A 288358-nucleotide genomic window follows, 5' to 3' on the forward strand; every position below is an offset into this window, starting at 1 on the left:
CACTGACATCCCTACCTAGAAGACTTATCAAAACTAAATAGGCCATTGTGGGACATCACATTACGAAGACTTTGTGAATTGCCTCCTTGCACCAACAAAGATGCTGGGTCCCCTCAGCTTGTATTCTGGAAGAAGGAAATAAAAATACCTGACAAGAAAATGTGTCATTTTTTTCTCTGTTTGGACTGTCACCAGGCTGGAGCTATAAAACAGGGATGGGTTAGCTGTAAAAGACATTCAGACCTGACTGATTATTATAACTCAGTCACCTTTTAAACCTGTAACTGTCATTCATACATTGTCTGCTTTAGCCTTGCAATAAACTCTTATTTCCTTTCTTAGTTTATACATCCTTAGATAGTTTATTACAGTCTTGGCTACAAGGGACATCTTGGGTGTGAGATCTAAGGTGTAAATTGACTTGAGTAAGTGACTGGTCCTTTGTGACTGGGAGTAACTTGAATATTGTTGTATAGTAATAGAGATGCAGCCGTGTTAGTCTGGTCTTGCTGAAACAAAAGACAGGACTATGCAGCACTTTAAAGACTAACAAGATGGTTTATTAGGTGATGAGCTTTCGTGGGCCAGACCCACTTTCTCAGATCAATATGTGGAAGAAAATTGGCACAACCATATATACCAAAGGGATACAATAAAAAAAAAGTGAACACATATAAAATTGACAAATCAGATTTTAGAACAGAGGGGGGTGGAAGGGGGGGAAGGTTAGTGTCTATGAGATAATGATATTAGGGGTGATAATTGGGGAAGCTATCTTTGTAATGGGTAAGGTAGTTAGAATCTTTGTTAAGGCCCATTCGTAAAGTGTCAAATTTAAGCATGAATGACAGTTCTGAGGTTTCCCTTTGTAGTCTCTTTGAAGTAAGATACATGTAGTTAGGTCCTTGAATTCAATGCCCTGTCTGGTTGAAATGACAAGAAACTGTTTTTTCTTTGTGAAACTGTCTGATGTCTGATTTGTGGGCATTAATTCTTTGGCGAAGTATCTGAGAATATTGTTGTGATTTTTGGTGTAAAGCGACCAATTACCACTAAGTCCAGCTTGCTTACAGTGCCTGGGGGGAGTGCCTATAAGGCCACAGTAAAACTGTGATAATGCTTCAGGGGTTCACACGTATGATACGTCTGTCCTGAGGCTGGTGTTCCTGGTGAGCTGCTGCAAGCAACAGGGCAGAGATGTTTTTGCATCACAGTGCCAACAGTTACAAAATAAACATCAAATAACCATTCTAACTTGGACTTACACCTGTTTGGTAAATAGTGGAGCTCAGATCACATATGAACATTGAATATGAAGTTTACGGGGCAAGGTAATACAGCATGGATACATTTCCATTATGTGGTTGTGCTGTGTGATTGCATTTGTCTATGTTTATTCCCTCTAGTATCTCAGCCGCTCAGTGAATCACTCTGTTACCATGGAAACAGCCCAACATTGCTCAGTTTTAAGTTGGACTACCCAACAGTGACTAAACTTTAAAAAAACAAAAAACAAAAACCAACCACACTCTTTGGAGGAGTTACACCCAATATTCTTACGTGTCATATAGTTCTTGTCCAAAGTTTATTCAGATGGAAGGTATACAGTTCACACCGGGAACAAAATGGATTGCGATCCACTTTGGCATTAAAGGTCCGGGTGTGACGGCGCGTTGGGGGTCCCCCGTCTCCTGCACCCCGAAATGGCACAAACAGACTGCACCAGCCGGTGGAATAGAGGAAGTTTATTGCCTCTCCAGGATACAGCACAGCACAGATGTAATCTGGTCACAGAGCTGGGCTAGGATGCCTCAGGCCCCCTTGAGATGGGGGAGACTGGGCCCCTAAACTCCAGCCCCTCTCCCTAGGCTGTCTCCTCCATGCTCACAGACAGCCACTAACTAACACTCTTCCAGCCCTGCCCCCCAGCCAGGGCAGCATTCCACCTTCCTTTGTTCCTCTCCATGGGGGGTGTCTGGCCACTGGTTTGCATAGTGACTCATCCTGTTTTGCTGGGTCGTGGTACCCACGGCAGCCAGTGGGGGTTACCCCAGAGCCAGCAGCATAGAAACCAGCCAGGTACGCCCACTACGTCACACTGGGAAAACTTAACAATTAGGAAAATGACAATGTCCCAATATCTAAAAGAAATAGAAATTGCACCAATTTAATTAAATCAGTTTGCTTAGTTTGGGCAGACACACACACAAATCAAACTGAGTGGCTAAAATTGGTTTAGCTTAATTCAGTTTGTTGTAATTTTCTTTCCTGAGGCAGGATTTACTGATCTGAGGTAGGTAAAGGATCCTGTCCGTGACCTAAACAGCTGCTCTGACAGATCTGGCAACTACCTGGACTATATCTGGGGGATTTTAGTGTAGTACATTTATGTATCACTGTGGGCCAGGGGTTGTGTATAATTCCATGGGGAGGGGGAAAGCAGTGTTCCCTGTAAGGTGTGTGGTTGTGCAGCTGCTCAGGAGATATTTAAATACCCCCAGCCGATTAGCAGAGCGCCCGCAGCTATGTTTTGTGTTTCTCTTGGTGGTGCACATTCACAAATGCCTTGGTGCACATAAAAAAAATATTCTGCACATGGATGGAAAAAATCCTCACATGGACGGAAAAGAATAGAGAGAACATTATGGAGAGGACCACAACTCCTCCAGGAACTAAGAACAGGATGTGTGTGTGGGGTGGGGAAGGGTGATTGGGCAAATTTACTCAAGTTACCACCACTATCTATTGCTGGACCCCAGAGGGAGAATACAGGTGCAGTTGTCCTGAATTGTGACATCTGCAGCATGGTGAGCTGCTTTAAGTGGTTATTGTTCAGGTTTGGCTTGACTAAACATTTTCCACCATTCAGATATGTTTGAAATTAGATAGTGAATGTATTCATTAAGATATTTTTAAACACTGGTTATGAATTAAGATGAATTGATTCAAAGCACCCTTAATCCAGTGTAAGACTGTTCATGCGAGTGGGATGAACTAATTTAACTAATTCAGTTTATTAAGAGATTTTGTAAATGTGTGCAGTGAGTGTGTGTAGGGCAGACTTTGGCAAATGGAAACTAAGCAATAGAAAGGAGGAAGGAAGCATTCTTAGGTTATTCAACCCCCTTTTTGTTTGGTTTGGTTAAATCCTACTTAACTGCAATGATTACTTAACATTCCGGATAATGGAAACTTTTGTTGAAATGCCACCCCTCTGTTTAAGGTGCAAACACTAACCTCAAAGGGTGTGTCTCCACAGCGGGGCTTAACTCACAATAAGCCACGCAAATTGAACTACGTCAATTGCGTAGCTTATTTCGAAATAGCTTATTTTGAGTTTGGGTGCTGTCTACACAGCACTTATTTCAAAATGGAGCACTTTTCCTCTGACTTCCCTTACTCCTCATAAAATGAAGGTCACAGGAGTCAGAGTAAGAAGTCCTCCGGCTTGACAGTATTTCAACATTATGTCAAAATAACTGCCGGCTGTGTAGACGCGGACTATGTTATTTCGAAATAACGCTAGTTATTTTGAAATAATGTTGCTGTGTTGACATAGCCAAAAAGTCCTTCAGCAAAACAAGGGATGGAGGGGGGGAAAATCAGAGTCAATATTCCTGATATTTCTAAGGTAATCACCTCTCTCCTGCATACTTTAGCCTTTTTTACTATACATCATAAAAGAGCACAAGAAACGTCTTCTGTAAGGACAAGCGGTGGTAATCTTGGGTTCACAAAAGCCAAAGGAAAATTTTCTCTGACTTCACTGGGACCTGGGTTTGGTATAGAACTAGGCAGGTCAACTTGGGATGATGTATTTTTGCTTCTATGGCTTCAGTTCCATATTGGAACATTTTGTAGCAAGCAAAATACATGGCTTTTCCATGTTTGAGGGAATTGGAGCAAGGCAATTTCAAGATGAGAAAATTACAGATTAATTACTTCAGGACACGCAGAGTCATGGAAAATGTATTTCTTGATGTAAATGGCTAAGTCTGAAACACACCCTGCTTTATATGGGGACAGCCCCTCTCCTTAACTTGATCACATGCCACCGCGTGGTAAGAATGAATAACTCCTTGTGACAAACCAATTGTTTATACTCTGTTTTGGAAACAGATTCCCAAGGGCGGATGGATATTCCATGAGATTATGTTGTTTTGCTTCTTTCTAAGATGTAGTGAATAATTTTTTATCTAGTCAAATCAAACGCCACTCTTGACTGTTGGAAAATGTTTAAGGCCTATGTAGTAATCACATAAAAAAGCTCAACATGCTGCAGCTATTCAAGTAAAGGACAGAATCCGTTTGCCGATTTCACAAAAGTAAATATTTCATAGGAAAAAAGTTATATCCATGGAGAAGATGTCTCACCTGGGGGCTTAGGTCACAGACAAACTTTGATAACAAAATACCTGCTATAATTTAATCAAGTTCGTATCAGCTCAGTTCCCCAACCTGGCACTTCAAGTGTATAATATAATGTGGAGCTATACCTAGCTCATAGAACTGGAAGGGACCTTGAGAAGTCATTGAGTCCAGTCCCCTGCCCTCATAGCAGAACTAAGTACCAGCCCTGACAGATTTGCCCCAGATCTCTAAATGGCCCCCTCAAGGATTGAATTCACAGCCCTGGGTTTAACAGGCCAATTCTCAAACTACTGAGTTATCCCTCCCATAGATATAGGGACCGGCTAGCAGAATAAACTCTGTAAGAACCTGTCTCTGTAACTCCCAGAGACAAACTTGTCCAGTGTCAGTTTCCCTCAGACCCAAAAGCATGACGATCAGTTTGCTGCCACCATCAAGTGTAAATAAAAAACATAAAATAAGCCCTTTTCCAGGGAAGAGGTCACTTGAAAGAGGTCTGAGGCAAAACTATCCCCCCTGCCCCAATCTCTGTTTTGCATGGAGTTGGAAAACCAAACAGAGGTAATCCACAGAGAACAATGGGGCTCTGCTTCTCCTGGGTAATGTAGGCACATAGGTTTAAGGACACAAAAAACAACCAATACTAGTTAACCAAAACAAAAAGAAAACACTTTTATTATCAAAACAAGACACAGTTGCAAGCATAGTAAATGACTGAGTGTTAAAAGCCATGGAGTGAAATAGACTCAGGGAGAATCCCTGGGCTGTAATCCTTAATTACAAAAAAGAAAAACAATTAACTAGCTCAGACATGATTTCCAAATCCCCAAACAAGAAAAAAATAAAGATTATTTAAACTTTTCCCTACTTACACATTTCAAGGAGTCTATTCCTGGGAGAGCCCGTCTCTCCTGCTACATGGGGAAAAACTGCTCTGAGCTAAAAAGAAAGGAAGAGTTTCCCCTCTCTTGGTTTGAAATTCCTATCTGCATTTCATTAGCTGAACACCTGAAGCCCCCGCCCTCAGGTGCATTTCCAGAGTTGCTTAACCCTTTCCTCACTCTCCAGGTAAGTCAGACTCTCCTTAGCAGCTCCTATTCATGGCAAAGTTGCAGGGAAAATCTGGCAACCTTTGGACAAAGATCTCCAGCCACCCCAGATGGCCATCTGGAGCTTTGGCAATGGTGTTTATTCTGGGCTTAAGATAACATTACTTCAGTTATGGAGGAAGAGCATCTGGAACATGTCTGCTTCTCTGGAAAGTATTATCCCAGCTTTATCTAAGAAGCCAAATACAAAGAGAGGTGTTAGAAAAAACAGGTGTGCAGCAAACAAAATAGAAATATTTCCTAGCCACACAGAGGAAAAGGGTTTACTTCTCCCAGAGGCATTCATAAGCCAGCAGCCAGCACTGCCTTGAAAGGATCCAAACAAAAATTAAGGTTCACATCCACACAGGCAGGTAAGCGTAACTCCCATTGGACTAGTTAGGCTCCTAATTCCTTTCAGAGCCAGGGCCTAAGGAAATATATGGTTTGTATTGGCAGATTTTCCAACATCCCCATTCGCTAGGGCCTGGTAGCCTTTAGTGCCACTTGAAGGCAGACGCACTTTCAACCCCAAACAGTGGAATAACATAAGATTGTCTTGCGCATCACAAGATTTACATAACAATGCCTTTTGGATTGTTTGATTGGCCTCCAGTTAGTGATGCTATTGGATGCATTTGCTTCATGTTTTCAAGCTTCTCTCTGCAACTGTGAAGGCTAGAAACTCACCTTTCCCTCCCCACAAAAAATGAAAGTTGTGATGCTAGTGTATTCCCTTGAGTCCAGCAGCACAAGATTTGCAATAAAATCCAGAGAGTTTTTACCACTGTGTAAGTCATTTCCTAAAGGACTATCTCACCATCAGAGATGTTTCAGGACACAGCCATCGCATTTCACTCATTTCCAAGATTTTTTAAGGCCATTTTGTTTGGTTTGGTTTGTAAAGAAGGCTGGGGGAGCCACATAAGAATCATAGAATCGTAGGGCTGGAAGAGACCTCAGGAGACATCAAGTCCAGCCCCCTGCCCAAAGCAGGACCAATCTCAGCTAACTCATCCCAGCCATTGTCAACCCGGGACTTAAAAACCTGTAGGGATGGAGATCCCTCCCCTCCCTAGGGAACCCATCCCAGTGCTTCCCCATCCGCCTAGGGAAATAATTTTTCCTAATATCCAATCTGTAATAAGCTTACAGGTCCAATTGCTCCTTCATTTGGATGTGCAATTAGGATCTGATCCAAAACTCTTTGAAGGCAATAAGCATCTTTTCACTGACTGCCATGGCTTTATTGAGCTATCAGGCACACATGGCCAATTTGTTGTGTGACCAGTGTCACACTGAGTGTGTTATTTTCAGGAGCAAATGCGCCGTTTGTATCTGTTCTGAGGATAATGACATGCACATGCAATTGCCTTTGTGTTTTGGCACATGGGCTGTCTTTAAAAATCAGCTTGCTTCTGCGTATTTCATAGAACTCTGCTTTTGTGGGGTTGCCCTTTGTGAACAAGGCCCAGCAAACGGCAGCTCTTAGCCACCAGGAGCTAAAATAGATTCTTGTCCTGTCGGGAAAAGTGTTTTGGCTTTTTCCTGGCAAATCACCTCTTTAACCTGTCGGATCGTGAGCTAGTAAATCACAGCATGATGCTCCCCTTCCCGCAATGCACAAGAAAAACTTCAATCTGCCAAGAGGGAATCGGCCTGGAAATTGCAGCACAGATGGAACAAAAGCTGGTGTGAGACCTTTAGAAACACCTGAGCACAGTGTGATGAGTTCAAGGAACACTACAAGGCTTAGCTCTCTCTTCAGTGTCTGTGCCAGAGGTACAGAGGCATGACAAGTGAACACATTTTCCCTTCGGCAATAAGTGTTCTCTCCGGGTTTATCTACACTGCAGAGTTTTTCCAGAAAAACGGCCATTTTTCCGGAAAAACAAGATTTACGTCCACACTGCTATTCCGTTCTTTTGACAGAAAGTCAAAAGAGCGGAAGGTTTTTTTCCAACAGAGGTAAAGCCCATTCTGCAAGGAAGAAGCCTTTTTCCGAAAAAGCTTTTTCGGAAAAAGGCATGTGTGGACGCAGAAGAGGGAGTTTTTTTTCGAAAGAAGAGGCCTCCAGGAAAAAGCACAGGTGCCCTGCTGGCCACTCCGTCCACAGTAAACACAACTGAAATGCAAGGTAGCGCCCAGTCAATGTGGGTGCGCTCTTTCGAAAAAGCACATTGCTTTTTCGTTGCTCTTTGGCAGTGTGGACGCTCTCTTTCGGAAGAAGTTTTTTCGGAAGATCTCTTATGGAAAAACTTCTTCCAGAAGAAGCCTGCAGTCTAGATGTAGCCTCTCTGTTTACTTCCCAGAGATTCCAGTTTTTAGGAATGTAGGAGCCCTTTACTCAATGCTTATTCTCCCTGGGGAGTTAATGCAGGTTGCACCTCTATAAACCGGGACTCCCTGGACCACAGATGTTCGAAGATCAGAGAGTCCTGGGGTGCTGCAGGGAGTGGACAGGCAGCCCAGTACAATGCAGTGGAGCGGGGCTGGCAACTGGTGGGCAGCTCAGCTGGACTTGGGGGTGGGGGAGCCGGGAAAGCCAGCGCACAGCCCAGCTGAGCTACAAAGGTGGGGGGGGGGAGCTGAGAAGCCCACCATGTGGATTAGCTGTTCAGGAGGCATTAGAGAGGGGCAGGAAGCACGGTGTGTGGTCCAGCCGGGCTGCTGGGGAAGCTGGGAAGCCCAGTGGGGCAGCAGGGCAGGGGATGGGGATGGCAGCAGCAGAGCCAGAAATGACCTCCCAGGTCTGGCAAAATCCCTCCTCCGGGACCAGTCAGGTCCAGAGAGTGCCGGACCAGGGAGGTCCAACCTATGATCCGTATTCTCCGGATTGACTGGCTACCAACTGTTGCTCTCCACTGGAGTAAATATGGACCAAGGATGACACAATTGCTCCTTACCCAGCACTAGCATATACCAGCATGGTGCCTCCCAGCGGTCACAAGGTCTGCTTCTACCAATAGTGAAAGCATCTACCATGGTGTCCAACACGCAAGCCACTGGCCACATGTGGCTATTTGGCCGGTTGAGCGTGGCTAGTTCGCTATAGTGGCTACTGCTTCAGAACTGGCTGGACCCCACGAGTCTAGGCATTGAAGCCAACTTGCAAGGACTGTCTCCATGCTTCTTCGTTAAGAGCTAGTCCAATAATTGGGCCTCTGCATTTATACTTTCAAGGGCAGGAACGCAGCTAAAAATGTATAAAAAGCTCCACTAATGTCTCACAACAAATCCGTGTGAGAAGCAGGCAGAAGGGAGACAAACTGTTATTGCAAACAAAAGGCCTAACTTAATATCACCATCCCCGATAAGCAAGATAGGTTCGGGGCAGGAAAGCAGCTCAGCAACACTGGGGAGTCTGAAATTAGGCCTAATGGGCGAACCAAAGCATGAGGAGGCTGGGCGATTCCCCACATCACACCCCTGTGCGGGGGTGAAAAGAGAAGACTTGAGTGGGGAAAGCAAGTGGAAGATTCTGTCTGCCAACACCTGCTGTATGTAGTGAGCTTCCCCATCATGGATGTCATCCCCCATCTCCGAGGCCCCAGGATCTGCCATGACCCCTTTGGACCTTCTCCAGTCTAATCTCCAGAGAGGATCTGTCCAGACTAGACTGGAGAGATAGACGCAGAGGACATCACCACCTCCACCAGTTTCAGCCAAGTCCTGTGGCTGCCTGCGATGTGAGACATTGTCACAGCTCTCCCTCCCCCCCAGGCTAAAAGTTTTCCCAAGTCTTTCCAATTCTACCCTGCTCCGCCCCCAATTTCCTCCTATTCCTATCTCTGGCCTAGTTCCTTCAGCATAATGAGAGTCTGGCTTAGCGGGCCACAGCCGCATCTGTTGGGACACGGTGGGGAGTCTGTGACCAGAAAGAGGCTGTTAAAGCAACAGCTCGATACGGATGCAAATGAACCCGCTCTTGGGGTGGCTGATAAGACGGTGGGCTGGGCCTGTGGTTTTCCAGCCCTGAGGTGGCACTATTACTGGAAGATATTTATCCACTTCTACTACACCAGTGGTTCCCAATCTGTGGGCCGCGTATCCCCAGGTGGTCTGCAACGGTACTGCCGGGGGTCCGTGGAAAGTTTAAAAATAAGGACCGGGCCCGCAGTGGTGGGTTCTTTTCTTTTCTTTTCTTTTCCCCGGGGGAGGGGAGGTGTCCTTGAAATGTTAATAGATTGAAAAAGAGTCCATATGCTCAAAAAGTTTGGGAACCACTGAACTACACCAACGATGTTGCCTAAAATCCCCTGCTTTTAATGTAAAGCCTTTTCCTCCTAAGTGTCTGAACCAGTAAGCAAGGTAGTGGTCTTCCCTAAAGGAATTGCCAGGACCAGCTGCAGCCAGCGAGCTTTCTCTGGAAAGGACGTGGACACAGCCCTCTGATCAAGACTAGGCAGGCAAGAAATTAGGCTTCAAGCACAACATTTTTATTTAGAAGTGAGTGGTTTCAATACAAGAATAGAGACAAATATACAGGCAGTCCCCGAGTTACGCAGATCCGACTTACGTCGGATCCGCACTTACGAACGGGGCTTTCTCGCCCCGGAGCTCGCAGGCAGCGGGACTGCCCAGAGCGCAGCGGGACTGCCCAGAGCGCAGCGGGACTGCCCAGAGCGCAGCGGTCCTGCTACCTTGACCTCTGGGGCGAGAAAAGCTGCTCCGGGTGCCCCTAGTCTGCTGGGGACCGTCTCCAGCAGACCAGGGACACGGGGAGCAAAGCCGCAGCGGCGGCGGGGTCCCGCGCCTCTGAGGCTTTGCCAGCTAGTGCGCCTCCCCTCCCCCAGCAGACCAGGCTTTTGTTGTGGACCCTGGGGTAGAGCAGCTGGGGTGCTGCCGGGTTGGTCCTGCAGGGACCTACCTGGCAGCCCAGCTGTTCTGTCCCAGGCTCGAGATTCAGCCGCTGTTGAAACTGATCAGTGGCTGATTCCAGGAAGCTGGGGGCAGAGCAATTCTGCCTCCAGCTTCCTGTAGTCAGCCCCTGGTCAGTTTCAGCAGCAGCGGCTGAATCTGGAGCCAGTTCCGACTTACATACAAATTTAACTTAAGAACAAACCTATAGTCCCTATCTTGTACGTAACCCGGGGACTGCCTGTAATAGGGTTACCATTCAACGAGAACAGTGCAGCAAAAAAAGGCACAACACTGCAATAACAATTTCAGTTGGCTCTATAAATCATTGACGTAATACTCTATAATTTATAACACTATAACAATGTAGCATGTAACAATACAACAATGGAACATTCAACACCAAGTACTTAAAGCTACGCACCCAGTAAGTGCTGGCCAGGTAGTTACTAAGTGGGTAGAGAAATATCTCCGTTAGACTACAGGCATTCAGCTTTATTTACAAGCAAACTCCCTATGCCCTTGGGATGGTCCAACAGAAGATTAGACTGACACAGCTTCCTTCACAATCCCTCTGAATTGTCTTTAAAAAGTCTCAGAGGGGTAGCCATGTTAGTCTGTCCCTTTAAAAACAACACACCACCTGGTGGCACCTTAGGGTACGTCTAGACTACAGGCTTTTGTCAGATAGGGTGTGTCTAGACTACAGAGTTTTGTCGACAAAAGTGGACTTTTGTCGACAAAACTATACCTGTGTCCACACTACCGCTGAGTTCTGTCGACATAACGTCGACAGAACTCAGCAGTTTTGTCGACGCTGGTAAACCTCATTTTACGAGGCATAACGCCTTCTGTCGACAGAGTTTCTGTCGACAGAGGGTGTTATTGCATGTAAACTGTCCTTTGCGTCTACACTACCATGTCGACAAAGCAGCTTGCTTTGTCAACAGAACTGAATGTAGTGTAGACGCTCTTTGTCGACAGAAGTTTTGTCGACAGTATCTGTCGACAAAACTTCTGTCGACAAAAGCCTGTAGTCTAGACGTACCCATACTGTGGACAAAGCTTCTGTCGACAAAGAGCGTCTAGACTACATCCAGTTCTGGCGACAAAGCAAGCCGCTTTGTCGACATGACAGTGTAGACGCAAAGGCCAGTGTAGATGCAATAACGCCTTCTGTCGACAGACCTCTGTTGAAAAAAGGCGTTATTCCTCAAAGAATGAGGTTTACTGCCATCGACAAAACTGCGACAGAACTTGGCGGTAGTGTCGATGCAGGTATAGTTTTTTGTCGACAAAACCCTGTAGTCTAGACACACCCTGAGAGACTAACAAAAATATATAGTGTCATGAGCTTTCAAGGGCAAAACCCACTTCCTCAGATGAGATGATCCTGAGTGGAGAAAAATAGGGGGGAACCTTCAGAATAAGAAGGGAGAGGTAAGAGAAAAAAAGGACCTGTCAATTGTAGTCCCGGTGCTACTGAGGCTCACTGAATGGGCTGGAAGTGCCCCCTATGTAGCTTTTGATGTCAATAGGGTGTTGAATGTAAGGAAAGCTGGTGTTATAATATATTAACCAGTTCAAGTCTTTGTTCGGGCCAGGGAGACTGTCAAATTTGCATACGAAGGCCAGTTCCGCACTCTCTCTCTGTAGTTGGCTCCTGAAATTCCTTTGTGGAAGAATGGCCACTTTAAAATCCATCAGTGAGTGCCCAGGTAGGTTACAGTGGTCTCCTACAGGTTTCCGTGTGTTACCATTTCTAATGGTAGACTTGTGTCCATTTATCCTTTGTTCTAGAAACTGTCCGGTTGAGCCAATATCCATGGCAGAGGGGCATGGCTGGCACGAGATGGGATAGATCAGATTACAGGCTGTGCAGTTGGTTGAGCCCCAACCATGTGGCTTATGTGGTTAGGTCCTGTGCTAGTGTCACGTGTGTAGGTGTGTGGGCAGAGTTGGCATCAGTGTTTATTGCCGGGGAAGGTGCCTGGGTCAGTGGGTCTGAGGTGTGGTGTGTGGTGTGTGGCTGCTGAAAATAATTTGTTTCAGGTTAGGGGGTTGTCTGTAGATGAGGATCAGCCTGTCCCCACGGCCTGTGAGAGTGAGGGGTTGTTTTCTATGATCGGTCATGGATGGTTAATGATACGCTGGAGGGGCTTAAGAGGGGGCTGTAGGTGAGGACCAGTGGTGTTCTGTGGGGCCTGTCTTGAAGAAGCAGATGCTTGGGTATTCATCTGGTGCTCTCAATCTATTTCTTCCCTTCTCCAGGTGAGTATTTAAGTTTGAAGAATGCCTGATAGAGATCCTGTAGGTGTGTGTCTCTCTCTATCTGTGAGCAAATCCAGTTGTATCTCAGGGCAGGAAATTGCCGTATCCGTCACAGCAGAATGCTAAGGACAGCTCCTTCAAAACCTGACCACTCCTTTTCTGTCCACAAATTGGGGCTGTGAATGGCTGGGCTCAGCTGAGATGTTTTGGTGCCCAATTTGCACCTTCAAGTTTCAAGACTTAATTGAACATGTACAGCAAAATACCATTCCCAGAATGCATCTTGGTGGAAAACACATCAGGCTCTCTCAAAACCTTCAGTACCAGACCAGTTCTAAGGAGGTGGCAGGAATGAGCCATTTTAAGCTGGCTGTAGGTGTAGATTGAAGGGGAGATTTCTTTGTTGCATGTGAAATCTTGCATTATGAGGCCATTGGCTACCAACAGTACTAACAAAAATTTAACACTTTTCTTGGCTGTCAGTGAGCTGGATTTTTGATGCAATAAAACCAAACATGCCACAGTTTGTAAGTAAGCAGTTTAAAATCAATTCAGAACAGCACAGTGGTTTGGCGAAACAAGAGACACTGTGTCCTAGGTTCATACACTGGAATGCCAGAGTCCTTTGGACTTTAAAAGAACAGAGAACTCTGGTGATCTAGGATCTGTCAGAGCTTGTGAGGAAGCACAGAACAACCTCCCCCGCCCATCCAAAAATCATGAAGGGAGCAAAGAACATGGGTGTCGAATCTGAGGACTGAGAAGGCAGACCAGAGCTCCTAGATGCCCGAGTGATCTGTGTCTGTTCATCCCAGGACACATGCTTTCTCACCTTATTCGTGTTGTGCTCACACCGACCGAGGTGGTGCTGTTACAAGGGAAGCGGGAACCTTGCTTCTGAGGTCAGAGGCTACATGCGGGGAAAAGAAAGATCAAGTCAAATGCCCATGAAACCAACAGAGTGTGCGCTTAAAACCTACACAAAAGAAAGATGGAGGGACCAGTAGGCTCCGAGACAAACAGTTCACTTTGAACCCCAAGGGGCTCCTTGTTGCTTAGCACCATGAATTACTTACCCCTAAGCTGGACTAAGGATGTTAAATTGCGGTTCACTGACCTGGCAAGTAGTCGATGGAATTTCCATTGACGGCTCCCCTAGTTGATAGGCAGGGCCGCATTCCTACTTTGAAATGTACAAGAGCCCCTGTACAGCCCAGAACTCAGTGTACAGCCCAGGCCAGCGGGAAGACCAGCTGACTGCAGGTGGGCGTGCCAGCTTTGACATGTATAGGACTCCCCAGCGGGGGCTCTTGTGCGTTTCAAAGCTGCAGCACAGCATGGAGCCCAGGGTCAGTGGGTTTTCCCTGGCTCTGGGCTGCACGCGGAGTTCCGCATGCCTCCTTCGGACCCTGGGCTCCATGCCGCGTTGCCGATTTGAAATGCCGTGTGGAGCCGGGGTCAGATGGGGGATCCCCAGCTGACCCTGGGTTCCATGGAAATGCTGCGGAGCCTGGGGTCAGCTGTGGAGTCCCCAGCTGACCCCGGGCTCCACAGCGCCCCTTTGTAACGTCTCAGTGTTTCAAAGGGGCAGCGCCACACAGCTGAGCCCAGCTATGTGGGGCTGCCCCTTTGAAGTACCCCCTTTCTGCCCCCCTTTGCTGCCTCTATCTGATAGAGGCAGCAAGGGAGGTGGGGGAAGCAACTAGTCAACTAGGCCTTGACATCCTTAAGCTGGACTTGAGACGTGGACGTGAAAAATACGTTAAGGGACTTGCCCCTGTGCAGAGTTGAAAGCCAGGAGGTTGTTGAATCGGTGCACAGTTTTCACAAAGCCAGATCTGTGCCATAACCGTGGCTGCTGAGACCTCGTTAAATTAACGTCACGGCAGAATTCTCAGGATGGGCGTCATCCTACTTCGCCCTCATCACACATCATTCCAGTGGTGCAGGGTGATATGATGTCAATGGAAACGTGGCATTTTGCCTGGACAAACACCTAACCCTGTCCTGAAAATGGAGGGGGAGGAAAAAGGGGGTAAAGTCTGTGCAGCCATCAAAGGGACATTCCTTCAAGCTCTACCAGTAGGTGGCATGAAGCCAGAGTCTTGAAAAGTACCTTACTGATTTTTTATACGCTGAAGGGAATGATCCAGCAAAAAAAGCAGATTTCTGGAGTGGCTAGGGGGGAAAAAAAACCACCCTGAAGCAGTGTCCAAAATGATTATACTAAGAGTGTGGCAAAAGGGAGGTTTATTTTAGCAGTCACCAGGCTATCGAAGAGCATGTTATGAGAAGTCCCAAAGAGGATGGAGAGAGGCTGTTCTCAGTGGTGACCGATGGTAGAACAAGGGGCAACGATCTCAGTGGGGGAGGTCTAAGTGGGATATTAGGAAAAACTATTTCCCTAGGAGGGTGGGGACGCACTGGGATGGGCTCCCTAGGGAGGGGGTGGAATCTCCATCCCTAGAGGTTTTTAAGTCCCGGCTTGACCAAGCCCTGGCTGGGTGATTGAGTTGGGTTGGCCCTGCCTTGGGTAGGGGCCTGGACTTGATGACTCCTGAGGTCTCTTCTAGCCCTGAGATTCTACGATTCTAAGTTGCCTTTTAATGTGATTCCTGTTCTAAATCAATGACAGAGTTCAGACAGGACAGCCCTGAAAAAAAGTCACGTGACATTGAAGCAGACCAGGGCATTGCTGAAAAGGTGTGTTTACGCTTTAACCTCAGTTTAGAATTTCACTTCGTACCCGACGCATGACCCAGCCACTGGTACAGGGACACGGCCCAGGCTGCCAACTGGGAAGGAATCATCCATTGCCGACACGTGCCCAAATGCAGTGGAAGCAAACGATGCCCGGATAGAAAGCTCGGCTGCTCGTGTTCTATCTGGAGCCAGGACTTCCCAGAGGGGCAGAGGTGAGCTTTGAAGTTTGCATTTTATAGCTGTCCCCGCAGCGTACGCCACATGAGGAACAGAAACAACTACACGTTGTCCCTGCAGATGAAAAATCCAGCCCTGCCCTGGTCCCGTCTGCCCCAGCTGTTACTAGCGTTCCATCTCAGAACTTGGATGGAACTGGCCTATACAGGGCACCATCTCAGCCTTGGGAGAGTGGTTGGGGACGTGGTGGAAGAATTACATTTGTCATCTGCACAGAACAATTTGTAGCCTTGTGACCGCACAGCAAACCCACACAGGGCTGGCTGCCAGAGCCTTCACCGGGGGAATAGATGTGTAGCACTTGGAAATAAGTACACACTCGTACCCTAAGTGGACGACCACAATTACAATAGAATATATTTGACTAATCCATTTAGTTCCTGTTAAAAATGTTCCAATCTAATTGAGCTTAGGTATAGAAATGGTTTGGGGGAGGGGAGCATCCTTTTGTTCAGGGCTCACCACAATGTGATCCTGGTCCATGACGAGGGCTCCTAGACCCCACTGCGATAATAATAATACTGCCATTATTAGCATAGTCTTTCGCCTGGGGCAAAGGCTAATGGGCATCATGTCTACACTTGCTTTTTCCTTCCGCCTCTAGGTGGTGCTATCATACACCGTATTTCCAGTCCTCCACGCATTCCAACTTTGTTAACAGGGTGGGAAAGGCTGTTGGGCTGTCTCACTAGCTTAGTTCCTCTGTGTCTTTTAGTTAATTCTGAGTGTGCAGGGTGCAGCCAGGTTACACTGTGGCCCCGACCTGGAAGAAAATGTGTTCCAGTGACGATACACTGCTTTGTGATATTTGTACGGAATTTTCATCCTAAGAGAATAACATTGCTGGAGGTGTTTATAGATGTACATACACACACACGGAGAATACACAATCATATTGTGTGCATGTGCGCTGTGTGTGTGAGTGTGTGTACACACTATTCTGGTGTGTAGCTTAGGGATATAATAGTGGAGTCGATTAACCGCTAAGCAGAAGCTGATAGGTTAATGCAATAGACTACACGCATTTCCTCCCCCTTACCAGAAAATTTTGTAGCAGGTTGGCCAGCAGCCTGGCTCAGTCCTGGCTCGCGCCAGGTCCAGGACCTACCCCCACTGTGGCTCTGCACTTAAAGTGTATTAGGAGCCAGGCTGCTTGGCTCAGTTCGGGCTCACGCTGGGTCCGGGGGCTTAGCCTCCCCCTAGATGGGGGCTGCTGCCACCCCACGCTGCTGCCTCTGTATCAGAGGTAGCAGTTTAGGGTGGCAGGCAGCTGATCCCTGAGGGGAGCTGGTTTTTTAACTGTCTCCCCTTGCGGACCAGCTTCCACCTGGTAGCCCATGCTGCTGCCTCTGATACAGAGGCAGCAGTGCGGAGAGGCAGGGGGCTCCTTGGAAGTGAGGCCAGAGCACACTGGCTGCCAACCCCACCCCGGGGACTATAGAATAGTCGAGTAACTGATAAGAATTCACGAGGTTAATTGACTATTCAATGAACGGATATTTAACATCCCTAGTGTAGCTTTCAATATTAGCAGTATGTTGCTGAAAACGAAACCACCGATAACAACACAGAGCGGTGCGATAGACTCAGTTAAACTTCTCCCATTGTTTTCCTCCTGCAAAACCGGATCCTTCCTCATACCTTGTGCTGCCAGTAAGGTCAGGAAATCCGGAAGGGTTATTTCAGGGTGATAGAATTATTAACAAAAGCTTCAGAGGGGGAGCCGAGTTTGTCTGCAACTGGGAACACTTAAAAAGCAACGAACAGTCCTGCAGCACCTTACAGACCGACAAAACATGGAGCTGGTATCGTGGCCTTTCAGCGGAAGACGTGGGTTGTACCCACGAAAGCTCACGATACCAGCTCTATGCTTTGGTAGTCTCTACGGTGCTGTAGGACTATTAGGAATTATTAACAGTTATTAAGATGACATGATTTGGTTTGTCACCGAGGGCCTGAAGGAAAATTGGGCACCGTGCATTCCCGATGGACTAATTTCCTTTGTGTTAGGCAGCGCAAGCATTAATGATGTCAGCGTGGTTGGCTACAGCCCCGGGGGGAGATGGTCACGGTAGTTTCTGCTCTGAATGGTGCTCTCCTGTGTTACACATTTTACAGGCCCATTTTGTGCTTGCTTAGACAGGCCTAGCGCGTGTCCTGTCAGCGGGCGAGCCGGCCCCTCAGCTGCAATAGAGCAGCGGTACGGTACATTAGCCAGAGAGCTGGCGCCTTGAGGTAAAGGGAGCGACAGCAGTTTTCACCACTGAGGAATCTGGTCCATTGACGTCAGTGGAGATTTGCTGATTTACACCAGCTGCGGGATATGGACGGGAGTTAAAAACGTTTTAAAAATCAGCTTTCGGCTCACATTGTCACGAGTGCCACATTGTGGGGGAGGGGGCTAGGAGAAAGAGGTGGAATTGCCCCCCCCCCCCCCCCCACACACACACATACTCACTGGTGGCAGGAATCAGAGAACGGCTGGAAGCCGGTGGAGCAGAGCAGGCAGGGGCTGGGTCACTCTGCTGCCCCCCATTGGATGTGAGTGGGTGGGGGCAGGCCCCCACTAATGCTCTGGGCCCTGTCGCTCGGGGGAGGGGGCTTGGGGAGAGGGTGGAATGGGGAGGGGGAGGGGCAGAGCGGGGGCAAGAAGAAGCAGTCACATGACTGAAGCCGATGTACCTTGAAGCGACTTTCAGCGGGGTCCCTGCTACCCTCTCCGTCAGTGGGAGCTGCTCCCCCGGGGACCTGGCCTCCGCCTCTCGTAGCGGTGGGCGACCGAGGTCGGTGGGCGAGTGCTCTCCCATCAACTTAGCATGTCTTCGGCAGACCCACTAAATCGATGCCGCTGCATCGATCGCAGTAGGGCTGATTTAGCCGCATAGTGCAGACGAGGCCTTGGACTCCAGCTGAAGCCTGAATGTGGGCACGGCCGTTTTCAGCCCTACAGCCCGAGCCTTACACGTCACAGTCAGGTGATGCAGGCTCGGAGACCTGGCGCTGCGGGGGTTTTATTGCAATGTTGATGTACCCGGACGCTCGTGGCTCCTAAATCCCATTGGCTTCCCGTTAGGCTCCTCAAAGCAAACAGCCATGAGCCACGGAGCCTGGTCAATGGCCTTGGGCTAGGACTTGCACCGGGCTCTAAAAACAGATGTGCAGACGGTGAGTTGAAAGGGCAGCTCAGCCTAGTGGTTGGGCTCTTGAAGCCCCTCCAACCCCAAGCCTTAGGGCCGGGGCCCAAGCCACAATGGCTATGTAGCTAGTGTTAATGCTGTAGCACAAGCCCTGTGCGCCCAAATCTGTCACCTCCCGCTGGCTATCTTTAGGCTCCTAAGTCACTTGGGCTCATGTGGAAAATTTACCCCTAGTCATTTCATCCCAGATTCTCAAAGGTATTTAGGTGCCGAAGTCCCCCCTAGAGGCCCTGGGCCTTCCACTGAGTCCTGCCTCCGTGTTGGTGAAGCCCTTACACAATGACCCATTGGTTTGCGGCTGTGAATCCTAACCCAGCACGAGAGGAGATTTACCACGATCTCACCGTTTCTTACCCCCGGCCCAGCCGCCTGCAGGGAATCCTGACCGGCAACCGGGCAGCGAGTCGTCCAGAGCCATTCGGCTGAGTCCCCAGCGGCGCAAAGCGGCCCCCCCACTGCTGCAGTCAACGGAGCGACCTCAACAGACACCCGTTGGCCTGCCCCTCAGCGTGCGATGGCGGCAGGGCGCAGGCTGCGATCTCTGCCAATCTACTTCGATGACTCCTGGCTAGTGGCGTCAGCTTGTCCTTTGTCTTTGAGTGACTGGTTCCCCTGCCCCACGTTTTGTAGCCCCATTGTAGCAGGAACTTTAGTTTATGTTCATAACTCTTCATTAACTCCTTTGGGGGGGGGGGGCGAGTTCGTCTGTACAGGATAAACTTAAAAAACAACCAACGGTCTGGTAGCACTTTAGAGACTAACAAACCATGTCGATGGTATCCTGAGCTTTCGTGGGCACAGCCCACTTCTTCAGATGACAGGTTTCGTGGGTTGTGCCCACGAAAGCTCATGATACCATCGACATAGTTTGTTAGTCTATAAAAGTGCTACCAGACTATTTATTGTTTTTAAGTTCTTCATTAACTCGTAACTCGTTCATTCTGCAACAAAATTCATCATCCGCGTTTTTCAATGGGACCCCACAAGACACATGTTCCACAAGCCTTTCACTCTCACCTGGTCAGAAACCTGCCCCGTGGGCACCTCACACTTTTACCTACCGGGAATGTGCTCCAACCCCAGGCTACCTTGAGGGAACGGCCATCGGCCTCAGTGCGTTTCACTGAGCTGGGAGTGAGAGACCGTGGTTTCCAGCACGTCCTGGAGCCTGGAAATCACAGTAGCCCTTGTAAGTAACATTTCTATCACACAGGATGCGCGTATTTATTTATTTTAATTTCAGTGCAGGAAATAAAACCACCGCTTGTTTTTCAAGGCTGGCCATCTGCTGATAAGCCCAAAAGGGAGCAAAATTCCCATCTGAGCACGTTTCTAGGCCAAGGGGAGTGTGAATGCTCATGACAGAGACTTCCCATCGGTCTAGTCAATCCGACATCGCAGCGTGCTCCACGACAGAAAGAGATGCGAGTGGCTGCAAATAAAGCATCCAGCAGCCCGCCAGGGGCCAAGCCCGGCAAACCACATCCGGCCTGTGGGCTAATTTCCCACCTCGGCCTTAGACCACTCGGAGTCCCTGTTACCTGGTGCACAAGCCCGAGGAGGGACGATCCTGACAAAGTATCTTCAGGGGTTCTGTTGCTTCCTGAGGAGAAAAAAATGCCGACGAGCTTAATGAATGTTGTTTCCTCCAGCACCAGCTAGAATCCCATTGGGCGCCTCTGCATTTGGGGCCAAGCAGGCCAAGGAAGGAATTATTCTGGCGCTTGGCGTCAGAGGTGAGTTTTGAAAGCAGGTCGGAACGTCGCTGAATTTTCCAAAATGGGTCAATGAAGAACAGTTCTAATTTCAGTGCAACACGTGGGAATGTTGTCCAAGAAGTGCTGAGGGAAATTCAGATTCAAAGAGGTTTGGGTTTTTTTCCCCCAACTGACTCTCTGACTGAAAAAAGTTAGGAAACAAGGAGGCTTTCCCTGGGGGACATTCGTGTGAAGCTCCTAGGGGAGATAATTGCTGGTAGGACGTTTTACAAGCATAACATGGGAAATGCCACCTCAGCATGCTTTAGCGCACAGCAGGCTGTGTGCAGACACACGTCCTTGTAAATACCCTAGAAAAAGGCTTCACTTCTTCCTAACGGTCAGGGTGGTTAAACACTGGAATAAGTTGCCTAGGGAGGTTATGGAATCTCCATCACTGGAGATATTTAAGAGCAGGCTGGATAGACATCTATCAGGGATGATCTAGAACAGTGGTTCCCAAACTTTTCGACATCACGCCCCCTTTTTTTATGTTTGAACAACCCTCACGCTCCCCTCACCCCAACCGCAAAACTTATTGAGCAAAAAAAAAAGGAAGAAACTGACTGGGGCAGCAAACCTTGATGGGGGGGAGGGGGGGGCTGGGTTGCCTTGCACCTCCCCTGGAATTTCTTCACACGCCCCCCAGTTGGGAAGCCATGATCTGACAATGCTTGGTCCTGCCGTGAGGGCAGGGACTGGACTCGATGACCTCTCGAGGTCCCTTCCCGTTCTAGTGTTTTATGATTCTATGATTTGTGTTCTATGAGTTCACAAACTAAGCAAACCCAAGTAGTAGTTTCAGGAGGAGAATCCTGCCCTGCCCTTGAGCAGCTGGATGGAGGCGGCAGGTTGAAAAGGGCCGTTGAAAATGGAGGAATGTGTGGTTGTGCTACACGGTTACATGTTACAGGGCCCTTAAAGGGTAACATGGGGATTTTTTTGGTTGTGGTTTATTTTATGCATTTAAAAAAACCCATCCCCCATAGCTATTTGTAGATCATTTAGCACGGCAGGACCTCAGTGCCACAGGACAGCAAATTAAACCAAACACACCCAGCCTATTCCAAACCACTGTATCCCCTCAGAACAGACACACATGGTTACCGCACAGCCCGGTTTAATGTAAATAGGCCGATTGCTACCGGTGCAGGGTCTCCCTCTGAGCATCTTCCCAAGCATCGACACGCGGCAGTGAAACAGGATTCCGAATTAAAGCCCTAAATCGAATTGGCTGGTAAACCTCATTGCAGGAGGAATAACTCGGAATCCCGTTTCACTGCTGCGTGTAGACACGGGCAGTTACTTCGGGCTAGTCAATTTCTAAAATGGCGACCGGCTGGGAACATGCTAATGAAGTGTGGGATATTTAAATCCCGCGCTTCGTTTGCAATTTCGGTCGCCCTCATTAGGCTCCCTAGATCCATGTAGGGGGCTAGTGTAGACATACCCTGAGTACTCATCTAATGCAGCCTTAACTGAAACAAGAAAGAGATGAAAGTGTCACACCAATCCCTGTCTTCCTGGTTCTACTGCCCTCAAAGCAAGGAAACCGACAGGGATCTGGCATCAGCCGGGGCATAAATAAGGACAATTGTATAGTTTTGACTATGGGATGGATTTCAACAGCACTGTCGTCTGCTGCCCTGGATTGCAACACTCCCTGACAATGACAGGATCCGATTTTGTAGGGTTTTCAGAAGCTCACTCTTGACTTCTGTGTCCCTGTTTGCTTTGGGCTTCAATCAACATCAAAAGCCAACCCTTATGGCCTGATCCATCATATCTCCCTAGCACTCAAGGTCTGGGATCTCAGGACTTCCTAGGTCATGCTCAGCTTTGGCCTGGATGGAACCCCAGGTTGGATGAATGGAAAAGGTCACCACGCCCTGGATTTTTCAAATCGCTACCACATGCTAGACCCAGGAATGGAATGAAGACCAGGACTGCTTTTCATTTACCATGAGTTCATGACCTGAAGGAGACAAATGAGTCCAAGGCAAGCAGGATGAAATTGGAGGAGGTTTCAAGGTGCATCTCATTTAGATTCCATATTTTCATGGTGTTTTTAATCTACCTCAGAAAAACAGTGTCACAAACCTGAAGACTTCGTTATTAGTATCAGTGCTATCATTTTATTTTTTAACCAAAAGGTAAACTGGATTAAGTCCAGATTCAGACCAGAACATGATTCACTGAGAAACAGAAAACATCTGACTGGAAGGAAGCTGATCAGGAACAGTAAACATGAATTCACCAAGGGCAGGTCGTGCCTGACCAACCTGATTGCCTTCTATGGTGAGATAACTGGCTCTGGATATGGGGAAAGTGGTAGATGTGATATACCTGGACTTTACCAAAGTTTTGATATGGTCTCTCACCGTTTTCTCGCCAGCAAGTTAAGAAACTATGGATTGGATAAATGGACTGTAAGGTGGACAGAAAGCTGGCTAGGTCATAAGGCTGAACAGGTAACGATCAACATCTTAATGTTTAATTGGCAGCTAATATCAAGCAACGTGCCACAAGGGTCGGTCCTGGGGCCAGTTTTATTCAACATCTTTATTAATGACCTGGATGAGGGGATGGATTGCACCCTCAGTAAGTTCACAGATGACACTAAACTAAGAGGAGAGGTAGATATGCTGGACGGTAGGGATAGGGTTCAGAGTGACCTAGACAAATTGGGTGACTGGGCCAAAATATATCTAATGAGGTTAAAACAGGAGAAGTGCAGAGGAGCAATGGTCTCAGGATGTAGTGGGGGAGGTCTATGTTGGATATGAGGAAACACTATTTCACTTGGAGGGCGGTGAAGCACTGGGATGGGTTCCCTAGGGAGGGGGTGGAATCTCTATCCCTAGAAGTTTTTAAGTCCCAGCTTGACAAAGCCCTGGCTGCAATGGTTTAGTTGGGTGGGGTTGGTCCTGCTTTGGGCAGGGGGTTGGACTCAACAATCTCCTGACGTCTCTTCCCACCCGAGGATTCTGTGATTCTATGATCACGTTGGTGGAAAGATTCAATGATGGAAGATTTCAGTCAATGACCAGAAAGCATGAAGGGTTTGAAAGTTGTGGTTTCATGGGAGATATGGTTTCACGTGACATGGTTGAAAGGTTTGCTATCACCCAGCAGTGCTCTCTTGGGTCTAAAGATGGAAAGTACCGAAGACGCTAGAGAGAACATAGCTCAGGTGCTTTCATGTTGAGCTGACTCACCTGCCGGCGCGGCTCGGCTTTGCTTTATTGCATGCTAGCTTTACCAGAGTCATCATTAACTGTTCCTCAGAGGGCACCACTCATTGTGCTGGGCAGCAAAGCCGGCGGGGAAAGAAATAAAGGGCTTTGTAATCATTCTTCCTGAGACCTTGTCTGGTCAATGCCAAGTCATTTCCTCAGGCATTGTTAAATCACCGAGATGGGTTGGGACAGCTGACTCTACCCTCATGGCTAGGAGCCGAATGGCCCCACTCTTCGGAAGACAGTCATCCCCATCACATTGTGCCGAAGACCACTGTGCCAAGTGGAGGGAGCACGGTTAAGGGCGTCGCACCGGGCACCACGGAGCAATGGGCCCCATAGAGTGAGTCCCCCCAAACCCTGCTGGAGAAACGCCTTCAAGAGCAGCTGTGGTCTGACCTTCCGACGGTCCAACACTTTGCATTGCTCTGCTTGGAAGAGCCAAAGCTGAGCCCTCAATGGTCCCGGACAAAAATCTTGGGTCAAGGATTTTCACATAAATCATCCCCACATCTTCTGTTGTTGCGGGGATTCCCGCTGGGCAAGAGGATGTTGGCCAATGCGAGGGCTGTTCACAGGCCCCTGGTTTACTGTCAGAGGCTGCAACAGGAAATGACCGTTCTCTCTGTTATTGTTCAGGCCTAGTGAATTATTGCCCTCTTGAAGATGACTGACGAATACAGAAAGCAATTATTTATACCGCGGAAAGTACCATTGCTTCCTTTGCTGTTTCGTCAAGTGGCTCTTCCCCGTTTCAGTCGATCGCAACAGAGTGAAAAGAAACCGCTTTGCCCAGCCCTCCGGCCCTCGTTCACTCAGGAAGAAACATTGGCAGTGGAAAGGGAACCCGAGGGCTACGTGTTAGAGAACAGGACTGGGAGCCTACAGGCCCCTCCCCTCCCCACGCTCAAACGTGACTGCTTTCAGGCCCGGCCTTTGGGCAAGGCGAGTGAGGCGGTTGCTGTGGGCCTTGCGCATTCAGGGCCCCACCCACCTAGATGCTCACTCGTCAGGGCCTGAGCTGTCCAGCTCCTGACCCTGCTCACTCGCGGCCGTGCGGCTCATCCATGCTGCCTTGGGCCCCGCAAACTCTTTGGCCAGGCCTGACTGCTTTGCCACGTGGAGTCACTCACTTGACCTCTCTTGCCTCAGTGGCCTACTCGATCCCCACCCCCCGGAGATCACGCCCTTCTTTGCAAAGTGCCCTGAGGTCCTTGAGTGAAAGGCTCTGTGGAAATTCAAAGGACTACTGTATTACAGCATAAAATGGGTGGGATCACTATTTGACATGCAGTAGGACTTTCGGTGGGATTTTGCGCAGAGCTGAGTTGTAAGAGGTGCCGCAGTGGCCTTTATGTTATGTGTGTGGGCAGAGCTGGCCCTACAACGCAGCCTGGAACCCAGAAGGGCTGCCCAGTGCGAACCCTGCTTGGTCCCGTCGCTCCCAGTTTGCGCTGGGATAAGGCAAAAATGGCACTACGCATTGTGTTCCAAGAGCACGCCGGCAGGTGTGCTGGGCTCAGAGCGATGCACCCACAAGGGGTAGGGGCAATTCCAATGTCCCTTAAGAAGTGACCGTCAAGGAGTTCTGGAACGCTAGTTTCTGTGATACAGATATGGGCGTGGAAACAGCCCATAGAAAACACGGATGAAACTGAGTCATACAGAAGAATAGGGGGAGCTGATAGGTTCTCTTGCTGAGTGATTTAGATTTGGGCTCCGCGTCTCTTCTATGTCTCCCTAACAGCCTCAAAAGTCTTCTCCACTCAACCATTGGTCGGTGCATTCTTAGGAGCGCCTGATAACAAACTAGATCCCAGAAGCCTCCAAGGGTGAACTCAAATGTTGCAGGGTCACCTCGCCACATGGGCCCAGGTCTTCGAAGATATTCAAGGATTTTGGAGGTAGGTGCCCAAATACCCTCTTGAGGATCTGGGCCAAGGAGCTTGATTTGTTTCATCACCAAACCCCACTAAGCTATGGCGTGCTCCTGGCACGACATCTGCCCAAATCCAGATTCATTCCGAAGACGACTTCCACCATGTGAACCCTTCATGTGCCTGCTCTGCAGCTGGTGGAGCCTATGGCTGTTGCAGGTTCTAGAAAATCTCTGGCAAACAAATAGGATTCAGTGTCAAACTTCCCCGGAGCCTTGCGTCACTACGAAAAGGGCTCTCATAGCTCAGAGAAAAGTTGCTCGGCAAGTTGAGATGGTCTTCAGCGTAGCCATGGAAACTTGAAGCCTCTTTGGACATACCAAATTTTGTGCAGAAGTCTCTCTATGGCCCTCTCTGCTTCTATTGCATGCAAACTCAACGCTTTCCCTTTTAGTATGATCAAGCGAGCACCAATCTGTCGATCAAAATAGTAATTCTGTTGAAGACGCGAGCCCCACCTCCCTGTAAGCTTTCTGCATGTCTCATTCCCCCTTGTGAGCCATTCCCCGCTCCCTTCTTGTGACCCACACTTTGGCACTGACACGGATCAAAAATCCTGCCTGGAGCACCTGGCAGAATGGGCAGCCAAGTCAACCCAACTGGCTGCCTTTCGGAGAGAATGTGACCGTCCCGGTGCAAAGTATTTGTGCGCGTGAGTGAAATTAATTTTTGTAATGGGTTTTTGTAAAAAATACAAACCACACACAGTGCAGAAAGGCAAAAGTCTGGCAGCTGAGATGTGTTTCCGAACTGCGTGTGCTTCACAGGCTCCATGGTAGAGCAATAGTTTTACAGTTTGTCAAAGCTGCGAGACCAGACAATACAAGCTAAAAAACACGACACAGACATAACATATTAGGGCAGAGGCCACAGTAATACAATAGGGGACCGAGGGTTTAGGGCAGGGCTGGAAAAGGAAGAGGGGTTAGATGCTGCGTAGCTCTCACGTAGAGCAAAACATTATTATTATCAACAATTTTCATAGTCATGGTTCGACATCTCCAGGTAACGTCCCTCCCGTGTGGGCTAGTGGCTAGGCAGATGCTTTAATGCACTCGTGTTCATTCCGACTCACTCCATGTCACGGCCCATTAGCCATCAGGTCCCCGCTGTTTGGACTCTGGCCCATGCTGGCTGGGGCTACTCGCATGGCCCGCTGTGAAGCCAGCAGCTGCAGCATGATTCTGAACATGCGTCGAAGCCAGGAATGTGCTTCTGGCCAATGCTTGGGGTTTCACCAACGGCGAGTCTCCTCTGCCAGACACAGCGATCTCAACAGCACTGGAATCTGAGCACGGCGCGGTGGGGAAAGGCGGCAACAGCTGAATTATGCCATGCTCCCTAAACACAGACGACTTTGAAGGTCAGCCAGCAATGCCATTTTCCTCTGGAGTGGTTACACGTGACGGACTCGGCGCGACGCTCTCCCATGAGATAACTAGCGAACAGAGCACGGCACGTTCCCCCAGCACTCGCTCTTTGCACTCTGAATTTATTCAGGAAAGGCCAGCGAATAGGGCTTAATACTGTGCAAGCCCTTGCTGAAAAGGCCATGTGAGTCTCCCATCTGCAGGCTGTTCAATTCCTTCCGGCTTAGAAAGCTAGACGAACGGCAGATGATGCAGCAAGCAGACCTGCAAACCTCCCCCTCCCCGCACTGCTGGCATTAAGCAAAGTGGTTTTGTACTCAGGCAGCCTGTTCCACGTGCCACTTCCTTTGCCTCTCCAAGGTGACTGCCTGGCGCAGACTGTCACAGGGCAGAGAAATGCACAGGTTGGCTAGGATACGTGTGGCCGAATTCTTATTTTGATCGGCCCGTCTTTGGAGCTGGCACGGTCGCCTCCACATCTTTCACTCCAAGAGCGCGGACTACAGGTTGTATCTCCATAAGCCAGGACTCTCCGGTCAGCACCATTGTCTCTGGACCAGAGAGATCTGGGGTTGGGAGCCCAGAGGCAGTGTGCCGGCGTCCAATAGCAGGGAGCCTGCTGCAGCCCCGGCCAGCATCCAGCAGCCCTGAATGGAGTTGGCAAACCATGGCAGCAGGGCTGCCCCAACCTGTGCCCGGTAGCCCCAGACGGCAGCCGTGGGGCTTGGAAGTAGGAAGTCCAGGGACTGGCTGGGGCCAGCCGCTCAGCTGGGCTAGAGGTAGTGAGGCGGCTGGGCTGGAAGAGGAACTAGCGGCAGGGAGGGTTGGTCAGCTGGGGGCCAGTGGCAGGGGACCTCCTCCCGTCGGGCAAATTCCTTCGTTCAGGACCAGTCAAGTCCTGAGGGCGCTGGACCAGGGAGGTCCAACCTGTATCATTATTTGTACTGGAGTAGCAATTCTCGATTCTAACTCACAGCAGAGGCTCCGTGTGCCAGGCCCTGGACAAAGACATACTAGGAGACAAGTCTCCAAGGGGTGCATGTGAGTCTGTATCTGCACAAACAGGGAGGAGTAATGTGGCACCTGAAAGACTTACTGATTAACACTATAGATCTGTTTCAGAAAATGATCGTGATAAGTGAAAACGTGTTATGCGGGGTCAATTTTCCCATTGAAAATAATGGAAAAGGTGGGGGTTGCGTTTCAAGTGGTGGTGTCTGTTGGGACCGGGACATAAGGTTGGGGGAGAAAGGGGGATGGGTGACAGCAGGGAGGGGAGGTGTTTGGCTCTAGGGAAGGGAAGGGGAGGAGAGGGGAGAGAGTTAGGGTTGGGAGTACAGTATGCCCCTGTGGCAGGTCTGCTGGGACTCGCACTGTGTCCGGCGAGGGGGGGTTGCCGGGGAACGGTGCAGCGAGCGGCGAACCCTCCACCGCTTTGCAGGGAGGCGGGGGAAGCCCCATGCAGCCGCTGGTGACGGGCCAGCTGGGGGAATCGTATTATTCTGGAGACGGTCAAGTAATTCAAAAAATGTTCCCTAAAAAAAAAATCGTGCTATTGCGAAAACGTGTTAAGTGGGCATGAGGAATGACTGTACGCTTTCACGGGCAGAGACCCATTTAGTCAGAGGCTTACTAAGAGACAAGGCTCTGTTCCAAAGAGTGGTAGGAGAAACAGCGAGAGAGTGAAGAGACATGTCCAAGGTCACACAGCAAGGCAGTTCCGGAGCCGGGTATAGAACCCAATGCTCCTCAGTTCCAGTCCACTGCCTTCCCCATGACTACCTAAGAGCAGCTCATGCTATCGCCTGCCTCAGTGTGGGGTGATAGCCTACAGGCCTTCTTGCTCGCCCTTCGAGCCCTGCATTTTTAGGGTGCTTTGCGGATATGTCCAGAAAAATCAGGCCAGAGCCGGGCGCCCCACAACGGATCAGAACTCAGTGGCCACGAATGACACTTCTGGGCTTGCGTCAGGATATATTTTTAACAACAAAATGCACCTCAGACTAGTCTGCGGCATGTCATGGTGTGCGGAATCGCTGGCAGGACATTAGGAAGGAAAAGAAGGGTGACTTCACAGGTGGATAGGTCAGGGGGCTCCTCTCCCTCTTCTCCTTGCTGAAGTAGGGTGAGTTTGGGGTGGTCCCGGCTAGTGGCCAGCCCTAGACTCAGTGGCTGTCCCATGAGCGTTGTGAATGCTGGGATCTCCCCTTCCTCCTCGGACTTCCAGGGTGCAAACTAGACTGGGGAGGGGTAGTGTCGTCGCCTGGCTTGCAAGCCTCACCAGGCTTTGCTCTGGCGGCTCCCTCCTGGGCTGCTCACAACCAGCCAGCCACACTGTGGGGGTCTGTGCACAGCCGCAGCCCTGGCCAGCCACTTTGAGCCCAGCAGCCTGCCCGCAAACATCAGCCATGCTCTGGCTCCTAGGATCCTCAGTTACCACTTGCAGGATGACCCCAACAGAAGCCAAGTTCTGGATTCCTGCCCTTTCCTCCCTGGCCCCAAAGAACCTTTGTTCTGCACTGTCCGGCCCTGTCATAACCAGGAGAGTTGACCAGCCTGGGGACTAAGCAGTTAACTAGGTCTCCTGTCTCTCACCAGGTATCTGGTCAGCCAACAGTAATACAGGTAGGGATTTCAAACTGGGACAAAGGAATTTTTTCCTTTCCCGCCTTTGTCAGAGTCAGACCGGTTTCTTCCAAGTAACAGGGAGATGGGAAGGCCTGTCTCTCTCCCAAGAAAAGTCTTCTCACCATGTGTAAGTTGGGCAAAGTTTAGTTAGCCTGTCAGGTTTTATTGTGTTCTGGTTTGGGGATTTGGAACTGATGTCTGTGCTGTTCTGTTGTCCCTTTAGGGGGATCAATATACAACAGTCTGCCACTTTGAAGGGAATTACTCATGCCATTCAGAGAAAGACAGCACTAGATTTGCTTTGATGAAAGAACAAAATGTGTATTTAATGATGAAGAGAGAGTTTCATGTGAGTTCAAGGCATTAAAGCCAAAAACGGTTACAAGAGAAACAAAGATAAAATGCCTCCGAAATTTAACAAACTAGATTTGCTTCAAGGGGAGGTTCTTACCGCAGAGGTCCAGTAACACCACTGATGAGATTCTTAGGCCAGGACCTGCTCCCAAAATCCAACTGCCATTTCTTTTGTCTTCTTTGATTTTAGGGAAGCACTAGATAAAATATTCTATGAAACCTTAATCTCAGGAGCCAATGAGTTTGGAGTCAAAGGAAGCAATGGAAGAGGGACAGACCAATTGGGGTGGTTTTGCCCCTCTCTTGGGGTATGTCTACACTACCCCGCTAGTTCGAACTAGCGGGGTAATGTATGCATACCGAACTTGCTAATGAAGCCCGGGATTTGAATTTCCCGGGCTTCATTAGCATAAAGCCGGCGCCGCCATTTTTAAAAGCCGGCTAGTGCGAACCCCGTGCCGCGCGGCTACCCGCGGCACGGGCTAGATAGTTCGGACTAGCTAGCTATTCCGAACTATCTGTACACCTCATTCCACGAGGTGTACAGATAGTTCGGAGTAGCTAGCTAGTCCGAACTATCTAGCCCGTGCCGCGGGTAGCCGCGCGGCACGGGGTTCGCACTAGCCGGCTTTTAAAAATGGCGGCGCCGGCTTTATGCTAATGAAGCCCGGGAAATTCAAATCCCGGGCTTCATTAGCAAGTTCGGTATGCATACATTACCCCGCTAGTTCGAACTAGTGGGGTAGTGTAGACATACCCTTGTATAGTTCAATCACCTCTGAAATGTATTTTGCTGAGGGTTACCCCCAGAGAAAGGTCCTTCCAGAGCATGGAGAGGAGACAGGGGGTCTGGTAGTGAAGGAGGCTGCAGGCTGTTTCTACTCCCCCATTTGCTAAAAGGCACATTTTCCTTGGCTCCTGTTTGCCCCCTTTCTCTGGCTGGGGATCCTGTTTATAACTGATAGGTAACTGCAGGTAAGAACACATGCTCCTTTGTGTAAGACTTGCATGGTCAGTTCCGCCGACGTGGGTTTGGCCATATGCCACCAACATCATTCGGCGGGAACTTGTCACTTTACGTAGAATGTTGCTGCATCATGAGAGTATTGACCAGCGAGTGATTAGTTTTCCCAGGACACAAGGGATGTTTTGTACAAAGATCAGTACAGTGCAGTGGAGGGCGTGCATGCAGGGATGTATTGGGTCACTGCTTCACACTCGATCTTACAAGGTATTGGGCCATAATATTGTACCCGAATTGCTTCCCATTCACTCCATCTATTGCCGCTCACTTCTGTGCCCAAGGCAGCTCCACACTGAACTCACTGACTCCTGAGATGAGGGTTTCACACACTATTTTAACGAGTGCTTCCCTAAAACCCATTGCAAGGATGGTTTTGCCTCAGCAGCTGCGTCAAAGACAAAAGGCTTCTCCGATGCTGGGCATTCGCTCGCCGTCCTCATTCTGTCCCCGTTCTACCGCTTCTGAGCATCTCCAGAGGCTGATAGTTCAATGGACAAGTCCAGACTCCGCCCCCTGCTTGCTTGGAGGAAACTGCATCAGCACCCACAAAACTAACCCCTGAGCTTCCTTCAGATCCCTCCTTCAAACTCCCCTTTAATGTGATGCTGCAGAAAAACTGGACGGTGGGGATGGGGGGCAGGTTGCAGGTGGGCTACACCCATCTGGTGTGTCTGGTCTTAGATCGTCAGCTCCTTGGGGCAGGAGCATCTTTTTGTGCTCTCGTGGCAGAGCGCTTAGAGCAGGGTTGAGGGCTGAGAGCCCTAGGCACTAGACTAATTCATAATTATACATTCTTAAGCAGAAGTGTTCTCTAGGCATCCCCAGAGACAGCGTAAACACGTCTGCTAAAGAATCCCATGTTTCATGTTCACTTATTTTGTAATGTCTCTTCAGACCCTACTGTGGGCTGAGTCGTTTCCGGGGGTATTTCTTCTTGTGTGTCAGCTTGTGGCAAACATTCCTCATGGGCCTGTAAAGCAAAGATTATTTGTGTACAGCATGGTCTGCCTTCCCATGACCCTTCACTGACCTCTTCTGCTTTTGCACTTACACTGTTTCCTCTCCTTTCTCTGTCATGCCTTTGCAATCTTCCTTTTAGTCTCCACTTCTGGGCTGTTTTTTTTTTTTTTTTTAAGTCATGTTCCTAATCCCAGAGCAGACCATTTTTTGCAGTACTGACCCCATCGGAGTCACAGGAGGCAGGCCTTGAACCCACAACCCTATCCTCCCTAGGTGAGTGCCCTATCCCCTAGGCCACGCGGAAACCTGGAACGTCAAGGGCCATCTAAACCAGTATCCTGTTTCAGACAACAGCCAGCAGCAGATGCTTGACAGGAAGGTGGAGGACTCGCCCATTAGCAAACATGGGGTAATCTGAGTTCTGTCCCGAGCTCTAATGGAGTTATTTACTTGTTCCCATAACATAACTAGGGTTCACCAAATGAAATTAATAGGCACTGGGTTTAAAACAAACAAAAGGAAGTATTACTTCATGCATCACACAGTCAACCTGTGGAACTCCTTGCTAGAGGATGTGGTGAAGACCAGGACTTTAACAGGATTCAAAAAAGAACCAGGTATACTCATGGAGGATAGGTCTATCAGTGGCTATTAGCCAGGATAGGTAAGAATGGTATTCCTCTGCTTGTCAGAGGCTGGAAATGGGTGACAGGTGAGGGATCACTTGTTCTGTTCATTCCCACCGGCGCATCTGGCATTGGCCACTGTCGGCAGACAGGATACAGGGCTAGATGGACCTTTGGTTTGACTCAGTCTGTCCATTCTTATGTTCAAGGGAAAGCAAAGGAACTCTCTGGAGTTCCTGACCACAGGCATGCAACACAATTGTGCTGTCTCAAAAAACGCAGAGAACTTCTTGGGGGCTCCTCTTTGCCAACCCCACAGGGCTCTGGAAAGTGGAGCAGGCTCTCGCATCGGTGAGCGTGGGGGTATCTACCTGATAACGCATGACCTAGCTGCATATCGAGCAGGCGGCATAGCTCCATCGGGACCACAGGCTGATCCCTTGGTTTATTTCCTCCCTCTTCCCTCCCCCATTTGTGGCCAGACAGCAGAACCTTCAGATTAATCGTGGCTTGGCTTTTTCATAGTGCTTCCCGTCTGCTTTCTCCTCACAGTGCCCCCGCTGTCTGGCTAGACTGCATTGAGTGGGCTTACTGGAATCATCTTCCCATTCTGAGCCAGGCTTACTCCCCAACTGGTGTTGCCGGTAGATTCTCTTGTACGTCTGTTTTGCGAAGCCGGTTTGGATCCCAAAGTTGTGTGACAAGGGAACAGCTGCAGCTTGTGTTATTTTGGTCAGTGAAGTTTATTCAATGGCACTTCTGCATTCCTGGTTTTAGATGTAATATAAAAAATGATTGCAATGTGAAGGCAATGATCCGCTACATCGGCTTCTTCACTTTAGTATATTGCATGACAGAGAAATTCAGTTAGTAAATGGACAACATGAGGGACAGGGTGTCTGTCCAAATGCAAAGCTAGCAGATGAGAAACACTCCTTTCATTTGAAATGAGGCAGTATGATGAAGCGGGAAGAGCACAGAATTAGGAGTCAAGAGATCCAACTCTGCCACTGACATGCTGTGTAACCTTGGGCATGTCACTTTCTAACTGTTTCGCTTGCCACTTTTTTTAGTTTGTTATATTCCTTTGGGCTGGGCCTGTTTTGACTATGCCTAACACAGTCAGGCACTGAGCTTAGTCCGGACCTTTAGGCACTGCCCTGACAATAATAAATTGGTCAAATTCCATTATTGTTCTTTCTTTGCATTTCTACAACCGCAGATTTTTACAGGCAAATAGTAAAATATTCAGACACTAGCTCATTTCAGGTGCATGTGGTGGAACGGTGCAGTCAGAAGGGGACCTTTTCCAACAGGTCTGAATAAAGTCATAGGTATGGCGCAGAACTCAAAGTTAACATCACCCTCTTGTTGGTTTTTGCACTTATTTTTGTGGCAATATGAGCTACAAATGAAGGTTACATGTCCAAATAGTTGACTGCTTTGTGTTGAGAAAGAAGTGGGAGATTTCCCTTTAGCATATACATGAATTCACGCGAAGGCGAGCATGGAAAAATGTGGCGTTATTAATCAGTATCGCTGCAAGTGAAGATGCGCTTGCTAGAGCTATCAAGGCCAATTATGTGGCTGTGTTTCTTGGAGCGAGTGCCTTTCAGCACAAAGTCACAGCTTCGCGTATCATACATAGTCTGTATGTGCTTGATCAACCATCAAACATACTGAAGAGTCCAGTTTTTCACTGTCCAGTGAGAGAATCCAATATTTCTGGTGTCCATTTGCCAGCGGGCCTCATTTCACAGCTGTCAGTTTTGTTGTCAACAGAGGGAACCCTCTATTGATTTTTAGTCCTTTGAAGATTAAAATGAACAAAAAAAGAGACTGATCTGGGGCCGCAGCACCTGGATCTCCAAATGTAATTGCACAAGGAAACCACGGGAAAGACCACATGCTTTGGGAGCCATGAAAGGGGATCGGATTTAACAAATGCTTGGCCATGTTAAGGCACTAAGATATGGGAGCTGGACTTTATAACTCTGATGCCCTGGAGGTTTTTCGCCTTCCTCTGTAGCATGGGGCACGGGTCCCTAGTGGGAGGATTCTCTGCATCTTGGGGTCTTTGAACCATCGTTTCAAGGACTTCAATATCTGAGATTTAGGTGAGAGGATTATTCTAGCAGTAGGTGGGTGAGATTCTGTGGCCTGCACTGTGCAGAGGGTCGGACTAGATGATCAAAATGGTCCCTTCTGACCTTAAAGTCTATGAGTCTATGATGCATTCTTCCTGGGCCAAATGGCAGGCCGAGGAGATATTAGTGCAACATCATTAGGCACTCAAGATCCCTTGCGTTATAAATCCTGTTATGCTTTGAATACATTCGTTTTACCAATGTCGTATAAGAGGATTTCACAGTTATGATTATAGTTTTGTAAACTGCGTTCTATCCTAAACAGGAAGTTTTATTTTCCCTTCCCTAGCACCGATCTTCACCCATCACACTAATAACATTGTATTTGAATTGCATTACCCCACCAATTGAAAGGCCAGAATGTAATGTTTACCCTATAACATTTTAAGCCTGGCTTGTTAAGTAGATCAATGCTTCCCCCTCGCACAAATAGAATTAGCATTGAATTTGGTGCACTTATGCCAGGGGGACTGGCCTATTGAGAATGCCTTGCAAAAAATAATTGCATCAGGAGATTGCAATCGAAGCCCGTTCTGCGAGTTGTTTTGCAGAGGGTTGAGGTCATTTAAAAAAACCCCAAAACGGAAGCCTGTACTGCAGCGGTTCTCAAACTTCACAACCCAAGGATCCCCATTTTGATTGAAAATTTTTGGCAGGCCCTTTGCTCAGCCCCAAGGCCTACCCACCCTCACTCCACCCCTTTCAACTCCCTCCCCTGAGCATACCTCCGCCTCCACCCCCACCCCCACCCCGCCCCAGTGCCTCCTGTCTGCTGCTGAACAGCTATTTCACAGCATGCAGGCGGCACTGGGAGGGAGGTGGGGGAGGTGAACCGTGGGGCTGGTGGCCCCAGACATGACTTGCAGACCCCCTGGGGCAGTGGACTGGCAAACCCAGTCACAAACTTTTGACGGGCCGGTAACATTTTATTTGCATATTCATTATACACATAACGAATGCGCAAATAAAATGTTACCGGGCCACCAAAATACATACCCCAGCCCCAGCGTTACCGCACAACAGCCGGCTTCACCTCCGGCAGCCGCCACGGCCTGACAGCCAGCGGTCCGTGGACCAGCAGTGGTTGGGAACCACTGCCTTGGAGAGCCCATTGTGAGGATGGCTGCTGCTTTATGCTGGGCTGGCAGAAGCAAAGAGTAATTTAATCCTTTCATCAGGACATTTTCTTGCCGTCAGACGCACTTCGATGGGAGGAGATGGAGGGGAAGCCTCTCGTGTCGACAGCCGGCGGCGATTTGTGGCGTGAGGACTCGCGGGCAGCCAGGCAGAGGCGACAGCTGGGGCCGGTTAGGGGGCCGGTTAAAGAACGGCCTGAAGCTGTCGTCCCTCCTCTCTCCCATTCCATTTCCGAAAGGAACGGGGGGAGGGGTGTTCCAAGCCGCCTGCCCCCATGTGGGTCCGCAAGGGCAGGGCATTGGACGCTTGGCAGCAGCGAACACCTAGTCCGGCCCACCTTCGTTGTTACGGCAACTGCTGTTTATTATTTCAATTGCAGAAGCACCTGAAGGGGTCAGGCCGCTCTGCTTTTGTGCTAAGCCTTGCACAGACAAAACAATCTCGGCCAGAGAGCTGGCAAGCAAGGATCTGGCCACAGCACAACAGCTGGTGGTGGGAGGGGTGGGAAAGATACAGTCAGAGCCAGGATGGATGCCTAGGCGTAAATTAATTGCAACAGGGGTCTGTGGAGTTGCCCATCGAAGCTCTCTGGGAAGAGGGTGTTGGGATGCTTGTAGGCAGCTGAGCGGGAAACATGTCCCTTTGTTGCTACAGCAAGTGAAATAATTGAACCTCTGCAGGGGGTGGGGGACACCGGGAAGACCGGCAGAACGGATTAACGTGCTCATTATAAAAAGCATCCAAGGACGTCCAAGGAGTGTAGCGCCCTATCCCTGTCCACGGCTTGGGGCTCGGGGAAGAAAAGCGGGAGGAAATTGACGTGAAAAGGCGACACCCCCTTTGGCAGAAAGGTGGGGGAAGGGTGCCGCTGCACCGTATCCTTATAAGAAGCAGTAGACGGAGGCTCGGAGGGAGGGGCTCACAGCTCCGATCACGTCTGGCGGAAGTAATAGTTACCAGGAAGGCCTCTGTGTAGGAGAGGTAGGCCAGAGAGCAGATAGCTAGGGGCTCAAATGGGGGGCCCTGAGCTGAAAGAGTCCCACGGTGGTCACGGCTACCTCACCTCAGGGCAGAGCCGATCAAGACCCTCAAGGAAACAACCCAACACCGGGATCCCGAAGAGGGATTTCCCTCCCAAACATGAGCGGAAAGCTGAGGTAGCCACCAGGTGGACTCTTAACGGATGAGATGGCCAGACCCTCGGGTGTGGAGTGAAGAAGGTGGCCCAGAAGCAGGGGACTTGTGGCCTGCTGGGGTGGTTTAGCCTTATTGAGGCACTACAGGGAGAACCTCCGCCATTTGGCGGGAGAAGTAGCCCTCGTCGAGGGCTTTCGGCTGCCCGTTACCACCTCCCTCACTGAATCCAAGCACTGCAGCTCAAGGTGGTTCAGCCATGGAGGTTCCACACCATGAGGTGGAGCGATGCCTGGGCGGAAGTGGCGCAGCCGGCCGAACTCCTGGGTTGACAGGTCGGGAACCAGAGGGCCTGGCTGCTGGCAGGAACAGCAGCAAGGTGCACCAGTGCTGCTGTAGCCATGCTGATGCGATGAGTTTTAGCGCCACTCTGTCCTGTCAAATTTTGAGGAGGGCCTGGGTATCAACGGTACTGGGGGAAAAGCATAAGGGGTCTTCTCCATCCATGACAGGTGGAAAGCATCCAACACGGCCCTGAAAGGAGCAAAACCTCGGGCATGATGCCAGCCCGGTGGAGCCGACCCAGACGGTGCCGAAGATCAGTACCAAGGTTTTCTCTAAGCCAGGGGTAAGCAGAAGAGCCTCCGTGGGCCGGATCCGACCCATCAATCGGGTTGATCTGGCCCGTGGAAACCCCCATTAGGACCTGGGGGCGAGGGGAGTGTGTGAAGTTTCCTCTGCCCTGGCCCCACTTAGAAGTGCCACATGCTCCTGGAAGGGCGGGGGGAGAGGAGTTTGCATGCTCACCCGCCCCCAGACTCTAATTGGCCTGGGGGTGGGGGAGCATGCGAAGTCTCCTCTCACTGCCAGGGCCATGGGTGCCTAGGAGGAGCCATTGGGGGGGGAGGGGCTTCCCCATCTATTTGAATCCTGGCCCCGCCCCTTCTATTTGAGGCCCCGCCCCTTCCGGTGGGCAAACCATTATTGCCCGCCCCTGTTCTAAGCTATGCAGCAGCACCGCGCTGCAGATGCTTAATGAGCCCCGCCCAACCAGAGGCCCAGGGCTCCACGCTTGGGGAGGGGCATTTCTTCCCCAGCGACAACAGCAGCTTCCTGCGGAGGACAGCGGACTGGCCGGGAGAGACTCGCTGCCCTGTCCTCCGCAGGGAGCTGTCGCTAAGGGAGAAATGTCTCTTTCCCAGCCAGACACCTCCGTGCGTGGAGCCCTCAGCCCTGGCTGGGTTGATTAAGAGGGACCCTTGATGGGTACCGGGGTGAACTGGCGGGGACACTTATGGCTGTGGGGTTCCCACAGTGCCGTGGTGCTGAAGATGTCTCTGGTGCCAGGACAGGTGGCAGAGCCATAGTCAGTGCGGAGGCGGAGCTGGTGCCTGAGGTGCCAGTTAAGGCGCATGTGCCAAAGCCACTAGAGCCAGAAACAAAGGTGCAAATGGCCGTCTCACCAGCGCCACTGAGGCTGGAGCCGCCCGTGCTGCAGGTGCCATCGAGGGCAGGTGCTTTGAACGAGGCCGTCGCCGTCAATTCAGTGAGGTTCCACCCAGCCTCAAACATGTCCAGCACAGAGGGAAAGTTGAAGTTCTCTTCCACTGACACCAAACGCAACGGACCTGCCCATAGGACTGTAGTCAATGGTGCTGGGGCTGAAGCACTCGGCTCTGGTAGGTTGGGCACAGTGTGGGCCAACTCTGGGGCCTCACTAGACCTCCTGAAAGAGCATCGGCTCTGGTCCGTCCTCTTCTTGCACGGCACCAGGGAATGGGACCAGTGCTGGGAGGATGAGCCCATCTTCCGTGCCAGGGAACGGTGCCAATTACGCTCTTCAGGGGGAGGTGCTGAAGTCTCATGCACCGAGGCCGCGTACCGACGGCATCGGGAGTGGCTGTCTGAGGCCTAAGCGCCAACTCCATGAGGATCCGTTTAAGCCATTGGTCCCTCTCTAATTTCAGAGGGGTCGCCGTGTTAGTCTGAATCTGCAAAGCGGCGAGGAGTCCTGTGGCACCTTAGAGACTACACTTCAGTTAGTCTCTAAGGTACCACAGGACTCCCCGTCTCTTTAATTTGCAGCTTAAAGTGCAGCATCTGCAGAGGGTTCATCTGGCAAGTGACCCCCCCTTCGGAGACACCTCGAACAGGCAGCGTGAGTATCCTCTGGGCATATGCTTGCCACGCCTTGCACACTGCTTGAAACCCTGGGTCGCTGCACGCTCCAAGAGCATGAACAGGAAGAAGAAGGATGCCCGCTAAACGAACTACTCTTCAGACAAAGAGCTAATCTACACAACAAAGAGTTGTGCCATGCTCGGGGCTGACTACTCGCGCAGCAAGAGGTGAGATGCTCCACTGACTGTCACACTGGCAGACAGAGGGAACTGAAGTGGGAGTTTGGTTGCGAGGGGTATATAGATATATGCCGCCGCAAGGAGTCACCACAGGGGGCGCCAGAGCTGACCTGGCAGGTACCACTAGGGAAAAGTCTTCGACAGTTGTGCACGTGGCGTGGCACACACAGGTTGGAAAGACATAGAACGCGCCTGCTAATACACCCCCAAATATTAGTCCTTTTTTTGCAGCTGTGCCACACGATTGAGTTGTATTTAATTTGTGATCCACGCTCACCCCCAGATCCTTCATCTTTCTAGGGCTCTTCCACTCTGGCTGCCTGTGCTTGTGGAGAGGTTGGGTATTGCACACGGTTTCCAGTTCAGCCTCTTTACTGGGGGCTGCCAGGGAGCCTGGGAGGAGGAAAGCAGCAGCAGCCACCAGAACTGGGAGTTTCGGGCAGAAGGTCTGGTATTTGCTGGGGTAGGGTGCGGTGGGTGTCTGAATAGTGTTGTAAGCCTTTGGTGGCTGTAAACATAGCAGCAGGCAGGAACTGAGAGCTCTAGCACGTCACAAACTATAATGAACACTCACAAAGCATGGATCAGCGGTTTTCAAGGATCAGTGGTGACTCTCTGAAATGCAGCAGCTCCGTCACCTCATGCAGCAATGCAACGTGTCCATGTAAGACCAGAAAAGACCACGACAGCCCAAGGGAAGTGCAGGGGGTATTTAGGGAGGTGGCACGGTGGGGTTCACACACATAACCCATTGGCTGATGCTGCAGGATCCTCAGGGTACGTCTTTGCTCCAGAGTTAACGCCGTTCTCTGCACCGGAGTCGCTCCGAACTTGAGTGTGTGGCTGCAGTGGGAAATAACACTAGAGCTGCTGTATCCACGCTGGTGCGGTACCCACCCATTTGTGATGTTAGGCCTTTTAGGGACATACCCCATGGTTGTTTGTGGAAGCTGCGACCCTGTGAATTGTTGGCCAATAAGTTGTGGGAGGACTCGTCTGTGCCTGTCACACAGGAGAACTGCAGGAAGGCACTGGAGGATCAGTGGCATTTGAATGGAGCTAGCCACCTACAGATAGGTTGCATTAGCACAACTCACCAACTCTGACTCGGGTTTTAGGCTGAATCCTATGACTGGCCAGCCAGCTCAAACTTCACTGCACCCTTGTGCACCCAGTCCTAGGGATGGGACTTGAATTAGAGACACAACTTGAGTGACCGCTGAAGCAGTGACAAGCTGATCGTGAGTGTAGCAAAGACATCCATTTCGTCTGAAAGACACCACCACGTTCTATCAGCAAAAATCCCCCCTCTCCTCCAATACCATGCTGCAGTATCTGTTCAGCAGTGGTTTGGAGAAGAAGGGTGCTACCTACCACTTCTAGTTTCTGACCCACTCAAATAACACTTGGCTTATGGGCTAGGATGGGATCAGAGCACAAGATCTGATTTCTTATTCAACTGTGAAGATATCGGCTACAGTGACAACCCGTGAAATCCTACAGGATGTGCTGGTACATTTCATAAGTATGGTCTGAAATTAAGATTACACTACACAAAGCACAGGAATGAGAAGTGGAAACAAAACCTTAAATAAAAGGGTTAGCTTTTATTTAAAATAAAATGCATTTATACATAGTCTTTAAACCACAGACTATCTGAGCACAATACTGGTTATTCCTTGGCATTGGGTGGGGCAGGAGCTCCCTTATTATTAGTGTTAATTCTGCATTGGTGCAACATACGGGGACATCTTGACCCCAGGCATTAGAGTTAATAAGGACATTGTGGCACAACAATTAAGTCAGACTTAACTTAGATAAAAATGTATTGTATGGCAATTTCCCCCCTTAAATTGCTATCCATATCTTTTAAAAGCACTATCTAGTTAATGCTGATACACTAGATCTATGCAATATTCTAGTTGGTTTGTGAGACTAGTTAAAAAAACTGTACAATTTTATAAAATTTGTGTTTTTACATAAGTTACACAAAACCTATACTTCATAGACCTTTACTTCATATTGTAATGAAAAAATTTGCATATCATAGGCAGACAGTGAATATGCTGGTGAATACTAAAAGTGTTGTAATACAATACGGTGTAAAATAAAACAAAAGGACAATATAAGTGATTATCAAAAGGAAAGCTAACAAATAGACTAACTAAAACAGACTAACAGAGGACTGTTCTTCAAGGCCCCAAAAAACTATCTTCAAAATAACATCAGGCATTTGCAATTGTTCTGATTCATGTAGTGTAAAAATAGAGATCAAAATTCTACCCAAAGAAAGGAGGATTTCAAAAAAATGAGGTCAAATTTACAGTATAAAAAAAACGAACAAAAAGAACATGCATTAAACATGATAAATAGACTTCATATAGTTTAAGCCCTGGATAGCTTTATAGTAGATGGCTTAGAGTTCTCTTTATAATTTGGTTAGCTTACGTCAGTCAAATCTGATTGTGACCTGCCTGTTGGGTCTCGTGTCTACAGACCAAAGGCAGAATTTGCTACATTATGTAGCCCACACACTGCCTCGTCATAGCAGATTAACGGAAGTGCTCATTAGTGCACATACATTAACTGGTCTGGTAATGCAAAAATTTCCATGATAAAAAAAAGATACATTTCAAGCTTACTTTATTAAGCAGCATATTTCAAATAACAGCTTTTAAAGTTAAATATTAATATGGCCATGGGGTTTCTTTCAGTATATAGTTCATCAAACTCACACCCAACCACTGGTAAGTTTGTAGAACATCTCTTCATCTAAACTTTCATTCTGATCTTTTGCTCGCGTTGACAAGAAGATGTAGCCACCAATGAATTCATGAACCACTTTGCAATCCACTTCTGTACAAATGAAGGACACCCTTACATCATCTGCAAACTCTACGGTAACCTATAGTGCAAAACACACTGGATTAGGATAAACAAGATGGTCAAAGTAAATTAAACCAACTTTCTTTACCCTGACAGAATAAATCTCCCTTGTAGCAAACAACTGTTTGAAGTTTCATATTTAATCTTCTGTGTTTATTTTCTGAAGAGAGAAAATGTTGGATAAAGGACTATTAGGGGATAGAATTCCCCCCAATCCATTTACTAGTTTCCCAAGAAGTCTATTGTGGCTCTGTTAGAAGTTTCTCATTTGAGTTTTCAGAAAAATCTGCTTTCAGTGATATATTACTTATTAACTCTTGATGCCAGTACTGAGGTTAGCCCACACCAGACAAACTCTGAGATAAGTGAAGCCAACACGTTCCTTGCAAAGCATCTGGTCTGAACATTCTGGAATACTGAGACTCAAAGAACTGGATAAAAAAATACAAACTTCCCCAAAATTAAAAAGCTACTGGAACATACTTTGAGTAGGTGTGTCAAGCAATTAAAAAACTCATGATCAATCTTGCAATTCATCATGCAGTTAAATAACAGAATACTATTTTAAGTATTTGAAAGTTTTCTACATTTTCAAATATATTGGTTTCAATTATAATGTAAAATACAGTGTACAGTGCTTGCTTTTATATTTAGTTTTATTACAAATATTTGCACTGTAAAAACAAAATAGCATTTTTCAGATCACTTAATACAAGTACTGTTGTGCAATCTCTTACAAATGTAGAATTATGCACAAAATATAATGTCATTTAAAAATAAAACAGAAAATGTAAAAAACTTGTCTTAGTGACTGGCAGAACAATAAGTTGGACTGAATGGACTTGTAGGTGCTAAAGTTTTGCCTGGTTTTGGTTTTGACTGCAGTTATGTAACAAAAAAAAATCTACATTTGTAAATTGCACTTTCACAATAAAGAGACTGTGTAACCCACACACCTAGTGAGTGTGGTGTGCTGTCCCATCTAGTGGCACTGAGACTTCTGACAGAGAGGAAGAATGAGTTTGCTTTACAGTCTCAGGGTACGTCTAGACTACATGCCTCTGTCGCCAGAGGCATGTAGATTAGGCTACCTGACATAGTAAAATGAAGCGGCGATTTAAATAATCGCCGCTTCATTTAAATTTACATGGCTGCCGCGCTGAGCCGACAAACAGCTGATCAGGGATTAGGTTTACCTGGGTGGTCGACAAATACCTTTGATGTCGCCACCCGCGCGTCCAGACTATCGCGCTGAGCCAACAAACAGCTGATCAGCTGTTTGTCGGCTCAGCGCGGCAGCCATGTAAATTTAAATGAAGCGGTGATTATTTAAATTGCCGCTTCATTTTACTATGTCGGGTAGCCTAATCTACATGCCTCTGACGACAGAGGCATGTAGTCTAGACATACCCTCAGTTGCGAGCCAGCTGGCTTTTAGCTCATGTGGTAGAGGCTCATGCATTAAGCACCAGGGGTCCCAGGTTCAGTTCCGCCTGTCAGCATTACAATTGCATGACAATACTTGAATGAAATAAACTGAAAAATACTATTTTTTTGTTTATAATTTTCTCAGTGCAAATATCTATACACAAAAATAAAGTGAGCAGTGTACACTTTGTATTTTGCGTTGTATTTGAAACGGGTACATTTGAAAAGGTAGAAAAACAGACAAAGTATTTAATAGTTTTCAATTGTTATTTTATTCTTTAACAACGTAATTAAACTGTGATTAATCAACAGCCCTAATTTTCAGTTCTCAGCCTCTAATTGTGCTTGGGTTTTCAAAGGCATGTGACCTTCAAATAATCTTCTACAGTGGGAAGTTTTATATCTGCATCGCACCTGCAAAGTGCTGGTGGGAATTTATACATTTACGAGTTAAAGCTGGCTAGAGGATCAGCTCAATATTTACCCAACAGCTAGGGATGTTAAATTTAGATGAACTGGCTAATCGAATAGTTGATGCAGTTTGCATGGACTAATCGATTAGTCGATAAAGGCGCCTCCGCCTTTGAAGTGTAGAAACGCCCCAGGGCTGTTGCTACACTTCAAAGGCAAAAGCGCTGTGGAGAGTATGGGGCCAATGGGGAACTCATGCAGTCCCCTGCTGGCTCTGTGCTCCCCGTGGCGTTTCAAAGCGGCAGACCCTGAGCTCCACATGGCACGGATGCTTTGAAATGCCACATACAGCCCGTGCCAGCTGCTGACTACCCAGCTGGCCCTGGGCTGCACATGGCGTTTCCAAGTGGCGGTACCATGTGGAGCCCCAGGTCTGGCCCCGGGCTCCATGCGGCACTGCCACTTTGAAGCACACTCTCCTCCCCTCCCCCACTTGTTGCCTCTTTCTGATAGAGGAAGCAAAGGGGGGGGGGAAGGAGAAGCGACTAGTTGTTCACATCCCTACCAACAGCATCTTATGCTGACGGCCATTAGTTGCACAAAACTCTAAGTTGGGTTGCAAATAAAAAAGTGAAGACTAAATCAACAAAACAAAACCTGGATCATTTAAACTGTATGTGGTAAGCAGAACAATATTACTCTCTTAGCCCAGAAGTTTGATTTTGCCTAGGTATCTTGGACTGCGTATTTGCACACAGACTGGAAACATCTGCTTTGTAATAAGGATCTACCTGGGGCTTAGCAAAGAAAAATTTAAAAAAAAGGGGTTACCAACTAGTTTTTAAAGATTTTCCCGGTGAAGTCAAAAGGAGACTTTTCACTGAGTGGTTCCCAAATAGTAAACACTGATTATACAAATAGAGCCAAACAACATCTTCCTAAATATAGGGTAAATAAAAAAATAAATCAGAAAACTTTATTAGATTACCAAGACACACAGCCACCCAATCTATACAATCACCAAGTCCACCTGAGGAATATGTGAGACTGTTATTTCCAATTAAGTGGTATAATCTTAATTAGATTCCTTATAGCATATGAAACCCTCTTTAAGATGTTATAAATGAATTAGCTCTCAAAAGACTGAATTGTACTAAAAAAATATTACACAAAATAGAAGTAGTTTAAACAGAAATCTTGGACTTAAATGAGAGAAAGAGAAATAGTTTATGAAACCAAGCAGTGTCCCATACAACAAAATCAGGAGAACCCCTGAGGCTGTGTGTGTTCTTATAAGTCACATGTAGTTTTTATAAAAAAGATGCCTTACAATGGACACTTGGGCAAATAAAACCATCTCCCCAGCTCTGTAGATGTGGCCTTACCATTTTTATTTCCCAGTTCACATTCCACTGTTTCATGTTGCTGAATCGCCATGTTTTAATTGCATCTCCTGTGCTTGCATCCATTCTTATCAGTCTGTTATAGGCGATTCCAATCAGCTCTTCTTTCTTGCCTCCTTGGAATCTGTGACATTTGGGTATATGAAAGGTAAAAGCTTATACCTATGCAGAAATGTTCTTTGTTCAGCTATTGAAAAGACTCATAAAACCAGCTGAACCAATGTAATTTACATTTTTCTTGCAAGTGCTGATGCAACGTATTACTTCAGAGCTATAGAGAGGATCGATAAATGCAGAAATAGCTTAAAATTCTTCTGACGATGTTTAAATAGAATTCTAAGTTTTGCATGCAAATAACTGTGTGTGAAGTCATAATTATACAAACTGGAGCATTCTACAGAAGTTATTTCTGTCTCATCTACAGTGTTCTCAACTAGGATTGTGAAGGGTTAACTGGAGGCCCGGCTTGGTCGAAACAGCCCCCGCATCTGAGCCCGCCATGGGCTGCTCCAGCTCAGCTAGGTCCGCCGTGCTGCCAGCAAAGGCTGCTCCAGGGTTAACTGGTTATACGTAGTGTTTAACTGGTTAACTTTTAAAATGGCAATTGACATTCTATTCTCAGCTATGAATCTCTCATGGTAGCTTTACATAAAAAAGACAATAATCCACATGGTCATACATGAATTTTTACCTTACTACTTAACAAAACCACTGACCTTGCAATAAAGTGTGTGATGCCAAATTCCGGTAGAGACTGCCATGCTTGAATAAATCGCATCTTGGCTTCAATTAGACTCATCTGAGCTACATTCTGATGGGCCTCCAATATCCTCGCTGTGATCTGAATGTAATTAGACAGTCTTCAGGCTACCATTGTATGCTTGAGATGGTATACTCTCTCCTCTTCCCACTCTACCCCTCCCCCCCCCAAAAAAAACAACAACCCCCTACGCACACCACCCTGCATAAAATATTAGGTCTCCCCGTTGGGAATTTTCATAGGTCAATTACACTCAGACAGATGTTCTGCAGGTTCTCAACTGCAGCGCTATGCCATACACTATCAGACACGAAATGGAGTCGCTATGTCATACACTATCAGACACGAAATGGAGTATGTCACAGAAAATAGCTGCCATTCTTGCTATGGTTAATTAAAGGATAAATATGGAACTGCTTTTACCTGAGCACCACTATACAGTTTTGGGGTATTACTTTTATATACCAGACATGAATCTAGATGCAAATGATTTGGACACCATTCAATGCACAATGAGAGAATCAACTCCTGAAATGTATATTTCTAGTATAAAGGATTCTTATGATGACAGCATAAAATCACTGGGGATCATCATTAAAACTGAAAGTTATGTTCCTCTAAGTGTTCTGTTTTTAGGACTACACTCCATGTAAAAGGATTTAAACTATTTTACATTTATTTTTACTGTCACTTACCAAATCTCTTATATAGCCTGGCTGTAGATGACAATGCGAACAAAAGAAAAGGAAGCAGAAAGAAAAAAAAAGCAATCAGAAATATGGCAACAAAGCAAAGAAAAAAGTGCAAATTATCTGCAAATTGAAGTTCAAGCAAAACACGTGCAAATTTTCTTAGGAAGGAAAAACAGCAAAAAGTGAATGCAAGCTCGAAAAAGGGAATAAGGAAACAGAACCATCCCTCATTCTACAGACATCAAAAATTAGGAATGTCTCATTCATCTAGAATGATTTACGTTTTATAGGCATTTCCAAATTCCATCAGTGGCCAAAGATAAGAATAGAGTGAAAATCCCCTCCCTCTCCCTTCTTTCAAAGTCTTTGATTGAATGAGAATCAAGTTTCCCCTGCTTTAGTGTGAGCAAAACTATTTAGAAAAACAGCAGCATCTGTTACTCCCAATATGAAGAAAATATTCTTCTTGGAGACTGCATTAAAAAAAATAAAATATGCTCAATACAGTTCAGTGACTACAAAGATTCTCGAAAGTTAAAATCACCATCTGTTTTATGCATCCTCTTTCCTGAAGATACAACTACACTAAGGACCGTACACTGTAAATGCAGCCTTCAGTTTATATTGAACTAAGTGTTTCTTAGATGTAAGACCACATAAATTCATTGCTCTAGGCAGAGTACATGCCACAAAAACAATTCACACATTACTATTTAAACACTATGGCTGTGTCTAGACTACATGCCTCTGTTGTCAGAGGCATGTAGATTAGACACATAGGCAAAGGCAAATGAAGCCGCGATTTAAATGATCGCGGCTTCATTTAAATTTACATGGCTGCCGCGCTGAGCCGACAAACAGCTGATCAGCTGTTTGTCCGCTCCGTGCGCTAGTCTGGATGCTCCCCTGCCGACATCAAAGCCCTTTGTCGGCAGCCCCGTTATTCCTCGTGGAATGAGGTTCCTCGTGGGCTGCCGACAAAGGGCTTTGATGTCAGCAGGGGAGCATCCAGACTAGCGCGCTGAGCGGACAAACAGCTGATCAGCTGTTTGTCGGCTCAGTGCGGCAGCCATGTAAATTTAAATGAAGCCGCGATTATTTAAATCGCCGCTTCATTTCCCTTTGCCAAAACAACAAATCTACATGGCTCCATCGACGGAGCCATGTAGTTTAGACGTACCCTATGAGTCTAAACAATTTGCTTTTATGTTTCTGTCTTATTACTTCCTAAAGCCACTTGCAATCCTATGATATTGCAAATGTCAATTTATAGTAAAAGCACGAATCGGTTTGCAGTGGTTCTCAACCTGTACCTTGTGGACCACATCCAACGCTACCTGAGGAGAGGATGTGACATGGGCAGCAGCTGTGTGCTTACTGAGTTAGAGATTGGTTTGTAAAACAGTCATCCATGTTGCTGTATCTATCACCACCTCCCTAAGCATACCAACTGTATCCAGCTGATACAATAACCAACATGATCAAAGACACATTAACATCTATATTGACCTATTGAGATCCCTAATCCAATAATGACACTGTATGGGTCTGTGAAGACATTTATCTTTCATGGATCAATGGATATTGTAAAATGTACATTTCAGATAAGAGTGCACTTGATGAGAAGATTCCCCCCTCCCCAAATTGCCCTCAAGTTAATATATTGCAATAGCTTGGTGTTTTTAGCTGGTAAACTACATTCCATGAATTCCCTGAGGGCAGCATATCCTCCATTCCCCCACCCCCTCCTCACATGATGCTGTGGGATAAACAGCCTTAATGCAGTCTTACACAACCTCCAGGAGACCAAGGAGGAGGAAAGTAATAAAATGCAAAGGGAGCAAAAACTGCAGAGCATTCTTGCTGCCTTTCTAAATGAAAGGCTCTCTTTATACTCAACTAATCTTTGAATGGGATTCTCTGGCTTCTCAGAATTGTTGGGCTGGTTTTTTTTACACCTCTCTGACTGCTATCTTCTACCTTCAGTGTTGCACCTATTGCTTCTCAACTAAGATATAAACACACTAGATAAATAACACAAGTTAATGTTTTCCCAGGTGTCTATTTTAGTATGTTCAAGCCTACAATGCATTATATGTTATAATCGGTTTATATGTGCACTCCTTCCCCATCCCCATGGATATAAAGGCTTATTCAGAGAACAATAAGGCTATAGAAAATGAAATTCCACTGCCAGGAAATCATACTGTGCCAATAAATAGCTACATTTTCCCACTTCTCTGCATGGCAAATCCCCTTCTGATTTCCAGAGATCAGATTCAGATGCAGTAATTTAACTACAGATTAACCATCAATATCTTGAGTTGATTAAAGCATTAGAGAGACACTGAGCAATGCTTCAGTTATTCTTTAGCCAGATATTGTGTAACGTTGTGCAACTCATGTATTTGTTTTGTGGTAGAAATAAACTGGTTTTACCAGGCAATGACTAGATATAGATTACCACTCAAAATTAAGTCATAGTTCTTTAAAAATGCTTATTTTCAATGGCTGCTATTTAAAGTATTTACAAATGTTGGAAGAGTGTAAATAAAATACATAGAGAATATATTACATCAAAGCCCGCATGGAAAACTTTGTAAATAATGGGAACCTAAATGAATCCCAAAGATTTCTTCGTGAGTTTTGTACAAGTAAACTGAACTAAAATCAATTCCTTATGATGATTTACTCTGCCACAAACACCCCATTACATTAAAATTAAGAGACACACAGAACTGACCAATGTATTAATGTGCAGATGTTCTCCTAATATGATACATGGAAAAAAAGTTTCAAAAATGTGCATAAAACTGACTCCTTCCCCATTGTTCATACGCTGAATAAAACAATTAAGATCACAGGGATGACATGCACCAAGATATTAGATCAAAACAACAAATTAGATTTACACATGATTTAAGCAGTAAGTGTGTCAAATTCTGTTAAAGTGCATACATATTTTATGTACTTAGGATGAAATCCTAACCCCACAAAAGTCACCTAGGGCTGGTCTACACTAGGACCTTAGTCCAAAATTAGCTCCTCAAGTTTGATTTTCTAAGCGATGTGTCCGCACTACCAAGCCTGTTATTCCGGAATAAGGGGCCGTGGAATTCAAACTCTGCAGCTCTGCTTTTCATGAGGAATAATGCTATTCCCGAACTTGTAAGTCACAGAACTTTGAACATGTAAAATCAAATACCCGTAAGTCGAATTTAAAATTCAAAATAATCTCTAAGTGTAGACATGGCCCTACTGACATAACAGAACGATTGTCATCAACAACACGGCCAGGATTTCATTCTCTGGGTCAAAAGCAAGATTTCTGGAAAACAAAAAAAATGCCAGTACCTGTTTGTTCTTGTACTTTTTCAGGTAGCGAGGTGAAACTAGACATTCTGGATTAATGTCAGCCGTGACTTGTTCTGGAATTAACTGTGGATCTGGATTCAAATGCTGCATCTTCAAAAATGACAGAATATTCTGAACTTCTAAGTTGTACGAACTGTCTGCCATGGTCTTGCCCTTGGAGGCTAGCCTGCAGGCTGCCATCCAGTGTGCATACTGCTTTTCCTGCGATTAAAGGGAAAGGGGCATTCAATCGGAAGGCAACTCTTTTTTCTGTTTAAACAAAGCTCTGTGGAATTTCTCAGTACAGGAATCAAACTGAAACACTACAAGAATCAAAAACCTAATCAAAGTGTGGGATATAACAACAGATCATAAGGAAAAGGAGCAAGGGCCAGTCTTGCACATTACATCCCCCCTATCAAGACATAAGGCATGGTGGAGGAGTACATTAGAGCAAAGAGAAAACACAACGCCAATCACAGACTTACATTATCACAGCGAAGCCAGATTTCATTCATACCATCCGCAACTGGAATCAGAAGTTTGATATTAAATTTCTGACCAGAGATGTTTACATCAGGAGTAACCTCGCACCCTATAATAAAAGAGCTAGTGATTAGTTTGTATGTAGATACACATGCTCTAAAAAAATGACCACTCCAGTGCACTGGTATTAAAAGTGTTCCAGTGATAGGATACAACACAACCTGATTGAAGACTGTGCACTATACTTTGTTTTTAAAGGAGGTAAATAATTAAGGAATATCAGCGGGGAAAAATATGAATGTCAGGCACAAAACCCATGTCATGCATCCAAAACCAGAGCTATCTCCCTGATTGCAAAGGGTGTGGTACTGCAGAGAAAAGACGACCACATTGCGGGATTTAGCTAGCTATTTATGTTACAATCTAAGCTACAACATTTCAGATTCTATGATGAATCATCTCCACACTGATAGAAGGAACAATGAAAAGCAAGATCTATTTTGAGGGAGAACAATAATAAAATACTACACAAGTTTCAATTATATTTGGGATTGTAAAATTTGCTCGATTCTTCGTTTCCCCTCAAACAGACCAAAATTTAAATAGTAATAGACTAGTAATTCTCCTATGGCAGCAAAACCAAATGTCAAGAGTATGTCACTAATCTAAAGCTATCATCTTGTAAAAATTATGTGAGTTCAGGGTGTACTGTTTATATCTTTAGTGGCGAGGTGGTATTTTCCCTCAAAGTTGGCTGCTGAAAAAATCTTAAAATATTTATATTAGATATTAGGCATTTTGAGAGCACCAGTTTCTTGAAAACATCCAAGCTAACGTGGGCTTCATTTCAAATTGGTCTCCAAGATTCCTTTAAAATGCAGTCAGAAGTAGCGACGTCAAAAACTCCCAAAAAGGTATTCCAAGCTACACATCCCCGTAACTATAGTCTGAGATCATTTGGCAGCCTGTCTGTTGCTTCCATGGTAAGAAATTAAATCTGTCAGTAGTTTCTGCTGCTCCATAGCCATCTGAGCTGGAATAGTTTACCTCTGAATACAAGAAAGGCCAGTAGCCTTAGGAATTTTAAATGCAACGTGCAAGTCTTGCAGAATGTGTTTGAGCACGGCTCGTGTGCTTACATAACAGAGGAGAGTGAAAAAAGACTGCATTTGAAGAGAAAATATTTCTACTTAAAACCCATTTGCTGAAGTCTCAACTTGTTTTTAAGTGTTGGGTATTTATTTCAGTAAGTTCATCACAAAAAACAGAATTACAAAATATATAGTGCCTATATGCACTGATTTATTTTTGCTTCACTTTAAAAGCCAGACACATGTACCATTAATTAAAATAAATATGGGTCTCAACAATGAACTTTGAATGTTTCTACTGTGTGAAAACAGGCTAATGTTATCATGAGGCTTCCAATCCACACAGCACTGTTTATGTTATTATTGCAATCACTTATTTAGTAATGTATTTTTATATCCGACACCTGTTATTTTCCCTTTAAAACTCAACACTGGACTGACATCTGAAGCGTTCAACAAAATAAAAGGAATGTGGCAATAAAAGGGGACATTAATAGATTTGGTTGAATAATGTTACTTGAATGGCACACACATCCTTACCTCTTAAGTTCATTTGGTGAGCCGGAGTCCCATTGGATTCATCTTTGCTTTTATAGCAGGAAATGGATGTATCTTTGAAGGTGCACCAGTATTGCTTGTAACCTTTTAGTGTCAGTTTCTTAGGCCTGCCAGACAAGATGAGGATTTTACTACATTAAATCTACAAGTTCCTTGCATAATAGTGTTTAGTTAAAGGGACACTGTGGTAGATGGACTCCTTCAGCTGATCTTCTGTATCTTGAACATGCCCTCGTATTCAAGTTCTTGCATTCAGAAAGCCAGATATGTAACTTTCCCCTTTTGCTCACCTCCCCAATTAAATCTTGCTTCAGCGGGGTTTAAAACCCACACATTATAATGATGTACAGTAAACAAACTGGTGCACAAGTGATCCTACTGGATCATTAACTGAGTTGCACCATTACTTGCATGCTTCTTTTCATTACACTCTTACAGAGAAGATTTTGTTCAAGAAAAATAAAACAAGGTTACAAACGTGAACTCCTGAATCCACAGATGTCCAAAGGGGACAAGAGTCAGGGTAACTCCTACTAATGCCTATAGAAAGAAGTGTCCATGAATCATGGAGAAAGGTTGTTTCTTTCGTATACTAAAAACAAAATTGTTTAATATTTTGAAAGTTAATGCTCTGATATTTAATTAAAAATCATGATAGCTGTTTAACAAAAAAATCAGCAGCCAACCATATGCTGTCTCTTCTAGATACCTGATTTCACATGACTTACTACAGTTGTTTCTCTTGCTTGCCTATACAAAAGGGTCTATTCAGGGAAAGGGTTCGGTTCCCTCTCTGTGGGAGGAATGGACGCTGGAACCACAACTGGCCGCTCAATCAGGCAATTGGCTACTGGTCCACAGAAGCCCTACAGGAAATTCTGTTCCACCAAGCCACAGGGAGATGTAAAAGCTGCCATCCACAGGGGTGAAACCTACAGAATGTTAATTCCCACCCCACCAGATTTTACATTTTACTTCAGCGGAGCAAGTATTTAAGTTGCCAATAGGTGAACTTCAAAAAAGGTTTAGGAGGTTCAGTCCCGCATAATATTTAAAGCACCAACGCACCTATTTTGTCCTCCCACTGCGTTCCTGCTTTCCCATTTCACCACCTAGTGTAGCTCTCATGATTTTCTCTTTTTAACTTCCCACCAGGCCCTTCCTCTTACTCACACTCCTCTCCCTCATATTTTAGAATCTGTTGTTGGGCCCGCTACTTCTCTGCTAGTTCAGTGTCCTCCATTTTAAGGCTAGAGAGAACTATGGCTCTCAATTAACTTTGAACTGCACTTGTTCAATTCCCAACATGTGAAATGTAAAGAGGAAGTGCCCAGGAAACAGCATGAAGACAACGGACTCCTGCTGTCAAGTCTAAAGAGAGTAGGGAGTAAGAAAGTCCAGAAATGTGGGGGAAGAGTTACAAGGAAGCCCAGAGCTGGGGGAGAAAAAAATATAGCCAAAGGCTCAGCTGTCTCAATGATTTGTTCCCAAATCTTTAAGTGAAATTTTGGTTTCTGGATGAGCAGGTATTTGATCTTATTCATATTTTGCCGTCACCGGTTGGATGTAAATGAGGCAAATTGAAATTGCAAATGAAGCGCGGATTTAAATATCCTGCACTTCATTTGCATATTTGCATGCGATTGCTGTTTCGAAAAAAGGTATTTCAAAAGTGAAACCGCAGACTAGATGCAGTTCTTTTGGAACCCCGCCCTGCCCCCATTTTTCAAAAGAACCCACACTCATTTTTTCAGGAGTACAGGATCTTTTGAAAAAGGGTTTTTCCCCCTCCCAAAGAACCGCATCTAGTCTGCGGTTTCACTTTCGAAATATCTTTTTTCAAAACAGCGATCGGACGCAAATATGCAAATGATGTGCGGGATATTTAAATCTGTGTTTCATTTGCCTCATTTAAATACCTCTTTCGACAGAGGGATGTAGTCTAGACGTGCCCTAAGACACGACAACAGCCGTGTGTGTGTGGTTATGGGAAGGCTCAATTTCTAAGTCTCTCCCTCAATCAGTTTTCAGATGTTCAGCTTCTGGCCAGAGAAGAGCAAGCAGGTTTTTCCATCTTTTGTCTGAGTGTCTTGAACCACATTTCCCTTTGCAACACTCATTTAATTCCTTTAAACTGCAAGGGGCAAGGAGGGGCCCTTTGGCTACTAAGCTTAGTCATCAGGCTGCTAAGGGTGAGGTAAGTCTTGTGCTTCTGTCAACTTCTACCCTGTGAAACATGCCCAAAGAATGCAAAGGACGTGTCCCATCCAAGATTGGGCCAAGTTATAAACACCGTCATTTAAATGTATTTTTTATAACATACTGCCTGGCCCTATTTTTTTTTCATGTTCCTCACAATATACTTTAGTCTCTTTATAGGTGAGGAGAGTTCTTTACATTGAAGACATTCTCTTTAGGAAACCAGATGACCATAGGAACAAATGTTGGTTTCAATCTACATCATCTGCTGCCTGTCAAGGAGTAGCAGCTTGAGCAGAAGCCACTGTCAGCATCTCAAAATGCACTTGGCTATTTCTGTAGTGGAAGGCTAAAGAAGCAGCGCTAAACCACAGTTTGCCCAAACTGCAGCAACACGTCTAACTGAAATGCAGCTATTTAACATGAAGTAGATGACGTAACTCAAAGGCAGACAAAAAGGATGATTAGAGCAAGGTCTGGAAAATTCTGGATCCTACAGCACCTAGTGCTTTGCCTTATAGATTTTTAAAGATTTATCTAACTCCTGTGTATTAAAGATTCAATTTAAATATTCATGCCCCTCTTTCCTCAGGCACCTGGATTCAAGGGAGTCTAGTGAGACTAACGCCTTCCAAAAGATTAAAAGTGTTTGTCCTACAATAAGAACTTTAGTTAGCCAGCCAGCTAGCTTCCCAAGTTATGCCTTTTTATTAACAATTAAGTATGTCAAACCGTATAAAAAACTAAAACTTTCCCTCTTAAAAAGAATCCACATACATACATGGGCCCTGAAACTGTGCTGTAATAATCAAAACATATCATAGAGACACAGTCTGTCAGGTACTATAGCTAACTGGACAAATATATATTAAAAATGGTCAAAAAATTTCAGTAAGCAAGTGACAGGCTAAGAAAACAACCCAATACAAAAAACAGGTAAACTACAACACTGTTTTGATACAGTTGCTCTTCCTAACCCTTGAAGTCTCATTGAAATTGATGCACAGATTGCAGAACTTTCATCATCTCCCTAGCGCAGCAGACACTGAATAGCAAGAGACAGCCATGACTGCCAAAATATTAGTCAAGATCCAAACATCACTATTCCCAGTTTCCACCTAGCATGATCCAATTTGTAACTAAAAGAGCACGGCATGAGCAGGGAAGAGCACCGCCGTTAACTCAAGCCTGCTCCCGCTGGCAACCAGAAAAGAACAGACAGATTAGAAGGCCACTTGTTTGTTATTCATTTAGTCTCTCAGACCAAGAAAAGCACCGAGTAAGATTTCTAGTTATGTGACACACGGTTCTAATTTTAGGATAGCTTGATTATCTTACTGGCACAATCTTAAATAAACAGCTCCCTGCGCACACTGGCTCCTGCTTGCATTCCCCCTGCTGCTGCTTCTGATACAGACGCAAGAGCAGGGAGGGAAAGGGGCAGGCAGGAGCCAGAAGGCTGCCTGTCAGTGTGAAGATTAACCAATGAGCCCAAACTCATCGGGTGACCGTGTCCATGGTTACACTTTCACATCCCTATTACCTGGTAAGCATTCCATTAAGCCGAGTGCTTACCAGGTAACCAGTTAACCTTTTACATCCTTAGGGAAATAAACAGGAGGTTTTAATATCTAAAGCACCATCACATTTTAGCTAGATTGTGCTTATGAAGTCAATGTGCTAAATGCTATATCACACATGGCAAAACTGAAACAGTCATGTGCAGCTAAGAATCCAGACAGTCGGATAGAAGAGCAGTTATGGACAACAGTGATTAATGATTCATTGACATTAGTTTCACAAGCACTTCTTCCCATTAGTACTTACTTGAATACTTTAATATAGTCAGCAAGCTCAGGAATCGAAGTGATGTCACCCTGGAAATAAAAGATCACTCATTTGATTTGTCTGCCAGATACAAGAGTCAGTTCTAGGATGGGAGGGTCCAAAAACAGGGAGGGCATTGGGAACAGTGATTCAATTTACAAGACAATGCCACGCAATTACTCAAAGGCAATTTCCTCAGTTATGAGGAGGAAAAAACTTGATAAAACTTCACTGTCAAACGTCAAGCGCTCACTGATCACAGACTACACTATTATACTACCCAAGGGCAAAACCACCATCCATATTATATTTTCGCAATTACTTGTTATGAAAGTTACAAGTGAAGCTGCATGGTGGTTGCTTTTTGCATTGTAGAGCATTGTCCACTAATTACGGAATAGTGGAAGAAAAACTATTTATATTCAGAACTGGATAGTTTCTAAGCAAGTAGAAGAAACAGAAATTCATGCCTTTCATCTGAGTTTTCCTTGACACTGCTGTATTTCACATGTATAATGGCTCACGTTTTAGGGTTTTTCACTGGAGTAAGCTAAAGCTTAATGAGGCCAGTCTGACTTGCTTGTGGTCTAGTCTGGACTAGAGTCTAAATCTTCATTCCTCACAGTTTGTTGCTATAGTCAGAGATGTATTGTTTATTTATTTCTACAGGCAGACCTATATATGCTAGCTCACTGGGCAACATTATGACAGGTAACATTCAGTGTAAAGGGATACACATTAGAACAAACAATTTGAGCTACTGATACATGCCAGTGGATTCTAAATTAACTGTAAATTATCAGGCCAGAGAAAGGAGGTATAATACTCAGGACAGCTCAATGAAATCATCTCAGGACAGCTCAATAACAGGTGTTGGCCACAGAATTGCCTTAAGGGTTAGAGCACAATGCCAAAAATACTATACCTGCTAGCGTGTCTTCATATTAATGTACTGGATTTAAAAAGGGTTGCAATGCTCAATTCTAATCAACTCTTCTCAAACCCAATAAGCAGAAACAGTGTCCAGAGAAAGACAACCAAAATGATTAGAGGCATGGAAAAGACTTCCACCTGAGGAGTGGTTAAAAAGATTAGGGCTATTTAATATAGAGAGGAGACAAATACGAAGGGACCAAGGTAGGAATGCTGTTTCACCAGCAAACTTACAATCTTGCCTGATCACATGTGTGTATTCAACTTCAAGAAGTCATTAACTCTTACCAGAATCGTTGATGTTTTACCACCTTCTAAAGTAATTTCCAAGTCAGAAAGGGCAGCATCAACTTCGTCAACTTCTTTATCACTGTTGTTCAAGTGATTTTCTGAGGACATGATCGATAGCTTATTGACGTGGTACTGAAATACAAATTAGAGACCATATTGATTTTAAATATACTTCGTAAGGAAAAACCAAAAAGAAAACTATGGTATAGTATTGTATCATGGGGGATCACACTTTGAATGATCACTGCAACAATATTCAGAGACGAGGCTGGCGAGAGACTTGAGACGAGTGCTCTGCTGTTCTATGTTACAGTAACTGGAAGATGATACAGTTATTGCCTGATGCTCCTATTTAAAAAGATGTTGGTTACACTCAATGAAGCCTCCTTCCTGGGAGCTGGGTTGGCAGGGGCTGGTGGCCCTACTCCCAAAAGGCCTCGCTGGGAGCAACCGTGTAACCTCAGCGGTTACACACTCACCCTATTACAGTATTTTTAACATCCCTAGTGGAGTTCTGAAGCACAAAGAATATGGGTGACTTAGCTCAGTTCCCACCAGGAGCGGCCCGAGGCCGGCTGCAGCAGCTAGGCCCTGCCTGCACGGCCGTCAATGACCATGACATCATCATGGGGAACCCGGGACAGCGGCGCCCTAGGCAACTGCCTAGCTCGCCTAGGCTCACGGGCTGCCCCTGGTTCCCACTGCAATCAATAGGAGATTTATCATTCATTTCAATGGGAGCAGAGTTAGACCAATCCTAAATGCCTCTAAAATTCCACCAGAAGGGACTTGGCCAGGATCCCAGGGAAACGAAGACAGAGTCAGAAACAGAACCCAGATTTGAGTCTCAATCCAGGCCCTTAATCACAAACCCACCCTTCCCTACTCAGTTCATTGTACACGAACAGTATCATTGGCCCTACACAGGTTTAGGTCCAGTTAACATGGTTAACATAGGCAGAAAGCTCTTTGTGCAGCCATAAGAGATTTTTCTGTAGGGCTGCTAATGAAACTAGTTTGGCTGATAACCATCCCTTCTAGCTTTCTGTGTGACGGAGCATCTTAGAACACCTTGCCTCAATGTGGCTGGTCTGTGAATTTTGGGAGATCTCTCTCTCAGGCAGCATGGGATGGCTAGCTGCTCTTCTTGGCCCAGTTTATTCTGGAAAAAAACTAACTAGATTGTATGACAACTGTGAGCATGTGAGCCCAGCTGACATGTGACCTTTTTTGTGGAAAGGTTGCTGAGCAGATACTTCTCAAACACGGACTATGTAATAGGGCCGGATGAGTACTGCATGACCTAGTTACAAACCAGAGTTGTCTTCAGTGTAGACATTGGCACAGCTCAGCTTTTGTTACAGTCTTCCTTAGATTTTTTTGAATGTTTATCCAGCTATTCATTCTATACCAGAAAGGTGCCACGGGGAAATGCACATTTGAATGCAAATAGCTCATCTTATCACATTATTACATCCTTCTCACTCCACAGGCGGGAAACCAGTCTCTTCCATTCCTGTGTGTCATTTGCGGCTGCTTCCATCTGCTCTAGGGTATTGAGAGATCAACTGTTCTGCCCTCCCTGCTCCGTCTCTTAGTTTTCTCTTTCAGCACCAACCGATGAGAAGAAATGATGGTTTCCACTGGAAAGCCTCATGGGGAATCTGTGGGTTGGCATGCACTGTGAATGCCTCAAATACATCTTAATGAGTGGCTGGTCAGTGATTTCTCAGCTCTTTCCATTGGGCATGAAGTCTTTCCAACCAGAAAGACTTTTCTGGGCACTTATTTTCGAAGGCATCTGGTTTACTGTCTAATATTTTGTTAGATGTCCAGCTCTCACAGCCGTACGCTAGCACTGAGATTATATTTACATTAAAAATCCTTGGTTTTGTACTAGTGTTGTTCATCTTTGATTTCCATATCTTGCTGAGTCTAGTAAAAGCTGGGGATGCCTTTCTTATCCTGGATGTCACTTCCTTCTTGAAGTCTCCATTAGCCAATATGATGCTGCCCAGGTATATAAACTGTTCTACTTTCTTTATACTTGTGTCTTCTGAATTATACTATGGCTTGATGCCTAAGAGGTTTGTTTTAGCAAAACTAGTTTTGAGCCTTACTTGACCTGCTATTTTTGCCATATTGTCTAATTTTGTGGGATTTCATTTGGCAGTGAAATAGCAGCAACAAACTCTAGGAGTTCTAAGTATTTGCCATCTACCCACACTATATGAGTGTTTGTATTGCTCATCCACTTCATTGTTATAACAAAAAGACCCAGCTGGGCTCACCACTTCAGCAATTGCTGCAATCTGAAATTCCTTATTTGTATTGCACTGCAATAAAAGCAGCACAGTGTGTTTTCAGAAAAGTATTCATGCTCCTTAAAGATAGTGGCACAGAAACAGCATTCAGAGCTACCACAAATCTACAATACCAGAAGCAATTCTTCAAAGCAGGTACTGGATCTGGGCCCAGCTACGTTAGGGCATGCCTACACTAGGAAATGATTTTGAAATTAGTCTGAGGCAGGCTACCTTTAATGTGGCTGCACTACCTCGACTTGGAGCCCCTGGAAGCACTGGGGAGTAATTACTTCAAATTACTCTGAGGGGTAGATATTTCGAAATAGCAGCAGTGGAGCGTCCACAGTACCGCTATTTCGAAACAGACGTTATTCCTCGCAGAAAGCAGGAGTTATTTCAAAATAACCAGCCTCTTATTTTGAAATAACAGGCTTGATAGTGTGGACACTCCGCTTGCTATTTTGAAATAAGGGGAGTTATGTCAAAATAACCCCCTAGTATAGACCAGGGCTTAGAGACCACGTCTCTTCTGCATAGCTCCAAGATGGCTGCGTGTCTCTGGGACAACACAGATCAAGAGTCCAGCAGAAATCACACAAAGCATCTCAGCTGAGGGGAACTGGCTGAGGAATGGATTTCCAAAGGAGTATAGACAAATCCAGAGTCTAACCAGCTTCAGGAAATGTTGCAAAATCCATTTGATAAAAGTTTTTTTTAAATCATAACTAGAATGGCATTCATAGCATGTGCTGCTCCCTTTTACACCCCACCAAAAAACAAAATAAAACCAACATGCTACACCCCCAAGCAGAGCTGTATATAAACTTAACGACGAAAGAGAGCCAGAAATTCCATGAAGTCCACCAGGGACTTTGTTATTGCCAATCTATTTTATGCAGCAGGCACTAGCGTAATGGGCAGTAGTACAAAACCCTAAAATAGAAGTGATCTTTCTAAAGGAGAGCTATTTTTTCTGGTGTTCATTCAATAAGTATTTTTGAAGGCAGAAACGTATGACTAAGTATTATCATCCAGAGCAAATATAATTGTCACAACAGTACCACAAGTAAGTATACAAAGCTGAAACCATGAATGTCTCAGATGGCTATGGATCAACGTTTGTACTGCCCCGGAGCTGCTAAACAACGGAGATTTCTGAAGACACGTCTAAACTACGTTTTTTTTCCCGAAAGAGGATATGCAAATTCTCATTTTCGGAAGAGGATCTTTCAAAAGTGAAAGTAGTGTGGCCGCGTTTTTTTTCAGGAGAAAACCCCTTTTTCGAAAAAAAAAACCCTGTGTAAACCTCATTTTTTAAGGAAGAGTGGTTTTTTCAAAACGTTTTTTTTTCCCGAACCCCTCTCCCCCAAGTTCAGACTACTTTCATTTTCAAAAGATCCTCTTTTGAAAGTGAGATTGGAAGAAGATATGCAAATCCTCTGGGAATTTGCATATCCTCTTTCGAAAATTCTATGTAGTCTAGACATAGCCTGAATGACCAAGGAAGAGAGGAGGAATCTGGCTGCCAGAAAGACTTGGGATCATCCTTCGGCACAATTTACAAATCAGTCTTATGGAAACCGAGGGACCGATACGAAATCGAGGGGCTGTAAGTGGCAGCTGGAAGGAGCTTGGAAGGTGCATCTGTGGAAGGGGCAGCCAGCCCTCAGTGCCACCTGGACTGTGCTGTGCCCGCACCCTGCTGGCCTCAGACATACATGGAGCCCTGAGCTCTGGCAAGGATTTAAAAGGCTCAGGGGTACCGGCTGCAGAAATAGCAGCACTGGGAGCTCTGGACCCTTTTGAATCGCTAGGTTGCAGGGCAACTGCCCCGTCGGCGAGCCTGTATGGAAATGAATGGTAAAAGCATTTACATGTGCATTACTTATACAAGATTTGCACATAATATTCTGCATAGCAGATAAATTAAAAGTTCTGGGAAACCCACAGATTACCACCAATTGTTCGAGGGGCAAAGAGCCAGAAACACACAGTTCAGTCACCTAATGTACTTATTTGTATTTTTTAAAAGCAAAAATAAGATACACATATCTTTGGGGAAAGATATCTAAATTCCTTTTCATGTGAAGTAATAAGTAGTAAATATTTAAATTACCTTAAAAGTTTAAGTAAACAGAGAATAGGAAAGTAGCCAAGTTTCCCTAGAACAGAAAGTTCAGCTTCCTGACAAAGCTAGAGCAAGGCTTTTATGAACTAGTTGCAGTACATTTTAACTTCAATCCACTCCTTGATTTAAAGCCTACAGAAAGCTACAAAATTGCAACTGACTTCAATTAAAAAATAACTCTGTCTCTTACCTGCAACGCTGCGAACATCATCATTTCTTCTTCCGTACATTCTATTTCTTCTAAAACAATAGCCCACTTAGATTGCTCGTAAAGCTGGTTGATTCTGATTGCGTCATACTATAATGAAACAGAGACACCACACACATATAAAGCACCTTCAAAAGAAGGCCTGGGGCCCCTTACATTTCAAAAAATAAGTCTATTGATGTTTGTTCTTTTAATTAGATATGTTTGAATCCAAATTTCTACTTGAAATTTAAATTCTAAACTTCTTTGACTTTGAAACAACCAGATTTCCCTTAACAGATGCTCATGCAACCACCTGATTTTGTTCATTTGGCAGTCTCGACATGTAAACAAACAGATACATTATATGTACCATTTGAAAGACACATGGTCAGTTTTTCAAAGACTGGCAGCTGAGCAGTTGGCTGTACAAATGGACATGCAGGCATTCTGAATGCAGATACTAGTCTCCACTTTTTGAACGTTTGGCCATATGTACAAGACAGAAATAACTCAGTACCTTTGGATTCAAGTCAAAAAAGTTGTAGTACTTGAACCGAAGCAGCAAGGCCTCATTTTCTTTCACATCTTGTTCCATGAGTGATCTGGAGGAATCCAGCCATCTGCAAGTTGTCAACAATAGATAACAGAAAAGGTCTGGTTGAGTTTTTGTAACTGTTTTAAGAATGCAACTTATGTTTTTAATATGCCTTTAGCTCACCCTTGGTTGATCTTGGCTTTATCGAGAAGAGCTTGTGGCTTGTACATTTTTGCTAAGATTTCTGGGGATGTAATTGGCTGGCTGACAGCAAGTACACCAGGATTCCCTTCTGATAAAGCACTATCTCCAAACCAAGCTGAAGTTGGAGACAGAGGGCTTCCGTCGTGAGAATCATAGGTAGGCGTCATGGTTTTGCTATAAAGTCCTGGACTTGAATATATGCTTCCTAACAGAACAGCAAACAAACATCTGAAGTTAGCTTTTGTTCAAATTCTGTACACTCAATGCAAAACTAATAGAGTAAACAGATTTTTAAAATCCTGTGACTTAAAAATCCCCCCAAAGACACTGCAATGCTGGTTTCCTACGACAAGCTAAACTATTTTAACTATTCTTAGTAAACAGGAGAGAGAGAAAGCCACTTTCTATCTAACCTATATGAAATTTCTCAAAAATTCCACTCTCGGGTATGAACTGTGCCTTCTTAGATTTCTATAGCACCAAGCATATTATGGATACTACTGGAGAAAAATAATAGGTAATCGGCTGCATACAAGTTTTGAATATCAAAGTTTAGAGGAGCAGGAAAGTAAGAAGACAGTCAAAGAAATCACAGAAGATGGGGACAAAAGTCCCAATGAGGTGGAGCTCACCTTTCACTGGGCCGATATAAAGAACATCAGTGCCTACAGAGAAGGAAAGAAAGGAGGTGAGAAGGCAAGAGGGAGACAATGAGAAAAGTCAGAAACAAAGAGACAGAAGACGAAAAACATGCCCAACTGTAAAAGACGTAGACTATTCAGGCTACATTATATCACAGTCATTTGTTTCCACAAGTTGGACTTGAAACTAGGGATGTTAAATATCCGTTCATTGAACAGTTGATTAACCTCATGAATTTTTATCGGTTACTTGACTATTCTATAGTCCCCAGGAATGAGGCAGGCAGCCAGTGCGCTCCAACCTCACTTCTGAAGAGCCCCCTGCCACTCCATGCTGCTGACTCTGTATCAGATGCAGCAGCATGGGATGCCAGGTGGGAGCTGGTCCATGAAGGGAGCCAGATTAAAAACCAGCTCCCCTTGTGGACTGGCTGCCTGTCACCTCACACTGCTGCTCAGCGTGGGGTGGCAGCAGAGCCTGTCTGGGGGAAGGGGCGGGACTGAGCTCCCAGATCCCAAGCGAGCTGGAACTGAGCTGAGTTGCCTGCCCGCCTGGTTCTTAGTACACTTTAAATGCAGAGCTGCAGCAGGGATAGGTCCCGGACCTGGCATGAGCTAGGACTGAGTCGGGTTGCTGGCCAGCCTGCTAAAAAATGTACTGGCAAAGGGGGCGTGGGGGAAATGTGTGTCGTCTATAGCATTAGCCTATAAGCTTTTGCTTATTGGTTAATCAACTACACTATTACATCGCTACTTGAAACCAAAGCTACCCTGTTTAAACCTGAATTAATTTTGACAGCTCTGTACACGTGAGCTGTTGCTAACTACTGACTGAACTTTAAGAAATGTACTGCTTACTTTTTAGCGTAGTGGGTGGTCGCCTAACCTTAAGGCCTGCCTATTAAAAATAGCTGATAATTATTCCATTGTGGGCTTGAAAAATTTACCAGATTCAAATTCTATTCAAGGGAAGTTTTCAGTAACTCTGGGCGTTGTGTATTGGTCAATCACCAAAGTTTTGACATTTCGACTTCACCTTTGGGTAACAAATTATCAAAGTCTGTCGGGCATGATCATCATTTGCTCTTGTCAGCGTGACCACCTCTTCCCATTGTGTTTATTTGTATACACTTTGGAACAAAAAGTGTAAACCTGAAAATGATCTATTGAAACTGATTCTTTGTCTGACAACTAGTGAAGATACAGTAAATTGAATACACAAAAAACTTTTTTTTTAAATGGCTTCGTACACCAGTGTCTTGGAGTCGCTTCGCTGAACTACTGAATGACAATCTCAACTGTTATTAAATTACAGAGACACTGGAAGTTAAGACTTCTTAACACCACTACAACTTGCCTTGCCTCTTTACTGCACTTAACGCTGGCAAAGAGTCCAGCTACCTAAATGCAAAGCAATTCCTATTTAGTAGTTTTCAGGATACTTGTTCATGTTACCACAGTGTGTTCTGATCACCTCAGTGGTTTTTTAAAGGGAAGAAACATGCAGTCGATCTGTATTTTTTTGCCTCTCTCCAACCCGTGGAAAAGCTCAAAAAAGCAGAATTTCAAACAAACCAACAGATCACTCTGTAAAGGCTGCTTATTTTCACTGGAAATATGTGAATCAGATTAAATGTGTATTAAGTGGGGCTGGGGCTTTTTTGTGTGTCTATAGAAAACAGTAAATCTGAAATGAATATTCCTCCAAAGCGTGAGGGTTTAGCAGGTTTGAGCTCAGCATTAAAGCTGCTAAATAACAGACTTTTCATCCAAGTCCCAGTGAGAGCAGAGAGAATTTGAGTCTTCTGGTTAAACTGTTTGGCTTAAGACTCCTGGTTCTTGCAGAACTTTCAACAGTACATGGAAAGATTTTCTCTCACTACACATTCAGGAAAACATGATGGTTTGACAAAAAATTCTCTCCTTACTGTCGTTCAAGACAATGTTCATAAATAAGTGGCCAGTGTTTTGGCAGGCTGGCCTTCATCATGGCACACAGACCAAATGAAGTCCCAACTTCAGAATATTGCTTATGCTGCAATTACAGGCATTAATCCTTAGGGGGATTATTTGGAAAAAATATCTCCCTTTTAAAGTGTGGCAAACAGGGTCGGATTAGAGTTTTGCGGGGCCCAGAGCAGCACAATTTCCTTGGGCCCCCTTTTGGAGAGAAAATAGAAAAAAGGTGTCAAATGCGCACATTGAAAGCTATTTTTCATATTAAATGTGAATTGGGTAAATTTGATAGAAACTTAATTTAGTTGGATAATTTTTACTTTAATTATATTGTAATTCATTCTTAAACATAATTCTGCATTAATAATTCAACATTTTAATTTGTGTTTAAGTCTAGTCTAGCTGTCTAGCTCTTTTGGCAGCACATTCTTCAATTATGTCAGTAAAGTCCATTTCTTTACACAGGTTGTTTTCAATCGATAAAATCAAAAGACCTACAAAATGTTCCTGGCTCACAGTAGATTCTCTTTGGTTGCCCATGGCTGGTATTTGCCAGGCAGCGTTGGGTGTTCAGCAGCTGGGCAGCATTGGGACTTGTGGGGGCCAGGTGGACTGTGGGTGTTGAGACTTGGGGGAGTCAGGGGTCGTGTCGGTGTTGAGGTTTGGGGGGGCAGGCAGCGTTGGGTGTTGGGGGGAGGCAGCATGTGGCTGTTGGGACTGGGGGCAGGCAGCATTAGGTGTTGGGCTTTGGGGGGGACAGGCAGTGTGTGGGTGCTGGGATTTGGGGGACAGGCAGCGTGTGGGTGTTGGGACTTGGGGGGGCTGGCAGCGTGTGGGTACTCGGGTTGAGGGGCAGGCAGGGTGTGGCTACGTAGAGGATGGCGCACAGATGTGCGATAGGGAGGGCCAGCGGGCAGGGGTGTCTGACTCAGGCCAAAATTACCATTTCAGCCTCTCGAACAGCTCCTGGCAGGGCGGGGGTAGCTGACAACTCCCCCTGTTCCCAGGGACGTGTGTGTTGGGGGAGGGGGCACTGTCTGTGGAGCTGGGTTGCGCTGCGCCCACGAGTGGGGGGAGGTGGGGACCGGCAGGAGGAGACGGGGACTCCCTAGCAGGTGGGTCGCTCTGCCCCCAGGTGTGGCAGGAAAGGGGTTTGGGCTCCCCCGGGGGAGAGACCGCACCACCCCCAGCCTCTCTCTGGGCGGGGCAGAAGGGTGGAGCAGTGGGACACCCGGGTACCATGGCCAGGCATTGCCCTTCACCTCCATGTCAACGAGCCGCCGCGGCGTGCATGCCACTGGCTAGCAGAGCCACTCGTGGACTTGCAGCGAAGGGCAGCAGCGGAGGCGGCTCCGGGGGGTGAGGGAAGCAGCGGCAGATACTTGCCCTGCCCTATATCTGCCGCTGCTGGCAAAGCTGTGGAATTTAAGAGTCAGAGTATGCAGCTCCCTGAAAAGTTAATTAAAAGAAACAAAACAAAAAACATTCCTACCTGTTTAAGAGCAATCTATCAGGGTACAGAGGTTACTTTACTCATTAGGTGAGGGAAACAAGTAAGGTAAGATGAATGGAGAAAGGACAAAAGTGAAGAAATTAAAGGAGAGGAGAGATAGGGCTTGTGTCAAAACTATGTCTATTTTAAATCTTCAGTTAGGTCCTTCATTCATAAGGCAAGATATTTTCCTCAATTCAAAGCAGTTTCAGGTCCAGAATTCTTTAAAAGCTATCCTGTATACCCCAAATCCAGATGTCATTGCCATATACTGTCCTTTCTCTAATTCATCAGTGAAAAAAAACTTCAGAATACACTTTTCTTATTTAAGATTTGCAACCAGCCCCTAGGTCAGATTCAGGAGGGGGGGGGGGGGGGAGAGGAGGTTTTTTTTTTTCCTTTTAAGAAACAAAGTTTTCTGGCTCACAAGCTGGCAAGGAAAGGATTCTATGAGCTGCTTCCTAAGGGCATTTCTACACTGCAATGCTATTTTGGGTTGCAGAGGTATCCTGAAATAGTTACCCCATGTCTTTTGAATGCATCCGCTATTTCGCAATATAGTGGACGCACTATTTTGTCATCCCTGTATACCTCATTCTATGAGGAGTAAGTGATGGCTTGAAATAGCGCTTTATTTCGAAATAGCCTATTTCTAAATAGACTCAAAATACGCTACGCAATTTGCGTAGTGCAAACTGCATATCTTATTTCAAGTTTCAAGTGCTGTGTCGATACATCCTGCGTATGCAGATCTCTGGACATGACTCCGAGAAGTAAACTATCTCCATTTCTTTCACTGAGCTATTCATTTAAATTATCACACTAAGACCCTGATTTTCACAACTGAGGTACACTAACTACACACCTAGCGAATATTATGACAATTATGTCTGCAAATCAGGCAAATGAGTTTGACATTGCTTTAGTATAAATTAAAAGTATTACTAAGGACTTGTATTAGTGTGTCTAGCACACATGGGTCTACGCGGACGGAAGGGAGAGTGTTCTCCCAGCAGCAGAATTACTCTCTAGAAGAGGTGGAAAGCTACTTGGAGGGAGAGTGCCAGTGTGGACAGCACTTAGCTAGCTCAAGGAGGGGTCTTTTTCCACACAGCTCTGAGTGCTTTAAGTTAAGTCAACGTGAACAGTAGCATAGGTCTGCCCACTGTTTTTCTTGTCTGAGGATTAAATTCCATTATTAGCTCTTTATTGTTTCTGTAAAGCTAGTCCAGTAGTCCTCTGTTCACTGCTTTTCATTCCTTCTTGTAACAGCATGACCACTGCGAAATGGAAGAGCAATGCAGTTACTTTTGTAAGGCTACGCTGCTGCCCCAGGCACTCAATTAAAATAGAATCAAAGTGCTTCACTGGTCAGAAGAATGACTGTGTAAAATCGGTGCCATCTAATTCCACAGATCCACTCCCTGTATTCAGTCATACCCCTTGATTTTGGGCATATACACCTCCTAGCTACTCCTGGACAGGAGATCCTGCTACAGCAGAACTAGCCAGATTCCTTTTCAAGCCTGTAAATGCCATGGATTTCCATGGGACCAGACACAGGCGAACACTGACCACTGGAGAAAATCCCTCCCTAAAGTGTCTCGAGCAATGAATTCTTTGCTGTTCTTAGGAAAATATTCCCAATCAAAAGCTTTGCTTTCATTAGGAAAACAGGTGCCTCTTCACACATGCTAACACCCTAGTGCAGGGCTTTGTTTGCAGCTTGCAACGCTGTTTGGGTTTACACAGGACTCCACACGCAGTCCGGGGGTGGGAGCCAAAACAAAAAAAGTAGTCAATATAATGGTCTTCTGTTGATACACGTTTTAGTAGTTAAATTCTTGGACTGTCATTGCTCAATTCAAGTGCTGTCATATAGGTGGAAATCGGGTAGATCCTGCATTTTATTAATAACAGCAAAACTGACTTAAATGGGGTCTGTGTGTTGAGTAGTCTTGCCTTAATCTTTATATTCAAGCCCGTCAGTGTGAAAGAAGCTATTTGCATACATATTTACATGTATATGCAAGCACACTTAAGTTGTGGCCCTCGGTGTGTGCTGTGAGTATCTTTGTTTCCAAAGTTGAGTAGCCCTGCCCTAGTGCATGCAAGGCCAGCTATTAGTCTTAATACATTAGCTGGCTGAAAGGAATCCACAATGGGGGGTTCAGGTTTACCCTGACCAATGTTTACCATGACCAATTACCACAAATTAAAGCTGCAAACTTGCATAGTTTACCCTAGGATATCGTTTACCAACGTGCTAAAAAAGAGATCTTTATAAAATACACCACACTCAGATTTACACAACTGTTTCAATGTGCAGTGCAAATATGCACTACAGGAAACATACTTACTGCCAGAGTAAGTATGTGCTAAATCTTCAGAGGGGTAGCAGAGTTAGTCTGTAACTGGAAAAAAACTTAAAAAACAACGAATAGTCTAGTAGCACCTTAAATGCAAACAAAACATGTAGATGGTATCATGAGCTTCCATGGACAAAACCCACTTCATCTGAAGAAGTGGGTTTTGCCCACAAAAGCTCATGATACCATCTACATGTTTTGTTAGTCTTTGAGTATGTGCTGTTATTCATAGGATCGCTGCCTTCAAGGCAACCCTTGTGCATGGCTTCTTCCCCTCCCCCTCTTTTTGTGGGCATGGAAGAGCTGTGACAGTAGAGCTGTAGATGGAGTGGCACATTGTTGGAAACTGGGAACCTGCAAAGGGGATTTTCGCTCCAAGCCTGCCACAGAATCACAACTCCTAGTTATCCTTTCTCAGAACGCTCCTAGAATCCAGGAGAGGGACCAGGGCATCAAGTATTACACCGAAAAGCTGGCTTCATCCTGTTAGAACTGCAAATGGCGAGAACAGAAGCTACTGCAGCCTCAAGGTAGTAACAGCAGCTGCAGTACAGCTCTTCGGCCACACCTCAGCCCATAGGGGATAGCCGCTTTTCTTTTCTCCCCAACTCAGAACCTGGGCGGAGACACCATCTACCCATCAGGGATTACCATGGATATAAAATTGCAACCACATGCACAGGCGTGGTTATGGACACACACAGACACACACACACAGAGAACACATTAAGGTTGCAAAGTCAAGCACTCCAAGAGTAGGAAATAAAATAGATTGCACCAAAAAATGTAATTGTATTATTTTTTTCTTGCCTCCTGATGAATCCATGTTTAAATAGCAACATGAGACTGACAAACACAAATGATAACTGGAATGGTTTAAGAACGTTTTCCTATATGCATACTCCCCCCGCAAAAACAAAAAACAAAAACCCTGGCTAGGGGAAGTGAGAGCAGCAATAATAAAAATTATATTCAGAGGGGTAGCTGAGTGAGTGTAACAGGAAAAACTTAAAAAACAACAAATAGTCTAGCAGTACCTTAATGACTAACAAAACATATAGATGGTATCATGAGCTTTTGTGGGCACAACCCACTTCTTCAGATGACAGGAGTTAAAATTATATTGTAAGACTAAGAAAAAAAATGGGAAATTGATAGGAATTAGTGTAAACTAGAAGTTATAGAAAATAACTAATGAGTAAAAAAGTAACAGAAGCTAGTAGAGTTAAGGACAGTAATAACATTTTTGGTTCTTTTGTTTGTTTTGTAAAGCATAAGAGGAACAAAGGGAACCTTGGGGATAGAAACAGAAGAGATGTCAATAATGCAGGGAGGGGATAAGTTCAATAAATATTTTTATTTTAAATTTTGAAAAAAACCAGATGTACCTACCATGATAAAATATTTGCCATTACAACTGTTGCCAAAACACATGTTAAATAGCAGCTACCAAAATTTGACATCTTTAAATCAGCAGATTTGGATAACCTGCATCCCAAGAGTTTAAAAAGAATTGGGCAGGAAACTCGGTGGACCATTAATATAATAATTACTTGTTTAACAGGTGCCCTCTTAACACATTTTCGCAATAGCATAATTTTTTTTTAGGGAACATTTTTCGAATAACACGACTGCCCCGAAATAACACAAAAATAATCAAGTGGCAGACTACTTCGCACGGCAGTATAAATTGGTGAAAACAGTGGTAATACACATAAGCGGATGAATACACATGGTCACAGCGGTCCTCCGCTCACTCACGTGTTTATGTTTGTGTTTTAACAACCAGGAACACAAGTCGTCGCGGTTTATCTTGTGTTGCTAGATATCTAATATTGGCGTTGACAACCCAGCACCAACAAAAAATTGACTTTGCTACCACCACCTGAAATGCAACCCCCACCTTTTCCATTATTTTTAATGGGAAAATTGACCCTGGATAGCACATTTTCGCTTAGCATGAACATTTTCAGAAACGCATCTATAGTGTTAAATGAGGAATTACTGTACTGATTTTCAGTAAGTTTTGCAATATTAAGGAAGCTTGAGAGGACTGTGAAAAAAGCTAATGATGTGCCAATATTTTACAAGAGTAAATGGAATGATCTGGGTATTTATAGGACTTTCAGCAAGACTTTGAACCCAGACAAAATAATATAATTAGTGCCAGTCAACATGGCTTATGAAAAACAGATCTTGTCAAACTATCATTTTGATGAGATTATAAGTTTGGCTGATGTCATACTTAAGATTTCTACAATTCATTTGATTAGGTTCTGCTCAACACGTTGATTAAGACACTAACATACGAAATCAGCAAGGCACAGGAGTCCCAAAATTTAATTATAAATGAGGAATCAATGAATGCATGTGTTTCTCTTGGAAGTCCCAGATGGATCAATTCCTAGCCCTATGTGTTTTAATATTTTTATTAATGACCTGACAGAAAACAAAACCAGTAATAAAGTGTGTATATACAAAGATTGTTGGAGTGGCAAATAATGATGGCAGCATGTCACTGATAAAAATAATTTGGATTGCAGGACAACTTGGGTATAAAACAACTGCATGCATTTCAATGTTGTCATAACATAAGGTACAATGAAGACATGCAAAAGGGGGGTAGGACTCTACCCTAGAAAGCAGTGACTCTGAAAAAGACCTAGGGATCATTGTGGATACCCCACTAATTATGGACTCCCAGCATGACACTGTGGGCAGAAGGGCTAACGTGATCTTTTAATGCATAAACGGGAATTTCAAATAGGAGTAGGGAGGTTCTATTACTTTTGTATTTGGCACAAGTGTGACCGCTACTGAAAAACCATGTTCAATTCTGCTGCTCACACTTCAAGAAAAATGCTGAAAAAATGCAGATGGTTCCTAGAAAAGCCATGGGAATGATTAAAGACTGAAAACCAGGCCTGACAGTAAGAGAGTCATGGAACTCGTTTTATTCTGTTTACCAAATAGAAGGCTAAGGGATGATTTGATTACTGCTTTTAAGTACTTGACTTGGGAACAGAAATTTGATGGATGGTGCTTCAATATAGGAGAGGAAGGAACAACAAGATCTAGTGGCTGGAAGCTGAAGCTATACTAGAAATTCAGACTAGAAAGAAGATGCACATTTTTAACAGTGAGGGCAATTAACTACTGGAACAACTTACTAACGGTCGTGATGGATCACTGGAAGTTTTGAAATCAACACTGGATGTTTTGCTAAGAGCTTGTCTGCACGGCCCCATAGTGTGGTCCATGAAGTGTCAGCAGTAGAGTCCAGTAATGTGTTACACTCTGTCTCCTGCTGCAGAGAATGAAAAGCTACCTAGTGTGTGTTGGGATAGTCCTACAGGACAATATTCAATACAGACCAGGTATCTTTTCAGTTGTGCCAGCAAGGTCAACATAGAGCACTTACATGCACCAGAACCCCGAGTACTTCACACACTCAGAGACCACACTGCAGCACCATGTAGACAAGCCCATAAACATATGCTCTAGGTGAATCACAACTGCTGGACTTGAGGCATGAATTAATTCCGGGACGTTCTACTACCTGTGTGATGCAGGAGGTTAGACTAGATCGGTGGTTCTCAAAGTGTGGTCCGTGGACTACTAGTGGTCCACAACTGTCTTGCAGGTGGGCTGTGGACTCAGGACTTGCTCCCCCTCCCACTGCAGGGAACCTGCGCTGATGCTTCAGGCCTGCGGCCTCCCTCCCTGTGAGGTTGAAGAGCCAGTGTTGCTGCGGAGGAGAGGGGGGTGAGCCTCACCGGCTGGATCTGGCTTGAAAGAGAAGGAAGCGAAACCCCCTCCCCTGGCTGGGGGGGGGGAGTGGCAGACCAGGAAAAAGCTCACCTGGTGGTTTCCCCCACTGTTCCCATTATCCGGAATCATGGCCAATGGGAGCAGCAGGGGGTGATGCCTAGGAGTGGTAGAAGGCAAAGGACCAGGTAAGTGCGCCCCCCATCCACAGACCATGCAACCCACCCTCCTGGCCAGATTCCACTCCTCCACCCCCTCCTGCCCCTATTTTATCATCATGGGTGGCTGGCTGGTGGCCTGCAGAATAGGAATGGAAGCAACTAGTCGACTACCGGATAAGCTAACTCCCTATCTCCCCCCTGGCTGCCTCTCTCTTGGGGAGGGGACTGAGTAGGAGCCAGTGCTGGGGGGGGAGGGGGCTCTCTTAAAAACTGGTTCCCTCCAGCACTGTCTCCATGGGGAGGCAGGGAGGTGCAGTGGGGAGGGGGGGGGCAGCGGGAGATGGGAATCAGCTGTCCCGGTTCGCGCCTCTACTTTTTAAGCTAGCAACTTAAATACATTTAAAACACAGAGGCACAGTGGGCGGATCCACAGAGAGCCGGGACAGCTTTTTAGGGACAAAGGCTGCTCCAGTATCCTGCCTGCCTCCCCGCCACCTCCACTGCTTCTGTGGGAGGCAGCAAAGGGGGAGGGCAGAGCTGGCATCAGTGGAGAGCCAGCTTAAAAACTCACTTCAGCCTGCCCCTCCCCACCATGCTGCTGCCCCTGATAAAGGTTCACAACACCTGGGAGACAATCCCTGAAGCTAACAGATTGCCTCATTGTCTTTCAAGTGTCTTCTAAGGTGCCCTTATTCAACTTTCAAGTTGCTTTCCTGTGTGCTTTTCCCACAGCCTCCTATTAAGTTAGATCAATATACTCAGAGAACGAATTCTAACCAACCCTATGTTGTAACTACATTTCAGTGGCCAGGTCACAACAGTGTTAATAAAACTATTACCCATCTGGTTAATATATAGGAAGGATACCGAGGAGGAGAAGACTAATTCCATGTGTCTCATGCTAATTTAGGGCACCCAATTGGAGACCCTGGAAAATCAGGATTATAGAACGCTGCATATGTTCAAAGCATAGCTCCCACTGACTTCAGTTACAGTTATGGATGCTCAGTGCTCCTGAAAAATAAACAGGGCCACAAGTAAAACACCCAGAAAATGAGGAACACACAATAGTGACTAGTCTGGTTTAAGTGACTTGCCAAAAGCATGAAATGGATTTTTGTGGCAGAGGCAGGCGTAGAATTTAATTGCCCAGAGCAACATTCAACTGCCTCAACTATGAACCCATCCTTTTCCCTCCCTGCAAGCCCTGCCTCATTCATCTTAAGCCTTCCCACTTCTGCAACAAATCAGACAGCACTCTTTCAGACAGCTGACTTTTCACAGTACGGTTCTGAGCTTGGGTGTGAAGTGTATTGTCATAGACACAAACTCTTCAGCTCATTTTCTCGCCCCCTCTTCAGTCTCTAATCACCTCCCCTGTTCTCCATACTCACTGGCTCCAAAACTCAGTCTCTCCCCCAGATATTTAATCCAATATCTAGGTGCCTTCCTCAATTAGAGCTCCTTGTCTGACGCTTCAGCCAGACACTCCCTGTATCCTGACTCCCCTCCCGCCTACCCATTGATACCAGCCTCAGTCTCCTTGTCCAACCAGTCTCATCCTCTGGTTCCCAGTTCCCCTCTTCAACTCCTGCTAGCCTCCAGGTGGATCTTCCCAAGTTCCTAAATAAAGCTACTCAACTTTGGAAGCCCCGGGGGCCACAATGATACTCACAGTACATACCTAGGGCTGTGACTTAAGTGTGGTTGCATGTACATCCAAATATATATGCAAATATATGCAAATAGCTTATTTCACACTGATGGGCATGAATACAAAGATTAAGGAAAGACTACTCAACACTCAGGCCCTATTTAAATCAGTTCTGCTGATATTAATAAAATGCAGCATTTACCTGATTTCCACCTACATGACAGCACTTTCAATGAGCAATGACAGTCCAGGAATTTAACTACTAAAACACATCTCAACAGAAGATCATTCTATTGACTCGCCATTGTGGAATATGTTCCCAGTGGAGGCCATGTTCAAAGGATCCCACCTGTGGATCATGTTTTGAGCCTCATGTAAACCCAAACCGCACTGAAGGCGGCAAACAAATGGGCTGTGGGCCGCATGTGGCCTACCAGTTGCATGTTGAGTAGCTCTGTCCTACATCTACTTTCTCCATTACTGGCTCTTGTCCTCTCACTTCAAATCAGGTGGTTTCCACTTCCCTGCCTGGATGCCAACAAAGCAGGGGGGCATTAAGAGCTCAGAAGAAACAAGCTCCTTGCTCTTAATTTCTGGATCTGGACTCACCACAGTCTGGAGCTGCTGGGATTGCAACTACAAGGAAGTTATTCTTAGTCCTCTGCAGTGTTGAGCTGAAACATGTCCAGCATGGGTAGAATTTTCAAGGAATTAAGCTGCAAAGTCCTAGCAAGTCTCTACTAAACATGTCTTACCTGTGATTTTTCAAATGCTTATAACTAGGACAAATTTGAGCAGCTTTTCTCAGGGATGCCACGAATCACAGTCCTCCCAAAGCCATGACCTTGGCCAAATTTCAAGTTCTGGCTCCAAAACATGTGGGGTGCTAGAGTTTCTCTACAAAATGGCTATACACTTTTCAACATGGGCAAAAGAAGGTACTTCTCCTAATCTGATGCTCTAAAATAGATTATCACTTTAGCTGAAATGCAAATATATTTCTGACCAAAGCAGATGCCAGAATGGAAAATTTCAGACTGAACGGTTAAAGTTTGGCAAAGTTATAAGCAGCACTTTCAGCTTTGCTTATGATGATTTGCCTATAAGTTCAGCATCTACAGGTCAAGGTATCTCAAAGTGCAAAATGTATTCTAAATCCATAAACAGAGATAGGTGTGCCTTAAATGATTATTCATTTCACATTAGTACTCAGTAACACAGAAATAGTATCCAGGGCAAAATGAACCACAGCTGTTAATTACTGTGAGGTTAAACAATTTCTATTTGATGAGATAGAAACTTTATAATTAAATGCATAAAAGGAAATCACAAACATGCATAGGTTCATACATTGAACTAAAGGCAGCAATTAAAGATACAGAGATGCCTTAACTCCACTGGGTAGCTAATCCCTTTGAGCCAAAAAGGAGAAAAATCTATTTTCACTTCATTCCCTTGCTAGTCCAGAATCATTAGTGATTCTGTTAATGGCAGCATTATGTCCAGGTATGGTAAAATTAAGACTAATTAAGGAAGATGGTACAAGATGTGTTTGAAATCAATGTAACTTCTTATCTCCTCTTCTCTTCTTTTGCTTGATTAATAAGCAACATCTTTAGAACACACACAGTACTGAAATATGCAGAGAGTCAGACTGTACTGCTGAAAGTGTTTGTAAATGTCCATTCTAGTTTACAGTTCTCATGACTGGTGCAATACTTTCTTTCAGCTACTGGTGTTCCAACACCACCATGGTGCAAGCAGATCTTAGGGACAAGTTTAATTTTTCGAACAGATTGTAAGTCTGGCTCAATTTACCACTCTTGGTAAGTAGGCTTTCTCGGTAGTGGCATTGTTCTGTTTCTGTAAACCACTGTACAAACTATTCCACCATTAGAAATAATACAACAAACAATGAGCATTAGGGTACATTTAATATTAAAAGTTTGAAGCTTGTGCATTTATATAAACAATACTAATAAAAATAAAACTCTTTCAAGATTTTTTGGAATAGGCTTAGAATAGAGAAATGCCCATAATGTTCATAATTCATACAAAGAAATAATTCCTGCAGTAACACAGTATCTGAGACAACATGCAAGTCACTCTACATACAAGTGCAGCTAGATTTAGTGGTAATATGGAACAAGAAAAAGCGCAGGAATTCAAAAGACTGATTAGGCCCAGGGCTGTTACTGGGGTGGGGAGCACGGCCTGGGACAACCCGCCCACTGGTCCCGCCCACATCCCATCTTTTTCTGCCCCACTCCATCCCTTTTCCCAAGCCCTCGCTCCTACTACACCCCCTCTCCATTCAACTCCTTCTCCCAAGTTACATGTTCTGGGCAATTAGTGGGGGGCCTGACATCAACAGAGGTGGGTGAGTCGAGTCCACCCCTGCTCTCAGCATAGTGATGGAGAGAGGGGAAGGGAGCGGGAGTGACCCGGACCCAGCTTGCCCTCCTCCCCTGGCTCCCAGCCTCGTTTCTCCACTTCCTCTGCTAGCGAGTGCAGGCTTGGTTTCACAATTGCCCCAAATCCCCTCCTCTGAGAGAGAGAGAAGTGGCTGGGAGTCGGAGGAGTGGAGTGGACAGGGGACAGGTCACTCAGCTTCCTGCCGCAGCTGGTGAGCACAGGGGTAGGCCTGACCCCTGCTGCTGGTTGCATGTCCCCTTATAGTCCCCTGAGCCGTGACACTGAACTCTCCCTCTGTAACAAGGTGAGAAAACGTATCAGTTACATGCTTTAGACACTAAAAGAATCTGGCTCAATTTCGTTTAAAAAAATTGACCTTGTTCCATTATTTTGCATATGTAAAAGCAGCTGGAATTCAGTCACATAGATGAGTTTTGCAAGGTTGACTTGCAATGCAGCTCTTGCACAGGCATAAATGGATTAGGAGTGAAATTTTCCCCTTTAACATCTGCTCCAGTAGAATGACTTGATCTTCCCTCCCCTTCCTCTTGCTCCTCTCTTCCCAGCCTCCTTCTCCCAAATAACTCCAAAAGAAGCCTAGGCTCACCCGATCCTGGAGTGATTAATGGTCCCTCCAGTTCAAGCGCCTCATCTTCACTCTGGTCATCTATCTTTTTCTTTTTTTTCTTTGTTGGATCCCTGGGTTTCCTCAAGAGAGAGAGTTCTTCCGGATGTCTGATGTCTGGGGAGAAAATTACCATTTTAATAAAGAAAAAAGCCTGTTTCCACTATTGACATATTCAATGTAACTTGCACGTTTTAACCTCAGACCTGCAAACAAGACTGCGTACGTGGGAAAAACCCCAAAGATTTTGATTTTGGTAACTCTTCTCAGAATGCAATTTTCAAAATTAGCTTTTCCCCCCTCTCCCCTCCCTTCTTCTGTTTGGCTTAAACAGAAACAAACCTGCGATTGTTTCCTGGCCAGATTTCCGGATAGAAACCCCTTTGATTTTTCTGACTACTAACAGACTAAGGATGAATTTCTTCTAAGCTAGTCCAGGTGTTGTTCTGGGATTGAATCCTATCACCTGAACCGAATGTGCTATTTGTACAGATAATTACATCTGTCACATAAATGGGTACAATACATTAAGCTGAAACAGTCGAATACCTGTAAGTCAGACTAGTTGTTGTGGGGGGAAAAACAATAAGACTCATAGTATGATACAAAGCGTTCCAGCTACAGGCCAAGATTTTAAAAGAGGAGTGACTAAATATAGATTTAGGCACCTAAATGGTTTGCCAGAGCAGCACATGAAAAAAAATCAAACCGCTTATACAGGTGTCAAAATACTGATTTAGAAAACTATCTTGAGCAGTGTTTCTTAAACTTTTTAAGACTGAGGAACACTATTTGTTTTTGTTGAGGGGAAAAAAAGGATCGGGGGGAGGGGGGGGAGTTATTGAGAGGAAAAAAAAAGTCGCCTGCTCCTTTAAGGGTGGCCATTTTGAACTCTGCTGTTCTCCGCGGCACACCGGTGAACCGCAGAACACAGTTTAAGAAACACTGATCTTGAGGAACTAATTTTTAAAAAGCTTGGCCATTGTGCTTATTTTCTATTATAAAAGTATGATAATAGCTGTCTTTAATAGTTTAAGAGCACGTTGTTAAAACAGCAAAACGCAATACCTATAGAATATATATAGACATTTTATAAAAGATGATTAGGCCTTAATTTGAGAGAGACTGTAAATTAGCAAAATGTAACATGGATTTATAGATTTCCCACAATCTCTAAGGCATATTCTCACTCTGACCATTCCTTACAATCATGAATTCTTGTAATTTCATGATCACTTTCTCTCAAGCTGCTTTTCATTTTCAAATTCTCAACCAGTTCCTCCTTACTGGTCACAATCAAATCTAGGACAGCATCTTCCCTAGTAGCTTTTTCTACCTTCTGAAATTCAAAAAAAGTCTTCACTACATTTCAGCACCTTGTTGGATAATCTGTGCCCTGCTCTTATTTTCCCCAACACATGTTTGCATTGTTGAAGTTTCCCATCATCATCAAATCCCCTGGTTTGGATGATTCTGTTAGTTGTTTAACATAAAAAGTCTCATCCACCTCTATGAAATCATGGCCATGATAAATATGCAGGCCTTACATGTATTGCTATGAGTTTTGGCTTTGTTCTGGTGCAAATGAGACATTTTGGGCACTATATTTCTCACTAGCTGCTGGAAAGACCTAGAGATAGATTCACACAGGTACTTAGGCACCTACATCCAATTTTTAGCTACCACTGAGATTCAAAAAAGCCTTGTTCAACCACCACTTCAACCACCCGTAGACACCCAAACTCAGTCAGCACCTGTAAAGTGAGCACTTGGGCAGCCACCCAGGAGAAATTTAAATGCTGCCCAGCTGATTAGCAGAGTGCCCACAGTCAGCAGCATGTGTTTCGACTGGTGGTGCACATCTACACATGCACTGGTGCACAGAACAAAATTTGTTCCACACACAGATGGAGGGAGGAAAAAAATAGAGGAAACATCGGTTGGCACCTATATTTTTGCCTGTGAGCATTCACTTTGGCTATCTACTAGGACGTAATCACTTGGCCCCTGCTTTAGAGCGACTCATATTCCAGGGGAGACAGGCACTTTTCTGCTGAACTCGCTTGCAGGGCCCAAGCCAAAAGATGTGCTCAGAGGCCACCTAATTCCACTCAAGATCTCCAGAGCCAGAGCAAGAGAATGTGCCTACATCAGGCTACGTGAATCACAGTATTGTTCTGAGGTGATTTCCTTGGCACCTGGCAGATAGGCGGTATGGAGCTCAGCATTGCAGCACCTAAGTTCCTTTGTCAACTTAGCCCCTTGGGATCAATACATGGGAATTAACACCTGAAAAAGGGAAAGGGTGGGTGACGTGACATCTTTTAATTGGACCAGCTTTTGTTGGTGAGGGAGACAAGCTTTCGAATCACAGAGCTCTGTGAGGCATGAAGATTTATCATCAATAGAAATTGGTCCTATAAAAGACATTACCGCACACCAAGTCTATCTAACAGCTTGGCACCAACATAGCTGCACCTATATTGCATATATCTAAATAATAACATAAAAAGAGGTTTCATTATGATGAATCGGACAAGAATGTACAGGGACAAGTATTCCACGTGGGACTGAAAAGGAAAGGCAAGCCCTCTACTCTGCCTGCATAACTGAGGATTTACACCTCTTCCAAAGTACAGAAAGAAAAAGGTGTTCTTTTATCTATGCATGCAATCAAGATACTGGATGCTTCTGAATTAGAGAGAAGTTGATCTAATTTGACCCTTAGTAATCTGGTTACAAAAAAAACACCCTCCCCCAGCTCCAACCTTTGTTTCAATAAGCAATGTTTGATTTAAAACAAGTGCAAATTTAAGTTTTTGTTTCAACAAATGTCAATATATTTCATTTTCTGATCTTAAAGGAGCTCTATGGTATGATTAGATTTTAAAAGTAAACTTCTGAAACATATTTTTTCTGCTTCCCTTGTTAATGTTTAAGGATCTTTTCCTTTAGCCAATAACGTCTCCCTTGTTAACTGATTGCAGAATTGCACCAGAGTTATCGATGAGACAGTAGATTAACTAACCTGTCATCTACATTTAAGCTAAGCTGGGTTATTAAAATGCTGGCAACACACACTAATACCATCCTAGGTGGAGCTGTGCCACAGGAGTATTTTAGAAATAATAGTAGTGCAGGCACAGCTAAAATCCAGCCCAAAGTGACCACCAGCAAAATATAAACACTAACAGCTAAACCAAAGGACCATTTCAACAAAGATGGCGCTTTGCTTTACTTGTACTTGTTTACACCCAACTCTTACTGTGTAACAGCTCTATAAGAAAATTAAGTCCACTATTCCTGTGCTGAACCCAGAAAAAAAAATACAGGCAATCCCTGACTTGCGACGCGATTGGTTCCCAGGGAAGAGTTGCAAGTTGGAGGCGTCGTAATTCGAATTCTTATTGATGACAGGCGCCGTGCGCCGTCATAAATGCTGACTGAGGATGTAAGTCAGGGGTTTTCAGCCCCTTCCGCACTTTAAAAAATAGCTGTAAGTGTGTGTGTGTGTGTGTGTGGGGGGGGGGGGTCACAAGTCAGGCGGTCGCAACTCGGGGGATTCCTGTACTCCATTTAGTACAAATGATATGGGATTGATATTTGAGTAATAGCTGGGAAAGCATTCATCCAGACATGAAGCCATTTTAATGTAAAGATGGAACATGCAGATCTAAACTATAAAATATGTCAAGGGAAGATTAGTAATAAGCATGGAAAGTGGAGTTTCAGCTGCGGAAGCGCTCTGAGTATCTGTGCTCTGAATTCCATTGGTTACTTTTCACTCTGCGTTCAGCAGATCTTACGTTACAGGTAATACAGAGACAGCCCCATGTAAGGCCTGGAATTCTTCGAGCAATAAGGAAAGCAACCACAGTCTCTTTTTCTAGCCCTGCATAGGGTGCTCAGGGAGAGATTTCCAGTGTTTAACTTTTAAGAAATCAAGTAAGTTTTACCTTTGACCATCATTCAAGCACCCTTCCGCCACAGCACTATAATTAAAACTGGAATTTAGCCATTACCACACGAGTTGGCACATCTGCATTATGCTCTAATGCAGCAGGGGTGGGGACTCTTTTTGGGATCGGGGGTTGCTGACCCACAGAAAAATCAGTCGGGGGGCCACACACAAGTGAGAAGCAAAGTGAGAATCCCCTGACTGAGAAGGGAAAAGGCACTCCTCACATTCCCCTTGCACATCAGAGCCCGGTGGGGTGGGGAGATCAGGTTAGTAGATTTTGTGTGCTCCAGCCCTATGGGAGGGTGGGTGGCAGGGGGCTGGATCACCAGTGCGAGCTCCCCAATGCGGGAAGGATCCCTGAGCCTCAGGGGCTGGATCCAGGCAAGCTGGGGGGCCGCATCCAGCCCCCGGGCCTGAGGTTCCCCAGCCCTGCTCTAATGAGACATTGCCGTTTCTTATGCTTCTGGGTGATTTCCATGTATACTGGGCACTTTCCTGCACTAGGAAACACGAAGATAAAAAGTAACAATCACTGACATGCTGAGCTAACTGCACAGCATTTGCTTTACAACAGTCAATCACAGCTGAGGATCAGAGAGCTGCCGTACTCCAGTGAAGACTGGATATATCCACAGGTGCAGGGACTATGGGTACGGTAGGTGCTGCAGCACACCCAGGGTCCTGGCTGCCTTTATACATGTTGGGGACCCAGCTGTCAGTCCAGGGGAGACAGGGAGGGGAAAGTGGGCAGGATGCCAGCACTCCCCCCCTTAGAAATGTTCTTGCCCTACTGCAGGCATGTCCAAAGTCCGGCCCGGGGGCCAATTGCGGCCCGTGTTCCGGTTTAATACGGCCCCACAGGTAATTTGGCAATATCTATCTTTTATGGCCCCCAACAAATCCATATGTATTGAGATGAATACATTGTAAAATCTCAGTTAATGTCAGTTGGTCTAAATCAGTTATAAATATATTTGGACACAACATGTATACTTGGTGTTATGTTCCTGTTCATAATTTTTGAACTTAAAAGTTGACAGACAACCTTTATTACCAATAATATGTAATGTACTTTACAATGTTCCTGACATATTTCAGCTTCCTGGATTTTTTTTCATCTGGCCTTCAGATATGAAAGGCAGAGTGATTTAACACCTGTTTAGATTTGTCATCCATGTGACGAAATGAAAAGTATGCCGTTTGCAATAAACTTTGCATAAAATAGTTAATTTGCATTTAATTTTAATGGTTCAAAGAATGTCAGGCAAAATGGTCGGCCCTCATGCATGTTCACTTCATCAAATCTGGCCCTCTTTGAAAAAAGTTTGGGCACCCCTGCCCTACTGGATATAGTGGTCTAATCTGATCAGGGTTTGTCTACCCTTGCAGCACTGCAGCAGCACAGTTTACCAAAGATGCTCCCTGCACTGATGGAAGAGGTTCTCCTATTGGTGTATATATTCTGCCTCCCTGAGAGGCAGTAGCTATGTCGAGGGGAGAAGCCCTCTCATGGACTTAGTGCTGTCTGTGCCAGGGGCTAGGGGACTAGAAGTACACTGCTCTGAGGTGCGGATTTTCAAACACCCCTCATGACATACTTATACTGACCAAAGTCTGTAGCGTACACCAGGGCTAAGCGTTTAAAACTCAGAACAGCTCCTTTCAGACCCAACTCTCCAACATAAAAGTCAGTGTTGACAAAAGACTTACTCACATTTTGTGTGTCCTGCATTTTAAATATAGTGCTATTATGATGCCATTGGGGTTTTTCCCCAGGCAGTACTCCGTGAAAAGAATGCAGTTAAAACAAAGAGAACAATATTTACTGCATTTCCCTAGGTAAGACAGCTATTATTGGTCTGCCTTTTGATACCTAGTACTTGTACTTTATTTTTACGTCTTTTTGTTTTAGCTACAGACCCAGTGATAGGACAGATCATGTTTCCTCTAAACTGCTGGGGCTTCTTGTGCCAATAATTTGACTATTAAAGCCCTCCAAAATACAGACTTCAGTATTTATGAAGAAGCTGTTCTGTTCCATCATGTCAATTTAAGGATTAAGAGTCCCCTGCAGCACATATAAATAACACTGTAATGGCTCCAACAACCTACTGTGTGAATGAAACCCACTATTATAAGCTCCTTATGGTGTAAGCTTCTGTTAATTATAAGCATGATGTGGGCTTTTTTTGGTTCACTTTATTTTCAGGCCCTGATTTAGACAAAAACCCAACCAAGGCCATGTTCCATGCTAGATGGTCTCAAACATCTAGGAAGGCCAATTTGCTTAGCATACGCAAGGCATTCTCAAACATTGTCATTGTGTGGCCCACAGCATTCAAGACTTGTTTCAGATCACCATGCATCCTAGTGGTAAATACTGCAACAGCTTCTATGGAAAATGGTAGAAAAGTATTCATGAGTTTTACTTATTTTTAACATATTTAATCCTTTTTAAAAAGGTTTTTAAAAAAATCATTCAACTTCTACCACGTCCCCCTTCCTTGGCTTTAAGCCTCCGCACATTTATTCTTACTTAAAAAAACACCACCACCACCCACACTTGCTGTAGATACCTTAACATTGTCCAAGTTTAGCAATTCATATATTCTGTGTCTTACTCAAATTAGGTTGCATAGGTAGGTAATTATACTGACAAATTATTGTGTGAGAGGGTAGTCCTTCAGTTTGACAATGGCATTTTCATGCTCTCTTTTTGTGGATTCTGGAGCGATTCTGAAATCCAAAGCCTGACATGAATGCTCATGACAGATGGGCTAGATGGTACTGGGTCCTGCCGTGAGGGCAGGGGACTGGACTCAATGACCTCTCAAGGTCCCTTCCAGTTCTAGCGTTCTCTGATTCTATGAGCATACTGGGCAGACAGTCATTGGTGAGCATCGTGGTAGCTATAGCAACAGTATGACTCTGCCCTAGCAATTAACAAAATGGATTATTTCTGCCGTCTTCAAAGGCTTAGAAAGTGCCGAGTCGCGCGTGCAGCCATGCTGATCTATTTAGCACAACCTTCTCAAGATCATCGGGATTTATTGCACTAAAGTGTCTGCTGTTCTGTATGCTGCCCTTGTAGTGCTTTCTGGGACAGCCTCGATGCTTTGTGCCAGTTCTCTATAGAAATTATTTTTTCTGGGGAGCTGATGATCATGCTAATGATGGGTCCAGCCCAGTGTAGTTGGGCTTCTATCACTCTGGCCTCAATGCTTATGGAATTTGACTTTTGGAAAACCTCAAGGTTGGTAATTCTGTCCTATCAGAGTATCCCATCACTGGTGCGCAAAGACCACACATGGAAAGCCTCTAGCTGTTAGATATGCCATTTGTATAGTGGCATTCAGGTTGCACAACTGTAGAGGAGAGACGTGAGCAGAAAAGCATTACAGAGTTTTATTTTTATTGAGAGGATTATGTTGTGAGATTTCAGGACTTACATATTTCAGAGAAGTAAGAGAGAGGTAGCCGTGCTCGTCTGATCTTGATAAAACAAAAAAAAAGCAGTCATGTAGCACTTTAAAGACTAACAAGATGGCTCACAGAGAGATAGCAGCATTAGTTGTTTTTGCAGAAAGCGACAAGGAGTCCAGTGGTCCTTTAAAGACTAACACATTTATTAGGATAGCTTTCCTCATGAGTGAGAAGCTTTCTGTATCCTGTCTGTGATCTCTTTGTTGAGAGATCCATCACTGGAGATATTGCTGCTAAGATAGAGAAAACTGCCAGCTTGCTTTAATTGGATTACACCAATGGATACACTGGGGGATGGTGATATGGAATGATGAAATGATTGCTGCAACATCACAGTTTTCTGCAGGCTGATTGTAAGACCAAACAATTTTGATGCTTCAGCACAATGCATGTGCTAGGAGGGTAAAAGCATACGCAAAGAGAGCTTCCCTTATTAATAGTTTGTTAATTTTGTTTTTGATTTAAGTCTTATAAGATTAAAGACAGAGTCATCATGTCTGTATCTGATTTCTATACCTCTGCTGAGCCCATTTGAAGAATGGCTGAGAACTTGGATGAAGAGATTGAGCAACACGGGGCAAGGATACAGCTTTGGCTCTATTTGAAATTAGAAAGGAGTCAGGGAGGTCTCCATTAAAAAATACCGGACTATTCTTTTATTTCATGAGGGGATGCAAGATCGTTACCAGTTTCGGTGGGCAACCAAGTTTGCTGAGGATCATCCATAATTCTTCTATTGACCATCAAATGCTTTTGTCAGCTCAGGGAAGATACTAAACAAATTGTGTATAGTATAACTATGCAAAATCTGTTGGAATATCTAAGATTATTCTGCAAGAGATAGCTAATCTAAAATGCAAAGCAACTGAACTTTATATTCTTATTTTGTTTTTAATATATTAACAAATGGTACTATTTCAGCTGAAAGTGAGCATTAGTTTCTGGAGCAACAAATCATTTAAAATGTGATTCAAGAGACAGAGGCTTCCAAAAAAAAAAAAAAAAAAAAAGGGAAGGGGGAGGGCTATAAGCCAACAGTCTTCTGAAAGCAATTCATTTTTGGAAATTAACCAGCTTAGACAATCTGATTTCAAAGCAAGTTTCTACAGTTTTCTCCCACTTCTTTATGACACTATCTTCAGATTGAGGTATTACTGAGATTACATATAGAAATTTTAGGAAGCTGCCTTACAAGTGTGTTAACAGGTCACTAAAAGCTTTTTTTTTTTTTAATTTCACAACTAAAATGGTGTAATTGTATTACTCTTAAAAGTTTGACAACTGGTAGCACTATTAAACTACCAGTACAAATTCCATAGCCATTATATCTATTTATCAGCAGCCTCAAATTTAGCACTGCTTATTCAGAAATGTTGGGAATTTTAGCCCATAAAAGAGCCATTTTAAGTGCTTCCCCCCCCCCCCCCCCCACCTCAGAACCTGTAATAGCTTCCAGGTGACTATTAAATCAAAAACCAAGTAATTTAAAAGAATCTTTATTTTAAAAAAGATCTAGCTATGTGATTTTAACTTATTAGAAGTATGTCAGTGATGGTACTTGGTCCTGCTGTGAAGGCAGTGGCCTGGCCTCGATGACCCGTCAAGGTTCCTTCCAGTTCTATGAGATAGGTATATCGCCACATGTTACAGCGGGAGGAATAGCTCAGTGGTGTGAGCATTGGCCTGCTAAATCCAGCATTGTGAGCTCAATCCTTGAGGGGGGCCATTTAGGGACCTGGGGCAAATCTGTTAGGGATTGTACTTGGTCCTGCCGGGAGGGCAGGGGAATGGACTCAATGACCTCTTCAAGCTCTATTAGATCTATACATGGAGATATACTTATTTTTAAGAAAAATATCTGACCTAAAAAGCAATAATCAAATCAATAACATTTTATTTAAGTATTTTTTAATTATTCAGTAAATTATTGGCAGTGGAGGGGGGGGGGGAGTATCTGTGTTCTACCACATAGGATTAATACCATTTACACAGGATTGTAAAACATGTTTTGAATAAAGATACAGTCTTGGCAAACATGGTGTTTAGTTTCTGTAGCTAAAACAAAGAAATTCCAGGAGTTTAAGGAATACCAGATGGCAGTGCTGTAGTTGACTGAAATCTGGGACAAGGAGTTGCTATATCACTCCAGATCCAAATACCAGTACTTATTTCAACAATATAAAACAAGAGAGACTCCCTTAATGGGTAGAAGTGGTACAAAACACTTTAAGCCATTCAAATAGGTTTAAACCTAAAACTTGTTTGAAGGTGATCTGACACCTGTAGAGGCTGGTTGGCTGGAATAGTTTGCTATTAAACATATCCAGTGAATGGGATATAATCAAAGGCATGATTTCATTGGGAAGTGCATAATTAAAGTCAACTGGATTTCTTCACTTCATTTTAGTGGAAGCTGGATCTCACTTTCAGCATAAAGTCACTTTGAAGGAACACAACACTTCAGAATAAATATCACTGATCATCTGTGAGGAAGCTGTAAAGAAATTACTTTTTTTTTAAGTTATGCCAGGTTTACAGTATGATCTGCAGTTTTGTCACTGAGGTTGTGGGGTTTTTTTTAAGTATCGTGCACAAGAAACAACTGGATTGTTTGAGACCATGTTCTCTCAGGACTGGCTTAAAAATACAAAATATCTAGATATAACAAGTTAAGAAAGGTTTGTTTCTTTACACTATACTATTATCCTTTCAAGTACATCTATGAAAGCCTTGACATTAATTCAATCATACGCTGGCAAATCCTGCAAGATTATATTTTATAATGTGGCACTTAAAACAATCTATAAGAATATATTGTAGTGTACATGAAATATGAAAAAGTTGTGGACTGAAAAACTGGACATAGGTTTCTATTTGTTTAAAAGTCTTCATTTGCTTCTCTAAATTTCTATAACTAGTTTGCAACAGGTGATAGTGTTTTAGAACACTACAATTTGACACAGGAGCCTGACAGAGGAAACTAATGGGGAGGAGGGGGAGAGAGATGGTCACAGGCCAGTTCCTGTTACACGTTTCACATTATCCAGATCCCTTTAGCAATCACACATTCGGCTTGAGCAGAATAATTCATGCTACTGGATTTTTTTTTAAAGTGTGATTACCAAAAGATAAATGAAGAGTGCTCATTCTTCAAAATGAGAAAGGTCTTGCTTATAAAAAAGTAGAGTATAAACATTTCAGAGAATGCTTATTTCAGAAATGTAGGAAGGAAGTTGTCCCACCCACTTAAAATGCTCATGCTTTTATAATCCTCTTCAGCCTTTGAGTCAAGTGGCATGACTGTTTTTTGCTTCATGATTTCCAAGAGCCAGAAACGGCTGACCAGATGCTGCATCAACAGTACGTCTATGTCTACACTGCAGGGCTATTTTGGGCTACCCTGAAAACAGCTATCCCGTGTCTTAACAGCAAGCCCGTTATTTCAAAATACAACAGGCTCGCTATTCCAACGTCCCTGTTAACCTCGTTCCACGAGGAGTAAGGGACATTTTGGAATAGTGGATTATTTCAAAATCTGGCGCTGTGTAGACAGTGCCAAGTTACAAAATAAGCTATTTAGAAACTGACCAAAATAAGTTACACAATTTGCATAGCTCAAATTGCGCAGCTTATTTGGAGCTACGGGTGCAGTGTAGGAGACATTTCCTCAGTCTTTGCCTTTTGTTTAGGCTTCCATTTCTTTTCAAGCCCTGTGGTGAGAACTTCTTTTCACCCATACACTTAAATTAGACAGGAATTCAAGTACTTAGTGCTATTACCACTATTTGTAATTTCATGGACCACCACCCCAAAAAGTCCCAGAGCATTGGGATTCAAAGAAAACGTTACTTTCAATGTGTGGACTTGGCATATTGAACTATGGATATACTCTACCCAGAAAAAAAAAACAAAAACAAAAAAAAACAACCAACCAACCAAAAAAAAAAAAAAAAAAACACATGTTGGGATTAGACTGTAGATGTCTTTGTCATGTGGGACCTGCCTATCTAACCAGCTGGTCATGCCAAAGTAGCTAATGTCAGTGGAAGGGTTTAAGCAGAACCCCTTGGTTTAAATGTAAAGAGTAAATGGCAGGGTGTTCCCACTAGACTACCCTCCCTCCTAGCTCTTGCCCCCTCCTGGTCTGATAGTGCCTATATTAGGGAACATTGGAAAGCACTGATCACCCCTGCCCAATCCAGGATTTTGAGGAAGCAGTTTGAGGAATAGGAAGGGAGAGAGATGAAAGGACTGTTTTGTTTTGGTTTTTAAACAGAGTCTTTAGGCCCACATTTGCAATGCTTTGAAAAAAATCCATGCCATCTGTGATTAAAGGGCTTGGGAAAGGAGACTCAAAAATAAATGAAACAAAGGTCCTCGGATCAGAACTGCCTGACTGAAGTTAGGTTATCAGCCATGAGACGATTAACAGAACTCTCTAGTTGCAGATTTTAACATGCTTGATAAGATTTTTGTCTTATCTTAGAAGTTCTGCAAACACGCGTCTCAGATAAAAGGAAGGGGGGGGAGGGGAAGAGCTACTTTTACATAAGGATACAATTACCCAAGGTATTTCTATTTCGTACAGAATTTTAGTCTAAATGTGCATGCACAAATCCAACTACGTGATGTTAAAAATAGACGAACATTCATCTAAAGACGTATTTCCACAGCCTGAGTATATACCAAAAAGAACTCTAAAAACTTTGAAATTATTAACATTTATGCTAGCTTCCGATAGCTTAAAACTCAGAAAAATAAACGCGGGAAACAGATCTTCACAGTACAAATGTATTCAAGTTCCCCATGTTTGGGATCTCTAAAGGCTGAGACAGTGTTCAGATGTTTAAACATTCAAAAACCTCTACAACTTTTTCAAAGCTCTACAATACAGCACAGTCAGTGGCTAGGAGAAATCCTCACTTTAGTGCTGAAGTCATTCCTCTAAAGTAGGAAGCATGTTTTGAAGTGGGAATGTTTCTCAGCTAAGTCACCAATGTCTGGAACCAGTGAGTCATAAAAGTTACTGCTGTTACACATCAGCATGACAATTTTTAGAAAAAGTGAAACCTCAAAAGCTACCCGATCACTATTTCAGACTTAAAATTGCTTTTCTGAATGCAAGTTCTATAGATCATGTTTCATGGAGTAAGTTTATGAAATTATGGACTTGTCTTTATAATAAAATAGTACTGGATGAAGTTTTCCAGTAGATGCCAAAGGCAAAAAAATTGCTTTTCAAGTCACTTGAGATAAGACTGTAGCTATATAAGCTGTAGTGTGATCTAATAATATACAACAGGTCATAATATACTCTTAAGGAGATTTACTAGCACCAGAGATAGTAAGAGACAGTGCTTATATACACCCGGGGGGGGGGGGGGGAGGAGAGAAATGATGCAAATAAAGGGTGTGTGAATTCTGACATTCACCTAGGCCCTCGTTAACTAGTCCACATAGACGATGGCCCACGAAAAAAGTTCCTCAGTTCATGTTAACATACACCCATATCAAACAGTACTAGGATACTATGCACCATGGAACTTTTACTGTGCGCCAGAAGGGTCTACAGGGGCCAGTGAGTGTGTGACAGTGTGCCTCATAATTCACACATCACAGATGCGCACAACAGCTCACTGCATTCAGTTACATTTATTACAGCTTGTGGATTTGGCCAACTGTTTAGATATTTACTTGAGCTAGAGTCAACTGTTCCCTTGCCTCCAAAACAGAACCAGCAATTTGTGGTTTCTTCAAGTGCCCAATGACCTTTAAGGATGTAGGGCAAACATTGAATCTGGTCCTGACTACCTGAAAAAATGTGGCAGAGAGAAATGAAAAGAAGAAAGAGGTTAAGGAATGAGGGAGTAAAGAGGGACCAGAACAAGTAGTCTAATCTTCAACACTGTAATCATGTAGCTCCTCAAGTCATTTCAGAAAGCCATATTATTTTGTAGCTAACAGGAATTCCTTCTAGGAAGAAGGCATCTTAGGCTACGTCTACACTGCAGCACTATTTTGGGATACCTATTCCGTCTCTTTTGAGTGCGCCCGTTATTTCAAAATATGATGGGCTCACTATTCTGATGCCCCGGTAAACCTCATTCCACGAGTGAGGGACATTTCGGAATAGCAATTTATTTTGAAATAAGTGCTGTGTAGACAGTGCCAAATTTCAAAATAACATCAAAATAAGATCTTATTTCAACCTAGGGTGCAGTGTAGATATACCCTGACTACGTGGCTTCGTCGACAGAGCCATGTAGATGAGTTTACTAGACATAGGAAAATGAAGCGGCAATTTAAATAATCGCCGCTTCATTTTCATCAAAATGGCTGTCGCCCTGTGCCGACAATCAACTGATCCACAGCTGATGCTCCACAGTCAACAAGGGAAGCCTTTGTCGGCCGCTACAGTATACCTCGAGGCATACCGGAGTGATCGACAAAGGCTTCCCTTGTCGACCATGGAGCATCCAGACTGCCCGCTGAGCCGGATCAGCTGATCGTCAGCACAGCGCGGCGGCCATTTTGATGTAAATGAAGCGGCGATTATTTAAATCGACGCTTCATTTTCCTATGTCTAGTAAACTCATCTACATGGCTCCGTTAACGGAGTCATGTAGTCTAGACATACCCTAAGAGTATATTTACAGCCATAACCAATGGAAGACAGATGCAGTGATGGCACAAGAAGTGATCACTAGATGCAATAGGAACATGTCCTATTATTGAGCAGGAAATGGAAGAACAAGGCTATGGTTAATATTGTGGCTTTCCAGCCTTTCCCACTTTGCAATGGAATTACCTCTGTGGAATTGTGGAGGGCAAAGCCTTTTATTTTTGTCTCCAGAAAGCAGCTGGAAGACAAGACTACCAGGACAAGGCTGCCCTTGGAGCAGTTTTAGGGAAGGAGCTGCATCTCTGATCAGTTAGGCCATTTTCAGTCTTTAAGAAAAGGTAGAAAATGAGCCAGTGTTGGAAAACCCCACGACAGACAAAAGCTAAAACATGCTTTTTAGAGATCAATGGCAAGACTCCTTTGTGTGTTTGCAACAGAAGCAAGACAATTCTCACCCACCACATGATTTTATATTAACTCTCCATTGTGAGTACTCCTTAAAGTGTTTGCAAATAAAGCTTTTCCAGTTTCCGCAAAAACCTACTTCATGTTTATTTGTGTATTATCAACAAGAATGGGCAAAGTTCTTGGAACTGCGTATGTTTGTTTCCAGGAGCACCAAGCAATTTACATTTTATAATAATAGCAGGGTTGTTTTTTTGAGGTGGGGAGGAAGTCAAAGGATATTCTATACTAGAGGAGACACCCATTTTTAAAACGGTAGGTCAAATTTGGTGTCTAGACCAACTTGACTGTGTCCGATTTGTGTTCCACAGCTCTGCTTGCATCACTGTCCTTCAAAACGCCTGAGCCACACAATATCAGATTGCATTTAGTGATTGTATGCAATAGCAGTTCGTTAGGAATGAACCACATTTTACTCCTCTTACGCTTTCCCCTTGCCCATCAATCATACAATGCATGGCAGCTTATTATATTAGATTAAATGTGTTGCAATCTGCTGGGAGAGGGCACGAACTAATAAAACAGCAGACATGTCAGCACTGAAAACTTCAGCAGGAGCAGACTGAAGTCATCTAACCAAGCTGTATTACAGGGGTAAGTTAGTGCCTATGCATAATACAGGAGGCACACATCTTAGTAGCAACGTGTCTGAGTTCTGTCAAAGAATATCATGAATACATTTGTCTGAAAAATATGCAAAGTGTTCCCCTTATGTGCCTTTTCTGCCCAGCTTCCCACCCTGTGCCCATGGATCATCCTTCTCCAATTTTATCTACTGCTTCAGGGGGAGAAAGGAGAAAGGGAATTTTCTTCTAGGCACTTCTACTTCCTAATTATTTGCTCCCTTTCGGAGACTCAAGAGAAAGGGGAGTATGAAGCCAAACACACTTGTAATGGAGAAGTGTGACATCCTATAATGTTCAGTTTCTTCTGACCCAGGAAACGAGTATGTTTGGAAGGCAAACTGATGACATTTCATCCTCCACCAAGGATGATAAATTTTGATCCTGGACAACTGAAGGGTAAGAATTTTGCAAGGCTGCAAAACACTCCCAGAGCATTTCCTTACCCTACTTGGCTCAGCCCTCTTATTTTTTCACGCCCCCAATGATATCTTCTGCACAAGGGAAGATTATAATATTATAGTCAGCCTCACTTTACCGCTCCAGGGCCAGAACAACTTTGGTCAGGAACAGCAGGCACACTGGAGAAGTCCTTTGCCTTTGCAACTTACTACAGTAAACTTCTGATAATACGGCACCTTTAGGACCCAGGGGGTGCCGGATTATCAGATTTGCCGGACTATCAGAAGGGGGGGGGGGCTATAAGGGGTCTGGGGGGGATGCCACCTCAGACCCCTCATAGCCCCCCCTTCCGATAGTCTGGCTCTGCCCCAGGCGTCCCTGATTCAGCCGCTGCTGAGACCAGCAGCGGCTGAATCGGGGACGCCTGCAGCAGAGCAGCTGAAGTGCTGCCAGGTTGGTCTGGTAGCACCAACCCTTGGCGCGGCGAGACCAACCGAGCAGCACCCCAGCTGCTCTTGGGGACGCCTGGGGCAAAGCAGCTGGAGTGCTGCCGGGTTGGTCCGGTAGCGCCGACCCTCGGTGCTACTGGACTAACCCAGCAGCCCCCCAGCTGCTCTGCCCCAGGTGTCTCCAAGTCAGCTGCTGCTGATACTGACCAGCGGCTGACTCCAGGAAGCCCGAGGCAGAGTTGCTCTGCCATGGGCTTCCTGGAGTCAGCCGCTGGTCAGTTTCAGCAGCGGCTGAATCGGGGACAGCTGGGGTGCCGCCGGGTTGGTCCCGCAGCCCCGAGGGGTAGCGCTATGGGACCTACCCGGCAGCACCCCAGCTGCTCTGCCTCCGGCTTCCCCGATTCAGCCGCTGGTCAATTTTAGCAGTGGCTGAATCGGGGAAGCTGGGGGCAGAGCAGCTCCAACGGTCCGGCTGCCCGGAGCACTTCCGGGTTCCTGATGGTGCCGGACCATCAGGAGTGCCGGACCAACAGATGCCGGACCAACAGAGTTTTACTGTATTTGCTTTTCCTCTCGCATGTGCCCACTTGGCAGCAGAGGAGTTTCCTGACTTAGGCCTCTTATTCCACCAGAATGCTGGCAAATGTTGGAGCCAGCACCAAGGTAATTGGGAGCATCCTGCAAGGAAGCTGTAAAAGGGCATGGGAATACGCAAGGTTTCCATGGCCCCATAATTAAATGAAGTCGCTATGCAATGCAGCTATTTCTGTGAATAGTTATGCGAAGCATTCAGCTAGCAGGAAGATAGTGGCTACTTTATGTAGGGAGTCATTTCTCCTTGAGCACCAATAGAGTTGTGTAATGCCCAGCAGTCCCGGTCTCTGACCCAAAGAGCTTACAGTCTAAATTGTAAGGATGTTAAAATGTGTTCAATCAAGTAAACGTGTAACTTCTGAAAATTTCAGCGGGGGGGGAGGGAGGGGACGGGACAGAAAGCTCCCAGCGCTAGCTCCCACCTGCCCCCTCCCCCCTGTGCTGCTGCCTCTGTTTTGACTATATTGAAAAAACCTCAGGCGTCTATTCCTTTGAAGAACTCTGGCAGTCACTTCTGTATCAAGGGGCCTGCCTTTCATCATTCCCATGAAAATCTGCCCAGGAGAAGCTTTTGAAAGAAGCCAGTTTGCACATGCTCAGGCTGGCTAGAGCTTCGCAGATTGATTCCCACCTAAGGATTCCCCCATCCATGCTGGGTAGGCTCCAGCATCGGGCTAAGCAGGACTTGCCTGCCAGTTTGCAGTCCCTGTCTGCTTCAGGCTTTGCCAGCTCCTGATCAGTACAGGAGAACCAAAAGCAAGGAGTCGGTCTCTGCTGTGCTTTCAGTGCTTACCTGCTCGCATCGACAGTGTAGAAGAGAAAGCTGCTCAAGTCGAAGGAGGGAAGACAGAACCAACAGGGACAGAGCATGAGGGGGGGTTGGTCTGACTGAGTCTGGGCAAAGACCAGATGAAGGGCCAGGAATGGGGAAGACTGAGAATGGCCAGGCAATATGTTTGCATTGGAATGAGACACTGTGCCCAGGGCAGATGGGGGAGGAGAAGCAGAAGGGATTAAGCTGGGGGGAGCCCAAATGTGCATCTGCAGCCGATCTACAGATGTGGATATCTGCAGGTATAAAGAGGGCTCTAGGAATGGGCAGATTAGTACCTGAGAAACAGAGCACATTCCCTTCAAGAGGCTGACGTGGAACCTGGGATTTCTGAGTCCTGCTGATCTTCTGCCGTCAGCAAGTATCTGTGAAACCCTCTGGCAAAGAGGGCATGAGGTCCCCAGAGGATAACAGACTACTGCACTCACTTACTCCATTAGTTTAAGTGGCAAAACTTAAAACCCTGCTGGTGACCCTGATGGGCATCAGCTGATGCGGCGTGATGGAATTTGTTTCTTCAGTTCGCTTTCTTAAAAAAAAGCTAGAAAGTCACAGACAAAAACTGTTTAAAAATACACACCATTCAGTAAGGTGGCAAAAAGTCAAGCATTCAAGGAGTTAGGAAATACCCCTTTCTTAATCCAGTCCTGCTGCTGGGACTGGGGGGGAGTGCGTTTCTGCTCTGGCTGCAGCAGTTCCCCTGAGGGTCGACAGCTCCTCAGCTGCAAGGCTCTTACCACGGCCAGGCTGTATCTCCAAGGCCCCATCCTCTGGCCAGAGCCAGGTCTAGGTAAGAGCCATGTGGGCCCACAGGGCAGAAACACAGGCCTAGGGCTGCAGCTCCCAGCTGGGACGGGGATGGTGCCACAGGCAGAGGACTTGCCCCCCACACGTTAGGTAAGGCTGTGCTACCCTTGTCAGCAGGAGTTAGAAGAGGTCCTGCAACTTTGTGGGGCCACAGGTGCGTGTGCATAAATAAGAAAGTAAGGGTAAAAAGTGCAGCTCAAATTTCTGTAAGAGGGTTTGGAGAAGCCAAAAAGAGGACCTACCACCAGATACACCTTAGAATCATAGAATGCTAGGACTGGAAGGGACCTCGAGAGGTCATCGAGTCCAGCCCCCTGCCCTCATGGCAGGACCAAATACTGTCTAGACCCGTGGTCACCAACAGGTCTATCGCGAGGCCTCGACCAGTCGATCACGAGGCGTCCTGTCCGCCCTGCCCCCATTTCCCTCCCACCCCCAAGAAGCCCCACTACCTACCTCAAGTGAAAATGGAGGTAGTGTCGGCTTTCCGGGGATGGACAGAAGTCCCGCAGCTTAGCACCACTTCTGGCGATTCCGGAAGTGCGGTAGCTGCTCTGCTGGGTGTATAGCGGGAGGTAGCATCGGCTCCCTGCACCGCACAGGAGGGGTGAGTCAGCCCTAGGGGTGGCGCGGGGGGGGGGGGGGGGCGTGGTGGTGTCGGCCACAGGGCAGGCGCGCACGGGGCTTCCCTGCGGGGGGGGGGGGTTGGCCCTGGGGCAGGCGTGCACACGCTGCGTCAGGGGGTCGGCCCCAGGGCAGGCACACGCTGGTTTCCCTCTGGAGGGGAATCCTGGGAGGAGGCAGATGCAGGGGACTCTCTGCCTCCACTGGCACCTCGCTCCCCAGACTCCACTCCCCAGCTACAGAACGCTGTCCCCACTCCCCTGTCCCCAGCTACAGAACGCCACCCCCACTCCCCGAACTCTGTCCCCACTCCCGTCCCCAGCTACAGAATTCTGTTCCCTCTCCCCTGCCCCCAGCCGCAGAACTCTGTCCCCACAAAATGTATAATTATAAATGCTTCATTTTAGATTTAAATAGCATGAATAAAAACCAGCCCATTTATTTCATAACTATAAACACGTGATTTTAATTTTATATATCGCATAATTTAAAAATAAACTGTTTATCAGAGTGTATAAGTAAGGGCTGGGATAGCAAGTGATGGACAGGAGGAGAATAGAGAGGGCGAGGCTTCAAGGAAGGGGCAGGGCTTCAAGGAAGGGGCGGGGCAGTAGATCTTCGCCTGTTCGGAGATTTAAAAAGTGATCTTGGGTGTAAAAAGGTTGGACACCACTGGTCTAGACCACATCTGATAGACATTTATCTAACCTACTCAAATATCTCTAGAGATGGGGATTCCATAACCTCCCTGGGCAATTTATTCCAGTGTTTAACCACCCTGACAGTTAGGAACTTTTTCCTAATGTCCAACCTAAACCTCCCTTGCTGCAGTTTAAGCCCATTGCTTCTTGTTCTATCCTCAGAGGCCAAGATGAACAAGTTTTCTCCCTCCTCCTCATGACACCCTTTTAAATACCTGAAAATTGCTATCATGTCCCCCCTCAGTCTTCTCTTTTCTAAACTAAACAAACCCAAATTCTTTCAGCCTTCCTTCATAGCTCATGTTAGGTATGCCAGTTCCTTCTTACTGCAGAAGAGACAGGTGTCAGAGTTCACGAACAGAGTCAGGCATATACCTGTGCTCATGGCTCCCTGGAGGGCTCTGGAACAGAGTAGAATACAGGCTGGTCCATTGGGGTCTTTGCCCTCAACTGGCAGCAATTCAGGACACACAAGGGCGAGGAACTGGATAAGAAGCACAAACCATCCCTCAGATCATTGTGCAAGAGGTCAGTAAGTCTGGAATCACCAGTGAGGACCAACCTCCGGAGTTCTAGTGCAGACTCCACCACCTGCACACTAAAGGTGTGGTTTGTGTAAACCGGGATTCTGCTATAACACGACCGGCAGCTCAGACAGGTCCCAGTTGGAAGGTGGTAAGTGAATGCCAGAGAATAAGAGGAAGAGTCAGAATGGTGCTCCAAATACATTAAGTTATCTACAATGCTAAGAACATGGAGTGTGTATGTGTGTGTGGGAGAGAGAGATAAGGATGAATAAATCAGATCCAAGACATTCCAAATTTGGTGCCCAAAATTAGTGGATACTTCCGACTTTTATCTTCATGCCTCAGGTCCTTATTTATAAGATCAGGTAGTAATAGCCCCTCAACTCAAGGGACCCCATGAAAATAAATTAATATTTGTGAAGCATTCAATTACTACAGGATGAATCTTTTCAGTCTGACACCTTCAGGACCTGACCAGTCCCGAACCAGAGCATTTGCTGAACCACAGGAGATCAATATTGTCTAGCAGCATTGCCAACACTTCCACTGCTTACTGGGTTCTTAGAAGACATTTGGGGTAAATTCGAGCTAAATAGCAGCACAGAACACTGAGAGCCAGGATTGGTGGCTATAAACAAACTTTATGGTACCGAAGAAAACTTGGCCATACCCATGATAAGTGGACATCGGGCTAACCAAAATCATGCTGGACCATGGATGTTTGCGGACCAGAGAGTGCCACACCAGAGAGGTTCTACCTGTACAATGGTTACCATTACAGAAGCCTTTATGAGGAAATCAATATTTCTGCCTTGAGAGAAAAACCTGTACAGTGTGTAATCAATAAAGGATGGACACACACTGAACAAAGAGAAAACAGAAGCACTCAATACCTGCTCATTAAGTGAGCATTGACTTGAACAGAAGAAAAAAAATAGTATGATCGCGTAATTAAGAACTGCACGATAATGCATGCACACAAGGGGACAAACCTGTGAAACCTTTATTCTGGTATTTCCTAACTCAAATAAATTCACCACCAATACTCCTGTTTACATGCAAAGTTCTAAAAATGTAACTCCTTAACTAGTTTGCTCATGATGATTCATGGCATCAAGGATTAGTCACACAATCATTCCATATTTAAGATCCACTGAATTGCAGAGTCATGTGTTCTGAGCGTTAAAAGAGAGTGCACCATTACAGCCAAAATGCAAGGTACTGGTTTAATCGTTAAAACAGTTTCTCATTTACTCTGATTCAGAAAGCACTGGATTATAAACGGCTCCAGTTTTAAAGAGTCAGGTAAAAAAGGGATGCTGCACAAAGCTAAGTCCAGTGGTGTGATTGCCATCTGCTGTTTTCAGGGTTACACTGGACATCTCTCAAAATAATCAGCAAAAAACTGGCTGCAAGCAGCCGCCACTCCCCCATCCACACTCAGATACCACAAAGATTGGCAGCAGCAGAGAACTGCATGCTATGAAATGTTTAACCCATCAACTCCTTTTAGAGAAACAGGCAATCTAAAATGCTCTCTCCTGATCTGAGAAAAGGAGAGATGATATTCTGGGGAAGCAAAGAAAGTTTGAGGAAAATACAAACAGGATACCCTTGGGAAATTATGGAAAATGACTCAAGTCGCCAAAAAAGATGGCTTCCCACTGGGGTGTAAAAACAAACACACAAACAAAAAAACCCACAGCCTCTTTCAGACTTGCTATGATGCAAATAGAAGGGAGATGGCAGATCGCTCAAAGTTTCGAGCCAATGTTTGGACTTACTACTTGGTATACAAAGGAAAACCATTTCTCTCTTCCTCCAAACTGAAACTAGATATAGGGTTCTTTTTGTGGGAAGCCAGCATGGGAAGCCTAAATTTGAAGCCTGATATAGCAGTTAGGGTAAAAAGACTCTTTAAAAAGAGGAACCACCTAAGCTCACAACTCTTATGTCCCTCCTAAGAGAAGGGGTGTTTTAAAGAGCTGTAATGCTTAGCGAATCTCAGAGGAAGAACAGAGGATGTTGGTGGAAATCCTTAATGTTTTCAGCCCTATTGTTCAGAGTGCTTGCCAAAGGAGCCTGGGTAGTTCCTACTACGCACAACCTCTAGGGAAATTAAACGCAGTACCTTCGCCTCATCTAGCTAGCTAATAACTAGTTTGGTCACAAGATGGGCAGACCAATGTCAAGAACAGCAGGGCGATCAATTTTCTAATAAGACCCTATTCTCACACCGCAGGGAAACTTTTAGTCTTACAGACTTTTGAGTAAGAAAATTTAAATCCATGCTTGGGGATACCTAGCTCTCTCTCCTAGGACATTCAATAACAAACACATGTTGGGCACATTTGACAAGACAAAATAACCAGTGGGCATCCTCTGTGGTCTAGTGCAGTGTCTCTCAACCTTTTTTATAAAGGATCCCTTTAAAAAAAATTATAAGTACCCCCAGTACCTGCTGTTTTCAGAGACACAATTTTTTTTTGTACCACTGCAACACATCTGTTCAAACAACTTAAACAAAAATGTTTTTGGGGTGTAAAACAAAAATAATAAAGTGCTACAAAACTTAAAACAAAAATTCAGTTTTCTCCAAATTTCATTCCCTTCCCCCAGACTTATCTCAAGTACCTCGGAGGGTACTCAGAGCACTGGTTGAGAAACACTGGACTATTGGACTTGGAAGAAGTGCTACAACAACATGCCTCAGTACTCAAAAGCTAGAGCTTGGTAGAAGTGGGGGGAGAACAGAAGCGGGAAACACTCCCAGTAACTGAAAAGCATCCAGTTGCAATAAAGAATTACATCTCCCACAGAAGGTTGTGGTTGGGTTAGAGTATAGGATGGAGGAAAGTTATTTCCCAACACTCAGAATTCCCTTAGTTTGAGTATTTCTTCTTAAAAAAATATTACAAAAAACAACAACATAAGTACTATAATGTACGCCAGGGGTTCTCAAACTTTGTGATACCCCCTCTAAGTTGCTCGTGACCCCCCTCTAAGTTGCTGCAACCCCCCCTCTAAGTTGCTCACGACTCCCCTGGGGGTAGGGACCCACAGTTTGAGAAACACGGATGTAAGCCCTTTTAAGGTTCTGAATGTTCTGTGGCATCAACTGGTAAGAAGAGATCTTTCCTTAGGTGACTGACTACATAAGAATCTCCTGGTGTGATTCACTGCTACAAAAACTCATTAGCAACAAGGCAGAAGCTTGTGATATCTTTAGCAAGAAAGGGTTTAATACTTGGCTAGATAAGGTATTAAAAAGGAAAGGAAATCTATTCTAAAATAAAACAAAATACAGGACTATGTAGCACTTTAAAGACTAACAAGATGGCTTATTATATGATGAGCTTTCGTGGGCCAGACCCACTTCCTCAGATCAAGGAAGTGGGTCTGGCCCATGAAAGCTCATCATCTAATAAACCATCTTGTTAGTCTTTAAAGTGCTACATAGTCCTGTATTTTGTTTCAGCTACATCAGACTAACATGGCTACATTTCTATCACTATTCTAAAATAAGGCTGATTAGCTTTATTTTTAAAAAGTGGCAATTTTCAGTTTCTATTAAAATAGCAATAAAATGGCTACTATAAAAAATTTGTGGAGAACATTATTATTTATGTATTGAGGGCCATGTTGTATTACTTCTCTTATAGCTGAACAAATCCAGCATAATGACATGAATGGGTCAGCCAAAAGTAATCTGTATCTTTTTTGAAAACGGAAAGAGATTTACTATGACAAAGCTTGAATTGCAGACTCTGGGTAGGAAGATAGCACTTTGATGCTCATTTCCTTTTGGAACCAACACTGCCCTTGAGAGAAGGAAAACAGTGCAATCCTCCCACATAAGCAACACAGCACTGACTGCTATGAGGAGGGAGTCACTAGCTACAAAACCCAAGTTAGATAGGTACAGACATCCATCTCTTACACTTGCTTCCTCCAAAACAGAATATACCCAATTTGGCAAGTGAAAAGAGAAGGATTAAAGCCTGGAGACCTATGAACACCTAATAACCAGGACTGGTACAGGGAATTCCCATAGGAGCTCTGAAGTGAAGTGCAATCACACCAGAGGTAGTTACTCCCAGACAAGGGGAGGAGGGAAGAGATGTATTCTTCAATGCCATTAACAGGTGTTGGTCACATTGCTGTATATACACCAGGCCAAGCAAAGCTAAAATACTTTCAGCAGGACAAGGGAAGATGAAACCAGTGCTACACTAGACATTTTTGTGGTGAAATATCCTCATCTGGTCATTAAGTTGATTCTCCATCAGAGAACCTATGAGCCTGGCAGATAAACAATCATGCTTTTAAATTGAAATTGTGTTTTAAGTTATCCAATATATAATGTCACATACAATTTAAAAGGCAACTCCAACAACTTTTTTTTTAAAAATGGCAAAGTTTGAATACAGCCTTATTTAATAAGGACTGTTTCCTCAAGTTGTATTTGTTGAAACAGGTTTAATTTTGATGGGCAAAATACTTCTCTACCAATTAAGATAGCTGAAATTCTACACACTTGCTCACCATCAGTGAAGTAATTATGCCAATTGGACTGGATTTTCATACAACCAAGTTATTTTATTCCGGGACTGTTGTCCAACTAACAGTAAAAAAAAAAACCAAAAAACAAAACCTAACATCAGGTTGTATCAAGACAGTGTAATTCAAGACAGGATTAAAAAAAAGTTAAATTCATGTTTGATTTTCTTCTACACTGACACTCCAGATAAATGCCACTTTAAACTGACTGAGCGTTTACAGCTGTATAGATACCAGAAGAAAGCCTCTTAGTTTTCTAAGTATCTGATACTTACTGAATGTCTTACAGATGTCAGAGACAGCTTTGAAGACTCTATCAGAAAAGTTCACTTTCACCTTCACGTATTTCATATTTGGAAGCTGAAGACGGAGCAATTTGTGTTGAGGTGTGAACTGGAGCCTAGCATCAGCTTGTATGCCATACTTATCCAAGGTCCAGTGAGTTTTAAGGAGCCAGGTTCTCTTCTTTTCCCACCATAACGCATGATCTGACCAATCTTTCTTGACATCTACAGGGGAAAGTAAGTTTTAAAAGTACATTAAAATCTGTTTTCACTACTGCTTAAAAATTAACAAAAAAGTTAACCGGCAACCTGAAGTCAATTGTTGTTTGCAGTGCTGGTACTTTTCCCAGATGTGAAGAGAAACTCTGAGTGGCTTAAAAGCTGGTCTCTCATCAAAACAAACTGGTCCAATAATAGATATTACCTCACCCACCTTGTCTTTCTAACATGAAATCTAGTCAAATAAATTATTCGTATTCCAACAGCACCTAGTTGCCACAACACACACAATGGCTATGTCTACACTACACTGTTCTTCCGCAAAAAACTATGCAAATTGCAAACTGCAATTTGCGTAGCTTTTTCTGCTTCTTTTTTCGGAAGAGGCTTTTCTGACATTTGGCCCATCTACACTGGGCCAAATGTTGGGAAAAAAAACCATTTTTCGGAACATACCTTCTTCCTCGTAAAATGAGGTTTACAGACAGGGATGCTGAAAGAGAGGGATGCTAAAAAGTGAGTCTTGCTCTTCTGAAAAAATGTCTGGAAGAACAGACGCGTTCCCTGGACGCGGCAGAGATTTTCCGGGATGCCTCTGGTATCCCGGAAAAACTCTGTAGTGTAGACATAGCCAATGAGACAGTAATCGCAGATGCTGTAGAAATTCAGTGGAAGGCTATGCATTTTTTTTTCCTGGCAACACCTAAGCAGCTAGCAAATTAGTGTGCTGTGAGTACTTGCTTTCTGCAGGAGCAAAACATTCTCATTGCTTTTATGCTTCCCTTTGTTATGCGCATCTTGTCTATTCTCTTCTACTTAAATTGGAAGACACTCCTTGAGGAAGGGGACACCTTTATTATGTATTTGTTCAGCACTTAGCATAGTGGATTTCTAGGTACCACCACGATATTTAATGATTAGTAAAGACACAAGACAAGAGAGGCACAAAAATATTAAGTGAATTACTAAGGATCACTCAGCCAAAAAGTTGCGGGGCAGGGAGACCTGGTTTCTGTTCCTAAGTCCCTGTCCCAGATCTCATATTGAACACATCCACTTCTCGTCCCCCTTGTTCATTTGAGGTTTTACAGTCATTTCCTACATTTCTCTCCCATGTTGTTCTGCAAGAGATCCACACAACCAAAAAGTGGAACACGTCGAATAAGTACGGTTGTACTGGGTCAGAGCTAGGTCCCTCTAACTTAGTATCTTGTCTTCCGAAAGTGGCCAATGCCAGGTGCCCCAGAGGCAATGAACAGAAAAGGTAATCATCTATCCCTTGCTGGTCATGCCCAGCTTCTGGCCAAGAAACACTAGGGAGACCATCCCTGCCCTTCCTGGCTAATAGTCACCAATGGACCTATCCTCCAGGAATTTACCTAATTCTTTTTGGAACCCTGTTATAGTCTTGGCCTTCACAACATCCTCTGGCAGGGAGCCCCCCTTCCCCCCCCATTGGACTACCACCTACACAGGAACAGACGTGTAACTGATTCATTTTAAGAGCACTTCGTGTAGAATCAAATAAAGAGTCTTTCTTCAAGTCGCAGTTGTTACCCATGATACAAAAGTATCACGTTTTCAAACAGAAGAACAATTGCTGTAAACCCACAATCCCAAACCAAACTGAATGCATCTCAGATAGAGAAATCACCCAGTACCTGAAAGAGACTAACAACATAGAGTATACCCTGTTTCAAAACACACCTCTGCTACTCCTCAGCTAATAGAAGTCCAACTCCCACTTGATGCATTACAATACCTCTGATTCTTCTATGCTTCAAACAGGACAAACACTTTTCTCCCATTACACTTTTAAAAGATAAAAGTAACTACAATTCAAGTGCTACCATGAACTGCTTTGAAATGGTTACATTTAACTAAGTTTTTTTTTTACATCTGTGCTGGTTACACACTTCTAACCCCTCCCTTATCTTAATGTAAGCAACCTGACCATAGTGTGCTCTGCCACCGAGAATCACTGGAGCAAAAGAATGTTTGAGAGGCTTCGGAGGCATCTCTAAATTATGTCTGGGTCAGGTCCCTCGCCAAGACTGAGGACAAAAATGTTCCCCGTATTGTCAAGTGCTGTGCTGAAGGCTGCTCCACTGCCCTTGGAGATTCACTTTTTGAAGACAGTGGGCTACGTGTCGGCATAAAGTTTAGTCAGAAATGAAAGTCTGCCACATATATTCTTATTGCGAATAAAAAAGTGCTTCCATCAAAAGTCATTTATGTGTACACATGAGATTCCTAAAAAGCTTCTATTAGAAGGTCACTCAAAGAAAATATTAAAGAGTCTGATCACCTGTGTATTTTATAGACTGAGAGATTCTACAGTTAGAAGTAGGGATGTGAATGACTAGTCGACTAATTGCTTCCCCCCCTCCTTGCTGTCTCTACCAAAAAGAGGTAGTGGGGGGGGGGATATGAGAAGGGGGGTGGTTCAAAGCAGCAGCGCCATGGGGAGCCTGGGGCCAGAGCCTGGGCTCCACGCGGCGCTGCCGCTCTGAAATGCCACGTGCAGCCCAGGGACAGCTGGGGCTCCCCCCGACCCCGGGCTCCATGCGATGTTGCCGCTTTGAAATACCATGTGGAGCCTGACCCCGGACTCCATGTGGCACTACCACTTTGAAATGCTGCGGGGAGCATGGGGCCATCGAGTCGCTCACTGGCCCAATGCCCCCCACAGCGCTTTCGCTGGGGCTGTTGCTACATTTAAAGAGCGGAGATGCCCTTATCAACTATTCAATTAGCCAAATGCCAAATAATCCAAATTGAACATCCCTAGTTAGAAGGTACCAGTGTAATCATCTGTGTGGTTCTGCTAGCTTTCTTTTCATTGATGATAAAAGTCTGAAGTCCTAACGTAAAACTGTGCTATAGAACCTCCGTTAACAGGGAGGCTTTGCCAGTCCTCTGGAGTTATATTAAAATCACATACTTCTAATGCAAGGACTTGGCAGATACAAGTTAGAGCCGATAGTTCATATCTCCTGTAAAATCCGGGAGGTTAGAAAAGCACCAAAGCAAGCCAGCACCAGAATAGGCATTTTAAAAATAGCCTACCTCAAAAAGGTACAGTACCGACAGTACAAATACTGTACGCTGAACAACACATTCTAGGAATTTTATTACAAAATACACTTCCACAAGCACATTTCTGAACTTCTGAAGCTAATGGATACTCAGGCAAGGAGAGATGAAAGAAGAATCTGCATTACAATGAATTTTCCTTCTTCATTATACCTTCATGCCATCTTGATTTCAGGATTACTAAGAAAGTTCACAGAATATAGTACAACTCCAATTGTCCGGCATCCAGTGGTCTGGCACTCTTGATAGTCCAGCACCAACTGGAACCCGGAAGTGGTCTGGCCAGCTGGACAATTGGAGCTGCTGCCACTGCTGAAACTGACCACTGGCGGACTTGGGGAAGCGGTGCAGAGCAGAGCAGCTGGGGTGTTGCCTGGTTGGTCCCACAGTGCCGCCCCTCACCCCCCCGCTCAGTGCCCGGCAGCACCCCAGCTGCGCTGCTCTGCTTCCCCAAGTCAGCTGCTGTCGCTGCTGAAACTGACGAGCGGTGCACTTGGAGAAGCTGCAGAGCAGAGCAGCTGGGCGCCAAGTAGGGGAGTGAGGGGCAGCGCTGCGGGACCAACCGGGCAGCATCCCAGCTGCTCTGCCCGCGGATTTCCCAAGTTCGCCGCTCGTCAGTTTCAGCAGCGGCGGACTTGGGGAAGCCGTGGATAGAGAAGTTGGGGTGCTGCTGGGTTGGTCCTGCAGCACCGCTCAGGAGAGGGGCGGCACTGTGGGACCAACCCGGCAGCACCCCCGCTGCTCTGCCCCACCACTTCCCCAAGTTGCCGCTGCCACTTGCAGCCCCAGCTGGCCTGTCACCGGCGGCTGCGCGGGGCTTCCCCTGCTTCCCTGCAAAACAGCGGAGAGTTCGCCCGATGCCGCACCGTTCCCTGCCAACCCCCCCCAACCTGTCACAGCCCCCCTGCCAGAGTATCGCCTGATACTCCGGCATATCTGATAATCTGGCACCCCCTAGGTCCCAAAAGTGCTGGATTATCAGAAGTCTACTGTATAAAGGTTCAGAGAATATAACAGGACAGCTTCTTTAAGCATGAAAAAAAAATCCTACTGGCATAATACTGCTGCCAGAAATTGGGAATGTCAGTGAAACTCTTCAGCAGCTTTGTACAATCAAATTAAACAAAACCAAATATAGAAAAGCATGCAAACTTGCACAAGCCTTGGCTACTCTCAAAAAACTGACATAATATTACAAATCAACTTTGGACACGAAGTCCAGCTTCTGCTATCCTGAAAGTTTAAGAAGTTGGCACTGAAAAGAAAAGCATTTTGAATCTTAACATTTGTGTAGTTACTTCAGTGCTACCGGGGTAGACTGATTTAAATAAAGGCAATTTTAAATGGTTGATTTAAAGCACTCCAACCCCCCCCCCCCCCCAATTTAAATTAAGTCACCAAAAAAGCTCACACTGACAGTGCTTAAAAGTGAGCTTAATTTTTTGGAGTAAGCCCACTGAACTCACTGGCACTTCTGCTTTTTGAGAAAATGAATACAGAAAGGGGTTCCTTTGGAAAAACTGAGTTAAGCTGAAGTAAAATAGGGAATAGCTCTTATGGCATCCCCATCATGTTCCAAAATAAGGGGCATGTATTATGTAATGTAAAATAAGAAAATGACACTCAATGGCAACTGACAACTCTAGATTTCTCTTACTGCAACTTTGTTGTATACTTAGGTGACTAGATGTTAACTAATTAAACAAGACTTAAGGATTAGTTAAGCTAAACTTTTTTTTCCTAGCACCACCCAACAGCAAACAGCTTGGAAATTTACTTGTTGAATCACACTTCTTCTAAAAGGCACAGAGAGAGAGAGTCTTGAAGAACAATGCATTGCAAAGTGAATTATTTAAGTCTCTAACCAGCTGATCCACTCAGCCATATCCACATCTTCATCCACATCATTTTCTCCTAATAAGCAGTTTTCCTTATGCTGTTTCATTCTTTCAACTAGCACTGCGTCATCTTCTTGTACTGTTTACACTTCACATGGTTTCTTTTTTTACCCAGGGAACAAATTTCTTCAGAATATTCCCGGATAGGGTTCCTCTTAAGCCCAGACGCCTTGACAGATTTTCTGTGGCAAAAGCAAGGGGTAATATAGGAAGCTCTGTGCATGTTGAATAACTTCTTCCCTTTTCCTTTCTAGCCCACTCCACTGTTTCTTTCTATGCTGCCTTCACCTTTTCCTATATATTGTCTAGGGATGTAATAGTTAGTCGATTAACTGATTAGCAATAGTTTATCGGTTAATGCTATAGACTACCCGCATTCCACCCCTGCCCCGCCAGTAAATTTTTTAGCAGGCTGGCCAAGAGCCCAGCTCAGTCCTGGCTTGTGCCGGGTCTGGGATCTACCCCTGCTGCAGCTCTGCATTTAAAGTGTATTAGGAGCCAGGCGGACAGGCAGCCCGGCTCAGCTTCTACTCGCGCCAGGTCTGGGAGCTCAGCTCCATCCCATCCCCCAGACAGGGGCTGCTGCCTCTGTATCAGGCAGCCAGTCCGTGAGGGGAGCTGGTTTTTAAACTGGCTCCCCTCATGGATCAGCTCCCGCCTGGCAACTCACGCTACTGCCTCTTATCAGAGGCAGCAGCGTGGAGTGGCAGGAGGCTCCTCGGGAGTGAGGCCAGAGCACACTGGCTGCCAGTGCCCCTCCAGACTATAGAATAGTTGAGTAACTGATAAGAATTCACTGACTATTCAATTAACCGATATTTAACATCCCTAATATTGTCTCTGTCTTTAAGACAATGTCTTAACTAACTCCTCTGCCGTGCTTGAGCAAGGTCCACCACCACATAGCACAGAACAAAAACAATCCTATGCAGCTTGTGTCTCTTTGCAAGTGTTACCTTTTAGCCTGCTGAGAAACAGAAATTGAAAGCCCAGAATGCTCGAGAAGCAAGAGCTTCTAGTTAGGCTGGACAGAGTAGAGCCATTAAGTCATTTTTATGAGACTAAGTGCAGACATAGCGTGTTTGTGATGAGATTTAATTATAACTTATTTTTAAATGAGAACTTTAGTATTTTAGTGACGATTTTAAATTTTAAAAAATTCAATTTTTTGTAAACAAATCATCAATGTTTATCAACTCTGGGTGCTAGAGGGTACATTTCAATTTAGTGTTGACCACAGCAGCGATTTATATGTGACTGTCTTTTAGGAAGAGACTAGCACAAGCCAGCAGACAGTTTCTTTGCTGTGTAGTTATATCCACATTTCTGTGGGTATCTACGAGCCTTGCCCTGGTCCATGAGGTTCAGGGCTCCCCCATCCTGTAGTGGTGGGGCTGCTGTGGCTGGTCCATCAGCAGTGGTTCATCCCAGTGCAGCGGGAGAGGGGAACGGACAAGGGGAGCCCTAAGCCTTGTGGGCGCGAACAGGGCAAGCCAGGGCTGGATTGAGCCCATGGGCTCTGTGCGCTGCAGGGAAGTGCTCCCTGCAGGCACCACCACCAGCCACTTCCATTGGCCACAATTCTCAAATCAACAGGAGTGGAGGGGGACAGTGCCTGCAGGGAGTGTTTCCTTGCCGCACACGGAGCCGTGGAAATACCTATTCCCCTGGGGAGCTGCGCCAGGTAGGCACCACATCCCCTGCCCCCATCCTGCTCACATGCCATGGTCCCAGCCTGCTCCTGAACCCTGCCCTCCCACCCAGACTAGGGATGTTAAATTGCGGTTAATTTACGAGTGGAGTAGTCGATGGAATTTTCATAGACTAGAGGATAGACACTTCTGCACCCAGCAGGGCTCTTGTACATGTCAAAGGAGGAATGTGGAACACTGCATGCAGCCTGGGGCCGGCAGGAAGTCCCCCTGACTCCAGGCTGCATGCAGGTGCCAACATTGAAATGTACAAGCAGGGGCTCTTGGGCCTTTCAAAGCGGATGTGCACTCATGGAGCCCAGGGTCAGCGGGGGACTCAGTCCCTCACTGACCTCAGGCTCCATGTTGTGCTGTCGATTTGAAATGCCTTGAGGAGCCCAGGATCACTCCCGAGCTGACCCCGGACTCCATGCAGTGCTGCCGCTTTGAAACACCACCTCGGCCTTTCAAAGGGGCAGCACCACACAGTTGAGCCGGGATCAGCTGTGCGGCACTGCCCTTTGAAGTACCTCCTCTTACCCCTCCTCCCTTTACTGCCTCTGTCTGTGTGTCGACTGACTATCCAATTAGCATTTGCTTATCGGATAGTCGACTAGTCTTTAACATTCTTAACCCAGACCTCTCACCCCTATCCTGAGCTCACTATCCGGCAGTCCCCTCCTGCACACTGAACTCCTCATTTTTAGCTCCACCCCAGAGACTAGCGGGCCCCATAAAATCTACTAGTCCCAGGTCCCAGAAGAGTTAATCCAGCCGTTGGGGTAAGCCCAGAGCCTTGGTTCCTCCCTCCCTCCCTCTCCTGTGGGGCTGCAGAGTGAGAGGTGTGAGGAGAGCGTCTTTTCCTTCCTTTCCATGTAGGGGCCAGGTTTGACTGATTTTTTCCTAGAGTTAGGGAAGGGATCTAGGTGGAACAGTTATTTTACATTCTCAGGGTGTCCCCTGATTGCTCCTGAGACATCTCTCTCAGGATAGATTCATGGAGGTATGCTGCACTCCTCTCCTAAAGGTTTCTTGGGGTGGCAGCCCTATTTCTCCACAGCAAGATCTCTCCCACACTCATCAATTATGACTTCATCAGGCACCACTGCAGAACACAGGCTCACGGCATACAGGCATCTTTGGGATGCCAGCATTCACTGTGCTCTCTCTGCTTTTGTTACCCTCAGGAGCAAGAAATCAGCTAGTCACCACAACCTGTGGAAACTGGTACAGCATTTATTGCTACTGCCACACAGTTTCATGCAACTGAGCAATTCCCTCCTTGTTCTCCTTTCTCCGCTCTCCTCTGAAGAAGTGGATTGCACCCACAAAAGCTCAGGATACAATGTATATATGTAGTTGTTCGTCTCTCAGGGTGTGCCTATACAGCGGCGCTAGCTTGAAATAAGCTATGCAATTTGATTTCAAGATGGACTGCTATTCCAACAAGTCCCTTAATCCTCATGGAACAAGGTTTACTGGGACATCGGAATAGCAACCCCGTTATTTCAATTGCATTTTGAAATAACGGGTGTGCTGTTAAGACGTAGAAAACACTATTTTGGGATACCGGACGTATCCCGAAATAGCGCCGCTGTGTAGACGTACCATAAGGCGCTACAGGACTACCTGCTGGGAGTGGCACTGCACACAAGCACTCCAAAATCAAGACGTGCTCACTGACACTCTTGAAAAAGTTTACAGGAGCAAAGGAAGGGCAGTCGGTGTCTTCACTTTCCATTTTGACTACATGGACAACGGTAACTGTGTGTTTCATCTGCAGCTGCTGCTGGTGCAGCCTGGTGGAGCTGCCCCTCCACACCCCTGCCATGCCCGAGGCCAGATAAGGAGAAGAAAGAATGGCACCCATGATAACATGGCCAGGGACATCCGGCAAGCCCGTGTAGCACAGCTGGATCACTAACTGTGAGGAGAGGCAGAGAGAAAACAGAACCGCCCCCGCCAACGAATAATTAAGCTTTTAAAACCTACAGGGGAAAACCTAAAAGCTGTGCTAAGAAGATAAACACAGTGCCCATGGCAAACAGCAGAAAGACCTAGGCTTCCCAGCAGGAAAAGCAGAGGGAGATGAAGCGGGGCTTCTCCAGTAGCCAGCAAACTCTGTAGTCTCACTCAGGATCAATCATGGGCTCCATGGAGAACTCTGTTATAGCACACGCCTGCATCCCTCCCCTGCCCCACTGGGGAACCTTAAAGACAATGACAGCTTCACAGTGACAGCAACCATGGTTTTCACAGGTCAGCATGGGACGGTAAGATGGACAGGAATGTTCTCCCCTCATTAATGTATTAATGAACAGAACTTATGTTTTTAAAGGTACGTGCTTTTAAAACAGCAGAGTTTTCTTTGCACTGGTTTTGCCGCAGAACACAAGTCTGGAAAACGGTTAATCGTCATTAGCTTACAACACGTGCTGTGGCGTGCCAGAGTGAGAACTCCTAGGCACAGCGACAAAGTGCAATCATAAATGTTCAGCAAGCATCTCTAAGATCAATAGGTGCACAGTCAGTGTTATAGTCACAGAGGCACCCCAAGTGCTTAACAAGCCCAGGTAGATCACACTGCATGGTAGCTCACTCCTGAAAGGGGTTTTTCAAAGCTGCCCTAAGCACACCCAGCAGCAGGATGAGCAGTTGGCTCCCACATCTACCCATGTAAGTGCCCCCATATAAGCACTGCAACACCATCACCCGGTCACAACTGTGACCTCCGCTGCCTCAGGCTCAGATTGGAAGGTCCTCCTCCCCTTTGAAGCTCCTCTTCATGACTGACCAGGCTTGGCAAACAGAAGGGAACGTCTTGCATAAAGACCCAGTGGGGAGGTGGAGGCTTGCAACCCAGGGAGAAAGGCTCACCTGCCTGACCAGGGACTTGAACCCTGGATCCTCAAGTTAAAAGTTTGATGCGCTACCAAGTGAGCTAGCCAGGCTAGCAGCTCGGTATATACTGTATTGCTGTTATTCATAACAGGTGGTTTCTGCCTAAGGCACACTGATAGGTACTCCAGGATGTCCAATTCTCTCCACCCCCCCCCCCCCCCCATCATAAACCCCCCCCCCCCCATTAAAAAGACAAGCTAAACTTAAGTGTCTGAATCTGTATTGACTGGTTCTGTTGTAGCCTGTGTGCTACTTGACATCAAACAGATTAGTCTCTTAAAAACTGGATTAAAAAACCCCACACACATTCACACAAAAGAGAACCATGCTTTTTGCCCATTAAGATTCAGTCCGAGGATGGAAAAATTATAGAAGCACAATGAAATGAAAAGGATGCGAGCCCATCCGTATCTAGAGTTAGTGGTAGACTGCTGCTATTCATCTTGAAGCCTAGATATTTTCTAGCAGTGACAAGCATAATTACCACAGTAATTTTAAAGACCTCCCCCAGGGTAAAAACTTTATGATAGGAGAACAAAAGATGACTTACTGCATAGAATAATTAATAGCTAAGGAATTTTTTAATATTAATTCATACTGGTGTCTGCCACAGCAGTTGTAGGCATGCTATCCCATCCATCATCACAATAAGAACGGATAGTGGTGCCTTTAAGCTAGCTCTAGTTCATATCCAGCATTCATCTAGCCCTGGTCTACACTAGGACTTAATTTCAAAATATCTCCCCTCCTCTCCCAGTTGTATTTATAAGCGGAGCATCCATACTACCAAGCCTGTTATTTCAAAAGAAAGGGGCTGTAGAATTCAAAAACTGTACTCCTGCATTTCATCAGGAGTAATGCTAATTCCAAAATAGTAATTTCAACATTAACAGCAGCACTGGAACATCCACACTACCATTTCAAAATAATTACTCCTCAAAGTAATTCAAACTAATTATTCCCCTGTGCTTCTTGGGGCTTTAAGTCCGAGGTAGTATGTCCACGTTAACAGAGCCTGACTCGGACTAATTTCAACGATTCCCCATAGTTAGGGTACGCTAGTTTGAATGTGTTAAATTGGGAGTTTTTAAGTCAAATTTAGTAATTCTGAAATCATTTCCTAGTGTAGACATGGCCCTATTAGAAAACAAACCTAGAATTAAAAGCATGTAGAACATTAAGCTCAGAGTACAGATCTAAATAAAAGAGAAATCCAAAAAAACACTGGGTACATTTTGCAGGTACTTCAAAATGAAGCTAATTTTTTGCATGAGGCACAAAGCATAACCTACCAAAATATAAATTAAGAGGCCTTTTAAAATGCTTGCTTCAGTTCCAATTGTTGCTGGGGAAGGGAGAGGGGTGAAGGCAGAGCATGAATAGTTCTACCATGAGAGTCATGTTTCTCTGTGGACTTTGGAGATTTAGAAGTTATATTGATTGGTTCATTAGCTTGCATGGTTCCAGAACTAGTCATATTCCATTATATACCCTACAAAAAAGGCTATGATCTCATTTTTCTACAAATCAATAGCAAAATGCTTTCTATTTATTCCAGGAAAACCAATAGTTCAAAAATAATTTAGTTCAGCAAATTTGCTCCATTTGTCGAAAGTTTAGGGAGCAAAAGTATATATTCAAAAGACTTTTCCTCTCCAGTTCAACAAAAGATTTTTATTGCTTCTAGAGGAGGTATTAATGTTATTTGGTAGGCACTCTGAAAATTCATGACTTCTCAGTAAATTGTATACAAGACTCTGGCATTAAATTAACTATTTTCTCATTGCCTGGGACGTCCCATGTTTAAAATGGAAATGTCATCCTTTTGTGTGCTGCTATGAATGAAGTTCTGAGTATATCATAACAACCAGGGGCTGGAAGAGTACCCTTTGTTTTTTTCTCCTGTGCATGCTGTGCCTGAAACTGGTAGCCACTAGTGTACTGATATGCGTATTAGGATAACGGTAACAGCTGCGAACATTACCTCAGGTAGCCATTTCTGAAAAGTAGAACTATGGTACATTTTATGCGTAGGCCTCGGGAGAAAACAATGCTATCCTCATTAGACAGCTGAGCTCACCAAATGGTTTACGGAATCTGAATAAAGTGGCATGGTGAACTATGTTTCTGTAAGCTTCAGAGGGGGAGCCAAGTTAGTCTATAACTGGAAAAACTTAAAAACAATGAGTAGTCTAGCAGCACCTTAAAGACTAACAAAACATGTAGATGGTACCATGAGCTTTCGTGGGTACAACCCACTCCTTCAGATGATAAATGTGAGTACATAGGTTTCAAAATCTCTGCAGGTATGTCTGTTAGGGATGTTTAGTTGATTATTCAAATTGCAGGTAGTCGAAGGAATTTCCATCCATTACTTGATTAGTCAATAAAGGGGGGAAAACTGCAGAGCTGCAGCAGGGTTAGCTCCCTGCCAGGCTATTAAAATATTTAAAAGACAGAGGCGTGGCTGGAGGACCAGGTGAAAGCTGGGAATATGCCCTCCCTGTGCCTTTGCTTTTTAAACATATTAAGAGCCAGGCGATATGCTTATCAGTTATAGGGATTAACTAACTAACTAATTGCATAATTGATGGAATTTCATCGACTCCTGCTACAGTTCAAAAGCAGAAGCCAAGCATTCCCGGTGGCACCTGAGCCTTTGCAATGCACACGAGCCTCAGCGGGCCCCTTGTTCATTTTAAAAGGAAACCCCACAGGGAGCATGGGACCTAGGGGCAACCTAGGCTAGTGAGTGGGCCACTTGGCCCTCCTCCATCTCAGTGGACCACAACAACACAGTCTCCCAGGATGGGGTGGTTTTGCTAACGGCACTTGCATCCCTAGAATTTGCAGGATGTGCCAGATGAACCGTAGCAGCACTCTGATTGGATGCAGAGGGAGCACATGGCTCTCACAATGTTGCGTGGTATCAGCATGCACCTCACTTCATGTATCCTTGCTTTCAATGCGTGTGCGTTTAGTAACACTGGTGGGAAAAAAATTATGCAGAATCTGGCAACCTTGTGTGCGGGCAACAGTAAACAAAATATCTTTTGGGCACATGATCCCTCAAGCCGCAGACTGCCCACCACGGATATAAACTGCAGCAGCCAGCATCTTAGCCCAATTATTTGTCCAGAGAATTAGTGACAGGAAACCCAATAACCTTTCCTAGTTTTGGTGTGCAGCATCTGTGAACATTAGGTACAAGATGGACCCTTGAAAGCACCACTGTAGTCAGTCTAATCATCCTCTCAAGTCAGAGGAATGTCAATTCATATTATTAGCATGTAACAAAGTTTGAATACTGGATTGGATGCAGATATTCCATCATATTTCCATATATAGTCGGTGGCCAAGTCAAATGGGCCTACCTGATCCCCTCCATCAAAGTAGCCAGGAGGTGAGATTGGAAACTCCACAAGCCTCCTCATACGTCATTTCCCTACCTTGTTTCCTTACTTATTTCCATATGGACAAGCAGGGGCCCTGCTGCTCTATTACCTGGAAATTCTGTGGGATGTGCAGGGGGCAAAGGCTGCTCATGAAGAGCCCTGTGTCTCTTAACTAGCTCAAGTCACCCTGCATTCAACCCCATTCCTGAAGCCTGTTGCATCCCAGAAACCTGTACCCCTTGGTGTCCCAATGGCTTCTAGCGGGGCTCTGGGAAGTCCACAAATACGTATCAAGTTACATGATCAAGGCCTTTATTCAGAGGCACTTCAGGGCATATAAAAAGTTATAATACCCAGCCTTACATATTTCCACTTACAAAAACTAATTTCCAAAACCACTTTTACCCCTTACATTTGATAGGTACTACAGAACAATCCATGCAAGGAGTATTTTGCATGTATCGGATGAGACTTTTTTTAAACAGACCTTTTTCTTATAGCATGTCAGGCACAGCTAAGCGGTAGACCAATTCCAGTTTACGTACAGGTTGGACCTTCCTGCTCTGGAACCCTCAGGAGTTCAGCTGTCCAGAAAACTCTCTGGTCCAGGACCAGCGGAGATTAGTGCTCCCTTGCTGGGGCTCCCTGCTCTACCGTTGGCCCAGCACAGCTCCCCACCTTGCTAACCGCCTGCTGCCCCAGGGTCTCCCCAGGTTCCTGGCGGGGACTGCTTAGCTGCTGCTGGTCCTATTGCTGCAAGGTGTTCCCCCCAATTCCCAGCTGGGGCCACCCAGTCACTGCCTGCCCTGCTGCTATCGGGGGCTCTCAGGACAGGGCCACCTGGTCACCCCACCCAGCTGTTAGAGCCACCTGCTGGGGATTCCATGGAGGCGGGCGGGCAGCCAGGGACCCCATCAGCCCTGCTTCAGCCAGGGGTTCCTGGTCACCCTAACCCTGCTGCCACCAGGAGTTTCCCCTGGCTCCTGGCCAGGGCCATCCGGCTGCATGCAGCTCCACTGCAGCTGGGGGGTTCCTTGGCCCCAGCCACGTGGCCCTGCTAACACGGGGTTTCCCTGGCCAGGGCGGGAGCTCCCCAGCTGCCATCTGGCCCTGCTGATGCTAGAAGTTCCGGGCCAACCCGGGGGGCTCCCTCGATGCCACCTGGTCCAGCCAGGGCTCCCCAGCCCCTGCGTTGCTCTGGGGCTCTTTGGTCCAGCAACATATGTGGCCCTGCTGGACCACGGGATGTTGGTGGACCAAAGAGACCCAGATTTGGGAGGTTCAACCTGTAGTGACAGAGACAGGAGGAAAAAAAGTCCTTTTAAATAGAATGACTTAAAAAAAAAAAATCAGCTTCTTCTACTTTTAAGTTTTAAGCTAGGCTTGTGCCTGTTTAGAACGTTGGTTTTGTCAAGAGGATCCTAGGTGGTCTGAGGGGGGTTTAGCGTCGGCTACAATACGAGCCAGAGGAACAACGATGGTTTTTACTTAGTAACAGCATTGTTAGTTGCAGAGTTTAGAATTATTACGTCTGAATACTCTGTGGTTCTAGGAGAGTTGGTGATAAACATTACTGCTGCCTTCCTGAAATATTCTAAGGTTCATGGACAACATGTAAGGCCACAACAAGATAAACATTTAAGAGAGTCACGGGGATCAGCCAACAAATCAGGAACGTTGACTTCAAAAGTTCAAGTGCCTTCTGATCAAAGACTTAGTCCAGTGCCTGCATAATATATGAAGTGTGTGGTGCGGAGGGGTTGCTTCTTTTAAAAAGAGGCAAACTAAACTGTGTGCATTCCTTGCTGAGAAGTGCAGGGGGAGGAAGGAGAGCTGTTTTTGCACGGAATGGGAAAGAGGTGGGGATGAGGGAGAGTTGCAGGCTCTTTCTGATGAAATTACCTACGAATTCTAACATGAGCAACATAGTGTGGTGTGGGGTAGGTCTAAGGCATGGATTTTCGCAGCCAGATATCAAAACAGCAAACATCCCCAGACAGGATCCCCAATAAGGATCGGAAGCACAGCTATCTGTCAGTAACATAAGTAACCACTAGGAATGTAAAATCTTGTTAAATATGTTTAACTGGTTAGCCAATTAAACTGGTTAACTGATTAAGGAGTGAGCAAGGGGGCTGCCTCAGCTAATGGGCTAGAACAGAGCAGCCCCTGCCTTCAGGGCTCCCAGGCCCACCAGTCCCTATCCATGGTGGGCCCTTTGCAGGGCTGGAGCAGTTCCCTGCCTGCGGCAGGCAAGGAGCTGCTCCTGCCCCACTGGTTAAACCTTCACATGCCTAGAAGCCACTGCAGACTGAAAGATATTAACAAGATGCACAACAGAACAGTGAACAGTTCTAGATCCAGAGTGAAAACAGTTTATCACTTAATAAAAGCAACTGAACTGTGTTCATACACAGGTTAATTTTTTTCTTGGCTTTCTTGCATCAATAAGTTATAGTAAGTTTATACGTGTGAGCGAAAGAGAAAGTTTATATCTCTAGGTCATAAAAAGATGCCATCTGAGAATATTTTGAAGAGATTCCTGCATCCTTTGGCAGGGTTAGAAAATGTGAAAAATGCAACAGAGCCAAGACTTGGAACCTCCCTGGTCCAGCATCTCAATGAGGGATTTTACCGGACCAGGGGAGGTCATTTCTGGCTCCCCTGCCAGTGCCCCCCGCCCACTCCTTGCCTGCTCCTCGCTGCTGCCAGCCCCACTGTCCTGGCTCAACCCGGCTTCCTGGCTCAAAGCCACACTGGCAGTTGGCTGCAAGCAGCCTGCTGTCCTGCCAGCCTGCAGGGTTCCCAACCGCCAGCCTCCCACCAGGACCCTCTGGTCCGGCAACATCCATGTTGTTGCCAGACCACAGAGTCCTGGTCTAGAGAGATTTCATTGCTGCTACAGGTTGAACATTTTAAATGCCAAGAACGGTACTGCAGACTTAGTGAGTGAAAAATTTGGATTTTTTCCGTGTTAATAGTTTTTGCCAAGGACTGTTGGATTCTTTCCTCTCACCTGTGGGTTTAATAAAGAGTAAAGTTATATAGGCTACTGGAATGGATCCACACGTCAATGTTTCTCTGACGGTTAGAAATATATCATTAAAAGATTAGATCTGGCAGTTATGCCACTGTTTCATAACATGAGTGGGCACATGCAGACAGCCATGCTAATGACAGATAGTCCCAGATACTGAGGTGCTTATTTTTTAACCTGGCCTGAACTTTTATTTTGAGCGAACATAACTCTGTAGACAAATGAAGTAAAACAAGCAAGTTGATTGACTGTACGATGGGCAAAATCACTTATTTGAATAAAATATTGCATTTCCTTTGCTCATATTTCAATTGCTTTTTTAAGTCAAATTCTTTCAAACGTGCCAGAGAAAAAGATATGGGTGAGAACATAACTGTGTAAATGGTTAACTGGTGAACCTGGGCTTACTGGTTAAGGTTCACAGTTACATGCAGGCTCCCACCCCATTCCTGGGGAGCCAGCCTCTGTATCAGATGGAAGGGGTGCAAGAAAAATTTTAAAAACCTGCATATGAACAAAGTTCTGAGCTGGCCTTGCACGAGGCTGCCAACTGCCAGCCTGCGAGCCTGTGCGGGTTGGGAGCTTGCAGTCTTCCCCCCCTTCCTGCCGCACCCTCCCACCCTACACATGAAGCTGCCGACTCCCATGGAGCCAGCAGCCCCTCAGGGCTAGAACAACCCTCCACCCTCAGCAGGCCCTAGGTGGAGGGTTGCGCCTGGGTAATGGTTAACCATTATCCAGTAAGCATCACCCAGGCAACCAATTATCCGTTCACATCCCGACTTTGAGCACTACCACAAAATATCAAATCAGTTAATCATATGTGCAAATGTGACAACAGGCAATGAGGACGTACATTTGACAAACATCAAGATATGCTCAGTGTTCAACAGTAGCAACTTTTTTGTTTAGCATCTTAGATGACCACAATCCTGTAAACATGGAAGAGAAGAAAAATCTCGTAGAGAACAAAGCAGGAAACTCACTGAATATGGCTGAATGTTTAATCGACATATATTTAGCCAAAGATCTTGGTACTTTAGTAAAGAAAAAAAATGTTGAAGTTGTAAGATACTTAAAGTTGACTTTGCAATTAGAAGGGTTTTACTCATCTGCTCTAAATGAAGCGCTCTCAAGATATGCTATGTTGTGGAATTTAATGGGTGAGCATTTTGAACAGTTTAAGAACTGGCCTGACAATTTGTGACTGAAATATTGTCCTCTGTTTCTGACACAGTCGTTGCCAAAGGAGTAAACCACAGAACTGCAAATAAGTGGGGAAGACATATGGGATTAGATTGAAGACTATTTCACTCATTTTAGATAAACTAAACGAATCTGGTTAAAATATCCTGAATTTGTCATAGATTTTTTTGAAAACTCAACTGACCAACTCTGCAAAGTAGAAACCTAATATACTGCTACTATCGAAATGCAGAAGGAGCTTAAGGAGACCCTGTAGAAAGACATACCCAAAGACAAGTCTACGTTAATGGCAGTGAAGATACGAAAAAGTACTTCACTCTCTCTCAGATTCTCAACCCACAGTATTAAGGCAGAAGTTTAAATGAGGAGATAAATATCATGATGCAACAGAAGTATTTATTGACCAGCCCATCGTATTTTTTAGATGTGCACGAAAAACTATCATCCTCAAGTAACCCTTTGGCTGTGTCTACACTGGGCCACTTATTCCGGAAAATCAGCCGCTTTTCCGGAATAAGCTGCGAGCTGTCTACACTGGCCCTTGAATTTCCGGAAAAGCAACGACGCTCTACTGTACAAAATCAACCGCTATTCCGGAAAAAACTATTCTGCTCCCGCTCGGGCATAAGTCCTTATTCCGGAACACTGTTCCAGAAAAGAGCCAGTGTAGATAGCCCAGTAGTCTTTTCCAGAAAAGCGCGTCTACATTGGCCACAGATGCTTTTCTGGAAAAAGGGCTTTTCCGGAAAAGCAGCCTGCCAATGTAGACGCTCCTTTTCTGGAAAAACTGAAAATGGAATAGTATTCCATTTTAAGCAGTTCCGGAAATTCATGCCAGTGTAGACACAGCCTTGGTGTTTCTTTGGTGATCAATAAAACCACTGAACTGACGGGTATCAGTGGCCAGATGTGTCATTGCAGTTGGGTGGGGGGGGGGGGAGGGGGAGGGAGGGAAGAAAGAAAGAAAGAAAGAAAGAAAGAAAGAAAGAAAGAAAGAAAGAAAGAAAGAAAGAAAGAAAGAAAGAAAGAAAGAAAGAAAGAAAGAAAGAAAAAGCTTTTTCTGCCCCTGCACTGGTCTTTGCCACGGATGAAGAATAAATGTTTTCAACTTCAGACTACTTTATTTCAATTTGAGGAGCCTGGGGTAATAGTAATCAGGAACAAGCACAAGTAGCAAATGAAGATCTTGAAGTGTTCACTTGCAGTTTTTTATTTTAGTCAGCTTAATGAAACGTGTTCTGCCGTTTGCTAATACACTGATTGAGGATCCCCAATAAATATTTTATATGAAATGAGTTGCTAAGAATGCAGAGTAGCCAAGTGATCTGAACTGCCATAACAAAAGTGTTAATGTGATACAAGTATTAGCAAGACCAGGAGTGGGCAAGATAGGGTCTGCAGGCCTAATCTGGCTCACTTACCTGGTGTTGCTCAGGTCTTAACTTAAAAACAGATTGGGTTTTTTTTCCATTAAAAAAAAATCGTTGCTCTGGGATGTGGCTGGGGTTCAGTATACAGCCTGCCCCAGGGAGAGAGAACTACCCATGCCCTTTTTCACCACAGCAGCTTGGGGCCAGGTGAGATGCGCCTCTCCAGGGTTACTGCAGCTCGTGGACATCTCCTTGCTGGGGCAGGTCCAGGTTCAACTGCCCCCTGTACATCCCAGTAAGAGTGAAGAATGCAGCCAACTGTGCACTTTCCCCTCACTCCCTGACAAAGGGCATGTCTTCACTCTGAGGAAGATTGCTGCTGCTGTGATCGATCTTCCAGAGTTCGATTTAGCGAGTCTAGATAAGACTCGCTAAATTGAACTTAGATGGTGCCCCTACTGGCATCTGGTACTCCTGCTCTTGCCAGGAATAAGGGAAGCCAATGGGAGTGTTTACTCCTATCGGTCTCTAGCTGTGGAGACACCACCAAGCTTGGCTTAAAGTAAGCTGACTCCAGCTATATATTCTATGTAGCTAGAGTTGCGTACCTCAGGCTGAGCTGCCGGGTCTAGTATAGATCTGGCTGAAGGGGAATAACCAGCAGTGTTATCGGTGGTCCGGCATGATTTTAGTTAGACGGATGTCCACTTATCATGGGTGAAGGCAAGTTTCCCGTGGTCCCATTAAGTTTGTTTACAGTCACCAGTCTTGGCTCTCAGTGTTCTGTGTTGTTAGTTAGCTCTAATTTACCCCTAAATGTCTTCTAACATCCCAGTAAGGAGTGGAAGTGTTGGCAATGCTGCTAGACCAGGAGTGGGCAAGATAGGGTCTGCGGGCCTAATCCGGCTCACTAAGCCATTTGATGTGGCCCCCCCTGCTAAGCCTGTGCCAATCGAGGTCTAGGGGGAAGGGAGTGTGCAAAGTCTCTTCTTGCACCAGGGGTGCGCGGCACCAGAAGGAAAAGTTCAAAATGGCTGGCGGTTCCCTTTAAGCGCTGTGTGCCCCAGCAGGGAGGGTGCAAGAGATCTTGTGTACTCCCCCACCCCAGTGGGGAGTGCACAAAGCCTTCTCCCCACACCAGAGGCATGCAGTGCCTAGAGGGAACCACCCCTTCCTTCCAAGGCCCTGCCCCTTTTGGAGCTAGCCCTACACTATACTTAGTTCTGCAATAAAATTGGTGAAGTGCCCCATCCCCTCCCAAAAAAATTATTGCCCATCCCTGTGCTAGACGATATTGATCTCCCATGGTTTGGCACCAGTCAGGTCCTGAGGGTGCCTGATTAGAGAGGTTCAACCTGTACTGGGGGAAGTCAATCCTAACAGAATTCAAGTTGATGTAGCTTAGATCTTCTTACCACAAGGTCCACACCATGCTAGGTCAAAAGGAGACGCTCTCCTGGCGCCTCCGTACTCATCACGTTCCAGTGGTGGCCATGGGAGAGCGACTGGGAGTTAATTTAGTCAATCTTCACTGGACCTGGTAAATCAACTCTCAGCAAATCGATTGCTGCAGCATCAATCCACCTGGTAGTGAAGACAAGCCCTCAGTGTGCAGAGTACCTTACTCCTTGAGCAGTGGTGATTATTTGCAGAGGGAGTATGGGTACTACTCAGGCCAAGTCTACACTCAAAAATTAAAAATTGACAAAGCTATATAACTCAGATATGAAAAATACACACACATACTGCTCCCAAGTGATGTAGTTAAGCTCACCTGCCCCCAGAATAAACAACACTAGGTCGATGGAAGAAGATGGTAGCCACCCTGCCTTCCTCTCCCCCCATCCTAGCCCCAAGTGCCACCCAGTCCCTGCTTGGACATGGCTAGCTCCTCTATGGCCACATGAGCGGAGCCCTGTGGTCAACGGCAGCATAGGGGCTGGTGTTGACCTGCTTTCATCTGGCAAATTCCCTGGCTCAGGACTGGTCAGATGCCGAGGGTGTTGGACCAGGATGGTACAATCTATATTGCAGATTAAAAAAGTAAACCTTGATTTAAAAAAAAAAAAAAAAAGTTTACACTGTACTTAGTTCTGCAATAAAGCATTGAATGCTACTTGTGACCACTTAAACGTTAAGTTTCTGAGTTCTGTCTTGGTGATGTTTTTATAATCAGTTTGTAGATCAAACAAAAAATGTAAACCTATGTATTTTGTTAATTATATCTTTGCAACCACCAACGCTAGAAACTTAAAAGAAAAATCAGACCTGACATTTTGTAACAAGAACGCGGTCTACTCTCATTGTAACAGAGAGCTGTATTGTATTGCACTTGAATGATCCAATTCACAGTACTTCAACACAAGCTTTCCCAAGAAGCTTTATTAGTAAATTTAGGTACATTACTTGTACGGGATTTTTTCTGGAGGAGGAGGATAAATTCACACAAATGTGACAGATATTTTAAAAATCAAGTATAGAAAATAGGGATGTAAGAGTTTAGAGGTTTAAATGGGTAACGGATAAGCATGAGCTTATCCGTTATAGGGACGTTAAAAGGTGTTTAATTAGCTGTATAACCACTGAAAAAATTTCAGAAGTTACGTGGAGGGGATGGTGGGAGGCCACTCCCACCTCCCCCCATGCTGCTGCCCCTGATACTGTCCTGCACTGCTGCTTCTGATACCATGAGAGTGCATGTAACTATGCAGATTAACCTATGAGCCCAGGCTCATCGATTAACCGAGTACACAGTTACACATGCACATCCCTAATTGGTTACCCAAACAGTTAAACACAACCCCCGGTCCCACTGCTGGGAAGCTGGCTGCCGCTCTGCGCTACTGCCTTTGTATCATATGAACGGCCATACTGGGTCAGATCAAAGGTCCATCTAGCCCAATATCCTGTTTTCTGACAGTGGCCAATGCCAGGTATCCCAGAGGGAGTGAACAGAACAGGGAATCAAGTGATCCCTCTCCTCTCACCCATTTCCAACCTCTGACAAACAGAGGTGAGGGACACCATTCCCACCCATTCAGGCTGCACATGGCACCCATTCCACACCCCTAATAGTTTGTTACCCTTTTCTGAACCTTTTCCAAAGCCAATATATCTCTTTTGAAATGAGGTGACCACATCTGTATGCAGCATTCAAGATATGGGTGTACCATGGATTTATACAGAAGCAATAAAATATTCTCCATCTTATTCTCTATCCCTTTTTAAATGATTCCTAACATTGTTTCCTTTTTTGACTGATGCTGCACACTGAATGGATGTTTTCAGAGAACTATCCACAATGACTCCAAGATCCTTTTCTTAAGGGGCTATAGCTAACTTAGTCCCCCTCATTTTGTATGTCTAGTTGGGATTATTTTCCCCCAATGTGCATTACTTTGCATTTATCAATATTAAAATTCATTCGCCATTTTGTTGTCTAATCACCTAATTTTGTGAGATTCTTTTGAAGCTCCTCACAGTCCACTTTGTTCTTAACTATCTTGAGCAGTTTAGTATCATCTGCAAATTTTGTTACCTCACTGTTTATAATGATCCGGAGAAAGAGGGTAAAAAAGTTAAATAGGATTTGTCTCAGTACAAATTCTTGGTAACACCACTAGTTAGCTCTCCCCATTCTAAAAACTGACTATTTATTCCTACCCGTTGTTTCCTGTCTTTTAACCAGTTATCAGTCCATGAGAGGACCTTCCCTCTTATCCAGTGACAACTAACTTTACTTAAGATACGTTGATGTGGGACCTTGTCAAAGGCTTTTTGGAAATCTAAGAACACTATATCCATTGGATCCTCCTTGTCCACATGTTTGTCCCCCTACTCCCCCTAAAGAACTCTAGTATATTAAACTTAAAAAACAAATACTCTGTAACAGGAAAATCTTAACAAATAGTCTAGTAGCACTTTAAAGACTAACAAAACATGTGGATGGTATCATGAGTTTAAGTGGGTTGAGCCCACTTTAGCTCATGATACCATCTACATATTTTGTTAGTCTTTAAAGTGCTACTAGACTATTGTTGTTAAGATTTTCCTGTTACAGACTAACTCAGGTACCCCCTGAAGCTCTAGTAGATTAATAAGGCACAATTTCCCATTACAGAAACCATTTTGACTTTTTGCCAACAAATTATGTTCATCAATGTGTCTGACAGTTCTATTCTTAACTATCGTTTCAACTAATTTGGCCAGTATGGACATTAGATTTACCAGTCTGAAATTGCCAGGATCACCTCTAGAGCCCTTTTTAAATATTGGTGTCACATTAGCTATCTTCCAATCGTTAAGTACAGAATCGGATTTAGAAACCACAGTTAATAGTTCTGCAGTTTAACATTTGAGTTCTTTCAGAACTCTTGAGTGAATGCCATCTGGTCCTGGTGATTTGTCACTATTAAGTTTACCAATTGGTTCCAAAATCTCCTCTAATGACACCTTAATCTGGGACAATTCCTCAGATTTGTCACCTAAAAGAAATGGCTCAGGTTTGGGAATCTCCCTAACATCCTCATTCATGAAGGCGCAAGCAATTCAGGTGGTTTCTCTGCAATGACCTTATCTTTGAGTGCTCCTTTAGCATCTCAATTGTCCAGTGGCCCCACTGGTTGTTCAGCAGGCTTCTGGCTTCCTGAACATTAAACATTTTACTATTCCTTTGAGTTTTTGGCTAACTGTTCTTCAAACTTCTTTTTTATTTTCCTTATTATTATTTTTTTTACACTTAATTTGACAAAGCTTATGCTCCTTTCTATTTTCCTGACTAGAATTTAACTGCCACTTTTTAAATAATGCCTTTTTATCTCACTGCTTCTTTTTCTTGGTTGTTAAACCACAGTGGCTCTTTTTTGGTTCTCTTACTGTGTTTTTTAATTTGTGGTATACATTTAAGTTGGGCCTCTATTATCAGAGGCAGCATCACAGGACAGCAGCTGGTGTGGGCTAGGAGCCACCCCATGCATAACCATTGAAATTTTCAGCAGTTACACAGTTAACCAAATACACACATTTTAACATCCCTAATAGAAAGGAAACATTTTTGCATGTTAAAGGACTAGCCATTGCAAATGTAAAATAGGTACAAAAATAAAACAACAGTGTAACCAATAAAATTCTGTTAAATGGATAAAAGTTATACCTGTGGATGTAGGGGTAGTGAGGGAGGGCTGTCAGAGGGGTACACCAGGCCCCTCTTCTGAGGTCCTAGCAGAATTTAACAGCTAACAGAAATCAATAAGCATTAGCTTATCAGTTAACCAGGTAAACTCTTACAGCTCTACTAGCCACTTAACTCCTAGAGATTAAATTTACTAAAACACTGAGGGCAGGTCTACACAGCAGCGTTATTTCAAAGTAACTATGCAAGTGTCTACACAGCAAGCCTATTCTTTCTAAATAAGTTTGAAATAATGGGTGGCTTACTTCGGAGTCAGTAACCATCATTCTATGAGGGATAATGTCTATTCCTAAATAGCTATTTCGGAATAGGGCATGTGTAGACAATGCAGCTGGAATTATTCCAAGTAAGGGGCCTCCAGCCCTTCCCTCAGGTGCCCTGCTGGCCCCTCTGTCCACACACGGCAAAACTCTATAGTACCCCTTCCCCTGTAGGCCTTAAAGGTACAGCCTCAAGGGAATGGGCTTGTGGCACACAGAAGGCCCTGACAGCCCTTAGCCACAAAGCAGAAGTCTGCACTGCTGTCCCTGTGGCCATGAGCCACCCCCCTGCTCTGTCCAAGCCCTCCACGGCTGCAGCTGAGCAGGCAGCCAGCTCCCAGGACCCTGCCAGGGGATGAAAGAGGTCCATGCCTTCCTGGTCCGGTGCGGAGACCCTGGACCTCAATGAGGTCTGGGGCGAGTAGGCAAACCTCCAGGATCTCCGCACCGGACACAGGAATGCTGACATCTATGGCTGGATATCCGAGAGTCTGGGCACCAAGGACCACATCCACACCCAGGAGCAGGTGTGGATGAAGGTTAAGGAGTTCCAGCCCTGAGCCTTTCCTCCCCTCTCTTCCCTCTTTCAGCACCCTTCTCCAAAGTTCTTTCCCCAGCTACATTTACCCCAAATAAAACCAAAGAGTTTATTTTTCAAAAACAAAAAGTGTAGTTTATGGTCTCTACAGGGGAGGAAGGGAGGGCAGGGGAAGAGAAGGGCAGGGCAGGGGAAGGGAAGGAAAGGGAAAGGGGTGGGAGGAAAGGCAAAGAGGGGCAATGCACAGGCCCCTTGTGGAGAGGCCCAGGGGAGAGTGTCACTGGGGTCCTTGTGTGAAACTCTCCCTCAAGGCCTCCCGGACTAGTTGATAGGGCACCTCCGCCTTTGAAGTGTAGAAACATCTCTAGGGCTGTCGCTACACTTTAAAGGCAAAAGCATCACGTGGCGCCTGGGGTCAGCTGGGGACTCCCCTCCGACTCCAGGCTCCCCCGCAGTGTTTCAAAGCATCAGCGCCGCACGGAGTCCGGGGTCTGGCCTCAGGCTCAACTCGGTGCTGTCGCTTTGAAGTACTGCTCCCCTCCCCCTGCTGCCTGTTTCTGATAGGGGCAGCAAAGGGGGGGGGGAGGGGGAGAGAAAAGAGTGAATAGGCAGTAGCCATCTCCCCTGGCAAGCTTCCAGATGGTGATGGTGACCCGCTTCTGCAGGGGGATGGCGGGTCTCATGTGGTTGTCCTGTCGCTGGGGGGCAGGGGCGAGCCACTCAGACAGCTCCAGAAAGGTGTCCTTCCGCATGCAGCAACTCTGGAGCCACTGCAGGTCATCCCACTGCTCCATAAAAATTCAGTTCCACCCGTCGGAACTGCTGTCCAGGTGCCAGAAGCGGTGGTGCACGGTGTGCAGGGGACGGTGGGTGGTGTTGAGTTGCATGAGCTGTGCCGGCAAATGAAGGAGGAAATACTCCCCAACCAGCTGGGGGTTGTGTTCCTGCAGGGCCAGGAAAGCAGCCTGCTCAAATTGCTGCAGGAGATGCAGCACAACCTGTAAGAGCTGTCGACTGCTGGGAGGCAGGTCCGGCTTCATGGCTAGAGAGCGGAGGCATCTGCAAGGGCAACCACAGCAGGCAGAGAAAAGACTTTGCTGTCCTTTGATGAGGCAGGCAAAGGAGAAGAACATGAGAGACAGGGCTGTACAGGATGGGGAGAGGACCCTTTAAGCTCCAGCCTCACATAGCCTCAGACAGCAGCTATGGAAAGAGAAAACTGTCCTGATGCCCTGCCTGAAGTGCTTCAGGGTGGCCTTAAATGCAATTCAGCATCCAATGTGTGTGCACACCCTATTTCGAAATAGCGTGTCTACACAGCAAATGCCGATCAAACTAGTGCTGAGCTGAGCTATTTCAGAGTATTTCTTCCGGAAGAGTTTATTCCCAAATAAGTGCGCAGTGTAGACATACCCGAACAGATCTTGCTCCACTTACTTGCAAAGAAGGGAAATACAAATGCCACATCACACAAGAGCCAAAAGACCGTTAACTAGTGTTGGTCATCTTGTTAAATATGTTTTGTCAGGAATTGACGCCATCTGTCCCCTTCCTGGGCGACGTTAAGGAGTTTATTCGATACGTTAATGCTAACTCTGCCTGCCCGGGGAGTCTGTTGCCCTCTTGCTGCAGTATCTGCCGTTTAGAAGCTGTAGGGCTCTGTTCTGGCACACACTGGTCCCAGCAGCCAGAGTAGGCTGCAGCACCCGCAGCGAAGCCTCTGTGGGAGCAGAGCCGGCAACGACCCGGACTTGGCCAGGAGGCTCTCAAGTTCCTGTTCCCCTCCCCTTACTGCCTTGCTGCTCCTGCTCTCTGCCTTGACGCTGTCCCCTGGGAGCCTCCTGCTCACTGTGCAGGATGGGTGAGGGAGAAGGGGGCGTTGATGTCAAGATGTCCTCCCACCCTATATTCCATCTCCATAGAGTGGAGTGGGGGGAGAGAATTGGAGATGACAGGGCTCAGGCTGGAGAGAGCTTGCTGGTAGCTACTCCTACATGTGAACATGCTCAGCATATTTAAAGGGGCAATGTGCAGCTCTCACCTTGAGAGAACAAAAGTAAGAACTATGTAGCACTTTAAACACTAACAAGATAGTTTAACAGGTGATGAGCTTTGGTGGTCCAGACCCACTTCCTCAGCTCATACTCTGGAAGAGAACTGGCATGACCATATACAGGCAGTCCCCGACTTACGCGGATCCGACTTATGTCGGATCCGCAGTTACGAACGGGGCCGCCCCGGAGTACACGGGCGGCGGGACCTCGTGGTCCCGCAGCCCGTGCACTCCAGGCGAGAAAAGCTGCTCCGCGTCTCCCTGGTCTGCAGACCAGGAAGACACGGAGCCAAGCCGCTGCCCTCCTCCCCCCCGCGGCTTTGCAAAGCCTCGGGGAAGCCGGCAGCGGAGCAGACGAGGCGCGCCTGGGTTGCCTCGCTGCCCGAGCCCCCCCGAGGCTTTGCAAAGCGGCAGGGGGGGGGGGGGGGGGAGGAAGGCTCGGGCAGCGAGGCAGCCCAGGCCGCTCCGCTGCCGGCTTCCCCAGGCTTTGCAAAGCCGCGGGGAAAGCCGGCAGCAGGACAGCCCAGACGCCCTGCGGCTGTCCCGTGCTGGCGTCCTCAGAGGCTTTGCTCCCCGTCTCCCTGGTCTGCTGGTCTCCAGCAGACCAGGGAGACGGGGAGCAAAGCCGCGGAGGACCCAGGCGGCGGGACCGCGGTGCGTTTCGGTCCGCCGCCCGCGTCTTCCTGGTCTGCTGGGGTGGGGGGGGGGCGCAGCTAGTACGCCCCCCCTCCGCCCCAGCAGACTAGGCTTTTCTCCGGATGCCTGTGGCAGAGCAGCTGGGGCGCTGCCGGTTGGTCCTGCAGCGCCACTCTGGGCGCTACTGGTCCAACCGAGGAGCACCCCAGCTGCTCTGGTCCTGATTCAGCCGCTGCTGGTCAGTTTCAGCAGTGGCTGAATCAGGACGCCTGGGGCAGAGCAGCTGGGGTGCTGCTGGGTTGGTCCAGTAGCGCCGAGGAGCGGCACTACTGGAGCAACCCAGCAGCACCCCAGCAGCTCTGCCCCAGGCGTCCTGATTTAGCCGCTGCTGAAACTGACCAGCGCTGACTACAGGAAGCCCCAGGCAGAGTTGCTCTGCTCCAGGCTTCCTGGAATCAGCTGCTGATCAGTTTCAGCAGAAGCTGACTTGGGGATGCTTGGAGTTCTTAAGTTGATTCTGTACGCAAGTCAGAACTGGCGGTCAGTTTCAGCAGTGGCTGAATCTGGACGCCAGTTCCGACTTACATACAGATTCAACTTAAGAACAAACCTACAGTCCCTATCTTGTACGTAACCCGGGGACTGCCTGTATACCAAAGGAATACAATAAAAAAAAAAAAAAAAAAAAAAAGAGAGAAACAGGGTACTCTAACAGTCTTACACACCCCTCCCGACAGCACACATTTGTGTTGTTGTTACTTCTTTCACAGGGTGTTATTTTAGGTTTTGGACTGGTCTATGCATTTCACAATTTTTATTTCTCTTTAATGCATAAAATGTAATTCGTTGAGTAGCGAGTTCTAACCTGTTGTGGCTAGAGTCATTATCCCTACGGTAATTTTAATATATATTACATCTAGGGTTTTTTTTGGCACAGTATCTCAACAACAAAACACAGAATGAAATTCATTCTGCACATGGACAGAAAAAGTTACAGGGAACACCAGCAGGATTGTGTGTTTTGGAGCCAAACTGTGGCTCCCTATCTGTTACTGGCAAAAGGGAGCTGCAGACAGAGAGTGAGTGAGTGACACAGCCACCTGCCCCTTCCCCCCAAGGGCCACTGCTGGACATGCTGGCTACTTTTGGGAGTAGGGCAACGTCAGAGTGGGGGTGAGCCTGCCTTAGCCTTGCTGCACCACTGCCTGGGATCCATCAGAGATAAGCAGTACTCAGCCACAGCTGGCATCCTGAACCTTCCTTGCACCCAACTACTTCCCAGAACCTACATCCTGCACCCCAACTCCCTGCCCCAGAAGCCCTGCCCCACTTCAAACCCCTTGGCCCAAGACCAGAACCAGCACCTAACACCCTGGCCCAGCCTGGTGAAAGTGAGTGAGGCTGGGGGAAGGAAGGAAAAATGGAGTGAGCAGGGCCAGGCCTTGGAGAAGGAGTGGTGCAGGCACAAGAAGGAGATGGAACAAGACTGTTTGGGGTTGAGGTCGATCCTGAATTACCCTTAAAAATTCAAAGAGTTACCTTACACTTAGAAGTTGGAGATCACTGCTCTAGTCCCAGTCTCTTCTCCCTTTTGGCACCTTTTCCATTTATACAGTACTAAAGAACATAGAGGTTCCCAAAAAACTTTGAATCTTCTCCCTCATTCCCCCCCCCTTCAAAAACAAAAGCAACCAGAAAAATTCATCAAAACAAAAAGCTTTTCACAAGGACAGGTTCAGTTCCACTAAAACTCAGCATTTTCTAATAAAATCTCACAACTGGCTCTAGTTAAAACACTAGGAGCCGGTCTACCCTGGTGCTCAAGCCATTGCTACAAACCAATGAAGTTGTAATGGGAATTTTGAAGAACAGTGCAAGTGTAAAATAAGCCTTCCACCCAATTCCCAGGAGAACTGAAGTCTCCTTCTCCCAAACGCCCATGAGAAAACAAGTCACAATGTTAAAATTTAGGATTAGATATCAAGAGTCCAGACACAAACTTCTTGTTTGTGTGCATCTCAGTTGACTGAAGGAGAAAAAGACTTTGCATGGGTGTGGAAAGGGAAGTCCCAGCTTAGTGCTAGTTTTCCTCCCCTTATCAGTGGCTCAGGATGCAGAATACCACTTTAACCATTTAACTGGTTAAACTTAAAGTTTAACCGATTAAACATGGGAAGATGGGTGGAGAAGCCACGGCCAGGCTGCAGCAGTTTCCCCCCCAAAGGCAGGAACTGCTCCAGTGTAGCTGCTTCCAGCCCCGCGTGGGGCTGGCAGGACTGATTCTGGGTACCGGTTAGCCGTCACCAGTGGCTTTTTTTGTGACGGTACTGCCCGGTACACAGTACCGGCACCTCCAGTCACAGCTTACCTGGAAAGAACAGAGCGTACTGGCACCTCTATTCGCAAAAGTCCAACAGTCAGCCAGCCCCACCCAGCTTTTTTTTTGCGCTTAACTTTTATTCACACACACAGTCCCCGTCACTCGTTATTTCTACAGCGGATATGCATTTCAATTTACTTTCCCAGCATGGGATCCAATATGATGAAGCATCAGCAAAATAGCTGCCCTGCACAAGCCAAAGTAATACACATCTACAGAGTTATTAAATATAAAGCCTTATGAATCAAGTTATCCAAGAGTATGCCACAAAGGAGATGGCTACGCCTTAGTTTTCAGACAAGTTCCAGCCACATACATCTAGGTACAAATGTATTTGTATAGTCACACTAATGAACTATTTTTTATATACTTTTCTAAACACACAGAGCAAGATAAGAAATACAGAAAATTCATTTGTGTATTTGGTGGTAATAATAACCATTTAAAAACATACCAGTCACTAAAGTATTAAAAAAACCCCAAACAACCCACCTTAGTATTTCTGCAAATTTGATAGAGATTCTTTACTTAACTAGGAATCTAATGAATGTGCTGGAGGCTATGGCAAAGGGAGAAAAGCGGGAATGTGTGAACATGGATTGCTTTGAAATTTTTTTTTTTTTTTAAAAGCCTAACACCCTTCATTAAAAATGAATCAGATTCTCTTAACACATTACGTAAAACAAAAACCTGAAAATCTTAAGAGGAAACTACAGATTTGGGTTGGGTCTAAACTGTAACCCAACAATTTCCTGTCTGTGGTATAACAAACTAGTGCTTTTGTATTTGACAGAGGCTGTTACAACCTATTTAAGCCAATCAGCTCCCAGTTTTCCTTCTGCAAGTCTTTATGTTGCAGGAAAACTACGAGACTAGACGTGACTGTTCCAAGCAGGCAGTGAATTTGAAGTTAAAGAGATAGCATTTGATAGCTTGCTAAAAATAAAAGGAACCAAAATGCAAGTAGACAACTGAGATCTGTGGGATTTCTCCTCCCACATCTGCAGGTGTAGTACAGGGAAGGGGGGGTGGGAAACGTGTTCTGAGGCACTTATTTTAACTTGTTTGGCTCCAATCGGATTTAAAAAAAAAAGGGGACTGATTACCTAAACAGATACCAGTGTATATACAACCTTTAATTGATAAGGACAACCAGAAGATACCAGTGAAGTCAATTAGTGTTGCCAAAAATTCCTAGTTTTGTGAAGCTGATTAATTAGGAAAAAAAAAAAGATTTAGTGTGCAGTTTGTAAGATATCAGGACATAGTGGAACATTTCCCCTTGTAGCCTCTCTTACCACATTACTTAAACCCAGACTGGGCAAATCTTTACGCCTGTAAGGCCATCCACTAAAGTCATCAAAAGGGCTCTGTATGGGAGCAGAGCCCAGCCCACACGGATCCATTTGAAGGCTCTAGCCCTAAGCACGGATGATTAACTGGTTACAGTAAAGGTACACTTATTTTCTCATCTCTTTTAGTGGTTATAAAAATAAAGCTTGTCTTGTTTATTCCAGAAACTGAAGTGTGCAATGCAAGGGAAAGATTCAGATGGGTCAGAAGCAAAGTAGCAAAGTTGGCAAATATTAACATTCATGTTAGAGCCATTACTGTCTGGAAACTGTACTTTTTTTTCTTGCCTGAAAGCAAAAAATGTTTACTTAAGTACTACCTGACAGTTTAAAGTATTTTAGAAGATTCCATTACACTGAAAATGGATGATACATGGCAGTTTTTGAAAGAAGACTAATCTTCTCTTCCCCATTCCTGATCATTGGTAGCAAACGCCATTCATGGCCATCAGTAGGTACCCTTCGTGGTCCTTAACCTACGTTTTGACAGAGCATTTTTTTTTAAAACCACTGTTACTTTAAAAGTGACCTAAATGAGATGAAAATATATAAGGAAATCCAGATCATTACATGTACTGAATCATTCAGGAATGCTTTTTGCTCAAGGACAACTCAAGCCTTTGAGTCTGAGTTTAGCAGCAAGTATAGCTAGAAGAGTTGAACATGCCAAACTGCATAAGTCATTTCCTGTTTAGAAAGGAAATTATGGAATTTTAACACATTGAGCCATTTATCACATTATACCGAGAACTCACTACTATGCGTCAATTAGAACATAAGTAGTTCTTTGCAAGCATATCTACAGAGTTCATTTACAGCAGTTTTCTTTATGTTTACAATATTTTTGGATACAAAATAACAGTTTAATCAGTGCTTAAGACTGTTAAGTCAGAAGGAAATGGCTTTAAAAACTATGCTGATGATCAACTTATGACCAGAAGTAAGATGCCTGCAGCTCTTGCAACTTAAAGAAAAAAAAGCACTTGTCCAAAGTTAAAAAGTATAGATGTGCTAACTGCTAGACCGTGCTAAAAACTTTACGTAAAAAAAAAAAAATTTGGCTCATTCTCCCAGGGAAGAGTCCCACAGTTCACTTACACAACGTATAATAAATACCTTTTATAGCCTTAAATTGTGTGTGTTGCTTTTTAGATTTCTAGTGCCCCACTGTTCTCGTACTATGGGAAAGTATGCTTTATCTCAGTTAAGCGAGGTCTTATAGAAATTCAAGATAAATGGTACATATCCTACAGAAAATAGGAAAAAACCAATACAGTCAAAAATTATTCAGTAGCTCATGCAAGAGAAAAACTGAGGTGTTATCAGTTTAAATTAAAAACAACAACCACCACCACCACCAACCCCAATCTTGCATAATTGTTTAAAGAAAATGTATTACAAGTTCAAGATAATCTTCTGAATAAACGGTCTTAATATTTGCAAGCACTTATTAAGTACTATAAAACCTCAAATACTTAAATTGGTAAATCAATAATGTTGCACTTTCTTGGTGTTTTATTCATAACCCTCTAAGTGCTCCATTAAGGCAAAAATGGACATGACATCAAGTACACTAATGCTTTGAATGGCACAATTGATCTTCCTAAAGAGATACAACTAAGCTTACCGGTAATGTAATAGGCAAAAAGAACAAAGTTTTATCTCCCAGATTTGGTTTTGTATTCTTCACTGATTTCCTGAATTGGAGGTCACATTTCAAAGTTTTAAACACACAAAAGGAGTATAATCAGTTATACTGGCAGAAAATGTTACATTTAAAACCATTCGTTTTGGAAAAAGCCCTGTACAAATATAGCACCAGTGAAATGTGACAACCTCTAGAGTGGCTGACAACACATCAAGAAGAGTCTAAGTTTCGTGAAGGTAAAAAAACAAAACAAAACAAAACAAAAAAACCCAGTGCCCCCATACACTCACAACCCATCGCTCAGATCCACAAAAAAAGGCAATGCCCTAGAAGGTCTTATTTTTTCTCTTGCCCAAAATGTCAGTCATCACACAATCAACAGCATGGCATTTAAACTGACATTGGCAGATATAGAGCCACATTGTCCACACTGACTAGGAGACAGGATTATTACGCAACCCTCAGCACACACACCCCATCAGTATTTTCCTCATCACATCTGTCTGCCTGAAGGAAAAATCACACTGACGTTTTCAAGGTTAAAACTTTTACTTTCAACCCAGCAAAGAACCAAAAATTCCAAAGAACTCTTTAGTCCACTCCCTAATTTTTAAAACATAAAACACTGTTCCTATTAGACAGTTAATACTCACTTCCTCATTCCCACCCGAAACACAGACCGTCTGATTCTAACGTGCATATGCATCCCACCATGACAAAAAAATTGAAATCCAACGACTTTTCTTTGTACAATTCTGTATGTACAGTTTATAAATCTAATCAGCATTCATTTAAGCTGTCTGTCTGTCTTAACTCAGTCATTTGCCAAACCTGACTTGTCCACTAGGAATGTGAATGATTAACTGGTAAGCATCATCCTTACTGGTAACAGTTAACCAGCGGAGGGTAGAGAAGCCCTCCTTCTTCCCCCCTTGCAGGCTCCAGCCCTGTGAGGCCCCATTTAATTGCTTAACTGGTTAAATGTAATGTTTAACTGGTTAAATAATGAAATTGGATTTTACATCCCTATTGTCCACTTCCTATTTCTGTCAAACACATAAAGAAAAGTTAATTTTACTTGTCTCCATATGAACCATCCCCAAAAGGTTCTTGCAGATTAAAACATGCCCAACTGCAAATGCGTGCAAGTATTTAAGTGCATCATTAAGTTCTCTCAAATCTTAGTTCATTTCCCCCTTTTGCTCTCACACTACATTTAACTATATGCAGAAAGAAAAAAGTACTGCGAGATTCTCAAACACCACTGAAAAAGCAGCCAACATGAGTCTCATGACATTTGGACAGCAAGTCCCATCATCCACAAAGAGATCGTGGTTCTAGTAAACGGAAGAATCAGTATGCAATGTTTACAGCACCTATGGTAAAGATGTGCTCAGTTGCTTCCTAGAAGAGAACAGATTTTGCAGATGTTCAAGGTTTTAGTATTCTGAGGATTTACTCAACTGATGTTTTGTAAACAGGATGGATACAAATTCATTAAAAGAGCACAGCCAGGCTGAAAACTGGACTTAACTGCCCTTTGTGGCAAGGGCTCAACTTGGAATAAGATTTTAGTTTAATCTAATTTTATTGCCATATTATGCATAAAATGTCACAACTGTTGATTTAGCATATGAATTTGGGTTTATTAATGACATTTACTGTACCACAATTCATGCTTTCATAGAGTATTTATAATTAGAGCTCTTAAAAAAAAAAAAAAAAAGATACATGATCACAGGATTCTAAAAGCTCTAAAAGCTATAAAATGTCATTATCAGGGCTCGCCAGATCGCCTGAACCCAGCTCTTCCGGGTTATAATCTACTCACCTGTGGCAAGTAGACTGTATTATTTGTCAAGCCCTGATCATTATTTCAGCTACTTAAATCTGAAATTCATAAGATTGTAATTGTAGGGGCCCTGACCCAAAAAGAAGTTGTGGGAGGAGCTGCAAGATTATTGCAGGGAAGAGTGCAGTAATACCACCTTTACATTTGTGCTGCTTCAGGGGTAGGGAGGCAGAAACTGCCTTCAGGGCTGGGTGCCTGTCCAAAAGCTGCCACTTTCTGGCCACCCATCTCTGAAAGCAGCACAGAAAGGAGGATGACGACAACAACATGACCCCCGATCACCTAAAATAACCTTTCAATCCCAATGCAATTCCCTTCTGGGTCAGAACTCCAATTTGAGAAACATGTCTCTCCCTTGACATCTGTACAGTATAGGGTAAAAGCACTGTAATTTCACAGTCTGGGATGCATTTTTCATGGCCACGAATTTGGTAGGGTCCTATTATAAAGCTGGTCAGAAGAATATTACAGTCTGGGCTCTGCAGTAGATGCTGTATTGTTGAAGTGTCCATATTTTTATTTCATTTTTCAGAGAAGACGGTGTAAAAAACATGACATGTTTCACATTAAATAAATGACTAAACCCAAGTAGGGACCAGTAATAACAGGGAAGCAAACTGATTGTTATACAGGCTGAACCTCTCTACTCCAGCATCCTTGGGATTAGGGATGTAAAAATCAGTTGAAATCAGTTAACACAGTGGTTCCAACCTGTGGTCCACGGACTAGGGATACTAAGGACTAGTCGACAAGTTGCTTCCCTCCCTTGCTGCCTCTATCAGATAAAGGGGGGTACTTCAAAGCGGCAGCACCACACGGAGCCTGGGCCGCTCCACACGGAGCGCCACATGGAGCCCAGGATCAGCTGTGTGGCACTGCCCATTTGAAACACCGTGGCGGCATTTCAAAGGGACAGGGCCACCCTATCGACTAATGGAATAGCTGATGCAAAAATGCATCGACTATTCGATTAGTGAATTACACGATACTTAACATTCTTATCATGGACCCTTGCTGGGCTGTGATGGAACTGTAGTGGGGGAGGGCATGGACAGTTTAAAACAGAAATTAAAATAAATGTACAGTGTATAAAAGCACTTATGTATTTTCATTAATAAATATTCATATATTGTGTAATTATATATATTAAATATTTAGTTCCATGATCAAATTACGTGAATACGTCACCCCACTTTAGCATAAGAACGGCTGTATTGGGTCAGACCAAAGGTCCATCTAGCCCAGTATCCTGTCTGCCGACAGCGGCCAGCACCAGAGGCCCCAAAGAGGTGGGCCGAAGACAATGATCAAGCGATTTGTCTCCTATCATCCTTCTCCAGCCTCTGACAGACAGAGGCCAGGGACACCATTTGAAAAAGCTATTAGAGTGGCGAGGAAGGGTTTAGTTGGGCAAGCAAAAACGGATCAGAGAATCAAGACAGGGACTCTGAAAAGAAAGGAACCGGGAGACCATTGTGGAACGTCAAGTTCCACTTCAAAACAAACACAAAGTAAAGGGAATATGCGAACATATAGCGATGTATACTTGGTGTTAGAGTTTACATGGGCTGACAACGAAGCTGAACCTTACTCGGTAAGGAGGGTCTGCCAAATGAGCGCCTGAAACCAGCTAATCTTCGGTGTCACATCGAACTGAAAATGGAAAATATGTTTAAGCCAACTTAATTTTTTAAGAACAACCTCAAAGAATTTCAGGAAAGTAACAAATTAATTGAGCAGATAGCTACAGGCAGTGACAATGCTAAGGCAGTGGAAGCCTCTTATCAGGTGGCTCAACTCAGAGCCAGGACAGGAAAGCCACACACCACTGGAGAGGAACTGATATTACCCGCAGCAAAAGAGATGGTGAGTGCAATGCTCGGAGACAAGGCTTGCAAACAGATTGGTTTAAGGTCTCTCTCAAATAACAGTTTGGTGCAGAATTGACAAGATGGCTCAGAATGTTAAGGAACAACTGACGGGGGGGTGCAGAAAAGTTGCTTCTATTTTTTTGCAAACTGATGAGTCAACAGAGATCACACACCATTCAAACCTCCTGCCAGTCATCAGATATGAATACGATGGAGAGGCCCAAGAGGACCTTCTCTTTTGCAAATCTTTGCCCACATGTGTAACCGGCGAGGCTATTTTTGATGTATTGAGTGATTTCACGAGGGAGCATGATACTGACTGGTCAAAAATGTGTGGGGATCAGTAGTGATGGAGCTCATGCAATGACCAACCAGTACACCGGAGTAATCATTCAAGTTAAAACAGTGGCACCATTAGCTACATTCATTCACAAGAAAGCACTAGCTTTTTTTTTTTTTTTTTTTTTTTTTTAAAACAACACCTGCTGACCTAAGGACAGTTTTGGTTGAGTGGGTGAAAATAGTCAATTTCATCAAGGCCTGTCCACTGAATTCAAGACTATTTGCTGCTTTGTGTGACAAGATCGGCAGTGATCACAGCCAACTTTTTCACATAGAAGTTTGCTGGGTTTTGTGAGGAAAGGGTCTCTCGTGCCTGTTTGAATTGTGTGATGAAGTGGGGATTTTTTTTTGCTGGACCATCATTTCTCATCACCTCATTGAGTTTCTTTGGCTAGCTAAATTGGCTTACTTAGCTGATGTCTTCACAGCTCCCTAAACGGGCTTAATCTAAGTCTATAGGGAAAAGCTGTGATCATCTTCCATGTCCATGACAAAATTGACACTATGATCAAGAAATAGGGTTTGTGGACATCTTGATCAGTCCAACTATGATTCTTTCCTAAATCTGTCCAATCTTTTGACCAGCTCAGAAATGCAACTCACAGATAGTGTAAAATGCGAAATCGGAAAGCACATGCAAAAATCTCAAAATAAAGCTGTGTGCGTAATTTCTTGTTGCCAACACAAACAACTGGATGAGAAGCCCATTTTTGGGCCTTGCTATTGACAGAGACACAAGTTTGACAGCCCAAGAACAAGACAGTCTCGCTCAAATGTGACCACTCACTGAAGCCTGTCTTCAAACAAGCTGACTGACTTTTGGCTACAAATTGTTACTGAGTATGCAAAACTTTCTTACAAGGCTGCAAAATATTTGATGCCTTTTCCAACAACGTATGTTTGGGAGACTGAATTTCCACACTGGTTGCATTAAAATTGAAGTACTGGAGCCGACTGAAGTACTGGAGCCGACTGAACATGGAATCTGATCTAAGGCTGAGACTGTCATCAATCCAACCAGATATGTGCACACTGTCATCCGCTCTACAGCACCAGCCATCTCTGTACATAAGTAAAGTACACAGCATTAGAGAATCATAGAACACTAGAACTGGAAGGGACCTCGAGAGGTCATCAAGTTCAGTCCCCTGCCCTCACAGCAGGACCCAATACTGTCTAGACTATCCCTGACAGAGGTCTATCCAACCTGCTCTTAAATATCTCCAGAGATGGAGATTCCAGAACCCCGCCTAGGCAATTTATTCCAGTGTTTAACTACCCTGACTGTTAGGAAGTTTTTCCTAATGTCCAACCAAAACTGCCCTTGCTGCAGTTTAAGCGCAATGCTTCTTGTCCTTTCCACAGAGGACAATGAGAACAATTTTTCCTCCCTCTTCCCTGTGACACCCTTTTAGATACCTGAAAACCGCTATCATGTCCCCTCTCAGTCTTCTCTTTTCCAAACTAAACAAGTCAATTCCTTCAGTCTTCCTTCCTAGGTCAAGTTTTCTAGCCCTTTAATCATTCTTGTTGCTCTTCTCTGGACCTTCTCCAATTTCTCCACATTCTTTCTTGAAATGTGGTGCACAGAAGTGGACACAACACTCCAATTGAGGCCTAATCAGCACAGAGTAGAGTGGAAGAATGGCTTCTTGTGTCTTGCTCCCAACACTCCTGTTAATGCAGCCCAGAACCACGTTTGCTTTTTTTGCAACAGCATCACACTGTTGACTCATATTTAGCTGGTAGTCCACTATGACCCCTACATCCCTTTCGGCAGTGCTCCTTCCTAGACAGTCGCTTCCCATTCTGTATATGTGAAACTGAATGTTCCTCTCAATACTACTATATTTGTTTAGATAACATGAACTATTACACATTTCAAATGATTATCAAGTAATAGAATATTTGAAAACAGCTATATTGTTTGGGGAATCCATACAATTTTAATAGATCAAAAAGGGATTCATATGCTCAGAGTTTGGGAGCCACAGAGTTAACCAATTAAATGTTAGTTAACCAGTTAAGCATTAGGTTAACTTAAGTGGGATCCCAGGCAGAGGACTGCTTCAGCCTGGCTACTTGCAGGGCTACTGGCTCCCAGCCCCGGTGGAGCTGGAGCAGCAGGCTGCAGGGTGGGGGGCTGCTCCCAGAGAACCAGTAAACATCACATGGTAAGACTGACGCTTACTGGGAAATCAGTTACCCGTTCACATCCCTACTCAGGAGCTGACCAGTGCAGAACCAGAGAATTTGCCAAACCATGGTAAGTTAATATTGTCTGGCAGCTTTATCAAACACTTCCACTGCCTAATGGGCTCTTAAAAGGTATTTTGGAGGCAAATCAGAGCTAAACAACAGCACACAACACTGAGAGCCAAGACTGGTGGCTGTAAACAAACTTTATGGGACCATGGGAAACTAGGCCACACTAATGAAAAGTAGGCATCTGGCTAATTAAAGTCATGCCGGACCACTGATATTGCTGGATCAGAGAGAATGCCAAACTAGAGAGGTTCAACCTGTAATTCACTTGAGTTACCAGGGTTGCTGGATTTTTTTTTTAAACTGTTGCCTGGGAAAAAGGCTAATCGTCATTCTGTGCATACTCCGAGGGAGTTTTTCAAATCTGAAATCTCAACACTTGCAAGCAAGAAATGAATGAAAGTCCCATGTAATTAGTTAACCAATTAAATGGGGGGGGGGGAGGAAGAGGGGTGTGGCCGGGGGGGGCAGGGAGGCAGGCTGCAGCAGCTCCCCTGCTCACCATAGCCCGCAGCTGGGCTGAAGCAACCCTGCCCCCCCCGCCCCCCCGCCGCCATAGACAAGAGCTACTCCAACTGGGCTGCAGCGCTCCTGCTGGTGGAGAGCCCCACAGGGCTGGAGCAGCCCCCTGCTCATGGCAGCCAGGGAGCTGCTCCAGCCCCTACTTGTTAACTACTAACATCCCTAAAATGAAGGGAGGTTCCAAAGAGGATGGAGAGAGGCTGTTCTAAGTAACGACAGATGGCAGAAAGAGGAGCAATGGTCTCAAGTTGCAGTGGGGGAGGTCTAGGTTGGATATTAGGAAAAACTATTTCCCTAGGAGGGTGGTAAAGCACTGGAGTGGGCTAACTAGGGAGGGGGTGGAATCTCTATCTCTAGAGGTTAAGTCTTGGCCTGACAAAGCCCTGGCTGGGTTGCTTTAGTTGGGATTGGTCCTGCCTTGGGGAAGGTGCTAGACTTGATGAACTCCTGAGGTCTCTTCCAGCTCTATGACTCTAATTTACAAAAGCCACTCAGACCTACAGGTTTTCAGCTAATAAGGAAGAGGAGAATTCCCTTACTGCTGCCCAAAGACAGAATCCTACTGAGAATCCAAGCACACATCCAGACCTCCCAGATACTAGTTTTCTTTCGCTGAGGAACTCTGTATGGACCCTGCACTCAGCCACATTCTCCAAAGACTTATCAAGCACCCACTTGAGGTCAGTTACAATATGCTTAGTTGTGCTCCTTTGCTGATGTTTAGGCAAGTCTTTTCCATGAGGCCCTCCCATCCTGTTACTAGATCAACTGGATTGGTGCACCCTTACATCCGTACTCAGCCGCCTTAACTTCAATGGAACTCTGGGTGGGCATCAGAATCCACTTAATATCCTAAATCCTGCAGATGGACATGCATCTCGTCCCTTAGTGGGTATGTGTGAACCTCCCAGAAATAAGCCCATCTTCAAATATAAAAGCCATAACTTTTTCTTTGGTCAAAAAAGAATGGCAGTTTCCACTCTTAAAAAACAAAACAAAAGCAAAACTCTAATACAAAGGAAAAAAAAGCAGTTCTGAATAAATGCAGTTTACACAAAAGACAACTCATTGCTTGAGCTCTAAGCATGTTCTGAATCACTTCAACCACTGTGGTTACTGATTTTAGCCAAGCACTGAAGTACATGCTGAATTTTAAGGAGCCACTGAAGTCAATTTGGCTCTCCTGAATTGGGGATTTAAAACCATTCTACTGTATTTAAACAGCTTTTTCTCTTATAACTTTATAACAATTCTAATCAATGCAATATAAAAAGATAGAAGGAAACATTATTTATTCATTACATGATAGTCAGTGGTTTTCTAGAAGCTAATTGACTTTTTTTTGGACTCCTAAAAACAGGAGCAGTCACCTTCAGTAGTTCTCTTTGTAGCTGGGGCACAAAAATAGCTTATTGAAACTTTCTACAGAGTTGAAATTCTCTCACCAACAAGAACGCCTGATGCAAACACTTGCTTCCTTTTGAAGCAAGTATATTTATATCTGCCTTTTCCTTCCTTCAATTTCAAATCATTAGTACATTGGTATGAAAATCTTCATTTTGGGCAGGATGGCTTTAAAAAAAAAAAAAAAAAAAAAAAAGCTATGCAGATCTTTTTTGTTTTAGTATGACTTGCAAGAAGAGCCAAAAGAGTCAGCTCAGATAGTTAGTCATAGCTATGTGCTAGGTAACATTAATATTTTAATTGAACAATTCTACTAACATTCTTGAACTATATTGCTGAAGAAAAAAAAAAAGACAGCTGATCACTAATGAAAGTTTCAGAGTATGAACCTAGCTCTTCATTTTGACCATTAGATTTCACAGAATCTTACTAAGGCAGAAAGTTTAACATTAAAATAAACTGTCATCTGAAGTGGACTGTGCCCATGAAAGCTTGTGATATTAATCTATATATTTTGGGTTAATCTCTAAGGTGCTAACGCGCCATTATTGTTTTTGAAGGTTTTTTTTTTAATTAAAACTATAGTTTTCCACACACAATATACTGTAAAATGGCACTCACCCAATATACAAAAACTAATTTCTTCTTTGAAATGCAACTTGAACCAGATTTTATTTTTAATGTATCCCATGTAAGTGGGCCCTTTGTCCAGATGTGAGTTAGGTTATTTGGATGTTATGATGCCGCTCTCTGTACTAGTCTCTATTTGATCCTAGAGGATTTGGTCCTAATTGAAGCCTTTATTCAATTGAGTGGTTCTGTTGAACTGACTGTATTATTGTAATCCTTCCAATCATTTGTACTGTCATAGCACCTAGGAGTCAGATCAGGAAGCTGTTGTGCTCAGTGCTGTACAAACACAGAAGAGAAAGACAGTCCCTGCCCCCAAGAGCTGACAATCTAAATATAAAAGAGATAAGACTCAACAAATGGATACAGACAGGTTATGCCAGGAAACTAAGAGACAATGCTGGTCAGCATACAGGTAGTTGTCTCAGCACACCAGCACCCAAACCACTGACTATCAGAAAACAAATATAAAGGCAAGCTGCAGGATATGGTCTATTAAAAAATTGGACAAGTGATAGTTGTGAAACAAGTAAACAGTCTACAAAAGTTAATGTACTACATATATAGTTGGAACCTTCCAGAACAATCAAATCTAGTCAAATGGCGTACCAACCTTTCAAAATACCAGTAGGTGGAAAAGAATGAACATTTTAATATGCTTAATAATTGCATACCACTGAAAGCTTGAATCTTTCACCAACAGAAGTCAGTCCATTAAAAGATATTACTGCAACACACCTTGTCTCATATAAAATACATTCCTACAAAATTCTCATTAAAAGTTCACCGGCCCAGCCACAGATGTTCTTGTCTGCCTTTTACCATGAGGTTTCATGGTCAGAGGTAATTTGTCTGAACAAACCATAAAACCCAACATACATAACAGATCTCACCCACCACTCAAAGCAAGCAGAATTTTCCAAATATTATTATTTATAAATACAGAAACTGGTGAACCTTCTAGTTGCAATATGAATGGATTTTCACCTACATCAGAACCTCAGATGGACAAAAATCCTGGGAGTGAAGGTTTTCATAACATTGACATTTTTGTGACTCTGACCAAGACGTTATGGTTGTTCTTCCAAAAGTTTACAACTAAACATTGACTTAATACAGTTCTGAAACTTTACCATGAAAAAGAAAAGTGCTGCTTTTAACAATCTTAATTTAAGTGAAACAAGCATTGAAACAGTTTCCTTACCATGTCAATTTTTAAAGCTTTTTTAACACAATACTATACTGTATTTGCCTTTTTTTGGCTTTGCTGCCATCTGACTGTATACTTCCAGTTCCAAATAACTGGTCTGTTCGTAACTGAGTTTCTACTGCATATTTCATCTTGAAGTTACAAAATTAAAAATTTACCTCTTGGAGTGTGTTAAGCATACAGAGCAAAGGAATGCACATACATCTCTCCATCTATCAAAAATTTAACTAGCAGATTGACATCTCTGTTGTTAAGCAGCTAATCACAGTCACAGTAAATTGAGATTATTTACCAGAGTTAAGAGATTAAAAAAATTAATTTCACTATTAAGATTTTAAAATATACCAGTATGGTTAAATATATATAATGTTCATTTATCTGCATTTTATTTTATCCTTAATAAAAACTAGGTCATTTTAGTTATGGACAATTGGGGTACAATCGATTTCTTATTAAAAAACCTAGGCTCTGAAAGCCAGATTTATAAAAAAAAAAATCTTTTCCATTAGTGAGACAGATGTGTAAACCCCTCCATACATGAAGAGGAACCACTCAGCTATATGGAGAGCCACACCTTTTCCCCTATTTACAACTTACCAAGTTTTTCCACCAACTTCAGCATTACCCCTCCAATGTGCACCTCCCCTGTGACTCTCAGGGTAACATCTCTGTTCAGGTCCGTCACATGGACATTTAACTCCCACGTCCCATCTGCATAGCAGCCATCTGGCATCCTTATACCGTCCAAAGCCATGGTTCCTTCTTCCTGTGAGAGCAAAGGAAATGGCATTCATTAGCTAACAGAAGGGCTTGCTCAGGGGATGGGTCTCTCCCTCACACATAATCCAGAAAATAAGAGTTCCCTAGTGGAAAAATATCATTCAATCTGATCAGGATAAGCAAGCAAAGGTGAGAAAAGACAATCTGAGTCAAGGGGGACATGCACAGGGAACTGGAGCTCCCACCCACGGCCGCAAAGAAGCGAATCTCAGCTCGTAACAGGGCTCCCTTTAAAGTCTCAGTAATGCAATGGAGACGAGCAGAAAAGCACACTTCATTTGACTGCCACCAAGTGCATACCTTCCGGCTACACAAACCCAGGAATGAAAATGCAAGCATAGGCGAGTGGGAAGTAGGATGAGCTCTCCTTCAGACACTGCATAATTAAAAACAGCTCTCGCAACTTTACTGTCATCTCCATCATCGGAGTCACTAGCATTTTCCAAGGTCTTCCTTAGCACTCGCAAGCCCCTCACCTCTCCACCGTGCAATTATTCGCCCTCCCCCGTCTGTGACCCGCAAACACTTCTGAACCTCGCTCGGATTTCTCCTACTTGCTCTCACCACGCACCCCCGTTGTACGGGCTGCTAGGAAGCGCCTTGTCGAAGGCGGCAAACGCCAGGAAGGCGGCGGCAGGATGAGCATGCCGATCTAGCCCCACACACTGCACATCGGGTTGGAGTCCCAAATCCTCCGGCGCTGCACAATGCGGCCAGGGAAAGCATCAAGCCCTGGGGCTCCCAGGGGAGTGTCCCTCAGAACCCCCCCAGCTGCCTCCAATGGGGGGGTCCTGTTCCCCTCAAGAACCCCCCCAGCTGCCTCCAATGGGGGGGGTCCTGTTCCCCTCAAGACCCCCCCCAGCTGCCTCCAATGGGGGGGGTCCTGTTCCCCTCAAGACCCCCCACCAGCTGCCTCCAATGGGGGGGTCCTGGCCCCCTCAGAACCTCCCCCCCGGCTACGGCCAATGGGGGGGGTCCTGTTCCCCTCAGAACCTCCCCCCCAGCTGCCTCCAATGGGGGGGGTCCTGTTCCCCTCAAGACTCCCACCAGCTGCCTCCAATGGGGGGGTCCTGTTCCCCTCAAGACCCCCCCCCCAGCTGCCTCCAATGGGGGGGGGTCCTGTTCCCCTCAAGACCCCCCCCCAGCTGCCTCCAATGGGGGGGTCCTGTTCCCCTCAGAACCTCCCCCCCCCCGGCTACGGCCAATGGGGGGGTCCTGGCCCCCTCAGAACCTCCCCCCCGGCTAAGGCCAATGGGGGGGTCCTGGCCCCCTCAGAACCTCCCCCCCGGCTACGGCCAATGGGGGGGGGTCCTGGCCCCCTCAGAACCTCCCCCCCCCCGGCTACGACCAATGGGGGGGTCCTGGCCCCCTCAGAACCTCCCCCCCCGGCTACGGCCAATGGGGGGGGTCCGGGCCCCCTCAGAACCTCCCCCCCGGCTACGGCCAATGGGGGGGGCCTGGCCCCCTCAGAACCTCCCCCCCGGCTACGGCCAATGGGGGGGCTTGTCCCCCTCAGACCCCCCCCGGCTGCGCCCCGCGAGGAGGGGGCGCGCGGCGGCAGGGCCGGGCAGCGGCCAGCGGCCGGCTCCCAGCTCCCGGCTCCCGGCCCCGCAGGCCGCGCTCACCTCGGCCCGGCCCGTCCGCTCCCGCAGGAGCCGCCTCTGCTCCCCGCGCTGCTCCTCGCCCGCCCGGCCGCGTCCCCTGCCCCCGAGCCGCTGCCGAGGGGCCGCTGCGGGCGGGCGGGGGGCGGCTCCAGCCCAGCCCCGCGGAGCCGCTGCCCTTTTATGGAAGCGAAGGACGGAGCGCGGGGCGCGCAGCCAACATCCGGGCCTGCCGCGGGGCGCCGGGACCCCCGAGCCTGCCTGTGGGGCGGGGGATATGGGGGCGGGGGATGGCAACTGGGAGGGAGCTGTGGGGCGGGGGGTGGGGGTTATGGGGCGGGGTGGGAACTGGGAGGGAGCTGTGGGGCAGGGGCCAGAGGTTATGGGGGTGGGGGGTGGGAACTGGGAGGGAGCTGTGGGGCGGGGGCCAGAGGTTATGGGGGTGGGGGGTGGGAACTGGGAGGGAGCTGTGGGGCAGGGGCCAGAGGTTATGGGGGTGGGGGGTGGGAACTGGGAGGGAGCTGTGGGGCAGGGGCCAGAGGTTATGGGGGTGGGGGGTGGGAACTGGGAGGGAGCTGTGGGGCGGGGGCCAGAGGTTATGGGGGTGGGAGGTGGGAACTGGGAGGGAGCTGTGGGGCGGGGGCCAGAGGTTATGGGGGTGGGGGGTGGGAACTGGGAGGGAGCTGTGGGGCGGGGGCCAGAGGTTATGGGGGTGGGGGGTGGGAACTGGGAGGGAGCTGTGGGGCGGGGGCCAGAGGTTATGGGGGTGGGGGGTGGGAACTGGGAGGGAGCTGTGGGGCAGGGGCCAGAGGTTATGGGGGTGGGGGGTGGGAACTGGGAGGGAGCTGTGGGGCAGGGGCCAGAGGTTATGGGGGTGGGGGGTGGGAACTGGGAGGGAGCTGTGGGGCGGGGGCCAGAGGTTATGGGGGTGGGGGGTGGGAACTGGGAGGGAGCTGTGGGGCAGGGGCCAGAGGTTATGGGGGTGGGGGGTGGGAACTGGGAGGGAGCTGTGGGGCAGGGGCCAGAGGTTATGGGGGTGGGGGGTGGGAACTGGGAGGGAGCTGTGGGGCGGGGGCCAGAGGTTATGGGGGTGGGGGGTGGGAACTGGGAGGGAGCTGTGGGGCAGGGGCCAGAGGTTATGGGGGTGGGGGGTGGGAACTGGGAGGGAGCTGTGGGGCAGGGGCCAGAGGTTATGGGGGTGGGGGGTGGGAACTGGGAGGGAGCTGTGGGGCGGGGGCCAGAGGTTATGGGGGTGGGGGGTGGGAACTGAGAGGGAGCTGTGGGGCAGGGGCCAGAGGTTATGGGGGTGGGGGGTGGGAACTGGGAGGGAGCTGTGGGGCGGGGGCCAGAGGTTATGGGGGTGGGGGGTGGGAACTGGGAGGGAGCTGTGGGGCAGGGGCCAGAGGTTATGGGGGTGGGGGGTGGGAACTGGGAGGGAGCTGTGGGGCGGGGGCCAGAGGTTATGGGGGTGGGGGGTGGGAACTGGGAGGGAGCTGTGGGGCAGGGGCCAGAGGTTATGGGGGTGGGGGGTGGGAACTGGGAGGGAGCTGTGGGGCAGGGGCCAGAGGTTATGGGGGTGGGGGATGGGAACTGGGAGGGAGCTGTGGGGCAGGGGCCAGAGGTTATGGGGGTGGGAGGTGGGAACTGGGAGGGAGCTGTGGGGCAGGGGCCAGAGGTTATGGGGGTGGGGGGTGGTAACTGGGAGGGAGCTGTGGGGCAGGGGCCAGAGGTTATGGGGGCGGGGGGTGGGAACTGGGAGGGAGCTGTGGGGCAGGGGGCGGGGGTCATGGGGGTGGGAGGTGGGAACTGGGAGGGAGCTGTGGGGCGGGGGCTATGGGGCCTGGGGGGGCAGGGATGGGAACTAGGAGGGAGCTGTGGGGTAGGGGGCGGCAACTGGGAAGGAGCTGTGGGGCAGGGGGCGGTGGTTGTGGGGGTGGGGGGGTGGGAACTGGAAAGGAGCTGTGGGGCAGGGGGTGCGGGTTATGGGGGCGGGGGGTGGAAACTGGGAAGGAGCTGTGGGGCGGGGGTTATGGGGGTGGGGCGTGGGAACTGAGAAGGAGCTGTGGGGCAGGGGGTGGGGGTTATGAGGGCAGGGGGTGGGAACTGGGAAGGAGCTGTGGGGCGGGGGTGGGAACTAGGAGGGAGCTGTGGGGCAGGGGGTGGGGGTTATGGGGGCGGGGGTGGGAACTGGGAAGAAGCTGTGGGGCAGGTGGTGGGATTATGGGGGTGGGAACTAGGAGGGAGCTTTGGGGCGGGGGTGGGAACTCGGACGGAGCTGGGGGGGCAGGAACTTGGAGGGAGGTATGGGGCAGGGGTGGGGGCATGGGGATTGGGAAGGGGCTGTGGGGCAGGGGCTTTGATGGGGAGAGGAGGCTGGGGGGATGGCTCTGGGGCTGTGAGAAGGCATAGGAGGAGGAAGTGGGAGTAATGGGGGGAAAGGGAGGAATCATGAGGCTGTGGGAGGAATGAAAGGAGTCATGGGGAGAGGACGTGGAGGTTGGGAAGGGGCATAGGAGATTGGGGGGTCATGGATGCTATATGAGACTGGAGAGAGAGGCTTCGGGCAAGGGGTTGTTGGTCATAAGGGCAGGGGGGAATGAGAGGCTGTGTGGGCAATACAGGGGGGATAGGAAGGGGCAATGGATATTTGGGAGAATTAGGGGACATGTGGGGGGGTAAAAGTGGCATAGGGAGACACTGAGGATTTGGGGGGCCATGAAAGGGGAAGAGGGTGTTGGGGATTCGGGAGGAGGTTAAAGGAGAGCTAGGGGTAGGAGGATGTTGTGGACATAGGAACAGGGAAGGAAGACATGCAAGTGTGTCAGGGATGTGTTGACAAGGGAAAGTGGAAGCAAAGGGGCCAGAGGACCTCCAGGTTAGAGGAGGGGGGTTGGGGTAGGACAGGACATGGAGGTGAGGCCTGGGAGGCTGTGGTATATGCACATTGTGCCTGGGGCGATTTACTTCTTTCTAATCATTCAGAGAGATCCATGGTTCAAGTTGGTTTTGAAGGGCTTGGGGTGTGAGGGACTGAAATGTTGGCCAGTCTAGGCTGCCAAGAGACTGGTGTGAAAACCTGACTTTCAGGGAAATAAATATTTTGTTAGTCTTTAAAGTGCTACCAGACTATTTGTTGTTTTTTAAGTTTTTCCTCTTACAGACTAACTCGGCTACCCCTCTGAAACTTAGGGTGTGTCTAGACTACATGCCTCCTTCGACGGAGGCATGTAGATTAGCCAGATCGGAAGAGGGAAATGAAGCCGCGATTAAAATAATCGCGGCTTCATTTAAATTTAAATGGCTGCCCCGATCTGCCGATCAGCTGTTTGTCGGCAGATCGGGGCAGTCTGGACGCGATGCCCCGACAAAGAAGCCTTTCTTCATCGACACAGGTAAGCCTCGTGAAACCAGGTTTACCTGTGCCGATGAAGAAAGGCTTCTTTGTCGGGGCATCGCGTCCAGACTGCCTCCATCTGCCGACAAACAGCTGATCGGCAGATCGGGGCAGCCATTTAAATTTAAATGAAGCCGCGATTATTTTAATCGCGGCTTCATTTCCCTCTTCCGATCTGGCTAATCTACATGCCTCCGTCGAAGGAGGCATGTAGTCTAGACACACCCTTAGGGAAATAAAGGACTGACTGAAAAATATGGGGTGAAAGACAAGGACATGCTGTTATAAAACTAGTATAGTTCAAGCAGTTTAGAAAATCCTAAAATAGCTTTCTGTGAGTGTATGGCAGAATTTTATCTGTAGGAGAGATTTAAGTGGGGAGAGGGAAGTGGTTTTATGGACTGATCCCAAAAGAGTGGTTGTTTTCTATAGAGCTACTTGAAATTTTATTCCTGAAGTGTTTGTGGGAATTTTGGAAGCATGCTTATGCCATTGTTTCCCCCAACCTCCAAATTAACCAGTTTTTCATTTTCAGCAGGTTTTTAAAAATCATTTTTCCATGTTCAAAATCAACAGCTTTCAGAAAATGACATTTATTACATTTCTAATTTGAAATGTATTTTTTCAGTTGGTTATAGGGGTCAGGAGGCAGGGGAAAATGGTTGGGGCTGCAACTTTTCATGCTTAGACTTAGTTCTAGAGGTGACTTTTTTTCTTTTTTAAAGAGTGAACTAAATTGTTCTACATATTTTTGGATTCTAAGTGACGTGCGTATGTACATATGCACACACACACCTTCGTACGTACGTACAGGAATAGCCAGATAGATTATCATTACTTTAGATTCCTATCAGATTAGAGATCATTGTGCAAATCTATATTTTAGAAGATTACATTTCATACAACATAGGCACATAACTCACCCCATATATGTACAGTGATATTTAGAAATCATAAACCTATAATAAACAATATCTAGCTGTCATTCCTAGAGGATTCTGAGGGGTATAAAGAAAATAATCTTTAAACTATTTTTTAGTAGGCAAAAAACTCACCTTGAAATAAGATTCTATGGCTAGAGCACGGCAAACCTGCAGATATCCGCAGACTGTGTTTGCAGACTGGATGCAGATACAAGTTTTATATCCGTGCAGGGCTCTATCTACGGCTCATGTTATGCAGGACGTCATACTAGATCTAATTGTTCCTTTTGGCTTTAAAGTCCCGACAAGACAACTAGGAAATGTCATCTGGGGTGTGCCTAGCAGGATGTCAGATTGATGGGCTTAAGTTTTAATACATAAAATCAGTTATGTGGATGTTAGATAGGATGCATTTGTTCTTCATAAGAGGAAACAGGAGCTGGGAGCATGGGGGAGGGGGAGGGATTCTGACACCTCTCACGGGTCCTGTTGTGTCCAGAAACTTTGTCCTCACCAGCTTCCACAAAGATCTTGCTTTTCCTCAAGAATATACTTTCTAAAGAAGTGTGGGCTTGATCCTGCACCTTTAAATGTTTTCCCACTGATGTGAATGGAGGCTTTGATCTGGAATAGCATTTTCACTACTATAAATTTAGACATATAAGGTACGTCTACACACCATCTCAGGGCAAGCCTCACAGGCCAGGTCCACAGACTTGTGGTAGTGGGACTCATGCTAGCGCGCTAAAGAAACATGTAGATGGTGCTTTGACATTCACTTTCGAGGGGTGCGCTTTAGCGCCAAACTCCAGCCTGAATGGCAATGTAAAAGCAGTGTCTTCATGGCTATTTTTAGCCTGCTAGTGCAAGCTGTGCTGACACAAGTCCAGACCCAAGCTGGGAGATGTAGTAGAGACAAACCCACGTAGGTTTATAACCGTTTAGTCCTTTGTTTCCCCTGCAGCGTAACAACAACTGTTTTCTGTAGGGATGTAAAATCCTGGTTAATCAGATTAAGCGGGATCCTGCTTCCCCTTCTCCCCCCCTGCTGGGCTGCTGCTGCCAGCTCCCCACATGGGGAGGGGGCAGCCCTGTGCACAGGCAGCTGGCTCCTGCTTCCAGTCCCTCATGCACATGGGGGAAACCCAGTGGGGGAAGCTGGAGCTGGAGCAGCCCTCTGCTTGTGGCAGGCCACAGGTGGGGGCTGTTCCCAGGTACCAGTTAACTGGTATCTGGTAAGCATCACTGGGTTGGGGTGATGCTTATCAGATAACTGAATACCCGTTCACATTCCTAGTTTTCTGAGAGCCTCTAATGCAGTGATGGGCAACCTAGGCTAGCGAGCAGGCCACAAGATTATCGTAACGAAGTTCATCTCCTGGGATGGGTAGCGTTGCTAACTGAGCTTGCGTACCTAGAATTTGTGGAGTGTGCCACCTGAACCACAGCAGTGCTTTGGGTCTAGAGGGAGCACACAGCTCTCACAGTTAATGTGTGAAATCAGCATGCACCTCCCTTCATGTGCTCTTGCTTTAAGTGCCTGTCATGTTAGGAATACTGGTAGAAAAAAATATGCAGACTGAAAGCAGCGTAATCTGAGAACTTTGCACCTGTGCAACAGTAAAACAAAATGTCTCACGGGCCACACATAGGACCCCAGTATGCAGGAGCGGCCCGAGGCGGCGTTATCACAAATCCTCTACTGAAGCTCACAGGCAATGCAAAGCTGGAGAACTTGCGTCAGCAGCAGTAAAGTAGCTACGAGCTGTTCTCCCTGTAACAACCCTTTGCTCTTGAAAAGCAGCGATAGCCAAATAAGGTGCCGATGCACAAGCCTGAGATTTAGACATCAATGATACCTACCAGATCTGCTTTCAGTTTAGCTACCACGCCTGACCATTCTTGTGGACTTCTGCTTTTTATTTCTGAGACTCTAGGCAGAATGCTTTCTCTCTGGCTCTGGGAAGTTTTATTTAGAAAACAGCTATGATGACTGGCTCTAGTTGAACTCTTTGCAACAGTTCATTTGTTAGGTAAATATATCTACTTCTCTCCTTTTTTATTTATAATTGTACATCCTAGTTCATACAAATAAATTTCAGCTGATGGACCATGCACAAGCTATGGGCTATTTGCAGTCTGTGTCTGATCGCCTAAGTCGGTGTAATTTCTGCTCCCTGATTGCATGGCTGAGTCAGGAAAATTGTGTAAGGAATAGATATAAATACCTACATTCATATTTTTGTGCAGAGGAGAGCAACTTCCTAAACATCAACCTTCATCCCCTTTTAACTTTGCAGTTTCACAGATGAATAGTAGAGGAGCACTTTTTATCCTTTTGCTCAAGCACATTCATTACTCTGAATACACAATTATTCAGGGGCACTGTAACAGGAAGGAGGGTTGGTTTGGAGTTGGACAGGGGCTTAGGAGTTCTTGTTTCTATACCCAGCTCTGTCACAGGCTTCTTGTGTGACCTTGGAAAAGTCACTCATCTCTGTGTAAATTAATCTATAAAATGGGAATAATTCTACTTCCTGTCTGGGTTATCTATTTAGCACATAGACTCCTACTGTGTTTGTACAATGGGGCCTCTAGATGCCTCTGGCCAGGCCCCAGAAGCTGCATAGCCTAGTGGCTAGGTCGCTGAGTAGGCAGGTGGGAAATGAGGGAGGGGTGAGCTGGCCCCTGGTCCCCATGTTCCTGGCCCATGAACTCCAATCGACTCCTTATTTTAGTCCTTAAATTTGGGGCATGGCCCCAAGAGCTCAGATTCTCCATATTTGGGGTTTCTCCATGGGTTCTCCACCCCCCAACTTTTGTCCAGAGGGTAGGAGCAGGAACTTACTTTCTCCCATGGTGCCGGGCAGGCATTGGTTACAGGTAAAGCAGGGTGGGACTTTCTTTAACCCCTGGGACACTGGGCCCTCCTTTCTCCACTCCCTCACAATGCCACTGTGCTACAAATCATTAATAATAAAACAGACACAAGAAAATAAATGTATCTACTAGACAGACAATAAATCTGGCTGGTGTCTTCGTTAGGAAGGAACCCAGTTATATTTAAATGAGTCTGTCAATAAAAGAATAATAAGGAAGCTTAGCTTATATATGGTGGTTTTCATCTGAAGATCTTGAGAGCTTCAGCCAAATATAATAATATTCTTTCATGTGCAATAGGTCAGAAGCATATTTTAAATACTCCACATTGCGTAGGGCGGCTCTCTCATCTTCTAGAGCTCTCTCCCAGAAAGGGCTCTGTCTGACACCTTCAAAGCTTGAATGGTTTCTTCAGGCATCGTTATTAGTTATAACCAGAAGATTTCACCAGTGTTTCTTGGGTCCTTAACTCAAATCATTTTTGGTTTTCTTCATGTAAATCATTGCTCTGGGGTGGGGTTGGAGATGAGGGGTTCAGTATTTAGGCTGCCCCAGGGAGAGATGACTACCCCAGCCCTCTCTCACCGCAGCAGCTTGGGGCCAAGTGAGAAGTCTCTCTCCACAGCCACTGCAGCTCCAGCGGGAACAGATGGGGGGACAGACAGACACACAGACAAACTCCCTCAAATACATAGTGGATTGTTCTTCCTTTCTCCACCCCTGCTACCTCAGTGGGGTTATAGCTGTCCTGGTCCCCATCTTTGACCCCTTGCTGCCCCCTTGTGGTCATTATACATTATAACTGTCCCTGCTTTCTATCCCATATCCCCTCCTGCCCCCCTGTGGTCATTATATAGCTGAGTCCTCCTTTTCCGTTTTATGAGACGCAATCCCATGCCGGCACATGCCATTTTCCAAGCACAACCAAACCCTGACCTTAAGTCAGTGCTACTCAACTTTGGAAGCCCTGGAGGCCACAGTGATACTCCCAGCACATGCCAAGGGCCGCAACTTAAGTATGGTTGCATATACGTGCAAATATATATGCAAATAGCTTCTTTCACATTGACAGTCATGAATATAAAGCACTTCTCACAATGCCCTGGCGCTCCCGGCACCTCCTCCCTGGGGGCTAGAAATGCTGACACCCTTACCCATCTGTCCCAGCCAGCCCGTCTGCTTGCGTCTTTCAGTACTCACTCCGCCAGAGAGCATGTTTCCAGTAGAGGCCATGTTCAAAGGATCCCACCCACGGGCCGCGTGTTGAGCCCTGCACAAACCCAAACCGCACCACGAGCTGCAAATGAATGGGCCGCGGGCCCATGTTGCGTAGCCCTGGTTTAAGTTATGATAAGAGAAGCTGAATACCGAATCGGGTGGTCCTAGGTCTTACCATGTGGGACAAGTTCTTGAACAGAGACAGAAAAACTCAAATATATAGTAGATATGGAACAGAAACCAGGCTCTCTGACTGAGGTGACCACATACATTGTCCAAAGTACTGAAGTATCACGTGCTACAGACAATTCATGAAAACCCACCCAGGTTCTTCAACGATATCTGTCAGACAGTGATAAACTGACACGGACGCTTCTTGAACAGAAGAGAGGGCCAAATAACAAATTGTTCAAACAGCTCTTGAGGCTTTTTAGATTTGTCAGATGTTTTACTGTTTAAGTTCACCTTCAGTCTAGTTCCTTTTCGCAGGTCAGCATATAGAAACCACATGAACTTGTGCTTCCAACACCAGCTCCTAAGTCAGAATCGCTATAGAGTGGGTCTGTTGCAGTTACTAAGAAGAGAGCCGAGTTGTGGGTTTGAGCCAAACCATCTTGGGTCAGACCTGATTAATTCTATCAAAGGACAGTCGACAGGATCACAGCATTTAAGTCCTGATGGGACCACTATGATCATCTCGTGTGAGCTCTTCCATAACACAGGCCAAAGAATCTCATCACCTAGTTCTTGAATTGGGCTTAAATTTGGTCTGAGCACTGAAAGGCACATTACCTTGGCGTGAGGGAATCAAATGAGAGAGAATCTACCTTCTCCCTACTTGCTCTCGTACAGGGATGGCCAACTCGTTACAGGCAAAGTGCCAAAGTAGTTGTGCTGTTCTAGTACTTAATGAACCTCACGGTTAAAAAAACTGTACTTCATATGTGATTTATCTAGCTTAATCTTCCAAGCATTGGTCCTGTCACGTCTTTGTCTGCTACATAATGAGACCTCTCATATCTGAAACGGTCTCCTCATATTTGGTGCTGATGTTTGAACACTTTGCACACTTCCTTCTAAAGCAACACAGCCACAGTGATCTAGCACAGGGATTCTCGACCTTTTTAACCATCTCTTCAGGGAGATTGTTGGGTGGACAGATTCCTCTCCTGTTCACAATCCCATGGGACTGCCATCCCTCTTTTTACAACAGCATAACATCTCCAGGGAAACAACAGCCATTTACATGGAAAAGTAATGTTAGTATGATACTACTTGCTGGGATCAAGGCAAAAGAGCGAGCAGTCTTTCACCAGCCATCTTGGACCATAGTTTGAGATCCACCGCTCTGAGGTTAGAGTTTTATTCTGCTAGTGGAGGTACCGATCTAAATTTAAATACAAACCTGAGGTCCTCACTGCTTTGTGGTTATTGAAACACCTCCATGGAATTCTTCAAAGTAGAGGGGGTATTCGCTTCAGTCTTCTGGCTGAATGCCACCTTTCGTCTATCTACAGTTATTACTATGGAGTATTTTTCAAAGTCTGTCTTGTATTATTGTGTGTGCTTGCATGTAAAGACCGCCATCTTCCACTCCAGAGAGAGCTGCATTTTGATGATGTAATCCCTGTATGTAATCAGTTTGTTGAGCTCTCTGGCCAAAACCCAGTGTTTAAATGCCAGTCATGACCATTTATTAGGAGAAGATAAATAGCAGAGATGCAGCTCAGTGCTGATTCAGAGCATGCCTTACAGGGTGGCCAATTAAAATTAGAGCTGGAAGGTCACCAGAAAAGCCAGCCCCTATTTTGGAAAAAAAACCCAAAACTGGTGTTTTGTTTGCATTCTTATTTTTCCCCCAGCAATGCTTAGTTTCAAGTTTCTCTTCACAAGCATAAGAGCTTATTTGACTTTCAAAAAAATAAAAGTTGAAACTCTCACATCTGCAGGAGCTGGGGCTGTAAGACCGCCCCCCCCCCCCCCCCCCCCCCGCGCTCTTATGAGATGCACACTGAAATCTTTAGAGAGGACAGGACTGGATTACTTGAAAAATATCAATGTAATTATTCACCAACCTACAGGGAAAAAATTCCATCAATCATTTGCTATTATTCCACCACCTAAAGAGCTGACTGAATAGTGGAAAACATCTATTTGTAAACAATTTGTTAGGCAGCCAGTGGAAAAATGCTTCAAATACATTATTCATAAATGCTATTCAACCCGCTCCAGTGAGAATGCTGTAATAGGAAACAGAGGCTTTGGCAGCCTTTGCACTGGAGTAAAAATCAACGTGTTCTTCCCCCAGTATCACAGAAACAAAGACGCTTCCACTGAACAAGGGAAGTGAAATTCTATTCTATCCAATCCAGCATCCATCACCATGAGATTTGTACCCTTCTTTCCGCCCATCAATGCGTAAGGAGACGTTAACATGAAATCCTTGATATCCATTTGAATGCTCATCTTATTAAGCAGTTGGTTTTACCCACCAAAGCTCATGATTCTATGTATTTGTTAGTCTCTAAGGGTACGGCTAGACAGCAAAGATCTATCGGGAAAAAAGATATATGCAAAATGCGCATTTTGCACATCTTTTTCCAATACTTTTGTTGGAAGAAGTCTTTCCGAAATTTGGCCCGTTTAGACTGGGCCAAATTTCGGAAAAAACCTCTCTTTCAAAAGCCCCCTTCTTCCTCGTGGAACGAGGAATTCAGGGGCTTCCGAAAGAGTGTATTTGCTCTTCTGCAAAAAAATAAGTGGAAGCGCAAAGGCATTCCTTGGACGCGGTGGAGTTTTTTCGGGATACTGGCTAGCCGTACCCTACAGTGCCACAGGACCACTTGTTCTTATTAAGCACGGCAGTTTAAAACACACACGCAAGCACAGCCAAGACACTTTAACCAAACCACTGTTTCCTCTATCACTTTTTTTCTCCCTCCGCCCCCATTCTTTCAGTATAAGGTTTTTTTTGCCCGAGATCTTCCGAACAGGGCTTTTTTTCCCTTCTCGCACTGTCAGCCTTGGACTGGAGTTTTCCCTGGGTTGTTTGCTGGCTACCCGCCTGTGCAGAACACGCATTTAGCTCCAGGCTAGGCAGATGACAGTCATGTAATAACTTTCCAACTGTTTACATAAATCACCTGAAAGGACGCTCTGGGGAGAGCGGGAGCCTACGCCGGATTTGTCCCTGCAGACTGACAGGTCACTTCTCAGCTTTGCCCTGCAGATTTCGGCATAAACTGGGAGCCAGAATCCAAGTCTCCGCTGCGACCTTTGCTGTCTGCAGAGTGCGGCTTTTGCAATTTTAACAAGTGGCTCCCACAAAACACACACGTAAAACACCCTCCTCCTCTCCATGCCCGGCCTCCTTACGGAGTGATAAAAACCTTGTGATTGCAGAGGAGAGAAGCTAGGCACTCGGGACAGTTTCCCAGTGTAAACAGAAATGCTTTTTTTTGTGGCTGTAGTCAAAGAAAGAGGCAGACTAGCTTCTATCAATAATTGCAGTGGCTGGAAATGTTTACCTCTGCTGGCTGGGTAAAGCCCAAGGTAGAGCCAAGCTGTGTAATCTAGAGGTGGGGTCGGTGTGGAGACGTTGTAGGTGACTCCAGACGGTCCAGTCACCCTCTCAGTGGTTTTGAAACCATCTGATGCCTGGGGCAATCTAGTGCATTCCAGAGCAAGCTTTTGTCATGGCGGGCAGCAGGCACACCTGGGGCTGGGAAGCCACATTTCGAGAGGGATGACCATAACAGTCACCCCACCTGTCTCTTCAGTTCGGGCAGGGGTGGGCTGTAACATGGCAGCAGTCCAGCAGAGTTCGGCCGAGGCAGGCTGCCACCGCTATATTTACCGGTACGGTCTCAGGTACTGGCAATCGCAGCTCCCATTGGTTCAACTTTCTCAGCCAATGGGAGCGGTCAGAAGTGATGCGGACCAGGACACTGCTTCCTGCAGCTCCCATTGGTTCACCGTTCTCAGCCAATGGGAGCGGTCAGAAGTGATGCGGACCAGGACACTGCTTCCTGCAGCTCCCATTGGTTCACCGTTCTCAGCCAATGGGAGCGGTCAGAAGTGATGTGGACCAGGACACTGCTTCCTGCAGCTCCCATTGGTTCACCGTTCTCAGCCAATGGGAGCGGTCAGAAGTGATGTGGACCAGGACACTGCTTCCTGCAGCTCCCATTGGTTCACCGTTCTCAGCCAACGGGAGTGGTCAGAAGTGATGCGGACCAGGACACTGCTTCCTGCAGCTCCCATTGGTTCACCGTTCTCAGCCAATGGGAGTGGTCAGAAGTGATGCGGACCAGGACACTGCTTCCTGCAGCTCCCATTGGTTCACCGTTCTCAGCCAATGGGAGCGGTCAGAAGTGATGCGGACCAGGACACTGCTTCCTGCAGCTCCCATTGGTTCACCGTTCTCAGCCAATGGGAGCGGTCAGAAGTGATGCGGACCAGGACACTGCTTCCTGCAGCTCCCATTGGTTCACCGTTCTCAGCCAATGGGAGCGGTCAGAAGTGATGTGGACCAGGACACTGCTTCCTGCAGCTCCCATTGGTTCACCGTTCTCAGCCAATGGGAGCGGTCAGAAGTGATGTGGACCAGGACACTGCTTCCTGCAGCTCCCATTGGTTCACCGTTCTCAGCCAATGGGAGCGGTCAGAAGTGATGTGGACCAGGACACTGCTTCCTGCAGCTCCCATTGGTTCACCGTTCTCAGCCAATGGGAGCGGTCAGAAGTGATGTGGACCAGGACACTGCTTCCTGCAGCTCCCATTGGTTCACCGTTCTCAGCCAATGGGAGCGGTCAGAAGTGATGCGGACCAGGACACTGCTTCCTGCAGCTCCCATTGGTTCACCGTTCTCAGCCAACGGGAGTGGTCAGAAGTGATGCGGACCAGGACACTGCTTCCTGCAGCTCCCATTGGTTCACCGTTCTCAGCCAACGGGAGCGGTCAGAAGTGATGTGGACCAGGACACTGCTTCCTGCAGCTCCCATTGGCCAGTAATGGTCACAGTGGGGTCTGTGATTGCTGGTACCAGCGGCCGTGCAGGTAAATGTAGTGGTGGGGGCCCACAGAAGCTAACCCTAGTGGGCCAGATCCAGCCCATGTGCTGGTATTTGGGACTCCTTGTTACATTTGCCCGACAGAGCTGCCTCGAGCAGGACCCTATGGATCTGATGTTGTACGTGTATTCAGAACCTGATCACATCCCTGGCTCCATGCGAGGAGAGGCCCCTTGTTGTCCAGATCTCAGCCTCGCATGCAGAAGGGTGGCCGCTGCTCAGGCTTCAACAGCCTTTTCATCCTTGTTCACGGAGTGGGTCAGTCCTGCAGTCCTAGAGAGCAGGGGAATGGAAAATCCCGCAGTCTGGGAGATACCACACTTAAAAGTGCAAAACATCCTACAGCATGGACAACAGTTAAACGATTCCCTTCTCCCACCGACACTTTGTCCATGGGGGTAAGGACTGTCGAATCCGTCCATCTGAGAGGTCCCTGAAGAATAGCTAGGACCCATCCTGTGGGTTCTAAGGTGTTCTTTCAGTGCATGCCAGGAGCGGTAGTACAGCCACTGGACTAGTGAACATCTCCTGGACTCCTCCAGTGGAAAATGCCCAGTTCCTGGAGGTCCCATGTAGCACAGGTGGAAGAGCAGGCCACAAACTCTCATCTTAAGAATGGGAATCTTTCCATTGACCTTAGTGGCTGGATACGAGCTCGGGTCCCAGATGGGCTGCCGCAAAGCTCCAGGAGCATCAACAGAGTGAGGGGGCCCCACTTTGCCAAGGAGTTGTACGGATGATCCTGAAGGGTCCCTTGGTGCATGGAGTGTGGCCAAGAGAAGAGCAGAGCAAAGCCATGACTTGGGAGGGAGAGCTGAGTACTGTATTCATGACATTTGAATTTTAGGGGACCATGGGGGAGCAAGGGAGGATGGAGCCTCTGGTTCCTGAGGGCAGGCGAGGAAATATGAATGGGAGCATTTCAAATCCAAAGCTGAACCAAAAAATACAGGGAGCAAATATAGGGGCTGTTAATCTCCCTCCACCTCTTTCATGTAGCGGCACTAAAACATCTCCTAACCAGAGGATTTACCCGGCATTGCTCGGTCCTTAACTGAAATAATTTTTGTTTCTCTTCATTTAAATCATTGCTCCGGGGTGGGGCCCTGGGGAGAGAGGACAACCCCAGCCCTCTCTCACCGCAGCAGCTAGGGATCAGGGGAGAAGCACCTGTTCAGGGCTGCTGCAGCTGCAGTAAATACAGCTGGAGGAGGGGAGCATGTCCCCTGGCTGGGGAACAGACAGACACACAGACAGACAAACTCTCTCAAGTACATAGCAAAGAGCTGTCCCTCTCTTCACCCATGCCCCCTGCTGCCCCAATGGGGTTATGGCTGTCCCAATCCCCGTCTCTGGCCCTTTGCTGCCCCCCTGTGGTCATTATACAGTATAACTGTCCCTGCTAGCAGACCTCCCTCCCTTTCCATTTTATGAGAAACAATCGAATTCCAGGCACATCCCATTGTCCTGGAACAACCAACCCCTGACTTTGCTTTAAGTTATGATAAGAAGCAGCTGCCTTCCAAATTTGGTGGCCCTACTTCTGACCATATAGGAGGAGTTCTTGAACAAACCGACTCTCAGACAGACAAACTCTCAGATATACAGTAGAAGAATAGTCAGTCATGGGGGCTTGCCAAAATGAGAGGAGCCAAAGAATCAACCACTGGAGCAGCGGTTCACCCGGGCAAAGTGCTGTTTCTTTAAGAACTGGAAAAAAACCAAAGGGCCCGGTAGGTCCGGTCGCCACTCAGGAGTGGAATGAGGTCAGCGCTGTGCATGTAATATAGCGTGCACGAATATTAATGGCTCCAGCACAGCCAGGCTGCAGGGAGACCAATTTGATTTGCAGACAGATTCCAGCTTTAAGCTTCCCCATTATTAATGGCCTATCTAAGGGAAGGAGATTCATACTCAAAGATTATTTTTAATACTTTGAAATGCTCTCCCCCCTCATTCAGAGATCCCAACGTGATTTAGGGCCTGAATGTGATAACAGCCGCCCACGACGTAGGAATTGCAACCCCCACTTTCACAGAGGCACAGAGAGGATTAGATTTACTTTGTCTAAGCCTGCAGCAAAACTACCTGTGGCAAGACCCCACATTTCCTGCCTCTCAGTCCTGTGGTTTAACCACAAGGTTATTGCTCTTCTTCGCGTTGACAGTACAGGCCCTTTAACAACTCACTGTCTGAGTCAGTTTCACAGAACCACTGATCTCGAATGACACACAAAAGTTTGTGGGTGTCTTCTGGTTTAAGGCTTTATGTAACATTGAACCCTGGCCGTTCCCCTTTAGACAGAGTTAATAAGTGACTGTTTGGCAATTCAGCAGGTTGCACGGTATCATCAGAACAGACAAACGTTGGGTTGTGTGTGTTGTTTTTTTTTAACAGAATAAACATGCTCTGCAAATTAGCAGCTTGACTGGCGAGCACTTTCGCAGTGCGGATGTTTAGCAAGCTAACATTAAAATGCCACATCAGCAGCTGAACCATGTTTGCTCAATAATATTGTTTCACTCACTTCAAAGTGGAGTCCCTTGCAAGCCTGAGACACGCGGCTTAACAGATTGTCCGGTTTGACAGTGAGTTCCTGGGGGCAGCTGGTTGAAGGGATGTTTGGAAAGATTCTCAAGTCTCCAGCCCTCCCGCTTTTGCAGCCGACATGTCCCTGGTCTGTATTTTTGTAGGTGGTTACTATACTGGCAGCGCGCTCTTGCCTGGTCAGATGCGTTAATGCAGGGCTGGGCAAGATGTGGCCATGGGGCCGGATCTGGCCCGCCTCACACTTTGCATTGGCCCATGGACGGCATCTGGCCACTTTCTATTTATATCCTGCTGCCGGTGCCACCGAATTTCCAAGCTGTGGCTCAGGCAGCAGGATCTTGTTTAAATAACTCACAGCTCTCAGTCGTGGCGATAGCCCAGCAGGGACCAGAGCCATGAGCCCTTTGCTGTTTTTAATTCAAAGCCTCCGGCCCCAGACAACTCTGCGGGGGCGTGGGGGGGTTGACAGTCTCCAGCCCCGCCTCTTCCACTCCAGGCCACACCCCTTCTGGGGGTGGAGCCGGCCCATGACCACCTACCAAAATTCATGACGTGGCCCCTCTGCAAAAATTATTCCCCACCCCTGCGTTAATGTTTGCAAAGCAATGGGAACTGCCCCCCGACCCCAGTCTCCACCCAGTCTTGGGCATCTCTCACCCAGCCCCTGGGAAATCTCTCTAGGAATTTCATCTGCCAAAGATGTAAAGCAGGATGTAGTTAGATGCCCCCATTTATGGAACATTTCAAAGGGCCTGCGCTACTGGTCAGTAAACAAACTCCCTAAGGTTTGTCGCCAGAAGAGGGCACGGTACAAGGCTCTTGTCCTGAGGCATTGGTACATTTGAGCTTTTTCCTCCTCCTGCCCTGGGAGAGGTGGTTCAGGCCGCCACAGAACGTAAGAGCCCCATCCTCTACAGCGGCAGCTCCTTCAGCAACGCCCCTCTGCCTTGGCATGCCACTGGGAGGACCGGTCACAGGGCCGTCCTTAGGACCTATGGGGCCCCATGCAGTACTTTTAAACGGGTGTCCCTGTGCCCGACGGCAGCAGGAGGGGGGAAGGGTGGATGATTTTTCCGGGATGTGATTTTATACGCTTCAGCCTGCTCATAGCTCTGGCAGGCTCTGGCACTTTTAAGTTAAGCGGATCCTCTGCAGAGGAAGCAGGGCCACAGAGCAGGAATAGAAAGAGGCAGATGGGGGGCATTAGGACCCAGTGGTGCCCTACATTTTCAGGTGCCCTATGAAGCTGCATATTCTGCAAAGGGGTAAGGGTGGCTCTGACCGGTGCGGCAGCGAACGTATGTCATTGGTCCATCCCCTCAGAACAGCTTGGCAGGAGGTGGGGAAGTGGGGGAATAGCTCCTTAGAACAGAGAGCAGTTTCCATAGTCTCAACTGGTACCATAGGAGTGAGCAAGTGCAGAGGTAAGTATTTAAGTGCTGCTTCAGCGGGTATAAATCAACAAGAGGTAGCAGGTTTAAAACAAAGGAAAAGAAGTTTTTCTTCGTGCTGTGCACAGTCAACCTGTGGAACTCCTTGCCAGAGGATGCGGTGAAGACCAGGACTTTAACAGGGTTCAAAAAAGAACTAGATAAATTCACAGAGGTTAGGTCCATCAATAGCTATTAGCCAGGATGGGTGGGAATGATGTCCCTAGCCTCTGTTTGTCAGAGACTGGAAATGGGTGACAGGGGAGCGATCATTTGATGATTCCCTGTTCTGTTCGCTCCCTCTGGGGCATCTGGCATTGGTCACTGTCAGCAGACAGGATAGTGGGCTAGATGGACCTTTGGTCTGACCCAATGTGGCTGTTCTTACAGTCTTATTGCTCCGTCAGAATCAACAGAGCTGGCTCTGCTTTATGCCAGCTGAGGGTCTGGCCGTTAAAATGCAACGTGTCTTCTTTCAGGAACGAGAGTGCATTTTGGGGGCTCTATTGCCTGACTTTGCACATCTGTAGTAGCATCACCAGCTGGGGGGGGGGGGGGGGGGGTCTGAATACACAAGGAAAACTTCATCCCCTTTAGCAAGGCCTTCTGGATTCCAGAGAGCATCGATAGCCTTGTAGCAATCCAAGTGTGGCAAGGGCCAATCTGCTTTACAGCTGCCTTTCAGAATGCACGCCAATAAACCACTGAAGTGTCAGTGAACCAGCTGATTAACTATCCTTTATTAGGTCTTGTGAGGAGGTTTATGAGTCACAAAGAGACTATGGAAATGTTCCATAAAAAAACCACAAGAGTCTGTAAAAGAAAAATAACATTGCGCCTCTCATTCTGTTCCAATGCTTTTAAAATCAGAATGGATTGATTTCAATAAAGGTAATTTAAATATTTACATCACCAAGGGGAAAACCTCAATTTAAATAATCAATTTTATTCAGTGTTTCCATTTGTACTTTGGATATTTGTTTTCTAAAGAAAGGGGCATTTAATTGATTCATATAACCATTAAAACATGTCAATTTAGTAGATTTGGTACAATATTTTGATCCATAGGACCTTCACTAATAATTGCTTAAATAAATGTATAGTTATGTGGCATAACATTTTCAGATTCTTATTAATTGTACATTAATTTTAACATTATTCTTATGTTAAAACTGGTGAATTATAGATTGTCAACAGGCAGTCCCCGACTTACGCGGATCCGACTTATGTCGGATCCGCAGATACGAACAGGGCTGCCCCAGAGTACACGGACTGTGGGACCTCGCGGTCCTGCCGCCAGTGTGCTCTGGGGCTTTCTCTGCGTCTCCCTGGTCTGCAGACCAGGAAGACGCAGAGCAAAGCCGCGGAGGGGCTCGGGCAGCCCAGGGGCGCCTGGGCTGCCCGAGCCCCCCCCCCCCCCCCGCGGCTTTGCAAAGCCGCGGGGAAGCCGGCAGCGGAGCAGTCCAGGTGCGCCTGGGCTGCCTCGCTGCCCGAGCCCCCCCGCGGCTTTGCCTAAGATGCGGGGGTGCTCGGGCAGCGAGGCAGGCCAGGTGCGCCTGGACTGCTCCGCTGCCGGCTTCCCCGCGGCTTTGCAAAGCTGCGGGGGGGGGGGGGGCTCGGGCAGCGAGGCAGCCCAGGCGCACCTGGACTGCTCCGCTGCCGGCTTCCCCGTGGCTTTGGAAAGCTGCGGGGGGGCTCGGGCAGCGAGGCAGCCCAGGTGCGCCTGGACTGCTCCGCTGCCGGCTTCCCCATGGCTTTGCAAAGCTGCGGTTGGGCTCGGGCAGTGAGGCAGCCCAGGCACGCATGGGCTGCTCCGCTGCTGGCTTCCCCGAGGCTTTGCAAAGCCGCGGGGGAAGCCGGCAGTGGGACAGCCCAGACGCCCCGCAGCTGTCCCGCTGCCGGCGTCCTCAGAGGCTTTGCTCCCCGTCTCCCTGGTCTGCTTTTCTCCGGACGCCTGTGGCAGAGCAGCTGGGGTGCTGCCGGTTGGTCCCGCAGCGCCGCTCTGGGTGCTACTGGTCCAACCGAGGAGCACCCCAGCTGCTCTGGTCCTGATTCAGCCGCTGCTGGTCAGTTTCAGCAGCGGCTGAATCAGGACGCCTGGGGCAGAGCAGATGGGGTGCTGCTGGGTTGGTCCAGTAGCACCGAGGAGCGGCGCTACTGGAGCAACCCAGCAGCACCCCAGCTGCTCTGCCCCAGGCGTCCTGATTTAGCCGCTGCTGAAACTGACCAGCGCTGACTACAGGAAGCCCCAGGCAGAGTTGCTCTGCCCCGGGCTTCCTGGAATCAGCTGCTGATCAGTTTCAGCAGCAGCTGACTCGGGGACGCTTGGAGTTCTTAAGTTGATTCTGTATGTAAGTCAGAACTGGCGGTCAGTTTGAGCAGCGGCTGAATCTGGACGCCAGTTCCGACTTACATACAGATTCAACTTAAGAACAAACCTACAGTCCCTATCTTGTACGTAACCCGGGGACTGCCTGTATTTACTAGATAATGAACGTTTTGTCACAATTTGTGTCTAACTGCATTAGGATGGTCATTAGAATTTAAATACACAAACAGTATATCAATTTTATTTTTGTTAACCAAAACAACCTTAAATATTTTGAAAAGTCTCAGGGGGTAGCTGTTTTAGTCTGTAAATTTATAAACAAGTAGTCATGTGGCACCTTAGAGACTAACAAAAATATACAGAATCATGAGCTTTTGTGGGTAAAACTTACTTCATCAGATGAGTTGGAGTGGAAATAATATAATCCAGGATATACATAAGAACAAAAGCATTTTACCATGTACCCGTTATATATATCTTGGATTCTGTAATTTCCACTCCAACTCATCTGATGAAGGGGGTTTTATCCACAAAAGCTCATAATTCTATACATTTTTGTTGGTCTCTCAGGTGCCACAGCTCTACACACTGTTTTTAAATATGTTGGATTCAAACATCTCTTATCAAAACATATTTCACATTTACAACTACAATATAACCCTTTTTTTTTATTAAATTCAGATTCAATTTTAAACAGGTTTCTTTTTAAATTGCCCTCCCCCCCCCATCATTTAGATAAAATCAAAACAATCTGATTTCAATTAAAATCCATTTTTTAAAATCATCTATTTTTATCCACTCTGGGTCTATTTAATCTCTTCCACTCCATTGCTAACACACAGTGGGACTTGTTATGCCGTAGAGCCGATACCTACAAAGATCGATCAAATAATATACTTTAACTTTTAAGTAGTCATTTAACCAACTTTCCTCCTTATGATTTTAAGAATACACAAAATGATTGCTAACCAGGGTAATTAATATACACTTAGCTTGTCTCTTTAAATCTGTAGGACAAGGGTAAAAATCATTACAGACAATTCTCTCCTGCATTACTCAAATCAACCTTGTGTATCTTCTGAAATGGGGACTTCAAGACAATTAATTTACTGTTCACCGCTCTATGCTAATTAACACATGCCCTTCGGTCAGCTTGCAGGGCAGCATTGACTGGGACAGCTTCACTTTTTGTTCCCAGCCAGGGCATGAGAAAACTGGGACGGATGGGAACTGACCATACTGGGAATGCATCTGTCTTTTCACTGCTGAAGGGGACTTTTTCACATTGTAACACATGTCACTTTGTACTGCCATTTCAATCAAACCCCTGAGGACGTTTTTATTCACACTGGGCCAGAATAGGTCTATAAGCTGCTGTGAATGGTCACAACCCATCTTCCCTTTGTGGCAAAAACAAAGCCTGTATTTGATCTAAACTAGCCAACCTCACCTGGCTGCATTTCACACAAACATCCTGGAATGAAACTCACTCAGAAATTGGTTTGGACGTTTTGTTTTAGCTCCGAAAGTGCAGGCAGTATTGAAAAGCTCTTGTCCCATCTGCAGGGCGCGACAAATCGCTGTTTCTACTTGCCCATGGCGAGTAGATTTCAGCCGGTCACCCCGTTCACCGGTGGCACATGCATGCACAATGCGGGTCTTGCGCATGCGCAGTGTGAGGCTGGCGAATAGATGTCACCGCCATTTGTCAAGCTCTGCCCATCTGTAATTTGGGCCCAGTAAAAGGAAAATGGAACATTTCTCCTGGCAGTTTAGATCTACAAGACATGCTGCTGAAGTCCCACAACCTCGGGGCGGGCATGCTACCCGATGCACTCATAATCCTGCTGGATACAGTTTCAGGATTGTGGACGAGATTTTGGTCGTGATGCTTTTGTCCCCCTGCCTGCAGTCAGATGGAATCTCTTGCTGATGGATCCACTCCCCAGCTGCTCTTGAATTTATGAGTTTGAGGAAACTCAAACAGCTGTTCTTGTAAGTGCAGGCATTTGGCAAGGCCGAGTGTGCTCTCGTGAAAGGCCACAGTAGGAATCGGGCTTTTAAGAGCGCAGCCCAGCGCTTTTCCAAGTACTAATGCACCAGAAGGAACAGAGCCAGCCAAGAGAGGGCTCCGTGTAGGTGCAGATCCTCATTTTCTCCCTAGAACTCAATATCCTGTATTTACAGAGCAGCTTGCTAGCCTGGGCTCCCAGCTCACAGCACCCAGGAGCATGCTCAGAGCTGTCACAGTGACCACGTCTGAAGAAAAGCACTGCTACCTTGGCCAGCACACCTGTGGCCTAGGACATCCTGGATCAGGAACGGCCGTAGAGGGGAGATCTGTCTGGAGCACAGCCAAGAGCTAGGCCTGGATCCTTAGCTGACCTGAACGTTCCATCACCTGAACGTGAACGGGCTGATGAAGTTCAGGTGGCTGTATGCTACATTGGTGCTCATCCAATAGCAGGAAGGGGGAACGGGCCACAGCCAGAGGGTAGCCAAGAACAGACTGAGGGCTATTTGAACATATCCAGCTAGGGACTGCCCCACACACCCTGTTTTGGTGGGGCTGGAAGAGGATGGCTCAGAGGTACCTGGCCATGCCAGTGCTGTACCTAGTACAAATTCCCCCATCCCACCGCACCTTTCCATGGACCAGCCTGAACACTGTTATTTGCATGCCAGTTTTTGCAGGCTGTGGCTCCAGAAAGGTCCCAGCTAATGACACGCCAACAACGTTAGGAAAATCCGGGTCAGTGATATAGACGCTGCGGTCGGCAGGAAGGTCTGCAGGGTTGGGCTACGTTCACAATCACCCGCCCAGGGGCAGAGCTTCTCTTTCCAAATGTCCTCAGTGCGGAACGGGTCTCTGTGGAGCCTGGCACTCGCTATGGAGCCTCCATCGTTCTAAACCAGCGAGGAGGAACCTGTGGGCGACGGGCCAGACCTGCCCCCCAGCTTCATTTCATCCCGCCCACAAGACAGAGCTTTCATTCCCCCTACTGGGGCGGATCTGTGAGAACTGGCTGGCGGCCCTTGCCTGTAGGCACTGCCCCCGCAGCTCCTATTGGCCAGGAAACATGGCCAATGGGAGCTGTGGGGCTGGCATCTACAAGTGAGGGCAGCGTGCCGTGCCACCTGCTCCCCCTGCCTCCTCGCCACAAAGACACACCACCAGCGTCTGGGAGCAGCATGGGGCTGGGCCAGACCGGGAGTCTGCCTTCGCCCTGCTGCACCACGACTGTGAGCTGCCTGAGGTAAGTGCCCTGCACCCCAATCCCAGCCCTGAGCTCCCTCCTGCACCCTAATTCCCTCTCAGAGTCCGTACCCTCAGCCCCAGCCCTGAGCCCAAACCTCCTCCCACATCCTAACCCTCTGCCACCGCCCGGAGCCCCCTTCTACACCCAAACTCCCTCCTAGAGCATGCGCCCCCACCCGCCGCCCCAACCCTGAGCCTGCCCCAGCCCCTAACTCCAACCCAGATCCCGCACCTACACCCCCCCGCCCTGAGCCCCCTCCTGCATTCCAAACCCCCTGGGTCCAGCTGGAGCCCCCTCCTACATCCCAAACCCCTCATCCCCACCTCCACCCCAAAGCCTATACCCCCTTCGGAGTCCTCACTCTCTCACACCCCAAACCTTTGGTCCATGACGGAGCCTAGGGGAAGCCTCGACACCCCCACTCCCATGCAGGGCTGTGTGTGGCCCACAATTTATTTTTTCTGGGGGGGAGGGGAGTCAGTGGCCCCTCAGAAGGAAAAGGCTCCTCACCCCTGCTCAAACTGTCTGTATCCACCCTGGCACAGTAGAGGTTGTTTCCCTCACCGCTGCTCTCCTGCATCCCGGCTTCTCCACGCTGCTGCTAAGCGCCCGCCTCCGTCTGTACACAGCGCGCCCCAGGAGGGCCGAGCCCAAAAGCAGCTGAAAAATGCGAAGGAGGGGAACGAAGCCGCTGGGAGAGCAGAGACGGGCTTCAGATGTTTTGCTGCTGACGATAAGAGCAGCACATTCCGCCAGGGGGTCGGAGAGGGCGCCCGCATTGCTGGAGAAAATCCAGGCCACATACCTCCGGCACGGCCACGGCACGAAGACGAGTGAATGACGGTCGGGCACAGGAAAGGTGATCGGTGCCCTCAATCAACCCTGCGTGCCAAAGCGCTGGAAGGGATCAGACCGCTCGGGTTATGACTCGTTCTTCATCCTCACCTTTTCTGCAGAGAGCCCAGCTGCTGGCGACTGTTTGTAACCCCCCAGCCCTGTGGCTTACTCTGGAACTCGTGTCCCCTTTTGGACAGGCCCCGTCAGAGCAGCCAAGGAGGAGACCTGTGGACCGCAGGGGAAAGGCTCACTACCAGCCCCCAGAGCCATCCCGTCATCTTCACTTCATCCTGGACCTAGCGTAGCCCAACCTCCAGCCCTCGCCAAACGAGTGCTGCTCAACTAGGCCTATTCCCCCCGGGCAACATGTTCACAAGCGCCGCCCCGTGACTTCGGAGTCCAAGTCCCACAACGGACGTAGGCACGTCAGAAAGCACAGAAGGGCTGAGGCGCCAACCGCCACTTTGAAAATGGGATGTAGGCCCTGCTGAAAGATCGATCCCAAGTATTTTCCTAGAGATGCTTAGCAGTTTCCGTCATAACGGCACGGGCGGTCGGTGAAGGCAAGGCTGGGGGAGGCAAGGCCCCATCCCCACCTCCAGCCCCGCCCCTTCTGCTGAGAACCCGCCCCTTTCTCCCCCCACCCCCATGGGGAAGCAGGGCAGAATGCCACACACGTGCTCCCCCCTTTCAACCATGGGGAGGGGCGTGGGTGGATGCGCCCTCTTCCCAGCCTCCCCAGCAGGGTGCGCTGTGTGGCCCTTCCCGGCCTGGCACCTGTAGCTCTGAAGTGCAGAGAGAGGCAAGAGGGCCCGGCCCAGGCTCTCCAGCACCAAACGGGCAGGCCCTGGGGGCATCGACCCTCCATCCCCAGAATGCCTACAGCAGAGGCGTTCTGGGGGTGGAGTGTGGGCGGGGCCAGGCCGGCGGTTTGGAAAGGCCACGCCCTGCCCCACCTCAGACACCAGACACCCACGTATCACTGCACCATCAGCACCGTCTCTCTCCCGTTTTCCTGTCAGCCTTCAGCAAGCTTTAAACTGACCCCTTCGCCTTTCTGCCCCAAATCACACCCCCATTGTTGGTATCAGCCTCAAAGTTCCTCTTGAATAAACTGGTCCCCATGCTGAAGAGCCGCCCCACTGCAGAGGATATAAGCCTGCGAGCTATTTGTTAGCACCACGTGTGCTTATAACAGCCCCCACCACTGTCGTCTTATGGTGTTCAGCCTCACCAGAGCCCTGGGAGGCAGGGCCGGACCCAGCCATTCCGGCGCCCCGGGCAGACAGTTTAATTGTGCCCCGGGTTGGGGGAGGGCGCATGCGCAGCCCCGCCCCCATGTGGTGCGTGGGGGAGGGCGCATGTGCAGCCCCGCCCCCATCTGGCATGTGGGGGAGGGCGCATGCGCAGCCCCGCCCCCATCTGGCGTGTGGGGGAGGGCGCATGCGCAGCCCCGCCCCCATCTGGCATGTGGGGGAGGGCGCACGCGCAGCCCCGCCCCCATCTGGCATGTGGGGGAGGGCGCACGCGCAGCCCCGCCCCCATCTGGCATGTGGGGGAGGGCGCACGCGCAGCCCCACCCCCATCTGGCATGTGGGGGAGGGCGCACGCGCAGCCCCACCCCCATCTGGCGTGTGGGGGAGGGCGCATGCGCAGCCCCGCCCCCATCTGGCATGTGGGGGAGGGCACATGTGCAGCCCTGCCCCCATCTGGCGCGTGGGAGAGGGCGCACGCGCAGCCCCGCCCCCATCTGGCATGTGGGGGAGGGCGCATATGCAGCCCCGCCCCCATCTGGCGCGTGGGAGAGGGCGCATGTGCAGCCCCGCCCCCATCTGGCGCGTGGGAGAGGGCGCATGTGCAGCCCCGCCCCCATCTGGCGCGTGGGAGAGGGCGCACGCGCAGCCCCGCCCCCATCTGGCGCGTGGGAGAGGGCGCACGCGCAGCCCCGCCCCCATCTGGCATGTGGGGGAGGGCGCATGTGCAGCCCCGCCCCCATCTGGTGCGTGGGGGAGGGCGTGCAGAGCTGGCGGCGGCAGGACGCACGGGCCCTGGGCTACTGCCATTGGCGCGCAACCTGGGGCGGGCCGAGTGCAGGGCCCCGAGGCTGCGGGGGGAAGGGCGCTGCTGGCCGACTGTGTGGGGGTTAACGTGGCCCCTGCCCCGGGCGGCCACTACTGGGAGCTGCTGGAGCCCACGATCCAGGAGCCAGGCATGTGGCGCCTGATGGCAGCTATAGGGGGCGCTGTACGCCCCTTATAGCTGCCATCAGGCGCCCCCTATAGGTTGGTGCCCTGGGCAGCTGCCTGGCTAGCTCATGCCTTAATCCGGCCCTACTGGGAGGTAAGGAAGGGCCCCATTGTATAGATGGGGAACTGGGCACAAACAGGCTGTGTGATTTGCCCAGGGTCACACAGGAAAGTCTGGAAGAGCAGGGAAGTGACCCCGGGTTACTCAAAGCCCAGGTGAGCTTCCTAACCACTGGACCATCCTTCCTACACATCCCGGAGCCCTTGCCAACTCGGGTCTGTTTCTAGGCACGCCGGGCTGCCTTCTCCGGTGATTTCACTCCTTCGGAAGAGAACGGAATTCAGTGTCACACAGCTTTCTCACTCCGGGCTGCTGGGGGCTCTCTCAATCCGAAATGATGGCCAAGAAACGTGCTGAATAAATCTCTGGCTTCCAGCCCACCCCCAAAGGGAACGTTCCACCCGCCCCCCGAACGCCTGGCAGCGAGGGGAGCAGAGTAGGAGATGTACCATGAAGCATTCTCAGCGGGAATGCAGGAACGCGGGTGCCACTAGAACAATGCCACAAGCAGGAAAAAAATTTTTTAGCTCAGCAGTGAGAGAGGAGGCTGCAGATTCCAAACCCTTTGGAGCAGGAGGGGTTTTTTGGTCTTTGTTTGTACAGCTCCTAGCACAACGGTCTGTGACTTGGACTGGCAGGGGCGATGGTAATACACACGGACACCGATAGTAAAGGAGGGGGAGGAAGTGAGAGGGGGAAGAATTTCTCTCCGTCACAGTTCTAGACTAGTCCGCTCATCAAGGGTCAAGGAAACAAGCCCCTCATAACTCCAAAGGCGGCCATCTTGCAACTGTGCTCCAGGGACCTTTGGCTTGGTACAGAGCTTTTGCTAGTCCTCCCCTGGCAGCTGGCTGGCCACGGGGTGCTGAGCTCTTCCTCAGACGCTGTATCATATCCATAAGTGTGTGTGGGGGAGGCAGGGGGATTTTTTGTGTGGGCACGCGTGTGTGGGGCGGGAGTGTGTGTGTGTGTGTGGGGCGGAGGGATTTTTTGTGTGGGCATGCGTGTGTGGGGCAGGAGTGTGTGTGTGTGTGTGGGGCGGAGGGATTTTTTGTGTGGGCATGCGTGTGTGGGGCAGGAGTGTGTGTGTGTGTGTGTGGGGCGGAGGGATTTTTTGTGTGGGCACGCACGTGTGGGGCAGGAGTGTGTGTGTGTGTGTGTGTGGGGCGGAGGGATTTTTTGTGTGGGCATGCGTGTGTGGGGCGGGAGTGTGTGTGTGTGTGTGTGTGTGTGTGTGGTGGAGGGATTTTTTGTGTGGGCACGCACGTGTGGGGCGGGAGTGTGTGTGTGTGTGTGTGTGGGGCGGAGGGATTTTTTGTGTGGGCACGCACGTGTGGGGCAGGAGTGTGTGTGTGTGTGTGTGTGTGTGTGTGTGTGGCGGAGGCATTTTTTGTGTGGGCGTACACGTGTGGGGCGGGGGATTGTGTGTGTGGGGAGGGCAGGGGAGTGAGTGAGTGTGTATGTGGGGCGGGGGGATTTTTTGTGTGGGCCACGCACGTGTGGGGGAGTGGGAGTGAATGAGTGAGTGTGTGTGTGTGTGTGTGTGTGTGTGTGTGAATTGCCCTGTAGCCCAGAAATTCAAAAGGGTCCAGAGCTCCCAGCTGCTACCTCAGAAGTGGCAGTAGCCAGGGCCTTTAAGTCAGGAGTGGGGAACCTACACTCCTGCAGGCTGTCAACCTAAGTTACGCAACTTCAGCTACGTGGATAATGTGGCTGAAGTCGATGTACAGGCAGTCCCCGGGTTACGTACAAGATAGGGACTGCAGGTTTGTTCTTAAGTTGAATTTGTATGTAAGTCGGAACTGGCTCCAGATTCAGCTGCTGCCACTGAAACTGACCAGGGGCTGACTACAGGAAACCCGAGGCAGAGTTGCTCTGCCCCCAGCTTCCTGGAATCAGCCTCATCAGTTTCAACAGCTGCTGAATCTGGAGCCTGGGACAGAACAGCTGGGGCGCTGCCCGGTAGGTTCCCACAGGACCAACCCGGCAGCACCACAGCTGCTCTACCCGAGGCGTCCCGCAACAAAAGCCTGGTCGGCTTTGCTCAGGTGTCCCTGGTCTGCTGGGGGGGGGGGTCCAGCGGCTTTGCTGGACCCCCCCAGCAGACCAGGGAGACCGGGAGAAGCTTTTCTCGCCCCTGAGGACACAGGTGGCGACCCGCCGCCCGTGAGCTCCGGGGCGAGAAAAGCCCCGTTCGTAAGTTGGATCCACGTAAGTCGGGGACTGCCTGTACTTAGGTCTGCTTGCTGCTGTGTCTTCACTGCGGTAATGCTTTCCCGTCAACACCACTTACACATGCTTCTTATTCTGGTGGCGTGCTCGCATAGATGGGAGAGCACTTGGCAGTCAATTTATTGCTTCATAAGAACAGCCAGACTGGGTCAGACCAAAGGTCCATCTAGCCCAGTGTCCTGTCTGCCGACAGTGGCCAGCACCAGGTGCCTCAGAGGGAGGGATCACAACAGGTAATCCTCATGTGATCCCTCCCGTCATCCACCTCCAGAGAAACAGAGGCTAGGTACACCATTCCTATCTATCCTGGCTAAAAGTCATTGATGGACCTAACCTCCATGAATCTATTTAGCTCTTTTTTGAACCCTGTTAAAGTTCTAGCCTTCACCGCATCCTCTGGCAAGGAGTTCCACAGGTTGACTGTGCGCTGAGTGAAGAAAAACTTCCTTTTGTTTTCTATACTAGACACGATAAATCAACCCCTACTGGATTGATCACTACCCATCAATCCAGCCTGTAGTGAAGATGTGCCCTAATAAACTAGAGTAAGGATATTAGAAATTGGATGAAATAATAAACTGAGAAAAGAGACTGGCAGACAAATGGAGATGGGCTGATAAAATGTAAAACTCAGAGCAACTAGCATTTGTGAACTGATAAGAAACAAATCCCCCTTCTAGGGCATGGGCCCACAGAACCAGTTGATGGACTTAAAAAAAGATCAGACAATAACTTTAAACGGTGACGACCAGCTAGAAGCAAGTGTTATTTAAAGGTAACATTGGAGGAGAGTGCTCAAGTAGCAGGATGGCTGGTGTGCACACAAGAGGAATGCCAGGATTTTCTGGCTACGCACATACAGAAAAATCCTTAGATAGTGACACAGGGATTATTACACAAAGGATCCGAGTTATAGCCAAGAGGCTGTAGGGCCAGACAGTTTAGTAAAGGAAGCCGCCTCCCTGACAGCGAAAGAGGAAACAGGTTCCACACAAATCAGGTGGGCAGGAGGGGTGGAAGGAGGAAATCGTGTCACATACCAGCTGACTGTGTCTGGTGGACGGAAGGTGTTGGGTGGAACAGCTGCAAAGAGCAAGACCCGAATGAGAGATGCCGCACCACGGGATCACCGAGCGAAGCCTTCGAAGGAGAGGAAATCTGCAAGAAAGAAACGACACGTTATGATCATGCGTGAGCGTGTCACACTCAGAGACTGCAGCCAAGACCGGGATCCAGCGTGCAAGGTGCTGTACGTACACATAATGAGAGACAGTCCCTGCCCTAAGGAACTCTCAAGCTCCATACACCAAAGGAAGCATCGGAGAAAGGATGATTATCCCCATTTTACAGATGGGAAAGTAAGGCCCACCGAGAGAAAGCGATGTGCCTACGGGGCGTAGCTGGGTTGAGCTCACCATCCTGAGGCCGAGTGCCATCACCTCAGAGGGCATCTTTCTTCCCGGTGCAGAGGCGAATGAGGACAGGAAGAAGGAACAGTGTTAGGAAATAACAATTCTCCAGTAGGTGGGCACAGGCAGCTCCCACTCACCAACCAGGCCCCGGGAAATGGGACAGCACATGGAGTTTTTTCTGATGTTTTCTACAGCTCCACCCACTGTGGGCTGTCAGGAGCTGTTGCAGCTGCAGGAACTCCACAGCTTTTGAACGGAAGAGCTAGAGCACAGGCCTCTCAGGATAGCGGGCCCAGTGCCTGTAAGTGGCTCAGCACGGTGGCCCCGTGTCTTAGGCAAGACTGATGTGCCGTCTGGCAAAGGCAAGCGACAGTCTGCAGAACAGGCCTTCTCTAGGCCCGGCTGCTCCGATGAAAACCTCTTCCTCTTCCACAGGCTGTTTGATGTCGCCCCCGGCCCACAACGTTTTGGCACCTGAGGCGGGGAGCTCAAATGATGCCTCCATGTCCCCTCGCTTGGGCCAAAACTTTGAAAGGTCTCAATTCTCTGGGTCCTAGTGGGCCCCCCCCCCACAGTCTGGCACCTGAGGCGGCTGCCTCAGTTCGCCTCATGGTAAGGCTGGCCCTGCCTGGGGACTAGACTCAGGAGCCCTGGTCTGTCAACAGGAGCATGGAAAAGGAAGCCAGACATGAGAGTCAAGGGCAGGAGACTGGACAACTCTTGGGAAAGACTATTTTCTATGTTGCGTCTACACTGCACGCTTATTTTGAAATAGAGCATCTACACTACAGGGAACCCTCAACATTAGACTGAGGCAGGCTCCCTTAGGGAATGTCTACACTACCCCGCTAGTTCGAACTAGGAGGGTAATGTAGGCATACCGCACTTGCAAATGAAGCCCGGGATTTGAATTTCCTGGGCTTCATTTGCATAAGCGGGGAGCCGCCATTTTTAAAACTCTGCTGGTTCGAACCCCGTGCAGCGCGGCTACACGGGGCACGAACTAGGTAGTTCGAACTAGGAAGCCTAGTTCGAACTACCTAGTTCGTGCCCCGTGTAGCCGCGCTGCACGGGGTTCGAACCAGCGGGGTTTTAAAAATGGCGGCGCCCCGCTTATGCAAATGAAGTCCGGGAAATTCAAATCCCGGGCTTCATTTGCAAGTGCGGTATGCCTACATTACCCTCCTAGTTCGAACTAGCGGGGTAGTGTAGAGATACTCTTAATGTGGATGCGCTACCTTGATTTAGAACCCCAGGAAGCACTGGGGAGTAATTTCTTTGCATGGCCCCAAGGAGCAGCGGTTTCAAAATAGCAGCAGTGAAGCGTCCACACTACTGCTATTCCGCAATAGCTATTCCAGAAGAGGCGTTATTCCTCATAGAATGAGGTTGACAGAAGTCGGAATACGCCGCCCATTATTTCGAATTTATATCGGAATAACGGAATTGCGGTGCAGATGCTCGCATTGTTATTCTGAAATAACGCGGCTGTGTAGACGCACCCACGTCACGTCTTGGTGGCAGAATCACAAAAGGGAAGGCACACAATCTCAGGCTGCATTGTGTCTCTGGAGAGATGGTTACAAAAGAGAGTTCAACAGATTTCACCACCAGAATATTTTCTCCTAACATGAAGCTGAAATATCAGACCTTCCCTTCATAGTGGTAGTTTTGGCCAAATTTGGGGTGGGGAAGCTTTGAATTTTATTTTCTGTGTCAGGAGACTTCCAGCCGCACTAGCGTAGGCCCATGGATGACAGCAGTTTATGTGGAATAAGAAAAGGTTTGGTGGATCGGGTATTTGGTGTAGTTGTTACCTCAAAAAACCAGAAAAATATGCACGGTGAGTATCATTAACCCTTGGAACAACTTAGGGTTAATGTAGATTTTTATCAGTGGACTTTTGTAAACCCAGCTGGGATGTTTTTTCTAAAAGATCTGCTCTCGTTCTACTCCAGTTATTGGACCTGAGGCAGGAATCCATTCAGGGAAGCCCCAGGGCCCGTGTCATGCATGAGATGAACACAAAGGCCCCTTCTGCTCTTCTGATCTGTGGAGGGGGAAGCGGGGGACGTCCAGAAAACAGACGATCAACAACTGCAATTTTGCTCATGTGAGGTTTGTGAATCACCGCCACATGTAGAGCGCAGGAGCTAAAAAGGAGGGGACTGTACATGGGGCGGGGGATGCTTTTGGCAGGTTGCTGAGACTATAAACAGCTTCAGAGATGTACAACCCCTTGGGGGGCTGCCTAGACTAATCCAGGGCAGTCCTAGAAGAGAGGCAAGAGGCAAATGAAAGGAAGAGCTTGAGATGTAAAGGCAAAGGTTAAGCAGACTCCCTTCTGCTCCAGCAAAAGGACAGGGCCTTTTGTCCAAGGGAGAACCTCAAGGCTTGCTGAGGATTTGGAAGGGGTTTGGCCTGCCAGGGCTCTAGAGGCCTGATCCCCGACCAAGGGTAGGTTTAAGTTAGCGTGTAGAGCAGTTTATTGCACATTCTTGGCTTTCCCTGTGACACTTTTGGCCTTAAAGGAACGGGCTTGCTTTGGAAGAACTTGTGATCACCAGCAAAACCACGGACCGTGGCCTTGGAGAGCCGGCTGGACGTGTCAGAGCCGCGTGGCATAATCGCAGTCAAGAACAGGCGGCTGCAGCCGGAATCCAGCTGCTGAAGAAGGGAGCTGGGCATTTCTCCTGCCCCGCGAGAGGGACGGCTCGATGTCTGAGCCCTCGGAGAGCAGCCCCCGGCCTAAAGGTGCAATTCCCCAGAAATGCTTCATTTTGTGTCCGGCCAACCAACCCTTCCCCCTTTGCTGCATCGTTATCCCCCTCCCCGAGCGCCATAAGCCCTCTAGCCGTAGCGTTCTGGCAGCATCTTCCAAAAACAAACCCACAATGCACCTGTCCCTTCAGCGGTGCCCTGGCTGGTTGAAGTCTTGGACTCAGCTGCCCAGGGGTCGACCTCCCATTTCAAATGCCCACTTTGTGGGGCTGCCAACTTTCCCATTTCGGGAAACTGGACGCCCCTGCTCCGCCTCCCCCCCGGCCTCACCCCTGCACCCTCTCCTGCAAGGGCCTGCCTCTGCTGAATTCTGCCCCTGCCCCCAGGCCCAGGTACCTGTGAGGAGGAAGGAGGAGGCTGGGGTAGGGGGTGGCCCGTCACTGCAACCTCCCCCAGGCAGCCCAGCTGCTGCGCTGGGCACCTTTCTAGCTCACTTGGCCTCTGGCCCTGGCAGCTGCGCCCAGGCAGGGAGCGGAAGGGCTGGGACCATCCACTTCTCATGCCAGCCGCTCTGCTGTGTGCGGGGCGAGACCCCAGCGGCCCAGCCAGTGCGGCCGTGGCCTGAGAGAGAGGGAGGGAGGGAGCGCCCCCGTCCCTGCCCCAGCAGGCCAATCTGGGGAGGCATTTGCCCCCGTTTCTCCCCCACCCAACACCGGCCCCGCTCCCGCAGGCAGCCACGGGACTGTTGGCGTCTGACCCGTGTTTCTGACTGGACGGGACCAGGACAGGGGGGATGCGGGTCCCATCTATTGCCTCAGCACAGGTAGGGTAGCCCAGCTTCGTGAAACCATCCATTAGGACAGCCTCCGACAGCAGGGCCTGCTCGGTCCCCTCGCGCCGGGGTGGCGACCCCTCTGCCCCAGATTTACCACCACCCGCCTGCTGGCCCACTGGCTAGGCCGGCTGTGGTTCCCAAAGTAGAAATGGGCCACGGCGTGGGGCTGGCCTGAGCTGCCAGGCGATGCCGCTCGGTTGAACCCTGCCCCACTCAGAGCTGGCCTGAGGGTCGGCCCAAACCACTCGGAGTCTCCGCTCGCCCTGCGCCCTGCGCCCTTGTCGCGGCTTGGCACCCTCCCGAGCATTCCTCTGCAGGCGCACCCCAATTCTGGCAAACTGGGCATTTGTTCTATTCGCTCTTGTTAACTGATGAGCAAGAGCAAAGGGGATAAATGCCCATTTTTTTGGTGGGACGGGGGGGACAACCAGCCAAGATGTCTGGGACCGGGCTTAAAAAGGAGACTGTCCCATCAGTATTGCCCTCTAATTTTTTCTATGTGCAGAATAAATTTTGTTATATGCACCAAAGCACGTGCTGATGTACACTACCAGCAGAAACACAAGCTATCAGCTGCAGGTGGCTATGGGTGCTTTGCTAATCAGCTGGGTGGCCACCCAAGTGCTCAGCTCACAGGGAACACTGGTCCCAGCCAAAACAGGACGTCTGGTCACCCTCACACGGAGCTATAGCAATCCAAGCTTCCAGACAGCAACTGTACCTCTTTCTCCAAGCTCAGAGATGCATCGTGCCAGGAAGGGATGCCTATTCATAATGCTGCATGTCTTCTGCTGACATACCCTGCCTCAACACAGGAATGTGCTTCACTGGAATCACATTGTCAGGAGGTAGGTGCTGGCTGATTTTTTTTCTAAAACTTTCTAGTCTAGACCTGGGCCCAAAAAAGACAAAAAAAGTTAGAGGGAATAGGAAATATGCAACATCACAAAGGAGCTGGTGAGAACCGCTCCAGCCCTCCACTCAAGTCTCTTGGTACAAGAACAAAGAGAAACAAGTTCTTATTAGAAGCAAGGCTAATCGGGAATGTGTGGAGGACTTGGACGACCATGTCATTTGGGCCAGTTCTGGAACATTTTGAAAAACCTGTAGATTTCAGTGAAATGTCATTTCAAAGGACGTTGCCACGTTTTAAATCGCCCAAATAGAGATAAAACATTTTGATCCATCCCAAATGGATCTTTCCCTCTCCTGAATTTTGTTGTGTGGGAAATTCTAGGATTTTTTGCACGCTTTCTGGTTTTGGAGCATGAAAAAATAGCAGAATTTCCTGCAAAACAAATCTGGGCTCTTGGCCAGTTCTAGTAGAAGGCAGAGCACTTTGAACAGATCCAAGGCATCCGGGGTAGAAGGATGGCTTTGTGTTTAAGGCACTGGGCCGGGACTCGGGAAACCAGAGTTCACTTTCTGGTTCTGCCACAGATTCTCTGTGTGACCTTAGTCAAGTCATTTTGTGATGCCTCAGTTCCTTATCTGTAAAAAGGGAATAATACTTTTCTCCCACCTTTTGACCCGCACCTCCTCTCAGACCCTGAATTCCCTGTTGCACCCCCTCCTCCTGGTCAGAATCCTCTTCTACACCAATCCCCCCTCCCAGACCCTGCACCCCAATCCCTTACCCCAAGTCACAACCCCCTCCTTCACCCAAACTCCCTCTGAGGTCCCACACTCCCTCCTGCACCCCAATCCCTTACCCCAAACTCCCTTCTCCACTAGGGATGTCAACGAGTAGTTCACTAAACGATTAACTGCTAAGCCGAAGCTTATCAGTTAATCAAGCCGACTACTTGCATTCCCCCTCCCCTCGCTACCTCTGTATCAGAGGCAGCAAAGCAGGGGGGAAGCAGGATCCAGTGTTGGGGGGAGCCGGCTTAAAAGCAGCAGCGTAGGGTGGGGGTGGGGAGGCTGCCACAAAGAAGTCTCTGCATGCGGCGGGCCCGAGCTCTCCACGGACAGAGGCTGCTCCACATTCAATGGAAAAGCCTCTATCTGCGGCGAGTCTGGGCCCGCCGCGAGCAGGAGTTGCTTCACGACGGCAGCCTTGTCCGTGGGGATGTTTAGTTCCCTGTGGATGAGGCTGCTCCATGGGAGGAGCAACCTCTGGCCGTGGGGAACTGGGACTCCCCACGGACAAGGGCTGCTGCCAAGCCACAGCAGACTGTGTTCTTGGGGGAGCTCAGACCCCCACGGACAGGGGCTGCTGCAATTCCACGCTGCTGCCTCTGTATCAGAGGCAGCAGAGCGGGGCGGCAGGCAGCTGGTCTGCACTGGGAGCTGGTTTTTAAACTGGCTCCTCTAGCGGACTGGCTCCTGCTTGCCACCTCACGCTGCTGCCTCTGATAGAGGGGCAGCAGTGCAGGGTGGCAGGGGCTAATAGTCGAGTAACCCCCACGACTTCGTGCCATTATGTGACTGACTATTCAACTGCCTGATGTCTAACATCCCTGTTCTGCACCCAACCTCCATCACTGATATCATGGATGAGTGTGGCCCTTGACCACTTCCCAAATTCTTGGGGTGGCCGCCCCCCCCAGCAAAAATTATTGCCCAGCCCTGGGCTAGAAGATTTATTGTTTGCTTAACAGGATGCTGTGGAATGCGGTTCCCTCTCTCTCAAGCCCTGGTACTGCTGCTGACAGGGTGCCAAACTAGATGGGTTAATCATTTAATTTAGCACAGTATGTTCTATGTTCCTCATTTCCCAGCTGACTCCAAGACAAATGTCGAAGCCCAGAGACTTCTGTGGAGCTACAAGCAGAAGGTGAAATTAATTCCTCAAAAATATCCCTGAAAATGGGCTACTGTTTCTCTACAATTCTTTAGTCGAGCCAGCAGCTGGTTTCCCGAACATCATTGGTTGGCTTTACCACCTTCTAAAGGACTGCTGTAAATGGACTGAACACCATGTTTACATGCCGGAATTTGGGAACCAAAGGACACAGATCTCCTGGGCTGCAGAGAAAAAAGACCCCTGTGTACTACTTGAAGTGTGTGGGAGAAAATCAGAGTCGGTACCAGCTACTGAAAAGTAATTCCAGAGGAGGACAGGGTGGATTTCTAGAACGTACTTCAGAGAACAAGAATTAGTTACACAACTTTCTGCTCTGCAAAAGGAAGTCTGTTTCCCAGGAGAGTCCCTGGCCCTGGGACCTAAAACATTTGAGGTTAAGTGAACAATTCTCAACGTTTATTATACACATGAAAACAGAAAAACCTTATGTCAGGGGGAAAAAAAAATCACAGGACCTCCTGATCAGAAACATGCTTTGGGTGTGAGTCAACCATTGGGTGGGGAAAGCCAAAAAAAAGTTGTGCTCTTTAACTTAATGAAAAAAGCATAAGCTATCAGACAATACATTGAACAACATTTGCCCGTCCAAAAATAGGGCCAGAGTGAAAACTCATGACTCACCCATTATGTTCTACCCAACCCTGAAGAAAAAGCATAGTTCGCATGGGTCTCTCTAAAGTGAATCAGAGATAATTGTTTTAACAGGTTAATTAATACAATAACCTGGAGCAGATAAAAGTCAGTATATATAGCACATGCTTTAGATATGTATGTATTCAATAAACCTCTGCTTTTCAACACTACCTCAATTATGTAGAAATATTCATACTTTTTACATACACATTAAATCCATTAAGAAAAAAATAAGACTTTTTACTAGCTGGAAACATGTCTCCCATCCAGATAGTGTTTTCCATATGAAGTTTCACAATGTAGGATGAACTGTAAACGATATATCTAAAATGCTAACAAGTATAAATTGTGCAACAAATCCAAGTTTGACAAAATATTTATTGCAAAACTTTACATTCAGGATTATTTTCCCCATGTGGCTGGAAATGGTCTTCAAATCCTTGACAGCAGGAGGAAATACCATATACACTGCACTACTATGAATAGATCAGCATACATTTGCATACATCAGGATTGGCATGGCATTCCAGGATCAAAATGCATTGAAAAGAAATGTCATATAGTCCTTATGTTTGCAACCACAAAATCTTAAGCAGTGCCAATCGTGTAATGCCTCTTTGGCCTGCTCACTCGTAAACGAAAGCCAGTGCTTGGTAGCGAGCTACGCAGTACTGCAGGACGACTCAGGCCTCTGCTATGCAGCTGAGACCGGACCATAAGGCTCCCTTGTGGTCTCAGCCCCTCTGAGCTACGTTTCCACGATGCCAAAGAAAGGCGTTAAGGTTCAGGTGGTCATTGCATGGAATTTTGGTCCAATTTCCCTGCAGAAAAAAGCCTGAGGGGGCAGAAAATAAAATGAACGAGGGATGGGGATGAGACAATCCCTCAAGTAGGAAAAACCATAGTGGAGGGCCTAAGTCCCCACCCACTTCCATGGGGGATGCTGTGGGGTTGTGCCTCCCCCAGTTCCTTCATGGTGAGCTGCCCTCAAAGACCTCTCCAGAATGGGTGCGCTCACTTGGAGTGTCCAGACAGCTTGGCTGCATCGGCCTGGAGCAGTGTTTCCCAATTTTATTTGGCCATGGAACCCCTAGGGCCCTGCCACGTTTGGTTAAGGGGAGAGAGAGGGAAGAAAAAAAAAAAAGCCCTGCTGCAGCTCTGTCTCTTTAAGAGGGAGCAAGGAAGTGCTGGGTCTTCGGGGAACCCTGGGGCACCAATTGGGAAACACTGGCCATGCTGTGACCCCACCCCTTTCCCAGCCAATCCACTGCTTTCATGGGGTGAGGAGGACGAGACAAAGCCAGCACTTCTAGCCCATTGGCAGGAAAGAGGAGGAGCTGCTGCCCTACAAGGGTCTAGAACTAAGACCTAATTTCAAGAGCCATGCTCCTGCACAGACACTTCTTACGGGTTAGCAGCTGTGCCATTGACTTCAGCAGAAATCAGGTGACAGGTGTCATGTGACACTTGAGCCCATTTATAGGTGAAGCAAATTTCTCCCTGAGATCTACACCGTGGAAGCTCACCATTTATCCTACTTGGAGGGGGAAGGGCTGCACTTGTTACTCTTGGTGCCCATTTGTATCACATCCAGACCTCTGACCAAAGCAACCTGGTGGGACACACACTGAAGATTTACCTCCTGCTCCCATTAAATTGCTCCAGTGGTAAATGACATTTTCATTTTTTTTCACTGATTAAACTTAAGACAAATTTTAAATGGACTTGATTGGCCACCCTAGGAGTCCAGATACTAGTTTGCCATTATTTAAATCAGACTTTTCCCCTCCTAGTTTTTAAACAGACACCTCAAATTCTGTCCCTTTCACAAGTGATAAAGTCAGAACTCCCCTCCCTCTGCAGCACAGCTAGTCTTCCTACTTTCCCTGATTTAAGACTAAGGCCTTGTGGACACTAGGCAGTAGCTACACGAGGGTAGTCAATCTGACCCAACCTATTGGCCGTAGACGCTACTTCTGATGTAAACTGTGCTTTAGTGTCACTGGTGCAGCCAGCCTGGGCTTCAGACTTGTTTCAGAACTGAGTGAGCAGTGTTGGTACATGGCACCCTTCACTTTGGTGCCACAAACCTATGCTAGGAATGGCTCAACTTCCGCTGTTAATAAGACCCACGTTGATTTTTTTGGCAGCAGCACAGCATAAACCTCTTTAGAAATAACATTTTTATTTTATCACCCCCCACTCTCTCTATTGCATTGAACGCATGAACTTCTCTGGGGATACTGCCCACTAGTTGAAGTTTATTTGCAAATTAAAAAACCAAAAACCTTAAACAGAAAGCAGGAACGTCTCATAACTGGAAACTAGTGCTGCCCGGGGCAACACTTTGGTAACAACTCCTGTCTTGTCCTACCATTGTGTGTCATGAACAAAGGAACCCAACTGCAACTTCTGATCAACCGAAACATAAATCCTGAATGGAAAGGGTGTGTTAATAAGGAGAAATACCGTCAACATTCTTTAGATAAGGTATCCTTCTGCGCACATTACAGCAAGTTGGGTATTGGACGCAGAGGTTAACTATGGGTTTTTAAAAAAATCTCGGAGGGGTCATGTGTTAGTCAATAACTTTAAAAACAATGAGTAGTCCTGTGGCACCTTAAGAAACTGACAAAAATACAGTAGACTTCTGATAATCCAGAACCTATGGGACCAGGTGGTGCCGGATTATCAGATATGCCGGAGTATCAGGAGGTACTACAAGCTGGTAATGTATATACTGTATACAGTATATACTGTATATAAAGTGTTCTTAACCCTTTTTATTGTACATACTGTATACAGTATACTGTAATGTTTTAGTTTTTTTAACCCTTTTTTATCCTTTTCGCTCAGTTCAGCAGCTGCCGCTGTTACCTTGTGACTCATTTTTTGCCAAAGCTCAGTGACTAGCTCTTGCCATTTTGATGCCGGACTATCGGATGCTGGACTATTGGAGTTTTACTGTATATAGGTTCATGAGTTTTCAGGGGTAAGACCCACTTCATCAGATGGATTGTTATTTCCACTCCACTCAAGATATATGTAAGAGAAAAGAAGTGGGCTGGATGAGATGCGTCCCATTCATAGCTTTTGCTGTGAAAATGCAAACATCAAAGGCTTTGTAATGCTTTAACCAGTTGTCTTTATTCGAACCCAGGGTAACAATGTCACATTCGTAGATGAATTTCAGTCCTGCAGTCTCTCTCTGTCATTGGTGGCGAAATTCCTTGGTAGAAGAATGGCTACTTCTAAATCCATGCTTGAGTGCCCAGGCAGGTTAAAATATTCCCCTACAGGTTTGCGTGTGTTACCAAGACACGAGACGTCATTCTTCCGCTCTACTCTGCACTGATAAGGCCTCCATTGGAGTACTGTGTCCAGTTCTAGACACAAGAAAGATGTGGAGAAATTTTGGTTGCCTGCTACTGGACCCTCTCCAAACATCCACGTCCTTTCTATAGTGAGGGGCCTGGAACTGGATGCAAAACTCCAGATGTGGCTCACCAGAGCCAAATAGAGGGGAATAATCACTTCTCTCGACCTGCTGGCAATGCTCCTCCTAATGTAATCTAATATTCCATTCGCCTTCTTGGCTACAAGGCCACACTGTTGACTCATATCCAGCTTCTCATCCACTGTAATTCCCAGGTCCTTTTCTGCCCAACTGCTACTTAGCTAGTTGGTCCCTAGCCTGTAACAATGCTTGGGATTCTTCTGTCCCAAGTGCAGGACTCTGCACTTGTCCTTGTTGAACCCTATCAGATTTCTTTTGGCCCAATCCTCTGATCTGTCCAGGTCACTCTGGACCCTATCCCTGCCCTCCAGTGTGTCTACCTCTCCCCCTAGCTCAGTGTAATCCGCAAACTTCGTGTGCTTCCCCCGCCCCAGCCCTAATTGGCCTGAGGGTGGGGGAGCATGCAAAGCCTCTTCCCGCCCTGCCAGGGTCATGGGTGCTTAGTGGGAAGGGGGGGGAAGGGGCTCCCCTACCCCCAGACGAATCATGGTCTGTGGGTGGGGAAGCCTGGAAGCATCCTGGCCCCACCCTTTCCTTTTAGGCCCCGCCCCTTCGGGGCAGCCCAGGGCCACTTCAAAATTTTTTGAAGTGGCCCCCAGTCAAAAATTATTGCCCACCCCTGGACTAGTGACTAAATTCCTGCATTATGTGAAACAACCGAGCTAAAAATCCAAGCGCTCTCCTAAGAGTGCAGGCTTTTTTCAGTGGTTTCATAGAAGTGAGTAGACTTGTAGCACCTTAAAGACTAACAAAAATATTCAGTATCATGAGCTTTCAGGGGCAAAAACCTACTTCCTCAGATGAACTTGAGTGGAGAAAAAAGGGGGACCCAGAATTTATAACAGAAAAAGAAGGGAGAAAGGAGCTGTCATATGTCGTGGCAGTGCGGCTGTAGCTAATTGAGTGAGCTGGAAGTGTCCCATACTTAGCTTTTGATGTTGATGATGTGTTAAATGTAAGGAAGGCTGGTTTTATAATGGGCCATCCAGTTAATGTCTTTGTTCAGGCCCAGGAAGACCATGTCAAATTTGCATATGAAGCTCAATGGTGCACTCTCTGTAGTTGGCTTGTGAAATCCCTTTGTAGAAGAACGTCCACTTTTAAATCAATTAGTGATAGCCCAGACAGGTTAAAATGTTGCCCTACAGCAGTGGTCTCCTACCTTTTTAAGCACAAGATCACTTTTTGAATTTAAATCAGTCTAGGATCTACCCCTGCTCTACCCATTTGCTGAGGCCCCGCCCTCCTTCCTCTGTGAATATGGGGTACAGGAGAGGGGGACAGAGAGACATCAGTACCCCCCTGCTTCTGTTTCCCCCACCCTGCACAACAAACAGGAAACTCTCAGAGCAGCTCTGAGGCTCCGGGCAGGAGCAGCTGGACAGCAGTAGGAGGGGCAGCTGAAGTGCCAGCGCTTGATAGTCTCCCAGCCAAACCAGTCAGGATCACCCATCAGAGGCTCCAAGATCTACTGGTCGGTAACCACAGCCCTACAGGTTTCTGTGTGTTACCATTCCTGACTTGTGTCCATTTATTCTTTGTCGTAGAGTCTGTCCAGTTTGGCCAATATCCATGACAGAGGAGCATTACTGGCACTTAGAATCATAGAATCATAGGACTGGAAGGGACCTCGAGAGGTCATCGAGTCCAGCCCCCTGCCCTCAAGGCAGGATCAAGCTCCGTCTACACCATCCCTGACAGATGTCTATCTAACCTGTTCTTAAATATCTCCAGAGAGGGAGATTCCACCACCTCCCTTGGCAATTTATTCCAATATTTGACCACCCTGACAGTTAGGAATTTTTTCCTAATGTCCAATCTAAACCTCCCCTGCTGCACTTTAAGCCCATTACTCCTTGTCCTGTCCTCAGAAACCAAGAGGAACAAATTTTCTCCTTCCTCCTTGTGACACCCTTTTAGATATTTGAAAGCCGCTATCATGTCCCCCCTTAATCTTCTTTTTTCCAAACTAAACAAGCCCAGTTCATGAAGCCTGGCTTCATAGGTCATGTTCTCTAAACCTTTAATCATTCTTGTCGCTCTTCTCTGTACCCTTTCCAATTTCTCCACATCTTTCTTGAAATGTGGCGCCCAGAACTGGACACAGTACTCCAGCTGAGGCCTAACTAGTGCAGAGTAGAGCGGCAGAATGACTTCACGAGTTTTGCTTACAACACACCTGTTAATACAACCTAGAATCATATTTGCTTTTTTTGCAACAGCATCACACTGTTGACTCATATTCAACTTGTGGTCCACTATGACCCCTAGATCCCTTTCTGCCATGCTCCTTCCTAGACAGTCGCTTCCCATCTTGTATGTATGGAACTGATTGTTCCTTCCTAAGTGGAGCACTTTGCATTTCTCTCTATTAAACCTCATCCTGTTTACCTCCGACCATTTCTCTAACTTGCTAAGGTCATTCTGAATTATGTCCCTATCCTCCAAAGAAGTCGCATGCCCCACTTGATGGCATCGATCATATTACAGGATGTGCTGTTGTATTAGCCTCTGATGCAGTGGCTTCGTAGAGTAATTTCTAGCTCTGGCTCGTCCCAAGAAAGTGCTGGTCTCAAATTTGAGACACCTTGATTGATAAAGAAAAAGCATTTTTTTCCTCCAGATGCCTATACACACAGTTGGACTGATGTTAAGGCACTTCGGCACTACAGACAGGAATATGAAAAAATAGCAATAAGGATTTTGCATGAAGTGTAAACATTGCCATGAAATGTTTGGAAAAAGCAAGCTCCATGGTGGGGTGCGGTGGCCAAAAGGTTACTGACAACATATGTTTGGATTGACTTGCCAAACTGTTTCCTGGGCTTCACTTGCCAAACCAATTCCTGGGCTTCACTCTTGCAAGGTGACTCGTTTAAATACTGAAGCGGCAGCTTTTCCTTTTCATTGGTAGATATTAAGAGCACAGCATGCAGATGCCGTAACCAGAGGACAGGAACTGAATCAAGCGAGGCCAGGCATTGTAAACTGCCCTCCCGGTGACGAGTCGGGTATTCGGCTATCACATGAGTTAATGTCTGCAGCAGTACCCCATCGTCACAACCCGGGAAGGAAATCAGGCCAAGCTGTTGCATAGTTTGAGCCCAGAAAGTAGCCTGTTTAAGCTGGTCTGGACCTGCAATCAAGTGGACAATGAGACAAGTGCATTGATGGGCTCTTGTGTTTACTCTCTCTCACTAGCACCATCAGGAAGCCAAAAACGGCGTTCTTACGAGTGGGAAGTATCAATCACTCCGTGCATGGGAAAAAAGCAAGCAGCGCTCTTGTCCGGAAGCAGGTGAGTTGCTGTAGACAAGATGTCAAGAGATCAGATGTGGTGCCACATGCTTGTCTGCCAGAGAGGGATTCCTCCTCTTTGATTTGGTGCCACTTTTCCTGTCTGAAAATGGGAAAAATCGGTCAAATGGAGATGTAGTAAGTTAGCTTTACCTGTCACAGCTCTCCCAGCAGACTTAACAGGAATAAATCTTGTTGAGGGTCTGGCGGGGCTCTGCACACTAGCACAGGTGAATTGGGAGATTGGTGATGAACTCAAGTCACTAATAAGAAGAGCAGATGAATTCAGCTCTGTCTCAAGCTGAGTGTGGCAACTACTCTCCAAACCAGGAGAGCAGTATTCAGGTGGCGCAAATGGCAGGCTCAATACGGATGTACAAAAAAACCAAAGGGTCTGTTACCCTGGGAGGTTAGTTTTTGTTCACCTTTCATTTTGCTCCTAATGTATGTTTAGAACCTTTTCTTCTCCTCTTATGTCCCTTGCCAGGCATAGCTCATTTTGTGCCTTAACTGTTCTGATTTTGTCCTTATAGACTTGCACTATTCGGTTGCACTCCTCTTTAGCAATTTGTCCATATTTCCACTTTTGGTGGGATTCCGTTTCTGATTTTCATGTCATTAAAGAGCTCCTGATAGCATTGTATGGGCTGCCTCTTATTATTCTCATCTTTCCTTTGCATCTGGATAGTTTGCTGTTGTGGTTTTAATATTGCCTCTGAGAAACTGCCAAACTTTCCTGAAATTTTCCTCTTGGCTTTTCTTCCCGTGGAACTTTAGCTACCAAGCTCTCTAAATTCTGACCCTGTGCATCTCACTCCTTTTCCTTAAAACCAGGAAATCTATTTTATTATCACTTTCACCCACAGTGCCTTCAAATATTCAGATTGGCAGCCAATTTCTCCCTGTTGAATGGAGGCACAAGACCTAAAAAAATAAATGTAATGAACTGAAGGAAGAATTCACACACCTGGAATGTTACCATTAATAGCTGCTACCTGTAGATAAGGTAATACTGAAAAGTTTTCAAATTTATGGCCAAAGAAATACAATTTCATAATGACATCAAGAGCAGCAAAATGAAATTAAAGAAATGAAGAGAGAAGTTAAGAAATTAAGAGATGTTAATCCATTTGTGGTTGACAACCACAAAACCGGAGAACAAAAATAGAAGCCCCTTTCTAGATAAACTATTGAGAAACTCAGAATCACAAGAGATCACACATGGGACTAACTCATATTTGCAAGAGACTCACTGACTCTTACTCTTACCAAAGTGTCTACAAATACGGAGGGAGGGAGAGCAAATTGCTCTCAGAGAAAGATTTTTATTCTGGCATTTACTTCCTGAAAGCAACAGAGTTCATTGACCTTCAGAGGTTGCTACAAACTTGTTTGTCCAGATATTTCTCTCCTCACGTTTGGAGTACCAATTCTTGGCAGAGAAACAGATTGTTGAGGCTTTGTCAGTGTCAGATTTTTTTGTATTTTTAAATGGCTTCGTCATTGTACTTGCAGCAAGTACAGCTCAATACGAAACAATTAGATTTATAAATTAAGTACAAAACCTCAAAAAAGGAAAAACTTAAACAAATAGTCTAGTAGCACCTTAAAGACTAACAAAACATGTAGATGCTATCATGAGCTTTCGTGGGCACAACCCACTTCTTCAGATGACTGGAGTATTAGAAGTCCAGATCTAAGAATAAATAAGGGAAAGGGGGCACCTACAGACAACGCCCTAACCTCAAACAAATTCCTTCCAGTAATCACGCTACAGACCTCCATCACAGTCATCCAGGAACCCACCCCTGCAGTCAGCCCTGATGCCAACTCTGCCCACACATCTACACAAGCAATTTCATCACTGGATCCAACAATATCAGCCACTACATCAGAGGCTCATTTAATAGCACATCCACTAATGTGATCAATGCCATCAAATGCCAGCAATTCCCCATTGCCATGTATATTGGCCAAACTGGACAGTCGCTACAGGAAAGAATGAATGGACACTAATCAGATACCTGTAAAGGCAACACATGGAAACCTGTTGGAAAACACTTGAACCTGCCTGGGCATTCATTAATGGATCTCCAAGTCACAGTGCTGTTTCAGGCCAATTCCACAAGCCAAATACACAGGGAACAGCTGGAACTTAACTTCACAAGTTTAATTGTTATGTGAATGGAATGAACAGAGACATCGGCTGGCTCCCACACTACCTTCCACATCCTAATGACTTAACCAACCAACTAAACAATGGAGGTGCTAATTGTTCTTATCAGCCTCTTGTAACTACTTTGACCATCTACTCACTCTCTCCCCCCTCCACCCCCACACCCTCCTTATTTATTCTTGGACCTGGATTTCTAATACTCCAGTTATCTGAAGAAGTGGGTTGTGGCCACAAACGCTCATGATACCAGCTACATGCTTGGTTAGTCTTCAAGGTGCTACTAGTCTATTAGTTGTTTAAGTTTTTCCTGTTACAGACTAACTCAGCTACCCCTCTGAAGCTTTCAAAAAGGGCAAAGACTCCAGGCTAAGGAGATACCATTCCAGATCTGCTGCTTGCCAAAAGGACAGAATTTTGACTGAGAATGAGTGTCAAAGGGACGTTTAATCCCTCTAGCTTCTTGAATTCCACACAAACATATAGGTCCCACCTGAGCAAAATATCTAAATTTATGTTTAAAGTTAAGCACATCCCTAAGTGCTTTGCTGAATCAGGGCTTCAGGGAATAGGTTTCATATAATACACAATTAGTTTTAGGAAATAAGGAATCTAGCACATATGTAGCTGTGAACTATTTGATTCCATGAATTTTGAAGACAGAGGACATCCTTAAAATGATACTACCGTAATACAAGCTACAATTCCAGTGGACAAATCAAGACACAAGAAGCAGACAAAGACACTAGGAGAGACTAATTTAAGAACCAAAAGGCCAGTTGTAACTTGTAGTGGACATGTACACTGAAGGAGAGAAACTAAAAATAAAAGTTTAATGCTCAGGAAAAAAAGGGCTTTTTACAAATTCATCAAGTGAAGGATGAGACAGAGAAAAAAATAGAGCCATTCAATAAGCTATCTAAAAGATACTAACATGGATGAGATTGAATTGCTTAAAAAAAATCTTTCACAAGAAAGGCAGAGAAGACAGGTTCAACAAGGAACAAGAATTTGCTCAATATAGCTGTTGATAAGGAGTGCACTTGGTAGGGTAATACCTGGAAAAATTAACTCAGAAGGTCTGGATACATCACCATGGGGTCTTTAGGCAAGTATGTAATGAGCTTATGGAACTAGTGACAGTAAATCATAGAAATACAGTAACTGAAGGGAGAAAATGGGAAGATTTGTAAATTAACATCACATAAATTAAAGTAAATCCTAATTAAATAAAGCAATGCTGAGGGGAGATAAAAATAAATGCAAGTGTCTAGCAATTATTGGAATCAGAAAAAAATAGAAACTTGACTGCTTGCTTGATAGCCTTGGACAGGGGGCTGGACTTGATGACCTCTCGAGGTCTCTTCCAGCTCTATAACAGTTACAAATTCAGTGGAAAAAAATTCCAATAAATACATATTATACCTGACTTTAGAAAATAATTTCATATGGTGTCATGAATTCTTACTGGACAAATAAATTCAAATTGGTTTGGATTTGGGCAGTCACACTGACTGATGACCAAAGGAACCAACAAAAGGACAATGTCTCGCAAGAGAGGAAGACATCAAGATTGGGAGAGTAACAAAAATGTGAGCATTAGGCCTTTTTTTGTTTAACCTCTTCATTAAAGGAACCAGAAATAAGGACTAACCTAATTGGACGACTTTGCAACTAACAGGATAAAAATAAAGGATGTTGAGGTTAGATATATAGGCAATAAAGGCAGAAAATAACCAAAGAAGATGAATTGCTTAGTGTGGCCCAAGAAGGTTGATCTAGGAGAAAGGGAAGGAACTGTGTAAAAGAAAATATTTAACCGGAATACCAGGAAAACTGACTTAACAGCCATGACAGTGGTGAAAGTCTTGCAGCCAGAGCCATATGAAACTGACAGAGCACACAACAACAGGTTGCTAAAAACTGTCATATATTGTTAGAGAGCTAGATGTGCAGCCCAAAAGATTTTCTACATCTCAATTTCTGAAGAAAACTACTAGAAGATGCACTTTGCAAAATCAAACTCCTCTCTAGTAGGAGAAGCACTAGCAGTTGGATGATACGACATTCCAGCTATATCTTGGACCATGTTACTGAAGGGTAATCAGATAAAGAAGTTGTCATCCAATGCTGCTCATGTGAGTAAGAAGAGATGTAAGCTTGTCTTGCCCTTAGATTTCTCTGGAAACGTGTCAAGGAAAGTGTCCTTATGATGTAAGAAGAACCATACACAGCTACAGGAACCTGAATAGTCAGATCAAAGGTCCATCTAGCCCAATATCCGGTCTTCTGACAGTGACCAATGACAGGTGCTTTGGAGAGAATGAACAGAACAGGGAGCCATGAAATGATCCATCTCGTCACTCATTCCTAGCCTCTGACAAAACTGAGGGTAGGGACCAGCACTGCCCATCCTCATTAATAGCTACTGATGGACTGATCCCTCCATGAATTTATGTAATCCTTTTTTCGAACCCTGTTACAGTCTTGGCTTTCATAACATCCTCTTGCAAGGAGTTCCACAGGTTGACTGTGCATTCTGTGAGGAAACAATTCCTTTTTTTTAAATCTGCTGCCTCTCAATTTCATTTGGCGACTATCTAGATTTATTTACTTTCTCCACAGCAGTCATGTTTTTAAAGGCCTATATCATAGTCATCTCTTTTCTAAGCTGAAAAGTCCCAGTCTTTTAAATCTCTTCTTATATGGAATGCCTTGGGAGACGGGCCAATCCTCGCCTACAGACAACTCTCCAACTTGAAGCAAATCCTTTCCAGCAGTCACACATCACACCTCAGATACACTCACCTAGGAACCTACCCCTGCAACAAACTCTATTGCCAATTCTGTCCACATAACTATACAAGCAACACCATCACAGGATTTAATCACAAAAGGCACATTATCAGGGGCTCATACAACTGCACATCCTCTAATGTGATATATGCCATCAAGTGCCAGCCATGGCCAAACTGGGCAGTCTCTGTGCAAAGGATAGACACAAATCAGACATCAGGAATGGTAACGCACAAACTTTAGGGGAACATTTTAACCTGTCCAGTCACTCAATCATGGATTTAAAGTTAGCCATTCTTCTACAAAAGAATTTCACCTCTCAGGATATGTCTAGATTGCATCCCTCTGTCAGCGGAGGGATGCAGATTAGGCAGGTCGACATTGCAAATGAGGCAGGGATTTAAATATCCCGTGCCTAATTTGCATAAAAATGGCCATCGCGTTTTGCTGACTTGGCACTTTGTCGGCAAAAAGCAGCAGTCTAGAGGGGAATCTGTTGAGAAAGAAAGCAAGCCTTTTTCGACAGATCCCTTATGCAAGGAGGCATAAGGGATCTGTCGAAAAAGGCTTGCTTTCTCGACAGATCCCCCTCTAGACTGCTGCTTTTTGCCGACAAAGTGCCAAGTCAGCAAAACGCGGTGGCCATTTTTATGCAAATTAGGCACGGGATATTTAAATCCCTGCCTCATTTGCAATGTCGACCTGCCTAATCTGCATCCCTCCGCTGACAGAGGGATGCAGTCTAGATATACCCTCAGAGAGAGACTGCAGAGCCAGAATTTCATCTAAAAATTCAGTACTGTTAACCTGGGCTTGAATAAAGGCATTAACTGGTTAATGTGTTACAAAGCCAATTTCCCCTGCTTTTAACACCCACATTTTCACATCAAAAGCTATGAATGGGATACATCCCATCCAGCCCACTTAGTTACCCTCATTAACACTGATCTTACAATTGACAGGTAATTCTTTTATGTTATACGTATCTTGGTTTCTGCTCTTTCCACTCCAACTCATGTCATGAAGTGGGTTCTACTCACGAAAGCTCATGATCTTATATATGTTAGTCTCTAAGGTGCCACAGGACTACTAATCATTTTTGTTCTTCTCTGTACCTTTTCAAATTTGAATGCATCTTTTTTGACTTGTGGTGACCAGATCTGCATGCAGTATTCAAGATGTGGGTGCATCAGATTTATACTGAAGCAGTATAATAGTCTCTGTCCTATCTATCCTTTTCTTAATGAGTTCCAACATTCTGTTTTGACTGACCCTGCACATTGAGTTGATGTTCTCAGAGAACTATCCACAATGATTCCAAGACCCAAGAGAAGGATCACACAGAATGGGAGCAAAAGTAGCTATCATCCTGGGTCAGAATATAAAGTAGATGGTACCAAGGAAAAAAATCCATTCTTAGTGACCCACAAGACCTTAGAACCAAGGGCCGCTTTGCTCCCTTTAGCAAAGGCGACTGACTCATCTGAGACAAACAAGTAACAAAAAAAAATCGAAATCCCTGAGGTATCTAGGTGGATTTGCATTGAGATTGTCTAAGATGTTATTGAGGATGCTGCTTGCCTCAATGGCTCCACCTAGTGGATATTATCGGTACCATGGTTGTTGATTGTTTCAGATGTACCAAAGTAGTCTGCAACACCTGTTTGAGTACTGGAGGTAGGGAAATCTGCCCAGATTGCTATATTTATTGATGCAGTGTTAAAAGTCTCTTTCGGGTTTGGCTTTGCTTCCATGGTATTGACTTTGACGTTTTAGAAGAGCGCCTCCATACTGGATACGTCTGGAGTCTTGTACAGGATATGAGATCTTCAATTTGGTTAGTTTCTTAGAAAACAGATGGCTTTGAAGTAAGCTTTTTATGAGAACTAACATTCTTCGTAGAATGTTAATGGCTGCCTTCCAACTCATCCTGCAAAGATCTGGGCAAATGGAGTATAGAGCTCTCTCAGAGGCTGATGTAGAGGGGGCATATCTTAGCCCGGATCCAAGGCAGGGCAAAGCCAGCGCTGCATCGTAAAGAGATGAAACCTAATCTCTTTCCCCCTCTAGCTCTACTCTTAAAAGGTGATCAGATGTTGTATTTAAGCTAGAATGTTTCTCACCCAGACACCAAAGGACCAGGAATGTACCTGAGTGACCAGGAGAGATTCCCAGGAGATGAAAAAGTACTTCAATCCCAGAAACCCTAGCATACGGCAGCAATGATGCCAATGATCCCCAAGGACAACCCCAGACAGCAGAAAGGGAAAAAATTAACAGAAGAAAACAACATCAAATAAAGTTAAGGAACTATAAAACTATACACAAAATAGGAAAAATGAAATAATGACATGAATACTAGAAAGGCCTAAGGCTAAGCTAAAGGTTAAGAAGGAAGCAGGCATGCTAGGCAACTCAGGCTAAGGCATCCGAGAAGGAACTGAGGGTGGTTTGCCTGCACTACTCTATAGATCCTCAATGTGGGGCATGAGGATGGCTGGAATGTATGTCTGGGCTGAACAGGCCCTGCTGTCAAATATCTGATCAAAAGCACATGGACACTGAGAAGGCTCACAAAGAGCCTAGCTGGTGCCAAAGACATTGGTCCATGGGGGCCTAGGTATAGAATCCTAGGGCTGGAAGAGACCTCAGGAGGTCGAGTCCAGCCCCCAGCCCAAAGCAGGACCAAGCCCAACTAAATTATCCCAGCCAGTTCTATTTTTAATTACGGTCTGTGCGACTCTTCTCACCATCTTCTCTGTAGCTATTTCCAAATTCCTAATTCCAGTCTGTGGGCTTCCATTCCCAATTCCACCAATAAATTAGCAATGGAACATTTAATGCTCACACCAAAGTGTCTTCAGAATTAATACCCAAGACAGATTAAAGAGAAGGATGGGACACAGTTGGCACAACTCACATTGTTTCATAGAATTGTAGGACTGGAAAGGATTCAAATCCAGTCCCTTGCACTCATGACAGGACTCAATATTTTTTAGACCCTTCCTGACAGGTATTTGTCTAGCCTGTTTCTAAAAATGTCCAATGAAGGAGATTCCACAACCTCGTTAGGCAATTTAATCCAGTGCTTAAGCATCCTGAGAGTTAGGAAGTTTTTCTTGATATCCAATCTAAACTGCCCTGACTGCAATTTAAGTCCATTGCTTCTTGCCCTATCCACAGAGGTTAAGAAGAAAAATGTCTCTCTCTTCCCTGAATCAACCTTTTATTAACTTAAATTTTGTCCCCCCTCTTAGGGCTTCTCTTCACGAGACAAAATAAACCTTATTTTCTTCAAATCTTGCCTCATAGGTCATGTTTTCTAGAGCTTTAATAATCTGTGTGGCTCTTCTCTGCACTACCTCTAATGTATTCAATCTTTCCTGAAATGTGGTGTCCAGAATTGGACAAAATACTCAAGCTGAAGTGTAATCAGTGCAGGATAGAGCAGAAGAATTACTTCTTGTGTCTTGCTTACCACACTCCTGCTAATACAACCCAGAATGGTGTTTTGTTTTTCTGCAACACATATATTGCTGACTCATTTTCAGCTTGTAGTCCACTATGACCCTTAGTTCCCTTTCCTCAGTATTCCTTCCTAGGCTGTCATTTCCCATTTTGCATGTGTGCAACTGATTGCTCCATTTAGGAAGGAACTGCTTGAATGTGTCCTTATTTAATTTCATCTTATTTATTTCAGACCATTTCTCCAGTTTGTCCAGATCATTTTGAATTTTAATCCTATCTTCCAAAGCACTTGCAAATGCTCCCAGCTTTTATCAGTGCACTCTCTATGCCATTACCTAAATCACTGAAGACGACATTGAACAGAACTGGACCCCGAGCTGATCCCTGCAGGACCCCAGTTGGTATGTCCTTGCAGCTTGATTGTGAATCAATGGTTACTACTCTCTGAGCATGGTTTGCCAAGCAGTAAAGCACCCATCTTATAGTAGGATCCTTCTAGCTTGCATTTCCCTAGTTTGTTTATGAGGAGGTCATGTAAGACAGTATCAAAAGCCTTACAAAGGTCAAGATATACATACCTAGTACTTCAGGCTGTCTCCAGGTTCAAGACAACATTAACTGCATCTTTTTACACTGGGTTTTGTGTCTGTTCACAACCACCACAAACTTTTTTTTTAAATAAAAAATGAAAGCTTATAACTTGCATTTTCTAAATACGTTATGCAGGTCAGAAACACATAATCCGTACACATGCTATATATTTAATACTACTGCCCCAAAGCCTTAAAATGCTAGTTTATGGTCCCAGAATTGACTGAGTGATTCATTTGAAAATTTTCTTTCATCATGAAAGTCTTCTCCTAGCTCCTTGGAAATTGGATCCAACTACAATTGCAATCTTTACTGAAATCACATGTTGGGGGTCTGAGTTTCATAAAATGAAACACTTGCAGAACTCTTTCGTTTGGCTTTTAATAAAAGGTATCACTCGGTCTGCTTCTGATATCAATTAGGCAAAGCTTTTGAGCTCACCAAATTTGTCTTAAGTTGCATTCTTTTTTCTTAATACATTAGAGCACGGTTTCAGTAGCAGTAAATGTAATACAATGGGCTACTGCAAATTAAGTCTATACGCAGGGACTTATGAAAGAGATTACTTACCTTTGGAGAAGAATGTAACTAGTGTCATTTGTGTGAAACCACAAAGATTTATTTTTCATGAAAAAAATACCTAAAGTGTGCCACAGTATCCATATATTCATTTGAATAGTACAAAGATATGCATATCTGAGAAAAAGTCTTAACACTGTAGAAAATAAATGTGGTTCTTAAATTAAAAGAAACCAGTAAAAAAGTAATGTTTTGTACACTGGAATAAATGAAACAATTAGTTAGAGGTAATAATAAATTATAATTACAGTATTTCAAATATTTGTTTCATGCTTTTTCAGCAGTTGCTAAACAAGTTATGTGTAGTACACCCTTGAAGTCAGTAGTAAGAATGGTCTTTCAATGGAACTGTGGGTAATACTGTAGATTTGAATAAAGTCCTAGAAAAATGACACCAACATTTATTATTTACTGGTACATAAAACATAGGAACATGGCAGTTTTAGGTTTGCATCTGGCATGTGTTTTGTTAATGAAAGTTAGTTTAGTCTTAGTTGACTAATGTTTATATTTTAATGAACTAAACAGCAATTATGGTCATTAGCACATATATCACCAAAGCACATTATGCCAACAGTGCTTATATGATGCTAAACATTGTTTCGGTTGTTTATTAAATCAAAATCATGAGACTTAAAATTTATTTTAAGGTCTAATTAGCACGGCAAATGTTTAAAACTAAAGTGCTTTTAATTACAAATCAATTTTTGTTGTTTAGAAGCAGGGAAAAATCCAAACATGCTCTTAAACCTGAAGCTTCCATGCCTTAGAGACTACGTTTTAACAGTAAAATAGCAGTTTTGTGCCATTTGTTGTAAAATTCCCACCCCCCTCAAAATAATAAAAAAAACCACCCCAACATTCAAACAGGGTCTAAATTTGATTTGTCAGCATCTTCTTGGTCCTGTTTATACATGAAGGTTAGAAGAAAGAGAGCGACATCCATGGATGACCAATATGCAGTGTGCGATGTTACCGCAGACCAGTATCGGCTCTCCACAAGACCTTCCCTGAGCTCAAAATCAATCCTGTGCTCCAGTTCCACTAGAAACAAAATGAAACAGAACAAAACAGGCAGTGTTACTAGATCCAATACTGTGTCAAAAGAATCCCTCCCCCCACATTAATTCTTCTATCATTGTTGGGTTTTGGTTCTACTTTCCTGTAGATAGAATGTACAAACTAAGGGTTTAGAGCAGGGTGGGGAACCTTTTTTGGGACAGGGGCCACTGCTCTCCCCCCCCCCAAATCAGTCGGGGGCTCCACACAAGTGAGAAGTGGAAAAAATACCCTCACTGTGGCCGTGGCAGAGAGAGAAAGATACTCCCCATATCCCCCTTGCACACCAGAGTGTAGGGGAGCCCAGCCTAAAAGACTTTGTGTGCTCCAACCCCGGGTGGTGGCAGGGGGCTGAAGCACTAGTGTGGGTTCCCCCCAATGCTGGGGGGGATGGACCTTGAGACATGGGGGCCGGATCCAGTCAAGCCGAGGGCTGCATCTGGCCCCTGGGCCTGAAGTCCCCCACACCTGGTTTAGAGTGTATCTTTGTTTTGTAATTAATTGTGGCATACGCGAGCATGCACACGCACTCCGACCAGGATGCTGGAGCAGCTTCTGTCTGCCACGAGCAGCCCCCAACCCTAGGCAGGAGGATAGCTGCTTCAGCGCCAACCAGTTCAACACTCACACCCCTAGCAGCAGGTCTTTTAGAAGGAACACTTCAGTAAGGACTTAGTCACCCTTTTTGCAGCTCTGCTGGGATATGCTGTGGGATTCTCCATCTATGGTAAACAACAGGCAGATGTGGGGTTTGGGTGGTGAGGTTTAAATTGCTGAGTTTCCTCAAAAGGACCCCCCACGAAGACTGAACCAAAATCACTGTTACTCCTCCATATCTTCTGTAAGTTTAAAACTGCACCTCTGCCCTATATGAAGGAAGAGTCACTCAGATTTCTGTCGAAATTAGCTCTGATCAGGAAGCTGTGATGTACCCCGTGACACTATCACAAGATGCAGCACGGCTTATACTCATGACTCAACCATTATCACTGAGATAATTTAAGATGCATGGGCCCAAACCAAGGCCATGTTGACCATAACACACACTTTTTTCACATAAGGAAAAAACAAAACTCAATTCCAACATTAAAATTGTCAGAGCGAGGCAACTGACTGCATATCCAGAGGTTGGACTTCCTACAATTATTTAAAGTCATCTCTTTGAACTTGATTGGACAGGACAATGTTGTGCATATTAATCTAGGGCAAACACCTCAGAGTGTGAAGTCAAAGAAGATGAAATAAGTCACTGAAAAGTTGTTAGAAGTTCACATTCGAATAAATCAGATTTTTGATGCCTTGAAAACACAGTGACTGAAAAGCTTTGAAATTAATTTTATCAATGTTTTGACTTTTGTCACTGGAAGTGCTCTCATTTTTATGCATACTTTTATTAAAATTTTGTCCTGTATTTGGACCAGCTCTATTGGGCGCAAGGACTATTTTTCTCTGTATTTTGTACATCACCAAAAATGTGTCTCAGTGCTGGACACATACTGGAGATGTATCCTACTGTAAAGAGTAAATTAGACTACTCTGCTTTGATGTTGATTTTTTACAATTATATTTTAGAGATCACTGGATTACAAAATATACCACTAAGTGCTAAATAAATTAAAAAAAACAAAACAACAGAGCTAAAAAAATTTAACTCTAGAAATAGCTGAAAAATATTTAATGAATGGGAATGAACTCCACTTTTAATACCTTAAAGCTGCCCAGGAAACAGGAGCATATATATGTTTGTTATTATAGCACAAACATTTCCATGTCCATCCACCCCACTTTACATGTATCCAAAGTCAACTTTAAAAAGAGCCTCCATTTCTAAGAGAGAAGGAGGAAGTTAAAGCTAGTTACTGAATTTAAAGGTGCACTAACGTGTAGGGTCAAGGAAGCCAGAGCTGCTATGTGGGAAGGTCGGAGTTCCAACAGCTGACTGGCAGACAACTGGCTTCTTTTCTTCGCCTTCTGATCCCTCTTTTCCAGACTCAGATGTTTGTGATGTGGGTGCACTAGATCGTCCAAATCTTGAGAACAACATCCCTCCAAGGCCCTTCCCAATACTAGCAGCTCCTGTATTCAGTACAAAACAGGACAGGCACCGTTAGTGTTAAATACCACAAATTGAAGTGACTGTGACAACCATTAATTACAGCTGAATGATGGAGAAAGAAAAACACGATTCCTGTTTTTCCAGGGTGGGAACAACAGCCTATTTAAATTAAGTGGATATTTTGCAGCATGAGACTCAACTCTAGCATACAACAAGATAATTAAAAAACTGTAGTTAGGGAAACCAAAACAAAAGAAATACAGTGCTGAAAAGGTCTATTTTAGTTCCTGTTCTGCAGACACATTCTTTTAAGATCTCATTCGTATTGCCACACACTGACCTTCGGTACTTTACAATATAGTATCTTTTTGTCTGAAAGAAGAATCACATTGTGACACGTCTTTCTTCAATTTCTTGCTTGTACCATTTCTAGAGATACTTCTCCTGACTTTGCTGCCATCTTGTGGCTATGTTAAAAAGCTCCTTTCAGAGTAAAACAAACTTAAATACTTAACATGGGGAGAAAAAAAGCTATGCAGAACAGGTCTACACTTTCTGGCAGAAGGGAGCTGCAGTGATTGATTCCCCCAAGTTGTTTTAGCGGGTCTAGTAAAGATCCACTAAACTGACCGCTAATCATACTCTCATCGACTCTGGTACTCCACCCGAAAGAGAAGCATAAGGGGAGTCGATGAGAGAGTTTCTCTCATTCACACCTCCTTGGAAACACGACCTAAGGTATGTCGACACCACCTATGTATTCATGTAGTGGAGTTGTGTGTCTTAGGTCAACAGTGTCCTGTGGTGTAGACCTCCCCACAGTGAGATGTGTCAGATCTTCCTTAGAAACATTATATAAATCAGACAAATTCTTGAAGAAGATAGGAAATAAAGATTTTACTTGCTCAGAAGGGGAAGAAACTCTATAGCAAGCTACTCTGTTTAAACTTCTTTCAAGTTATTTTAGAATAAACCCAAACAGCATAGGCCCACACTGAGCAAAACACTTTAGCACATACTTAAGTTTAAGCACATGAATAGCCCATCAAAAGAAAAAGAGTTTGCTCATATGTTTAAAGTGAAGCCAGTGCATAAGCTGGATCATGGATGCTAAACAACAAAGGGACAGGAAAAGATTGAGGTTAGAGTTTTCAATATGGAAAGACACGTTATATGACGTTGAATGGAATCTGAACATTTCTCATTACTAAGGACCTTACTGCCACTCACCAACTGTGTTCCCTCTAATTTCTGTCTATGTGCGGAATAAATTTAGTTATGTGCATCAATAGGATGGGCAAAATCTCATCTCTGTGCTGGTGCACATCTCATTCTGCACATGGACTATCTGTGGTGGGGGTGGGGCCGAGGGGTTTGGAGTGTGAGAGGGGCTCATACTTGGGGTGAGGGAATGAGGGCTCTGGCTAAGGTGCAGGTTCTGGGGTGGGGCTGAGGGATTTGGGGTACAGGCTCACCCAGGAGAGGGGGGCTTCCTCCTGTCCTTACACTGCAGCAGCTCTGGGCTAGGTGAGAAACCGCTCCGGTGAGGCTGGCTTGGGCTGGGGAGAGGAGCACCTCTCCCACAGTTATGGCTGGTCCATGTTGCTGGGACAGTAGGGGGGGTGATCTTTGAGAAGGTGCCTCTCTCCCGGTCACGACAGTCCCTTGCTAGGGCCACGGGTGCCTCTGGTTTGGCTATGGCTGTAATGTATATATTTGTCCCATTGCCTTAAATAAAAGTTTATTTGTGTTAAGTTCACGGCACATGTGCCGTTGAAGAACTGGTGAAAGATCACTACCGAATATTTATTGTTACCCCTTCAATATCACAAAGGAAAAAATGAAGCTTTGTATGAAAATAAGGCTCTACAGACAATCAACATGTTATTGCATGAAGCCTAATTGCAAAAAGTTACATACATATGAAAAGAATGAGCAGTTACCTAATATACTGGCTTTGCCTATATTTGTTATCGACTCCCCATAATGGCGTCGAACCATGACCGGAGAAGTAGCTGGGCTTGGTATGGTTGGGATGGTTTCATTCTCGGTGACTGAGGTAGGTTCTTTTGTAGGGTTGAGAAAGCTTGGCTTCATGTGCTCATAAGGTAGAGGGTTTGCAGTGTTGTACCAGTGGATCTGGACAGGGGAAATGTTGCTGTAGTGCTTCAAAATTAAAGGTTCTAGTCTGTAGGCCTGCAAGATAAATTCAGGAAAGTCCTGAGCAGTGAGACACTGAAAACTAGACTTACCAATATCTAGTGCTCTTCATCCTCAAAGTACTGAGCAAGCACTAACGACGACTCCTCATAAGTCCCCTATGGATGAATGGATCAACCGCAGCAACCTCATTTCACAGAAGAGGTGCACACAGAAATTAAAGTAACTTGCCCGAGGCAATAAAGTGAGTGGGACAGTCTGAATTAGAACTCAGGAGGAGTTCCTTGCTCCCAATTCCTGTCACACTGTTAAGAAAAGAAATCTTGTTAATCTGAAAGTCACAGCAAATCAACAGCCAGAAACTGACTAATGCTGAAGATAGCCAGTAGAATAGATATATTTTCACTTTCCTGGAAAACTGACTAGTTGCCTCGTTGCTTATGAACATATCCCAGTACATTCCTCTGCAGCACTGTTAGTACTATATTCCTTCAGAAGTGAAAAGGTTAATAATAAGTCATTCCCATACAGGAAAGACTTATCCTTTCCATATGGATAAACTCATTCTGCGTTTCACATCAATCCATTAAAACTGGCTACTTAATTTTGCTCATCCAATCTGAATAAACCTCCGTACTGTGCAAATGCGGAAATTGTAGATACCATTTAAGTAGCAAGCTTTGAAAGTCTGATGAGCAAGATAGAAGTCTGATTACATGTATTTTCAACAGAAGCCATTTCTGGACAGTACAGGTGACAGTAAGTTTTACCACTTTTCTGGCATCTCCTTGTACCTCACCACCGAACTCCAAGCACATCTTTTGCAAGTGCTGTGTGGATTTCTTTTGAGAATGAGGACAGAGGTCAGAGCCAGAGTGATTATATTCTTTGAAAAGCATTCACCCACAGGTTTTTTTTTGTCTTTTCCCATTTTCCTGTGGTGGTTCATTTGAGAGAGTAGCAAGAAGCTAGGAGAATTAAGGATGAGGAGAAAGTCCCAAGTAGGGGAAATTCACGTGTGGAAACAGGTGGAGCTTCTATAAAGCCAGGGAGCTGCTAGCAGAAAGGGGTTGCTGGAAGAGGCTGTGGTCTTTCCCATGGAGAAGGGTGGAGTGTTTGGAGGCTGCAGGGACAGGTAACCCATAGTTAATCCCTGGCCGGAGGGAGGCTGGCGAACGCAGAGAGAGGGATGTGCCAGATGGTATGGAGAGGGGTCAGGGAGCAGCAGGAAAGTCCAAGAGAGAACAGACTTTGGCTGCTGGCTAGAGGGTCCTTGAGCTGGAAGCCAGAGGAAACGGCAGGCCTGGGTTCCCCGATAGATACTGAGGAAGTGGCACTAGTGGTCAGTGGTAGGATTGCTGAAGAAAGACTGCGGTACCCCGGAAAGAGAAGCACGTATAAGTGACTTGGCTGGAGAATCATGTTATGAAGGAGCAGCATTTGGAGCTGTATGTGTGGAGAGACAGCCAGAAGAGAGCACAGCACCTGGAAGGAGCTGATGGCCAGAGAGCCAGGAGGAGTGGACTCTGTGACAATGAGGTACCCTACAAGTTGTGACAGGCATGTGCAGGACTCCTTGATCTCAAAGTCATGTTGTGGGGTTTTAGAGAGCTGCAAGTTTTGCATCTGATCTGGCAGGATCTGGTGCTGCTTTGCATTATTGTGTCTTGGTCTGTGGGGAGGAGCTTAGAGATTGAGTGGAGGAAGGGAGGTTGCTTAAGGCCAGAAAAATGAGCCCAGGAAAGATTTCATTCAGGATGGGGTCACCATTGAGTCTGGTTGTAGTTGGAGGATGCCAGTGTGGGTAATGGTGACAACCAGGGTTGCGCAGTAGAAAGGGGTTTTATTTCTGTATTGAAGCAGGTTCTCGGGTATTTGAGTGGCCTATTACATGTGTTCTACCACTCCAGCAGGACACTCTATTGTCCTACAGTTACAGTGGTGTTACCAGGCCACTTCACTTTGAATGGTGCCTTAAAATATGGGTTAACGATTTATGCTAAACTTTCTGTTCCATTCTGTCCAGCTGTTGACCTTTCCCAGACCTGAAGAAGAGCTCTGTGTAGCTTGAAAGCTTGTCTTGCTCACTCACACAAGTTGGTCCAATAAAAGATGCTACCTCATCCACCTTTTCTCCTCAACTGAAATTGTACTGTTGCATGGCAGTGGAATTTTCATAGTAATAACACTCTGTGTCTACATTGGCATCCCTTTCCGGAAAAGGGACGCTAATGAGACACTTCGGAATTGCAAATCCGCGGGGGATTTAAATATCCCCCGCGGCATTTGCATTTACACGGCTGCCGCTTTTTTCCGGCTCGGGGTTTTTGCCGGAGAAAAGCGCCAGTGTAGATGCAATTTTCCAGAAAATAAGCCCTTTTCCGGAAGATCCCTTATTCCTACTTTCAAGGTTTTGCACCTTCTCATTCGAGGTAAAAAATGTTACAACTTATAAGAGGGTCAATTACAAACTGATTGAACTTTTTTTTGACAGCACAAATTCCACTGGACATTTTACTATCTAGTAAATTAGAGATGTGGGCTCAGGTCCTTAGAGGATATACATCAGTGCAGCTCCATTGCAGCGAGATATTATTTAGCACCAGAGAAAATTAAAAACAACAAAAACTGCTAGCAACACACTAATGAGACAAAGACAAGTTTTATCACAGAAGTACCAGAGTTTTTAACTGGAAAGCACAGCTTCTCTGGGAATGTAACATTCTATCATTAGTAGGCTTGGCTGTATTCCATTTTTTCTACTTTTGACAATTAAAATATATTTTGATTAAGATGTTTTTGGATTTTAACCCTTTTTATTTGTACAGTTGCTAGAAATTAAATGGGAGGAAAGGAATGGGATTAGGGTAGCACTGATACCAGGGCTGTAGTGGGTTCGTAGTACTGACAGCTGGGCTGCAGAGGGCTCGCTGCATAGTCAAAGGGAACAAGGTGCAAGGGGGGATGCAAGGCCAGAGACACTCGATCCTTGTAGATATGCTGAAGGTTATTGACAAACTTTTTTTTTTGTCAATTTCACTGAAATCGAATCCTACTAAGACTAAGCATTACTGACTAGTGAGTTAGTGGTGTTCAAATTATGCATAAAATATCATTCTGTTACTGAGTAAACTATTTCCAAAAGAAGGATAAGTACTGCATAAGACATTATTGCATTTTCTAGTATTAATTTATTTTGGAATGAAAAAAGCCTCAAGATATTGGAAGACGACTGGCAGAAAGCTGTTCTGCAAAACCATGTTGCATGCAGAAACATACCTATGTTGATGTAAGTACTCTGAAGATCGCGTCTTACATATTGTTGTTTATTGTCCTTCAGTAAACTTTATTTAAAAAGAGTCTTGAGGTAAAAGCTTGTAACTGCAATAAAAACTCACCACTGGATCTGTTGGATGAAAAATGTTTAGCAACCGGTTACAAATAGTTCTGGGCAGAATGTGATCCTGACTTCCACTGTTTCCTGGACGGATGCCACGCAATGCCAAAAACACTGCTAATGGAGATCCCATACAGAAGAAATTCTCAACCTAAGGAGACATTTCATTTTATATTAATAGATGGAGTAAATGCAGCTTTCTAATGCAGAGTGAGGTTTGGTTTAACTCTCAATGTCTCAACCGAGGGACTTCAGAAACATGTTATGAAGTAGTAGTAGTAAAAGTGACAGTCTACAATACAATACAGGCAAACTTTCCATCTCCCTTAAACATAAAAAATTTACATGTTACTGTACAATGCAAGACAAATTTGGGGAACTGCATACTCTCTCAGTTCAGTATGATACTGCAGCTGAAAGAGGCATATAAGTGTTACAGGGGTGGAATGAGGGAGCTGATTTTGGAAGATATTAAAGAAAAGTTATAAAGGTTGTAATGCTGAAGTCTGATTTCTCATGAAATTGCAGGAAGCTTTACCACAACTACTTAACTTCACTTTAAGTGCTCTATGTCTGTTTCTGGTACACAGACCATCAAGGAAGCAGAAAAGCAAGTTATATTGAAAATCAAAAGCTATCTACATTACGTTTGTTGTATTCACACGCACATACACACACACACCCCCACACCCCACCAGTGTTATGCAAAATCTCTTAAAAACATCTTAGGTTGAGTGAATGTTTTGGTTCTCGTGAAAAGGTGCCAGTATGACAAAGACTGGGAATCGTTACGTACAGAATAGAGACAGTAGTTTTCCAAGCTCCCCTCATATGGACCCAATCTACTACGATCTTGTTTTGGAGGGACTGCCTCTGACATTGAGAGGTTAGTTCAGTCTCCACTAGTAATTTAAACTTGCAAACCTGTCCCCTGAAAACTGGGCTGAGACTGCTAACTTGTCTGACACAGGTCACTGAACATGCATCAGTGGTAACGACTTTTGGTCACTACCAACCTGGGCCGGGATTCAACAGTGACCTAGAGGTGAATGGCTTCGTATCCCTTTACCAATCCTCAGACATCCAGTCCCCTAGAAACATCAAATGTAAAACTCTGTAGTCAAATATATTTTCACAAGTCAAAATTACTTTTCAACCTTTAGTATATTTTCTTATTAGAAAAATTCATTTATCAGAACTTCACTGTAACTTTCCCGATAAGCTGGCAGCGCATTACAACAGAATCATTATGAGGGCAATACCACTGAGTGGACAAAAGAAATGGCTGCATTTTTATTAAGTGAATATGCTGAACGCTTGGATTCTTGGAGTAATTGTTATATGCTAAGGCATCACATGGAGCGAGACATGGCAAATAATGGTCCATTTCATTCACCAGACTCCAGCAATGTTTAAAAAATTCTTCCTCCTCTAAATTGGCTTTGGTAACACTTCTGAACAAGGTTTTTTCTTCAACAAGAATGTTCTTTTCAAATGCCATTTAATACAAGGACTTTATTTCTACAACAATGCCAGCCGTCTTGCAAACCACAAAACATTACTGCTCCAGTCAATTACAGAACAGCTCTTAAGTGTTTTTCATAAAATCCTGTATTTCTTAATTGGATGACGGCTTCACTTCATCTTCAACAGCAACAATAAAAATGCAGTGATCATGAAATACAGGAAGATATAATTCCATAATCCTTTAATCATACAAGTAAGCTTCAACCCTGCCAATCTGCCGCACCTACATTCAGGGTCTGTGCAATTCCTGTTTCCTGTCCAGAAAAAGGACTCATGAAAGCTGCTGTAACTCATGGGATACTGGATAGCTGATACTTAAAGGAGTTTTCAGGAAACTTAGTATAGATGAAACGCAGACTAGACAAGGATTTCAAAAGGTAAATGGATCCAGTGGTTACAAGACACAGGAAAGCTTTTCCTGTTCCTTCAAGCCCATTAATAATTCATCACTGTCCAGGTGGGCAGGAGCTTCCTTCTTGGATCAGTGTTCTTTACTATATAGTCTTCTACAGGAAGAAGTCTTTTTGACATGGTGTTTCAGCTAGGTTATATGTATAGACTGAAGACACAATCAATTGTAGATAGCATCCCATGTAATGGTTATGATTAATACCCCAAAGTGAATCTCCACAGAATCAAAAAAAGAGCTTTTCATGATCAAGCATGTAATTTATTTGGAAAGTTACCATATGATGACACTTAAGGTCAGGAGGCCACAGTCTTTAAAAACATGGTAGAATTAATTTTGTTAGGCCAGAGGTTGAAGCAGCAGTGGGGATATTACCTATTTATGTGAAATACAGCAGCCAGTTTTCAATGGCATAGTTTAACAGAAAAGCAATGCCTATTTTTAATGTTGTGCTCCAAAGATCGATTATAACATCAGCTGTGATTCAGAAGACAAACAAAATTACTGGGGAAGTGTGATACACAAGAAGCAGAGCTAAGCTACTTTAGCAACAAAACCCAAATCGCCACAAAAACACTCAAGACTTTGTGTAATTCTTCCAGACTAGAAGAGCAGCTGAAGGAGAAAATGAAGGTGTGACAATAATACATTTTCAATAACAGAATGTGTGCAAGTATAGGGGACAGACGGGCATATTTATAGGTGAAGTTAAAATGGGAGGGTAACCAGAACTGCATCTTATGTTTATCTATTTCCTTTCATCCAGAAGGATCACAAAGAACTTTACTGAGGAAAATTTCAGTTGAGCACGAAACTGCAGCTAGCTCTAGAGTGTAGCCTCATTGTCCTTCAACGGCATCAGAAACACCATGCAACTATGGAGGACAAGAAATGACGGGCCAAAGCTAGCAGATTAGTACTACATAGGCAACTAACTAGGCAGTTCTGTTCTGAATTGCGGCAGAGTGTTGCTACAAGAAGTCTGAAGCAAATGCAGTCTTTTCAGATATGGCTGCATTTCACTTGCACTAGCAATTTATCGGTGTCTTTTCCATACCATTATCATCTTTGGAGAGATGCTGCTGCTACAGAGAAGTTGAGTTTTAGTATCTTGAAATTAGCTCAGGCAGCCACGGTTAACTGACCATAACAATGTCTGTGAAAAGTGCCATGGAATTTTGAAATAGCTTGGGTAATGGTGTTAACAAAAACAGAGTTTAACTAATCAGCAGTTTGGGATCAGGAAGTAATCGTGGTATGCCCCTCCTCTCTTTCACTTCTTAAAGGAAAAAATCAGTCTATCATGCTGTTATCTTTGACCACTGAAGCAAAAATGACCACTGACATGCTCCAATGCCATAGGGTGGCTAGCACCATACCCTTCCCAGCACTGTTAACATTCTTCAGATAAGAAACAGAGAGGTCTTCCTTAGCCTCCTCTTCCTTTTCCATACCTGTTGTTCCACAGACAAGGCCAAAACGAGACTGCATCCTTAAACTTTATGTGTGTGGTGAGATACTAGTAGAGTTCTGGTATTCAACTTCTGGTCCCTCAGTAAGACCTACTACTCCTAGCCCTGAGTGTTTCTGTGAATCCCTCATTAGGGCTACCTGCAGGGAAAAAGTCTAAAGTTCTTAACTTCAAAGACCCTACTTTGGTGAACATAACCACGGCCAGGATGATGAGTTAGTGGCACTAACCAAAGACCCTTCAAATCTTCAGGTTTTTCCTCCCAAAAGGAGCCATTATATGCACTGCTTCCTTTTACATTAATCACTAGTCAGTGTAGCTTCTGAAGTTCTTCTTGAATTTGTCTTGACAGAGAATCGGATCTATTTGCTCAAGGTCATGGAAGCCTCTACGTCTCTCAAGTAGGACTACTGACTTTCCCTGATCTTAGGCACTCTGTTTTTCAGGTCCTACAGAGGGCAATAAAGTCGTTGTGGCCATTTATTTTCGATGAAGTAATACAGACCCATTCAATCATCTATGAAGGCTAGATGTGACCATTATGATCATCTACTCTGATGTGCGGCCTATCTTCTTTGGACAGGCCGAAGTATTTCATTCAGTCATTACCACATCAAGTCCAATAACTTAGGAATAAACGAGAGAATAAAGGAATGCCCTGTCTGAGTAGAAAGAGCCAAGACTTTGATGGATGATATCTACACATTTGTTACTTGTTGCCACAATAATCACATACAACCATCTGGACTTATATGCCACTGTGAAGTTGTAAGAAGTTTCAGTAGAAGCATCCTGTGAAAACTTGCTTTAGGAGAAGCATCTTGCTCTCATATTTAAAGGTAAGCCTTTCCTCCTCAAACTGATCTCCATCAGAATGAAGGTACTCTGAAACTAGTGACAAGCAATGGTATAAAAATGCTTTGATAGACTATTTAACAGTCTATGGAAGATTGAGCAGGATGAGGAATAGAGAGGATGTATGACAAGGGAAAATTACTCAAGAGTAATTTGGTTTGTCATATTTCTCTCCTCTTTCCTTCTCCTCCTCCCCTCACTTCGCACCTTTCATTAAGGGCTCTTATTCTGAAAACTTTCAGACTAAACATAGGTGCATGAAGGGTCTTTGTACAGAATTGAAAGGTGAAGAGTATCAGTCTACCTCTTGCTTCCAACATGGTAGAGATAATAGCATGATGTAATTTGTGTGTTTTTTTTAAAATGATGGTGAAGAGAAGAGAGTTAGGACAACTGAATTACTGGTAAGTATTTTTTTCTTTTTTTCCTATCAGCTGATATTGACATTTTATTAAGCACAGATTTTTAAAGCTGTTTATACACTGCTCTGCCCAATACTGCAAACCTCACTTATTCCGGAACTTAAAGCAACGGAGGATGGGCTTTAGTCTCCTATGTACCTAAATCCCCTTTGAAAAAAAAAATGAGGCTCCTAAATCTGCTAAGCCTAAATAAAATGCCTACATGTCTTTGAAAACCTAGGCCAAAGAGTACAAAAGCAGAGACAAAAGCAGAAGGAAGAAAAAATTATAATTTTTAAAACACTGAAAAATGAGCTAATTTTCTTTTATATATAATGCCATACTTCTAAGGTACAATATCTCAAGACACTATAAGGCAGTTAGAAAGTTTTGTGCAGCCAAATTGGAAAGCTGGGAATCTCCTCTTTCCAACAGCATAAAAATCCAGTAATTGACTCTACTGCCTTATAAAATATCTGTCTAAACATATTATTAAAAACTGTTTGTCCTGTGTCTCAGCAGGCCAGTGTAATCTGGGGGAAAATTCCATAACTGGAGGAAATTCAGCCAGGTTTGAAGTTGTTGAAAGGTTTGGTATGTTAGAAGCAGTCCCAGGGCAAAATGATTAGTGGGCAGGGTATAGGTAAGTGTCAAAAGTACATGACAAAAAGGATTTCACCACCACACATGGTATAAACAAACAAATAATAGTAATATAACTCGTATACAGAATATATTTTAGATATAAATATATTATACACTTTAAAGAACAAAAATATGTGAATGTATATTTATACTGATATGCAACTACTAAATTATAATCTATAAAAATTACCTCAGTACAAGCAGAAAAGAAGCTTGGATAGAGTGTATTGAAAGCAAAACTTTACAGCAAATGCAATAAACATTCATTCATTCGTTAAAAATCCACCTTTACCATACATACCTTAAATTTTAAGGCAGGTGTTTTGGATATGGTTGATGCCTTTAATTCATTTAACCTTTCTTCTATCTCTCTCAATCTAGAAAAAAGGAGTGTCTTCATTAGGCATGGTGTGTAGAAAAAGCAGTTAGCCAATTTTTGAGGTTGTAATGGCTGTTTCCATTAGGAGAAGAAATTGATGTAGGAGTCCAGATATTTGTTTGATATAGTCCTATATATTTCCAAAGAATATGCACCACATTCTGTTTCCTTGCGCGCAGTAAGAATCAAGCAACATTAGACAGTTTCTTTGCCCAGTCCCAACCCTTTTTCAGCCAGTGCTTTACCCAAAAGCTCTTGCTCTTCTCCGGGTCATGTAACACATACATCCTTGCATTGTGTTTTGGCTTCCTTCTCTATCGGCCTCTGTGGGTGTTTTGCTGCTTCTCTCACCCCCATCCCCCCTCTCCAGACTCACAGCTGCAATCAAAACAATCCTATCACGGGTTCCCCTCATGCTTTATGAAAATTGGCTTATGAATAGGAATATGCACAACTTGAAGACGCTTTAGGCAAAATATACCATGTAATACATCATTTTTAAAGTAATGATCTGATGAATGTGTATATTGTATTTCTGTGCCTGTATTCATTCTTGTATGTTAAGTTAGAAATATGAAGTGTACTATTAATCTAAGTCTTCTAGTGAAAGCCATTAGTAGTACTTAAGGAAACTTAATGGCCAAGTGGTCAAGACAATGATCTGTAAATGGGTCTGTTTTTCCAGTATGTCCAAACTGTGGCTGGTCCTACAAAGACATGTGGCCATGCCACCTGATGCTCGAATTCATCTTGAATCTGGTATTTTTGCATGGGAACGGGGACATAAAATAAAGTATTCCCACTCTAGGGAAAGTTTATTTAAGGACTGCAAAGCAGTCCATTGTCTTCTGCTGGCTTTTGAAATTGTCTCCTTACTTTAAGTGGATACACATGAGGAAACCCGAAAACAAGGAGGTTTAAAGAACTCTAAAAAACTGTTGACCAAGGCCAGAGAAAAATATCAACTTTGTCTTGAAGGATTTTACCTGGAATAAGTACAAGGGTGAGGAATTTCCATTGAAATAATTTATCTTGTGTATTATAATTAGCTGGCGTTTGTTTATTTTGGCTTAATAATTTGCTTTGATCTGTCTGTTTTCACTTGAAATCATTTAAATACTACTTTTTATACATAATAAAAACTCTTGTTTATTATTAAGCCAAGTGTAAATAATTGTTCCCTGGAGGGAGCAACCACTGTGCATCTCTCTCTTTCACTGATAAAGAGGGTCAACCTAATGAGTGTTACTCTATATATAAAAGTTTCATACAGAGAAGACAGGTTCATTTGGGGTTTTGGTCCCTTTTGGAGGTTGTGTTCCTGGTTGCTGTCAACAGAATTATAGCTGAGCCCTCCCAGAGCTAATTCGCTCAGCATTGCTCCGCTGAGACTGTTTCTCCAACTCTGTGCCTTGGTTGGGGGAGACCAGAGTTTCTGGCGCGGTTGGACAGGGTGTTGAGGCACCCCACAAAGCAGGTAGAGAGGCTCAGTGGCATGACTGGAACACACCGAGTGGCAACCCCAAGGGGACACCCCTCTGAGTGAATTAGTCATGAATCCCTCATCCTGTGTTAATCAGATCCCCCGTGGAAACCTCTTGGGTTGCATGCCAAATTCTGCCCGTACCTGCATTCAGTGTAGTCCATTGTTTCCGCTATCATTGGGGCATTTAACTGGCCCCTTGTTTTGCTAAGCAGCGCTCATGCCCACCAGCTTTGCTCAATTCTAAGCAGAACAACAGTATCTCATGTTCTTTGAAAATTAAATCAAGTCATTTCTTCTATTCGGTAAAGTACATTTCATGAATAAAATGTGGAACACACCTATTCTGCTGCATAATACTAACAAAAAATGGGCATTGGGCACTGGAGCTTACTGAAAAGCAACATTTTCAGCAGTCCACAAGACTTCAAGAATATGACTTAGTCATAGCAAAGAAACTGAACGTTTATCTCCACTCATACTCATTGAGAGGTATCTTATGCTGTAATCACTTACAGAACTTTACAGAAATTTAGAACATTTAAGAATAGAATCAACAGGAAAAACAAAGTAATTGGGGTACAACAATTTTCACAAGGCCACTATTACTGCTCATTAAGCAGCTGCAGGTCTGTGCTACCATGCAGCTTACAGGGAACCTTGGTTAGCCGCTGTGTAAAGACAGAGTATCCTTCCATTAGATCGGGGTGGGCAATAATTTGGGGAGGAGGGTGGTGTCACTCCAAGATTTGGGAAAGTGGTAGAGGGCTGCACTCTTCCATGATATTAACAGAGGAGTCTGGGGTCTGGGATGGAAGCTAGGAGCAGAGGGGAGCTGGGGATAAGGGATTGGGGTGCAGGAGGAAGAATGGAGTCTGGGAGGGAGTTTGGGTGAAGGAGGGGGTTGTGTCCTAGGACAGGGGACTGGAGTACAGGGGTATGGGATGTGACCTAGGATTGAAGGGGATTGTGATCGGGGCAGGAGATTGGGGTGCCAGATCTTGGAGGGGGTATGGGCATAAGAGGGGGACAGAGGATTTGGGTATGTTGAGGGGTGGGGTGGGGGGGACCAGAGAGTTGGGGCTGGAGTGTCAGAAGCAGGCTGTGGCCAAGAGATTTACCTGCCAGCTGCCAAACTAGCTTGCCTGCCTACAGAGTTTAAAATGTTTCCCAGCCAGCCAGCCAGCCTGTTTGCCTGGCCAAGTGCTTCATGAATTACTGAGTCAAGGAAGGGGGTGTGGTTCTTCTTGGCTGCCTGTTACTCCAACAAGCAGCTCGCATTGGCTGGTCTCTGCCAGAAACCATCCTATGGGATTCTGCTGGGGATGGGGCAGCTCTTGAAACTGGGGAGCTATTTTGGGACATCGGAAGTATCCTGAAATAGCTATTCCATGTCTATTGGAGCAGTCCGTTATTTGTCTTGACAGACAATGTCTACATTGGAAAACATTTATAACTGGGAGCACCCTTTTACGAGCCAGTCATACAGACAGTGGGAGAAATGGAGGAAGGCTGAGACCACTGTCACGCTATCTAAACACATAGGTGTCATCCAACACACCACAAGCCAGCACTGTGAACACATACTGGGAACCACTGATAGTAAGCATCCTTTACATCAAGGGAAACTTATCCCTGGCTCAAGAGAAGAAACAACAGAAGCTACAGTCACCATCCAGCATATCAACCTCTTTAGGAATTGGTTTAATTCTCTCCGATCTAAAATAGGTCTGAGACCATCTCCGCTTTCCTTTCAGGATCAGGAAGTTTTAGGAGTAAAACCACTTTCCTCAGAGCAACAGAAGGACCTCCTCTAGACCCTCCACAAGAAAAAGCAACTGTCTCTCTTACAACAACACTGCTTTGAGAAAGAGGTCCCAGAAGAAGGATGGGGAAGGAAAGGGGATAAGAAGAAGGGACAAAGAAACTGAAGGGTGCACACCACTTCCAGCATACTTAGAACACACTGATCCATGGTGACATGGGCCCAAGCATGAAGGAAGCAGGAGAGGCAACTTACAAAAACATTGGAGAAGGCAAAGATGGCCCTATTGGACTTGGTACTCTGCTCTTGACTAACTCATCAAAATGTGTGCTAGGAGAATGTAATAAGCCTTGACAAACCAGCAGCAAGCATAGAAGGTAAGGGTGGACTTTTACAATGACGCCTTGGGTTGAACTACAACTCCCAGAAATTACTGGGTCTGAGAACAGAACAGGACCTTCCTTTTTGTCGAGTATAAATCCTCAGGCACTTCAGAGTTACTCCGAGTAGAGCGATGACCCCTCAAATGGAAGTGCTGGATTGTTTGTTGAAGCTCTGGCAGGAGATCAGAGGATAGCATCCATGAAGACCATCATATGGATGATGATGGAAGCCAGGCAGTGAGTAGCAGGGCCTGTTGCATCACGACCAACCTGAAGAACTGTTCTAGAAATCAACTTGCTCTCCTCCACCAGCACCTAAAATTCTTGTTTCATATTGTCTGGAAGCTCATCCTTACACTTCAAAATTGTATCCCATCAGGTAAAATCCCAGTGCCCCTGCACAGCTTGCTGGTTTGCAATACGAAGGTGTAATCCTTCTGTGGAATAAATCCTTCCATACAAGTCTAGTTTCTCAATCATCTTGTTATTTTGGTGTTACTGCCTGGTGGCCCTGCCTCCCCCTTTTGAGTTGCAGATATTACTGGGGAGCCTTGAGGGACAGGACTGTAAAAATATTCAAACACATGAATCATAGAACATTAGAACTGGAAGGGACCTCGAAAGGTCCAGTCCCCTGCCCTCATGCCAGGACCCAATACCATCTAGATCATCCCTGATAGATGTGTATCTAACCTGCTCTTAAATATCTCCAGAGATGGAGATTCCACAACCTTCCTAGGCAACTGAGAGGGGACGTAGTAGCTCTTCTCTGCTATTTTTGCAAGTAGGTAGCAGGGATGATGGGGTCTTCCAAATAATCTGACTAGGAGCCAGAACAGACTCATTAATAGGCAAAGCTATTCTTGATGGCCTTCTGATGTTAAAAATGTCCACTAGCCTGTTGTACTTTTCCTGGGCCTTCTCCAGATGGATGCCTAGAACCAAATGCGTCGCTCGCAACAAATTCTGATGAGCTTTGTAGTCATCCAGTGGCATGGAAACAGGTTCCACCATGTTAACCTCATATGGGATGAGGAAGAACATACCAATGACCTTTAGGACTGATCTTGTTTCAACTCTTCTCAGAAAAACTCAGGAATCTTGTTCCCGCACATGGCTGGCCTCACCAACAAGACTGGGCCAAGGAGGTAGTGTGGGAAGGATGTGAGGCCATTCTTAACTAGAGAGAAACTCCCATGGGTTCCCTGAAAGCCAACTAAAGCCCTGACTCCCAATTGTGGGCAACGATCCCTTGTGGTCTGCACGCTGCTGTAACAGAGGCTGAAATCAGAGTAGGCAGGCACTGCATGCAGGTTACTGGACATGTCCAAACTAAGACACATAAAAACCTACTTTGGAATCCGAAGAACCCACTGCTTCAGACCATGCAGGAACTGTCCACTCAGTACCAGAGCTAGGCTCTGATTATGGAGACTGGGTTAAAAGAGCTCGTCTGTGGCTTTCCCTCTGAGGGAACCATTTAGTCAGTATCATAGACGAATCAGACAGTTCTTCATGGTGGGGAGCTGAAGCTGTAACCATTAGTGCCAAAGCCAAGCAAGACTCTTGAATGGCCAGGGAAGGCGGTACTGACCGACACCTCAATAGTGGACGGTGCTGGGAAAGTATTCCGGTCTTGTGGCATTAGAACCTGAGGTGAGCTGGTCCTGAACTGGGCTCCAGAGCCAATAAACTGCCATTCTGAGGCTTGTTCTGGAGAATGCCTTCTTTTGAGGTGTACCTTTGAGTTCCTGGAAGAAGCTCAATTTCTGCACCTCCGATCTTAAGGTGTCCAATGTTCTTCCTTCTTTGGAACCAGTGAAATTGATCGGTCTCTCGATAAAACCAAGGCCGGAAGAGCACTGCTGCCTGATGCAGAGGCACTTGATACCTGGACTGTGCAAGAAGGCTCCAATGGAGGATGAAGCTCCAATTCCAACTTAAGCATGTACTTTAGTCTAGCTGTCCTGTCCTTTTGGGATCAGTGCTTAACCACCTTGCAAATACTGCACCTACCACTAACATGAGCCTCCCCCCAAGTACTCAAGACAGCTGGAAGCAGGTCACTAACTGGTACGTGAGCGGCAGGGTTTCAACCCAAAAGAATGAAAAATGACTCTAATATCAAGATGGGTGCTCAGATAGGAGCTGCGATCAAACAAACAACTTCCAGAAACCAAAATCTAAACTAAACTAAGCTAAACTGCTCTATAACAATGAGTGTTAACGACAATAACTACAGCGAGCAAAAGAAAACACTTGCACGGACAAAAAAAGGAGCTCCAATAACCATCATGGGGAAAAAGGAAGGACATGCTCTTTATGGCTGCATACAGCACAAGGCAGCAGAAGGCACTTATACCAGCTCACAGGTACGGCTTTGGAAAAACTGACACTGCACCAGAGCGTTCATGCACCTAAGTAGAAGGGACAAGTACAATTGCTCAAAGAACCACCTTTATTCCTCGACCTCTCCCTAAACCTGAATAGGTTTAGAATACTTAGTGTCCTTAAAATATAAAAAAACCTAAATTCTAGAAACTCAGTTCATGCCCAGCTAAGATTCCAATACCAATTACAACTCCACATTGTATCACGGCTCATTCCCCACCTATGGGTAGTGTGCAGTCTCAGCTTCAGCACACATCTAGTTACCTTGCTGGGGTACAGTATTGTCAATAACGTCTTTCTTTGGAGGGTCTTGCATTATTGTCCCTTGCTGGAAGTGGTTCCCACATTGATCAGCTGGCAATGAAAAGATGATCCTGCTGGCGAGCAGTCTGAATCCTGTACAGTGCGCAGGATACGGGCTCAGAATTCCAGTCACTGATCCCAGCTATCCTTACCTTTGACAGCTTCACTAATGTGTCTGGTCCTGTGGTTAGAGAATTCCACTTACCATTTTAATTCAATGCCAGCACAGGAGTAGCCGTGCCAGGCAGTTCTGTAAAAAGTAATGGTAAGCTCTGGAAAACTCGTTTCATTTAGGGATGCAGATTTCTCCTTAATAATGAGAATCTGGAATACATTACCGTTGCTTAGTTATGTAAAGTTCTTCAATCAAATGTTGCTCCTCATAGCTCATCCAACGGTCTTCAAGATCCTCCTCTTCCTTCTGCAGCAATTGTTCATAGAGTCTAACTGGATTCCAGCCAGTCATTATGTCGTAAGTGATTACACATCCAAGGGAATGTGACACAATTGAGACTTTCCCTCCTTTCTCTTCAAACTCTGGATTTCGAGAACAGAACAGCATATATAACCGGTTCAGCTCCTGTTGAAGGCCTTTTACTAGCTGTTTTAAGAGAGAAAACATTGTATTAGGATTTCATCATTATTAACCTCCCTCTTCCTGCTAGGGATGTTAAAATGCGTTTATATTGGTAAATGTGTAACCGCTGAATTTTTCAGCCATTACATATTTACACACGGGGCGGAGGGAGAGTATGCAGCTCCGTGGGAGCTGGTACACGTAGGCTTAAAAGCCAGCTCCCCCAGCGCTGCTGCCTTTGATATGGACTTAAAAGCTGCCTCCCTACACTTATCAGCTCCTGCCTGCCACAACCTCAGGAGCTCATACAACTGCACATCCTCTAATGTCATATATTCCCTCAAGTGCCAGCATTGCCCCTCTGCCATGTATATTGGCCAAACTGGACAGTCTCTACGACAAAGGATAAATGGAGACAAATAAGACATCAGAAATGGTAACATACAAACCTGTAGGGCAGTGGTCCACCACCAGTAGATCGGACTCTACCGGTAGATCTGACAGGTGATCCTAACTGGTTTGGCCAAGAGGTTATCGAGCCCAGCACTTCAGCTGCCCACCCCCAAGACTACTTTGCATCTCCTGCCCTTTGTCTTGGAGCTGTCCCCTCAGAAGCCTCCTACTGTTCTGTGAAGGGAAGGGCAGAGCAGGGAAGGAAGAGGAGGGCGCTAATGTCACGGTGCCCCCTCCTCTCCCACCCTGTATCCTATCTCCACAGAGCAGAGAGAGGGCACAACAGGACTTGGGATGCAGTTTGCTGGCTGCTTTGGGGAGCGGTGCTGGGCCAGGACAGGGCCTGCCTTAGCCCCACTGCACTACCCCCCAGGAGCCACCTGAGGTAAGAAGGGCCTGGCTGATGCCCACATCCCAGACCTCTACCCTAGTCATGAACCCCCTCCTGCATCTCAAGCCCCTGCCCTAGCCCTGAGCACCCCAGCACCCAAACTCCCTTCCAGAGCCTGCACCTAGAGCCCCCTCTGCCACCGCAACTCCCTGCCCCAAGCTCAGCTTAGACCCCTCTCTCACTCCACATCCCTTAATCCAAGACCAGAGCCTGAACCCCAACCCTCTGCCCCAGCCTGGTGAAAGCGAGGGAGGGAGGATGGAATGAGCAGGGGTGGGACCTTGGAGAAGGGGTACAAAGGAGGCAGGGCCAGTGTATTTGGGGTTGAGGTAGATCCTGTATTGCACTTAAATTAAAAAAGTGATCTCATGCTTAAAAAGATTGGAGACCACTGCAATAAGGGAACATTTTAACCTGCCTGGGCACTCAACCATGGATTTACAAGTAGCCATTCCTCTGCAGAGGAATTTCACTAGTGAGAGTGAGAGAACTGACACCCCCCCCCCCATCTGCAAATTTGACACTATTTCCTGGGGCTTGAACAAAGACATTAACTGGATGTTGCATTAAATGCAGAGAAGGCTGGCCTTATAACACCTTATTTTTACATGAAAAGCTAAATATGGGACACTTCCAACCCACTGAATTAGCCTCATTAGCACTGGTCCTACAACTGACAGGTACTCCCTCCCCCCCCACTTCCTTTTCTATTATAAATTCTGGGTTTCCGTTATTCCTCTCTGACTCATCTGATGAAGTGGGTTTTGCCCATGAAAGCTCATGATACTAAATATTTTTGTTAGTCTCTAAGGTGCCGCAGGACTACTTGTTGTTCTTAAAGTTACAGACTAATCCGGCTAACTTGCTGAGTATTCTTAAAGTGATAGGTTGAACTAACACAGGAACAATATACTATCAGAAACTTCTAATCCGCTCTCAAATCCCATGTGTGCATACATGAATCACAAAGACAAGATTCATGGAGAAAACTTACCATGGCAAAAAAACTGACAACCACTGAGGTTAAGGATTGAGACCAAAACAAAAGCAGTCCTACTTAAAACCCAAGCCAGTGAGTAACTGGAGTGATATTTCCAGGACTTAAAGGGTGGCAAAGAACATGAGCAAGCATAGAACACCTCCCCCCACCCCCAAAGATGGCCTAGTACATACCAGATGTGGTTTTTCTCACGTAAATCATATTTTCTCTGCTCTGTGTAAAACTAGCTAGTCCTAGTTCAAACCAATTCCTGTTTTAAAAACTGTTGGTTAATTCATAGTATATTACACCTAGTTTTAGTTTCACATTCAAATTGGTGTTCAATAAGGCAGCAGATTTGTAGACTAATGTAAAACTGCACTGGGTGTAATACTACTCTATGCAATATACATTTAGGTTTGGTATTTTCTCAAGGACTCATTTCAGGTTTCAATATTATTGAAACAAGTCAAAAGCATTTGCTTATATGAAAATCTACAACAACGCAGAGTTGTGGGCTTGAAGCAGTAAGCTACCAGAAGCATTCAGCGTTCATCACTTTAGGTCCATCTGGCCATGCAGCTTTCTAGAACAGAAGACCAACTTTGATGTAGTGGACAGATGGAGCCTAATCCTCAGTTTTGAATGGATGTATCCAAATTTGGAGAAATTATTTTTCTGTTTCCTGGTTAAAGCCAGTATTTACCAGTGTCCTGTCTTAAATTACTTTATCTCAATGAAATGCCAGCCCTGCCCATCCTGACCAGAAAGAACAGAAATGTGATTCTAAACCATCAGAAAGAAATAAAGCATTTTTAACTTACATTTTTCAAATGCTATGTTCTCTGAATCACTACTGCATATAAATATGAATCGCAGCTGGTGTTACAAATATCTGCACCATGTTTCACTTGCAGACAATTATTTAACATCCTCAACTTCAAAGCATTATACAAACAACTAACGAAGCCTTACAACAGCCTTGTGAAGTAGGTATTATCTCAATTCCAAAGTAAGCTCTTTGGGATTAGGTCAGGTCACTGCCTATTCTGATGTTTGCACCGAGTTTAACACGTTTTGGATATTACTGAAAACAAAATAATAGTAGTGCATATAAAGAAACTGATTCAGAGGGAATTATCCCAGGGCACAGAAAAAAAAAGTCTCAGCTGGAATTAGGACTTCCTAACAGTTCTGTGCTCACATCCCACCATTCCTAAATATAATATTATTTTTCTGGGAAGGCAGAGATCTTCTGCGAAAAAAGAAAAATATTATTGGTAACCCCTTTTTTTTGTAGACATTGGCATTGCTAAGTGACTTGAGAAATTAATAATGTGGCTCATGAATGTGGTCATTTTCTACAGATTTTGGGGTAGAATAGGGATATTCCTGCCACACACATCTGAAGTACCAAGCTATTCAACCTGAAATGATGTTTCTATCTAGTTTTAAAAGCATACTGTGACTGGAGGAGTTAAACTAATGTGCCAAAATATATGTATGGTAGACAGAAACTCTGCACACAGATTTCTGAGCAGCTGTAATTTCAGAAGCAAAAGAGAAGCCTCATGACTAGATTACAAGGTTGTAATTCAACCAGATCAGCTGACGGAGATTGTTTCTAAACCGTAAATCACTGTATACCTAACCTATTTGCACAGTAGAAGTTACTACTACTACAACTAAGCAGTAATATTTCCAGTCACCATTATTATTAGTGTCATGAATTGACTAGGTAACCAAATATTTTGCAGCTATAATTAAAACAAACTTCCTCTAATTGCATCTGTAAAGCACCATTTGCTTTCCTCTGACTACAAGGTTCTCTATCAGCATTGGGATTATGTAACTGAATTTTTCAGTGTTTAGTACGTGAAAAGAAAAGAAAAAGCAGCTTACATATTACGTCCCAGCTAGGAAACGATTAGGTGGGAATCAGTGTATGCCACAAATTAAGAATCTAATTTAACCCTCACTAGCTCTCAATCTTGAAACAAAATATTCTGGCGAGCAAAAGAACAGGTTGGTCTGAGAAAATTCTTCATCTTGTTAAATGTATTTTAATTTCATGAAATCAATTATTTTGTCTTGTACACCTCATCTTCCCCTCTATAAAATGCAGTCAGTACAAACTCCTATACTTCTTAAATCAATGGCCTTATTTTTTCATGTGAAATATCAAAAGTACTGTTTTAATTCTCCTTGACTTTCCTTTCAGAGACCAATTTAAAAAAATTAATTACAATTAACTACAGCTACTAATAAATAGAACATTAACCTATGACAACAGTGTTCCTTTCTGGCCTTGGAATCTATAATTATTTCCATTTCACTTACTATTAACTCTTATCTAAGGACGTTAAATAAACCCAACCAATTAACCTTTTCCTCATAATTGATTTAAAAAAGTTTAAATATGCTTAGATCAGGAGGTAATATTAATTCTCATGAAAATGGGAAACAAAACTGAGCACCGTTCTGTAGTCGTCTATGTATCATTTTTGTATTTGGCTTCTTTGATGCTTTTCTCTTTTTAAAGCAATATTCTGTGAAGTGCTGCTCTCATTCTTCAGCCACAGAAACGTTAAATACTTAGAGGCAAAAAATCCCCAAATTGATGTGTCTTAAAAAAAAAAAAATCTAAACCACAGGCTGTTTCAAATTTAACTAAGTTCTTCCAGGGCAGGGACCACATATTCCTACGTATTGGTACGGTACCTAGAATAACAAAGCCTTGCTTTTGACGGGTGCCTGTGAGTGTTTCTGTAACACAGAAAACAATACAATTCAAGTATTTTAGTTGTTTGGGTTTCTTAAAGAAAGGATCTCTCTGTTTCTTGCTTACCTGGTACGGTTAACTGCTGAGGGCCAGAGCATCAGAGATGTGTTTGCAGCACTCAAAAATAACACGTAAGTAGTGGTTCTTTGCTTTATACTTTTCTTTTTGTTAAAAAACACACCACCCTGACCATGCTGTATTTAACTTAATTAACTGAGTCTATTAACTATTCTACAGGCAGAATCCAACGGAGCTGGCCTTCTTGGCAGAATGGTCATGGGCCCAGTGGCGAAGGAACTAAATAGTCTCCAAGCAGAGACCAGTGCACAAATGGGATGGCTGCTTCCTATACTGTACCAACTGGATTCAAAACTGCAAAGGCTCAAGATGTCCTCCAAGTTCTGTACGCCACAGGTAAATGTGCTTGTGTGGCAGTAAGAAACATTTTGGTGAAATGTTTCAGTCCCCAGAGTTGATCACAGCTGCCATCTAGCTGCCAAAGTGTAAGACTGCTTGGAGCAAGGATGATGCTGTGATTAGAAAAGGTAAGAGTGTGTTCAAGCAGTACAGCCTGTTAATACAGGCGCTCCCATGTGTTCTGGGTGTCCATGATTTCCACCCCTCCTCCGGCAAGGCCCGGCTTCCCCTGCAGGGTATCCCCTACTGGCTCTGGCTCGCCCCACGTGTCTGGCCACTTCCCAATGTCCCAGGGGTGCCACAGCCAGCAGCACTGATCAGAGTTGTGCGGGCGGAGCCGGGCTCCGCGACTCAAACCAGCTGGTGTCAGGGGAGGCTAGTACCACATGGCTGTCAGGTGGGTGTTACGAGCCCGAGATGCACATGGGCTGAGTGACCCTGTGTCAACTGTTAACGGCCTGAGGAGGAACAATTGAGCCACCAGAAACGTGTGCCCGCCTGTCACTTGTGCCATGGACACTGCTGAACCTGTGCGCATGTCGGTGGCTGGGCTGTTGCCAGGGCTGGCAGGACCGGAGTGGGGTCTCTTCCTAGATACGGAAAAGCAGTTCGCTGCATGGCGGGAGGGCTGCAGGGAGCCCGGCACAGCAGCCTTAGGGCAGCTGCTACCAGGACAGCAGTGCTCAGCTGGCCTCTGGGAGGCAGCTCAGGGCTAGGTGAGGGGAGCAGGGCAGGCACTGGGAGCTCCAGGGGAGGGGCTAATGCTGAAGAGCTCTGGGGGCAGGCTAGCAGTGGGGGAGCTATGGGGAGCAGGGCTGCCACTAGGTGGGCTCTCGGGATGGAGCTAATATTGGGGCCTGGCACTGGGGGAGTTTCTGGAGGGGTTGGGTGCAGTGGGGTTCTGGAAACAGGAAGCTGGCGGGGTGGGGGGCCTGGCGGTGGGGGACTCTGAGGGCGGGAGGCTGGCACTGGGGGGGGTTGGATGCAGGGGATTCTGGGGTCAGTGACTTGTGCTGGGGGACAGTGGAGGAGTGGGGTGGCTCTAGGAGTTAGGTCTGGCACTGGGAAACTCTGGAAGGCTGGGGCTTTTGGCAGACCAGTAACATTTTATTTGCATATTGAATATGCAAATAAAATGTTACTGTTCCACCAAAAGTTTGTGAATGGGTTTGCCAGTCCCTGGTATCAAAAAAGTTGGGAACCACTGCTATAAGACTCCAAACCAGTCACACACAACAGCCCTTCAGCTGCCACTCTGGCCAGCAAGAAGTTGCACAAGTAAATCCTCTGAGACACCCCAACTTTGCTTGTGCCACAACCAGCACCACTCCTAAAGATATACAGATGAAAGGTTATAAAACACAATCTCACCAACGCCAAACAGGTTCTCCCAGTCCCAAAGGACCTAGGTCAATTGATACCTTGGATCTTATCCAAAAGAGGCTGCTGGGCCAGTCCTTTAGAATCTAAACTCCTCCACTAAACTCCTAAAAGGTTCATTAATAAAAAGAACGAAATGGTGGAGAGCAGGATTGTTAAAGAAAGCACATTCCATACATCAATCACCAAGTTCTTGATGCAGGCTTTTAGCAGAGACGTAATAAACTGCTAGCTTAAAAGTCTCAGGAGTACATCCTACCTTAGGATGGGTCAACAAATCTTTCCTGGCACTCTGTTCATTGCAAGGGTGCTTCTGAAGTCAAGAGCAGGATTGAAGACAAAGACGAAGGAACCCTCAGGATCCTTTTATTATCTTGCCCATATGGAAGGAAATCCATTGTTCTCCTGAGTGACGGCACCTCCCAAATTGGAGATGATCACATGACCTGTCCATGTTCCTTTAGGTAAGCAGCCATGTTGTGTACCTGCTGGTCCGCAGGTTCCTAGTCAAATTCCACAGGTGTCAATTGGCAACCCTGGGAGCCATTGTTCATGTAGTATCGCTATTTAGCATAGCTATCCACTGAACAACCACTCCTCACAATAGGTGGTTGGCACCTACTACTGTCTCCCAGACAGGAACCATATAACTATAGGTAAAGAGTCCATACTCTCATCTTTACATGGAAAAATCATACAAGTATAAGAATAGGATAGACAGAATCAGTTATGCATAAGCTTTCATTAGACATCTCACTTGGCCCACTTTGCACAGAAGTTTGGGGCCAACATACACAAGTGGATGCAACAATGCTTGCTCACATTAAAATCCAAGAACATGACACAGGGTAGGGACTGTTACTCAATGAATAGGGAAAATGTCAGAGCTGATTAATGACTGCTTTATTTTCACCACAAAGATTGGTGGTGTTTGGATACCTAACAGTGAATGCCAGTGAAAATGGGGTAGGATCAGAAGCTAAAATACAGAAAGGACAAGTTAAAAATTACTTAAATTACATGTCAAGTCACCAGAGCCTGATGAAATGCATCCTCGAGTATGTAAGGAGCTGACTGAAAAGATATCTGAACCAATAGCTATTATCTTTGAAAAGTCATGGAAGATGTGAGAAAATCCAGAAGACTGGAAAAGGACAAATACAGTGTCCATATACAGAAAGGCAAATAAGGACAACCCAGGGTATTACAGACCACTCAGCTTAACTTGTGTACCCAAAAAGATAATGAAGCAAATAATTACGGAATCAATTTGCAACCATCTGAAAGATAAGTGATAAAACAGCATGGATTTCTTTGACAGGGCAGCAAATCTTGCAGATAGGGAGGAAGCATTAGATGTGGTATATCTAGACTTTAGTGAGGTTTTTGATAGTCTCAAATGACTTTCTCAAAAGGAAACTTGAGAAACACAATCCCGATAGAGATTCTATACTGTGGGTGCATAACTTGCTGGATAACCATTTCCAAGAGTAGTTATCAATGGTTCACAGTCATTCTGGAAGGGCATAATGGAGGGAGTGGGGATCAGTTCTCAGTATGGTTCTGTTCAATAGTTTCATCAATGTTTTCAAAGTTTGCAGATAATACCAATCTGGGAAGGGTTGCAAGTCTTTGGGATAGGATCACAATTCAAAATGATCTGGAGAAACTGGAGAAATGGTCTGAGGTAAACAGGAAGGAATTCAATCAAGACAAACAGCTGCACACATACAAAATGGGAATGACTAACTAAAAAAAGAGTATTGCAGAAGGAGATCTGGGGGTCACAGTGGATCACAAGCTAAATAGGAGTCAGCAGTGTACAACTGTTGCACAAAAAAACCCAAAAAACAAAAAAACCCACACAACACACCACACCCAAAAATCATTCTGGGTTGTATTAGAAGAAGTGTCATAAAAAATGGAAATAGGCCTCACCTGGAGTACTGTATCCAGTTCCGATGACACATTTCAGGAAAGAGGTGGACAAATTGAGAAAGTCCGGAGAAGAGCAACAAACATGATTTAAGGGTCTAGAAAATATGACCTATGAGGGAAGACTGAAAAAATTGGGTTTGTTTTGCCTGGAAAACAGAAGACTGAGAGGGGACTTTAACAATTTTCAAGTACCTAAAAGGTTGTTACAAGGAGAGAGAAAAATGTACTCATTAACCTATGATGATAGGACACGAAGCAATAGGCTCAAATTACAATATGGGAGGTTTCCAATGAACATTAAGAAAATCTTTGCCCAGGGAGGTTGTGGAATTTCCATCATTGTAGATTTTTAAAAAGCAGGTTAGACAATGTAGCTATGGGATGAGCTAGATGGTGCTTGGTCCTGTCATGAGTGGAAGAGACTGGGGGGCTTGATTATCTCTCAAAGTCCTTTCCAATCCTATGAAGATCCAGGGTGAGCTAGCATAGTTTGCACTGAAGTCCTTGTCTACATATGCTGCAGTTAATCCCTCCCCCCCATGTGCCCATGCTCCCAAATGCACTCTGCAGTGTAGTCATACCCTATGAGACATAACTTGTTCCAATAAGTGAGAAGAGAGCGGAAATAAAATGGTGGCTACTGGCCATGAATCCATTTGACCAGTTTGCTTACAGAAGGGTCAAAAGTTATGAACCAACAGTTACACCAGTTTCACTCAATTCTGAATGTTTATATAGGTTTGCTAGGTAAATAACTGCTGTATTCCTACACGGACATGGCTGAACTGATCCCTACTTATTGCTTAATCTACTTCACAGGGGCGTAATGAGATTTTTGGATGAAAAGCATTATAAGTGTGAGGTGCTTGAAGAGAAACCACTCAATGTTACAGGCAAACAGGAACAGTACTTCCCAACAGGAAATGCCCACATAAATACAAAGAAAAGAGAAAAATACAACAAGGAGACCAATTTAAGATAGAATAAGTATTCTGAACAAGCCACCACAAAACAGTAATGTAGTAAAACATTTACAAAAATACAGTTATTTCAACAAAGTGCTCTGCTTGATACTATTTAATACTATGCACTACAACCGTGGTCACCAACCAGTAGATTGCGATCTACCGGTAGATCTCGGAGGCTCTAAGAGTAGCTCGAGCCCTCTCTGAACTGCGCACCTGCGCAGTACATTTACATTAGATTTCCTCATTTGAGGAGCAGCTACTCACCGAGCAACAGCACAGGTGAGTAGCTGCGAGGAATAGTGGGAATTTTTTTTAAAGTAGCAGTATAAGGATTGGGGATAGAAAGTGATGGAGAGGAGGAGAATAGAGAGGGCAGGGCTTCAAGAAAGGGGCGGGGCGGTAGATCTTGGCTTGGTCTGTCATTTAAAAAGTGATCTTGGGTGTAAAAAGGTTGGAGACCACTGCACTACAAGTTTACTGAAAACGAGTAAAAAGAAGGCACTTTCCTGTCATTACAGGTCAAGTGCAATATAATATAAATGAGAGCTACACAATTTCTTTAAAAAAATACTTTAAATGTAACACAGAATAAATTAGGAAGTTTTATCTTGAGTGTCTCAGAAGTAAGGATATAGGACTAGTTGACTATCCAATAGGCAAATGCTTATCGGATATCGACTAGTTGCTTCCCCCCTCTTGCTGCCTCTATCCAGTAGATAGAGGCAGCGTTTCCAAGGGGTAGTGCCACACAGCTGATCCTGGGTTCTGTGCAGCGCCATCCCTTTGAAACAGGGAGGAGGGAGCTCTTAGAGCTCTTGTACATTTCAAAGGCGGAACGTGGAAGTGCCTATCAACTAGTTGATGGAAATTCCATCGACTACTTGACTAGTAAATTAATCGCTAGTTAACATCCCTAGCCTACCGCACAGTGCAGCATGAGAATGCATAAGAAAGGACAGAAATGTTTCTCCCCAAAATGCTTTTGCTAACAGTGGCTTAAAATAAAATACATTTAAATACAGACAAGTGGCAACTAGTTACCTTTCTGATTCTTTTCATGGGACAAAGATCTATACATTCTAATCCTAAAAAGCTAAATCAGACTGAAGCAAGCTCCACATAAACAAACTGCACTCAACATATTACAAGGTTTAGGATTTTGAAAAATGATTTAATGTGTCTTTACCACACTGACAGCTTTTTGTAAGATCATATTTATCACTGAAAACTTACCTTGCCCCATCACATACCACAGCACATTGTACAGGAAATCATCATTGTACAGGAGAAGTGCTGAATGTGTGGGACTGGGAGATGGGTTGGAAATGGGGGGGACTATGGCCTATAATGGCAAGGAGAAAGGAGGGTCAGGGCACAACAGGGAGGCAAGATCAAATCAGTATCTTAGATGCCTATATACAAATGTGAGAAGTATGGGTAATAAGCAGGAAGAACTGGAATTGCTAACCAATAAATACAACTATGATATCATTGGTATTACAGAAACCTGGTGGGATGGGACGCATGATTGGAATGTTGGTATGGAAGGGTACGGCTTGCTCAGGAAGGACAGACAGGGAAAAAAGGGAGGAGGGGTTGCCTTGTATATTAAAAATGTACACACTTGGACTGAAGTGGAGATGAACGTAGGAGATAGCTGTGTAGAGAGTCTCTGGGTTAAGCTAAAAGGGGTAAAAAACGAGGGTGATATCATGCTAGGAGTCTACTACAGGCCACCTAGCCAGGTGGAAGAGGTGGATGAGGCCTTTTTAAACAATTAACAAAACTAGCCAAAGCCCAAGATTTGGTGGTGATGGGGGACTTCAACTATCCAGACATATGTTGGGAAACTAACACAGCGAGGCACAGGCTATCCAATAAGTTTCTGGACTGCATTGGAGACAACTTTCTGTTTCAGAAGGTTGAAAAAGCTACCAGAGGAGAAGCTGTTCTGGATTTGATTTTAACAAATAGGGAGGAACTAGTTGAGAACTTGAAAGTGGAAGACAGTATAGGGGACAGTTATCATGAAATAACAGAGTTCATGATCTTAAGGAAAGGTAGAAGGGAGACCAGCACAATTGAGGTAATGGATTTCAGGAAGGCAGATTTTGATAAGCTCAGAGAACTTGTAGGTAAGGTCCCATGGGAAGCAAGACCGAAGGGAAAAACAACTGAGGAGAGTTGGAAGTATTTCAAAGGGACTTTGTTAAGGGCCCAAAAGCAAACAATTCCACTGTGTAGGAAAGATAGAAAATATGGCAAAAGACCAGCTTGGCTTAACAAGGAGATCTTGCATGATCTCAAAATAAAAAAGGAGTCATATAAAAAAATGGAAACTAGGACAAATAACAAAGGATGAATATAGGCAAGCAACACGGGAATGCAGGGGCAAGATTAGAAAGGCAAAGGCACAAAATGAGATCAAACTAGCTACAGGCATAAAGGGAAACAAGAAGACCTTTTATAAATACATTAAAAGCAAGAGGAAGACCAAAGACAGGGTAGGCCCACTGCTTAGTGAGGAGGGAGAAGCAGTACAGGAAACTTGGAAATGGCAGAGATGCTCAATGACTTCTTTGTTTCGGTCTTCACCGAGAAGTCTGGAGGTGTGCCTAACGTAGTGAATACAAGCAGAGAGAGGGTAAGTTTAGAAGATAGGATACACAAAGAACAAGTTAAAAATCACTTAGGAAAGTTAGATGTCAGCAAGTCACCAGGTCCTGATGAAATGCATCCCAGGATACTCAAGGAGCTGATAGAGGAGGTATCTGAGCCTTTAGCTGTGATTTTTGAAAAATCATGGCAGACAGGGGAGATTCCAGAAGACTGGAAAAGGGCAAATATTGTGCCCATCTATAAAAAGGGGAATAAGAACAACCCAGGAAACTACAGACCGGTCAGTTTAACGTCTGTCCCAGGGAAGATAATGGAGCAGGTAATTAAGGAAATCATATGCAAACACTTGGAAGGTAATAAAGTGATAGGGAATAGCCAGCATGGGTTTGTGAAGAACAAGTCATGCCAAACTAATCTGATAGCTTTCTTTGATAGGATAACGAGCCTTGTGGATAAGGGAGAAGCGGTGGATGTCATATACCTAGACTTTAGTAAAGCATTTGATACTGTCTCGCATGATATTCTTATTGATAAACTAGGCAAATATAACTTAGATAGGGCCACGATAAGGTGGGTGCATAATTGGCTGGATAACCGTAGTCAGAGAGTTGTTGTTAACGGTGCTAAATCCTGCTGGAAAGGGATAACAAGTGGAGTTCCGCAAGGGTCTGTTTTGGGACCCGTACTGTTCAATATCTTCATCAATGATGTAGATATTGGGATAGAGAGTACGCTTATTAAGTTTGCAGATGATACCAAACTGGGTGGAGTTGCAACTTCTTTGGAGGATAGGGACATAATTCAAAATAACCGTAGCAAGTTAGAGAAATGGTTAGAGGTAAACAGGATGAGGTTTAATAAAGAAAAATGCAAAGTGCTCCACTTAGGAAGGAACAATCAGTTCCATACATACAAGATGGGAAGCGACTGTCTAGGAAGGAGAATGGTGGAAAGGGATCTAGGGGTCATAGTGGACCACAAGTTGAATATGAGTCAACAGTGTGATGCTGTTGCAAAAAAAGCAAATATGATTCTAGGTTGTATCAACAGGTGCGTTGTAAGCAAAACTCGTGAAGTCATTCTGCCGCTCTACTCTGCACTAGTTAGGCCTCAGCTGGAGTACTGTGTCCAGTTCTGGGCGCCACATTTCAAGAAAGATGTGGAGAAATTGGAAAGGGTACAGAGAAGAGCGACAAGAATGATTAAAGGTTTAGAGAACATGACCTATGAAGCCAGGCTTCATGAACTGGGCTTGTTTAGTTTGGAAAAAAGAAGATTAAGGGGGGACATGATAGCGGTTTTCAAATATCTAAAAGGGTGTCACAAGGAGGAAGGAGAAAATTTGTTCCTCTTGGTTTCTGAGGACAGGACAAGGAGTAATGGGCTTAAAGTGCAGCAGGGGAGGTTTAGATTGGACATTAGGAAAAAATTCCTAACTGTCAGGGTGGTCAAATATTGGAATAAATTGCCAAGGGAGGTGGTGGAATCTCCCTCTCTGGAGATATTTAAGAACAGGTTAGATAGACATCTGTCAGGGATGGTGTAGACGGAGCTTGGTCCTGCCTTGATGGCGGGGGGCTGGACTCTATGACCTCTTGAGGTCCCTTCCAGTCCTATTATTCTATGATCATGTAAGTGATTTTCAAGTCTAACTAGAAGCTTCTTTGCTAAAACAGATGCAGTAAAACCTGTGTTATTTGGCATGCTCAGGGATTAGGGTGTTCTGGTTATCTGAGGGGCCCAGCTGCCCAGCCCAGCTTGGAGAAGGGTGTCAGGCCAGGAGGGAGGGTACAAGAGAGGACTTGGGGTAGGGTGTCTGGCCAGGAAGGGAGGTACAGGAGAGATCTTGGGGTAGGGTGTCAGAGCACGTTGGGAATACGGGGTCTTGGTGAGAGGGGGGGAGTGAAGGAGGATGCGGGATCTGGGCATGAGGGGGGATGCTTACCTGGCTTCCACTCCTGCTCCCCCCACACCCCCCATGCAGCTGGAGCACCAAGTCAGGCTTCCCGCTGGCAGGGCACGGGTGTGTGTAGAAACTCCAACCTTCCCCACCAGACCATAATCTGCCACTTCCCCAGCAGGCTGGGAAGAAGTGTGGAGGAGAGAGCGTGGCAGTGCACAGGGGGCAGCGAGCCTGAGTGCTCCCTGGGGTGGGGGGAGCAGAGCCCAAGCGTGCCCTGTGGAGGGCAGCAGAACCCAAGCCGAGTTCCACACAGGTGGATGTTTAAAAACGCCGAAGGCCAAGAGCGGCTACTTGGCACCTCAGACCTGGCCACCCCTTCCCCTCTCAGCAGCGGCCACTGTAAAAGCTGCTGCCTGCACACGTGGAGGAGGAAGCGGAGGCTGCGTGGCTCCAGAGACCCCCGTGGGACAGGGGCCGTCCTGCAGGATGGGGAGTGGGCCACGCCGTGCTGGGGCAGCCGCAATGGGTGGTGGAGCGGCCAGAGCCGCGCACTGCCAATGGGAGCTGCCTACGGGCTCTGCAGATGGTGGGGGAGTAGAATTTTTTCGTGAAATCCTTAGTTCCACTTTGCTGAACGGAGCACTATTTGGGAAACACTGCCCTAGGAAATTTGCCGGTTTCTAAAGTCTTCCAGATAGTTAAGTGCCATATAGCACATGTTTTACTGTATCTAGTTTGAAAATATTCAAAGGAACGGAACCTGCCACGACACCTACAAAAATGCATCAAGGTTTCTGTCTTACCACATAGTGCTGAGCCATACTCTTACTGCTGGAACCTGCAAGCATCCTCATCATTCCGTTTATTGTTTTGTTACCACATTGTTGCAACATGTGTTAAACTAGAAACCCCCTTTATGTTGCAAAGGTCCTACCAAAATTCTGGGTATTATTAATACTAACTAAACTGAAGACAAATATCATCATATTTAATGAGTCTTTAACAGTTCATGGATACCCAAGAATGAGCCTTCCCCTTTTAGAAGGTGTGAAATTTTCTTTAAATTCTGAAGTGCAGTTTCATTTCAGCCATTACTTGTCTTGCTCTAGGGTAAAATACATAAAATACACTTACTTCATCTCTATAAAGAGGACTTGTGTAATACATTATATCCATTGCACTGCTGTTCAACATGTCCCTTAACCCACGTACTTTATCAGGAGTTATGGAATCAACAGTGTCTAAAAAGAGAGACTCAAGTGTTAGACTCAAAAGCATGATAAAAGTGTACAAGGTAAATGGAGAAACAACATGTGAAAACATTTATACTATGGCTACATACTTCTGAGAATACTATTATAAAAATATTACTAACAATACATTTAAAAGGAATTAAGTACTAAAATTAACACTTAAAATCAACCTAAGTGTTCACTTCTCCCATATTTGAACCAAAGACAAAATTTTCCAATATAAATCACCATTTTGTTAACACTTGTGCATGCCTAAAAGTTTCATTTTCAGGTACTGTACCTCCATCAAGAGTAAGTTTTGATCTCCATTCAACAGGCAGAAACTCAACATGTGTGGCAAGATTGCAAAAGTACTTCTCTTCTATTTTTCTTGCAGTATCTCGCATCCTAAAAAATAAAATATGTATGTTTGCTAAGGTACATATTACATCAAATAAAAATTACAATATTTCAATTTAAGTTACTTTATGTATGTGAATCAAAGTTCTCATAGCTACTTTTCAATTATTACAGTATACATTTTAATAGAAATCTCATGCTGTTATTTTTAAATACCATGTCACCTTAAAATGTACTGTACTAAGCTAAAACAACAAGGAGTCCAGTGGCACCTTAAAGACTACCACATTTATTAGGGCATAAGCTTTCCTGAGTTGCAACTCACTTCATCAGACGCATGCTGTGAAAGAATAAGATGGCAGAGATACATACTACATATTACAGAGATAGGAATGTTGTAACAGTATTAATGAGACTAATCAGGGTGGATATGGCCCACTTACAACAGTGATAAGAAGGTGAGAATAACTATGGGGAGGGAAGAGGTTATTTATGTAATGAGAGCCATCCCATTTCTAGTCAGACCCATTCTCAAGGTGTCAAATTTGCATATGAATTCCAGCTCAGTAGTTTCACACTGCAGTCTGTTTTTGAAGGTTTTTTGCTTAAGAATTGGAACTTCAAGTCTGTAACTGAGTGCAGGTCATTGTTGGAAGTGGGCCACATTCACCCTGATTGAATTAGGCTCATTAACACTGAGATAACACTTCCATCTCTGTATGTATGTATGAATCTCACCCATAAAAAAAGTGGAAAAAGTGAATAAGGAAAAGTTATTTACTTATTCCCACAATATTAGAACCAGGGGGTCACCAAATTAAATTAACAGGCAGCAGGTTTAAAACAAACAAAAGGAAGTTTTTCTTCACTCAGTGCACAGTCAACCTGTGGAACTCCTTGACAGAGGATGTGACAAAGGCTAGGACTTTAACAGGGCTCAAAAAAAAGAGTTAGATAGATTCCTGGAGGTTAGGTCTATCAATAGCTATTAGCCTGGATGGGTGGGAATGGTGTTCCTAGCCTCTGTTTGTCTGGAAATGGGTGACATGAGAGGAATCACTGATGATTATCTGTTGTTTCCCCTCCCTCTGGGGAATCTGGTATTGGCCTCTGTGGGCAGACAGGATACTGGGCTAGATGGACCGTTGTTCTGACCCAGTCTGGAAGTTCTTATATGATCATGTTGCTGACAAAGTGAGCTGCAATTCACAAAAGCTTATGTCCTAATAAATTTGTTAGTGTTTAAGGTGCCACCAGACTCCTTGTTGTTTTTGCTGAAACAGACTAACCTGGCTACCCCTCTGAAACCTGTACTGAGATACTGAATTTTTGTATAATGGAAAACTTTGCATATTATTTACCACGAGATGAAGTCTTTGATATTACTATTGAATTATATTAAAGCTGACCCAGACTCCAAAGTCAGAGGGAGCTTTCTCATTAACTTCGAATGGGTTTTGGATCAGGCCCACTGGTGAAATCCAGGCCTCAAATGAAGTCAAAGCCATTGATTTCAATGGTCCCTGGATTTCACCCAAGTGATTTGTCTCATACATAAAGCAGCTAATTTAGATTTTTACAATATGATGTGTAATTTGAAGAGTTAGACTGTCAATTGAGAAGTGAAGGCTTGAAAGGCCTCAAAGCAAGCAACACAAGTGTTTATTAATATTCAAACTGGTGGCAATAGACTAACTTTCCTTTAAAGCTTCCTTTTCTTTAGGGCATATTTGAGCATAGAAAAACCCAAATGTATTTAGTTTTGGAAAAGTATTTTCAAGTACTAAGTTGTGTCTGGCTCATGCCATTTTTAGGGCTTTTATAATAATTTACTTTAAAAAAGTCTCCCCCTCTGCTGCTGTGTGAAAGACTCTCAAGAAAAAAGGGAAGCTGGATAATCACCTATAAAAGATGACAGTAAAATATATATATAATGCTATACAATGCACAAGCAAATAAGTAAAGGAATCTATATTGTTTACTCTCTTTTAGTTATAGTAATCTTAGGCATTCTTGAGAAAACTAGCAGGTTAAAATTCAGAAAGATGTGTGATTTATGTTGATGGTGTTCCTTAAAAAAAAAAAAAAAAAAAAAAAAAAAAAAGTAAAAACACACAAAAAACAGGTTTTAAGAGTATAGTAGTCCAGAACTAGAAAAAGTCATTTCCAGGCATTAGTTTGTTCTGAAAAGAGGAAATGAGGCTTAGTTCAGTGTTCCCACATGTATATTTGTTTTAAAGCAAACTCCTTTCAGTGCCTTTAGCTGGAGCAGAACCATTATTATAGACTTGACTACAACTAGGCAATTTTCAGAAAAACAACTCACTGGTGTTACCACTAGTCCAACTGATGCAGTATTAGAATTCAAGCGAGCATAGACAAGTCTGTCAGTTTCCAGTTTGGGTAGGTTTGTTTGTGTGTTTCTTCTTTTTTTTTTAAATTAGCACATCAATTAACCAGCAGCAATAAAGCCAGAAGCTGCTGGAATCCTATCTCCACTAGGGTTCCCAACACAGGAAACACTGGTTCAGATGAATGATGTGAATTTTTTCCCCCCCTTAGGTTCTCTGATGTACCTACCTTGCTTATCCTGAATATAAAGGTATAATGGATGTTTGTCACTTTTGCTTTGCAGGCATACCTACAGAGTTATGGGTATGCTGCTCTTATAGATTTAGAAGCAACTGCATCCACTGGAATGAACATGGAGCAGGAAACCAGGTAATCCCAAATTCTATTCCAGCTCTGCCATTCACTCACTACATGCTGCTTGATTCAAAGCTCTCTGAGGTTTATGGAGAGATTCTACACAACCTCGGGCAAGTCACTTCCATCTCTCTGCTTCAGTTTCCCTACTTGTAAAATACAAGTAATACTCACCCACCTCACTGAGAGGTTGTGAGGGTAAAGTAGGTAATATGTGAGCGCTTTGAAAAATATATTCTCTACCAACATATTAATATTTGGACACATTAAAAAACCCAACAAATTCACGCTCCAAAATGTATATACTACACTTCTCAGAAATTATAAAGCTTTTCACTTCAATAGGGATTGAAGCTAATTATTCCATAAACTTGATATAACAATTTTATTTCATTTGGACTGAAAGGATTTTTATTTCTGTTTCTGGAGGGAGGGAATGAAAAGGAAGGGAAACTGCCTTTTCTGTACTCATTTACAAACTGTTGGGCTGACCTAAAGACATAAATAACCAGGAACCCCATTGTACTCTTAGCATCTTGATCCTCGCACCTATTGGATGGTCCTCAGCCCTACCGGATGGTAAGTACTTAAGAAGAACAGCAGTATGCTCAGCTCACAAAGGAAATAAAGTAATCTACTCAGCAAGAATGTTTGTTCAAAGTGATAGAGATGTAGCCGTGTTAGTCTGGGGTAGCTGAAGCAAAATGCAGGACAATGTAGCACTTTAAAGACTAACAAGATGGTTTATTAGATGATGAGCTTTCGTGGGCCAGACCCACTTCCTCAGATCAAATAGTGGAAGAAAGTAGTCACAACCATATATACCAAAGGATACAATTAAAACAAATGAACAAATATGAAAAGGACAAATCACATTGCAGAACAGGAGGGAGATGCAGGGGGAGGGGGGAGGAAGGAAGGTAAGTGTCTGTGAATTGATGATATTAGAGGTAGGGAGAGTGGGATGTTTGTGAGTTAATGGTATTAGAGGTGATAATTGGGGAAACTATCTTGGTAATGGGTGAGATAGTTCAAATGTTTGTTGAATCCTTTTTGGAAAGTGTCGAATTTTAACATGAATGACAGTTCAGAGGATTCCCTTTCAAGTGCAGATGTAAAAGGTCTTTGTAGCAGAATGCAGGTGGTTAAGTCATTGAGAGAGTGTCCTTTCTGGTTAAAATGGCAAGAAACTGTTTTCTCTTTGTGATCTTGTCTGATATCTGTTTTGTGGGCATTAATCCTTTGGCAAAGTGTCTGAGATGTTTGTCCAATGTACATAGCATACTGTGGGGCCATGCGTGTACCCATGCCAGCTTTGTCCACATATTCATTCTGCTGATACCATTATTGGCCCTAACCAAGTGAGTTATAAGATCAAGAACACATATTCCTGTGCATCCAGAAATATAATCTATGCTATCATGTGCCGAAAGTGTCCGTCTGCTATGTACATTGGACAAACATCTCAGACACTTCGCCAAAGGATTAATGCCCACAAAACAGATATCAGACAAGATCACAAAGAGAAAACAGTTTCTTGCCATTTTAACCAGAAAGGACACTCTCTCAATGACTTAACCACCTGCATTCTGCTACAAAGACCTTTTACATCTGCACTTGAAAGGGAATTCTCTGAACTGTCATTCATGTTAAAATTCGACACTTTCCAAAAAGGACTCAACAAACATTTGAACTATCTCACCCATTACCAAGATAGTTTCCCCAATTATCACCTCTAATACCATTAACTCACAAACATCCCACTCTCCCTACCTCTAATATCATCAATTCACAGACACTTACCTTCCTTCCTTCCTCCCCCCCTCCCCCCCGCATCCTCCTCCTGTTCTGCAATGTGATTTGTCCTTTTCATATGTGTTCATTTTTTTAAATTGTATCCTTTGGTATATATGGTTGTGACTACTTTCTTCCACTATTTGATCTGAGGAAGTGGGTCTGGCCCACGAAAGCTCATCATCTAATAAACCATCTTGTTAGTCTTTAAAGTGCTACATTGTTCAAAGTGGTACTCCACAGGCTCTGAAGGAAGCTCCATTAGTTCCTCCTCTGAAGGATGTCTCTGATATGATGCCAAAAGAATAATGCAGTGGGGGTAAATAGAGCAAGAGAAGAAAGGAAATTCTCAGATTTCCTGGGGACATTCTTAAGGGAAGGAGAAAGAAGGAGATACAGAATGACCACAAACACCTCAACTACAAACTGATCTAACACTAGCAGATAAGCATACTATGCTATTGCTCACAAGAGGTCTCCAAATAATCTTATTTGGAAGACTAACTTTAGCCCCACAGAATTTCCATTTTCAAGATTACCAAGACAATGCAAGAAATTCAATAAATATATTTATAATACCTTTATTGAGATATCTAAGTAACCAAATCAAAAGAAAATACACTTGACTAAACAAAAAGTTCACCAGACAGCACAAGACATATGGAAAGTTAAAAATCTTAAAATCTAAAGACAAATTCTTGAAAACACTCCTTCAGTAGAGACTAGAGAAGTTCTCGCCTCCTCCAAGAAACTGAACAGTTAGTTAGTGCCCTACTAACAATACGTTCAGAAATACTAACATCAATATTGAACAGATAGGATGCAATCAGCTCCTAGTTTCAAACAATGGGATAAAGCACAGAAGCATCAAACATGCATAACGCACAGAATTCCACACAATAAGTACAAGAAATTAGGATAGCAGAGTAACACCTTTGTGAAATAACTGGGTCCTAACAGTTGCAGAAGGTAAAGGAATCACACAATGGTAGCAGTTGCAAATATAAAAAGCAATACAATTATAAACAGGAATAAAGTCTTAATTTAAAAAGTACATCAGAGCCCTTTAAGACTGGGATGATATGTCGTCAGATTCTGCAGGCTTCTTTTGACCAATTATGTTACTAACCTTTGCTGGGTTTTTAAAGATGTTTAGTTGTCTGATAAAATTCACCCAATGCTTGGAAGGTTATGGGGCCACAAAAGTCAATCTCATTTCATGTATCCGTGGATCTCTTCTTTCTTTTCAGAAGCAATGGGGCATACTCTAGGCAAATTGGAACCTTCGCATCATGGAATACTGAGTTTCCAGAGGCCCAAGTTGTGCGCAGGATTCTATTCCTGTTTGGAAGGGTTTGGCATATTACTAAAACAACCCTTGGGCAAGCTGATGAAGAGGATTTCCTAGTTAGTCTCCATTACAGACACACCCAAATTTGGTGAAACAAGTCCATGTGAGCAACTCTGTCAGCGGTCACCAAAAAAACCAACACCCCCCCACACTATTACTTTTTTCATTTTTCTCAAGGATACCAACAAAGCACATTTTCTAGTTTGATATTTATTTCTGGATTTTTAAAAATTAATATCACCTTAAGGCTGTATAGACATTGTCCAGTCACTATTAACACAAGTCCAAACTTGTGTTAAAGGCAAAGCTTACAAAAGCACCTAAGTTTCATTTTTAAACAAGATTTAGATCTGGTCTACAACTTAAGAACTAGATCAACCTAGCTACATCACTCAGGGCTGTGAAAAATTCCATAACCTGAACTCCATACTTAGACTGAGCAAATCCCCAGGATAGACATGGCTAGGCTGGTGGAACAATTTTTCCTATCAAACTTGCTACTGCCTCTTGATTAACTACTGATTAACTACATTAATGGAAAGCCCCTTCTATTGAACCACAAAGAGTCTACGCTACAGCTGTAACTGTAGTATAGACAAGTCTTTAGAGACGTATCTTCAAAAGGATTTATGCACATTTGAAAACTTCACCAGAAGTCAGTGGTCCAGATAATTCCAATTCTGGATAAGGCTAGCCAGTGCCTCAGTCACTGTAGAAGAGTTGGGTTTAAATTTTAGGAATGATAAACAACATCATCCTGTCAGTTAAAAATATATATATATATACAAAAGGAACATGGAAAAAAGAAACTAAGCAAAAACTACAATTTCTTCATTTATAACTTCTCAAATCTTTCATTTTATATAAAAATATCCTGAATTTCTAGTTTGCTTTTTTTTTTTTTTTAATTTCCACTTTCACCATTTCAGATCATGTTGCAATCAAGTTCCTCTGAACGGGTGTAAATATTTTTCCCAGATAGATTACACATTGGCCATATGCGTGTGACTAAACATTTAAGCCACTAAAAACATTGCAAGTCAATTTACAACCAGCTACGATGTATTGTTTTGTTATTTTTGCCATCCAGTAAGCATTCATGTGCTATCCATCTCAATGTTTACAGCACGAGGGCAAAAACAGCCACAAATACACAGACTTTCAAAAGGTCCTGAAAGTGGACCCAATCCCTACTCTCGCTGTCCCACAGCAGCAGTGCCAGCTAAAGCTTCTGGACATACAGTTCTCTCATATACTGAAACTGCTTAGTAAATAGCCTAAGCAGTCAATGCAAGGGTTCAATGAAGGGTTCATCCGCATAAAGGAGCTTCCCTCTTTAATTTTGACAAAAATAAAAAAAAATTTCCTTGGAGCAGGGGTGGGAAAAAGCCACTTAGTGGGTTGGATCCAGCCTGCATACGGCTCTGATCCAGCCCGTGGGGTTGTTCCAGGCACCGCTCCCTCATGCTTTGCCTGGCAGCCACCCATCAGGTGCAAGCCCCTTACATAGATGCAATTGAAAGGGCTCGCAGCTCCTAGCCCCACGCTAACCCGTTGCCTGGGAGTCAGGGACACGCGAGCCCTTTCAACTGCTTCTATTTAAAGGGCTCATACTTTCCTTGTGATTGGCAGGCAACAGCCCTAGAGAAGGCGCGAGCCGTTTAAATAGAAGCAGTTAAAAAGGCTCCTGTGAACCAGGTCCCAGGCAATGTGCTATCAACAAGTCCTTTTAAAAGCAGGAATTGAAAGTGCTCGCAGCTCCCATCTCCAGCTAAGGGAGCCGCAGGGAAGGCACAAGCCCTTTCAACTCCTGCTATTTGGCCCCTTCTGGGACAGCCTGTGACCACTTCAAAAATTTGTGAAGTGGCCCTCGTCCAAAAATTATTGCCCATCCCTGCCTTAGACAGACAGGGGTGTACATCAGGATGCATAACACAAGGTTTATAAAATGAACAAATGAATAATTTGTTTATCATAAGGCTTCTTTTTGCTCCTTCTGGTTCAACTGACTTGAGAATTTTACACTTTTTTATTAGATAGTACTTTTCTGTAGCAAGGGACTGAATTGATAATACCAGAATGAAGCGACAGAAACTGATCCAAAAACAGGTAAACATTTTCTTTTTCCAATTACAAATGATCTGGTTAAGCATCTTGTAAGTCAAATTAGGTGGAAGTGATTATTTTATTTAAGATTTTATATACAAAGACAAAAGAATATTAAAAATGGATGCAATGCAAAACTTGAGACATTTTGCTACACAGATATTATTTTATGTATATGAAATGGCGTACTGAAAATAAATATTTTGGGACACATCCCTGACTGAATTAACCTTGTTGTCTCTAGCCTTATTCTTGCCCGCATATTTATACCTGCCTCTGGACATTTCCACTACGTGCATCTGACAAAGTGGGTCTTTGCTCACGAAAGCTTATACTTTGTCACTTTTGCAGATCTAGACTAACACGGCTACCCCTCTGATCCTGAATAAAATTACAGTGCACTTTCATTCAAGCCCTCTATGTAAACCACCTAAACAAAGGGAGTCACTAACAGCACTGGGAGCTTGTTTAAACTAGCATTTTACAGCACTATAACTTGATGCGCTGGGGGGGAGAAGTGTGTGTGTGAGGAGGGTGGGGGGAGTTCCCAACCTTAGTGAAGAAGTTACAGTGCAATGAAGAGGCCGTGTAGACATGACCTAAGGTTGCATTCTCGGCTTGGCCATAGGGTGACAGGAGTAAATTATTAACCTCTGGGTACTTCATTTTACTCATCTGTAAAGTGGGAATAAAACATCCTTTGTAGGAATGTTGTGCATGTATATTAATGCACAGGGCTTAGAGAAAGCTTCATCTATCAAGGACCATAAAGTCTTCTATTTTTTCTTCAGAATGAAACCTGCACATGTAAGTATAGATAGAACAGCAAAACCAGTAATTAATTCCGCAAGAAGTATAAATGCTAATGTGACTCAAACCTTGGTTAATAAAACCTTGGGGAGGTGTTTCTGCGGGAAGAGAGATGACCATCATGGGCCCAGCACATTCTTTAGACTTCTACTGTTCTTGGTTGTGTTTCCACTATCTGGCTGACTGGCTGGTGGAGAAAGGAATGCTAGAAAAGGCCAAGGAAGTGAAATACCTGGCTCATTTGGGTGCGCGCACCACCCTACCCCAGCAGACAGATTTGCAGCTAGCTCCACTGGAGTTTGCACACTAAAGTCAACAATGTAGACACCGCAGGAAGGGCAGCATTTTGGGCTGATCACTTGAACTCGGAATCTAAGGGGACAGGGGAGCTTGGACTCACGCAGCTAGGCTAACTTGCATGAGGATCAGAATAGTCTCATTGACCTTGTGCTCCCCCCTTCTGTTTGTGGTGTTCACCTGTTCTCTCATCTTACATTTAGATTGCAAGCTTTTGGGGACAGGAGATGCCTGTCTGCGACACGTCTGCACAGTGACTAGCAAAGTTGGTGTGTGGACTCCAGCCACTACCCTAATCCAAAACCAACACTACTACTAATAAAAATAACTTTATAAAAAATGCAAGTGAACATTTCTAGTTCTTGTTCTACCATCTGAAGAAATCTGTTCTGGTCACCAGATGCCGTTTTCAATGACTCTAACAGAAAGGATTTTTAAAAAAGTATTTTAGTAGACACATCAATAAGCATTTACTTTGCTGGAGACAAAGGCTTCTTGATAGGTCTAAGTAATTTTCAGAATGAGAGAAGTGGTGATGACCATCACTGATTCTACTAATCTTCAAAAGTGTCCTTCATTAAAGGCCATTTGATCACCTCAGTTTGCAGAGATGAAATTTAACATTTTGAAGGCATAAGTCCTCAGCAATATAGATATTCTAGAGATCTAATCAACCTACTTGTAATGTCCAGAAAAGCTTCTACTCTAAGTCCTACAAGTGAATGTGGATGATTGGGCGCAGAGAACACAATCTGAATCCTATCTAAGCAACCTTCCAAGGCATTCTGAAATTTTCTCTTGTAGGTTTCCACTGGGACTGAACTGTGGCTCTCCATGGCTTGATCTACCCTGGAGCAGAAGTCAACCTAAGATATGCAACTTCAGCTACATTAAATGGGTAGGTGGAATCAACGCATCTTAAATCACTGTCTACACAGCAGGAGGTCGATGGAAGCAAATAACCCTGTTGGCTTCCTTTACTCCTCCTCAGGAGCAAGAACATTGGTGCAAATGGAGGTGCCCTCTGAGTTCAATTTAGCATGTCTTCACTAGACCCGCTAAATAAAACCCCGGAAGATCAACAGTAGCAGCATCAGTCTTTCCTGCAGTGTAGACGTGCACCATGAGTCCAAGTGACAGCATGAGAGGCATCTGACTACAACAAGAAATAAAGGGAGAGTGGAAGCCGACTATATCCAGTTTATTTTATTAGTAAATTTTCTCCCCCAATGTGTTTTGGTCTCCTCAGGATTTACTGTCTAATACACATCCTGTAAAATTCTAACCACTCAGGGAAATTATCCTTAATATAGACTGTCCAGATTAACGAAGCTTTCATTGTGAGAAATGAAATTACTGACCAGGAATATTTTTTCACTTTTGGCAGTTCTTTCAAAACCAAAACATTAAAAAGCAGATTTTGCATAGAAAGCTCCACTTTCCAAAAAGTTTGAAACCTAGTCATTCATTATTTAATCAAGTAAGTTTGCTCCAATACTTCCTCAGAGATTCTTCATGCAGTACATCAGGTTCCTCTCACACATCAGTTAAAGAATACTTTTCAGTAGTGGACAGAAACGGACAGTGTAGGATAAACTGAATTAATGTGGCTAAAATGTAATGCGGAAAATATATGTAACTTAAAATGCCCCTGCTCCTTCTTGGTTTATATTAGGGATGTTAGATAGCGGGTATTTGAATAGCTGTGTAACTGCATGAAATCTTTGCAGGTACGCGATTATTCAATAGGCCCAGGGGGTGAGGCTGGCAGTGAGTGTGCTCCTAGCCCCGCAACCAGGGAGCCCCCTGCCAACCTGTGCTTCTGCCTCTGTATCAGAGGCAGCAGTGTGGATGGCAGGGGAGCCAGTTTAAAAACCAGCTCCCTCTGTCCATGGGGAGCTCGGACCCCCCGCGGACAAGGGCTGCTGCTGAGAGGACAGTGGGCCTCGCAGCAGCTCCCCTGCACTACTGCTTCTAAGAGTCAACAGCGTGCGTGGGGGTAGGCACCACCAAAGAGCTGGTGTTGCGGGGGAACTAGCTTTTAAGCTGGTTTCCCCAGCACCGGCTTCTGTTCCCCCCTCTTGCTGCCTCTGTAAGGGGGTCTGGAAATGCGAGTAGTAGACAAAATTAATCGATGAGCCTAGGCTGGTCGGTTAATCGTCTAGTTGACTACTCATCGACATCCCTAGTTTATATCATGCAGTTATGCATTAGATATCTAATATACAATTTCATGAAAGCATTTAAAATTATGTGGGAAACACTGTTCAGTACCAGCTGCAGTGGACATTCTAAGATGAACTGGAAGAACTTTTAACTAGTTAAGAGGCTTTTCTCATCTGCTATCATTTTTTCCACTTTACTGACAATTAGATCCTGATTAGCTTTACTAGAGCTTAAGTACCAAACATTTCACTTCATTGAGTCTGCAAGACAATCCCCAGTTGAGAACCTTAAAACACCATTAACTATCTGAATATCTCAGTTAAAAAGGGAAATTTAAATGAAGCTACCAGTGAAGGTAGAGTTGTCCTTATGAAAGACAGACAACTATCAGAAGTCCTGTCAAGCCAAAATGAAAATTTAAAACTGACAGCATCCTTGATGTACTTAAGTTGTTTCAAGGGATAGAAGAAAAACATACCAGGTACACAATGTCTCTTTGATCCAAGTAATTAACACCTGGAAATCTACCAAAATAACAATTCTGGAAAATTTATTCCAGAATAGTTCTCTCAGTAAAATTGCCAAATGTAGACAAAAAAAGGTCATCAAAATTCTGAAAAAGTTAAATTCGGGAATGAAGCAACCTGCAAAAATTAGAAATAATCAAGATAAAATACAATTTTTCCTGAGGGGGAAAAATGCCAGTTAATAGGCCCAAGGGAAAAAACTACTACCCTAAAAGAGCAAGAGCCATTGTCAGCTTCAGCAAAACTGAACACTATGAGCAGGTACTAATCTAAAAGAACAAAACACAAAAATATCCATCCAAAGAGGCCCAAAAAGTTGTGTAGGCAAATTAACAGGATAACAGATTTATTTTCCTTATTTAGGATTTTTCAAGATTAAAATCCCAGGAAGAGAAAGGTTGGGTCACAGGGAATCTTAGGAGATCCAAAAACAGGTGGGATGAATTTTCCAGAAAGACAATATTAAAGAACATCTTTACAGTCTCACATCTTTGCAGTGTAATCCAGTGTTACCATGCAAACCACATAATAAAATTATGCCAATAACTATCTTTATGAAATCAGAAACCTTTAACATTTTCCTACATAAGCAATAAAAATCTAATCTTCTATGCTACCCAGACAGAACATATTGCAATATTTTGTTTAAGTGAATAATTATTCTACCTGAGCACAAAATATTGTCCTTTCTTACATTAGTTTTGTAGCTAATATCAGCTTTGACAGTAACAGCTTGTTGTGTTAGCTACTGTGCTACATTTAGATAAGAAACGTGTTTAAATATTACAGCGAGAAAAAAAGTTAACAGATACATCATGCCACATATCTTTCAGAAGACTATTTTATTTGGAACTGCTTTCCATTGACAGTGACTTTCTAGACAGTGCTTGGTCCTGCCATGAGGGCAGGGGACTGGACTCAATGACCTCTCGAGGTCTCTTCCAGTTGTAGGATTCTGTGATCTATAACCTATCTAGCCATTTTCAAGATGACTCCCATCAGCATTGCCTTTGAGCAACTCACAAAACAAAGACAAGATTGCACTCCATATTTTACTGCAATACATACATAACTTTTAAAACCAACTTTATAAAGTTGAATTTTCTTTTGACCTTTGCAATGAACACCACCTAACCAAGCAATGGTAACTACTGTCAGAGTCAGTGACTTGAAAATAGAGCACACTACAGGAGCCTTGACCCATCCATAATCTACAGCTAAAACATCCTCTAAATAGATCAGTGTGAAAAAAACTCGAAACTTTTAAAAACAGAAATTCAAAAAAACCTGAGCAGTAAGGCTGCTTTTTTTAAACCATGAGCAGAGGTGTAGATTGAATCTGACTTAAAAATAAAAATAGGAGATTTATAGAAAGGCATACCAGATATAAGCAGAAGTTATAATTTATATTTCTGCCAAGATCATCCTCCAGCTCCCACAATGGCAAAACTCATAGAAGGATGCTCTTGAGGAAGAAATCTCCTTGTGGAGATCGCCAACATCAACCCATTCAAAAAAAGATGGGGTGGTACCTTTCTCCCTGGCTCTTTAAAAAAAAAGGGGGGGGGAGCAACCCAGCTACCACCCAAAGAAACAATCCTGTGGGGACCAACAATGTTTGTGGTGGACCCAAGGAACATCTCCTCCCTAATTTCATTGGAACCATCTCCACAGAGTCCTTTTATAGTTGCAGCATATTTGGGATGCTCCCGAGGGAAGACTTATGGGAAATGATACAATCTGAGGTCGTATTAGGCTTGTTGGTGATTATCTGCAGGGCTGTAGAGAAACAGTGTGTGTGTACTCTCTGGTAAAGGCTTGGCCACTGACCTACCCGCTCCTGCACCCTATCTCTATAACGTACCCCGAACTCTACAGAGGGGCCACCGCCAGCCAGGTCTGAGATGGATGATGAGCTCCACGTTTCATGCAGCAAAGGGAAGATCGCCACTAAGAGTGACAACCCTCTGTGCTGTTCTAACAGGCCTGTTGTCTGCCTATAGTGTGCACAGAGCATGGCTGCAGACAGAGATTCCTTTTGAGCCACACCCATTTAAAAGGAAGGGATATTGGACTATTTCCCCTTTATCACCACCCTCCTCCACACTTTGGTCTTTAAAACCCGGACACTCTTACAATATTTCTTTGTCTACTTCGTCTTTTTACAGCAGGCAATACCTGATTTCACCTACCTTTGTGTTTCTAATCGAGCACAAACCAAGGTGACTCATTTGTGCAAAAATGTCAGCACAAATATCCATTGTATGCCTCGTTAATGGCTACATGGATGAAGCCAGATGATTACAATGTTCTTGAACAAGCTCACTCAGAAAAACGATAATGACAAAAACTCCTATCTGTGTGGGTTCATGCTTTTCACTAAACCATAACTATCATGTCCATATTCTAAATCGTCATTAAAAGTTTAAAAACTGGTTAAACACCTGTCAGAGCTAGTCCCTTGGTGTACTTTAATCCTGCTTAAGTGCAGAGGGTTGGACTCCTCTCGAGGTCCCTTCTAGCCTTATCTTTCTATGAAATGAAATTATTAAAATAAATGTGATTTTACCCAACACTAAGACTCCACAACATTTTTTTATGTTGTCTAGCAAAGAGCCCCCCAAACTGAAATTCCATGCATCAGTTTTCTGAGTCCCAAACATGTCTCTCCCTCATGCCCAACAGCCCTTGAACATAGCGGAAACCTAGCTTCTCCAAAGACCTTCCCAGAGCCCATGAGCTCAAGCTTGATTACAAAATTATGTCTGGGAATCTCAGCTAAATTATTAGACTGGCCAGGAAAACAAGTTCTGAGGCTTCTGCTATTACATTTTTATTACCAAACTAAATGAAACCTTTAATAAGCAAACCAATCTTACACTCTTCCCTTAAAAAGACTCCTCTACTCATTTCTCACATGGATCCCTCAGTATTATACTGAGCTGCCACATCAGACTAATACAAAACTGCACTTTCACTTTTAGAATAGATGAGGCACAACATGCTTGAACAGTCAAGTACACTTTTTGAAGAGACAAAATGCTGATAACCCATTCACAATAGATGATTTTAGGCCCAGCCTTCATAGACCAGGGAAGAGTCATGAAATCGGCTACCACTGACCACAGCAAGTCTGACTGTCAATGAGCGTGTGTACATACACTTCAACATCTCCACAAATTCATAACATTCCCTCACCAGTTTCATCAAAAGATGCTTAAGGAAAGGTCTGGCTGTCATTAGTGAGCTTTGGATAAGCGCTTCCCATTCCAGCACATCTCTACGCAGAATAATCTTGGCCCTCTAATGTCAGCGACAACACCCAGACTGATTCCTTATACTCCTTCTCCACGCCAAGATCCCTTCAAGCTCACCTACTATTCTGCCAGTCAAGGACACAATGATACTCCTGCTGATATGAAGCAAGGGAACCTCTCTCCTTACCTGACCAAGTAAGCCGGTAACCTCCAGTTCTAGAAATCCTCTGCCCTTCCCCCAGGACTAAACAGGCCATGTCTCTACGAACAGTGCAGCACCAGTGAAATGTGTCTAGTGAATACACTTTATGCCAGTGGGAAATAGCTCTCCTATCAGCATAAACCAACCACCTCCATAAATGGGTTAAGTTATATTTTGCTGGGAAAACGCTCCACTGTCAACACAGCACTGTTGACCACTTATGTCATCATAACTTATGTCACTCGGGGGGAGGGGGAGAGATATTCACATCCCTGAGCAACATAAGTTATACTGACATAGGTTGTAGTGCAGACATAACCTTAAAATCTTGGGCTTCTCCCAGGCACTGCTCTAACTAGGCACTAAAGTTTAAAAAGTGCAGTGAACATTTGCACATCCACAGTATTAAAATAAATGGCCCCAGAGAAAAGCACATCTGAGATGGCCCCAGGGAAAATGACACTGAATGCTCGGCTGTCATTTATAAACTACTTGATTTATGTCAGCAGAGTCCTGATAGGTCTATTAGAGCCTCATATTAATGTTAGAATTGCTATTGCACATATAATAAAGTACTCACATAGCTGTGTTTTTGATTATCCTTCCTTGGTCCATTTTCTGCCCAATACCATGCACAACAAACACAATGTGAGTAGTTTGCGATGGCTTGTCTTCTAATGTAGCTTCTTCTACATAGCCTCTATGAAGCCTGGTCCCACTACTTGAAGCTGTAGGAACAAAAACAAAAAAAACCCCACATTATTCTGGATCACAGTTTTATTTCATGAAGTATGAAACCTCTATATACACTACAAGAGGCGGGACTAGTAGAAGAGGAACCTGCTTCAAACTGGAAGATTGCAAATGATATTTTGCAAATAAAACATTTTCAAAAATCAGCACACACAATACACAGATTTTCAAAGTGGCCTAACAGATCTGGATACACAATTTCCATGACACTGATTAGTTACTCATGTCATTGCCAGTGAGGATTTTGCTAATTTCACAGCTGTTTTGGAAAACAAATGTAAAGCAGCTGAATAATGCACTATTCATTTTGTAATACAGATAACTTAAGCATATAAAAAGTTAATCATTACGTTTCCTCTAGTTCTACAACACATCTTCAGTGGTCAGTATACGTAAAGATTCTTGGCAAAATCTTTTCTGAACAATGGGCAAGAAAGTATCATCACCATGACTGATACACAAGTCCCTCCTTCATCCATGAACGGAGCTGAAAATTTCAAAATGTTAAAGGTTTGTTCTGAATTGGAATCCTGAAATCCTTTGTGAAACAAATGTCTCCTCCACACAGCTCTAGCCAGGAACTCTGCAAACTCAGTCTATCTGAAAAAATGCCTGAATTATACTTCCAGCTGAATAAGTCAGGGCTATCTCGCCCCCAGCTTTTGGAAGATCCATGTCCTGTTTTGGGTAGCAGATATCAATAAGCAGAAAGGATTAGTTCCAATGCAGCGTGTTATTTTCAGAATACATACTGAACCTCTCTAGACTGGCAACATCCGTGGTCCATCATGATTTTAGTTAGCCAGATGTCCACTTATCATGGGTGTGGCCAAGTATCCTATGGTCCCATAAAGTTTGTTTACAGCCTCTAGTCCTGGCTCTCAGTGCTCTGTGCTGTTATTTAGCAGTAATTTACACTTAAATGACCTCCCGTAGTTCAGCAAATTCTCTGGTTCGGCACTGGACACTCAAGTGGTTCAACCTGTAATCTCCATTTTTGCTAGGCCTTTTCTACACAAAATCACATCTGATGTGATCTGAACGTTTCCTATCCCTATGTTATACTTGGATGACTGAGGCACAGAAAGGAAAGCCAAAACTATCAACTAGTTTTGGTTGCCCAATTGGAGATGCTTAGGCTCTGATTTTGCAGTGTTCTTAGCATTTTGTAGTACTTTTTGTGTTCAGGGCCAAGCTCCATTCACTTCTTTTGTAAAACAGACCCCAGACATTCAGAAAATAAGGACACATGGTGGCCACCTGTGCACATTTTGGTTTAGGCAACTTGCCCAGAATAATAAAAGAACCCGCTGGGGCAGGAAAAGAATCCAACTATCCAGGGCAGCAATCACCTGCCTTCACCTTTCACTTGGTGAATCTCCTGCCTCATTTAACACACATCTTTCAATTACAGCAACAAAATGAGTCAGAGTCCTATGGACATCAGCCTCCTTTGCTATAGAACTTACACATCCCTACAGCAGGGACATTCTGTGCAGTGAATGAGTCAGGAGTCCAGTCAGAAAGAAAACAGTATGTAATCATGTAATGAAAGACCACTGTAGTACCTACATGGGGGAGGGTGTCAAATTAAGGTTGCACAGAAAACATTCATTCTTTTCTTTAACTTGTGAATGCTTTACTTTGCAATCTTAAGGTTCTTTTTAATGTTATATGAAACCATATCAGTTATTTGGTAATAAGGTGCTTGTAAATCTGTTTTATACTTCATTACAAATGTTCCTGGCAATGTAATAAGACCTTAGAGTTATTCCCTCATAAAACTGCAATGACAAAAATTAACTATGCATCAAAAATTTCAAACTTGATAATGGATGGAACCTGGAATGTTCTTCTCACAGCATTAAGTAAAAAAAAAAATAATAAAAAAAAATTAAGGCATTAATAGTTACAAAATTATTTACAAATTCTGAGAAGTATTACCTTTGGAAAATCCCAATTTCTGCGTAACAGTTCTTGCAATTTTAGATGTTGTTGCATCGCTGTAAAGATATACTTCATCTACGTTGTGCCAGTCCACGTGGTTGCGACTCAACTTTAAACTGTGAACAGCTGCAGCAAAAAGGAATAAACCTTGAATTTAAAATTATATATATATATATAAAAACTACACCCAAAAATTTGGCTTTCAAAAGCCAGATAAGAGAGAGATGCACAAAGGCACGTCTGAACACTAGGTTTCTGTTTGCATTCATATATAAAGTTATTTCTTCTTACCTTGAAATATATTGTGGATCTACCAAGCTGTGAAAATTGGGCAGTTCCTCTTAGAAATCCCCCCACTCCCTTTTATTTTGGGGGTGGGGTGAGGAAGAGTAGAGTAGAGTCTCCCTAATGAAGAATACACTTAGCATGTACGCGCACACACACACGAATGCTACAAAGCTTTCCAGGAGCAAACACAAAAATTAAGATCTATACCTACAAGAAGAAAGTGTTGGCTGATAGCCGCACCACTGAGACATCAGGGAGCCGTGATATATTCATGTCCCAAAACAATGCAGTGGTAGGTGTACAATTGTGCCCATATCAACTCAAGCCTTAGGTAAGCCTTTACACTCATGCCATATTTTTTCACCGTTTTTACAGCTCTTAGGTGCTATGGCAGGGATGGGAAATTTTTTTTTTTTTTTATGAGAGTCCACGCCAAGATTTTGGAAAGTGGTCAAAGGCTGCACTTTTCTATGGAGGTGGCTCCTGGCCAGCAACCCTGCAGGACCCTCAAGCAGGCTCCCTGCCTGCTGCAGCACCAAGCTCAAAGTGGCTGGCTGCTCCATGTGCCTCTCTGAGGCTGAGAGATTGTGCTGGGGGCAGGAGCAGCACGCGAAGCCTCCCCCTCAGCACAGAGAGCCAGGGCTGCTCCATGCTGAAGAGTCCCAGTGGGGTGGGCAGTGGGCTGGATTAAAATGGGATAATACAAATAATAAATAGTAGTAATAATGAACATTATTTCATGGATCCATTACTAGCACTGAACGTTGAGCGCTAACTGCAACCGATATTACAGCTATATGCAATGACTTTAGAGCCATACCTTATTACGTTATGAACAGTTATGTATCTTCATGGGCCAGTGATTGTAGGCTATTCTGTGGGATGTGGAGAAGAGTTACCAGGGTGTGGAGGGGGGATTGCTTTAATCCCTAGGATAACAAACAGCCCCAGAAGAGTACCACCTCCAGGGGTGGTCTGCATATACTGGTTCCAACAGTTCTTTTCAGAGACATTCAAAGGAAGGACATTAGATATAAAATTCTGAGCCTAAACAGGATCACACAGGATCTTCTTTTTGATTCAACACACAGACAGGATTTTGGGTCCTAAGGAGACCCCAACCTTTACTGAAAGGGTGGAAATGGTTAGGATTATTATGAGCACCCCATGAGATGGGCGAGTCCTGGTATGCTTTTTAAATGTACAGAAAACAAAGTTCCCATATGCTTCCTCTGTAATGCTTTTGCCCTAAGAATAAATGTAGTTTGCATTATGAAAGCTGGTTGGTAATTCACACACACTGCTGCAGCCCATGGGGAAAGGTCAACCATGGTTGCTGGACTAGGCCTGCTGGGGAAATCACAATGAGGTACAGAGGGACTGCACCCTAAGCCTGGAAGGAAAGAGAGGCCTCTCCATCTGAGAGAGGTGGCCAGGAAGCCCAAAACTTTGATGAAGGCTGAGGGATGGTGAGGATGTAGCTAATCCTGAAACAGACATATACAGTGGCAGCTACGACATTGGGGAATTCCCAGTGAAGTGCTAACAGCAGCAAAAGCAAGAAGTGTAGAAAGAAATAGCAGAGAGAAAAATCTGTCTTCTCAGGAAAGGAAGAGAGAAAAGAGAGATGGTAAAATGAGTTATGGACACCTCAACAAAGCCAGCTAATTGAGATATACAGAGGAAGGCAACTCAACCCTGAAGGAAAAAAAAAGACACGTCTAGTCACGACTTGCTCTGAGGACTAGAGAAAGAACATTCAGCCCACTGGCAGAGACCAGCAGGAAGAGGAAATCTTGGAAACACGAAAGGAGAACAGGGAAGAGGCTGACAGAGGCAACAGCCGTCTGCCATCTGGACTGAATGCAGCACTGCAGCAGAGATCATAGGCAGATCAACAATTAGAGCAAGAGAAGCTAGGAGGAGGAGGGGGAGGGGAAGGGGGAGAGAAAAGCAGCGTCCGCACAAGAGGGACAGGAGGACAAGGAGTGTCAACATGAGCTTGAGATGGAGAGTGCGCCAGTAAAACACTGATCCAGTAGGTGGAGCCAGACTCCACATACCCAGTAGATGGCACAGACTCCAAATTATTTCCTTACTTTAGGGAATGGGGTGACAAACGTTTTCGAAATGCTTTAGAAATGGGATGTAAACAAACAAGGACGTGGAAAGTTGTCTAGGAAGGCCTTTGACCAAGGGTGGGCAATAATTTTTGCTTACCATAAGTGACTGCTGGTCAGCAACACAAGGGCCACCTGCATACCATGGTGGCCCCTCACTGCTCAAAGCTGCCGGCAAGTGTATCTCTGCACGTCCCTTGGAGGAAGGAGAGTAGCGGATCTTCCTGCACCCCCGCATCTCCCCACAGCTCTCACTGGCTGGTTTCTGGCCAATGGGAGCTGTGAGGATGGTGCTTCGGGTGGAGACATGAAGACCTGCTGCCCCTCCTCTACCCAAAGGGTACACAGAGAGATACTTGCTAGCAGCCTCCAGCTATGGCACTTCTGCGAGTGATGTGTCTGGGACCATGGCAGGCAGGCAGGCAGACTGCCTGAGTGCCCTGATGAGCTCTGGGACTATTTCCTCTGGCCCCTGTCCAGAGGCCAATATGTGGAGGGCCAGATCCTGACTGTGGGAGGGGCCTTAGACCTTTCACCCATATGGACAGACTGCAATAAAAAACGAGTTCTATAAACAAGCTTTCTTGCACAAATTTAAATTGATTCCCCCCCATCCCAAGAAAACAGGATAGGAACAAAGATGAGGTTTCAACCCAGATTAGGGGTTACATAAGAAAATAGAGAACTGGTAGTGAGGTTACCACATGAAAGTCTTTGATTTCTTTGTCTATCCCAGGGATTTAGACTATTGAGTAGGTACACTAATGGGTGAAATCAAAGATAATTCCAGTCTAGACAAACCCTAAGGCAGGAAGATCCATTTTCAGGAGAGGAAAGAGCAATGACCCTGAGCCAAACAAGTCTGATTTAGCAATATCACCAGTCCTCAATAAAAAGCCTGGCCTAAACGTAGGCAAAGCAGGTTTTTTATGCCAGGGGAAGAGGTATCCTCGATTTCCTATTTGAGGTCACTGAGGAGGATTTCTTTCAGCTTTCAATAATTCATTCTGGGTAAGCTTAAAACTATTCTGCCTCCACGGCTGCAGTTTAGCATTTAAGTCAATTATATTACAAAACAGATTCACAAGAATGAGCATTCATGCCCGTTCCTGCTGCTTAACTTTTGGTCTCACGCTGTCTGAGAAATCAAATCAGTGAAAGGTTAGCAATTAATTAAGAGGATGAAAACATACCCATGGCACAAAACTGCTTTGGCAACAATTAAGTGAAACTACATAGTTACTCTGGATTATTGGCTCCAAAGCACAGAGAAGTTTTAATCTGATGCTAAAGAGAGGCAGAAAAAAATGAAGAGAAGGTATGTGGATTTAAGATGACCGTTATCATGTGCAAAAGGCCACTTTATTCAGTCATTCAGTAGATTAATGAATGATACTTCCATTTAAAGTTGGCCACTGTAATCTCAAAGATTCCATGCTCATTTTGTTTCTAAGAGCAGAGATGGCACTGTGTCCAGGATGCTCTATTTGGAACGGAGAAGGGAAAGGAGGTGCCATGTCATTCTTCACCATGACATCACAGAATTCCCTGTGCGCACACTTGTGGCTCTGAGTAGGATCAGGAGGCTAGGAGGGCTGGGGACAGAGACAGACAATATTCTGAGATATCCCTGTGGAATTCTTCCCTCCCAAAATCCACAACCATATTTATCGCGTGCCAAGTCTGCGATCGCTGAGACTGCGTCTAAGGTTCATGCTATGGAACATCACGCTGAAATGAGTCTCCGAAGAAGCTCGGGATCAACTTGGAAACATGACCCTTATACAAAACACACCATTATGTTTAGGCACTGTACCAAGTTGGGGTGTGGGTCAGGCAACAGGGCAGTGGCAAGGCCTGTGTTGTGGAAGTCTCTTGCTTTTGGAGAAATGGTGACTTGGGCTTGCAGAATCCTTGACCTGTTCCTAGGATAAAAACTGCTCTCTTAATAGAAGGATTCCACAGAAACTTCACACGTTTCCACTACCATTAGTTGGGTTATTTCTACATGGGGAGAATGAGGCCCCCCAACATTTACTACTACATTATTCTGCAAAAATGTATAGACTGAATGGCACCTTGTTTGCTTCCCAACTGTCAAAGAGAAACCAAGAGTCACATACACATCTATTGTAAAAAAGCAAGAAGCGCAACAAAATGTCTCTGCATATTTAGCACGGTATGTAAAAAAATATTTAGCACGGTATGATGTTAAAGGTTGAGGCCTGTTTTCACCATGAGCAGCAAGTAGCACGACCACTAATATTCACTAGAATTGTAGGAGTCCATCACATGTGAACGCACTATGTTCCCTTACAGAAAAAACCTTTACAAATAAATATTTGAAAAGCATCCGTTCATCTTTGACTTTCTAGCCAGGCCCTAAGTGGAGAGCAGCAGTCAGCAACCTCTCTGAAGAGGCATGCCAAGATTTAACTCTCTGGCCCCAAGCCGTGCCACCCTCCTGGGAAGAGGGGAAGGAAAGGCTCTCTCCACCACGCACCTTGTGGACTATCTGGTTCAATGCAAACCTTTCTGCAGACCACCAGTTGCTAATGGAAACTCATTGTTCATTACATAATTACGCCTGAGCCATTTTGCTAGTGCTGCAGCTAGGGAGAAAGGTTTCATTTTTAAACACACTAAGCGTTTTAACTTTCCCATGTTAGTTTATCCAATGTCATTTTAAATCAAGTAAAATATTAATTTATGTCCAACACAAAAAGTTTCAATGTTCTCTTTATTTATGGCAGGGGCGGGGAACTTTTTTGGGTTGGGGGCCACTGACCCACAGAAAAATCAGTTGGGAACCACACAAGTGAGAAGCAAAAAAACTCCTGCAACCCCACCCCCAACCCTCACTGATGTGGCCCCCAACTAAGACACCTCACTCCTCTGGTGCTCCAGCCCCATTTGGCAATGGGAAGGGACACAGGAGGACTGAGGTTTGGGCCTTCCCTTAGGCCAGATTTACTTTTCTGGGGTTCTGGAGTTAGTGGATTAAATGGACCCCCTTAGTCTCTGGGGTGGGAACAAAAATGAGGAGTTTAGTGTGTAGGACGGGGCTGCCCAGTGATCAGGATGGGGTTCAGGAGGGGGAGAGTTTGCGAGGCCTGGGTGGCAGGTAGGGTGCAGAAGCAGATTGGGAGTAGGGTGTCTGGCCAGGGGGAGGAAGCAGGAGCAAGGGAGGGTGCAGTCTGCGGCCAGCAGGGAGGGTGCAGGAGCAACAGTGGATGCAGGAGCAGAGAGCGGGTAGGTGTCTGGCACGGGGAGGGTACAGGAGCAAGGGAGGGTGCAGGAGGAGGCTTGGGAAAGGGTATCTGGCCAAGAAGCTGGAGCAAGCTGAGGGTGTGAGGTTTTGGTGGAGGGAAGGGAGTGGTGAGGGGGATTGGCATGTGGCAGTCTGGGCATGAGGGGGGACGCTTACCTGGCTCTGCACCCCCTTAAAGCAGAGAAAGCCTCCAGACAGTGCGCTGCCATTCTCCCAGTGGGGTGGGAAGGGAGCTCAGCCCTCCTCCCTCTACATGGGGGACCCCAGGGCACAGTGGGACCCCGACCTTCCCTGCCAGACCTGGCTCGCTGCCAGTCCCCCCGGGGGATATAGAGAGGGGCAGGGGAGAGAGAGTGGCAGCGCACAATCCCGCAGTGCCCCAGCTGGGCTCTGTGCAACTCCTGCCAGGGCTCAGGTGGCAGCTGTAAGGTGTCCAAGAGCGGTTCCTCGGCGCATTTTGCCTCAGGCCTGGCCGTCCCTTCCCCTGGCAGCAGTGGCTGCTGTAATAAAGAACAAGTGGCCTCCTGCACATGGGAGGAGGTGGCGCAGCCAAAGTGCAGGCCCCATGTGGTGGAGGCAGTACATGGGGAGTGAGGGGGCTGCGCAGCACACGGCTGGGGGCAGTGGGTGGTGTGGTGGCCAGAAACTGTGTGCCACTGGAAACCAGCCCAGCTGCCTGCCAGCAAAGCTCTGATGGAATCACCTACAGTCCCTCCTGAGGGGACGGGGAGGCTGTTACTGCTGTGCCGCGCTGGGGGCGTAATGGCAGTGCATGGATATACTTCTCCGCAAGCTGGGGTCCCCATCGAGCAGTGAAATGTCCGGCAGGGCTTTCCAGGACATTTCACTACTTGACGGGGTCGACGTCTGGATGTGGCGGGGAGGCTTGTGCACCAATGGAAATCAGCTCGTGCGCCAATCATGGCAAGTGTGCTGTAGGTTGCCAACTCCTGGTGTAGAGTTTTTATTTCGGCAATGAAATCTACAAAATTCAATCCAGATAAACTCCTGAAGTGCTGTAGCAATTCATGTAACAACTGTTGCAAGAAAGAAACCCTCTTTGATCAGATATAGGAGGACCCTTTAACAAAGTGATTTTTAATCTTTATCTCTACATGCTCACATACTATATATTTCTTATAAAAATAATTCATTTTGGGATTTTTGTGGATAATAGTAACAGGCTTCATCACCAACCACATGCAATATGTTGAAGGAGATGGAGATGCATTATGAAATTTAGAACCAAATTCTGCTCTTCATGCATGAATTCCCAGAGACAGCAGCATGAGTTCCACTAGAGGTAAAATCTGATCATTCGTCTGGACAATCTGAAGTCTTGATACATAAAGTTGAAGCTAAAAATCTCTGCAGGTCTAAAATGCAGCATTTAAAAAAAAAAAAAAAAAAGCTTTGCTATTTAACCTAAAAAAGACTATCATTCTTAAGTAAATTGGGCTGTTCTACATTGTTCTCATATTTATATTGTACCTCATTTTATTCCTCAGCATATCAATTTGTTAGTGTCATAACATGCCACTTTAACAGCAACTTTTAATTAGTATCTGTTGTAGATTACAATGGCACATGTTTGGGTAAACTCAGTTTTACTATTAGCACTTTATTTCTAGTACACAGGTTAAAAATTCAGGACAAAAGTACAACTATTAAATGATTAGGGACCCAGTCCAACAAAGATTTACTCATGCTTTACTTTACATACTGCAAGTAATCCCAAAAGACTTTGTGAAGTTAGAAAGGTCAACTCTTATCCTCATATATGGGAATCCTTGTTGAACTCTGTAAAGGGCTTTTGAGTTCTGTCAATAAAGAGTAGTATATGAGAGCTAAATATTAACAGTTTGCTTTCATAGATTTGCATTTTGGACTTAAGGAAAAATGCCATTAAAGAAGTTAGATTTTGCAATATTTTATGTGACAAATGATAGTCTTTTGGGTCAGACATACTTAAACACTTCTATGTCCAGGTCATGCAGAAAACAACAATAACTTTACAGTACCATCCACATTTAAATTGTAGGTTTTAGGGCAGCTTTTCAAAATCAACAAGTATAAGGCTAATTCTTCTCCCCATGCAGTCGTCTGAAGTTTACCATTGGCTTAAAAGGGAACAGAGCTGGGCCAATGCTGAACGGGACTTGAAAACCTATCCCTAATCAGTACAGTTTTCAAGGACCCATCCTGTTTATGAAGTGCATTCATTTTACCTCATGGGGGTTCAATTAGTTGAAGTCCAAGTTGCTTTTTCTGAGGAATAATTTCCTGATCCCTAGAGCAACAGCATCCCCCTTCTCTTTCAATTGCCAGAAGCCTCACTTCATGTCAGTGCTGACTCTCATTGCAAAATATTTAAATAAAAGGGAAAAATTCACACAGTGCAATGAAGTTAAAAAACCTACAGAGAAACCTATATTTTAAAGCATCAAAGCAATTTACAATGATTTAAAGAAAATGAGAAAAACATGATGCATATTATACAAAAAAGCAATCCTATCTAATGTCCACCTTTATTTTCTTTAGCTCCTATTTTTTCTGACATAATTCATCTCTAGGTTTCATCCAATTGTGACTAAGCTCTTTGGTGCAGTGACTCTGTCTTAATGAGTAAAAAGCACTATATACACCAACAATGCTGCAAATGTTTATATTTTTCATGACTGTCACAAACATTATAACAAAGTGCTAGCACAAATATAGTTAGTTTCTACTTTTCTCTAAGAGTCACAATGCTTCTACTTTTCTATGAATAGTCCAAATATTTTTCCTCCCTTTCCGAGGGAAGATGACATAGGTGTGGTAGAAGAAATGGATGCACAGAAATCTAACACATTTCACTGGAATATACAAGCTATAATTTAAAGCTTCCTAAGCTAGAAGGAAACTACAAGAAAAAAAATCTACAGTTACTGTACCTTGGGAACGCTTTCGTTTAAGACATGTAGCATCTGTACTCTCCTTATATCCTCTCCATTTGAACAGAGAAGGGAGGGAGAAGGGAGGGAGGTGGTAGGCAACTAAAAGTAAAAACACTGAGCTTCAAAGTAAAATTTAAAAAGGGGTATCATTTCTCTTTTCATTAGTATTATCATCACTAAAATGAATGGTCAGATCAGGCAAATATTACTCAAAAATACTGCAAGCATATATTTTCTTTTTTAAAAACAGATTTTGTAGCAAAAATGTCAGTTCATGTTAGCCAAATGTTATTTCTTCAGTTCTCATAAAACACTTGTGTTATCCTGGGTATGGCACATCTATCATCAGGAAAAGACAAACCATGCCACAATGCGATTATCAATCTCAATCAGTGTGTCCTTGTATTGGCATGAGCAAAACCAAAATTTAGTATGTTTGTGCAATGAATAGTGTGCAGGAATCTTAAAGGCAACCTGCAAACATTAAACAAGTTAGTAACTTTAAAGGACAGCTACTGGGTGCCTCTCTCAGTAGTACGAGGACATGGTGATCAGAAGTTAGTTAGGCTGGAATATCCTAGTTTCCCTGGTCCATTAGATCGCCCTATAAACCGCTAAAGACAGCCCAGCATCCATGATGCTTGAGATATCCCCTCCATTCCTGAACAGCATTAGAACTTCCCCACAGTGGTAAGGCAAGTCCATCATTTTCGTAAGGGTTTCATTTTATTCCTTCCAGAATTTAAAGCACGACTATTGAAAAGCAAGCCTTAGGACTATTTTGCAACAGTTGATGGAGTTACCTTGCCCCCACAGGGAGGCACATGCGCTGTTCAGTTATGGAAGGGACATTGTGAGAGGAATGAAAGTTCTGGTACCTCACCGGGTGGAAAGTTCGATGATCTGGAACAAACTGCTCTCGCACACCGGTCAAACAGGCAAACAACAGGTACCTTAAAGGTTACTTTTGATTAACTGCTTGTTGCATTTATTTGGGGTTTCCAGCAGCTAGTCTGAAAATGAGTCTCTTTCCCAAAAAGTGACTGTGTACAAATGGCATCTTCTGACTCAGCACAACTGTTCTGTATGTACTGATTCTTTAGTGACTAAGGGCCTGCCTACATGGTACCTTAGCCAATGCTAGCTGAGGCATAACACACAAACTAGTCTATATGCACTTTGCTAGCACACACTAAAAGTTCCCTACTGCGTATTAACTTAGTACTGCTTGCAGCGGGACTAATTAACATACACTAAGAAATTTATAGTGAGCATCAGCAGGATCCACATGGGCTACTAAATGTGATAGATGCTACTGTGCTCTAGAATTTACAACCCAGCTACCATGGACAAGCCTTAAAGAAATCTCTCTTTTAGTCAGCCCCCTTTTAGTTCCAGAAAGCCAATGTCTAAGAATGTGTGATTAATTTCTGAGAGAATGAAATGGATTCTCTATTTTAGTCCCTGAATTAACAAAAATCTCTACACTCCAACTACCACAACTCCACGGACAACAATGGGCCTGATTCCTCCTTTCATGTAGGCCAGTATAAACTGGGAGGAGAGGCACCACTTGGAGAGTTAGAGATATAATGCTGATTTATCAGAGTAGAGAATCAAGCTCATAAAGGCTGTATTCTTGCAACTGAAGAAAGAATTTGATCTACAGAATCGGTCAATGCCTGGTGATCACATACTAGCCAGAAAAACCTGGTTTTACTTTCCCAGGTTGAATTTGCTAGGCTAGCAAGTAAACAAAAAAATCCTCCTTTCAAAAAAAAAAAAAAAAAAAAAAAAAGTTCCTGACCTGATTAATCTGCAGCCACTGAGGCAAACCACCCAGGTAGCCCAGAATGCAATTTTTATAGAGTCAGTTATGGGAGTACAGCCGCATTTTAAACATGCAAGCGCATAACAAAACCAAATACACAGTAAGTGCAGGTTTCTAACACGAAATTCATTCAATTTCAAATATAGTATATTTCAAAATTAATTTAAATGATAGCCTCAGAATGATTTTCTGCACCTTTGATCCAATATAAGGGTATTTACTTTGTACTCTTTGTTTGTTTTCAAGGTCAACTTCTAGCCTCCCTACTTTCTAAGTAAATGTGAATACGCATGAAACACCATCTATTAAAAGATCACAGACAGTGCCACAAAAGCAATTAATATTGAATGGTTAAGTGAAATGTTTTAGAACAGTGGTGTCCAACCTTGTGGCTGGGGAGGGTGAACACAATTTTTATTTAATTATAAATGGAAAATGTTTTCTCTGAACCAGGCCCTGCATTTTGAAATATGTTTGAATTACCTGTCTCTACATCAATGGTCCTCACATTTTCAGGGATTGTGACTCCCTTACCCTTGTCCATCCCCCAAACTCCATGCTTGGTGCTGGGACTGCAGCTTGGAGGGCGGGGGAGGGACACAACACATGGACAGGGGTGAGGTTGCAGTTGAGCAAATGACAGATCTGGGGCCAGGAAAGGAGGCTAGGTTGAGGGCAGGCCCAGCGGGGAAGGCTGGGGCAAGGCAAGGTACTAGGGCCACAGCAGAGCTGGCAGGGATCCTGCTGTACCTCCTTAAATGTTTCTCTATGCCCCTCAGTTTGGGGACCTCTGCTCCATTGGAGGCACACAAGGGACATCATCTTGTCAACTGACTCCCATCACTTCTGCGGCTGCCCCACAAGTAGTCTGGTCTGAGTCAGGAATATACTTGGCAGCTGCAGTCCTTTCCCTTTTGTATGTGACGCCTTCACAGGGCAGCTGCTCAAATGCAGGGCAGAGGAGAGAGTAGCAGCTTTAACTTGTGCCAGCTGGCTACCGTTTCTAAGGGACCATTTGCCAGCTGAGCCCAGCTGGAGCATGCCACTGTACAGTGATTCTCCCCATTCCCTCCCTCCAGCCAATACACCCCAATGTCAATCCTTGACATGACCTATCCTGCAGTTCTTGGAATACAGCAACTCTATGGCTCCCAGGGATTCCCCTGCACCCAGGATATCTGTAGCAAGAGCTAAACCCATTCACAGTGCCCTTTGTGAAACCCGAGGCACAAAAACAGAACAAAGCATTTCTGCCAAAATACTGATTGTAATCCCAGACTTGAAATATGTTCAACCCTCAGGTCAGACACCACCACTCTTGCAAAGAAAGAAATGTGTTTTTTTTCTTTTTAAGATCTGATATTAGCACCACACTGAGCTTTCCAACAATAGATTTACTTTTTAAAACCTGCCAGGGCCTGAATTCAGGCTTCTCTTTCTCCTACAAGAGCTGTAGACGCTGCATGTATACCACAAAAGCAGTGGTTCTCAAACTTTTTGGCCCATGGACACCTGGCAAATCTTTCCACATACCACCAGCTGCTAATGCAAAGTGACTGTTAATTACATAATTATGCCCAAGCCATTTTGCTAGTGATGTGGCTAGCGAAATACTTAAATTTAAAATTAAACAGATTAAGCGTTTTCATTGAATCATAGAACACTAGAACTGGAAGGGACCTTGAAAGGTCATCGAGTTTTAACTTTCTCCTGTTAGTTTATCAAACTTCATTTAAATGAATATTTTACTGTATTTAATGTCCAACAAAAAAGGTTTAAATGTTTTCTTTATTTATGGCAAGGGTGGGGAACATTTTTTGGGTTCAGAGCTGAGCTCAAATCATGGACCACCTGGGAGGCGAACATGGACCACTAGTGGTCCAGGGACCAAACTTTGAGAACCCACTGCACTAAAGAACTCAGCTCTCTGCACTCATTTTACGTCATCTATTACATAAAAAACCCTAAACTTTAACTCTAGCCCTGGCTAGCATGTAAAGAAAAAAGTGATTTCTGAATTCATTGTGTAGAAATGTAGTTAAAGTCCATCTGCATGTTATCAGCGACTTAAGACCTTACAGATTTTTGTACTGATTTTGAAAGCATTTTTTTCAATTAAGTATTGCTGCACAGAATAAATAACAAATGTGAAATTTAAAAATTTTTCATTTCAGCCTCCCTCAAGAATTTTGGCATATACTTGGACTTATTACACAGTAGGTCTATAAATATAGTTACAGGGTATATACAGTACAAGAAAAGCATGTGTAGGTCCTTTAAGAAAGCCAGTTTTTCTAGAAAACAATCAGATATAAAGCAAAATGCAGGACTATGTAGCACTTTAAAGACTAACAAGATGGTTTATTAGATGATGAGTTTTCGTGGGCCAGACCCACTTCCTGAGATCAAATAGATCAAACATCATCTAATAAACCATCTTGTTAGTCTTTAAAGTGCTACATAGTCCTGCATTTTACTTCAGCTACACCAGACTAACACAGCTACATTACTATTACTATCAGATATAAACAAATTATTTACAGACACACCCAAGATTTTTTCTTTAACTTAAAAAGTGATGCATCACAAATTCCTGGAAGATTGTAACTAAGAACCGCATCCTTAATCCACAGTGATTCATCTTCCAGCCTATGCTCATAGGAATTTACAACTGCTGGGTTCATGAATGCTGGGTTAGAGATATTTATAATTTCTCGGTTCAATCTATAGTACAAGAATGAATAAATCCTATATGGAGGGGAAAAAAGCCTTACAGAGTTACATGGACTATCCAAAACCAAAATTTTAAAAGTTAATTTGGGAGCCTTAAAATTTAACATTGTCTCTTTAAAATACCACCAAAAAGTCAAACTAACAATCACGATATTTCTGTTTAACAAAACAGAACTTATGCACAGTTTTGGAGGTTTTCAACAGTCATTGGAAGTGTTTTAAACAGTCATGTTTTAAGGATCTCTGTAGAAAGGGTTGCCAAATGTCTAATCACACAAACCCAAACACTTTTGCCTCACCCTCTTTCCAAGGCCCTGCCCACTCTTCCTCCGTCCTCCCCACCCCCGTCATTTCTGTCCCCCATTCTTGCTCACTTGCACCGGGCTGGGGTAGGAGGTTGGAGTGCAGAAGGGGATAAGGAGTACAGGCTCCAGTTAGGTTGTGATTACTTTGAATGGCTCCCAGGTGGCAGTGAAGTGGGGCTTAAGAAGGTCCCCTACCTGCCCTGGCCCTGTGCCACTCCCAGAAGCCCCTGGGGAGCAGACCAGGGAGTTCCATGGCTGCTCTCACCACTGGCCATAGTTTCTGGTCGTCAGCAGCTGAGATGGTATTGGGGGAGGATAGAGCTTGGAGACCTATGTCTCCCTCTCCACACCCTCCCCAGGCTGCAGGGACATACCAGCTGCTTCTAGGAGCAGCACAGAGACAGAGCAAGCAGGGGGTCTACCTTTTCCCCACTGCGCCATTTGCAGCATGAAATCTCCTGGTTTGGCTTCTGTAGCCTCCGGGTGACAGAGCCTGATTCTGGGAGTCTCACAGCAAAACCAGGAGGGTTGGCTACCCTAGCCATATGGCCAAATATCAATCTCTATTTCAAATAAAGCTACTATACAGTAAGATAATTTGTGCTTGATTTGTGGTATATAATTAGTTAATTGAAGTAGAGGCAGACTTTTTTTTAAGCAAGGTTTAGGTTAGCCATTAGGAAAAGCTTCCTAGCTGGAAAGCTAGTTAAATACCTGGAACAAATTATCTAGTAAGTTTGTGGACTGTCACTGGAGGTTTTTAAAAACCAGTTTAGCCAAACATCTGTCAAGGATGGTCTAGATAATACTTAGTCCTGCCTTGATACATGGGGCTGGACCAGGTGACTTACTGAAGTTCCTTACTGTCCGATATGTCTGTGATTCTAATTTATGAGGATTTAAAAAAAGAAGGCAATCCTTCCATGGGCAGGTTATTCCATTAGAGGGTTACCTGCACCTTCTTTTAAAGTATCCAGTACTGGTTACTGCAGGACACAGGATATCCAGCTAAACCTGATTTAGCAAGGCAATTCTTACTTGCCCAGGACCAACCATTGACATACCTGCATAAATGCTGCTTATTTTCCCTGATGAAGGATTGGGATCCAGGATGAGAACTAGGCAAAGGATAACTTGAGTCAGGCTTCCTTTGCCTAAAGGGAAGGACATTTCCCTGATGGGGAACCACAGAACTAAGAAAAAAACCAGATATGCGGAGAGTGGCACTTGGACTAGCTATTACGCCATTCACCACTGGTGCATATGGCGCTTTTCGGCAGCACAGCAAATACAAATGCATTTTCTCCCCTTAGCACTGACATTTTTGGGGACTAGCATTTACTGGGGTGGACGATTCATGTCTGAAGAGGGGGAGCAGCATCACTTGGCACATACTTAAGTGTGACTCGTCTGCAAGTATAGCACTGTGGGACTGCAGTAGAATGGAGTGAGTTAAACATTCGATAAACTATTGGTTCATTTTCTGAAGAGGATCAGCTGGACAACGGCAACAGAAGAGCAAATGAAATGACAGTGAGAAGGTGCCTCAATCACTAGGCTAAAGGATCGCACAGGCTGTCCCAGGGTTTTCAGGTCAAATTGGGGTGAGGGCGCTAAACAAACACAGTTAAAAGGAACTAAACTTCTTCCTGTCTACAGGGATAGAGAAGGACTTCTGCCTTGAAATGCTTCAGCCTGTAGCCACCTGCTGCACATGATTGTATGCTAGCCTCAGCCATCTGGATTACTGAAGTCTGGTATACAATGTGCTTTTTAGATAACAGAGGTTATTTTTAAATACATGTTAATACTCGGATGTATATGTGTGAAAATAATTAAGTCTTATCATTCTTTTTGGTTTTCTTCTATTACACTTTTGCTGCGATTTTAGGATGTTTCTTACAGTTTTGCATGTTAGTATCACATTTCTACAGTGCTTTCAATAAATAGCGTAGCTATGAGTAGGGTTGTTGGGTATCAGGTTTCTGACAAGAACACCTGGTTGAAAAGGGACCCTGGTAGCTCCGGTCAGCACTGCTGACCAGGCCATTAAATGTACAATTGGCAGGGCTGGCAAGCTGTCTACCTGTCACCACGTGACTTGTCCCTCAGCTCCTAGGCAGAGTCAGGGCAAAGGGAGCTCTGCACACTGCCCCTGCTTCAAGCACTAGCTCTGCAGCTCCCATGGCTGGGAATCACAGCCAATGGGAGCTGTAGGGGCAGAGTCTGCAGGCCAAGACAGCAAGCAGAGCCACCTGCTGCGCCTTCACCTAAGATCCAAGAGACATGTCAGATTCTGGGACCTATCTCCACCCCCCCGAACCCACAATCCCGAACCCCAACTCCATGAACCTCTCATTCATTTCTGTCCTAATTCCAGAACCCACACCCCTCATGCTTTCCCACACCCCAAATCCCAGCCCCAGGCTGGTGAAAATGAGCGAGCGAGTGAGGATGGAGTACAGCAAGCAACAAAGGGAGGGTGGATGGAGTTAGCAGGAGGCAGGGACTCGGAGAAAGGGTGGAGCGGGGGCAGGGCAATGGTGTTCAGTTTTGTGCAATTAGACAGTTGGCAACCCTAGCAGTGAGTGATAATTAAGACGTCTAGTTTACCATCAGTTAGTGCTAATGAGAGCTACATACAAGCCTTGAGAGGATAAAATATTGCTTAGTGTAGTACACTATTGTTATCAATAGGGTTGCCAGGTGTCCGGTTTTGAACCGGACAGTCCAGTATTTGAGCTTTCTGTTCAGGAAACAAATTGAGAAAATATAAATGTCCCATATTTTCTAAATAAGATGTAATGTTGATTGTGATGTAATGTCAAGTGCGTCCGGTATTTTTGTTGAAACCATCTAGCGACCCTAGTTATCAACTGTAGCAGACATATACAAAACATTCATTAAATTCACACACACAATATACCTTCCCAACTAACTCCTGAGAGGAATGCTTTAATTTATGTCCAAAGCTTTTCAAATGTGTATTTAAAAAAAAGTTTAACAGTAAAGTTATTCTAATAAAAAAATATACTAAAGCCCTAATTACAGTAAAACTCCATTAGTCCGGCATCCAATGCTCCGGGACTCCTGATGGTCCGGCACCGGACAGGCTTCCCCCATTCAGCTGGACAGGCTTCCCCCATTCAGCTGACCAGCAGCTGAATTGGGGAAGCCGGGAGCAGAGCAGCTGAAGTGCTGCCGGGTTGGTCCCGCAGCGCCAAAGGATGGCGCTGCGGGACCAACCCGGCAGGACCCCAGCTGCTCTGCCCCAGGGGTCCCTATAAGCAGCTGGAGTGCTGCTGGGTTGGTGCCGTAGCGCCGCCCCTCGGCGCTGCGGGACCAACCCGGCAGCACCCCAGCTGCTCTATTGCAGGCATCCTGGGACGCCTGGAGCAGAGCTGGACTATCGTAAGGGGGGGCTATAAAGGGTCTGGGGTGGCATCCCCTCCCACCCCACTCCAGACCCCTCATAGCCCCCCCTTCTGATAGTCCGGCATATCTGATAATCCATCACCCCCTGGGTCCTAAAGGTGCCGGATTATCGGAAGTTTACTGTAATTTGTATTTTGAAGTCCTTGTAACTGCAGTTATTGGTTTAGTGAGAACTTGACAAGTAGTTACAAGCAAGGACAAAAACTAGTAAATTAAGAATACTGAATTTGTTGTGCTGTACTTATTCTGTACTGATTAGTACTGATTCTAATGCCCATGGTAACTAGTTCAACACCTCTGATTTCAGTGGGGTGACCTTAAAAACGTGAAATGATTTTGATTCGCATACTTGAGAAACATCAGTTCCATATTCTTAGCCTGGTCATTAAAATATATACCGAATTTACTGCAACTTCAACTACTCTGAAGTTCTAGACTAATCCAGAACGAAAAACGAAATGTATGATCTGTGAAAATGATTGATCCTTCAGGGCAGAATTATGGGAATCTGTGTGACTTTTAGAGCCAGTTTAGACTGAGGTCATCAGCTCTTTTCCTGACCCATGGACAGAAAACTTGAAACTAAAATGAGACCTTCAGATATAATAAAAAGTCACAACATGAAACAAGGGAAAACGGGGAGAAGACAAGAAAGTCGCCCATGAGTTTAGTTTTACACGGAATGCTGTGAGTTTTTGAGATTCAGTGATAAATCCTAGAACCATCAAGCTATACTGAAAAATGCAACCAGAGCGAATAATTGCTAGTCACCATGCAATATTAAAAAGATTGCAGAATATACTAAACATTCATATTTATAGAAATCTTTTTATAACCACAGTAATACAAATAAATAAAACAGTCCAGCAGTAACTTACCCTCTTTCCCATCTACAGGTTTTGATACTTCCATATCAAAGTTCTCTTGCATTTGTTGGCCTCTGAAACAATTGAGGTGTTCTTGTTCTATTAGATTACTTTCTTCTTCTTCTAATGGTTGCCATGTACCATCAATAAACCACTGCCCACGCATTACAGGGATTTTATCCGTTTCTAAAAGGGAAACAGGAGGGATTTAGTATTCAACATACCAGAAATGGCACTAAATAAGTAAAAGAATTACAATTTTGTTTCGTTTTGATGACAATCTAAGTCCATTGTTGGAATCCATAATTGGTAATTGCTGTTGACTTATTACTAAAAAGTATTTTTTTTTCTTTGGGGCCCAAGTCAGTATTTTTAAAATGGTCCAGTTTACACAGTAACTTTTAGGGATTTCCTCAGTAAGGAAGCCAGAAATTCTTTTAAAATATAAAACTGAATTCTCATTAAGGGCCAATTTTTTAGTCTCGCTCCAACCTCTAAATCTGCATGAACCTATTTGTATTTACAAAATGAATAGTTGGACATTCATCTTCCTAGTTCGCACACAAAATATCAGTGGTCTATGCTGAAAGTTGCATCCAAGTGTATCATAGGTAGAAGTGGTTGTTGCCCAATGTAAGTGAAAGATCTGCAGGTAGCAATTTGCAACTCTTTCCTTTCTGCAAGCTAATATTGTCAAAGTGAAAAACTGGGACACTATAGTTAGGGGCATCACCTGTGAAGTGTTTTGTGGAAGACAAGGGAGTTGGTAGAGAAATGGGAAGCAAAAGCACATCCTTCTCCCCTACACCAAAATGAAGGATAATTTTACATACTGGGTGAACAGTTTTTATCCTAGGCTACATCTATACTACATGCTTCTTGTGCAAGAAGCCTTTTGCGCAAAAGTTTTTGCACAAAAATTTCTTCTGCAAGAGCACATCCATGCCTCAAAGCACATCGCAAATGAAGCCTTCTTCCCTCCCTTCTGGGATCACAGTTTTGAAAGAGAAACAGCTCCACAGCTGCTTTTCTGAGTGGTGTGAGGGGCAAGCAGGAGAACCTGTCTGGGGCTTCCCGCTGTGTCCATGGGCCTGATCTGGGAACTTGGCATGCCAGATCCGGTTCGTGGGCTATATTTTGCCCAGGCCAGAGCTACAATTAAACAAATTTGGACATATTCTGTATGAATGGGAGCTAAACTCCAGACAATCACAAGTTCTTCAGAAAAAGACCAACAATGAACTTGGCTCACTATTGAAAAGAGCTAGGCCCTCCTTGTAAAGAGATTTTTGGGGAAGGACTGGAGAAATCAGGTCTTCTCTGGACAGACTGTCAACAGCTGGGGCGAAATGAAAAAAACAAACAAAAGGAGGCACAGACAAGAACAGTAAAATTATCACCACTAAGTTTTAACCTTTGTCATTATAAGTTCTAACCAACAGTAGTAATGTTTTCTACAGTAGTAATGTTTTCTACAGATTATATTTTATTCTTTGTTCTTTTTTCCCCTTCTTATTTACAAAAGCACCCCTTAGGTTGGGGCTGGTTTTTTTTTTTTTTAAAGCTTTCCCGCTAACAATACATGAACAGCATATGGGTATAATTCTTATGGGTGAATGGGAGAACCAAGAAGGCTAGGTCTTTCCAGCATTCTAACAGAATTACTATAGAGCGCATACATTGGAAAAGCTATTTGAAAAACTTTTTCATGGCAGGGGCAACAAAGGGAGAAACTGCTTCCAGAGTACCCTGAATGGAGGGTTATAGAAGGTGGCCCGGGAGGAACCTAGCTTCCTTCACCTGGTGTTGTCAGATGCTCAAACAACAACAAGAGAAACCCCCTAAGGTGCCTGAATTGACGACATCACAGAGCCCGCTAGTGACTAGGACAACTGCAAGTAGCCTTGTAAGGGAGCAGCAAGCCTTTAAGTCCCAATTCCTCACCACAGACAGCTTCAGGTTCCACACAATGCAAGCTTTTCTCACTTCAAGGTTCCCCTGATCCCCCTCCTCCCCCAAAGGAACCTGGTTGTTTAACTACAGGAATATAAAAAATGAGGAAAATAGCAAAATTCCAAAAAATGTCTATATATAGAAAGATTTTTCTGATAGGTTCTAATGGTCTTGTGGGTGGCTATAAGTCCATAGAGCTATGCCCTGGCTCTGAATGCAAGAGTTCCTAGAGCCAAATCCCAGCAATGCCTTGGTAGCAGGGATATATCTAATTCTACTTTAACTGTGGTTTGTGCCTTAGTAGTGGGGATATAGCTAATCATAATGGACTTGTCTTGCCTCAAAAAGCCATAAAACATATAGAAATGTATTTGTATATTGCACTCAAATTAGGATATGCACAAAAAAAATGAAACAAAAAAATTGTTACAGCTTCTACCAACGGATGGTGAAATCCCAAAACTTTCATTTCAGCGTTATTTGGGTCCTTAATTTTTGTTTTCCTTCATTTAAAGGTGGGTCTGGCGACAAGGGGTTCAGTATGCAGGCTGTCCTGTGGAGAGATGACTACCCCAGTCCTCTCTCACCACAGCAGCTTGGGGCCATGTGAGAAGTACCTCTTCATGATCACTGCAGCTACAGCGGGCACAGTCAGAGGAGGGGTGCATGACCTCTAGCTGGACCAGATCCAGGTATGTCTGCCAAAGGCACTCCGCAGCCAGACTGAGGAATGCAGCGAAGTGTGTGCTTTCCCCAAGTTCCCTGAAAAAGGGGAACAGCTAGCAATGTTTCTCTACAAATTGGGGAAGCGACGTTTGGGGGGTGGGAGGCTTAAGACGGGGGCAGTCCTGAACAAGGGGGGGCACCCCCAGCCATCCACTTTCATCTGCCTGGCAATTCTGTCACTTTTCTGAATGGTTTTATGATGAGCAATCCAATTCCAGAGGCATCCCATTTTCCTGATCAAACCCTCACCTTGCTTTAAGTTACAACAAGAGGAAGCTGTACAATGAATTTGGTGATCTTAGTTCTTACTGTTTAAGAGATCTTGGACAAACAGACAAACTCTCTCAAAAATACAGTATATATGCACACACAAACTTTAAAAATAAATTTGAATGACAAGTGGAAGAAAAAAGAGAAACATAAACCAGAAAGTATTTTGTTCCAATTATTCACAAACTGTATTAGTCTAAAGCTGTTTTTTCCCCTAAACAAAAGAAATTAAACTGCACAAAAAAGTTACCTAATTTCATAGACAGCAGATGTGTTTCTGGGAGGAGTTGTAAGAAAGCTCTCTCTGCAGGGAGCACGTTCGTTTTAATGTACCAGTAAGAGCTCTGTTTTGATATATAGTTGTTTTTAAATCATTACACAACAATCAATTTTTAAAATCACAGAGCCATATACCAAAACCAAAGAGCTGCGGCTGACAATTAAGGCAGGCATTTCTAGCAATTAGGACTAAACAAACCTGCCACCACGGAGATTAAAAGAATAAAAAGCAAAATAAACCCAGGAAACATCAAATCAGTGGTAGAATGATGACTAATCAATAGTTAGTATGAATGAAGGGATAAAGGCCTATGGACACCAATCTGAATGGCTCATAAGTCCTTATGAAAGGAAAAGATTTTTAAAATAGTATTTATGGGTACGTCTAGACTACCCGGCATAGGAAAATGAAGCTGCGATTTAAATAATCGCCGCTTCATTTAAATGGCTGCTGTGCTGAGCCGATCAGCTGTTTACCGTGCTTAGCCGACAAACAGATGATTGGCTCAGCGTGACAGCCATTTAAATTTAAATAAAGCGGCGATTATTTAAATTGCCGCTTCATTTTCCTATGCTCGGTAGTCTAATCTACATGCCTCTGTCGCCAGAGGCATGTAGTCTAGATGTACCCCATATGTATTTAAAAACAACTTTTCCTTTCCAAAGGATTTACTCCATTATCAGTGTGAGTGCAAAATTCATTAAGGTCACTGGAAGCGCATGAGACTGCATGTATACACAACACTTTAAGGCAGGAATTGAATACTGCATCCAGTTAAAACTGGAGGACAAATTCTGCCCAAACTGCAATTCCTCTTCACTTCTCATCTCCACTAGGGATTTTAGATATCAATTCATTGAATAACGGTGTAACCTCATCAACACTTAGCGGTTACACGATTATTTGATAATCCTCGAGGTGGGGCTGCCAACCAGTGCGCTCCTGGCCGCACTCCTGGGGAGTCCCCTATCATCCCACGCTGCTGCCTCTGTACCAGAGGCAGCCGTACAAGGTGGCAGGTGGGAGCCAGTACACGAGAGGAGCCGGTTTAAAAACAGGTTTCCTGCCGCCCCACGCTGTTGCCTCTGATATAGAGGCAGCAGAGTGGGATGGCAGCAGTCTCTGTGTCCACAGTGGAGCACAGCTTCCTGCAGACGAGGCTGCCCTGGCATCCCACAAAGCCTGGGCCTACTGAAGACAGAGGATGCTTTACAGCAGCCTCCCCTGCTCCCTCCTCCATGCTGCTTCCCCTTTGTCTTTCAACTATTGCCCCATCTCCAAGTTCACTGAATGCACTGTCTGCAATAACTGTCTGGAATTCCTCTCTTTCAGTACTATCCTAGAAACCTTTCAATCAGATTTCAGCCCCTTACACTCCACCAAAACCATTCATCCTAAGTCTCTAATGACCTTTTCCTGCTAATACCAAGAGCAAGTACTTTCTGTTGGACAAGAGACGAGAAAGCAATCCCATGATAGGGACGTGAATAGTCGGCTAACGGATAAGCCTGGGTTTATCAGTTAATCTAGCCAACTACTCCCCCTCCCTCCCCGTTTGCTGCCTCTGTCTCAGAGGGCTGGCCACGGACAGAGGCTGCTCCAGCCAGGCAAGCAGCCCTGCTCAATGCCGAGTCTGGGTCCTACCCCTGCTGCGGCTCTGCTGTTAAAATGTACTAAGAGCCGGGTGGGCAGTCCAGCTCTTACTACATTTAAAATGCAGCGCTGCAGCAGGGGTAGGTCCCAGATCTGGCATGAGCCAGGGCTAAGCCGGGCTGCTTTCCCCAAATAACTAATCAAGTATTCAATAAAAATTCTATTGACTACTTGATTAGCCAATTGACAGCACCTTAACATCCCTATTCCACGCCCAAGATTTTTCACTAAACTTCTAACTGCCAAAATCTGAGACTGAACAACAGGGGATGGATCTCTTAAAATTGCCCTTTTCTGTTCATAATCCTCAGAAGCATATGGTACTGGCCACTGTCAGAGACACGATACAGGCCTGGATGGACTATTGGTATGACCCAATATGGCCAATCTTATGACCCAAGGTGTTAGCTCTAGGCAGTGCTTGTTTTGTGACGGTACACACCGGTATGGCATACCGTCACCTTTTTTTGGGAGCACTCGCCACTTTCCCCTGACCCTGGGAGCACTCGCGTTGTGCAGGTATTTTCTAATTAAGGAAGCAGTGCCCAACAGAAGCCCTCTTGGCGCACATGGCAATTAAAGGGGCCCCAACCGTATTTCGGCCCCAACCTCCCAGGTTTCCCTGGTTACAGGTAAGAAAAAGGATTGGGATTTTTGTTTTTAAATATGAACTTCTACTTGACAATATTCCTGAAATTTAAAATTTTAGTGAACACATTTCAATTTTATTTTTAACAGAAAAATTCACAAATAATTACTTCTGCAGTTACATACGAAAGAAAAAGGCGGGAACAAGAGTTGTAGCCAATGGAGTTGTAAGGATTAAGTATTAATACTGGCTGCAGCTATACAGTCAGGTTTCAATACTTCTTTAGGAAGAATATAAAATAAAGGAATTAAAGTTAGCTTAAATTTGGTTAAGAAAAATGTGTGTTATAAAGAAAGCTCTGACTAGCAAGTAGAAGGAAGTCCTTGAAAATAAGTGATAGGAGCAGAGGAATAAAGTATGGAGGATGCCTGGCTCAAAGAATAAGAAGATAAGGCTGTGTTTCTAAAAGGCCTCTGATTGATAGGGATGACTGCAGATGGTTTTAAATAAAACAAATAATCTGTCTTAAAATTAGTTCCTTACTTAGCCCACACACCTGTGTTAAAGCATATGGGAACTCACAGGCAACGGGAAAACTGTTAGACAGCAAGTGAAGGAACGCCATTAGGAATAAGGAGGTGATAAATTTAATAAAGATTAAGCTGGAAATAAGGATGAACTGTCACAAATTAGGGTTTAGCTGAAGTCAATAATTGGCAGTGACATCACTTGTTTGTGAAAGGGTATAAAAAGTAAGCTCTTAAACAATTCATTACTAATACCTGTCTAACCATATTGGAGTCTACCAATATGGGTCTAAGGGCCCCCATGTTTAGCCCATTTGTTAAGTGTCTAAATCAAATGGTTCTAAATGTTGTTACTGTTTGGTTATAGTAAATAGCTTATTATTTAGGCTGGTTTAGTGCAATTGTATACAGGCAGTCCCCGGGTTACGTACAAGATAGGGACTGTAGGTTTGTTCTTAAGTTGAATTTGTATGTAAGTTGGAACTGGCTTCCAGATTCAGCCGCTGCTGAAACTGACCAGAAGCCTGAGCTGCCCCGCAGCCCCAGCCCCTCCGCGGCTTTGCAAAGCCTCGAGGGAAGCCGGCAGCGGGACAGCCCAGGCGTGCCTGGGCTGCCCCGCTGCCCGAGCCCCTCCGTGGCTTTGCTCCGCGTCTTCCTGGTCTGCAGACCAGGGAGACGCGGAGCAGCTTTTCTCGCCCCGGAGTACACGGGCAGCGGGACCTCGAGGTCCTGCAGTCCGTGTCCTCCGGGGCGAGAAAAGCCCCGTTCGTAACTGCGGATCCGACGTAAGTCAGATCCGCATAATTCGGGGACTGCCTGTAAGTACTCAGTCTTTGAATTTGATAAAAATGTATGGTTAAATTAGTGTTTGGTGGTTTCCCCTATTAATAATTTCAAATATTAACTCCAGCAACAAAGAACTTAATGTTATTTGCATCTCTCCTACATTTGCAGTTTAAATCACTATGCCATCATGAAAATTAGGCTATAAGCAAATTTTCAAAGGCCTTAAATGAAAATGCAGGGATCTTTAACCTACACTGCCTCCCTCAATGAATTATTTGTTTAGGTACTTGAGGTAAACAAATATTAACAAAATAAAACAGAAATTTTTATTCACTCATTAAAATAATGTTTTCTTAATTCCACAGGCTTCTCCTTGGCATTTGTGACGTCCATACAATCTTCCAGGAAAGACAAGGGAGATGAAACCTACATTTCTCATAGAAAAAGAGAAGCTCAAAATAAGTTCTCTCTCGTTCTCTCTCTCTCTCTCTCTCTCTCATAATAATTAAGATTTGGGGCCCCTGCCATACATTATACATCTGGGGGGGGGGGGGGAAGGAACAATGCCAATAGGTTTCTTCTTTGTAGGTCTACTTTAAGGGAAGTAGAAGTATTCCCTCCTAAAATATAAGCCGCATTCTCATGCTCAAGTAGGCAATGTCCAAAGGGGCGGGGAAAAAAATAATATATTGGTTTTCTCCTGACACGACACAATTCTTGTCTCAAGTCATAAATTTCTATTGCTAGATAGATATCTGTTCACAGAATGTGCAACCCTGACAAGCAACCTGAAATTAGAATTCAAACTAAAGAACATTCTGAGAACTAGAGTTATCAGCAGGACTGATTTATGACATTAAAAAATGGAATGTGTAACAGGGCCTACACTACAAAATGATTACCAAAGGGGAGCAAAGGTAAAGAAAAAATGCCAATCTATAAATATTTGATGGGTGTGAACATGAAACGGGATGAAATTAAGAATAGGGAAATTAGGCTGAGTATCAGAGATAAACCATCCAGTCACCACTATGATTAGGCTGTAGAACAAACTGACTTGCAAAGGAACGGGCAGAAAGTACATTGCTTGTGATTTTTGAAAATTAAACTGAGCAAAGCAATAGAAAAATGAATTGTAGGAAAAATCTTGCATTGGCAAGAGAATGGATTGAATGATCTAATCACCACAGAACTCAGATGGAAGAGGCATATGAATTATTTCTATGTGTAATCAAATATTCACGGACATGTCAATGGAAGAAAAGGAATGAAACATCAAATTACATAATTATCTAAAGGATTCCTCCAATAACTTTACTGATTGGATGACACACTTGCTGGGTTTGCAATATTCATTAAATAAATCTCCACTCACAGGGTAAAGATAACAGTCTCAATATTAATCTGGTCAAACTGTAACTCAATCTGGTGGTTCTGATGTTATAACAGACTTCTCAGATGGATGTAGGATATCTGAAGACTTCTAATGAAGAAATATTTTAGCAAGCAAAGTTTTAATCAAGTCCTTCCTGTCACTTGGGCTATAAATTTCATGTATTAGTTAATAAATTGTCAGTGTTCATTACAATAGTCTCTGGTCTACACTACAGAATTAGGTCGACATAGACATCTTATGTAGACCTAATTATGTCAGTGTCTACATTACAGCCTGGTTCAAGCCAATATAAGTGCCCCACTACAGTGGCATAACTCTGTCTCCACGAGAGGTGTGGGACTTTTATGTCAGTGTATTTAGGGCAATGCAATATCTGTGTGGATACTGCTCTACTTACATCAGCTGTCATTCTTATCAATTTCAGGGCTCCCCTTGGAGCCATGAAATTGATAAGAAAGGCTGACAGGATTCCTGCTGTGAACCTTGCACTGGGCTCAGCTGAGGCTGGCACCTGGTGGCAGAAGGGGATCTCCAGCTGCAAGCCCAGCTTCTGTCCATGTTCTCAGCTCCCCACTAGCAGCTCAGCAGTACCAACCAAGCTCTCAGCTCCCTGCAGGAGCCTGGCAGCAGAGAAGAGCAGTAGGCATTAGTGCACCATATAGCCAAGTAATACAGGCCTGCTGGAAGTGGATAGGCTGTATCGCTTGTGAGAGACAATTAAGGACTCAGAAATAGCAGGAAGACAAGAGGCCATACTGGGGCAAAGACTGGAGGAAATGTGAGAGTAAAAAGGGGTAGCTAGAGTAACAGATGATCAGAAGAAGGTCCCTGAAACACCAGGTGCTCTTTATCCAAACTCCTACCCTTATTTCAGTGTGGTAAGGCCAAGAATTGTGTTTCAGTTCATTTTCTGTGGACAGGAGCGCATCCGCCATTCTTAATCTTCTCATTACTATAAAGCTTATTTTCTCTTTTGTACAGTGTTGCTTTAGGTGCTGGCCTCTGGGAATCTCTCCTTTCAAACCTCAGAAATCCCTCTCTTTCTGAGCAGCATGTTATTATTTAAAACATCTGCTGCTCAGACTTAATTAGACTGAATCAGCTTCCAAAAAGGCACAGGATCAAGAAATTAAATCTTTCAACTGCTGATATATACTGTCTCTTGCCCTACAACAGGAAGCAATCCCTGCCCCACCTCACAACTGTGCTCATTTGATCCTGTCCTGACTGCTGGAACAGCTGCTAGGTGGAAGAGAACAGTTTTCCCTAATCCCAGCAGGATGACTTGCATAGTCTCCTCCCTGCAACCAGTGGCCAACTGTGTCCATCACCCACTCTCCTGTGATGTTGCAAGTGTTAAAGTTGTGGTAGGTGGGGAGAGTAAACAAGAGAAAGTCTTCTCTACTTGTTGCAGGGTGACAAAACAGAGAATATGAGTGATCTTTAAGGTCTTCTCATCCCCTGGTATAACTTTCTGAGTCTGTCTAGACAGCATTTTGGAGAATGCCTCCCAACAGACATAGGGCTATCAGGGCTTGTACTAACACTCTAAAAATAAATGTATAGATAGCCCTTTGAAATTGCATCTTGGGCTGGACTTCAGGCTAGGAAGCTTAAGGTGCTGTCTATACCACTAGTATCAGAATACATGTGCAAGCCACACTACCTCCAAGTTTTAGCCAGGATGGGTAGGAGTGGTGTCCCTAGTCTCTGTCAGAGGCTGGAAATGGATGACAGGAGAGGGGTTACTTGATAAATGACCAGTTCTTTTCATTCCCTTTGGGGCACCTGGCATTGGTCACTGTCGGATGACAGTATACTGGGCTAGATGGACCTTTGGTCTGACCCAGTATGGCCATTCTTGTGTTATCAACCCAGGTTGGGGAGGCCCAGAATGTAGGGGAGCAGAAAGGACGAGTCTCCCAGTTCCCAAATAAATTATACATACTCCATACTCCTTCGCTAATTCCACTATGAGTAAGGATGTGTAGGTATTGAAAGCAATGCCTCCTATGTTGTGCTTCGTCCACTACAGCTCTGTGTCTGTGGAGGGGGGATGATCTGAAAGAACAGATTAACCCTTCTCCTCAAATGACCTGCACTGCCTATGTACACTCACTGCAGGGAATAAAGGGGAAAGCGAAAACAGGCAATTTCCCCAGTTTGCAGGGGATTTACCCTACCTCTCCATCTATGTCACTCCTGCCATGATTCAAAGGGTGGGGGACATGTGGGGGCAAAGACAGGAGTATCAAGTCTCCCTCCTAATTCTGTACTGTCCAGGATGTGTGAGATTGAGGGTGCCTCCATGAATACAAATGAGTCAGCCTCCCTCCTCCATGTTCCTGCCCAGGTGGGGTTTGGGGGAGGGGGGCAAGAGAGATCAGGTGCCTGCTTTTTCTTCTCTCAGGAAGCTCTCCAGAGTAGGTGTTGGCCGCTAGGTAAGGAGTGAGGAGGACAATAGGGAAATGGGTGCCTGAGCATTCCCAGGGGCTAACAGGGCAGGTGCACCACCCTGATGGGGACTGAGGAGAGCAGGGGATAAAGGGAGCAGTAAATGACTGCTCCCCCCCCCCCCGGGGTACAGTTTGAGGGGAATAAGAAGTGGAGTGGCAGGTACCTCCCTGGGCAGGGCCTGAGGACAAAGTGGGAGAAAGCAGGTCCATTTCACCCCAAGCTGGTCCTGAGCGGGACAAAGGAGGCAGGCATAGATGCCTGGTATAATCCAGGCATAGCCTCATGGGGAGAAAGAGGTGGCCAGGTCCCTGTTGCAGACCCAAGGGGGTGAGATATGAGTGTCCACCTAGACCCAAGGGGGACCTGAGGGGAGGAGGATGTGCCCGCCCCCCCCCTTGAGGCCTAAGGGGGACAAAGGAGGGGCAGGTGCCCTCCCCAAGTGAGGCCTGAGGGCAACAGGGGGAGGGACAGCTGCCCACTCCTTGGGCAAGGGAGGTGCCCACCCCCACAGTGAGTGACTCGAGGGGGGAAGGCAAATGAGGGGCACATACCCACCCAGCCACAAGGGGGGGGGCGAGGAAGACTGGGGGAGGGTGGAGGTCCCAGTGTCCGCTCCTCCCCAGATGGGGCCTGAGAGGGACAAAAGAGGAGACCAGAGGGCACCTGAGTGAAGGTCCAGTCCCCACCTCCCGGGTGGGGCCTGAGAAGGACACGGGCAGGTGCCCGGCCCAGAGGGGGTGGGACGAAGGAGGGGAGCAGATGCTAGGCCGGGGGCAGGGAGAGAGATCAGGTGCTCGGCTCGGGAGCAGGAGAAAAAGGGGGGGGGGGAGAAGGAGAGAAGAGCTGGTGTCCAGCCCAGGGGAGGAGCCAGTGCCAGGTCTGCAGGGGGAGGGGGATGGGGGAGAGGTCAACGGCTGGTGCCTGGCCAGGAAGGGGGGGATGGACACCAAGGGAGCCCAGCCCAGGGGGGGAGTAACCAATGGGGGGGCCGAGACCCGGGCAGGAAGGGGGGACACCCCCCACGGGGGGCCGGGGCGGGGAAGGAGGGGGGACACCCCCCAAAGGGGGCCGGGCGGGGGGCTCCCCCCAAGGGGGGCCGGGGCGGGGAAGGGGCGCTCCCCCCAAGGGGGGCCGGGGCGGGGAAGGGGGGGACACCCCCCACGGGGGGCCGGGCGAGAGGGGGGCTCCCCCCAAGGGGGGCCGGGGCGGGGAAGGGGGGGACACCCCCCACGGGGGGCCGGGCGAGAGGGGGGCTCCCCCCAAGGGGGGCCGGGGCGGAGAAGGGGGGGACACCCCCCACGGGGGGCCGGGGCGGGGAAGGGAGGGGACACCCCCCACGGGGGGCCGGGGCGGGGAAGGGAGGGGACACCCCCCACGGGGGGCCGGGGCGGGGAAGGGAGGGGACACCCCCCACGGGGGGCCGGGGCGGGGAAGGGAGGGGACACCCCCCAAGAGGGGCCGGGGCGGGGAAGGGAGGGGACACCCCCCACGGGGGGCCGGGCGGGGAAGGGGGGGACACCCCCCAAGAGGGGCCGGGGCGGGGAAGGGAGGGGACACCCCCCACGGGGGGCCGGGGCGGGGAAGGGAGGGGACACCCCCCACGGGGGGCCGGGGCGGGGAAGGGAGGGGACACCCCCCACGGGGGGCCGGGCGAGAGGGGGGGCTCCCCCCACGGGGGGGCCGGGCGGGCGAGAGGGGGGACACCCCCCACGGGGGGCCGGGGCGGGGAAGGGAGGGGACACCCCCCACGGGGGGCCGGGCGAGAGGGGGGCTCCCCCCCGGGGGCGGGCGGCCCGCACTCACGCTGCCAGTAGACCGGGTAGCACTCGGCGCTGCTGAGCTCCACCTCGTAGAGGCCGCCGCGCACGCAGACGGGCGGGCCGGCGGCGGGCCCCAGGGCGCGGTAGGCCCGCTCGAGGCGCAGCGAGTCGTAGCCGATGAAGGGCTTCCAGCTCTTCTTGTCCTCGCGGTAGAGCCAGCGCACCTCCTCGGGCCCCAGCTCGCGCACCACCTCGTAGCGCGCCCGCCCGCCCGCCGAGCGCGGCCGCTTGCGCTCGGGCAGCGCGCCGGCCGCCAGGGAGAAGCCGCTGCCGCCGCTCTCGCTGCTCAGCCCGCCGCCCTCGCTGCCCTCGCCGCCCGTGGAGTAGCGCAGCGACGTGCCGGACTCGGCCGAGTCGAACTCGTAGCCGCCGCCCGCCTCGTCGCTCAGGCTGGGCTCGCGGCGGCGGCCGGGCTCGCCCTCGGAGGAGGAGGAGGAGAGCGGCGGCGGGGGGGGCTCGGCGCCCCGCGGCGGCCCCGCCTCGCCCCGGCCCGCGTGCTCGTAGCAGCAGCCGTAGCCGGCGTCGCTGCCCGGCGGCCAGGGGCCGGGCTCGGGGGACTCCATGCCGCGCGCCGGCAGCGCCCCCCGGCCCCGCGTCCAGCCGGCCCGCCTGCCGCAGCCGGCTCCAGCCCAGCGGGGCGGCGCGCGGCGGCGGCGTCACGCGCGCGGGGGCGGCGCGGCGCGGCCGGGGGAGGGGCGGCCATGTGACCCCCCCCCCTCGCGCTCACTGCCTGAGGGGAGAGTGACCCCCCCCTCGCGCTCACTGCCTGGGGGGGGAGTGACCCCCCCCCGCGTTCCTTGCCTGCCGGGGGGGGGGCAGTGACCCCCGCCCCCGCGCTCCCTCCTGAGGGGGGAGTGACCCCCCCTCCCCGCGCTCACTGCCTGGGGGGGGAGTGACCCCCCCTCCCCGCGCTCACTGCCTGAGGGGGAGTGACCCCCCCTCCCCGTGCTCACTGCCTGAGGGGGAGTGACCCCCCCTCCCTGCGCTCACTGCCTGAGGGGGGAGTGACCCCCACTTCCCTATGCTCACAGCCTGACGGGGGGGGCAGTGACCCCCCTCCCTGCGCTCACTGCCTGAGGGGGGAGTGACCCCCACTTCCATACGCTCACTGCCTGAGGGAGAGTGACCCCCCCCGCGCTCACTGCCTGAGGGGGGGAGTGACCCCCACTTCCATACGCTCACAGCCTGACGGGGGGGCAGTGACCCCCCTCCCTGCGCTCACTGCCTGAGGGGGGCAGTGATCCCCCCTCGCGCTCACTGCCTGAGGGGGAGAGTGACCCCCCTCCCTGCGCTCACTGCCTGACGGGGGGCAAGTGACCCCCACTTCCCCATGCTCACTGCCTGATGGGGGGACTGGCTGTGTGATCCTCCCCCTGCACCTATTACCTGATGGGGGCACTAGCCTCTAGCCATGTGACCCCTCTACCCCTGTACCTACTGCCTAACAGGATGGGGGGACCAGCCATGTGACCACCGTTCCCTGCATGTGACCCCTCCAAGCACCTACTTCCCAATGGCAGGGACTTATCCTGTGACACTTCCCATCCAGCTACTGCCTAGGAAAGGGACTGGACTTCTGACCTCACCCCCCATCCACCTACTGCTTAAGGGTACTTCTACACAGCAGTGTTACTCCAAAATAACATAGTCCGCGTCTTCACTGCACGCAGTTATTTCAATATAATTTTGAAATAATGTTGAGCCGAAATGAGGAGTAAGGGAAGTCGGGGGCAGAGTGCTGTACCTTGGACTTCCCGCTGTGTAGACAGCGCCAAAAACCGAAATAAGCTATTTCGACTTAAGCTATGC

General features: G+C 45.4%; 2 protein-coding genes across 12 annotated transcripts; both read right to left on the reverse strand.

Moving 5' to 3' along the window:
* Positions 1 to 40987: 40987 nt before the first annotated feature.
* On the reverse strand, positions 40988 to 160152 carry FERMT2 (FERM domain containing kindlin 2). Of its 7 annotated transcripts, none has more exons than XM_006116318.4 (17): positions 160004 to 160152; positions 146662 to 146830; positions 103089 to 103322; positions 78146 to 78280; positions 63715 to 63747; positions 63062 to 63287; positions 62861 to 62963; positions 62344 to 62451; positions 57717 to 57851; positions 56496 to 56545; positions 52452 to 52576; positions 50823 to 50929; positions 50335 to 50556; positions 46984 to 47004; positions 46245 to 46369; positions 45511 to 45652; positions 40988 to 42305 (listed from the first exon to the last, which is right to left on the reverse strand). In XM_006116318.4, the coding sequence occupies exons 2-17, from the start codon at positions 146816 to 146818 to the stop codon at positions 42132 to 42134; spliced, it is 2097 nt and encodes a 698-aa protein (XP_006116380.1). In that variant the 5' UTR covers positions 146819 to 146830; positions 160004 to 160152; the 3' UTR covers positions 40988 to 42131. The 7 variants fall into 7 exon arrangements, with proteins under 7 accessions (XP_006116380.1, XP_075782333.1, XP_025037113.1 ...); XM_075926218.1 differs by lacking the exon at positions 160004 to 160152 and adding an exon at positions 148470 to 148605; XM_025181328.2 differs by lacking the exon at positions 160004 to 160152 and adding an exon at positions 147416 to 147434.
* Positions 160153 to 201726: 41574 nt separating this feature from the next.
* Positions 201727 to 287183, reverse strand: DDHD1 (DDHD domain containing 1). Of its 5 annotated transcripts, XM_075926219.1 has the most exons (14): positions 286533 to 287183; positions 274105 to 274278; positions 264920 to 265021; positions 256305 to 256433; positions 254188 to 254335; positions 238333 to 238439; positions 237934 to 238040; positions 222731 to 222993; positions 215990 to 216065; positions 210382 to 210531; positions 206767 to 207019; positions 204649 to 204843; positions 203448 to 203489; positions 201727 to 202752 (listed from the first exon to the last, which is right to left on the reverse strand). In XM_075926219.1, exons 1-14 carry the CDS (start codon positions 287110 to 287112, stop codon positions 202571 to 202573), a joined length of 2508 nt encoding a protein of 835 aa, XP_075782334.1. In that variant the 5' UTR covers positions 287113 to 287183; the 3' UTR covers positions 201727 to 202570. The 5 variants fall into 5 exon arrangements, with proteins under 5 accessions (XP_075782334.1, XP_075782336.1, XP_075782335.1 ...); XM_075926221.1 differs by lacking the exon at positions 264920 to 265021; XM_075926220.1 differs by lacking the exon at positions 203448 to 203489 and having other exon boundaries at positions 286533 to 287182.
* Positions 287184 to 288358: the final 1175 nt, after the last annotated feature.

Source organism: Pelodiscus sinensis, chromosome 4 (assembly GCF_049634645.1).
Source record: "Pelodiscus sinensis isolate JC-2024 chromosome 4, ASM4963464v1, whole genome shotgun sequence".
In the NCBI taxonomy this organism is placed as follows: Eukaryota; Metazoa; Chordata; order Testudines; family Trionychidae; genus Pelodiscus; species Pelodiscus sinensis.

Coding starts and splice junctions, on each gene's coding strand:
- DDHD1 (XM_075926219.1), bottom strand. CDS start 287,112: ATGGAGTCCCCCGAGCCCGGCCCCTGGCCGCCGGGCAGCGACGCCGGC. Junction 254,336..256,304: donor GAAATTGGGATTTTCCAAAG/GTAATACTTCTC, acceptor TTGTTCCTACAG/CTTCAAGTAGTGGGACCAGG. Junction 202,753..203,447: donor CCAGCAGAGCTGCAAAAAGG/GTGACTAAGTCC, acceptor TTTTGTTTCTAG/TGGAACTGGAGCACAGGATT.
- FERMT2 (XM_006116318.4), bottom strand. CDS start 146,818: ATGGCTTTGGACGGTATAAGGATGCCAGATGGCTGCTATGCAGATGGG. Junction 63,288..63,714: donor TTATATCGGCCCAGTGAAAG/GTGAGCTCCACC, acceptor CTGTTCTGTTAG/GAAGCATATATTCAAGTCCA. Junction 57,852..62,343: donor TGATGTTCGCAGCGTTGCAG/GTAAGAGACAGA, acceptor TTTGTATTTCAG/TACCACGTCAATAAGCTATC.